This window comes from Nycticebus coucang, chromosome 12, assembly GCF_027406575.1.
Source record: "Nycticebus coucang isolate mNycCou1 chromosome 12, mNycCou1.pri, whole genome shotgun sequence".
Classification (NCBI taxonomy): domain Eukaryota; kingdom Metazoa; phylum Chordata; class Mammalia; order Primates; family Lorisidae; genus Nycticebus; species Nycticebus coucang.
In genome coordinates this window covers 63,956,045-64,205,293 of record NC_069791.1, presented here as the reverse complement: position 1 = coordinate 64,205,293, position 249,249 = coordinate 63,956,045, and the positions used below count along the sequence as shown (strand labels likewise).

At 43.4% G+C, this 249,249-nt stretch overlaps 4 protein-coding genes and 2 pseudogenes across 6 annotated transcripts; 3 read left to right on the top strand and 3 right to left on the bottom strand.

Annotated features, from left to right (window-relative positions):
- Positions 1-50,767: 50,767 nt before the first annotated feature.
- GNA12 (G protein subunit alpha 12) lies at positions 50,768-199,071 on the top strand. The gene is made up of 4 exons (XM_053555822.1): positions 50,768-51,255; positions 118,390-118,605; positions 189,030-189,080; positions 190,540-199,071. The coding sequence occupies exons 1-4, from the start codon at positions 50,950-50,952 to the stop codon at positions 191,107-191,109; spliced, it is 1,143 nt and encodes a 380-aa protein (XP_053411797.1). The 5' UTR covers positions 50,768-50,949; the 3' UTR covers positions 191,110-199,071.
- LOC128561504 (keratinocyte-associated protein 2) lies at positions 100,682-101,166 on the top strand. Its single transcript, XM_053555823.1, has one exon. The coding sequence runs from the start codon at positions 100,727-100,729 to the stop codon at positions 101,135-101,137; it is 411 nt and encodes a 136-aa protein (XP_053411798.1). The 5' UTR covers positions 100,682-100,726; the 3' UTR covers positions 101,138-101,166.
- Positions 199,072-203,982: 4,911 nt separating the features above from the next.
- Positions 203,983-231,690, bottom strand: AMZ1 (archaelysin family metallopeptidase 1). Of its 3 annotated transcripts, none has more exons than XM_053557626.1 (7): positions 231,393-231,690; positions 216,787-217,324; positions 215,186-215,353; positions 210,424-210,552; positions 209,967-210,136; positions 209,010-209,186; positions 203,983-207,146 (listed from the first exon to the last, which is right to left on the bottom strand). In XM_053557626.1, the coding sequence occupies exons 2-7, from the start codon at positions 217,145-217,147 to the stop codon at positions 206,586-206,588; spliced, it is 1,566 nt and encodes a 521-aa protein (XP_053413601.1). In that variant the 5' UTR covers positions 217,148-217,324; positions 231,393-231,690; the 3' UTR covers positions 203,983-206,585. The 3 variants fall into 3 exon arrangements, with proteins under 3 accessions (XP_053413601.1, XP_053413602.1, XP_053413603.1); XM_053557627.1 differs by having other exon boundaries at positions 209,967-210,103; XM_053557628.1 differs by lacking the exon at positions 215,186-215,353.
- LOC128562559 (piggyBac transposable element-derived protein 3-like) lies at positions 219,431-223,116 on the bottom strand (annotated as a pseudogene).
- A 1,816-nt stretch (positions 231,691-233,506) lies between the features above and the next one.
- BRAT1 (BRCA1 associated ATM activator 1) lies at positions 233,507-246,848 on the bottom strand. Its single transcript, XM_053555753.1, has 14 exons — positions 246,611-246,848; positions 246,023-246,165; positions 241,781-241,935; positions 239,150-239,297; positions 238,359-238,731; positions 237,972-238,091; positions 237,059-237,150; positions 236,710-236,828; positions 236,446-236,632; positions 236,160-236,233; positions 235,467-235,569; positions 235,232-235,330; positions 234,872-235,044; positions 233,507-234,645 (listed from the first exon to the last, which is right to left on the bottom strand). The coding sequence occupies exons 2-14, from the start codon at positions 246,147-246,149 to the stop codon at positions 233,950-233,952; spliced, it is 2,466 nt and encodes an 821-aa protein (XP_053411728.1). The 5' UTR covers positions 246,150-246,165; positions 246,611-246,848; the 3' UTR covers positions 233,507-233,949.
- Positions 243,991-245,990, top strand: LOC128561471 (chromobox protein homolog 3-like; annotated as a pseudogene).
- Positions 246,849-249,249: the final 2,401 nt, after the last annotated feature.

Here is a 249,249-nt window from a genome sequence, read left to right as displayed (position 1 = left end):
GCACACCAAAGCGCTGAGAGGTAGAAGTAAATGAATGGGGGTTCTGGGAGGGTACCTCCTTCTCTCCTCTCTAATGATCCATCCCTAGATCACCAATTCTGAGCTTGCCAGGGAGTGCAATGCCTTTAAACAAAAAGCATCCTACCAAGAGCCAGCGAGCAAGGCTGCTTTTTCCACACAGCATTTGGAAACAAGTTGGATGCACCGGGTGTAGAGAAGCCATGATTCCAAGGCCCAGCTATGATTATTTAGGGCCAGATAAGCTGCTAAGTGAGGAGATGCAAGGGCTGCAAGGCCTTCTGCTTCCATCTTGTTAAAGCCCTAAGTTAAACAGTAAATTTCCCCCAAGCAGAGGCCATTGTGTTTCTGCCTAGGAGCCACGCATTTTTGTAAAGTGCTTAGTGCCGAGTGGACAGACGTGACTGGGAAAGAGTCCCAGATAAAAGGCCTGCTGATTGATTTATATTTATTTATTTAACTTAGAATTCTTGGGCTTATCGTGCAGAATAACCAAACTCATGGCTCGCATATAATTTGGGAGGATGCGGGGGTGGAGACAGGCGGGCATGGGGAAAGATATCTGAAAAGAATTTGTGGTGGGTTGTTTTTTTTTAATTTCCCTTTGCCCAAGTGATTTTAACCAGGCTCCAGATGCAGGGCCAGGGAGTGGGTACTTGCTAATGAGAAGGGGTGGGAGGAGGCTCTGCAAGGGTGGGAATGAGGCTTCCTGTTCCAGGTTCTCCCCCAGATGAATCGGTGAAATTAATGTCAGGCTGGCCACATGTGGATTTCAGAGGTGACCTGTGACATCATCCACTCTAGCTCCCAGCTCCTATTTGTAAGCTGCCAACAACCCCTGCAGCTGCCTAGAGAACCTAATAGGGCCTGGGGAGCCCAGAGAGGAACTGCGCAGAGCTCCCTGCATGGTCTGGTTACAGCTTCAGTCACTGCACAAGGGTCTGCACCCTGAGTTTTTCTCCAGAGCCAGCCCAGGGTGCAGAGAGGCTGCCTGTATGGCAAGCCTGGGGCCTGTATCAGGCTGATAACACCTCGATGGTGCTCAGTCTCCCTCATAGCACCAGCCAAGCTGCTCAGAGCTGCTGCGAGAGGCAAGCCACGGAGATTGTGCCATACATGTAGATAACATGCTTTTCTGGGAAGTCTAGGTTTTCTCAAATTCCCAAAAGTTTCTGTAATCCCAAAAACATTGTTCTTGGGTTTGGCGAATATGAGCAAGTATTTTTTGAACTCCTACTCTGTGTCAAGTACCTTGAAAATGTTATTTTACTTTATCTCAAAACTCTTCTCTGGTTTATATAGGAAACTATTGAAGCTCAGCGAGGTTAAGTAACGTGACCAATGTCACACAGCTGGTAAATCAGAACCTCACCCAGGTCTGGTAGATTTTCCAGCTGCCAGATCTCTTGGCCAGATCTTCTAATTCAGAGATGCTATTTGGGGCCCTGGAATGTTGGTCATGTGTCTCCTCAGCTCTTGCAGTGACTGGTGGCTGTCCTGGACAGTGACTGGCATGGGGCTGGGTCACAAGATGACCAGATTGAGACTCCCTTGGCCAAGGCAGCCTGCTCATACCCTAGCAGGGTATGACTGAGAAGTACTGACTTTCTAGCCCAATCCAGGAAGGAGCTACTTTGGGGAGAGGGTGAGTGCAGGAAGGCAAAATATTTGAGCTTTGGCATTATGCCACCATGTTGCCCTCAAAAGCCACCATATCCACTGGCCTCACTTTCCTGGAAGAGCTCCTATTTTATTTTTCCCTTTTCCTGGGTGTTTTCTCTTGCCAAGAATGGGATCTTCAGCCTGCCTGGGTTGACATCTTGTTCAGTCATACTTCCCTCTCCCCCACCCCCCATATTTTCCTCTGGCAGTTCTGCCAGGTCAACAAGGATGCTTTGGTGGCTTGACTAGGAGCCCTGTGCCCACGCGGGTCCCTTTCATTCCTGAGTGTCCTGCAAGAGCTCTGCCAGAGTAGCAGCAAGAGCAGCTGTCAGTGCTACCCCCAAGCCCCACCCCATTAGTTTCCAAGGTCTTTAGAGATGGTAAAGATTGAGTCCCAAGAGAAACAAGCTGTGTGTATAGGCAGGCTGCTCCAGTCCCATTTCCTAGGTGTCCACTTGTGAGGACCACAGTGGGCAGGACATCCAGCACAGCCTGGGGCACTCTCCCCTATTAACCATCCTTTCCTCTAGGGGTTCATGGAAGCCCACCTTCCTCTCCCTGGCCCCTGAGAAAAGGCTTATGCATTATGGAAGATAGAAGGGGCCACAAATTCTTTGACCCTTCTTCAGTAGAGAGTTGGGGTCTAGTTGTCTTCCCCTCCAGTCTGGCTGGCCTGCGACTGCATTGACCTAAACATTGATGCCCTGCTGGTACCTTTGAGAGGATCAGCAGCTTCCACCTTAGTCATTGAAACCCTGGGCTGCCGTGTGAGAAACCAGAGACCACGTGGAGAAGCCCCGAGACCCCTGTGGAGAGGGGCAGGAGCCAGCTGGGCCCAGCCTCCCATACATCCCCTCCACCCTGTGAGGTAGATAACAGTAGCCAGCTCCGACCCTCTAAACCAGTCTAGCCCCCACCGACACCACGTGGAGCAAAGCAGCCCAGCCAAGCCCTTTCCAGACCCCTAACCTATAAGGTCAGGAGAGACAATAACATAGTGGTTGCTTTAAGAGACTAGGTTTTAGGGTCATTTGTCACACAACAACAGAATAGGGGCATAGTAATGAAAGTGCTGTACTTCAAGTCAGCCACACCCAGCCTGCAGCCTGGGCAAGCCAAGTGTTTGCTGTGTGATCCCAGCAAGTAGCTTGACCTCTCTGAGTCTCAGCTGCCTCATCTGTCTGATAAAGATAACTGGCTTTGAGTGGCTTCTTGAGTCTGGTGCTATATGCAGTACCCTAACAGCTCAGGGGAATGGTGGGTGGGCTTGTTCCTGAGTGATGATTCTAAAAAGCGGGTGGGGCAGTGCTAAGACCCGCTTTGCAGATGAGGAAATTGAGGCTCAGGAGCTAGGGTTTGAATTGGGCTCTTCTGTCTCCAAGTCTGATCACTTTCCTCCCCTCTTCTGCTGAAATCTGGAGTTTCCTTTCCCCAGTTCCACCAGGCCGGTGTTGCAGGGGGCTCTCAACAGGGCATATGCCACCTACTTCTGGAGTGTGAGCTGTCTATCCCTGCACTCTGTCGGGTCCCCACAAGGGGTGGGGGCTGCTCCCACTGGACCCAACCCCTGGCTTCAATTTCTATTTCAAACTCTAGGAATTCAAACTTAAAACCACAGGAAGTGCCACAGGCCCAGGTGGTCCTTCTGTGGTTACCAGGCTATGGGTCACTGGGGAAAAGGAGAAGAGAGACACAGAACAATTCCAACCTCAGGGGGTTGTCATGAGATCAAATGAAGTCCCAATTATAGAACACCTGCCAAGGACTGTCCACAACAGCCATGGGACAGGGGTTTCTCAGACCAGCCCTCTTTGTATCCATAGAAGTCTCAGCAAAATGTATAGAGCACCCCGAAGCTTAGAGGGAAGAGAGGGAAAGGCTTTGTGGTGGAGAGTTTTTGTTTTTGTTTGAAATTTTGTGTCTATTTTTAACAGGGAAAACCATTTGAAAGCTGTTATAAAAGCTGCACATTTATAGTAGGGCTGAGTACATTGGATACTTTTTCTTCCATTCTTGAGATACTTTACTAAGAAGAATAAGTTCCAGCTCCATCCATGTAAACATGAAAGAGGTAAAGTCTCCATCTTTCTTTAAGGCTGCATAATATTCCATGGTGTACATATACCACAATTGATTAATCCATTTGTGCATTGATGGGCACTTGGGCTTTTTCCATGACTTAGCAATTATGAATTGGGCTGCAATAAACATTTTGGTACAAATATCTTTATTATAATGTGATTTTTGGTCTTCTGGGTATATACCTAGTAAAGGAATTATAGGATTGAATGGCAGATCTATTTTTAGAACTCTAAGTGTTCTCCAAACATCTTTCCAAAAGGAATGTATTAATTTGCATTCCCACCAGCAGTGTAGAAGTTTATGGCTTTCATATGAAAGCTATAACCCAGTTATAACCTAAGAATGTGGGAAAGGGAGAGAGGGAGGGGAGGGAGGGGGGAGGATGGGCGGAGGGAGGGTGATTGGTGGGATTACACCTACAGTGCATCTTACAAGGGTCCATGTGAAACTTAGTAAATGTAGAATATAAATGTCTTAACACAATAACTAAGAAAATGCCAGGAAGGCGATGTTAACCAGTGTGATGAAAATATGTCAAATGGTCTATAAAAACAGTGTATGGTGCCCCATGATCGCATTAATGTACACAGCTATGATTTAATTTTTTTTAAAAAGCTGCACATTTAAATCCTCACCTTTCCCTGTCCCCCAGCCCCCAACACACACAGGAAACGAGGTCTCTTAATGTCAGTGTGTCCTCCGAAGCTCTTCTCACTCTTGCAAACCAAATTCGCATTCCAACTCCCTTCCCTGCTCTCACCACAGACAGCAGCACCTGGTACACGCTGTGCTCTAACTTACTTGGATGTTTGGTTTGGTTTGGTTTTTTTATTTTAAATGTTTATCTTGGAACTCTGATCACTTCCTCCTTTCGACAGCCGTCTGGTGTCCCAAGGGCTGTTCACCTTTGCTTAGCCTTTTTGTCGATGAATGGAGAGAGTAGCTGCCCAAACATCCTTCTGCGATTTGAATCTCTCTGCAGGGTAAACTCCCCCAGGAGGGACTATATGCTTTCCTCTTGCATGGGGCCACATGGCCCTCCCCAGGAGCAGCACCCATGGACATAGACTGGTGGCTTTTCCATTTGGCCTGACTCATGGGGTCAGGGTAGTGGACTCACCTGCCCCTCTTTGTGCCTCGGTCATGCTCTGAGTTCTAAGAACCTGACTCAGGGGCTGCTCTTCTAAACTGCACAGTGGTGTATGTGGTTTGTGATCATGGTTGCCCCTAGAAGACATGTGGTGTTGAGACCTTACCACCTCACCTCTGCTGGACACAGCCCAATCCTCTCTTCCTCCCATCCTCAGGGACACTGGTCCATGCTGGTGGTCCTCAGTGGCGCTGCTATGGGGATGAGCTGTCAACAGCAGGGCCTACACATGGAGTCTCCAGCCTAGTGGATTCAGGACTTTAGAGATTTCTTAATGGCAGCTTAGGCTTCCAGAAATGGTGTGTCCATAAAGTCCTTGTGACCTAGCCTCAGGAGTCCCAGAACATGTCCACAGCACATGAAGGCCAGACCAGATTCAAGGAACAGGGAAATAAATTCTTCCTGTAGTGGGGGAGTTCCAGAGAACTTGCAGCCTTGTTTAATCCACCTCATCCCCAAAGCCTGTGTTCTGGGAACCCCCGGGCTGCAACACAGTACATGTCCTCAGCCAGTTACCAAGCCAGCAGAACATTCCTTTTTTTTTTTTTTTTTGAGACAGAGTCTCACTATGTCACCCTGGGTAGAGTGCCGTGGCATCACAGCTCACAGCAACCTCTTGGGCTTAAGTAATTTTCTTGCCTCAGCCTCTCAAGTAGCTGGGACTACAGGCCACCTGCCACAATGCCTGGCTATTTTGGTTGTAGTTGTCATTGTTGTTTGGCAGACCCAAGCTGTATTCAAACCCGCCAGTCCTGGTATATGTGGCTGGAGCCCTAGCTGCTGAGCCACAGGTGCCAAGCCAACAGAACATTCCTCCTTTTTTTTTGGCAGTTTTTGGCCGGGGCTGGGTTTGAACCTGCCACCTCTGGCATATGGTGCCGGCACCCTACTCCTTTGAGCCACAGGCGCTGCCCTGGCAGAACATTCTTTACAAACCTCTCCCAGGCCCTTGCCGTAACTGCTCAGTGCAAAGTTTTACCTAGCCAACAGGTGACTCCACCTGTGTAGAGGGGGCTTGGGCCTGCTGAGCCCACTATGTAGAATTCCAGCCTCTCAGAGCTCAGAAGGGCCAGAAGTATTCTGCTCAAACAGTACAGGCCAGGGCAGATGGAAGAAGGAAGAGCCCCAAGGTGTCCAGAAGCCATTCTATTGATTATGTCACCAACTCAACAGGCTCTGAAGACTGGAGCAGAAAAGGCACTGGAAGCTACAGAGATGGGTGTGATTCTCTACGACACTAATGGCAGCCATTAGCCACAAATAGCTATTTAAGTTTAAATCAATTAAAAGTAAATAAAATTAAAAATCCAGTTCCTCCATCAGACTAGCCACATCTCTAATGTTCAATAGCCTCATGGGGCTGGGGGTACTATATCAGGCAGTGGAACTTACAAGACATTTCTGTCGCTGCAGAAAGTTCTATTGGACCATGCTGCCTTAGACAGGGGGCTGCATTCCTGCCATTTGCCGGGTGCAGTGTTGAGTCTTAGAGAATTATCAGCCCCAGTACCTACTGTCAGGGTGCTGGCAGCTTACTGAGATAGACATACAATTAAACAAGGAATTCATTGCCCCTAGAGGTACCCAGGGACCAGCAGCAAGAATGTAAATGAGTGAAGTGAGCCAGGGTAATGCCATAGGGACAAATGGGACTCTGGCAAACTGGAGGGTGCATGATCCATGTAAAAGGAGAAGCCTGTCCTCTTCTCTCCAGAACTTATTGTTCAAGAAAAGATGTTTTTTTTTTTTTTTTGGTTTTTTGCTGGGGCTGGGTTTGAACCCACCACCTCCGGCATATGGGACCGGCGCCCTACTCCTAGAAAAGTGTTTTTTTCTGCCAGGCCAGCTGCTTCATCATTATAAGAAGGCTGCCACAAATCAAGGCATCACATGCCCAGAGGCCGGCACCCAAAGCAGGAGGGGATGAGGGACATGGCGGTCTTCCTCCTTGAGCACAATCTCCTTTCTCACAGAAACAGCCTTCCCAGCAGTCCAGAAGTTCTTTCCTGACATCTCATTGATCAATACTGAGTTGCATGCCCACCCCTGGACCAGTCCCTGGCAAGGGGAAGAGGACAGCCATAATGAGCTTTGACCAAACATGAGTTTCTCACCGGGGCTATGCACATTACCACCCAGACACAGAAAATAGGACTGGGCTTTGGGGAGGAAGACAACATATTGCCACAGGAGAGCGTGTTTAGATGGGCATGGTTTCCTTGAGGAGTAACAGTTGTGCAGAGGCCCATGAGGAGTAGAAACATTGCAACAACATAGAGGCACTGGGAACAAAAGCAAAGGTCCTGAGGCAGCATACAAGTCCAGCCAGGCAGAATCGCATAAAATGTGGTGGGGGCTCTCATACCAAGGGACAGATTTCCCCTCTGCTGCTGAAGTTTGTTTTGACTGCTCAGCTGCTTTCCTTTTCCCTCCCCTAAGAAGGGTTCTACCCTCAGACTTGAGGCATTTATATCAGAAGGAAGACAAGAAGGTATTTGGACAAAAAACAGAGGTAGGGGTTTAAGGGAAATTTTCCAAGAGGAGAGGAAGCAGCTCAGTGTGAAAGCAGTGTATACGGGAGAGGAAAAGAACATTTTCCAGTGTTGCTATGAATGATATGTTTGCTTCATAATATTCATGAAACAAAAGTCTTGGGATTCATTGTTTGGTTGCTGGACAGTTTCTTGGCTTCAGACACTTCTGAAAGACTTCCTGTGGGTCCCAGCTTCGGTGGGGCTGAGCAAGTCTGTAGCCTGGGAGTGGACAGCAAGAGGAGAAAAAAAAATCCAAGAAAAACACCAGAGGGATGACGTTACACATTGGCAGCTTAGAGATGCAGCTCAGGGGTAGTGACCTTGCCTTGGCTCACACCTAACTTTTCTCCTTATACAAGTATTTCATTGACTTTTTTCTGTCACTGTGACCTCAAGGCAACTATATTTCATTGAATTTTTATGCATTGTTTTAAAAATCAGAAACTGAAAGCAGAGGTCACTTTTGCCCCGGGCCAACTAGCTCACAGGGGTCTCTGGGGAGCAGGGCCCAGCTGTGCTCCACCTAAGGGGTTGCAAGGGCTCCCCTCCCCACAGGCCTGGGTCCCTGTACCTTTGGCAGGTCCCCTCCCATCCTGGCACCTGGGCTAGCCTCAGGTGAGGGGAGCCATGGCTCTGCGCAGACAGCTGCCCCTGTTCCCATTGGCCTCCTGCTACACCCTGGTCCCATCACTTGCACAAACCTCAAAGTGCCCACTTCAGGTGAGCAGTGGCTCAGGGCCGCTGGGTCTCCTAGTCTTGAAGGAGATCCTACGAACTGGCCAAAGAGAGACATCTCTTCCCAGGGACAAGTGCATCTTCTACGCACAGGGCTAATTCACATGTGTCCTTTCCAAACCCTGGTGCTATCACCCCTATTTTAAAGATGGGGAAACTGAGCCTAAGGGGGGATCTCACAGTTAAGAACAGAGAGAGTTCAGACTCAACGAGGGGAACCTCCAAGCACTTCCCACAGCCGCCTCAGGGCATTTTTGTTTTATTGAGACAGAGTGTCACTATGTTGACCTCGGTACAGTGCTATGACGTCACAGCGCACAGCAACCTCAAATTTGGGGGCTTAACGGATTCTCTTGCCTCAGCCTCCCAAGTAGCTGGGACTACAGGTGCCTGCCACAATGCCCGACTATTTTTTTTGTTGTTGCAGTTGTCATTGTTGGTTAGCTGGCCCAGGCTGGGTTTAAACCTGCCAGCCTCGATGTATGTGGCTGGCACCCTAAACCCTGTGCTAGGGCGCCGAGCCTTCAGGGCATTTTTTGGAGCAGGTTTAGCTGGCTTCTTTCCAAGTGCAGAGGTCAAGGTCAGACAAAATTCAGGAAGACTGCATACCCAGGTATTCAAGAGGCAATGCTTCAGGAGGGGACTTGGATCAGCCCCTCCCCCTGCACTAGCCAAGGGTTCTCACATGGCCACTTCTTGCATTGCCCTTGGTACCAATACTGCCCTCTGGAGCACCCAGGCCTTGCCCTCCCAGGCAGGGCCACGCACGACCATCATAGCCATAGCAGGAAGCCACAGGCTCATGGGCGTGGGCAGGAGCCACATCTGCACCAGGTAGGGGGTGGATGAGAAGGGAGTGTGGGGGAAAAAGAAAAGAAGATTTCTGGCTTTCTGGTTTGTGTGGTACTAAAATTAGCCATTTGTGAATGAGGAAGCCAAAGCTCACACCCTCTCCTCTCAGCACAGGCTGCTTTGAAGCCCCAGGTGTTTGGCTAAAAATTGTATTGAAAGTTTCCACACTGGTTGGGGTGACTGGAAATGAACCTCTAATACAGGAATTTCTTTCTTTCCTATCGCATGTCATATTTGCTTCTGATCTTGTTTTGATCGATGCTGAGTGCCTCCTCCAGCTTGTCTGATGGGTGGGATGTGAATGTGGGTATGGGGCTGTGAAATTGCATTTGCCTGTGTGTGTTGGGGGAGGGAGAGAGAAAGAGAGGGAGGGGGAAGGACAGAGGAAGGGAAAAAGAGAACAGAGAGAGAAAAACAGTGGCAGATACAGAAAGAGTCAGAGAAACCATTAGCTCCTTGAGAACAAGACTGGCTTTTACAGCCCCATGCCCCCAACCCAAGGCCCAGCACAGGGGTAAGGCATCTTGGTGACATGAAAACTGAGCCCCAACTGTGCTTAGCCATCCATGACTTCACAGTGAGGAGTCTTCTGGTGTCTGTGGGCTGGGAGATGCCTGTGATGTGGGATAATAGGGATCCCAGGGATGGAAAGGGGACATCTGCGCTCTGAGACAACTTTTTGTGAGGATCAAGTGACCTCATGCAAGCAAACCCCAAATTGGCACCTCTGGCCTAATGAATCCAGGATCCCTTGGCTTCTCCACTTAGATTCCCCAAAATTCAGTGTCCAAAACCAAATAAACTTGATGTTTTCTCCCTGGAAAGAAGTAAGCCCATTCCTCTTCCCCCTCGACAAATGGCACTGGCCCACCAGCCACTCAGGCTAGAAACCCAAGACTCAACCCTGGGTCCCATTGGAACCCTGACAGATCCTCCAAATCTCTGCTCCTGCCTAGCCCCGCCTCCCCACCTGCCCATAGGAGCCATGAACCCCTCAGTAACCTGAAAACCCAGGGACCCCTTTTTGAATTCATAAAATAAAACACATAGGATTGCACAGGAAACCAGCTTTATTGAAATACAGTTATCAAAATATTTAAAGAGCAAATTTGTAATCTGGTAATTTATGTGCTTTTTTGTGAATGCATTAAATAACAAGATTCAATAACAAGCTCTAGTGATGGGGCCAACAGCTGTCGTTATTTCAAAGTCGTGATGAGCGTAAGCAGCGCTCACTGTGCGTTACCTGTGACAGCTGCGACGAGATGCAGAACTCGTGTTCTGCTGGTGAACAAGCCCTGGTGCTGCCCAGTGCCCCTGTTTGTTGCCTGCATCCATAGCAGAAGAAAATGCTAACTTTCAATGAGGGCTTAGGGAACATAAAGATGTCATTTTTCGGCTCAGCGCCTGTAGCTCAAGCAGCTAAGATGCCAGCCACATACACCAGAGCTGGCAGGTTCGAATCCAGCCCAGGCCCACCAAACAACAATGACGGCTGCAACCAAAAAATAGCCGGGCGTTGTGGTGGGCGCCTGTAGTCCCAGCTACTTGGGAGGCTGAGGCAAGAAAATCACTTAAGCCCAGGAGTTGGAGGTTGCTGTGAGCTGTGATGCCACAGCACTCTACCCAGGGTGACAGCTTGAGGTTCTGTCTCAAAAAAACAAAAAATGTCGTTTTTCCAGTCAAAATTCATGGACCCCCATGAGTTCTCTATTCACAGATCCACGTGAAGTACCACTGATGGGAAGGATCTTTCTGGAACACAATTGGAAGGTCACTCTTCTGCTTTAGACCTTCCCATTTGAAGCTGCTGGAATTAACTGAGAACAACTTTCCCTGCCTATATGGCTCAGCCCCATTTGGCCCCTTCTAGAACCTTCTTCCTCTTACTCGCTACATCTCCCAGGCCCTCTCCCTTCCCTCTCCTCCTACTTTTTGCTCCTTGCTGCATTTCTTTCCCCCACCACCTGTGCCTGTGACCTTATTTGGAAATACAGATGTAATCAGGTTGAGATGAGGTCAGACAGGATGAGGGTGGGCCCTGATCTAAACAGCAAGAGAAAGATGGAGATGTGGACAGAGACTCAAGGAGGCCAGCTGAAGAGGGAGGCAGCGATGCGAGTGATGTGGCCACAAGCCAAGAAACCCCGGGATCCTCCCCTAGAGGCTTCAGAGGGCCAGAGGCTCTGCCAAAACCTTCATCTCAGACTTCTGGCCCCTGGGACTCTGAGAGAATACATTTTTGTTGATTTAAATCACCTCGTTTTTAATGATTTGTTTCAGTAGCCACGAGGAACTCACATGCACCCAAACTGGAATTTAAACTCTGAGGGAGCAGTGACCCTGCCTTCTTAGTCACTGCTGTACATGCCTGGTGCACAGTAGGTGCTTAATAAGTGTTGTTGGAGGAACGGATGTGTTCTCCAACACGTAAGCCTCTGCCCTGGTGGGAGGCATTGTCTCCTCCTCCTGGACTTCAGTGCTGACCACCACCAGCTGCTCCATCCCCCTCATGGCTCCAGTCTGCAGTCAGGATTGGCCTAGCTGCTCTCCTCCCTCTCGGGACCCCTCATGAATCTCCTTCACCCTCTTTCCCCATACCCAGCAGAGCCTGGAACATGTAAGAAGTGCTTGATCAAGGAATTTTTCGTTTTCTTTTTATATATTTTTTAAAGACCAAGTCTCGTTCTGTCACCCAGCCAGGAGTGAAGTGGCAGGATCATAGCTCACTGCAACCTTGATCTCCTGGGTGCAAGTGACCCTCCCATCTCAGCTTCCCAAGTAGCTAGGACTATGGATGTGAGCCACCAGGCCCTGCTCAATGAACATTACAGAGACAGGGTCCAGGGGCGGGCAGACAACAGGGCCGAGGAGTCCAGTGCTGCTTCACAATACAGAGAAGATCAAGGAGTGGTGTGGGGAAAGGTAGCTAACTGCAAGCCAGGGCCCCTCATGGGCACGCTTTGGACTCAGGGCCAGGGGAGGGCTGAGGGCCTCATGCCAGAGGTCCCTCTGGCCACTTCACAGATGGCCCTGAACTCGAGCATGGTGAGGAGGGTGCCCAGGCCCCCAAACCAGCCAGGAACATAGACCCTCGAACAAAACTGAAGCTAGGAGGCCTGACCCATACTCAGCCCTAAAATGCCCATCTATCCCTTCCTTGGAGACACAGCCACACAGATGTACACATTCGCCTTTTGCCCTGGATTAGGGTGAGGGAAGTTATGCTTTCAACAGGAGTCAACTGAGAACAACTCCTACTGGTCCTGGTTCTCTATGAGCCAGGGCAGGAAACACACTGTGGGGTCCTTCTGCTGCAATCATCCCTCCTGGGGATGAACAGGAAACCCCAAGCTAGGGGCAGCACCAGCCCAGCTATGATTGGGGTCCCAACAGAAAGGATGGGACCAACTGCCCAGGGATCCAGGTAGGACCAATGTCCTGCTGCAGCTTGGACCACAGTGAGGAAGCAGAATGGCCAGCTGAGACCCAGGGGCCTCTAATGGAAATGTGATTTCTTACCCCTCTACCACCACCAAAGCGGCTCTTAGTGGTTCAGAGAGGGTATGGGGAAGGGGTGTGCATGACACCCACAAACCTAGAGAAGAGGCCAACACGGGGTACAAATGTTGGGAAAATCAGCTTGGCTTACTGTTCTGGGAAGGAATACACTAAATATCTCTGTTAATCTGGCACCGTGCTGCTCATATTTTATTATTATTATCAGCCTCCAAGATTTACTGTGTTGTCTACTGGAATTACTATCAACTGCTATATTTTTCAAGGGATTTTCTTTTCCTTTTTGTTCTTTCTTTCTACCCCCCCAGCTTTGTGTGTGTTCATGCATCAGTTTCAGCTAATGAATTTCTGCTGGGAAGACTTCCAGTACCCTCTAGTGGTAGGCAGGGCTCTGGTGGGCTCTGTGTGTGCCTGCGCACATGTGTGCTTGGGTATGTGAGCATGTACACTTCGTGTGTGCACGTATGTTGATGCACGTGTGTGTTTGGGTGTGTTTAGGTATGTGTACACATGTGTGTCTGGCTGTGCACACTAGAGTGTCCATGCCTGCTGGAGTGTGAGGTGTCAGTTTGTGGTGGGGTACTCATGGGTGCCAGGCCCTCACTGTGATCCCGCACGCATGCATGGAGGCCCCACTTGACTTCCCCCCAACCTACCCACTGGTGGCCTTGCTTCCTCCAGGCTGTGCCTGCCAGCTGCTCACCAGGCATACTATATTCTTTATATCTCCCCAAAAGGCCGGCTGCCAGCTCACCAGACCCCAGGCCCACTGACCCACCTTTCAGCCAAAGTGACAGGGAGGCGCAACAGGGACTCCTTCCTCTAAACTAGAATTCTGCAATCCTTGGTGATATAAAATCACCAGGACTAAGCTGTTCCCCACTGTGTAGAGAAGTGGCCCAGACCTGGTCACCTCATGGGCAGCAACTTTGTGCACCAGCTTGTTGAAGCAAGGCAGGGTTAATCTCCCTTCCACCAATTGACAGACAGCCAAGGGTAGGCTCTTCTTGGCTTCTCCTCCCTGTTCCCAGGTGACCTGGGCACTCTGGGGCCAGGAGATGCCTACCTCTAAAAGTCATCCCGACAAAACTGAGCATCCTCTTCCCTGACCCAGGGTGGCCTGTGTAGAGGAGAAATTTATCTCCAGGGGCCCTGTGGATGCTGAATTCTCCCACAAAAGGGACTTTGGGGAGAGAGTCCCAGGCCCTGGCCTGGCTGTGCCATTCATGACCATTGTGCACATGAGCAGGTGGTTCAGGTCTCTGAGCCTCAAGGTTTCCAACTGTAAAATGGGCAGAGATCCATAAAATTGAAAAACAACACTCCATGTAAGGTAACATACTTGTGCAATGACTTGTGGTTACACTCATAGTGTAACTATAAATTCCTACAGTGGAAAAAACGAATAATCCATTGAGGGTGTGGCTATTCCTCAGGAAGGAGGGAAGGGAAGGATTGGGGCAGGCCACATGGAGGGGGGATTTCAAGAGCATCCGTCCTAAGTTACCTGCCTGGGAAGTGCTGGGATGCTGTTAGGGGTCCCAGGTTCATTCTGCTGCTCTGTGGAGTTCTGTGTGTTAGGATTGTTTCATGAGCAGATACAGCAGTGAGGCATGGGGGTGGGACATCAGGGCCCCCTCATGGGCTGGGGGACAATGCACTCCAGGCATCCAGCCCAATGCCTGCTTGACCATCCCTGCCACTGGCTGTCTGGCCCACCCCTGGTCCTGGATCTTGGTCCCCATGAAGGCCCAGCTTCACAGAACCCCAGGAGAGCCCCCACGATCAGTCAGTCTCACAAGTGGGTTTGCTTCCACTTGAGGGCTGCACATTTTAACAACTGCCTACTGCAGCTGCGAGACCTCAGCCAAAAGAACTCAATCATAGGCTTGGGCTAAAGCGTGTTTCCCAGCATACAAGGTGCAAGGTTTAGGGGGTGCACACACTTTTTAAAATAACATCATACATAAGAATATGTATATGTAATATATATAAATAATAAATAACCATATATCCATATATTACATGCCATATATATTATAATATTATAATATAAAGTGTATTGGAGACACATTTATTTTTGTATTACCATCTATTTTTGGCAAGCAATGCTGGTGGCCCATAAATCATGACTATAAAGTTTCCTTTTATAATCATTTAGTTTATATTGGGAAAACAAAGTGATTTGACTTAAAGAAAGATGAAGGCAGAGTTGAGATGGCACACCGTGCCAGTCAAAGACCTTGCACATAGCCAGGGGTCTGAGTGGGCCAAAACCTACCTGCCTGCTTTGGCCACATGCCTGGTGCTGGCACGGCCAGCCAGAGAACCCGGCACCTTTTCCTATATACAATGGGAGCACCTGCTCACTAAAAATTATGAGGTAGAATTGAAAGTCTGGAAAAGAGAGTGACAGCACGGCATCCACCCCCTTTCTCTCCAATGGCCCAGAGCAACCTCTTTTCCATCCCTTCCTCCAGGACCCAGGTCTGACCACACCTCACTGCGTCCATGCCTCTCTGCTAGCCCAACTCTCCCACTCACTGGCTGTGTGACCTCAGGCAAGTACCTGTCCTTTTCTGGGCCTAAGTTTCTCCACTTATAGAATCAAAGGGTGGGAGCTGAAGATTACTAATGTTTTCTGAAACAACCTCCAGCACAGACAGTCTGAGATTCTCTCTTCAGGTCGCTCTGCCTCTAAAGCAATGGCTTCCACCTGACAGATCCCGTCAGCAGAAAAGTTTCTACCTGAAGCTGATGGATTTATGCCTCTCTCATCAGCGACAGCCTAATCAACCTGTCCTAACCTTCTGACGGAGCCAGCACTGCCTTCCAGGGCCTCTCCCAGCCCTGGTACAGAGCCCACAGAGGGTATTGAGAGCAGGGCTGTCCTAGGGACCCCAGAGCCATGGCCCGCACTTAGACCTCAGGGCTCTGGGTGCTTATGTGTGGCACATGAGATTGGGAGGGATCCAGAGGCCCTTAGGAGCCAGGCCAACTCTGCTGTCCTATTGGGGGCCTATGGCCAACAACTGAGACAGCGAGTTCAGAGGCACACAGGAAGCTCCTGGCAGGGCCTGAAGAAATGTCCAGTGGGAGAGGCAGGGATCAAGCCAAGCTCCAGGCTCCCAGGCAGGTTGAGGGGGGCTGCACCCTCTTTCCCTCCTTGACACCTCCTTCCCCTCCATTCAGCAGCCTCTGCCTCAGGCAGGTACAACCCTGGGTAAGCAAGGTGGTGGTGATCTCTGATCCCGGGGTACCTCCCAGCCCTGCTGGGAGACCCCCTCCTCACTGGCCCTACAAGACCACTGTTCTCCCTGGGCCCTGGAGCTAGGGTTCTGCCAGCCTGACCCACCCCAGCCACCTCCAGTTCACTGCCTGAGGTATCTGGGAAAGTTCCTCTGTGGAACTCAGGCTATTGCTAACTTTGTCTCTCTGGGTACAGATGTCACAACTCACGTCCTCCGTGAGGTGCTTGGAGTGTAGGCACTCTCATATCCCCAACTTACGAAAGAGGAAACTGAGGTACAGAGTGAGGAAGGGGCTCCCAATGCCAAGAAAATGTGCCACTGGGATTTGAAACCAGGCCCACCTGTCCCTGAGGCATTACCCTCCACCCCCACCCCCGGACAGGTCCACACAGACAGATGAGGGCCACACAGATGCCCCAAGAGTAGTGCTCAAGGCTCAGCAAGCCCCAAATCACCTGCAAATACCACAATTAGGAGCAGTGGGTTTTAACGCAACCTTCTGGGGACTTTAGAGAGGTGAAGGAGTTGGGATTCCCAACAAGCCCCAAGAAGTGTTACCCTTCACCTCCCCCAGCATCTTCCCCCATACCTGGCAGAGCTTCCAGTTCCCACAGAGGAAAGAGATGGGGACACTGCGCCCCACCCCCCAGCATAGCAGGAGTGACCAGATGAGGGGTGCAACTTGCCCATTGCCCATGGCTGGCAGGCCTTGGAAACTTTGAGGTGCAGATGCCACCCAGATGTCCATCATTCCCTCCTGTAGGACTAGCTACAGGCTCCCTTGAGGAAGTAACCCCCATCCTGGGGCTGAGCCCACCTCTGCTCAGGCACACCCTTGCCCCCCACCTTGGTCTTGGATATAAATTAAAATTCAATTTCATTAAAGCCAGTGAGCAATCAATCCCTGGCTCTAGCTAACAATGCTGGGCAGGGGGCCTCCGCTGCCTCCATGGCTGTAATTCACTCAGCCTCTCCTGCTCTTGTTCGCAAACTGCTAGAGCTGCACTTTCCGCCCAAATTTATGGTGCTGGCAGCGTCTGGGGCCTGAGTTACAGCTGCAGGTTTGATCAGGGACTGCATTATTCTGCATCTAATCCTTGCGCTTGACAGCCATGGAAGGGCTGGTTGTTTTCCAGAGCTGGGCATTGTCCTCTGGTTGGCCAGGCTTGGGGGGAGTCTGGGGGTCCTAAGCCCAGGCTCCAAGCCACCCACAGCCAGGCTGGACACCATAATCGGAGAAGACATCCCACATCTGGCAAACATTCTCATTTAATCCTGTAAAGGAGGGACGGGGGAATCCCATCTCACAGATCAGCAAACTGAGGCACAGAGAAATCATCTGAGGACCCAGGGGGTTGACTCTAAGACTCTGCACCTTAGAAATACTCCCCCAGGGGGCACAACTGTGCAAAGTCAGAGAAAAAGAACAAACAACCATCAACAGGCCACAGAGCACTCGGGTAAGAGGCCCATGGAATTCTGGGCTTGTGGAAAAGAGGAGGGCAGCCCCATGAGAGGCCCAAGGGAGAAGCAAAGTGTAAGACAGTGTGAGTGATCCATGCAGGAAGCACATGTGCATAACTGTGCAGGCCTGTGCATGCACAGAAAAGTCTGGAAATGTAGATTCCACAGTTACCTCTGGGAACCATAAAGAATTTTTTGCAAGTCACATATTTCCCCCCATAGGGCATCTGGAAACTTCCACACCCGCATCTGGGCCTCAGATGTTTTACTGCTGGTCCCAGGAAGAGGTTCTGGTGTCCTTGCTCCCAACTCCCACCCACATGCAAGGTCTCACTTGCTGGGACCCGGGGTGCCTCACACAAGTGTTGGGGCAACCAGCCCAGGCTCCCTGACCTCTGGCCTCTTTGGCGCCCTTGGGGCAGAGGGTGCTGTCTTGGGCTGCTGTGGGTCAGCAGAATGTGGGGATTGGTCAGGGAGGGAAGGAGGGTGAGGCCAGGAGAAGCTGGGACTTGTCCAAAGTGTAGCCTGAGGCAGCATCTCTGACCTCCTCAGAAGTGCTGTGGACCCTGATTCATTTCTGGCTGGGCTGGGCCTCCACCAAATGGGCTGGTGACCAAGCAGCAAGTACCTACCCCTGTGTACCTGCCCCTGCAGGGATCAATAAAAGGCAGCTCCCTCCCTTTTAGCATTTTTCCTTTTTGAGTACCAGTATTGATTACAGCTTCCTTTATATCCCTGAGGGCTATAAGCAATTTCCAGACACCCTCTCTGCCTTCCAGGAACTCATAGACTCAGAGGAGAAGCAGAACCAATAGGCATGGAAGTCAGAGGAGGACCCAAGGGATCTCATGCCTGGTGGGGCAGCTGCCCAGCTCAGAAGACAGCAGAGCTGGGGGAGGGCCTCATCTGGCCTCCTGCCCTGAGATTTCCCATGGTCACTTTCTCCCCATCATTGCCTCCACCCTCCACCACTAGCCTGGCCACCATCACCTCCCATGGGGTACAGCCTGGGCCTCTTGTCCACTCCAGCTCCCTCCAACCCACTCTCCTCCTGTACCCAGAGGGGTCTTTCCACATGTAATGTGACCTGGTCACTCTCTGACACAAACCCTCCAGCCTCAGACAGCATCTGCCCTCCATATCCTGGCTTCCAACAGTCTGCACAGTCTGGTCTCTGCTTCCTGCACTGGCTTTTTCACCTTATCCCTACATACATGCTTGCATGCACACGTGTACACACACAGATACACATGTACACACAGAGACATATATACATGTGTGCAGCACATAGTCACACAGCCACATACATGCACATACACATTCACACGGACCCACATGCATGTGTGCAAACCTGTGCATGTGCAAACATACTCAAGTCACACACAGGTGCACACACACTCTCATGCTCCAGCTATGGAGCCTGTCCTCTTCCCTGCCTTTGCATGGGCTGTTACCCTCCTGTGTCTGGCTACTTCCTACACCTTCAAAACTTGGTTGTAGTGGAGGCTGCCTGGAACACCTGCCCCAGGTTCCCTCTCCTGAACACACAGGTGGTTTATTCTTCCTGCCCCCTTGAAGTTGGGCTGTGCCTTATGGCCAACTGTGGCCAAGGGACCATGTCACCCCCCAGACTGAGCAAGGAATTGACCACATTAGACCCTCCGGTGCTGTCTCCCACTTCACAGACCAGCACTTGCTGAGAGAAGGTGTCAAAGATTCAAGGACAACTTCCCTGGAGAGCCTTGGGCAACCACAGCCAACTTGTGTGACCGAGGAATGAAGCTTTGTTGTCCTGAACAACTGGGAGTTGAGAGTATTTGCTACACAGCATAACTGTAACGTAACCTATCACACACATCAACCAGGGGGGATTTCCTCCTAGGAGTGTCTGAATTGCCATCTCTCCTACCCCACCACAAAACAGCCCCGAACTTCCCAGCCTATCACCTATGCACTTCCAGGCATGCATAGGAGCTGCCTCGTTGGGTTTAATTCCTGCTGCAGGGCCCAGCAGAAAATAGGGGCTCTGTAGGTGACTGTGGAGTGAATGCATCAATTAACTAAGAGATGGAAACAGAGCTGGACTTTGAACGATGGGCAGCCATCAGACAGGAAAGGATGAAGGGGGTGTTCCAGGCGGAGGCCCCTGATTGGCAAAGGCACAGAGGCAGAAAAACACCGAAGAATGAGGCTGCTGGAGCCTGGCTAGGTGGGGAGTGGCAAGAGGTAATCTGGGAGATTCGGAGTGAAAGTCTACCAGTGAGTATTAGGACAACCTCAAAAACTTATCCCCAGCCTGGAAGTTCAGGACCCGAGTAACCCCACTGGCCAGGCACTGACCAAGACCAGCTGGGGAGCAGGCCTGGCTCAGCTCTACCAGACAGTTCCCAGTCCCATCCTTCCCCACTGGGCCCTGGCACCTACCTGGTAACATCCTTCCCCCTCCTGTGAACCCTTTGGTGGGAGGGGAATGGCAGTCATTCCCTTGGAGCAACCCCTAAAGGGACAGAACTGTCCCTTGCTTGCCCACTTAGCTTCTTTGTGAGTTGAAATGTATTTTTCTCTCTTTCCTAATTAACTCCCTGCCACCCTGCCAGCAGTAAAGCCTGATTTATCTCTGGTTTTCTGCATTCAGGGGACAGGCTATTTAATCTCAGCTACGTGGACTCCAACACACTGTCTCAATGAAATGCATATCCCTCATCCTGTTAGCATCCTGCCAGGACTCCTCCATCTTCCCGCTGTCCACGGGCTGGGCCGACCCAGGCTGCTACTGCTATAAATCACACAGGCTCTCTTATGATAATACCCTGTGCCCCTTGGCCACGTGTGGCCTGGGACTCTACCAAGCCAGTCCACTGCTCCCTTCCATGGGCAGAACAGGCCTCAGGAGGGGTCCGGCTACCTCTTCTACTGGGAAGCCAGAAGATGGACCCTCATGTGCACCTGTGGCTGACAATCTTGGTGCTCTGCCCATGTCCCCTCAGCCACACCCACAGGTCACCTGAAAGAGTCCCCACACAAACCTTCCGGGGCATCATCTGACCAGGAGCACGTTCAGCCCCTTAGCAGGGCAGGCCAGAATGCCAGGGAGGGGCAAGAACAGTATAGTGAGCTGATAAATGGGAAAAGAAAAAGTCTGACGTGTAACATCCACCCATATCTGTGATGCAGATACCCTCATCATGGCTGATTCCAAGCCGGCAAGGTGACGCTACTGAATGCAAAGTTGGAAGACTGTGCAGACTGTTGGAAACCAGGTTGTGGAGGGCAGATTCTGTCTTGGGGGCACAGGAACCTTGAGGGTTTATATAAAGAGAGTGGCCAGGTCACATTTACATGTGGAAAGACCCGTCTGGGTACAGGGAAGAGATAGGTTGGAGGGAGCCAGAGTAGACAGGAGGCCCTGGCTGTACCTTGTGAGGGTAATGGTGGCCAGGCTGGGGGGAGGGTAGAGGCTATGATGGGAAGAAAGTGGCCATGGGATACCTCAGGGCAAGAGGCTGAATGGGGGCCTCCCCCAGCACACTGCCGGACAGGAGGGAGTAGCCAAGTGTCCTAGCTCCTCACCCCTCATGGGACAGTTCTGAGGCACATTCCACACAGTCTCTCAGAGGATTGCCAGCAGGACTGAGTCCCAGGTTGCATTGTGTCCTAATCCCCAGCAAGTGTGAACATGACCTTATTTGGACATAATGAGTTAAGATGAGGTCACACTGGAGTGGGGAGGACTCTGATCCAATGATGAGTGTCCATACAAGAGGAAAACTTGGACACAGAGAGGAGAACACCACATGAAGATACAGGGACCTGCTCACTCATGGGGGAGACAGCCATGTGATTACAGGGGCAGAGATTGAAGTGACGCATCTGTAAGCTAAGGAGTACTGTGGAACAAAGCAGCCCCCAGAAGGGAAGGACCATCCCCTGGAGGGTTTGGAGGGACCAGGACTGATGCATTGATTTGGGGCTTCTTGGCTCTAGAACTATGAAAAAATAAACTTTCATTGTTTTCAGCCACCTGGTTTGTGATTTGTTACAGCAGCAAAAGGAAACTCATACACCCTCATATTATACTTTCCATGTCACACCTTCTATTGGCTTCCTCACTGGCCTGGCTCAGTTCTATGCTTCATGGTATCCCCAGGGATGGGGTCACCTCCCAAATAAACTACCTGCACCCTGTGTCCTGACTCAAGAGTTGAGGAGCACATTGAACTCAGAATCTGAAAATCCTGCTCCAAACCCTGCCCTGCCTTGTCTAGGCACCACAGGCAGATCCCCCGACCCCACTGCATCCCTACCACTTACATAAGCAGGACAACAATGACCTCATCATGGGGAGGTTGAGAGTGGAGTGTGCCTTGCTATTAAGTGACAAAACCTCAACCCTCCCATTTTCTGTGATCCGCTGAGTCCTAGATCATGTACTCTCAGATCTTCACCGACCATCATCACTGACCTGCCCTTGACCTCTAATGGTCTATGGAGGTTTGACCTTCCTTGCCACACCTCCCTTTCTGCAGCAGGGAAGGACAGGGTCCCTCTCTGCCTGCTGGTCCTCTCCCCAGTGAAGAAAATGAGTTCCCATCCTCACAGAGGCCAGGGCAGGTGGGCAAGTGTGAAGGCTCAGCTCAGCCCTCCCAGCCATAGTTGACAAGGATGCCCACCTCCCAAAAATCTCCTTCCTGAGTTTCCCATGATGCCCAACTCTTCTCCTAATTATAAGGAGTTTTAGTTTCCTCAAGGGACCCTTTACTCTCCCCACAGTTTGGGGAGCCAAGGTGTAGCCAAGTGAACAGTTGTGAATGATATCACCTAACCACATCCTACATATGCAGATCCCAGAATCCCACAACATATGCAGTTCCAGTTCTCATCAGAGCACAGACTTGCCAACTGAGTTTTTAAGGGTCGAGACTAGGCATGATCAGCCTTTCGGGAAGAAAGTCCTGGCTACTCCAATGTGCAGAACAGCTCAAACCAAACCAATGCATCTGGGGACCTACCTTCACAGCCTCACCTCGGACCATGACTCCTGCCCACCATGGCCTCCCATGCTGCTGTCCCTGTACAATCCCTCAGAGCTGGTCTGCTTCAGGGCTTCTACATAAGCCTGGCCCTCTGACACTCAGGCTTTCACCACCTCCCCAAGAAGACCCCCTGACCCCAGGCACTTGGTCAGAGTCCTGACGCATGTGTTGTATCAGCCTGTGTGTCATCCTGATGGCAGCACACTGCCACACCATGGTGGCCCTGGTGGTGTGCCACTAGACTCTGCCTTCTGGAGCCACCTGCCACGAGCGTGCCAGAGAACAGGGCCTGGACGTTTTTCTGCCCTATCCCGGACTTTGCTAGAGCTCCCCTGTGTCTGGGGAGACTTTCTCAGGGCTCCTTCCCCTTCTCCTTCTGCAGGTATCAGCCCTGCATTACAGCCCAAAGATACTCCCACCCCACCCTCCCCTTCCCGCACCCCGAATCTTGCACAGGTGTTGCCTTTAATGGACATCTTGCACACCCACCTCTTTCTTGGCATCTGCTTCCCAGACAACCAAACTGACACAGGTTATCAAATTTGTAACTCTCTGATGTGTTTCCTGAAGTCAACCCCCCCACCCCGGCATAGACTGCAAGCTCGGCAAGGACAGGCCCTTCTTACTCATGGCTGAATTCCCAGCACCTCACGTAGAGCTCCATCTGCCACATAATTCAATAAGTTAATCGAGGACACCAAGGGCAATAGACCCTGGGCCTCCAGGCTTTGAATGGACTCAGAAGGGTAGACACTATACGGGTTGCTGACTCTACCACTTATAAGATGGATGAACTTGGACAAGTTTGTGAACACTCCAAATCTGTTTTTCATCTGTAAACTGAGGATAATACTGACCTTGCAGGGTTATTGTAAAGATTCAAAAATGTATATAAAGTACTTAGCATATGGTGAATGTCCAAAACTCATGAGACATTAAAAATAGTAACCAGGCTGGGCTCTCGGCTTCGGGTGCTCTAATTATTTATTTATTTATTTATTTATTTATTTATTTATTTATTTATTTATTTTTGAGACAGAGTCTCACTTTGTCTCCCTCAATAGAATGCCATGGCGTCAGCGACCTCAAACTCTTGAGCTCAAGCTATGCTCTTGCCTCAGACTCCCACGTAGCCAGGACTACAGGCCCCTGCCACAACACCCAGCTATTTTTAGAGATGGGGGTCTCACTCTTGCTCAGGCTGGTCTTGAACCCATGAACTCAGGCAATCCACCTGCCTTGGCCTCCCAGAGTGCCAGGATTAGAGGCGTGAGCTACCACGCCCAGCTTTATGTATTTTATTTTTGATCCCAGTGTAATTTATACACAAGAGACTCAGTCTTTTGGACACATAACTCTACATAGGAGTGGATACAGTTACACAACCACTGCCACCATCAGGATACAGAAGAGTTCCATCACCCCCAGAAGACCGCGTACCCTCCAGAGTCATCTGTTGTCTTTTGCAGATATCATATAAATGGAATCATACGTACAGTACCTACCCTTCTGAGTCTGGATCAACCCACGTTTTGTGTACCACTTGTTTGTTCCTTCTTGTTGCTGAGTGGTAGTCCACTGTATGGGTGTTTAGGCATTTACTAGTGGGAAGACATGGTTTCTGCAGTTTGGCTGTTGTGAATTAAGCCGCTGTAAACATTCTCATGTAAGTTTTTGTGTGACCTTAAGTTTCCATTCCTCTTAGGTATATACCTAGGAATGAGAGCACTGGGATATATGGTAAGTGTATGTGTAACCTTATAGGAAATTGCCAAATTGTTTTTCAAAGTAACTGCGTCGCTTGGCATTCCTACCAATAGTGTAAGAGAGTTCTAGTTGCTCTGCCTTCTTGTCAGTGTTTAATATTAGCCATGCTTTTTCCCTTTTAATTTTAATTATCATGTGTAGTGACAGGTGTGCCTCTCACTGTGTTTCAATGTGCATTTCACTAATGGCTAGTGATGCCAAATGTCTCTTCACATGCTGAAGTGCCATTCAAATGTCATTTTTTAGGTAAAGCGTCCATTCAAATCTTTTGCCCAATTTGTATTAAGGGTTTTTTTTAATGATCAAGTTTTATAAGCTCTTTATATATGCTCTTTTGTCAGAAATGAGTTTTGTGGGAGGTGGGTAGAGGGAAGGGGGTTGGTGGGATTACACCAGCGGTGCATCTTACAAGGGTAAGGTGAAACTTGGTAAACGGTCTGTGAAGCTAGTGAATGATGCCTCATGATTATATCAATGTACACAGCTACGATTTAATAAAAAAAAAAAAAAAAGAAATGAGTTTTGTTGCAGCCTCATTTTAAAATCAAGGCCCAAGCCCCAACGGTGAGTCTCCACACTCCCCAAAGTCAGTCTTGTAATCACAGAACAAATCTGCACCAGTGACCCCTGGATGGCATGGTCAGAGCCAGGGGCTGGGGAGTGCAGAGGAGCCTGGGAACACCTGTGACCCGAGGAGAAGTGAGAGCTGCAAGAAGTTGAAAAGATAGCAGATAATGGAAGAGGAGAAAGTGTGCTGGGGGGCGGGGGAAGGACAGACTATTCTAGACCTATTAGTCCAGCCACACAGTGGGGGGGTTGGTTGAGCTACACTCCAGATCGTGCTAACCTTGTGTTCTCACAACCACCCATAAGCTAAGAAACCACCATTACCCCCGTGTTACAGATGAGCAAGCTGAGGCAGCGACTGGCTCAGTAACTTGCCCAAGATCACAGCCAGGAAGTGGCAGAGCAGAGATTAGAATCCAGGCTGTTCAACTGCTCAGGCAATACTGTGCCTGGGCCCACCTGCCTGCACACCATACCCAGGCAGGGAGGGGGCAGGCAGGGAGGTCATGACACCCCGGGGAAGGGGCACTCCCATTGCAGAGTTGTAACAGAGCAGGAGTCCCTCAGCTGCTCCTTGTGCACCTGGGAAAATGAGGCCCAGAGCAGGCTAGAGGTCACAGGAGTATGAAGGACACTGGGACAAAGCACTCCAGGCCTATGAAGGTAAGAAAGGAGGGAGTCTGTTGGCTCAAGTAATCAAAAAGCTCATGGAGCTCACCTGGGCCCAGATCAGGCACTCAGCTCCACCTCTCATCAGCAGCTCTCTGGGTGTAGCCAGGCCCTTTCCCCAGGGACTTGTGGTCGCCACAGCCCAGCTTCTTCCTCCTGGGAGACTCATCAAGAGGACTTCCCTGGGCATGGGCCTCCCTCTTGGGAAGACGTTAGTGGGTGTGTGTGTGACTATGCATGAGTGTGGGTATGCATGTGTGACTGTGGGAGTGTGGGAGCCTGGGAAGGGCTCTGCCAGAACTAGAATAAAGGATTCCCCCAAAGAAAGTTGGGAGCCTCTACTTGAATAGTAATGATCTGCTAATTATCTTTCCACAGTGTATACACAGATCAAAGCACCACATTGTACCCCACAATTATTATTTGTCAATTATAAAAAGAAGAAAGAAAGAAAACAACAATTGCCTAAAATTAACAAATGCAGCATTCACTAGCTAAAGTCAGATATTTAGTAACCAGGAAATAATGTGAAGAAAACAAAACTTACCCCTTTTTAAAGGGAAACTTGTATTTTGAAAATTGCTGAGAGTAGATTTTAAGTGTTCTCATCAGAAAAAATGACAAGTTTAATTTCATCATTTAAAAAAGAAATAAAAGCTGGAGTTTCATAGATTGAAAAAAAAATACCAAAAACTGATAAGTTTATGAGATATCAATGTAAGCATTTCACATTATATATCAAATCAGTACACTGAACCCCATAAATACATCAATGTACACAGTTAGGATTTAATAAAAACAAAACAAAACAAAAAAGTATGTGAGATAATGCATATGCTAATTAGCTTGACTGAACCTTTCCACAATGTATACATATTTTATAACATGTTACACGATAAGTTATATTTGTATTATATGTTATAAGCATTATTCTTTATATATTATAAATATTATAATCAGTTATCAATTAAAATTATAGAGACATTTAGCAGGAAAATAAGAATGCAAAATCTTTTTTTATTTCAGTTAATATGAGGGTACAGATGATTGGGTTACACTGTTTGCATTTGTTAGGTAAAGTCCAAGTTGTAGTTGTGCTCCTCCCCAAGGAGGTGTGCTACATACCCTTAGACTGTGCCTGTTAGATGAGGGCACGCCAATCTCCTCCCTCTTTCTCTCTCCCCTCTCCCCCAACTTGAGTTTAATTGTGTTTAAGAATGCAAAATCTTGATCACTGCATTCAAAACAATGTGGTTCTGGAAAGATCTGGGAAGAAAATAGTATTTGGAGAAGCAATTCTCCCCACTCCCAAGCTAGATGCAGCTCCCTCCAGATGCAGCTGGAAAGAGGACAGTCAGGCAGAAGGGTCAGATGCTACTGGGGGCTGAGGAAGGGCTTGCCGCCTGCCCTCTAGGCTGTAGCAGAGAAAGAAGCCCACATGGCTTGGGGAGCTGGGGACACACCCAGGGAAATGGTAAGCCAAGGGCACATCATGCTACCACAGAGGGGCCAAGGAGAAAAGGTCCTCAAATCTCCCATAGCCCCCAGAGATGCACAGAAGGATGAAAGGCCAGAAAGTCAGGGACAGCTCAGGCTTACACACCCTTCCCAGAAAACAGGTTCCTTGAGGATAATCAGCATGAGGTGAAGCATAACAATATCCACCCAGGGAGGCCAGTGCCAGTGGGTGACCAGGTATGTCCTCAATGCCATCCTTTATACACACCCCCAGAGCATTAACTGCCCCCCAGACAGAAATGAAAACAAAAGAACGCCCAGAATTGAATTTAAATAACCAAGTCTGCTGGAATTGGCCAAGATGGCATTTTCCCCCATCCATCAGGAGAGGAGCTCCAAAGAGCAATTAGGCTGAGGTATAGAAAAACAATCTTGGTTTTGCTTCACCCAAATACATGGAGTGAGAAATGCTTCCCACTATGGCCTTCCCACAGCAGCCATGGAGGGTCTAGAATTCAGTTATGTTGGCTGAAGGTGGGAACAGCCAACTCATTCTCAATCTGATATCAGGGGACCCCTGGGGCTTGAAGCATGCACCCCAAGCTAAGACCTGGCAAAGGGAGAGGGCAAACTCCTCAGAGTGGAACAGTGGCAGGAGCTGACCGTGCTCCTCGGGGCTTGCCAACTGGTCCTGTCAGGGCAAGCAGCCAGGGCAGGGGTGTCTGAGTGGCTGACACTGATGAACGACCTTGCCAAGCCAGTCTTTCTGAGACCTGGATGGAAAAGGCTAAAGCTGGTGGGCTGGAGGAGTGGACAGCTGGCAGGGCTACCCACTGGCCATAGCTGGGGAGGGGATACCAGCCTTCAGCCTACAATGCTGATCACATCTGTCTGGTTCTGGGGGAGTAAATCCAGGTGCTAATGAGAACAAATGGCAGTCGAGAGAATTCATTTGTGGCTCACCGATGAGATTTCCCAAGTCCTGCTCCCAAAATCAGCTGAGCCTGCATTGTGTGTCTTTGTGTGGCATGAGCGACACCTGGTGGTAATAAGTGGGAACTTCAAGTCATGGTCTTCGGGCTGCCAAGGACACCCCTCCAGTACTCCATCACTCTCTAGGCAAAGATAGGCCCCTCACTGAGCCTAGAGCTCGTGGCTTACTGTGAACATGAGACTTGGCAGCAGCAAGGAAGTATAGATATAAGGACCACACCTCCCAGGCATAAGGACTTTCATTCATTCATTTTTAGGGGTTGGGAAAAACTTGCCCTATTACCTGAAAATCCACTAAAAGATCAGTTCACAATGAAGGCAGATTAGTAAGAGAAAGGTTTATTTACTATGTGCATGGGGGGAATCACAGAGTGATTACCCAGTATCCCAATGAAATTTGGTTATTTTTATACCTGCCTTTTTGAAGAGAAGGGGAAATGAGGAGTGCAGGTAATTCTGTTTAAGGGTGACAAATGGTGTTAGGGAGGAGGAATGGATGGGGGAAACAGATTGACTTGTAGATTAACCTGAGGGACAGGTATTGTGCTTAGAATGACTTCAGGCAGGTATAGTTGCATTCTTTCCTTTTTAAGTATGCATTTATTCATTACTTTAGTCATTGTTTGAGATTTTATCAAATTTTGGGGGGGATAGGGGGACCAGAGTCTCATTCTGTTGCCTAGGCTGGAGTACCATGGCATCAGCCTATCTCACAGTAACCTCAAACTCCTGGATTCAAGCAGTCCTCCTGCCTAACCTCCCAAGTAGCTGCAACTACAGGCACTCAGTAGCTGCAACTACAGGCACTCACCTAGCTAAATTAGTCTCACTCTTGCCCTGGCTGATCTCAAACTCCTGAGCTCAAGGGATCCTCCCACTTTGGCCTCCCAGAGTGCTAGGATTACAGGTGTGAGCCACTGCACCTGGTGCATTCTTGATCTTCTTTGCTGCAATACATGGAGATAATGGGGAGACGAAGGCACATCAATTGCCCTCATTGGTCATTTGATCAGGTCAGTCCAATTTATGCAGATAGAGAGAAAGCTCCTTCCGATGCTTTTTGATCTTGAATGATCTTTAATTCAAAATATTTTTTATACCAAGGGGTCACACTTCGGGGTAAAATTTTCTGAGTTTCTTCATGTTCATTCATTCCTTCTTCTAAACACGCATTAAGTGCATGTGGGCACTAGAGTTGGAGAGAACAAAATGGCCATGTGCACAGCATGTAAATAATAACTTCATACTGTGTTAAGCTCTCTGAGAATTCACAAAGTTCAGCAATAAAGATCAAAATATTTCTCAGCACCTCAGTAAACTTCATTTCAGCCACATCTCTCAACACTCACCTTGACACAGTTCCAACCTCATGGAGCTCCCAGTAAGTCCAGGTCTGCAGGTGCCATGCAAGGCCCAGGGGCCTTTGCCTGTGCCATTCTCTCTAGCTGCAGTGTCCTCCCCACCTTATGCCCCTGGCAAAGCCCAATTGCCCATTACAACTAAACCAAAGGTCACCTATTCCATGAAACCTTCCCAGTGCTCATGGGCAGAATTAGCCTGTCCCTCAATATTATTTGTCCACTTTATCTGGACTCTCACAGAAGTCAGAGTGGAGCACCCGGATGCGGAATCAGGAAGACCTTAGGTTCCAACCCCGACTCTACCACCACCTCTGAATTTTGTGGCATTGGGCACATTTCGTAGCCTTTCCTGGCCCTAGTTACCTTGACAGAGGTAAACCAAAATTGTAACAGGACCTATCACCTAGTTGTGAAACTTAAATTTATAATGTCAGTAAAATACTCAGAAGATCTCCTGACACAGAGAAAACGCTTTCAGTAAATATCAGGTGCCATTGTTATTGATATTAGTATAGTACAGATACTATACTAATAGGGCCAGCACTTATTTGTTGTCTGGGTTCCCCAAGAGGCTGTGTCTTATCCTGTTGAGTGGGCTTCTTCCCCTTGCCCCAGAATTGCCACTGAGACTCTAAGCAGGAGGCCAAGCGGTGTTGCACACCCTCAGTCAATAGGAAAAGCAGTTGAAGATGGCTGGAATGTCACCTCATTATCTCCCCACCCTTGACCCCTGCCTGCCAGCGTCAGCCGGGGACTACAGAGGGGCCTAGGGAGATCAGGAATCAGGGCCAGTCATGGGTAGGGGGGTGAGGGGGTAGATGCTACAGGCAAGTGTCCATGAGGCTCCTTTGGACAGAGGCAGTGACAACCAAGGACTTGGTAAATAAACACTTGTTTCTCTTGTCCTCCCTTCTCCTTTATCCCCCTCAGCTCCCTTATCCCCCAGAGAGAGGGAGAAAGAGGAGAGATAAGCAGACCCTTCCCTGCCCCCAGGGCAAGTTTCTGCTGGCTCTCCAGAAGGGACAAGATGACCATGAGATTCGATTTCAGATGGAAGTTTCAGACTCACCCAAGCCAGCCTTTTTATTGCCCAAAAGTGCCCAGCCATAGTGAAGGGAGAGGAAGCAGAGATTGGAAAGGGCAAGGCTTCTGGGGGTGAGTCCCCAGTGGGGAAAAAATGATCTATTTCCTGTATGTTCCCACAGAGGCCAGAGTGTTCAACAAACAGCTATGTGCATCCCTGAGGGCCCAGCCAAGCCGGGTGCCGGAGACTGGCTGTGCTCTCCACCTGGGGAGTTTACAGGCTCTGGTGACCTCAGCCTCTTCTCCAGGCCTGCCTAGTACCTGTGCCCTCAGAGGATCAGGGCCCCACACTTAGAAGGGCCCCTGCTTGGTTTCATGCTGTCTTGAAATTCTTCATATTTTTTGAATAAAAGGACCTGAATTTTCATTTGGCACTGGGCCCTGCAAATGAGGTAGCTGGTTCTGGGATCACTCTGATTTTCAAGCTCTCAGTCAGTAAATGGAGCCAACTTTAGGCTGAGCTCCACAGGTACCTCCTGGGCACCCCCACCCCCACCCCCCAAGCTGGGGCAGGCTCTGTAGCCACTGCCCACTCTGCTACAGCCCAAGAGCGTTGGCTTTTGCAGACCATCAGAAGAGGGTCTCAGTGAGCTGGGACAGGGTGGCTGGGACATTGTGCTATCCGTGTGTCAGGACAGGGGCCCTGCTGCAAATCCTCAAGGGCAGAGAAACCTGTAGGAAGTTGGGTAGACTTTCCAGACACTCACATGGGCCAAAAGGAAGGAGATAGACCACTAATTCAAGTAATAGTAAATGCAAGCACTTAGTGAGCACTTAGGTGCCTGGCCCTGTGCTAAGTTGGTTATGTCCATTCACCCACATCTATCTTTGCAAAAGTTCTAGGCTCTCTAGCTCACCTGCATTTTATATAACAGGAAGCAGAGGCATGCAGAGGTAAGTTACTTGTTCAAGAGTCCACATAGCTAAAATGCAGGGAGCCGGGATACACACAGGGTAGACTTGGCATGCTGGGTGTTTTCATACATTATCTCTAATCTTCACAGTAACCCCATGGTAGTTGTTAGGAATGAACAATTATTTGGGATGTCTTCAGAGTAAATGATAGGATTGTACTTCCTGGCCCTTCTGTTGGGGGTGGGCACAACTAATACTTTATTCGTTTGGGGGTTCTCCAGAGACATAAAACCAAGAGGAGATTTACTACAATAATTAGTAAGTTATATATAGTCGCCCCTCCATATCCTCAGCTTCCACATCCACAGATTCAATTAAACAGTTAAAAAAAAATTTAGAAAAATAAAAAAATAACAGTACAACAATAAAAACTAATACAAATGAAAAAGAATATAGTACAACTATTTACATAGCATTTACATTGCATTAAGTATTTTAAGTAATCTAGACACAATTTAAAGTATATGAGACAATGAGCATAGGTTGTATGCAAACACTATACCATTTTCTATAAGGTACATGGGCATCGGCAAATTTTGGTATCCAAGAGGGGTCCCAGAACCAATCCCCTCCAGGTACAGAAAAACAATTATAATGTATTTATTTATATTTATTATATAACATATGAGTCAATAAATAATATAGAAAATATATATATTATATATATACATCAAGAGACTTATTTTGAGATAGGACTCATGCAATCCCAGGGGGGCCACCAAGTCTTCAGTTTTTAGGGCAGGCCAGCAGGCTAGATGCTTAGGCAAGAGTTGATGCTGCAATCTTGAGTCTGGAGGCAGAATTTCTTCTTCTTCACAAAGCCTCAGTGATTGCTCTCTAGGCCTTTTAACTGATCAGATGAGGCCCCCACTCATATTATTTAAGATAATCTCCTTTCCTTAAAGTAAACTGGTTGAAGACATTAACCACACCTCCCAGACACCGTAATACCACCTAGATTCATGTTTGATTTGATGACTGAGCAGAATGGCCTCGCTGAGTTAACACAACTAACAAGCAATGTTCAGTCCCATGGGGATGTGCAAAGCTGGCATGTCCCTTCCAGGTGGTGCTCTGGACTGTTGGTGCAAAGCCCTCCAGAGCTCTCTCTTTCTCCCTGCTCAGTGGCCTGCAATGGTCAAGATGGTGACTGCTGGGTCCCAAAGTGAAGTGACATGAAAGAGAGGCCCCAAACCAGAAATAAATCTTGGTTGTTAAAAGCCACAGAGGGGGGCGGCGCCTGTGGCTCAATGGAGTAGGGCACCGGCCCCATATGCGAGAGGTGACGGGTTCAAACCCAGCCCCAGCCAAAAAAAAAAAACATAAAAAAACCACAGAGGGTTGTTTGCTTCTGCATCATAACCTATCTGATCCTTACTCACACCGCTTCACGGGACAGCAAAGCCTAACAGCTGTGAGCATGGGCTCAGTCCCTCCTAGCTGCATTTGAATCCTGTCTCCACCTACTACCGGCTGTGTGATCCTGAGCAAAGTGCCCCACTTTTCCTTAACTGTAAATGTGGGAACAATAATACAGTCGTATGCACAATAGCACAACAGGATTGAAATCAAGATCCAATGATACATGTAAAGTTCTAAGAAGAGTGCCTAGCACAAACTAAGCCTTCAAAAATGTTAATGATTATCACTATTATTTTCTTCATATTACACAAGATAAAACTGACACTCAGCAATGCAAAGTCTCTCACTCAAAATCACATGCTAACAAAGTGGCAAAACCAGAATGTGAATCCCAGTCTTTTGGCCTCTCCTGGAACCTTAGGCTCCCTTATGGCATCACCCAACCCCTTCACAGGAGTAAGGGGAAGGTTACCCTCTCTTTCTCCCCACTTCTCCCCTAGTGCACCTGCTCCAAAGAGTTTCCCAATCCTGGCTCACAGCTCCGGGCAGAGGCTGCTCTTGCCTTGGGGCCTTGGCTCCAGTTGTTCCCTCAGCTAGAAAACCACCCCTCCCCAAATTCTCTCCCAGGGATTCACCCTTTCTTGCTCCGTGCAGACATTACTTTCTCAGGAAGCCTTTCCTGACCTCAAACCCTAACTCCACCCAACCAATGTAGGCACAGCTCATGTGATCTTCTTTCCCATTGCCCCATGCTTTTCATTCCTGGATTTATCATGCTTAAAACCATATATGTAATTATATGCTTAATGTCTGTCTCCCCAACCTCATCCATGAGGCAAGGTCTATGTCTAAGTAGTGCTGGAGCCCCTATGGCTACACAGAGTAGAAATTCCATCACTGTGGGATAGATGGGCAGAAGGAAGTGTAGATGGGAAGATGGAATGACTGGGTAGACAAATGAATGGGTGGATGGATGAATGAGTACATGGATGGATGGATGGATGGATGGATGGATGGAGGGAGGGAGGGAGGGAGGGAGGGATGGATGGATGGATGGATGGATGGATGGATGGATGGATGGATGGATGGATGGAGGGAGGGATGGATGGATGGATGGATGGACGGACGGACGGACGGATGGGTGGATGGATGGGTGGATGGATGAATAAATGGATGGATTGATGAATGGTAAGTGAATGGATTGATGAGTGTGGATGAATCCTAGCTACATTTGAATCCTGGCTCCAGGATAAATGAGTGGATGGATGAGCAGGTAGATAGATGGCAGGCACAGTCCCTAGGATCCTTGAGAGCACTGTCAGAAGGCCTTTTCTTTAGAATGTGTTTTCTTGGGAGCGGGCCTCCGCGGGAGCGGGCCTCCGCGGGTCCGGCCCGTCCGCTCAGAGTCCCCGGTCGGCGGCGCCTCGGAGCTGCCCGGCTGCCCGATGCTTCCGCCCCGGCCGCCGCGGGCCGGGCTGTGCGCTTAGTGCCCGGCTCAGGCCCCCGAAGCGCCGGCGGGGGCGACAGCGGCCTCGGGCCCCGCGGAGACGGAGCGGCTGGAGGACGAGGCGGCGAGGCGGCGGCCGCTGGGAGGAGGATGGGGGCTAACCAGTTAGTGGTGCTCGACGTGTACGACATGGTTGGGCTGCTGTGGATCATTCCTTTTCTTCCATAAGTCTGCTGCATATATGAAAATACAGTATAGTTGACCACCTCCCTACATTGACCATCTCCTTCAGTTGATGTAATGTTCGTAGGCCGGACATGTACCACATGAACTCAATGGAAGACCACCTCTGTAAGTCGTATCTTGACTACTTGGACGATGTAACATACAATATTAATTTACCCTCTATAACTTGACCAGTTCGGTTCACTCTACACCAAGAGGTAGAAACTGTGAACTTTGCTCATTAGTTGTATTATTTTTTCTTTAGTATAAGCTCTTTTTTCACATCATATTATTACTGTATGTTAAATCAGGCCTAATGTCCTATTGTTTATCATGTGTTGGGAAAGATTTTTCTATGTGAAGACCTGGTACATCCTGCAATGACTGAAAAATTTTATATTTAATTGAGACATAATGGCGCAAAGGAAAGAACTCAAAGAGCTAACATTAAAAGAAAAGGTCGATCTTTTACATTTTCTAGAAAGCAGCAGCCAGAGAAAGACAACAGAACATTTTGGTGTTAGCAAGACCACAGTTAGCAACCTCCAAAAAACGTAAACATGAGTACTTACAGAAATACAGTAAAGACAGTGGAGACCCACAGCAGAAAAAGAGGAAAACTTCCCTGGATGAAGTCAATCAAGCCACATTAAGCTGGTTCAAACAAATGAGGGCAGTTAATGCCCGGATCTCTGGACCGATGATTCGAGAAGTGGCAAAGAAATTCGCACAGGAATTCCGGGTGGCAGATTTCCAAGCATCAAGTGGTTGGCTTGAAAAATTTAAACTACGAAACAAGATCTCCCAGAAAGTCTTGTGTGGTGAATCCAATGACGTTTCAGCAGAAGTTGTGGAACAGACTCCGAAGGAAGAGGATGTCAGGCATCTGATAATGCAGTTGAAGTCATTTGCTGCAGAAAAATGCCCAGGTATGCTGAGTGGTGTGGCCAGCGTTGAGAGTGCTTTCTGCACTTACATTTGTAATAAGAGACAGGTCAAGATTGACTCTTTCTTCAGAAAGAATAATTAAACCATGAGAAAACAGTAATTGTATTGATTTTATATGATACTGTCTGTATGATTTTACTGTTTTGATTATATATGATTTCATATGATATTCTCTAATAAATGTTGTATAAGAAAGTGAAGTACTTGTATGTATCAGTATAACAGGCCTAGGTCCTTGTGTTGACCACCTCTATATGTTGACGGGTTTGTTACAGTCCCTTGGGTGGTCAACTTATAGAGGTTTTACTGTAATTGTATGGGGGTCACCTATATTAACTTCTTTCTTAAGGAGGAATAGTATAATCCTCAAAAGGTTATTTAATTGTGCATGGTGCTTCTGAATTACTGCTTGCTGTCTTCTCAGTGATTATGTTTCTCTTTGTATGTTGGGGTGCTCTTTCACCAATAAAACATATGTTAAGAGTTAAAAAAAAAAGAATATGTTTTCTTTACTTCCTCTAGAAGTGGTCAAGGGGACTCTCCCGGGGGCTGCCAGACTCATTTGGAAGAGAGTTTTTGGTGTCTTGCTAGCTGATTTTTTCACCAAAGTCAGCACGGTTTTAAGGAACAGTTAGTCGTGGGACTCAGGCCTTGTACTCTAAAGCACTTCCCTATTTGAACCTAAGTCGTACCTACTTGTTCTCCAAACCCAGAAGAAAAACATTTGTGGAAACTAATACTTAGCAATTTTAAGAACCAAGTCAGCAGGTTGGGAGAGCTGGGTGTTTTTCTATCCCATCCGCTGATCGAGGGCAAGCATCATGGATTGGTATGTGTTATTTTATTCTTGGTAGCAATGCATAGAAGCTTCCCTAACATCCTCCACAGGAGCAGGCCAGGGCCTGAGCATGCACTTTGAGCATGTTTGAGAAACAGCTGGCCAGTACCTAAGGGTGGTACCAAGTGCATGGTGAAGCAGAGGAACCCAATTTCTTTGGAGTTTGTGGAGCTTCACAAAAATCTCTGTAAGCCCCATCTCCATGTGGCATAGAATTTAAGGTGTGTTCCTCAAATATTTTCAGGAAAGCGACCCAACAACAGATAAAAAGAAAGGGGAGAGGTGGGTAGGGGGAGGTGCATAGCCAAAGCTGTGCCCCACATGTAGAAAATACCTTAATTATCTTTGAAAGTAAATGTGAATATCTTCTTATAGTATTAAAGTATGCTTTCATTTATAAGCAACAGGGGAAAATATCTGGCCCAAGTTTTTAAAAAAGTTTGTGAGCACTTGTGGCTAACAAGCCCTGGAGAATGCAGTGCACAGACTCTAAAGTGGGCCCAAGATCCCACTCTATGGGTGTTTATGTCCTTGTGAGTTCCCCTGGCCCTGAGTGTGGTAGGCCCTGTGACTTGCTTCTAGCCAACAGAATAGAGCAAAGGTGATAGGACGTATGCGATTACAGGTACCTGATTATGTTATGTAAGATTGTAACATCTCTTTTGCTGAGACTCTCTCCCTTGATGACTATACAGAAGGGAGTAAGTTCATGAATCCCTGTGAGCTGCTCTATGGAGATGGCCACATGGAGGCACCTGAGGGAACTAGTTAACAGCCTACAAAGAACCATCAGTCCAACAGCCCACATGGAACCAAATGCTTCCAACAATCATATACGCTTGGAAGTACATCTTTTCCCAGTCAAGTCTCAGAAAAGAACCCAACCCTAGGCTGGGCGAGGTGGCTCATGCCTATAATCCTGGCACTCTGGGAGGCCAATGCAGGTGAATTGCCTGAGCTCACCGGTTCAAGACCAGCCTAAGCAAGAGTGAGACCTCATCTCTGAAAATAGCTGGGCATTGTGGTAGGCGCCTGTAGTCCCAGCTACTTGGGAGGCTGAGGCAAGAGAGTCACTTGAGCCCAAGAGTTTCAGGTTGCTGTGAGCTTTGATGCCACAGCACTCTACCAAGGGTGACAAAGTGAAACTCTATCTAAAAAAACAAACAACAAGAAAACACCAACCCTGACCAAGACTTTGGCTGTTCTCATACAGAGAACCCTGCTGAGCTTTGCCCAGAACCCTGGTGCAAAGGAAGTGTGAGATAACAAATCTGTGTTATTTTTAAGCTAGTAAATGTGTGGTAATATTGTTACATAGCAATAGATAACTAATACAAACATACCACTTCAGGTATGGCTGGATCCAAGAGCTTAGGTAATGTACCCGGGTCCCAGCCTATGCTCCTCTCTTGATCTACTCTGGTATGCATTGACTGGATTCTGTCTCCAGGTAATAGCAAGATGGTTGCCAGCAGTGGCGTGTATCCTCTCAGGTTCAAGTTGAGCATAAAAAGAATCTGAGTACCTATATTACTCAACCTGTTCCAAAAGGTAGAAAAAGAAGGAAGACTACCCAACACGTTCTATGAAGCAAACATCACCCTGATCCCCAAACCAGGAAAAGACCCAACAAGAAAAGAAAATTATAGACCGATATCACTAATGAATATAGATGCAAAAATATTCAACAAGATCCTAACAAACAGAATCCAGCAACACATCAAACAAATTATACATCATGACCAAGTCGGTTTTATCCCAGGATCTCAAGGCTGGTTCAATATACGTAAATCTATAAATGTAATCCAGCACATAAACAAATTAAAAAACAAAGACCATATGATTCTCTCAATTGATGCAGAAAAAGCTTTTGATAATATCCAGCATCCCTTCATGATCAGAACACTTAAGAAAATTGGTATAGAAGGGACATTTCTTAAACTGACAGAGGCCATCTACAGCAAACCCACAGCTAATATCATATTGAATGGAGTTAAATTGGAATCATTTCCACTCAGATCAGGAACCAGACAAGGCTGCCCATTGTCTCCATTGCTTTTTAACATTGTAATGGAAGTTTTAGCCACTGCAATTAGAGAAGAAAAGGTGATCAAGGGTATCCATATAAGGTCAGAAGAGATCAAACTTTCGCTCTTCACAGATGATATGATTGTATATCTGGAAAACACTAGGGACTCTACTACAAAACTTGTAGAAGTGATCAAGGAATACAGCAGCGTCTCAGGTTACAAAATCAGTATTCATAAATCGGTAGCCTTTATATATACCAACAACAGTCAAGTTGAAAAAACAGTTAAGGACTCTATCCCATTCACAGTAGTGCCAAAGAAGAGGAAATATTTGGGAATTTACCTAACAAAGAACGTGAAAGATCTCTATAAAGAGAACTATGAAACTCTAAGAAAAGAAATAGCTGAAAATATTAACAAATGGAAAAACATACCATGCTCATGGCTGGGAAGAATCAACATTGTTAAAATGTCTATACTACCCAAAGCAATATATAATTTCAATGCAATCCCTATTAAAGCTCCACTGTCATACTTTAAAGATCTTGAAAAAACAATACTTCATTTTATATGGAATCAGAAAAAAACCTCGAATAGCCAAGACATTACTCAGAAATAAAAACAAAGCAGGAGGAATTACCCTACCAGACCTCACACTATGCTACAAATCAATAGTGATCAAAACAGCATGGTATTGGCACAAAAACAGAGAAGTAGATGTCTGGAACAGAATAGAGAACCAAGAGATGAATCCAGCTACTTACCATTATTTAATCTTTGACAAGCCAATTAAAAACATTCAGTGGGAAAAAGATTCCCTATTTAACAAATGGTGCTGGGTGAACTGGCTGGCAACCTGTAGAAGACTGAAAGTGGACCCACACCTTTCACCATTAACTAAGATAGATTCTCACTGGATCAAAGATTTAAACTTAAGACATGAAACTATAAAAATACTAGAAGAGAGTGCAGGGAAAACCCTTGAAGAAATCGGGCTGGGCGAGTATTTTATGAGGAGGACCCCCGGGGCAATTGAAGCAGCTTCAAAAATACACTACCGGGACCTGATCAAACTAAAAAGCTTCTGCACAGCCAAGAACATAGTAAGTAAAGCAAGCAATCAGCCCTCAGAATGGGAGAAGATATTTGCAGGTTATGTCTCCGACAAAGGTTTAATAACCAGAATCCACAGAGAACTCAAACGCATTAGCAAGAATAGAACAAGGGATCCCATCACAGGCTGGGCAAGGGATTTGAAGAGAAACTTCTCTGAAGAAGACAGGCGCGCGGCCTTCAGACATATGAAAAAAATGCTCATCATCTTTAATCATCAGAGAAATGCAAATCAAAACTACTTTGAGATACCATCTAACTCCAGTGAGACTAGCCTATATCACAAAATCCCAAGACCAGAGATGTTGGCGCGGATGTGGAGAAAAGGGAACACTTTTGCACTGCTGGTGGGAATGCAAATTAATACATTCCTTTTGGAAAGAGATATGGAGAACATTTAGAGATCTAAAAATAGATCTGCCATTCAATCCTGTAATCCCTCTACTGGGCATATACCCAGAAGACCAAAAAGCACATCATAACAAAGATATTTGTACCAGAATGTTTATTGCAGCTCAATTCATAATTGCTAAGTCATGGAAGAAGCCCAAGTGCCCATTGATCCACGAATGGATTAATAAATTGTGGTACATGTACACCATGGAATATCATGCAGCCTTAAAGAAAGATGGAGACTTTACCTCTTTCATGTTTACATGGATGGAGCTGGAACATATTCTTCTTAGTAAAGTATCTCAAGAATGGAAGAAAAATTATCCAATGTACTCAGCCCTACTATGAAACTAATTTAGGGTTTTCACATGAAAGCTATAACCCAGTTACAACCTAAGAATAGGGGGAAGGGGGAAAGGGAGGGGAGGGAGAGGGGAGGTGGGTAGAGGGAAGGGGATTGGTGGGATTACACCAGCGGTGCATCTTACAAGGGTATATGTGAAACTTGGTGAACGGTCTGTAAAGCTAGTGAATGATGCCCCATGATGTACACAGCTATGTACATCAGCTATGATTTAATAAAAAAAAAAAAAGAATCTGAGTCCTGCTGCTCTGAGACAGATTATCCTAGATTATAGCCCCTGAAGTGATTCTTACCCTTTCATTCAAGATCTCTGTCCTGTTGGGCGGGGTGGCTCACGCCTGTAATCCCAGCACTTTGGGAGGCCGAGGCAGGCCGAATGCTTGAGCTCCAGAGTTTGATACCAGCCTAAGCCAGAGTGAAACCCTGTCTCTAAAGAATAGCTGGGCATTGGGTTGGGCACCTATAGTCCCAGCTACTCAGGAGGCTGAGGCAACAGAATCACTTGAGCCCTAGAGCTTGAGATTGCTGTGAGCTATGACACCATGGCACTCAAGTCCAGGGCAACTGAGTGAGACTCTGTCTCAAAAAAAAAAAAAAAAGCAAGATTTCTGCCCTCATGGAGCCAGACAAGGAACAATATTCAGATTGGACCAATCTGAGTCGTGCGCTCAAACCTGAACCAATCACTGTGGCAAAGGGTATCCAAAGTTCTGATTGGCTAGTCCTGGGTTATATGCTCTAGTCTCAGAGGTAGGACTAGAGCCCCATCCATCCTGACCACCATTGACAGAGAGCAAGGAGGGGCTTCTCTAGAGGGAACTCAGGAGCCTGTCACAGGGGAAGGTGGAGTGGAAGTTGGGTGGTACCCAAACATTACAACAGATGTCCATACCTCTATGATGCTTTGTTGTTCAATGCTTTCCATTGAACAAAAATCACATCTGAGAAGAGGCACTGGGTGTGTGAATTCTGGCACCCAGCACCAACAAAGCCAGTCTGAGCAACAGAACCAGAACTCTGAATGAAGCCCTATCCCCAGGTTGCCCAAAGATGTGCTGTGTGACCCTGATTCTGGGCCTCAGTCTCTCCAGCTATAAAGGAAGGCCCTTCTGGCTGTCACCTTGTAGGACTGGGTTTGGAAACAGCTTCTCCTGGAGTTTCCTGGAGAGCAGCCAAGAGCTACCAAATTCAAGTTGGAAGTCATAGGAGACACAGTCGATCTGTATCCTTTGAGCTTACCATGTCATTGCCACCTGCCCAGTGCTGCAGGGTAGCAGGCGCACACCGCCTTGCCTCAGGACTTTCTCCAAAGCCACAGAAGAGAAGACATACTAGGGAATTAGGGAATTAGCACTACCTAGGTGCAGGTATCCCACCACCAGGGAGTAGTAGATAAGTACTTCTGCTCCCTTGTTCTGCAGGTGGGGTATTTCAGACATATGTTCTACACTCTCCTCCAGAATTCCTCTAGCAAGATTTAGTTCCAGTCACCCACAATGCTAACTGACATACTAAACACTTTTTATGGGCTGCCTTCTCTTCCCTTTCCTCCATCTCCCAAATAAACTACTTGTGCTTGAATCCTCATCTCATGGTATGCTTTGGAGGAGATCTGAACTAAGAATGGGCTGGGGCTCTAAGGGAATTGTCTGGAGATCAGAGAGCATTTTGGATGTCTATTGCAATGGTTAATTTTATATGTCAACTTGGCTGGACCACAGGGCCCAGATATGCTGTTAATCATTATTCTGGATGTTTCTGTGAAGATGTTTTTGGATGTGATTAACAATTAAATTGGTAAACTTGAGGTAAAGCAGATGACCCTTCATAATGTGTGTGGGCCTCATCTAATCAGTTGAAGGCCTTGCTAGAACAAAGACTGACCTCTTCCCAGAAACCAAATTCTGCAGCGGATGGCCTTCAGACTTAAACTACAGCATCAGTTCTTCCTAGCATCAGTTCTCCACTCTGCCAGCCCACCCTGCACAGTTTGGACTTGCCAACCTCCATAATTGCAGGAGTCAATTCCTTAAAATAAATCTCTTTATACACACACACACACACACACACACACACACACACACACACACACACACACAATTTATTCTGTTTCTCTCCAGAGAAACAGGTATTTATTCTAAAATGCACAGATTTCAACTATTTCTCTACTTCAGCTGTGAAGATCCCCAGAGCGAGACAGGAGCAGACTGTGTGCTCCTGACAAAAGAGCCAACCCCTTTCACAGAATTTTCTGCAATCCTCTCCCAGTGACATCTACCTACATGTCATCAGCTGTCCCATGCTGCAAAGGAGGCTAGGATGAAAGAATTTCCTGGGACAATTTGTCAACCTATTGAAGTCAGCCTTTGGCTCACAAGGATCAAGGGAGGAAAAACATGGTTTGTCTCCAAGGACCCAGCTGCTGTGAAGATTCTCTAGTCGAATAACAGAGGGCCAAGGCACCCCATTGTTCCTCTTCTTCTCCAGCATCCCTACTTTCCCACTACTATACCCTGTAGTAGACGGCATGCTGGCCTGGGAACCTGGAGACCCATGGGCATGAATGTCCTGCTCTACTCCCACTTGGGTGCCTGACCTTGGGCTGGTTGCTCAGCTCCTGCAGGCTTCAGTTTCCCCAACAGCTAAAGATGCAGAATGGATCTCTGAGGGCCCTTTCAACTCCATGATGATGCTTCTATATAGTAACCCCTCTCAAGTCCTGGACCTACACTGGGTCCTGTTAAATGGCACAAGCATTCACGTGAGGTCTGGACCGCTGCAGGTGTTTCTTCAAATCACACACAGATAGTCTGGGCAGGTAGTTCCTATCTGGGCTGCCAGAGCATTTGGGTTTGAGTGTCACTTAAGCCATCCTTCTGTAGAGCTTTAGGCATCAAAAGAAGATGTTCCTGCCATGCCATGTGCTGCTGTTGAAGGGGTTTCATTGTGCTCTGAATGTGAAAACTCATTCTGGACAGGATGGCTCCAAGGCAACTCATCTTAGTGGTGTCATGGTAGAGTAGAGTTTGACTGCAATCGTCTGAATGTATGTCCCTCCAAACTTCATGCTGAAATTTAATTGCCATGTAATAGTATTAAGGTCTGGGACCTTTAAGAGATGATTAGGCCAATAGGGCTCCGCTTCATTGGTGAGGTTAATTATAAAAGGGCACATTGAACTCTGTTTCTCTTTGCTGTTTCAACATAGAAGGATGCAGCAAGAAGATCCTTGACAGATGCCAACATCTTAATCTTGGACTTCTCACTCTCCAGAACTATGAGGAAATAAATGTCTGTTCCTTATAAATTACCCAGTCTCAGGTACTCTGACTAAGCACAAACTAAGACACTGACTGTGAGCTTCCTTCTTGAATGGCTGAAGCAGACATTTGGCAAGGGGCACCTTCAGGTGAGAGCCTTGTAGCGAGTAGAGGGGAGTGCCCCCAGGGTGTTTCTGTCCCTGCCCAGTCCCCACACCAGCTTAGCCTCACACTAACATTTGGGACTGAGCACAATGTGGAATTTAAATGAGATTCAAGGATTCCTCATATTGCAGATGGAGAAACTGAGGCTCTGTTTTTCACATGAGCCTTGGAGAAGGCTAAAAGGATACAGCAGCCACTCTTCTAGTTTCTAGCTTCAGGATGAGCCAGGCAGAGGCAGCTCTCAGGGAAGGAGGAGCCACAGTAGCAAACAAACACAGGGGGCACAGATAAGCAGTGGACTCTGCAAATATCCATTGAGTACAGTAGATCTCAACAAGAGGTCTTACTATACTGCTTGTGTGCACTGTCTCACAGAGACTTAGCTATCCTGAGGGAACCTTGTAGGGGTTGAGACCCTGCAATTATCTAGGTGCTGGTTGCCATGGCAACAGAAATCAGGAGATAAAGTCAACATAACCTTGTTTATTCCTGTAACCTGTGAATCCAGAGGGAATTTAGGCAACATTCCGATTCAAAATAACATCCCATTCTCCAAGCTACCTCACAAAGTGGCTCCTGAGCTACCACTTTTAATGTGTCTTCATGGGGTCTACCTTCTGCACATTCCTTTTCTTACAAGGACACCAGTGATAATGAATTAGGGCCCACCCTCATGAGCTCATTCTAAATTAATCACCTCCTCTCCCTTTTTTTAAGACAGTAGAGTGCTATGACATCATAGCTGATAGCAACCTCAAACCACTAGAGCAGTAGTTCTCAACCTTCCCAATGCCGTGGCTCTTTAATACAATTCCTGTGGGTCGCAACCCACATGTTGAGAACCGCTGCACTAGAGTCAACTGATCCTTTTGCCTCAGTCTCCCAAGTAGCTGGGACCACAGGCGCCGGCCATAACACCGGACTACATTTTTAGTAGAGACAGGGGGTCTTGCTCTTGCTCAGGCTGTTCTCAAACACCTGAGCTCAAGCTGTCCCCCCACCTCGGCCTCCCAGAGTGCTAGGATTACAAATACCCTATCTCCAAATACAGTCACATTCTGAAGTATTGAGAGGTTAAGATTTCAATATATGAATTTTGGGGTGGAAGATAGAGGAGGAGACACAATTCAGTCCATAACATATACTAGTAGCATAAAATACTCCTATGTTTTTGTTTATTGAAAATGTCCTTATTGTCTCCATTTTCTTAGAAGATATTTTTACTGAGTTTACAATTCCAGGTTAATGTATTATTTTTCTCGTGATGCTTCTAGAACAGCGGTTCTCAACCTGTGGGTTGCGACCCCTTTGGGGGTCAAACGAGCCTTTCACAGGGGTCACCTAAGACCATCCTGCATATCAGATATTTACATTACAATACGTAACAGTAGCAAAATTACAGTTATGAAATAGCAACGAAAATAACTTGATGGTTGGGGGTCACAACATGAGGAAGGGTCATGGCATTAGGAAGGTTGAGAACCACCATTCTAGAATATTATAATTCCCATCCATCTTTCACTTTTGCCATTGACATATCAGTTCCTTTGAGGACTGCATGAGTTAGTATATGCAAAGTGCTCAGAAAAGCCCCTGACACTTAGTACCTATTATATAAGTAGTCGCTATTATTATTTTCTCTCTGGTTGCTTTTAAGATCTCTTTGATGCCCTTCAACTTTGCTGTTGTATATCTGGGGTTAGATTTCTTTTTATCCATTGAACTAAGCATTTCATGTCATTTGTCAGTTTAAAATTTTCAGCTATTGTCTCTTCAGTTACTACCTCTTCCTCATTTCTGTCCCTTCTGCAACTCTGATTAGATACATTTTGGATATTCTTCCCCTCTCTTTCCTGTCTCTTTTTCAACCATTCATCTTTTCCATACCTTCATCTGTGTTAGATTCTGTGTAATTTTCTCCAGACCTATATTCCAATTTATCCTTCTTCATCTGTGTTTTAATCCACAACTTAACTATTAAGTCGCCACTCAATTATTTTTCATTTTTAGATGTATTATTTGGTTCTTTCACTCCCCCCCCCTTTTTTTTTGAGACAGAGTCTCACTATGTCGCCCTGGGTAGAGTGCAGTGGCATCACAGCCCCCAGCAACCTCAAACTCTTGGGCTTAAGCAAACCTCTTGCCTCAGCCTCCCAAATAACTGAGACTACAGGTGCCTGCCACAATGTCTGTTTTTCGTTGTAGTTGTCATCGTTGTTTGGCAGCCCCGGTGTATGTGGCCGGAACCCTAGCTGCTGAGCTACAGGTGCCAAACCTTTCACCCATTTTTTATATTCTCTTATTTCTCACTGATATTTTCAATATCCTCTTTTATTTCTTTGGAAGTATTAGATATATTTATCCAATGATCCGTATTTAATAATTTCAATATCTCAAATCTTTGTGGGTGTGATTCTACTTTCTGTAGTCTGGGCTTTCTTGTGATGCCTTGTTTTCCCATGTTAGGGATTTGTATTTATTATTTACTCATTTGTTTGTTTGTTTATTTATTTATTTATTTGAGACAGAGTCTCACTTTGTTGCCCTTGGTAAAGTGTGGTGGTGCCATAGCTCATAGCAACCTCAGACTCCTGAGCTCAAAAGAGTCTCTTGCCTCAGCCTCCTGAGTAGCCGGGACTACTGGCACCTGCCACAATGCCAGGCTATTGGTCTCTTTCTTGCTCAGGGTGGTCTCAAACTCATGAGCTAAAGTGATCCACCCCTTGGCCTCCCAGAGTGCTAGGATTACAGGCATGAGCCACTAGTGGGCCTACTCACTTTCTTTGGAATTCAATCTACTGATAAATGATTGATATTCATGCTGTGATTTATTTCACTAGGTCGTCCTTTCACTGAATGCATGGCCCTTTATGCAATGATCTCCTATCAGACTCCCATCTTCAATGATCTCTAGGCTTTGTCTCCCATCCCTGCAGGAGGAAAACAGAAAGTCAGATTTACAAGGGTTACAAGGGTTCAGCAGATGTCCCTGGGGCAGCTGGAGGCTTTACAACTTACTAGTTTAACTCTGAATTTCTGCTTTCACTTTGATTTTGGCTTCTGAAACTTCCTACTCAGCCCAGTGACACCTGAAAAAAAAGTTTTGGTTGAGTCATTTATACCTTTTTAATTGTTTCTGCAGGATTGCCTGAGTATCTGGCCCACTGTCAGGAAAGGGAGTTGATTTATTATTTCTCTAAAAATTTTCTCTGCTTCATCTCTTTCCCCCTTTTCTTCTGGAACTCTTATTATTCACATGTTAGAGCTTTTGGATCACTCCTCTAAGTCCTGTCCTTCTGCTTAGAATTTCTAACTCTCTAAACTTTTCCTCTGGGTTTTGAGATATTTCTCTCATTTTATCTTCTAGGTCGGTCTCTCATTTTGTTTTCCACAGTTCTCAATCTCTACCATTCTCTGTTCTATTAACTTTCTTTTTGTTTTGTTTTGCTTTGTTTTTTCTTTTTTTTTATTATTAAATCATAGCTGTGTACATTAATGTGATCATGGGGCACCATACACTGTTTTATAGACCATTTGACACATTTTCATCACACTGGTTAACATAGCCTTCCTGGCATTTTCTTAGTTATTGTGTTAAGACATTTATATTCTACATTTACTAAGTTTCACATGTACCCTTGTAAGATGCACTGCAGGTATAATCTCACCAAACACCCTCCTTCCCCTCCTTCTCCCCCTTCCTCATATTCTTAAGTTATAATTGGGTTATAGCTTTCATGTGAAAGTCATAAATTAGTTTCATAGTAGGGCTGAGTACATTGAATACTTTTTCTTTGTTCTATTAACTTTTTAAAAAATCATGATTAATTCTTTGGAACAATGTCTTTTTATGCCATGAATAATTCTAAGGTGGCATAATGATGATGGTGGTGGTGTCAGTGGTGATGGTGATGTAATGTTTCCATCTATTTACCACTTTGAGATATTCTACATTATCATAGTCTCTCTAGCACCTGGATCTCTTTAAGTCTATTTGAATTTTCTTTTCTTACTCATAGCTCATTGACTTTCAGGGATAGCCTTTGGAGCCTCTTATGCACTAGAGAAAGAATAAAAGGCAATATGTTGCCCCTTTCATAAGTGCCAAGAGAAGCTCCCAGGTCTCAGCAGTTGTCCTGGTTGATAAGCTCTCATGCTTACAGGTGGGGGAAGTTCCAGTCCTCTTACCTCATGTAGCTCTCCCACATTCTTCCCAGGCCAGAGAAGCCCTACTAGGACCTCACAAGGAGACTGTACCTATAGGGGATCTTGGGCTCATCCCAGACCTCTGAGCTGCTAATCCCCTTACTGCCACCTAGCTGGAGAGGGAGAGAGTCCCATGGCTGCTACCTTTCCTAGAGATTCCAGGTGAGCTCCCTGTTTCACACTTTCCAGGTCCTGCCATCAGACCTTCCCTCCTGGCTGATTAGGAGATGGAATTGAACACAAGTTGAGAGGAGCATTCAGTTCACCCCTCCTGCCCTTCTAATAATTTTTAAATATATGGCTGCCCAGGAAAACATGTCTGTGGGTCATCTGATTACAGATTTTAATCTTGTGTATTCCTGTCAGAAATTGTAAGTTATTACATTTATACGGATGTCCCTGAATTTACTTAAGCAGACCACTTCCCAAGTCTTTATTTTTAATATCATACATGTACTATCCTTATAGATTTTTGATCATCATGCCATTATTATCATGCTTCATTTATAGTATCTGGTTCCCAAAGCTCCACAATGATAATAATAATGTTACAACTTACTGAGTGCCTGTTGTACGTTAAGCCTTAGGCCTTGTGCTAGGGCCTTACATATGAGAAGTTATTTAATACTTGTCATGGTCCTTTTTTAATCCTGATTTCACAGATAAGGAAACTAAGTCTCAGAGATATTAAATGACTCATTCAAGGTCACACAGCTAGTATATATGGTAGAAGCCAACTTCAAAGGTCTCATGCTCTCCACCATCCCATACTATAATGGAGAGTGAACTGTATCAGGCTTCTTATTCAGGGTCTGTAATTTACTAGCCACACTTCCCTTGACAAGTGATGTTAGCTGCCTGGAATCCAGATTCTTCTATTATAATCATCTCTGCCTTGCTGACTTCCCAGCAGCATACAAGGGATAGTTGATATAACGTATGTGGAAGCACTTTAAATATTATGTCATACAAAGGTATTGTTACTGAGTATGCAGTTAGCCTGACTTCAAGCACCTTGGCCCCTTGACAAATGTGAAGGCTATGTCCAGAGACCTCATCAAATGCTCCAATTGGATAGCACTAACAGCACATAATTTCTCCCATAACAGGTTCCTAAAAATGTAAGAGACCTTTTAAAATATTTAATAATTATAAAAACACAGGATAAAGCTATTTATAAAGGTTTAAGGTTATTTATAAATGTTGTCTGGAGCACTTGCTGAAACTGTTTTGTGAATCACCTTCTCTTAATTTCTTTTACATGAAAGGACTGAACTCTGGTTCTGAGTTCCAGTCCCCTCTTTGTTGGTTCATAATTTCCTATTTTTGTCTTAGAAATACTGCTTTCTTAGGCCTCTCCAATTTCTTTTCATTTCCATTTTAGTACCAGTGCTTGCCTTTTAGTGGGAGGCCATTTTCACAAAGAAAGAAGACTCTAATCATGTTTCAAGGATTACACAGTACTGGATAATATGTTGACTCAAGAATGATACAAATTGATACCATGATTTGTAACAAACGACAAATGCTACATATATGCATTCCAGGTCCTTAGGGCATTTAGATCTGAGTTAAATCCTTGGTTCTATGGCAAAAAGTAGGGAAGTATTTAGTAATAAAGTATTTAGTCTCCACTTTGCCCAGTAATTTGAGCAGTCTGGCTCTCTAACTAACATATATAAGTTTCCTGATGCAAAGTCTTCATCTTTACCATCTTCTGATTCTTCTCCAGAAATCCCCAGAACTTGTCATTTTTATGATTATGCAGAATTGAGTGGAATCACATTCAGTAATCATTTTCTCTATTGAGTATACCTATGTCTAGGTAGAAGCAAAACAATATAGTAACAGTTCTGGTTGGTCCTTGTGAGACTCCTGTTGGTCTCTTTTCCGTTAGTCTTTATTGTAGCCATCTATACATGGTGAAAAGGTAGGTTTGAAGAAGATAATCTTTAAGACCATGTTTGTCAAGTCTGGCCAATCACCTAGGTTCCTTCTGACTCAGTAGATCTTACAGTCAAGAATCTGGGGCAGCACCTATGGCTCAAAGGAGTAGGATGGCAGGTTCAAACCCGACCCGGCCAAAAAAAAAAGAATCTGTAAGAAGGCGGGGTATAGTGGCTCACTCCTGTAAATCTAGCACAATCCATTGCTTGGAGACCAGCCCCAGCAAGAATGAAACCCCGTCGCTACTAAAAATAGAAAAACTAGCGGGGTGTTATGGTGGGTTCCTGTAATCCCAGCTACTCAGGAGGCTGAGGCAGGAGGATTGTCCAAACCCAGGAGTTGGAGATTGCTGTGGGCTAGGGTGATGCCCCAGCACTCTCTCTACCCAGGATGACAGAGTGACATTCTGTCTCAAAAAAAAAAAGTCTGTAATTAGACCAGCTGATGTTCATCCAGAACTTATTTGGGGCTAGGCACTGAACTAAGTGTTTTGCAAGTTCATGTTCTCAGTTTATATCTTCACGACCATTTGAGCTAGTTGTCACTCCCATTTTGCAGATTAGGAAATTGAAGCTAAAAACAGCAAAAAGGAAAAAACTGCTTAAAGATTGTGCAACTAGTCCAACAAATAACTGGTGGAGTCGACCGGGGATTCCAAGTCAGGCCCAGGAACTCCAGAATTGTGATGTTATTACAAGACCTTTGGGGGGAGCTTCTGGCAATTTCAGTAATTAAGCCCCCTAGAGGCCCTGCGAAACTCTTAAATGAGAGTGCATTTGTTTGAAATTTACGACCCGTCCCTCTACAATGTTCCTGGAAGGAAAACTTCCAGAAGGAACACGACCATCGGAGGGAATAAGTTTCATCGGCATTTCCCAGTTTTCAGGCAACGTCTTGGTACGCTCCGCAAGGTCTCTCTCTAGCCTCACAAGCTGACCCAACCTGGGAATCAAGGCAGACTCTTTCTGTACACCTGGCACTTTTGGTCACGCCCCGTTCCGTGAAGCCCCAATCCCAAGCCCGTTCTCCATAATTGACATCACCTCAAAGCAATTACAATTGGGCATGGCGAATGGTTGACCCGCCTCTCTGAAGACCCCGCCTCCCTTTCATTCTGAAAGAAAGAAGCTCGGCCTGAACGTCCAATGAGACGCGCCGCCACCCCAACGATCCCGCCTCTTTCGGCGCCGACCCCGCCCGGGGGCGGGAGGGATGCCCGCCTCCAGAGGCAGGACAAGTCAATCGGCGGGCTCGTTAAGTCTGATGGACAGCAACCGGCCCAATCCGCCGGGCTTCGCCAGCGCTGCTCCTCCCCGCCGCGCCCCTCCCCCGCCCCTCAGCCTGGGCCGAGCGGCTGCCGGGCGGGTGCGGGCCTCCGAGCGGCGGCGGCGGCGACGGCGACGGCGGACGCGGTCTGAGGGGAGCTGCGGACTGTCCGCGTGGGGCGTGGGGCGGCGCCTAGGCCCGGCTCGTGCTCGCCGGTGGGCGCGTCCATGGCCCCCAGGCCCCGGCGGGGCGCGGCCGCGGCCTGAGGGGCCATGTCCGGGGTTGTGCGGACCCTCAGCCGCTGCCTGCTGCCGGCCGAGGCCGGCGGGGCCCGCGAGCGCAGGGCGGGCGGGGCGCGCGACGCGGAGCGCGAGGCCCGAAGGCGCAGCCGCGACATCGACGCGCTGCTGGCCCGCGAGCGGCGTGCTGTGCGGCGGCTGGTCAAGATCCTGCTGCTGGGCGCGGGCGAAAGCGGCAAGTCCACGTTCCTCAAGCAGATGCGCATCATCCACGGCCGCGAGTTCGACCAGAAGGCGCTGCTCGAGTTCCGCGACACCATTTTCGACAACATCCTCAAGGTGATGCACCCCCGCCCCTCCCTTCACACCTGCACCAGGTGGGGCACCGGGCCGGCCAGTCCTGGCGCTAGCCCCGCTCCCTTCATAGCCCGCTCCCTGTGCCCCCGGGAGCATCCCCAGCCCCCCTGGGCGTCCCAGTGCCCCCAGGCGGTCTTGGAGGCGGTGCACCAGAGATGCTCAGTTCTGGGCACCCCACGGGTCTGATGGACGACTGCCGGGAATTGGGGGACGGAAGTCCTGGTGCTGGGGAAGGCTTCCTTGGATGCGCCTTCGCAGGGTGGCATCTGCCCGCCGCCCCATTACAGCTGAGTTGGGTGAGGGAGCCTAACTCGCCCTGCCTTCCAGAAAGCTCCCACCGGCCTTGTAGACTGGAGGGCTACCGGCCACGAGTCTCTTTCTAAGCTTGTAAGAGGAAAATTTCAAACATGTACACAAGTAGAGAAAATAGTAGAAGGATCTGTAGCGTACCCCATCCCCCAGCCTTAACAGTGGTCCAGTTTGTGCCAATTCTGCGCAGCTGTGCCCCCACCCCAGGACCTCCAGATCTACAAGATGTTGTAGCATGTGTTGCTGAAAGATAAGGCTTCCTCGTAAAAACATAACTACAGTTTCATTAGGAAACTGAAAAATTAGTAATAATTCCTTAATATCATCAACTATACAGTCAGTGCTCAAATTTCCTATAATTGTTTTGTTTGTTTGAATCTGCATACAGCTGAAATCTTTGCAGTGAGATTGTTCTCCAGGTTCTCTTTCTGTCTCTGATTTGGGAGAGAAACTATAGCATTGACAAAGTCTGGGTTCCGCTCTCCCATGAGCCTGTGCTAAAGGGCCTGGAAGAAAGGAAATCTGGAGAAATTGATAATGAGGAGAAAGTAGAGTCTCCTGCACCTAGATCGTGGTATTTTGTTTGTTTTTGTCTCTTTTCTTGGCCCCTCACCAGTTTTTCCCAGGTCTTTTTTGGGGAACCCAAGTTAGAGGTATGAGAAAAGTGAGTCTCAAAGCAGAGGTGGAGAGAAGTTTGTCATACCAGAAAACCTGCCTAGGGACTAGATTTTATGGTTCCCGAGGGATTTTAAATTTAGCAAAGGGCTGTAGAAACCCATCTGGTATATTTCTTTCACTTCTACTGTAAGGCTGCTCAGCCTAGCTCTGAAGATGAACTGAGCACTTTTGGCATCTCTGTGATGGAACCCTGGCTCCAGACTTACGGGTTAGTATTCCCACTTTATGTATTTATTATTAAAATATTTCATTTAGACATAGCTGTTTCAGGATTGTCAGGGGAAGAAAATCATTTAAATGATGAAACACCCCTTTTCATTTCACCTCTTTCAAAAGCCTCTCAGTGAGTCAGAGCTCTGACCAAATAGTTCATAAACTTTAAAGACTAGGTGCCCAGTGTAACTCACTAGGGATTGATTGTCTTTAAAAATTCCCCTCATCTTCTGGGGTAAAGTGCATTTGATTGTCTCTCAGAGCCTCCTCTTTAACTACTCTGTCAAAGATCCTGATTTTATTTTTGCTGCTTTCCTGGACTACAAATCTAAGTAAAAATATAGAGAGTTCGCTATCTCCAGTTTCTTTCAACTCAGGAGGTAGGGAAAATATTCAGAAATATAGAATCTTAAATGTAAATAATTAGATTAAGTTTGTTTTATAAAACTCAGTCTTAACCTTTTCTTGATGCATGTAAACATTAACTTTTACTGACTCTTTTATCAACAAACAAGATTTGTTAACTAGTATTTTATTTTTCTATACTAATTATATAGTTCCACACTAAACTCACTACTTAGAAATTCATTTTTCAATTTAAAATCAAAAATCCTTTCATCTCCCTCAAACTGCCCCACCCCCATTTTTATTTGGACAGGTCCTTATAAGGGACCTTTGAGTGTCACTGTTAAGAATAATATTTGTGTGTACATAGAGATTTAGTGTTAAAAGGCTATTTTTGACGCACCATGTGCTGTGCTCATTGTACCAAGTCCTTTGATATATTGCATTTAATTTTCATAATACTCCAGATGGTGTTATCTCATTTAGCCGGTGAAGAAATTGAGGATAAGGGTTTAAAATCTACTCAAGGTCAGCTATCTAATTAATAGTGACAGAGCTAGGAACTTGGTCTTTTTCTTTTCTTCTTCTTTTTTTTTTTTTTTTTTTATGTTGCCCTTGGTATAGTGCTGTGGCATCACAGCTCACAGCAACCTCAAACAAACTCTTGGGCTTAAGCAATTCTCTGCGACTACAGGTGCCCACCACAACGCCTGGCTATTTTTTGTTGTACATGTCATTGTTTAGCAGACCCCGGGCCAAGTTTGAACTTGCCATCCTCAGTGTATGTGGCCAGCACCCTAACCATTGAACTATGGGCACCAAGCCAGGTCTTTTTCTTTTTAATAAAACTTGATTTTAAGATAATTGTGGAGTCCTATGTGGTTGTAAGAAATAATAGAAGTTCCATGTACCCTCCATCTACTTTCCTTCAACAGTAATATCTTATAAAACTATGATACAATCTTATACCAGGATATTGGCATAGATACAGTCAAGATACAGAACATTTCTATCACTGTATGGATCCCTGATGTTGCCCTTTTGTAGTTACTCCCTACCCCTTAAGGTAAGGCCTGCTTCACCCTGGTGATGACTAATCTATTCTCTAATTTTCTCATTTCAAGGATATTATATAAATGGAATCATGCAGAATGTTATCTTTTGGAATTGGCTTTTATCACTCAGCCTAATTCCCTGGAAATTCACCGAAGTGGTTGTGTGTATCAACAATTCCTGCCTTTTCTTTCTTTTCTTTTCTTTTTTCTTTTTTTTGAGACAGAGTCTCACTTTGTTGCCCTCGGAAGAGTGCTGCAGCGTCACAGCTCACAGCAACCTCAAGCTCTTGGGCCCAAGCAATTCTCTTGCCTCAGCCTCCCAAGTAGCTGGGAGTACAGGCGCCCACCACAATGCCCGGCTATTTTTTGTTGCAGTTGTCATTGTTATATAGCTGGTACAGGCCAGGTTCTAACCCACCAACCTTAGTGTATGTGGCTGGCCCTGTAACCACTGTGCTATAGGCACCAAGCCATCAATTTCTGTCTTGTTAGTGTTGAGTAGTATTCCATGATATGGATTTACCATAGTACACCACTGTTTACCTGTTGGAAGACATCTGGGTTGTTTCTAATTACTGCCCATTATGAATGAATCTTCTCTGAACATGTATGTACATGTTTTTGTATGTACTTAGGGTTTTATGTATCTGGAATAAAAGCCTAAGAGTTCAATTGCTGGGTCGTATGGTAGTTAAAAATTTTTGCAAAGTGGCCATACCATTTTAATTTCTACCAGCTATGTATAAGAGATCCAGTTTCTCTACATTCTTGCCAGCATTTGACATAGTCCCTATTTTTTTTTTTTTTTGGAGACAGAGTCTTACTCTGTCGCCCTGGGTAGAGTGTCATGACATAGCTCACAGCAACATCAAACTCTTGGGCTCAAGTGATCCTCTTGCTTCAGCCTCTAGAAGTAGCAGGGACGGCAGGCGTGCACCACCATGCCTAGCTAATTTTCCTATGTGTAGTAGAGACAGGGGTCTCACTCTTGCTCAGGCTGGTCTCGAACTCCTAAGCTCAAACAATCCACCCTTCTTGGCCTTCCAGAGTGCTAGGATTAGAGGCGTAGTCACCATTTTTTATTTATCCCTTCTGAGAGGTGTGTACTGACACCTTATTGTGATTTTAAGTTGCATTTCCCTAATGGCTAATGATGTTGAACATCTTTTTTGCCATTCGTATATCTTCATCTGTGAAGTATCTTCATGTTTTTTACCCATTTTCTAATTAGGGTGTTTTGGGGTTTTTTTTTGTTTGTTTGTTTTTTATTGTCGGGGATTCATTGAGGGTACAATAAGCCAGGTACACTGATTGCAATTGTTAGGTAAAGTCCCTTTTGCAATCATGTCTTACCCCCATAAAGTATGACACACACCAAGGCCCCACCCCCCTCCCTCTTCCCTCTTTCTGCCTCCCCCCATAACCATAATTGTCATTAATTGCCCTCATATCAAAATTGAGTACATAGGATTCATGCTTCTCCATTCTTGTGATGCTTTACTAAGAATAATGTCTTCCACATCCATCCAGGTTAATACGAAGGATGTAAAGTCTCCATTTTTTTAAATGGCTGAATAGTATTCCATGGTATACATATACCACAGCTTGTTAATCCATTCCTGGGTTGGTGGGCATTTAGGCTGTTTCCACATTTTGGCGATTGTAAATTGAGCTGCAATAAACAGTATAGTACAAGTGTCCTTATGATAAAAGGATTTTTTTCCTTCTGGGTAGATGCCCAGTAATGGGATTGCAGGATCAAATGGGAGGTCTAGCTTGAGTGCTTTGAGGTTTCTCCATACTTCCTTCCAGAAAGGTTGTACTAGTTTGCAGTCTCACCAGCAGTGTAAAAGTGTTCCCTTCTCTCCACATCCACGCCAGCATCTGCAGTTTTGAGATTTTGTGATGTGGGCCATTCTCACTGGGGTTAGATGATATCTCAGGGTTGTTTTGATTTGCATTTCTCTAATATATAGAGATGATGAACATTTTTTCATGTGTTTGTTAGCCAATCGTCTGTCGTCTTTAGAGAAAGTCCTATTCATGTCTCTTGCCCATTGATATATGGGATTGTTGGCTTTTTTCATGTGGATTAATTTGAGCTCTCTATAGGTCCTAGTTATCAAGCTTTTGTCTGATTGAAAATATGCAAATATCCTTTCCCATTGTGTAGGTTGTCTCTTTGCTTTGGTTATTGTCTCCTTAGCTGTACAGAAGCTTTTCAGTTTAATGAAGTCCCATTTGTTTATCTTTGTTGTTGTTGCAATTGCCATGGCAGTCTTCTTCATGAAGTCTTCCCCCAGGCCAATATCTTCCAGTGTTTTTCCTATGCTTTCTTGGAGGATTTTTATTGTTTCATGCCTTAAATTTAAGTCCTTTATCCATCTTGAATCAATTTTTGTGAGTGGGGAAAGCTGTGGGTCCAGTTTCAGTCTTTTACATGTAGACATCCAGTTCTCCCAACACCATTTATTGAATAGGGAGTCTTTCCCCCAATGTATGTTCTTGTTTGGTTTATTTAAGATTAGGTGGTTGTAAGATGTTAGTTTCATTTCTTGGTTTTCAATTCGATTCCAAGTGTCTATGTCTCTGTTTTTGTGCCAGTACTATGCTGTCTTGAGCACTATGGCTTTGTAGTACAGACTAAAATCTGGTATGCTGATACCCCAGCTTTATTTTTGTTACTAAGAACTGCCTTAGCTATACGGGTTTTTTTCCGGTTCCATACAAAACGCAGAATCATTTTTTCCAAATCTTGAAAGTACGATGTTGGTATTTTGATAGGAATGGCATTGAATAGGTAGATTGCTTTGGGAAGTATAGACACTTTAACAATGTTGATTCTTCCGTCCATGAGCATGGTATGTTCTTCCATTTGTTAATATCCTCTGCTATTTCCTTTCTGAGGAGTTCATAGTTTTCTTTATAGAGGTCCTTCACCTCCTTCGTTAGGTATATTCCTAGGTATTTCATTTTCTTTGAGACTATGGTGAAGGGAGTTGTGTCCTTAATTAGCTTCTCATCTTGACTGTTATTGGTGTACACAAAGGCTACTGACTTGTGGACATTGATTTTATATCCTGAAACATTACTGTATTTTTTGATGACTTCTAGGAGTCTTGTGGTTGAGTCTTTGGGGTTCTCTAAGATCATGTCGTCAGCAAAGAGGGAGAGTTTGACCTCCTCTGATCCCATTTGGATTCCCTTTATTTCCTTGTCTTGCCTAATTGTATTGGCTAGAACTTCCAGCACTACATCGAATAGTAATGGTGACAGAGGACAACCTTGTCTGGTTCCAGTTCTAAGAGGAAAAGCTTTGAGTTTTACTCCATTCAGTAGAATATTGGCTGTGGGTTTGTCATAGATAGCTTCAATCAGTTTTAGAAATGTGCCACCTATGCCTATACTCTTCAGTGTTCTAATTAGAAAAGGATGCTGGATTTTATCAAATGCTTTTTCTGCATCTATTGAGAGGATCATGTGATCTTTATTTTTGCCTCTGTTAATATGGTGGATAATGTTTATGGACTTGTGTATGTTAAACCAGCCTTGCATCCCTGGGATGAAGCCTACTTGATCATGATGAATGACTTTTTTGATGATAAGCTGTAATCTATTGGCTAGGATTTTGTTGAGGATTTTTGCATCTATATTCATGAGTGAGATTGGTCTGAAATTCTCCTTTTTGTTTGGGTCTTTTCCTGGTTTTGGTATCAGGGTGATGTTTGCTTCATAGAATGTGTTGGGGAAGATTCCTTCTTCCTCAATTTTTTGGAATAATTTCTGCAGTACAGAAATAAACTCTTCCTTGAAGGTTTGATAGAATTCTGGTGTGAAGCCATCTGGACCAAGGCATTTTTTGGTTGGAAGATTTTTTATTGTTTCTTTGATCTCAGTGCTTGAAATTGGTCTGTTCAGGAGCTCTATTTCTTCCTGGCTAAGTCTAGGGAGAGGGTGTGATTCCAAATATTGATCCATTTCCTTCACATTGTCAAATTTCTGGGCATAGAGTTTCTGGTAGTATACAGAGATGATCTCTTGTATCTCTGTGGGATCAGTTGTTATTTCCCCTTTATCATTTCTGATTGAGGTTACTAGAGATTTTACTTTTCTATTCCATGTTTGTCTGGCCAGTGGTTTATCTATTTTATTTATTTTTTCCAAAAACCAACTCCTTGTTTCATTAATTTTCTGAATGATTCTTTGTTTTCAATTTCATTCATCTCTGATTTGATTTTGGGTATTTCTTTTCTTCTACTGAGTTTAGGCTTAGATTGTTCTTCTTTTTCCAATTCCATAAGATCTCTTGTGAGATTGTTGATGTGCTCTCTTTCTGTTTTTCGCATGTAGGCATCTAAAGCGATGAATTTTCCTCTCAAAACTGCTTTTGCAGTGTCCCACAGGTTTTGATAGCTTGTGTCTTCATTGTTGTTATGCTCAAGGAAGTTAATGATTTCCTGTTTTATTTCTTCCTGCACCCATCTGTTATTCAACAGAAGATTGTTTAATTTCCATGTCTTTGGATGGGGTCAAGCATTTTTGTTAGAGTTGAGTTCTATCTTTAGTGCCTTATGGTCTGAGAAGATACAAGGTAAAATTTCAATTCTTTTGATTCTCTTGATATTTGTTTTGTGTCCCAGGATATGATTAATTTTTGAGAATGTTCCATGGGGTGATGAGAAGAATGTATATTCTTTATCTTTGGGGTGGAGTGTTCTATATGCGTCTGTCAAGCACAGTTGTTCTAGGGTCTCATTTAAATCTCTTATATCTTTGTTTAATTTCTGTTTAGAGGATCTGTCCAGCTCTGTAAGAGGAGTGTTAAAGTCCCCTGTTATGATGGTATTATCAGATATCATATTGCTCAGACTGAGTAAGGTCTGTTTCAAGAATCTGGGAGCATTCAAATTGGGTGCATAGATATTTAGAATTGAAATGTCTTCTTGTTGTATTTTTCCCTTGACCAATATAAAGTGACCATCTTTGTCTTTTTTGACTTTAGTTGCTTTAAATCCACATGTATCTGAAAGTAAGATTGCAACTCCTCTTTTCTTCTGAATTCCATTTGCCTGAAAAATTGTCTTCCAACCCTTGACTCGGAGCTTTAATTTGTATTTTGAAGCCAGGTGTGTTTCTTGCAGACAGCAGATAGATGGCTTGTGTTTTTTAATCTAGTCAGCCAATCTATGTCTCTTCAGTGGGGAATTCAAGCCATTAACATTTATTGAGATAATTGATAAGTGTGGTAGTATTCTATTCGTCTTATTTGGTGAGAGTCCATTGCTTAGTTTTATCTTTTGCATCAGTGTGGAGGTTAGGTTCTGTCCTTTAATTTCTGAGTTCTTACTTTGCTGCTGATCCATTGTGGTGGTCAGTGTGCAGAACAGGTTGAAGTATTTCCTGTAGAGCTGGTCTTGTTGTGGCGAATTTCCTCAATGTTTGTATATCCGTAAATGATTTGATTTCTCCGTCAATTTTTAAGCTTAGCTTAGTGGGGTACAGAATTCTGGGCTGGCAATTGTTCTGTTTAAATAGATTAAAGGTAGCTGACCATTGTCTTCTTGCTTGGAAAGTTTCATTAGAGAAGTCTGCGGTCACTCTGATGGATTTGCCCCTATAGGTCAACTGGCGCTTACTCCTGGCAGCTTGCAGAATCTTTTCTTTTGTCTTGACTTTGGACAGGTTCATCACAATGTGTCTTGGAGAAGCTCGGTTAGAGTTGAGGCGACCTGGGGTCCGATAGCCCTCTGAAAGCAGTGTGTCAGAATCTTTGGTGATATTTGGGAAATTTTCTTTTATAATATTCTCTAGTATGGCTTCCATTCCTCTGGGGCATTCTTCTTCCCCTTCAGGAATTCCTATAACTCGTATGTTGGAACGCTTCATGAAGTCCCATAATTCTGACAGTGAACGTTCTGCTTTCTCTCTCTTCTTTTCTGCCTCTTTTACTATCTGAGTTATCTCAAAAACTTTGTCTTTTACCTCTGAAATTCTTTCTTCTGCATGGTCTAACCTGTTGCTGATACTTTCCATTGCATCTTTAAGTTCCCTAATTGACTGTTTCAGTTCCTTCAGCTCTGCTATATCCTTTTTATATTCTTCATATCATTCATCTCTTATTTGATTATGTTTTTGAATTTCCTTTTGGTTATTTTCCACTTTATTAGCAGTTTCCTTCATTGTTTCCATCATTTCTTTCATTGTTTTCAACATGTGTATTCTAAATTCCCTTTCTGTCATTCCTAACATTTCTTTATAGGTGGAATCCTCTGCAGTAGCTACCTCATGGTCCCTTGGCGGGGTTGTTCTGGACTGGTTCTTCACGTTGCCTGGAGTTTTCTGCTGATTCTTCCTCATGAGTGATTTCTTTTATCTGTTTCCTTGCCCTAATTTTCCTTTCACTACCTCTTGCTCTTTAAGTTCTCATGCCTGTGGACTAAGAGTTACAGGACCAGAAGGGTGAGAAGGTTGAAGAGCAAAAAAGGGATGAAAGAAAGGAGGACCGAGTGTTAAGAAAAAAAAAAGAAAAATAGAGAAAGGAGAGGGGGTGGGTAAAAGGAATATTGACAAAAAGAAGAGAGGCACAGAAAGAGGGAGACAGAGCAATATAAGTGTACAGTAAGGTACTTTGATACAACCTTAAAAAAAAACCACCTTCTGGGGGTGCCCAGTTGGGTGGTTCCCTTGAGGTCAGCAGCTCTTTGCTAACCTGATCAGACACAGTACCCCACCTCCACCAAGTAGAGAGGAAAGACAAAAATGCTATGAATCAAACCAAAACAAGCAAACAGAAAACTTTACGGGATAAAATTGGGTGGAAAACCAAATAATAGTGGTAGGAACACTAACAAAAATGAAGTTCTAATTATTGAAATAGGCAGCAATGGGAAATTATAATTAAACTAGAAAAACTGAGAAAGAAAAAGGATCGTATGGAAAAGGTTGAACTTAAAAAACAAAACAACATCAACAATATCAAAATAAACAAAAAAAACAACCAAACAAACAAAAAAAAAACACAACCAAAAACAAAGCAGTATGTATATGTTATTTAGTATTGTCTGGGCAACACGTGGTCTTCTGGGGTATGAGATGTTAATCACAGTTCTGATAGGACTGGAGGCTGCTAGTTTCTCAAACCCCAGCAGGTAGACACCCTAAATCTCTCTTCAGCCCACTTCAAAGGCACTTTGAACTTGTTCACTTGCTGAGCAGAAGCTTTCCCAGGGAAGTGCTTGTTGCTGGAATCACTGCTGAAGTGGCTATCCACTTACCCTGTGTGCCAAACTGGTCTCCCTCTGCCCCTGAGGGTTAGGGCTGCAAGGCGGCTCAGACCCCGCCCTTAGGCTACTTGGTCGCTGGGTTACCAGCTCCCACCCAATTCTAGCTCTGCAACCCTGAGTGCGGAGCTTGCCGGGGCAGATCGCTCACAATGGCTGCCTGTGACCCAGAGCCAAACACTATTAGCTCCGTCTGGCTCCGTCTGGCTCACTCTGGCCTACAAAGGCCAAAGTTCTCCGCACTCTCGCTCAGGCTCTCCCCAAGGCAGTTCAGCTGAGTGCCAAGTCCAAAGACACCAAAACAGTTCACAGGTAAGGCCTTTCTGGTTTGCAGTCTCGCTGCTACTGAACTTACAGTTGTGGGCGGGTTTAGACAGATTGAACACACCGACCACTTGCCGGTTTTCCACTGTTTTAGTCCTCCTCTTGGGGTCCAGAAGTCTCCTGCTGACTCTCTATATCCTCTCAGGGGTGATGATAGGCAGATCCCACCAGCCAGAGATGCCTGGAGTCCTATCTTCTGAGACTCACGGTGCCCAGATGCAAGGAAGCTGTTACTCGGCTGCCATCTTGCTCCACCTCCCGGGTTTTTTTTTATTTTTTTTTATTTTTTGGTGTGTGTGTGTGTTGTGTAGTTTTTGAAATGGAATCTCAGTATGTTGCACAGGCTTATCTTGAATTCCTGGCTCCAAGTAATCCTGCCTCAGTCTCCCAAATCGCTAAGATTATAACTGTGAACCATCATGCCCAGCTGTAGTTTTGTTTTGTTTTTTTTTAATTGTGTTTCAAGGGTTCTCTATATATTCTTAATAAAGAACTAGTATCTCAGTCTGTAACTTGTTTTTTCATCCTTTTAACAGGGCCTTTAATTTCAGTGAAGTCTAGTTTATTGATTTTTCCTTTTATGAATCATCATTTTAGTATCAAGTTTAAGAATTCTTTGCTTAATCCAAGATCCCTAAGATTTTCCTGTTTTTTTCTTAAAATTTGTATAGTTTTACTTTTTACATGTAAGTCCATGATTTATTTTGAGTTAATTTTTGTATAAAGTATGAGGTTTAGCTGAAAGTTGATTTTTCTGCCTTCTAGTTGTTCTAGTACCATTTATTGAAAAGGATAGGATTCTTCCATTGAATTGCTTTTGTACCTTTGTTGAAAAGCATTTGGGCATATTTGTGTACTTCTATTTCTGGGTTCTCTGTCCTTTTTCATTGATCTCTTTTTTGTCTATCTTTCTGCAATATCATGTTTATTACTATACCTAAATAATGGATTTAATATATGAGTGTTTTTTCCTACTTTTTCAAGATTGTTTTAGCTACTCTAGGGCCTGTGCCTTTTTCCATATAAGTTTTAGAATAAAGTTGTCTATGTTTGCTAAAAAACAAAAATAAAACTTGTTGGGATTTTGATAGCAATTGCATTAAACCTATAGATCAATCTGGGGACAATTGACATCTTTACTAAATTGAGTCCTCCAATTCATTATTTACTTAGGTGTTCTTTGATTTCTTTTGTCAACATTTTGTACTTTTCAGTATATGGATCCTATTCATGTTTTATTTAATCTGTACCTAAATATTTTCTTTACAGCAACTGTAGGTGATATTGTGTGTTTATTTTCAGTTTGTACATGATTATTATTAGTGTACAACAATGCTATTGATTTTTATGTCTTGATCTTCCATCCCATGACATTGCTAAACACAGTGGTTGTAAGAGTTTTTCAATGGATTCCTTGAAATTTTCTACACAGATCATCACATTATCTGCAAATGAGGATATAGATATACCTTTTATTTCTTTTCTTGCTTTATTTATCCTTTCCCAATAGATATACCTTTTATTACTTTTTCTTGCTTTATTGCAATGGCTAAGAAACTTTCATTGTTGAAAAATAGTGGTAAAAATAGTGATATATGCATATCTGTTTCTTTGCTAATATTGGTGATTTTGTCTTATCTCTTTATTTTTGACAGTCTTCTTAGATATTTATCAGTTTCATTTATTTTTTTCTGAAAAGAATCAGCCTTTTATTCCATTAATTTTTCTCTGTGTTTTTTTTGTTGTTGTTGTTTGTTTTTTTCAATTTCATTTATTTTTCTTTATTATTCTTTCCTCTTACTTTGGGTTTTTGTTAACTCTTTTTTTTTTTTTTTTTTTTAAGTTTTTTTCATTAGAATCTTATTGAGACCTTTCCTTTTTTCTAAAATTTCCCTCTTGGCACTGCTTTATCTATGTCCACATATTTTTATATGTTCTGCCTTCATTTTAATTCAGTCTGTGGGTATTTCATTTCTTTTAAGATGTCTTCTTTAAACTATGGATTATTTATTTAGAAGTATATTGTTTCCAAGTGTTTAAAGATTGTCCTGTATTCTTTCTGTTACTTGATTTCAGTTCTTTTAAATTTTTAAGGTTTGTTTCATGCATATGTTCTGTGGTCCTGAGTTGAGGAATGTTCCATAGGCACTTGGAAAAAAATTGTGTGTTCTGTTGTTTGGTGGAGTGTTCTACATATCATTTAGATTCTGTTAGTTGATAGTGATGTTAAATTCTATATCCTTGCTGATTTTCTGTTTAGTAGTTCTAATTAGAACAGTATAACTATTAGTAGTTCTATTAGTTGCTAAAAGTAGGGTATGAAAGTTTCCAACTATAATTGTGGATTTATCTATTTTCCCTTTATCATTCGTTGCTTCATGTATTTTGAGGTTCTTTTGTGTGGTTCATAAACATTTAGGATCATGAGGTCTTCCTTGTGAATTAACTCTTTTTCATTATGTGATGTCCTTTGTTTTCAATAGCTGAATTATTTTATCAGCTATTTTTAATATAACCTCTCCTATGTTTATTAATGCTTTTATCTTATATTTTGTTTCTTCTGTTCTTACTTTCATGTTAGTTATTTTAAACATGTTTTAGGATTCCATCTTGATTGATTCATTCTTTTTTTTTTTTTTTTTGTATAACATTTTATATAATTTTCTTGAACCTCTAGCCTCAAAGAGATCTTCTCACCCTGGCATTCCCAAAGTGCTGGGATTATAGGCATGAACCACTAAGCCGGGCCCCCACTTTGTATCATTTTCTTGGTAGAAGTCATAGGTTTACAATATGCATATGTAATTTATCCCAGTGAACTGGCCTTGGTGTTTTACAACTTTAAGTGAAGTTTAGAAACTTTATTTTCCTTTAGGTCTCTTTACCCTTCCCACTTACAAAATATAAACACCTTAATATTTCTATTAGACTTTAAGTCCACATCAAGTGGTTTTATTTCATCAAAAATGATTTTCAAAAGTCATAAGAAATAGAATATTACATTTATATCCTTTTTACCCTACTCTTACCTTTCATATTTATCCTTCTTTTACCTATTCTGATGGTGGTCTTACCTTTCTGAAGTTGTAAGTCGTTTTCTGTTGTCATTTCCTTTCTTCTTCTTCTTCTTTTTTTTTTTTTTTTATCATTTCCTTTCTATTTAGAAAACCTCCTTTAGCCATTCTTTAAGGGTAAGTTTGTTTGAAACAAATTCTCTTAGTTTTCCCTTTGTCTAAGAATGTCTTTATTTCCTTTTCATTGTTGAAGGATATCTTCCCCAACTATAGAATTCACAGTTGACAGTTCTTTTCTTTTAGAACTTAAAAAACATGCCACATTTTTCTGTCCTGCATAGTTTCAGAAGAGAAATCTACTGTTATTCAAATTGGTCTCTCTTTCTTTGTAAGTTAAATGCATTATTTCTCTGGCTGCTTTTGTAGTCTTTTGACTTTAGCGTCTAGCAATTTATTTATTATTTGGGCATAAATTTCTTTCAGTTTATTTTATTTGGGGTTTACTTAGATTCTTAGGTCTTTTGCCAAATTGGAAGAGTTTTTCAGCCATTATTTCTTCAAATATTCTTTCAGTCCCACAGTCTTTCTTCTCTTCTGGGACTCTAGTGACAGAGCTATTAGCTCTTTCGTTATTGACCTCCAGGGCCCTCCCCTTTGGCCCTGCATGATGCCAGAGAAGGGGAGAGAGGGGCTGCAGAGTGACAACTAGCCCAGTCTTGCAGCACCTCCTCTGTCTTATTGGTCCTGGATAAGGGCATAGGCTCAGTTCCCCCACTAGGCCCCACTGACAATTATTTGAAGAAATAATGGCTGAAAAACTCTTCCAATTTGGCAAAAGACCTAATCCCCAGTGGTGTGGGAATTAGAAAACCTGCTGCTGCTTGCAGGCAGAGAATGAGAGACTAGATCCCTGCTTCCCTCTTGATTACTGCTGGACCACTAGGAGCATGCCTCCTGGTTCCTTGGGGCAGTAAGAGGTTAAAACTTGCCTTTCAACCCTGCTTAAATCTTAGTGGGTGGTTTATGTGGTTTTTCTTCTGTTGGTATTTGACTGAAATAGAGTAGATATTGTCAAAAGGTTTTGTTATAAGATCACCCTTTTCTGGGTCCTTTGGCTATGACAACAGACTCTTCTTGGAGTTCATTTCCTCTATGCCAGTGGTTCTCAACCTTCCTAATGTTGCAGTCCTTTAATACAGATCCTGTGGGTCGCAACCCACAGGTTGAGAACCGCTGCTCTATGCCTTTTGGCTGTTCTATCTTGGAGGCTTCTACAGTACACTGTCCTGAATGGGCAAGAGGCAGTAGGGACACCTAGGAACCCACTGCTGTGTCACTGCTTAAGTCTTGAGATTCCCTAGGCAGCCTCCTGCCTTCTTTTCACCTTTTTTTAATGCTTACTTGTTGGATTATTTCCAGAGTGTTCTTAGCTTTAAGGAGGCAGACCTTGGAGGAACGTAGCTACTCCATCTTGGAAGTCTCTGTCATCCTGGTGTGTTTGATTCATGATCACAGTAAAGCCTGAATTTGAACGTAGCATTTCTGTGACTTCATTACATCTTACTGTCCTCTGCAGTTGATAATTTGAATCTACTAGTTGCTTTGACTTCCTGTAAATATTACCAGTAAGACTTTATAGTTTATTTCTTTTTCTTTTTATAATCTTGAAGGTGATAGCCTCTCACTTCCTAAATGGTCTAGTCTTAAAATTCACTTATTGATGTTTCAGAAATTATATAATAATGCCCCTGGTGAATGTGTGTGCCTCAGCCTGGTGGAAGGCTTCAAATCAACTTGGATTTGTCTCACAATGCCACTCTCTCATCTTTGTGTGATGTGTTAACTGCCAAAAGCATTTTTAATTACTAAATTTCCTATTTAGTTAGAAGTGAATAAAATGTCAGCTGTTTGAGGGTTCTTTATTACATGGACTGGAAATCATAATATCATCCACATAACTGCATTGATGTATCATTTAACAACTCCAACTGCCTACATGTATGCATTGCTTAACTGACGAGGATATTTTCTGAAAAATGTGTTGCTAGGTGATTTTTTCATTCTCTGAACATTGTAGAGTGAACTTACACACACCTACTACATATAGCCTATTATACATCTAGGCTACATGGTATAGCCTTTGCTCCTAGACTATAAATCTGTACAGAATATTATTGCACTGAATGCTGGAGATACTTGTAACATAATGGTTAAATATTTATGTATTTAAACATATCTAAATGTAGAAGAAGTACGGTTAAAAGGGTGTTAATAACCTTACAGGCCCACCATTGTATATGTAGACTGTCATTGACCAAAATTGTTATGTGGTGCATGACTGTATTGCTGATTTTAGAAAGTTTTTGAAGAATAGATTATTAGAATGGGTGATCTCTTGTTGACACTGAAACAAAAGAATTAAATCCAACAAAATATCCAAAGCATTGTGCTATGCACTGATGGGGGAAGAAGGGGTATTTTATGAGTATTGGCCAGTCCCTATCCTTAAGGTACTTTGTTATGTGGGGAGGCAGTTGCACAAGTAACTTTAATATAGAGTATAGGCTAGGCATGGTGTAACCTCAGCTCTTTAGGAGGCTGAGGCAGGAGGATCACTTGAGCCCAGGGGTTCAAGGCTGCAGTGAGCTGTGATTGCTGTATAGCCCTCTAGCCTGAGTGACAGAGTGAGATCTTATCTCTAAAAAATAAAATGAAAAAATGGTACCACAGGTATAAGGTTGTATCACTTTAAACACCATTGTAGAGGTATAGAGAGGCATTTTAGTGGAAGGATAGGATAAATTGATTCTGGCTGAGTTATCTGAGCAAGCCTTTTGGAGCAATTGTGATTTGAGCTGGGAGGTTGAGAAGGTTCCATGGGATTTCTTTCAATAACTGGAAAGAATACACAAATGAGACCACGCTATACATTTGTCTACCTGTTAAAACAGAAAAATCTATTAGGTAGAGATATTAAAGATGAATCAGTGTAGGAGTTAGTTGTACTTTCTAGTCCAAAAGAGTGGTCATAATGTGGTGGTTTGCTCTTGACTGTGATCACAACACTCTTTGGCTAAAAGCTGTGGACTTTTTCCCTAGAAAATGTATATGTGTGTGGGCCAGGCACAGTGGCTCGTTCCTGTGAAATCCTAGCACTCTGGGAGGCCAAGGCAGGTGGATTGCCTGGGCTCACAGGTTTGAGACCAGCCTGAGCCAGAGCAAGACCTCGTCTCTAAAAACAGCTGGGCATTGGACAGCACCCGGGGCTCAAAGGAGTAGGGCGCTGGCCCCATATGCCCGAGGTGGCGGGTTCAAGCCCAGCCCTGGCCAAAAACTGCAAAAAAAAAAAAATAGCCAGGTGTTGTGGCGGGTGCCTATAGTCCTAGCTACTCAGGAGACTGAGGCAAGAGAATCACTTGAGCCCAAGAATTTGAGGTTGCTGTGAGCTAAGACACCACTGCACTCTACTGAGGGCAACAGAAGTGAGACTGTCTCAAAACAAAACAAAACAAAATAATGTGTATGTATATGTAGAAACTCAGTTGACCACCCATTGGGACTGTAACAAACTGATTTGCATACAGAGGTGGTCAACATAAGGAACTAGGCCTTAGTACATGCAGTACCTGTCCAGTCTATGAAAATTAGGTCAACTTAAGGAGGTGGTCAATGTAGGTAGGTGGTGAACTATGGAGGTTCTACTGTAATTTCAAAGAGTTGCTCGAACATCTTAAATCCCAAGAATGGGCCTAAATGTGGCCTGTGGACTACAGATTAACAACTTTTATTGTAGAATATCTAAGATGTAAAATTTTGGAAATTAAAAAAAAATTAAAGAATTACTGCGTCATGTTTACTTTAAAAAAAAAAAAAAAAAAAAGGGTGGCGCCTGTGGCTCAGTGAGTAGGGCGCCGGCCCCATATACTGAGGGTGATGGGTTCAAGCCCAGCCCCGGCCAAACTGCAACAAAAAAATAGCCGGGTGTTGTGGTAGGCGCCTGTAGTCCCAGCTGCTCGGGAGGCTGAGGCGAGAGAATCGCGTAAGCCCAAGAGCTGGAGGTTGCTGTGAGCCGTGTGACGCCACGGCACTCTACCCTTGGGCGGTACAGTGAGACTCTGTCTCTACAAAAAAAAAAAAAGACAGGATTTTACTTTATTGCACAGGCTGGAGTGAAGTGGTACAATCATAGCTCCCTGCAGTCTTGAACTCCTGGTCTCAAGCAGTCCTCTCATCTCAGCCTCCCAAAGTAGCTAGGACTACAGGTGTGTGCCACCATCCCCTGCTAGTTTTCTTAGTTTTTATAGAGGCAGGGGTTATGTTATGTTGTCCAAGCTGCTCTCAAACTCCTGGCCTCAAACAGGCCTCGCACTTCAGCCTCCTGCATGTGGGGCTGGTATTAACAAGTATGAGCCACTGCACACAGCTCCATATTTACTTTTTGCTAAGGCATATAGGAATTTGAAAAAGCCTCCACTGCTATTCTGTATAAATAAATAAATATATATATATAATTTTTTTTGAGGCAGAGTCTCACTATGTCACCCTTGGTAGAGCACCATGGCATCACAGTTCACAGCAACCTCAAACTCTTGGGCTCAAGCAATTCTCTTGCCTCAGCCTCCCAAGTAGCTGGGAATACAGATGCCTGCCACAACACCCAGCTACTGTTCTGTATTTTTAAGCACTTTAAAACTCCTAGCCTGTGAGAGTCTTTATTTCTTGGGTTCAGAAGAATCTCTTTGGACTTGCTGCAGTGGGTTTGTGTGAAAACAGGATCATAAATCTGCTCTGGGGTCTGGGAGCACAGCTGGGATTTTTATTGCTTCTTGGCAAATTGCATTTAGGTAAGCCTGTTTACTTTACACTAGGACATACCTGATTGGTCTTTTGATTGTGTCCAAAAAAAAAAAAAAAAAAAAAGCGAAAATATCTTTCTCAATCAGTTAAAAAAAAAAATCTAGAAACTCCTTTGACATTTTTGGGGAATTGAGAGCACATGAATGATTGGTTTTGCCCTCTAGCTTTGGACATTTACATGTCAATTATTTTAACCAAATCATCTAAGGGGAGCAGTATTTGACATTCAGTCATCTGTCATGTGATGTTTGGAGTATAGCTGTGCGTGATGCTAGATAGTGTGTTTTGTTGACAGCTTATAATTTCTGTTATTACATAGTCAAGAGTACACATACATGGATCATATCAGTTTTAAATGGAACTGAAAATTTAAACTTAAGACTTATCTAGAGATATAATTATAGGGTGTTCTTCAAGCCAAAGAAACCAGTGATGTGTAATGGACCTACTGTTTAACTTGCATCACCTGAAGGGAAGTATCATTCCATTAAGACAGACTGGCTCATTTCATGTTATAACTATTATAGTTTGTTTGTATTATATTTGAATAAAAGAAATGGAGTCTTTGTGTATTCTGTCAAATGAGCTAGGCAAAGCAGCAATTTAGCATCTTTTAGGGTGAGCAGAGTATGAACAAGTAGTTGCTGATCATGTGATAGGTTAGTCTACATATTTTTCTTTTGCAAATTAAGATATTTGTCTCTATGTTAGCATAAATGTTTAGATAAGTCCAGATACATTGGCCATATACAGAGTGGAAAACATTATTTGCATTCTGTGTTAGTGCATCTCTTAGAGAAGCCAACACTTTTGCATTAGTTCAGTGAACTGTATTTGTTTGGAACTTGAGCTTTGGAAATGCAGCATCCACAGGACCAAAAAGAAACAGTGCTTATCCTCAGCAGTGTTTGCAAGTGGATCGAAAGTCACTAGAGAGCAGTGCATCTAGTTGTAGATGTGTATGAATGTCCATAATTCTTGGCACACACAATATGGCCGATTACTATTTATATTTTTCAAGAAAATGAAGTTCCCTAACTTTAGTTGGAGAGGGGGGAAAGGAAATGTTTTTCCCTTGGGTTCTGGTGACTTGATTGAATGGATGTAGGCTGAAAACTCTGTTAAAAGTATGGAGTGGAACAGGAAGAGAAACTCCTCAGGAGATTAGCTGATCAGAATTGAGAAATACAAAACTGGTCATTTACCTTCTTATCAGTACATATTTGGTATGACTGTAAAGTAATGAGACTGTTTTTAAACAAATGTACATATCAGAACATACTAGATAATGCAGATATCTCATTAAAAGTAATCATCTTGGGAAGCCAACTCAACAAAGTACCTATTTGTTGACTTAATAAATGTTTGTTTCAATGTCAGACACTGTGGAATCTGCAAAGATGGAGAAAACAGTCAGCCTAGAAGGAATGATAAATATCTTTCCTGTGTATTGGGAATACCTTATCTGTTATCTTGTTTGATCCTCAAGTAACCCTAAAAGGTTAGGTTGGGGATTTTACTTTGATGGGGGAGGGATTTTCATTTTTCTAGCTTCATGTTTCCCTGTGGTGAGATTTCAGCTATTGTGATTCTCTTGCTTTCTCTTGCCATCTCTTGTCCCTCTTTGTTCAGAAAAAGAAGAGAGACTTCTTTGACTGATATGTTACAGAGAAACCTGGCCCTGGTACCCTCTCAGTTCTTTCTTCAGGAGCACCCTGTCTATAGGGAGCACACTTCTTTTTTTTTTTTTTATTGTTGGGGATTCATTGAGGGTACAATAAGCCAGGTTACACTGATTGGGGAGCACACTTCTCTTTCTTCCTGCCCAAGCAGTAGGGGCCGCTTTGCCCAGCATTGCCAGTGGGGAAGTCTTTTGGGCTGCAAATCTAAAACCTAACTCTTTAATAAGAATACCAATATTTTAATCTCCATCTGTCTGACTTCTGTTTTGATTTTCAAATTGATTATTGACTTGGGAGCAGAAGAAGAAAAACTGGGACTCATGCAACTATGAACACTGCAGTCAAGAGCTAAAAGTCTTCTCTTTTAGGGGTGTGTAGTGCTTCAACCTCACCTCCTGAAAGTTGTATTGAGGAAAGAAGGTGAGTCAGCACAATCATAAACATTCTTACTAATACCTTCCAATATGGAGAGAAGCAGACCTTTTCAGAGGTAGAAATGATGGAGCTATCCAGAGGACTGTGCTGATCCAAAGCTCCTAGGACAGAAGTGAGCTTAAGATCTGTGACACTAATCCATGCAGCCCCAGAGAAGCGCCCAGCTTTTTTTACCTAAATTTCCTCAGATATGGGTTGAATGGAACATCTATCAAACTTCAGCTCTGATCTGAGAGATGAGTAAGATAGAAATGATATCTCAGGGAGAAGGAGGAGGTGGGGTCTTGGTTTGTGACACACCTTTTGGGGGCAGGGCACAATTATAGGAGGGACTTTACCTAACAAATGCAATCAGTGTAACCTGGTATATCTTGTACCCTCAATGAATCCCCAACAATTAAAAAAAAAAAGTTCTGAAAAAAAAAAAAAAGAAGAAATGATATCTCAGGGAAATTGGCCTGGAGTCCTTCTAAGAAGAGTAGGTTGGTAGAGAGTGAAGCATGGGGAAGTTGAAAGGAAATGATGTGGCAAGTCTTAAGTACTGTATCCAAAAAAAGAGAAAAGGAAAGAAAGCTAAGAGGAAAGATCAAAACTGTAGGTTTTGTCACCACTGGGGCAATAAGGAAATAAATAAAAATCAAGACTGGAGGCTTGGCACCTGTGGCTCAAGCAGCTAAGGCACCAGCCACATACATCTGAGCTGGCGGGTTCAAATCCAGCCAGACCGCCAAACAACAGTGATGGCTGCAACTAAAAAATAGCTGGGTATTGTGGCGGGCACCTGTGATCCCAGCTACTTGGGAGGCCTGACAGGCAGGAGAATCACTGGAGCCCAGGAGTTGGAGGTTGCTGTGAGCTGTGATGCTATGGTACTCTACCCAGGGTAACAACTTGAGGCTCTGTCTCAAAAAAAAAAAAAAGAAAAAAAAATCAAGACTGGATAAGACTGGTAAACTGTAAATCAAAAGTAGACTACCCAAGAATGCTTTATATCGTATAAGAGTAATAAGCATATAGAGTATATAAAATAAGAACTCAAGAATATGAGATAAAAAGGGAAATTTCAGAGTTTATGAGATAAATCAAAAACCCAGATAGCACCAATATAGACCTCATAAATTAGTCAGAGACAGGAAGGAACTCAATAGACATAAATAAATGGTAAATTAATAATGAAGTGAGGGGATATGTGGTTGGCCCTTTGTGACATTTGATTTTGCCTGTTGGGAAGTTAGTGACTGGACTATATTGATTTAGTTAGGTTCAATTTCTTTTTTTTTTTTTTTTTGAGACAGAGTCTCACTATGTCACCCTCAGTAGAGCGCTGTGGCGTCACAGCTCACAGCAACCTCAAAGTCTTGGGCTTCATTGTTGTTTAGCAGGCCCAGGCTGGGTTCAGTCCTGCCAGCTTTGGTGTGTGTGGCTGCTGCCTAATCCCTGAGCTATGGATGCTGAGCCAGGTTCAATTTTCTTTTCCTTCTTTTTTTTTTAGAGACAGAGTCTCAATTTGTTGCCCTCAATAGAGTGCTGTGGTGTCACAGCTCACAGCAACCTCCAGCTCTTGGGCTTAGGCGATTCTCTTGCCTCAGCCTCCCAAGTAGCTAGGACCACAGGCAGCCACTTACAATGCCTGGCTATTTTTGTTGTTGTTGTTGCAGTTTGGCGGGGGTCAGATTTGAACCTGCCACCCTTGGTATATGGGGCCAGTGCCCTACTCACTGAACCACAGGTACCGCCCAGGTTCAATTTTCTTAACAAATTAAAATATTGCATACAGGGTGATAATGTTTCCAGCAGTAGTTTATAGATTTTTCTGTACTATGCAGTGAATAGTAGTTTTGGGAACTCTAACCCAATGTAAAATAATTGCTACAAGTGAGTGTAACCATGACTGAATCTCATGTAGGTCACAATGTAAAACTCAGTAGGAAACACACTCACACATGCACTCCAAAATAGTTCATGTATTATGATCCTGTTGCAAAAATACAGAGGGTGCCAAAAATGTATACACATTTTAAGAAAAGATAAAAGCATATTAAAATTGTAATAGTTTATACTGATAACTTGTGTTATCTTGTATATTGTATCTTGTATCTCTTATAATATCAGAAGTCAAACATGACTTGAGTATAACAACTTTAATACAATTTTTTCCTTTCTTAAAATGTGTATACCTTTTTTTGGCACCATCTATATTTATATCACATCAAGTCTCCCCTGCGTCAGAGAGCTGCTTGTTGAACATTTATCAACACACTGCTGCCATCATCCCTCAACTTTCTTGCTTTTGCCAGAGGTAAGATGTTAGAGGAAAGGTTGGGGGGTATGTGTCACCCCACTACCTCCCTGCCTGGCTGTGTATGGTTCTGACATTCTCCTACTGACTGGCAGCTCTGTTCTATGGCTTGGCTGGAGATAGCATTTCTTTTTTTTGAGATAGCTTTTTACTGATGGCCAGACCCTGGGTGCTCACTATCCCTCAACCTGCTCACACCTCTGTACTTAGCAAGGAAGGCCCTCTGAGTGTACATTATGTTTTCCTCCAGCCTCCCAATTCAGAGCACAGGAAGAAAAGGCATCTAAGGATTCCTGTTATAAAATTGCTATTACCAACTCAGTTTCTAAAATAATGTTTACTGTAGAAAATATGGTAAAAATAAACAAGTCCATAATTGTATCATAGAAATAAATGCCTAGTATTTTGTTACTCTTCTGATATTTCTTCTAGGTATAGTAACCATAGAAATTGCATTGGTAATAGCAGTTTTATGATATGCATCCTTAGGACTGATAGTTAACTGTCTGGTAGTGATTACTTAAAGGCTTTTCTCCCCGTATTAATTCCTTATGCAGTTTTCAGGAAGTTTTCATTTGGAATAGTAAGTGTTTTAACTTAATTTCTGGTTTGAATCTTGCTTTAGAATTTTTGTAATCTTGAATATTTTGAGAATGTGTAAATATTTGCCCAGAAGACCACAGAAACTTTAGCATTTTTTTTTAATTGGAAACTTATCTTGTTTTTTAATTTTTGGTAACTTCAGAGAAAGCCACCAACTTGCTTGAGTTCTCTTTCGTATTTGGTACAAATTAAAACTCTTCTGATAAAGTAAGATGCCCTTTTCTGGTTTTTCATTAATTAAAAAAAAATAACATTATTAAAAATGGAATATTGGGGATAAGGAGACTGTTTTAATGTAGGTGTTTTTGAAGTCCATTAAGAGACTTAAATCTTGAAATGAGCTTTCTAAAAAATATCCAGTGTTTTTATGGTTAATTAGCAAACATTAAAAAGATAAATGTGTATATTTTCTGTTATGTTTTTATAATTAATACACAGGTGATAGTTTTTTTTGAATATGACTTCTTTTTTTGAGTAGTTTTGATATTGATTCTGTCATCTACCCTGTTTTACATAAAGTTCTGGTGATTCTTCATATCCTGTGCTATCTTCTTTTCTGCAGCTGACAGTGAGACCAGGCCCTCTGCCTGGTTGTGCAGTAGCTCCCAGTGGGCCCCTGATGGGAGTTGGTTTGGTGGTTATTCTCCCAGTTTAGGTGCATTAAAGCAGAACAACGGTATTTGAATTTCTATGAGACATAAAAAAAAAGTCACCTAACCAGCTAAAGTTGGTTTATAGGGCCTTTTTGTTTTTAGTCTACTTTTTTAAATAATTGAGGTAAAATTCACATAACATAAAATCATTTTAAATGATTTAATGACACTTAGTAGAGTCACAATGTTGGTCAACCACTAGCTCTATCAAGTTACAAAACATTCTTATCACCCCAAAAGGAGACTCTCAGTGAGCAGTTACTCGCCAGTGTCCCTCTCCCAACCCTTGACAACCACTGTGCTGTTTTCTGTCTCTGTGAATTTACCTATTCTGGACATTTCATGTAATTAGACTTATACAATATGTAACCCCTTATGTTCAGCTTCTTTTACTTACCATTTTTATGAATAAGCTTTATCTTTTAGAACAACTTTAGGTTTATAGAAAAACTAAGCAGAACATACAGAGAGTTCCTACATAAGTTTCTTCCCCACCCTAAGTTTCCTCTAACATCTTGTATTAGTGTGTTACACTTTTTGTAATTAATGAGCTAATGTTAATACATTATTAGTAACTAAAGCCCAGAGTTTACATTAGGGTTCCAAACCTTTTGTGTTATGTACTAATAGTTCTATGATAGGTTTTGACAAATATGTATGTCATCATAGTCCTTGTCAGTGTTTTGGGTTCTAACTGTGCTATTATGTGTGTAGTGGTATCTCACTGTTGTTTTAATTTGCAATGCCTAAGAATCATTAAGAAAATTAATGAAACAAAAAGTTGGTTTTTTTAAAAAACAAAATCAATAAACCTTTAGCCAGACTAACTAGAAACAGAAAAGTAAAATCTCTAATAACTTCAATAGCTGTTTATATTCAAACAGCTACCTTAAATGAGCTCAGGAAGAAAAAAATATAGACAAAGTCAAGAAAATGATGTAATATTTGATGAAAATGTCAATAATGAGATAGAAAACTTCAAATTAATCTAAAAAGGTATCTCAGGAAAAAAGTAAAATAACTACAATGAAAACATTACAAAAAAGATTTAAAGGCAGATTTAAGCAGGGAGGATAAAGGACTAGAAGTTATGATGATGGAAATATTGAGTCTGAAAAATAGAAAGAAAGATTAAAGATAAGTGGACAGAGCAAAAGCCACCAGTGAGACATCTTTAAGCAGAAAAAAATATGCACTGTGACAATGACAGAGAAAAATATTCAAAGAAATGATGTCTAAAAATGTCCCAAATGTGATGAAAGATAAGAATATAAGCATCTAAGAAGTACAATGAATTCTAAGTGGTATGATCTCAAAGAGACTGATACTTACACATTATCATCAATCCGCTGAAAACCAAAGACAAAGACAGAATTTTGAAAGTATCAAGACAAAAGTGATCACATACAAAAAAATCTTCAGTAAGCAAATCTCTCAGAAGAAACTTAGGAGACTAGAAAGCCATGGGTTGATATAATCAATGTGCTAAAAGGAAAAAAATAACTATCAACCAAGAATCCAATATCTGGCAAACTATTCTTCAAAAATGAGAAAGAGATTATGAGTTTCCTAGATATACAAAAGTAGACAGATTTTCAACATGAGTAAGAAATGTTAAAGAGAGTCATGAAATTTGAAAAGAAAGGACAAGGTGGTTATCTAATGTCAAATGAAGAAAAAAAGGCAAAGTAAATATATAAGCAGTTATAGAACTTGTATTATTGTAACAAGTTTGTAACCTACCTTTTGTTTTCTACATGATTTAAGAGTCTAATGAGTTGAAATAATTATTAATTCAAAATATAGCATTATTGATGGGAATGCAAACTAATGCATTCCTTTTGGAAAGATGTTTGGAGAACACTTAGAGATCTAAAAATATACCTGCAATTCAATCCTACAATTCCTCTACTAGGTATATACCCAGAAGACCAAAAATCACATTATAACAAAGATACTTGTACCAGAACGTTTATTGCAGCCCAATTCATAATTGCTAAGTCATGGAAAAAGCCCAAGTGCCCATTGATCCACAAATGGATTAATAAATTGTGGTATATGTATACCATGGAATATTATGCAGCCTTAAAGAAAGATGGAGACTTTACCTCTTTCATGTTTACATGGATGGAGCTGGAACATATTCTTCTTAGTAAAGTATCTCAAGAATGGAAGAAAAATTATCCAATGTACTCAGCCCTACTATGAAACTAATTTATAGCTTTCATTTGAAAGCTATAACCCAACTGTAACCTAAGAATATGGGGAAAGGGAGGGGAGAAGAGGGGGCAGGATGGGCAGAGGGAGGGTAATTGGTAGGACCACATCTACGGTACATTTTACAAGGGTACATGTGAAACTTACTAAATGTAGAATGTAAATGTCCTAACACAATAACTAAGAAAAAGCCAGGAAGGCTATGTTAACCAGTGTGATGAAAATTTGTCAAATGGTATATAAAACCAGTGTATGGTGAAAAAAATAAAAATAAAAAAACAAAATATAGCATTATTATAAATTTGAAAAAAAAAAGAACAACAGATGTCACAGAGATACAAGAGTATCTCTGAGTACAAGAAACTCTATGCCCAGAAATTTGAAAATGTAGAGGAAACAGCTCAATACCTGGAATCACACCCTCTCTCTAGACTTAATCAAGAATAAATAGATCTCTTGAACAGACCAATTTTAAGAACTGAGATCAAAGAAAAAAAAATTCCCTGGTCTAGATGACTGCATATGAGAATTCTATCAAACCTTCAAAGAAGAGCTTATGCCCATGCTGCAGAAATTATTCCAAAAAATTGAGAAGGAAGGAATCTTGCCCAACACGTTCTATAAAGCAAACATCACCCTGATACCAAAACCAGGAAAAGACCCAACTAAAAAGAAGAACTTACCAATTTCACTAATGAATATTGATACAAAAATTCTCAATAAAATCCTAGCTAATAGATTACAGCCCCATGTTAAAAAAAATCATTCATCATGATCAAGTAGGTTTCATCCCAGGGATGCAAGGCTGGTTGAACATACACACAAGTCTGTAAATGTAATTCACCAAATCAAGAGGCAAAAACAAAGACCTCTGTTGATTTGGTGAATTACCAATTACAATGATCCTCTAAATGCAGAAAAGCATTTGATAAAATTCACCATGTTTTGTTTTGTTTTTTTGACAGAGTTTCACTATGTTGCCCTCAGTATGAGTGCTATGGCATCACAGTTCACAGCAACCTCAAAGAAACTCTCAGGCTTAAGCGATTCTCTTGCCTCAGCCTCCCAAGTAGCTGCGACTACAGGCACCCACCACAACGCCTGGCTATTTTTTGGTTGCAGTTGTTTAGGTGGCCCAGGCTAGGTTTGAACCCACCACCCTCCATGTATGTGGCTGGTGCCATAACCACTGTGCTACGAGCACCAAGCCTTCATCATGCTTTTCTAATTATAACACTTAACAGAGGCATAGGTGGCACATTTCTTCAACTGGTTGAAGCCAAAAATTCAACTGATTGAATTAAAAATTGATTCAAGATGGATCAAACCATCTATGACAAACTCAGAGCTAATAAACTGAATGGAGTAAAACTGAAAGCTTTTCCATTTAGAACTAGTACCAGACAAGGTTGTCCTCTATCACCACTACTATTCAACATATAGTACTGGAAGTTCTAGCCAATACAGTCAGGCAAGAGAAGGAAATAAAGGGCATCCACATGGGGGCAGACGAGGCCAAACTCTCACTCTTTGCCGAAGATATGATTTTATATTTAGGAACCCCAAAGACTCAACTACAAGACTCCTGGAAGTCATCAAAAAATACAGTAAGGTCTCAGGATATAAAATCAATGTCCACAAATCAGTAGCCTTTGTATATGCCAATTATAGCCAAGATGAGAAGCTAATCAAGGACACGATACCCTTCACAGTAGCCTCAAAAAAAAAAGAAAGAAAGAAATACATGGGGATATACCTAACAAAAAGGGTGAAGGACCTCTACAAAGAAAATTACAAAACCCTAAGACAAGAAAGCAGAAGTTATTAACAAATGGAAGAACATACCATGCTCATGGCTGGGTAGAATCAACATTGTCAAAATGTCTATACTTCCCAAAGTGATCTACAGATTGAATGCAATCCCCATTAAAATAACATCATCATACTTTCAAGATTTGGAAACAATAATTCTTCATTCTGTATGGAACAGAAAAAAAAATTATAGCCAAGGCAATTCTTAGTAATAAAAACACAGCCGGGGATATCTCCATACCAGACTTCAGGCTATACTGCAAGGCTGTAGTGATCAAAACAGCATGGTATTGTTACAAAAATAGAGACGTTGACATTTGGAACCGAATAGAAAACCAGGAGATGAAACTAACATCTTACAGCCACCTGATATTTGATAAACCAAACAAGAACATACACTGAGGAAAAGAACCTCTATTCAATAAATAGTGTTGGGGGAACTGTATAACCACATGTAAAAGACTGAAACTGGACTCGCATCTCTCACCACTTACAAAAATTGATTCAAGATGGACAAAAGATTTAAACCTAAGGCATGAAACAATAAAAATCTTCTAAGGAAGTGTGGGGAAAACACTTGAAGATATTGGCCTGGGGAAAGATTTTATGACAAAGACCTCCGGGGCAATTCCAACTACAACAAAAATAAACCAATGGGACTTACTAACTAAACTGAAAAGCTTCTGTCAGCGAAGGACACAACCAAAGCAAACAGACAGCCTTCAGAATGGGAAGAGAAATTTGCATATTACGAATTGGACAAAAGCTTGATAACTAGGATCTACAGAGAAATTAACAAAAAAAGAGCCCACAATTCCATATTGGGGATGACTGAGCAAAAGACATGAATAGAACCTTCTCCAAAGAAGGCAGACTCATGGCTCAGAAACATGAAAAAATACTCATCGTCCCTTATCATCGGAGAAATGCAAATCAAAACTACCCTGAGATATCACCTAACCCCAGTGGGAAAGGCCAACATCACAGTCTCAAAACTGCAGATGCTGGTGTGGATGTGGAGAGAAGGGAACACTTTTACACACTAGTGGGACTGCAAACTAATACAACCTCTTTGGAAGGAAGAATTGAGAATCCTCAACTCAAATTAGACCTCCCATTTGATCCTGCAATCCATTACTAGGCATCTACCCAGAAGAAAAAAAATCCTTTTAACATAAGGACATTTGCAGTAGACTGTTTATAGCAGCTCAATTTACAATTGCCAAAATATGGAAATAATTTTCAATGCCTTACTAATATATGATGCTGAGCATCTTTTCATATGTTTATTTGCTACTCGTGTATCTTCTTTGGTGAGGTGTCTGTTCAGATCTTTTCCCATTATTTGAATTGTTTTGTTTTATGAATTTTAAGAATTTTTGTATATTTTGGTCACAAGTTCTTTATTAGATAGGTGTTTTGCACATATTTTCCCCAGTCTTTGGCTTATCTTCTTCTTCTCTTAAACATAATGTCTTTAGTTGTTCATCTGTGTTGTAGCATGTATCAGTACTTCATTCTTTTTATGGCTGAATAATAGTCCATCATATGTATAGACCTCATTTTACTTAACCATTTATCGGTTGATGGACATTTAGGTCATTTCCACTTTTTGTCTATTATGACTAATGCTGTTATGAACATTTATTTTTATTTTTATTTTTGCAGTTTTTGGCTGGGGCCGGGTTTGAACCCACCACCTCCGGCATATGGGGCCGGTGCCCTACTCCTTTGAGCCACAGGTGTTGCCCTTGTTATGAACATTTAAATGTGGGCATATGTTTTGTGTGAACAGATGTTTTTATTTCGTTGGCTATAACTAGGAGTGGAGTTGCTGGAACATATGTCTACCCTGTGTTTAACATTTTGAGAAACTGCCAAGCTGTTTTCCAAAGCAGCTGCACCATTTCACATTCATCCTAGCAATGAATAAGGGTTCTAGTTTCTTCACATCCTCATTAACACTTGCTATTGTTAGTCTTTTCTATTATAACCATTGGGGTTTTGATTTGCTTTAGCCTAATGATATTGAGGATTTTTTCATATCCTTGTTTTGTTCTGTTTTTGACTAAGACTGTTCTTTTTGACTTCTTGTCTTTCACTTCTTCAAACCTATGTTTGATTCATATATTTTATGATCATCATGTGTGTATGAGAGTTAATGGCTATTTAGGGCACTCACATACCAAAGAATAGGAAATATCCAGAGATTTAAAAGAGTATTATGATGATGATGATGATGATGATTATTATTATTTTGAAGAGAGTGTTGGGAATGTAGAATTGGAATGAAAGTACTTCAAAGACTTGTTCTTTCCAGCTATCTTAATTGCTTGAGGCTTGCCTTTCCACAACAGCCGTCTTGCTAGTTTCTCTGCTCCTTTTCCTTGGGTGTTCTACACATGACTACCAGCATAAGCTTTCTCAGATGTTTTTCATAAGGCTATTTTCCTGCTTTAGAAATTGTAGCACTCTTTAGCCTCTCATCAGATCAAATAATTTCTAAGCCAGAGATGCCCACAGTAGTTGTACATTGGCACAAACCTACCCCCTGCTTGCTGAGATGGCTCCTTCCTTCCAGTGCCTCCTTCCCTACTTTACACTTTCTTCCTGAGATGGCTTCTTAATATTATCATGTCAAATGAAAACACTCCCATTTGAGGAAAAAGGAAGCTTCCTCGTGTGCTGCTGGGGGAGCACATACCAGAGGCTTCCACTTGCCCCCCAATAATCCATATCCAGCAGTCCCCATCATGGAGGGGGGCTGACCTGTAGAGATTACAGCAGCAAGTTGTGTGCTTTCTGGCTTTTGGGGGGCCTGTGGGGAGTGCTGGCAGGAGATAAGAAGGAAAAAGGAGAGTGCGATCAGGGTATTTGTTGCCCTCTACATTTCCTTCCTATATTATTTCTTGTGGTATCCCCACACCTTTGTAATTAATTACTAATCTGAGTATGCTGTTTGTTTCTGTTGGGTACCTCAGTTGATTTAAGGTGCAAATTGGAATAACTAAGAAAATGCCAGGAAGGCTATGTTAACCAGTGTGATGAAAATATTTCAAATTGTATATAAAACCAGCACATGGTACCCCATGATTGCATTAATGTACACAGCTATGATTTAATTTAAAAAAATGCAAATTGGCACATCTCCTTTGAGGGCAATTTGATGATTAATGATGGTCATGAAGACTTGTGTACTGCCGGGGTCTGGTCTAGGGTGAGGCAAGTCAGGTGTCTGTCCACTCTTAGGTGCAGGTGTCATCCTCAAGTGGCCTGGGAGGGAGAGGAGCCTCCTTGTTTCACCTGTGACTAAAAGTGCTTCTTAAACTTTTGGATGTATGTAATCACCTGGTAATCCTGTTAAAATGCAGATTCTAATAGACCTGGGACTCTGCATTTCTCTAAGCTCCTAGGTGATGTTTATGCTGCTCCTGGTCCTTGGCTATACTTTGAGTGGCAAGGATATTCATTGCAGTATAGGTCACGGTATTAAAAACCTGCAACAAGCTAAGTGTCAACAGTCAGGAATAATTGGTTAAATTATAGCATGTAATGGTACCATACAGCCATTGATAAGCCATCTAACCAACTGATATTTATTGAGCTCCTTCTAAGTGTTAGGTGTTTAGAATACATTACTAGAAAAAAAGCAAAAGCAGATTTTTTGCCTCATAGAGCTTACATTCTAGTGTGGGAAACAGATGATCAACACCATAGACAGATAAATCTTATAAAATGTTAGAAGGTGACAAGTGCTATGGGCCAAGGCAAGAGCAGGATAAGGGGGCTTGAGGCAGAGCTGCCCAGGAGAGCATGGAGTGAGAGAGGAAATCCCAGGGTGAGGCAGAGCAAGAGCAGGTGCAGGCCATTGGAAGGATGCACCTTTAATGCTGAGTGGTACAGGGCTCCTTCTGAGGGTTTCTCAGAGGAGTGACAGGATCTGACCTGACACTTCACAGGGTCTCTTTTGATGTAGTCCCTATGAAAGATGGGGTTGACACCAAGTATATTGAGTGGGGATGCTGGAAAGGGATCAGATTCTGGAAATGTTGTGAAGGTGCTGATGTTGAAAATTAAATTTTTGAGACATTGAAACATGGTTGCAATATATTTAACTGTAAAAGGAATGAAATTGTTTTAGTGTAAAAGAGTAAATGATGGCAGTGGGGTATGGAAATGACATTCACCAAAATATAATGAGTATCTTTAATTAAAGGAGATTCATTTTTATTTTTGCTTACCTCTATTTTCTAGAATACACATTACTTTTATAGAAAATAGAAACTTAAAAAAATTTTTTGCTTCTTTCACTACGTAATTTTACTGCATGTCCTTTATTCCATCAAGATTACTCATTTGCATCATATTTGTGGATACTAACATATAGTTTGTACTTTAAGTCTACAATGTGTTTTTAATTTTTTTAAGTTTTGTTTGTCTAGCTAACTAGAATTTAAGATCCTTTGAAATTCGGATTGCATTTTGATTTTCTCTGTGTTTCAGCTTAAAATAGATTCTTCCTGAATGCTTATCAAACAAATTATTCTGATTCTTTTGAGCCATGACTGGCTTCATCCAAAACAGTTTTATTTTTCTAAATCCACAGAAGTCTATTATTAGCATATTTGAAAGACCAAAGAATGATTGTCTAATTCTTTAAGGTTCTTGTTTCTTCTTCCTCACGTTCTCATTTCCTATTCTCTCCCCAAGTACTCTCCCTACATGTCATTAAAAAGTTCTTAATTGGAGCTGTAGTAAAGTTGTAGTGTCAGAGCACACTTTTGTGTGCTCTGAAATCAGCTTACTGATATCAGTTCTTCATTTAAAACCCTTTTATATAAATAGTTCCCTCTGTGTGGAGTTGTATGACACGGGTCTCTTGGGTTTGTGTATTGTATGAAGTGGGGAGGAGGCTCACAGGGCATGGGGCCATGTCTGGATTATACCAGGAAATGTGGAAAAGACCCTTCCAACAAAGCCTGCCATAGATGCTGCAGACCCAGCTTTTTTGGTTACAAATAATGTATGACTAGTTACTGAGAATTAAAATTACTTTTTTCAAGGCCGTAGTAGTGGTTGGTAACTAGTGTTCCTGAAAGGCTTATTGTCTTTAATCTCTTAGAGCATGTTGAATTCCAGTTAATGTGAGGTCAGGGAATGGGCACAGAGGGACTCTGATGATAAAGTCATATAGCAACTTTTTATTTTTATTTTTTATTTATTTTTTTTGAGACACAGTCTCACTATGTCACCCTCATAGAGTGATATGGCGTCACAGCTCACAACAACCTCAAACTCTTGGGCTTAAGCCAGCAGTTCTCAACCCTTTGTAAGAATGAAAATACATTGCTACATTAGGAAGGTTGAGAACCACTGGCTTAAGCGATTCTCTTGCCTCAGCCTCCCAAGTAGCTGAGACTACAGGCACCTGCCACAACGCCTGGCTGTATTGTTGTTGCAGTTGTCATTGTTGTTTAGCAGGCCCAGGCTGGACTCAAACCCGCCAGCCTCAGTGCATGTGGCTGGTGCAGTAACTACTGTGCTACAGGCGCCGAGCCAATAGCAACTTTTTAGTTACTGCTTTTAGGAGTGGGTTTAAGGAGACTATCTTAGGGATTGGGAGGTTGAGAATATTTATCTTGTTTAACTTCTTTTGTATGTATCTGTCTTTGAATCTTTATCAGGTTTTGAGAAAGGAATTTGCTTAAAATATATCCCACATTTGAGAGGTAAGCGTATGCCAAATCTTAGGCCCACATAATTCAGAATTATCACTCTTGATTACTGGACAGTCTACAGATGTTAGTTCCAATAGGTAGATGGTTGAATTCTGAAGAAATTCTAAGAAAGTGAAGCCTTAGATATGAAATAAAGAAATAGGAAAACCTATAAAGGAGAACGTCTCAAAGGAAATTAGCTTTTTATTATAGCTCAGAATTTGTGAATTTAACTAAAAAGTTATAAAAACAGAATGAGAAGGCTGAGTAAATACATTCTAACTTTTTTTAGCAAGATTTGTCAATAGATTTTTTGGTGTTAATCTGAATAGTCTTTGTTGATGTGCATGTTAGATTTTACGTAGTTCTATTTTGGCGTATCTAGGCATGTTGGTCTTGAGCAGGCATTCAGGGACCCAGTCTAGTTCCTTGAGTCCCTGGGGCCTAACACAGTGCCAACCCCTAGTAGGCATTCAAATACTTGTTGGAGCTGAGCACGGTGGCTCACACCTATAATCCTAGCACTTCGGGAGACTAAGGCAGGTGGATTGCCTGAGCTCACAGGTTTGAGACCAGCCTGAGCCAGAGTGAGACCTCATCTCTAAAAATAGCCAGGCTTTGTGGCAAGTGCCTGTAGTCCCAGCTACTTGGAAGGCTAAGGCAAGATAATCGCTTGAGCCCAAGATTTTGAAGTTGCTGTGAGCTATGACGCCACAGCTCTCTACTGAGGGCGACAATGTGAAATTCTGTCTCCAAAAAAAAAGAAAGAAAAAACAAAAACCAAATACTTGTTGGGTATTTGAATAAATAACTTTTAGAGGAAAAAAAGCCTGAAGTCACTCGAAAACCAAATTTTAATATTGATGATCTTGTGAACACAATCGTTTTCTTGTTTAGTAACATGATGTCAGGATTCTACTGAGCAGGAATATAGTGTAACCTCATGTTGCCTGGAAGCTGGCCCTTTGCTTGTAAAATTAGCAAAGGAAGACAAATCACTTACCTGGTATTTATAGCTTTCTTGCTAAGGTGAGGGGCAAAGTGGAGCAAAGAGCTTAGAAAATAAAATAGCTGGTAGAGTTTTCATTGTCCACTGGGGAAATTGTTCAGGGGTGGATTGTTTTGCTGGGGGCCACCCAGTCAGTCTGGAGTTGCAAGTCTCTTTTCCTTATATAGAGTCATTCATACATTTGGGAGTTTCATGAGTAGACGATAAAAGCAATTCTCTATTCATTTTTCTCTGTAACTGACAACATGTGGGGATTTCTCTGCCTTAGCTGAACATTGACATCCATTTTCTCACACTGTCTTTATATCTTCCTGAAGGAAATACTGGTTAGTGAATTCATTCCCATGGTCTTTCTGCATGGGTCAGCACCAAGACAGCTAGCTGCAGGAAGCAGTGTGTCCCACTTTTAGCAAAGAGGGAGTCTCTTCTCAGAATATAGCTGTAGTGATTGGACTGATTGTGTTTCTCAGCCTGTCTTCGTAGAACATTTGTAATGTACTTATCATCAAAAAAATTCCTAAGCCTAGAATAAGCAGAATGTTAATCAGAAAATCATTGATTATTAGCATCTTTCACTTAGACAACATTTTCTTTTATAAAATGAGAGTGATTCTTATGGATTTTTGACTGTGTTGATTAAATGTGGTTGCAATTTCATTTTTAGAAGAGTCTAAGGCTGGGGCCGTGGTGGGTGATTAACCAGGAGATGGTTGCTGGCTGGTAGGAGCAGGTCTGGAAGATAAGCTGCTGGCAGATTGTGTGTCATTCTCATACCGTGTGCTTCATGGCACTGGAGAACTTTCAACTTCGTTTTTTAATTATAGCTTTATTGAGATAAAGCTCACATATTGTACTATTTATCTATTTAAAATGTACAATTCAGTGGCTTTTGGTATATCCACAGAGTTGTGCCACCACCACCTCAGTCAATTTTTAGAACATTTTTATCACTGGACAAGAAACCTGTACCCAATGGCACTTTCCATTTCCCTTCCACTCCTCCTTCCGCCTCAAGAAACCACCATCCTATTTTCTGTCTCCATTGTTTTGCTTTTTCTGAACACTTCATATAAATAGAATCATACAATATGTTGTCTTTTGGGACTGACTTCTTTAACTTAGCATGATTTTCTTGGAAATTTGTCTGTGTTGTATCATTAGTGGTATCATCATTCCTTTATGTGGCTGAATAGTATTTCATTCTGGTATACCACTTTTTTTTTTTTTTTTTTTTGTAGAGACAGAGTCTCACTTTATGGCCCTCGGTAGAGTGCCGTGGCCCCACACAGCTCACAGCAACCTCCAACTCCCGGGCTTAAGCCATTCTCCTGCCTCAGCCTCCCGAGCAGCTGGGACCACAGGCGCCCGCCACAACACCCGGCCATCTTTTGGCTAAAGTTTGGCCGGGGCCGGGTTTGAACCCGCCACCCTCGGCACATGGGACCGGTGCCCCACCGACTGAGCCACAGGCACCACCCCTGATATACCACATTTTATCCATTCATGGACATTTGGGTTGCTTCCACCTTTTGGCTATTATGAATAATGTTGCTATAAACCAGTGATTTTTGACTGCTATGCTAGGACACACTGATGTCATGAAGATTCACTGACAGGAACATTTTTTAAAGATCATTAATTATTTTTGAAAGAAATTCAAAGCACAGTAAGTATAGTCTTTTTTTTACTATTTTTTTGATCAACATAATTTAAGTGTGCTGCAGAAATTTAACTATAGGTTCAAGTGTGCTGCCAGATTTAAAAGGTTGAAAAACACTGCTGTAAACATTTGTGTGCAAGTTTTTGTGTGGAGATGTTTTCATTCCTCTTGGGTATATACCTAGGAGTGGAATTGCTGGGTCAGATGGTCACGCTAGGTTTAACATTTTGAAGAATTTTCAGACTATTTTCCAAATTGGCTGCACCCTTGATGGTACAGTCATGTGTGAGGGTTCTAATAACACTTATTTTTATCTATCCTTTTGATTCTGGCCATCCTAGAGATGTGAAGTGCTATCTCATTGTGGTTTGATTTATATTTCCCTCAAGGCTAATGAGGTTGAGGAACTTTTCATGAACTACTTCAGTATTTGCATATCTTCTTTGGAGAAATGTCTGTGTAGATCCTTTATGCACTTTTTATTTGAATTATTTGTCTATTTTTTATGGAGACTGGGGGCTTTTTAAGGGAACTGCTTTTGATTAGTGTTTTTCACTTACAATCTCGTTTTTTAGTACTTGGACAAGTACTAAACAGCCATACACCTGCATGGCTGTTTTAGCTTTTTTTTACTGTTACTATAACAAATCACCACATAATTAGAGACTTAAAATACTTAGCTGTTAGCTCAGTTTCTTGGGTTGGAAATGTAGGCAGTTAGTTGCTGTGGTCTCATGAGACTGAAGGTGACAGACTGCCTTCTCTTCTGGAGGCTCTGGGGATGAATCAGGTGCCAAGCTCATTGAGGTTGTGGCAGAATTTGGTTCCTTATAGTTGTAGGACTGAGGTCCTGTTTCCTTACTAGCTTACAGTGGAGAGCCCCCCCTTAGCTCTTGGGGGCCTGCCTCTGGTTTTGTATGTGTCTCTGTCTCTCAGAACTGGTGGCAGCACATAGAGGGATCCTGAATACACTTGGAATCTGCAAATGTATTCCACAAGTCACTTTTCCATCTTCCTTTTCTGCTTATAAAAACTTTTCTGATTACATTAGGCCTGAGCAGCAATCCAGGATAATCTTATTTTAAGGTCAGCTGGTAACCTTAATTATATCTGCAAAGCTCTTTCATAGTAGATTAGTGATTGATTGAATCACCAGAAACATCTTTTAGTATTCTGCCTATCTGGACAGCTCTTGACCTGCCCAATCGCCCTAACGTCATGTAGTGAGGAGGCCAAAAACAGGTGGTGAGGGTTTTGAGGCCTGTCGGAATAGAAACAGAAGTTAAAACCTACAAGAGAGGCTACTTTGATCTGCCCCATTTTTTTTCTTAGTTTTTATTATAAATTAGTCTTTCCATTATTACAAGCTGTGGTTACTTTGTCTAGCTTCTAGGTCAGTGGTTCTCGGCTGGGATGGTTTTACTCCCTAGGGGACATTTTTGGTTGTCATTTTGGTGGGCGCTGCTGTCATCTAATGGGTAAAGATTTTGCTAAACATCCTACAGTTCACAAGACAGCCCTCCAAACAATTCCAGCCCTCAGTATGCCGAGGTTGAGAAACCTTGTCCTCTGACAAAAAAACAGTTTGCTAGTGGCAGGATTACACTGTTACATAAATAATTGATGTTCTTAATGATGATTTCCTCCCCCTCCAAAAAAAAACCCTACAAAACCCTGGCATCCTTTGTGTAGATTGTGTCCTTCTATGTTTATTGAATTAATTTTAACATGTTGTGTGGAAATTTAGTCTCATTTGAAACATCAAGAGTAGTTTTGTGTCTTAGTGCATTTTAAACTAGTAATTCGTGTGTAGTGTACTTATGGAGACTTAAAAATAAAACAAAAAAAAGGAGGAGGAGAGGGAGGGAAAGGAGGAGAGAAAGAAAAGAGGAGAAGGAAGGAGGGACAGTAGTAAACACCCACGTGTTCATTCCCCACAATTGAGATTGGTAATATTTGTTGTATTTACTGTAGGTATTTCTTCCCCTTTATTTGCTTCTGATGTTTCTCCATTATTCCTTTCTCCTTTCCAGTTCTGGTCCTGGAATAGACTGCTTGGACTGGAATCTTGAATTCACTTTTCTCCAGCTCTGTAATCTTGAATAAGTTGTTTTCAGTCATTCATTCCACAAATGTCTGACTAGGCACTATTTTCAGCATAGGAATAGAGCTGTGGCCAAGACAGACTTCTTGCCATTCTGGGAGGTAGGCAGATTAGGTACAAATAATGAATAAGTAAAGACATACATAATGTCTAGTGATATGTGGTCTGTAGAACCGTAAGGCAAGATAATGGAGCTGAAAGCTGCCTAGGGTGGGCTTGAGCTGTGTGGTTTGAGAGGGTGGCCTCTCTGGTTAGGTGACCGGTGAGCAAAGACTTGCAGAGGTAGCAAGACATGCTGATGTCAAGGGAGAGCATGCTCCCAGCAGAGTAAACATTGCCTGCAGAGGCCCAGAGCCCGGTACCATGGAGACAGCTGAGAGGCCAGTATAGGCAGAGCAGAGCGAGAAGAGGGGAAAAGAGGTGGGTGTGGGGTAGCAGGTTGGGGAAAGATTGAACAGTCCTGAAGGCCATAGCAAGGAGTTTCTCTTTAAGATGGAGTACAACAGGAAGCCATTGGAAAGTTTAAGTAAAGAAGTGAAATGATCCAACTGTATTTTCAAAAGGACCATCCTGTGTGCTAAGTGTGCTAGACAGGGCAGGGATGGGGGGTAGGTGGTGAGAGAGAAAGCAGGCTGGGAAGTTGCCTGCCTATGGTCCAGACTGTTCAATTAAGTGGGAGCAGTGGGGATGGTAAGAGGTCATGGGAATGCATATCACATTTTTCATCATTTCACTAGCTTCAACTTTCTCATCTGTGAAATGGAGATAATAATTGTAGCTGTCTCATGGCTGGTGTGGAATTGAATGGGTTAATGCTTGCCAGACTTGTGCCTAGACATGGTAAGTGTTAAATTAATGTCAGCCTCATATTGTTCTTGTTGCTTACTGCTGCTGCTGTACTTCCCCTTCAGTCCCTCACCCCCGACAGCAACATGAATTGGCTATCTATTCAATATTCATATTTTTGTACTTGTATTACCTATATGCAAATCCATAACCAATATTTTTTGTTTTTAAGAATTTATATAAATGGTATCATTTAGAATGTATCCTTTAAAAAACTAATGTGCTCAGCATTATTTTTGCATTCTGTGCCTGTTAATACATACAGTTCATTTAAGCCATCCCATTACTTGCCATAATTTGTAATCCATCCCCCTGCTAAAGCATATTTAGGTTGTTTACCATGTTCTCTGCTACCAACAGTGCTGCCCTCTGTGTCTGTCCACATTTCACAGGGCACTGTGGCCAGAGTTTCCCCAGGATATATGCTTAGATGTGGAATTGCTGGGTCAGAGATATGCACAGTTCCTGCCTTGCTGGTGCTGTCAACTGTTGCTTCTCGTGGAAATTCTTAGTTAACAAGGCTCTTAATGAACTTGAAGACTGTGTTCCTTATTTTAGACAAATGAAAAATCCACTGTGTTTGTGTAGCTGGATTACTGGGGCTTCATATTAAGAAACATGAAATCCTTCATTTTTTCTTGGCAAGCCTGTTACTGTCTGGTTTTGCTTGACAGTAGTTGGGGACAGTGAAATCACATGAGGGGCTCTTGAAGGTACTTAGCTTAGTTAGGCTCCATCCCTAGAGACCCTGATTTAATTATAATTAATCTGGGGTTCAGTCTTGAGATTATAAGCTATAAAACTCTTCCAGGTGGTTCTCAGGCATAGCTCATGCTGAGAACAACTGGTTTGGGGAGAGAAGACTTGGATGTTAACGTGAGATACACTCACTTGGGGAGGAAGATGCCAAAGCCCGAGGATTTGGCAGACACTTTCTGTAGATATAATCAGATGGTGGATATTTAAGGCTTCGTAGGCCAAAAGGCAGTATCAAGGGTATTATGTGGACATCTGTAGGATAAGAGAGAAAACAAATTCGCACACATTTTTAATTGATGAAATTCAAAATATAATAGTGACAGTAGAGTAGTATTTTTTTCTAAGACCAGTATACCAGTTAGAAGCATAGAATTCTTTTTGCAGGAAGCATAATATTTCACTTAGTTGGGATTCAAAGTTAATGTTCCTTACCATCAAAGCAACTGTACATGTTCTGTAAAAACCATCCCTAGCTTTCAGGCCACACAAAAACTGAGGAAATGGGTTTGGCCCACCTGCCCTGCAGGAGATGATGAGGCAGAAGTGTCAGCCTCGTTTCTGTGGTGCAGGCAAAACAGCATTCCCTCCAGCTCCTGGCTGTTCTTGGGCTGGAGTGGAATGAGGAGAAACTAATTCAGACTGGATTATCGGCTACTTAAGGCTAGAGTCTCAGATGACCTCAGAATAACAGTGAATACTAGAACTTTAAATTTGCTAGTAAACATTAAAAAAAAAAAAAAAAACAATTTTTTAGAAGCTCTGCTGTGCCCTAATTCTGGTGCTGTGTGATTAGGGCATAGGTTAAGTAGAATCTTCAGTTTTATTGTATTCTTGACAGAAAAATCTGAATGTGCCTTCACCTTTTATAGGTAGGTAAATGAATAACTTGAATTGCCAGGCTCCCAAATGGGCAGTTTGTCTACTTTGGCAGACTTTCAAAGATTTTTTGATAAAATCATAGTTTGACATTAAATCTCTCCTATTCCTAAATTATACTTTATATTTTTAAACAGTAGTCAAGGAAAAATCCCCTATCACGTGGGGCCTAGGCCACCGTGATAGTCCTGTGCTCACCACTCCTTTTAGAATCTTCTCCCCCACATCCTCCAGCCTCTCTGATGTTTTGTTTAGTTTTTCAAAAATGCTAAGCTCAAGGCCTTTGCTCCCAAGATTCTTTCCACTAGGAAGACTCCTCCTGCTGCCTGCTGGCTGCCTCCTCCTTATCTTAAAGGCAGTTCACATATTACCTTCTTAGCAGCCTTCCCTGGCAACCCTTTTTACATAGAGCAGCGCCTTTCCTCTATCTGTGGATTGCTTTTACTTCTAGAGGACTTCAGTTTTGACTTCTTTTTCTATTGATTTGCTTTTCATATTACACCTCCCCTAACATGTAAGCCTCCGAGGGAAGGGGCCACACCTTCTTATTCACTTGTGTCCTTGCTGCCTGCCACTGAGCCCCTGGTGATTTTGGTGGATGAACTGGCCTGGATTGAAGGATTTGAGTATGGAGCTCCTATAGTAAGGCAGGGACTAGAAGTGAAATGGTGAGTGTTGTCATAGGTATCATACACTGGGTGAGGAATGAGACATGTTCTGTATGTTTGTTCTTAAGTTGAATTTATATGCAAGTTGGAAGAGGTACATTTACCTCTTACTTGTAATGCCTCCATTCATAAGTGCAAGTCATACTTAAGTTGGATGTTTGTAACTCAGAGACTGCATATACTTAGAAGCATACAGCCTAGCAAGGATGCATAGAAATAGTTTCAGTGTACTGTGGAGTAGAAAAGGCATAGACAGGTGCCGGAGGAGAGCACAGGAGGGTGCTTATGAGGTTTTCTGGGTGAATCTTGGAATCCTTTCTAGAACATGTGTCAGATGTAGGCTGATAAAGTTTTGTAGAAGGCTATTAAATATAAGAAATTTATATCTGGAGAGGGACTGACACAGGGCCTTTTAGAGTTCCTTATAATTCTGAGATTCTGTGCCATGGAAAAAAGAAATCAAGCAGGAAAAGGAAATAAGGAGTTTTGTGGTAGGGATTCAGGTTTTTAAATAGGATAGTCAGCTAAGGCGTCACTGAGAATGTCTTTTGAATAAAGACTTCATGGTTGCAAAATAAATGTCCTAAAGTCTTAGTTTGTGACTTTGATTTTATTTGTAAGCTTGGATGAAGTTGAGAGGGGGCTTTATTCTGATATGTTTAATTGTCTCTAATTCATATTACTGGCACTCTTTAGGATAACTTAATTTCCATGGTTGACTTGCATGGTTCAGGAATCATGCTGGATGGAAACTGAAAGTGCTGCTGTGCTGAGCATATACTGATTGCAAACCAGGGTCCAGGGTGAGTCTGACTCAGCTCTTTCCCTGGCTACAGCTTTGCTTGGCCTTGATCTCTGTATTAGTCAGGGCTCTCTAGAGAAACAGAACCAACAGGGTATATGGATTATAAAAGATTTATTTTGAGTATTTGGCTCATACAGTCATGGAGGCTGAGAAGTCCCATGATCTATGTCTGCAAGCTGGAGATGCAGGGAAGCCAGTGGTGTAATTTGGTTTGAGTCTAAAGGCCTGAAATCACCAGCGGTGGTTCTACTGATGGTAGAAATCCCAGTCCCAGAGTGAGAAGATGAGGTGTCCTAGATCAAGCAGAGAGGCAGGAGAACAGCGGGTTCCTCTTTCCTCTGCCTTTTGTTCTCTTCAGATCCTGAAGATGCCGAAAGGTGCCCATGCATAATTGGGAGGGCAGTCCACTTTAGTGAGCTAATGCTCACTAAAGTCCCAATGCTAATGTCATCAGGAACACTCTCACAGACACACCCAGAAACAGTGTTTAATCAGGGCATTTTGTGGCTCAGTTATGTTGACATATGAAATAAACTGTCACAATCTCTGTGTTTCCCATCTTGTAGACAGGGAGTCCCTGTAGACAGGCAGACGTAAGCATAGCCTCCAATTTCAAAATCTCATAACTAATGTGAATGTTTCCTACTTCGCTAGTTCCAGTGTAACATCTCACACTGGCTGATTGCCTCCATTTGCATCTTTTATTTCCTTTACAGATTGGTCTGCTCAGTCTTGGGTATGTTTGGTTTTTCCCTGAGAGCTGTCCTTGAATGACTATCATTTTGTCCCCAGTTTCTTCCTCTTGAGGTGTAGTGGATGTTGGCCTTGCTTCCTATAAGGTGTGCTTTACTTTAGTCAGACAGTGATTCCTTGATGTCTGTCTAACCCCTTATACAAACTCCAATGTCTGGGAATTTCTTTTTCCTCTGGGGAAGGAGGGAAGCTGTTCCCTGCATACTCTTTTGTACCCAGTGAAATTTGTATTATGGGCATGTATTTTTTAATAATATAAAAAATAAAAGCGTCACTCTACTGAGAAAGAGCATTCTATTTCAGCAAAACTCATATTTACTTACAGTTTTGAAACTTTGTTTCATCTTAGAGCTAGAAAACATAAACCATAACCTCTTGTTATTGGAGGTGAAGCAGCTATTATACATTTTAAAAGTCACTAAGTTCTTTTGATGTTGTATGGGTTTATCCTTCAACTCATAAAAAAAGACCAAATAACTATACTTTGTTTACCAGCTTCATCATCAGTTAGAGTTTTCTAAACATGTGGACAGAGAAGGTTTGTAATAAATGTCTGTGTGGTTTGTGATAAATGTCCCAAGTGACCCTGGGAGAGCACAGTCACAGAAAGGGGCTGTGACTGAACAGGACACAAAGTCCCCTGATTTTAGCAAACCACCAAGGTCTGATGATTCTGCAAGTATCTTAGCAACTTTAGAAGAAAAAGAAAGTAGACCAAAAAAAAAAAAAAAAAAAATTGAGAGATTTATCATAATTTTGAGGAAAAGCGAATGTGAGTCCTTATGGGAAGATTTCTTTCTTGAAAACTGAAATTAGTTTTTTTGTGGAACTAGTAACACAAGGATTCACTCACTCAGTTTTCGGGCTTCTGGTAAAGAATGATTTGAAATGCTGGTCCTTTTTACACTTGAATCCTTTCTGACATCCCCTTAGAAGTTGTAGTACAAGAGAAACTTTTTGGAAGCTTCCCTCTACACTCAAATAACTAATGTTTTGTGTATTTAAAACAGATTTTCTTCCATTTCTTTTTTTTTTTTTTTTTTATTAAACCATAGCTGTGTACATTAGTATGATCATGGGGCACCATACACTTGGTTCATATATCGTTTGACACATTTTCATCACATTAGTTAACATAGCTTTTGTAGCATTTTCTTAGTTATTTTGCTAAGACCTTTACATTCCACATTTACTAGGATTCACATATACCCTTGTAAGATGCACCGCAGGTGTAATCCCATTAATCCCCCTTCTTCCCCCTCCCTCAACTCCCTTTCCCCTTTCTCCCTATTCTTAGGTTATAACTGGGATATAGCTTTCATGTGAAGGTCCTACATTAGTTTCATAATAAGGGTGAGTACATTCTTCCATTTCATATGGAAATGAAATGGGACTTTTCACCTGGCTTTTAATGGAAAATGTTTTTGAGAAGTTAGCATTGGTGACCACCATAACTTAATGGGCTATTTTTTCAGTAGCTAGCAGAATCCATCTGAAGGGAGCCCTGTTTCAGCAGCGCATGAGCTGCAGGGGCCTTGGTGGGCTGTTGAGCCCAGCAGGGCTGCTAGACAGACTGGCACAATCGCCTCAGTCAATGTCGACCAATACGGTTTAAGGGAGTGTTGCTCATTGGGAACCTATCAGTAAAAATAAATCTTGTTTTACCATCCTTCTTTCTTACTTTATAACCTTGTTAAATATGAGTGGTGCATGTTCAGGTAAATTGATTTTTTTTTTTTTTTGATGTCTCTTCTCAACTGATTTTTTAAGACGTCTACATAGTTAACAACAATTTGATAGAAGTTACTTTAATGGTCATGACAGAAAATTTATCTGAGTAATAAAAGGCGGACTTACTAATTGTTCTGGTCTCTCTCTGCCACAGTTGAGAAATCAGCTATTATAGCTCTGTTGCTCTTTTATCTTCCATGTAAGTTGACATAACATCTGCCAATTCACCTCCGAGTATGACATAGTCACTGTTCTCTCATAGGAGGGAAGTCACTGGTTACATGCAGAGAGCCAGGTGTCAGTAAATGTAATAAAGAGAAGTCAGCCTCACCTGATTTATGAGTTGAGCCAACCTTTCTGGACCTCAAGGTCTTCCCCTGTACCCCACTTTGCCCGATCCAGGGGCTCTAGGCCTGAGTTTCCGTAAGTCTATATTTGCTTTTATATTCTTTTCACTTTATGCTGTTGGAAGATGAGATCCCCTCACTTGACTACTCCAGAATCATGTTTCTTCTGATTCTCTAGACTTTCTGTCTAAAGGCCTGGCTGCTGGCATACGTGTCCCTGATGAATCAGAGCATTCTGGGGCCTACTTCCACATCTTTGCCAGTGACTACTGGGATCCATCACTTGAGATACAACTTTTTAAAAAATATTACTAATAGGATCTAGAGCTAAGTTCCTCCTAAAGGATATGTTAATAAATAAAGGTTATTGTTAGGGATATTACTATTATTTTACCCATCTGCAGTGCTATGTTCTGAATGTTTGTGTCCCTTCGAAATTCATGTGTTGAAATCCTAACCCCTTAGGTGATGGTATTAGGTGATGGGGCCTTTGGAGGGATAATTGAGTATGAGGGCAGAACCCATAAGAATGGGATTAATACCCTTATAAAAGGGACTCCAGACAGCTTCATCACCTTCTCCACCATGTGAGGACACAGATGAAAGGTACCATCTATGGACCAGGAAGTAGCTCTCACCATACACCAAATCTGTTAGCACTTTGGTCTTGGACTTCCCGGCCTCTTGAACTGTGAGAAAGAAACTTCCCTTGTTTATATTTTGTTGTAGCAGCCCAACCAGATTAAGACATGAACAACATACCCTGAAAAATTAAGCCAGGTACTTCATAACAGATCCTCTTCCCTCTTAGGTTTGACCCTTTCTAACATCAAAGCATTTCCCTATAGGACAGTGATTATAATTACAGCGTCTGTTGACTAGGGAGAAGGTATGATAACTGAACTCTGCTTTGAATTCAGTAATGCTTTTTAAAAGATTATTTGTATTTTATGAATGACAGGAGCATTTATATACTTTAAAAAAGAGGTTCTACTGTAACACAGAGGTTCTACTGTGAAAATTGCTCTTCTATCTAAATTCTGTCAGTTTGCAGTTTTAATTTACCTGCAACAGTAAATTAAGCTTTCTTCTTTTTGGTTGAACTTTTCTTAACCACAGGCTTTTTTCTTTTACCTTTGATATATGAAAAGGGGATGGCTTTAAAAGGAATTTCCAAACCCATTATACAACTAATTTTTTTTCAAATGAAGTATGGGCCACTATTTGTTAACCTTAATGATAAATCATCATATGGTGGGATTTCCAGTGAAAAATTAATTGAAACACTAATGATGTTTGGTTTGTGTACTTTTTGATCGATTTTGGTATGGGGCAAATCTATAAATACCTAACATAAACTGTCTATTAGTTCAAGTATTGCTCACTGTACTCTATGAGGTAGAAAGGATTGTTGCCCTTATTTTGCAGGTAAGGGACCTGAGGGTCTTTCATTCATCCTATCAACAAGGAGAGCACCTACTATGTGCCAGGCCCTAGAAACACACTGGAGAGCATGAAACAGACCAAGAACCCTGTCCACATGGCATTTCCCTTCCAGTGGGGGTAGAGATAATAAACCAGATGATGAATGAGCTATAAAGTATGTCAGCTAGCATTAAGTGCTAAAGAGAAAAGTGAAGAAGGAGCTTGGGAAGGATGGGCTTGTAGTGGAAGAAGGTTGCCACTTTGGATAAGATGTCCAAGGGAGGGCCCCACTGAGAAGCTGCCTTTGAAGTGAGGACTGGAGGGAGGCTTTTTTAACAAGTGAGAGTAGTTGTTCTCTCCTGGTTCTGTTTATCCCTAAGAATGGCCACTTATTTCCAAATGGTGCAGTGTCTATGTAGTTTAGTGAGTCTGCCTGATACTGATATTTAACTATTGCCATGTCTTAGTGAATTTTTGGTTCTGTTTATGTTACTTTCGAGATAATTTTCTGCAGTAGTAATTTTATCTTCTTTAAACTTTTCTTCAGTCAATCTTACAAGCAGCTTTGAACTTTACACCCAATAATTGTAGAGGTGAGGGATGACAGTGAGCAAGTTGGTGTGTTATTCTGGCTATTATTATCTTTCTCTTATACCTTATTTTAATGCCTCATTAATATTCAAGAAAATTCTTTTTTTATAGGCAGTAACTAATGTTAAGTCCCTCACCAAATCCAAGGCTCTCCTGATTTTGAAACTTCTTCTAAGAATTCAGATTGTTTTAAATTGTTCTTTATGCTTTAATGTGGAAAGTTTCATTGGAAGTGTTGAATGAGCTTAGTTTTCTAGTTGGAAACAAGAGACTTTAGAAATTCATACGTGGTTGGGAAATTTAAGCATTTTCATTTCTAACAGTTACTTAATCTATTATTTATTTTATTTATTACTTAATGGCTATTTTATTAATGTGACTTAGAAGGACGATGAATATAAAATATAAAAATGTATAAAAGCTTATTTGAAGTATAGAAACCAAATGTCTATTGATTTTCTGTTTTTTCGTTGTCAGTATACATACACTAAATTTGCTTCATTTTCAATTGCTAATTATTGTGATTTCTTTTTGAGGTATAGTTTGAGAATATGACTGTGTAAATATTATTGGAGAATAGTTTTTGTGAAACAAATAGATCAATTAAAAAGACAATTTGGGGGCGGCGCCTGTGGCTCAAAGGAGTAGGGTACCGGCCCCATATGCCAGTGGCGGTTTCAAACCCAGCCCCAGCCAAAAACTGCAAACAAAAAAAAGACAATTTGGGGGCTCAGCACCTGTGGCTCAAGCAGCTAAGGCACCAGCCACCATATACCTGAGCTAGCTGGTTCGAATCCAGCCTGGGCCCACCAAATAAGGATGGGCTCCAGCCAAAAGATAGCCAGGCCTTGTGGTGGGCACCTATAGTCCCAGATACTTGGGAGGCAGAGGCAAGAGAATCGCTTGAGCCCAGGAGCTGGTTTCTGTGAGCTATGATGTCACAGCACTCTACCCAGGGTGACAGCTTAAGGCTCTGTCTCAAAAAAAAAAGACAATTTGGGGCATGAAGCCTGTAGTATACTGGTTATGGTGCCAGCTACATGCATCAAGGCCGGCAGGTTCGAACCTGGCCCAGGCCAGCTAAACAACAATGACAACTGCAACAAAAAAATAGCCGGGCATTGTGATGGACACCTGTAGTACCAGCTACTTGGGAGGCTGAGGCAGAAGAATCGCTTAAGCCCAAGAGTTGGAGGTTGCTATGAGCTGTGACACCACGGCACTCTACGGAGGGTGACGTAGTGAAACTGTGTCTCAAAAAGAAAAAAGAAAAAACAATTTGGGAGAAATTAAAGGACAACTAAAAGTTACCAAGTATGAATATGTAAATTGATGCAACCTCTCTGGAGATTAATTTGCTAATATATATTGAAAGCTTCAAAAATGTGTGCATACTTTTTAACCTAGAATTCAACATGTAGGAATTTATCATAAGAAAGTAGTCATATATATGAAAATTTGTATGTATCAAGGAGTTCCTTACATTGTTGTTTATATTTTCCATGCATCAGAAATATTTCAGATGTTGAGCAATAGGGGTTTAATTTAATTATAGCACCTCCCATATGTTGTACTACTATACAGCTGTTACAAATTTTGAAATTTTTCAGTGTTTAATGACATGGGAAAATGTTTATGATATATTGCTAGAAATGTTTTTAAAGGGTTATTACATATAAATGTTTATATACCACATGAAGAGAAAAAGAATTTCCATAAAGAATGAGACAGATGGAGTGGTACGTGTGGCTCAAGGAGTAGAGTGCCAGTCCCATATACTGGAGGTGGCAGGTTCAAACCTGGCCCTGGCCAAAAACTGCAAAAGAATGAGACAGATAATATTCCAACACATTAATAACAGTTATTTCTAAGTTGTGATATTTTTGAGGATTTTGTGGGGTTTTTTATGCAATTCTATACTTCCTCTATGTTCTACAGTAAAAATATATTCTTTTTGGGTGGCGCCTGTGGCTCAGTGAGTAGGGCGCCGGCCCCATGTGCTGAGGGTAGTGGGTTCAAACCCAGCCCCGGCCAAACTGCAACAACAAAAAAATAGCTGGGCATTGTGGCGGGCGCCTGTAGTCCCAGCTGCTCGGGAGGCTGAGGCAAGAGAATCACATAAGCCCAAGAGTTGGAGGTTGCTGTGAGCCGTGTGACACCACGGCACTCTACCAAGGGCAGTAAAGTGAGACTCTGTCTCTACAAAAAAAGAAAAAAAATATATATATATATATATTCTTTTCGTAATTAAAGACAGATTCTATTTTTAGAACTTTACCTACTTTCTGTGCACTTTACATTTTCTAGTACATACATTAAGGATAGTAAAAAAAGAGGTGCCCGGTTCTCTGCTAGTGCTGCGGATTGGACTCACGGCCCGGGCGTGATGGTAGTGGGCACGGGCACATCGCTGGCGCTGTCCTCTCTCCTGTCCCTGCTGCTCTTCGCCGGGATGCAGATGTACAGCCGCCAGCTGGCCTCCACCGAGTGGCTGACCATTCAGGGGGGCCTGCTTGGCTCTGGCCTCTTCGTCTTCTCTCTCACTGCCTTCAATAATCTGGAGAATCTTGTCTTTGGCAAAGGATTCCAAGCAAAGATTTTCCCTGAGATTCTCCTCTGTCTCCTTTTGGCTCTTTTTGCATCTGGCCTCATCCACCGAGTCTGTGTCACTACCTGCTTCATCTTCTCCATGGTTGGTCTGTACTACATCAACAAGATCTCTTCCACCCTGTACCAGGCAACAGCTCCAGTCCTAACACCAGCCAAGGTCACAGGCAAGGGCAAGAAGAGAAACTAACTTTGAATGTTCAATAAAGTTGATTCTTTTTAGCTCTGAAAAAAAAAAAAAAAAAAAGAGGTAAAGTTTATTTTAATAATATATTTTATGTAACCCAATATATCCACAGCATAATTCTAACATGTAATCAATGTAAACAAAATTAAGAGAAGTTTACATTTCTCTTTCATACCAAATTTTTGAACTCCAGTACATATTTATAATATATTTCAATTCATATGGGCCACATTCCTACACAGTAGCCACTTCTGACTAGGATAGAGCAGCCATAGGATGTTCTAATTTTGAGTTGCTGACATAGTCTGGATTAATTACGTTTTATAACTATTTGAAGATTAAAGTCGTATCGAAACTCATGAAATTTCTTCTAAGTTAGCCAGACTTAAAGCATATCCCATACTTCTAGATTTTTGTTACTTTTTTTTTTTTTTGAGACAGAGCTTCAAGCTGTCGCCTTGGATAGAGTGCTGTGGCATCATAGCTCCAACTCCTGGGCTTAGGCTGTTCTCCTACCTCAGCCTCCCGAGTAGCTGGGACTATAGGCACCCACTACAACACCCGGCTGTTTTTTTTTGCAGTTTGGCCAGGTTCAAACCCACCACCCTTGGTATATGGGGCTGGCACCCTACCCACTGAGCCACAGGTGCCACCCCTGGAAGAGGGTTTTAATGAACACTGCATGGGTGCACCTGCCACCACGAACTGCACACATCATTTTTGGGTAAGCCAAAAGGCAGTCATTCTAAAGTGAATGTTGACTGCATGTCCTCTTCAGTATCTTTAGGGGTAGAAAATGTTATGTGGCCACTTTGTGGTTCCCAGACTACACCTTGTAATTCATGGTGGCCCTGCAAAATGGGTCAAGAATGTGTGTTTCATCAAAACCAATCAAGTGACACTGCCCCTAAAAGATTTCACAATGGTGTTTTTATACCTCCTCACACAACATCTTTCTACTCTGTTATCAGTTCTTCACAAAACCCAGTTCATGACTGTTTGCACTTTTGACAGCACAGTTCTGTTACATTTGGAGTGGTCGGGAATGATAAAGGGCCAGCCTCAGAGCAGGCTCATTTGGGAGGGTTTGACCCAGTGGCAGTCAGAGTACAGTCTAGAAAAAAAGTATGTATTACCATTGGAGCACAGTGTACCTATGTGTGTGTATATGCGTACTCATGCAAATTCATATCCATCCATCTATATCTTTCCATATAAATGGATCTTTTTTTTACCTAAAACAAAGATTCTATGAAACACTTAACCTTTATTATTTGTAACTTAGTCAGATATTTACCATTTTATTATATTTTCTCTTTTAAAAAGTGTCTGCTAAATTATTTCACAAGATCCTAACTTGAATTTTGAGAATGCTGAATTAGCATGTTAAGCTATGTTACCTATTTGTAGTGTTTGCAGGCCTTTTTCCATTGGAATAATGTTTAGTATTTATTTATTGTCAAATTTCTTTAGCATTTTCTGTACTTAACAGGAAGATTTCATTTCCTCACATACTAGTGTTGCTTAGCGAAATGTTCAGTGAAAGAAGATTCTGAGGCTTACAACTTGATACCTGAAAGAATAGAAGAGAAAAAGTTGGTTTGTTCATGGCTCCTGGAGGTGATCTTAGAAGTTTCCAGCCTGCTGGCTCTTGAGTTCTGAAATGTAGTATGGATTTTCACATTCCAGTTTAGGAGCTCTGAGGAAACTGGACTGATGTTGAATTTCTTTTGACTTTCAGGAGAACCTTTTCTAGGCAGCTGAGAAGAGCTAATGATAGTTTGCTTCTTCTGTGTACTTCTAGACCCATAGTTTTCCCCATAGTTCCATCTGTTTCCTGAAAATTTTGGCTAGGATTTCTCATTGATTGTCCTATTCAATTCACCAAAAACTTACCCAAATGTCACCTTTCCCAAGCTGTCCTCCCCTCTGGATAACTTGGGAGAGCCTGGTTGGTGTTCTCCTTGTACAAACTGGGCTCTCACTGCCTGCCATGCTCTGCACGTCTGAGCAAATTCAGTTCTCTTGGTTTTAGATCTCATTCTATGGTGGGCTTCTCTGGTGAGGGCATTCAGAGTCCCCTTTGTCCTGCCTCCAGCTGCTCCTCTGTTGTCTGTCCCACTCACCAGAGAGTCTTCAGGCAAGCTGTGACTTTGTTGTGCTCCTTTCCTAAAACTTTTGTCTCCTGTTTTTTATAGAGTAAACCCCCAAATTTCTTATCTTGCCACAGTCTGTCTTTATGCTAGGCTTCTCATCAGTAGTGACACTTCTGCCTGTTCTTGCTTGTTCCTCCACCTCCATTGTGGGATTTATCTGTGGAATCTATCTGATGTTCTTGTTGATCTTGTGGTGTGCTTTGTCCTGCTGAATTATCCTGAAAGCTCTCGGAGCAGGAGCCAAGTTTACCACCTTTCAGATCTTTGCCCCATTTCCTGGCACTTTTTCCTGCATGAGGTGAGCCCTTAGTACAGTTGCTGGTGGAACTTTGGAGGTGGCTTTCCTAGAGAAATGGTGTGCCTTTTCCACTGGAACAGCACATTTGTTCCAGAAAGCAAACACAAAGAGTCAAGGAGGCTGTCCAGCTCTGCACTGGAAAATAGTGGAAGCTTGGTTGACTGGCATGGCTGCTCACTGCTGCCCTTTGTCACTTTTCCTCTGACCTTTAAATTAGAAGCTATCCTGCACTTCAGTTTTAGAGAGAAACGAAGAGGCACTGTCTGTCCTTGCTCACTGGATTCATCAACTTAAAGAAATGCATCCTGTTTACATTTCTAGAAGTATTTCTTTTATTTGGATGGTTGCCAAAGGCAAACAACTCAGCCTAGTGAGTTTTTTAAAAACAGTTTTCTAAGTACACATGCTGTTGTCTAACTGAATGAATATCCCAAACCCTTTAAATTTTCTTAATGTAACTATTTCATCCTATAGAAAAAGCTTTATTATCTACTAACATTTTATGCCTATCTTAGCTTTAGTATTTATTGTGGGAAGATTTTTGTAAGGAATGACTAATCTAAATAGATTTGGTTTGATTAGGGGCTAAACTAACAAAATCTATTTTGAAATGAGATAACAGTATTTGCAGTTTTTGGTCTTCATCCAATAAAACCTAACCCCCCCTCATCCCAAAATCTACATCCCAATAGACAGGAGAATCTTTTCTTTGACTACAAGTTTAAATCACTGGGTTTATAAATTGTCTTAAAAATACACTCTTTGAACAGTTTGAAGTGTTACGTTGTATTGAGATGAAGTCACCAAATTGCTGGAGACTTTAACTGTTTATATTTGAATAACTTAATAAAATATATAGTTAATGAAAAAATTAATACTTCAGTAACATTATTTTTTGAAAGGACTTTCCCTCATAGTCATTAAAGAGACTTAAGTAAATTGTCTTCTCTCTTTTTTTTTTTTAAGTGTAAGAGTTTTAGGATTTTCTTGGCTTTTATGTTATAGGAAATTGTCTTTTATTGGAAAGGGATGGGGTAAGATGCTTTATTTTTATAGTATGCCTCCTATATACTAGTATTTTAAGATATATATTACAAGATATATACTAGCATTTTAAGCCCTTCCAATTCTATATAATGATGTCAAAATGTATATCTATCAGTTCTGCAAAAGTATAGTAAATATAATGTTGCCAAACACCTTAAGCTTCAATGAGCACTTACTTACATCTCTCTCTCAAAAGGAAAAAAATGTGAACTCAGTTTTTAAGTACATGTCCAAAAGTAGAAAACTTCCCTGGAACTCAAGTTTTGGATTTTCACAACCAAGTGGGCCGAAAGCAGTTTTTTACTAGAATAATTTAAAAGGGCAAAAAGAGACATTTTTTTCTTGATGTCCTTTTCCTCCCAGTGGAAAAGATACAGAAAGTGAACAATAGTTAACTGTTTTAATTCAAAGTTCATCCGCACTTTTCCCATCTTCCTTGTATACTGAAAAAGATAAATAAGGAGTCTTTTCTTTGTGGGTGAGTGCAGTTAATTTGGACCAGGTCCAGTTTGCTCGGGTGGCATTGTGCAGCGGAGATATAGACTGCTGTTGGATAGACCAGTTTTGTGTGTTTTTTAAAGCCAAACGTGTGTACCCCAATAATTGAGAAAGGCCAGATTTGTGCAGTGTTAGAAATAATCTTTATAAGTGACCTTCAGGCTTCTGGGTCCATTTTGGTCACCTGCCTTCTTCTAGATAACATAGATAACAATGAAACTTCACAGGGGTTATAGATTTGATTCAACTTGTAAGTGAGGTCATACTCCTTATGAAGCTAAACTTATTAATGTGTAAAAATAGCACCTGAAAAGATATCTTGTGGGTCAGACCCAATTTGCTGTCTGAATTATATAAGTCAGGCCTTCACAGATGAGGGTGGAGTGGTGACCTGACTGGGAGGGCCGGGGCGGGAGGCTGAGATCCTGTCCAAGCCCCCGTTGCCAGGTTGGGATGCATCTGCCTTGATTATAGGGAGCCTTTGTCTGATTTGTATGAAGATGCTGAGACCCTTTGCCAGAAACCTCACCAGAGAAATCTGTGCTACTTTCTACATGCTCAGATAATTTATTCTGTGTATAATGTAGAAAATAGGAATCACCTTTGTTTCTTTGAGTTCTTGAACTTCTTTGACTTTAGGAAGGCAGGAGTTTGGTGGGATGTAGTCAGAGAAAGTGGGAGATGGGAAGGACCTAGAGGCAGGAATCAGAAGGAAACAGAGAGGATTTGTTTAAATCATGTTTAAGTTAGAACCTTTAAATTAGGTTCTGATTTACTGTTGCCACATGTTTAAATGAACCCATACTTCAAAAAGCCAGTTTGGGACCCATCTCCAGTTAGGATTTTACCATGTCACACCTTTTCCTACTAATCTCTTTTTATTTGGCCTCTGGTAATCTTCCATCTCCATGCCACATCATTAGAAGATACATTACTATGAAAGCTAGTTAATTTTAAAACAACTTTTTATTTTGAAATAATTATATATATGTTCACAGGAAGTGGCAAAGATAGTAGAAAGACATATCAAGCAGTTTTCCCCAAGTTATGACTTACATAGAGTACTGGATCAAAACCAGGAAATTGACATTGGCACAATGCACATATGGTTCCATGCCTTTTTTTTTTTTTTTGTAGAGACAGAGCCTTACTTCATCACTCTCAGTAAAGTGCTGTGGCATCACAGCTCATAGCAACCTCCAGCTCCTGGGCTTAGGCGATTCTCTTGCCTCAGCCTCCTGAGTAGCTGGGACTACAGGCATCATCCACAACACCTGGCTATTTTTTTGTTGCAGTTCGGCTGGGGCCGGGTTTGAACCTGCCACCCTCGGTATATGGGGCCAGTGCCCTACTCACTGAGCCACAGTTTCACTCTGTCGCCCTCAGTAGAGTGCTATGGCATCACAGCTCACAGCAGCCTCTAACTCTTGAGCTTAAGGGATTCTCTTGCCTCAGCTTCCCAAGTAGCGGGGACTATAGGCATGCGCCACAACACCTGGCTATTTTTTGGTTGTAGTTGTCATTGTTGTTTTGGCAGGCCCGGGCTGGGTTTGGACCTGCCAGCTCTAGTGTATGTGGCTGTCACCCTAGCTGCTGAGCTACAAGCACTGAGCCGTCCATGCCCTTTTATCACCTGTAGATTGTATAACCAGCACCATGATCGAGGCCACACAGATCACCTCATGCCACCCCTTCCTAATTATCCCTCCCTTCTTCATTATCACTAACGTCTGGTAACTGCTAATCTCTTGTCCATCTCTATAATTTGGTCATTTTGAGAATGTTATGTAAATAGAAGCACATAGTATGTGCCTGCTCAAAATTGGGATCTTTCACTTAGCATAATGTCCTGAGGTCTGTCCAGGTTGTGTGTTGGTAATCCGTTCCTTTTTATTGCTAAATAACATTCCCTGGTGTGGCAGCACCATAGTTTGTTGCCAGTTTTTTGGCTATTCCGAGCAAAGCTGCTATGAACATTATTGTGCAGGTTTTTGTGTGATATCAGTTTTTATTTCTCTGGGATAAATGCTTGAAAGTGAGATTGCTAGGTTGTATAATAAGCACATATTTAGTTTTTTAAGAAACTGCCAAATATTTTTCAGAGCGGCAGTAATACCATTTTACATTCCTACCAGCCATGCATAAGAGATTTGGTTTCTCTGCATCCTCACCATCGCTTGGTATTGTTGGTGTTTTTTTATTTTAGCTGATTTAATAGGTGTGTAGTGATGTTGTATCAAGGTCTTGATCTGCTTTTTCCCTGATGTCTAAGTGATCTTGAACATTTTTTCATCTGTTTTTTTGATATCTGTGTGTGTTCTCTGGTGAAATATCTTTATATCTTTTGCTCATTTTCTAACTGTATTGTTTGCTCTTTAACTGTTGAGTTTTGAGTGTTATTGTTATATTCTAAATGAGTTCGTCAGATATGTGTGGTTGGCAAATATTTTCTTCCAGTCTATAACTTTGCTTTTCAGCCTTCTAAAAGGGTCTTTTGCAGAACAAAGGTTGTTAGGTTTGATAAAGTCCAATTTATCAGTATTTTCCTCTTACAAATCATGCACTAAGACCTTCTAACAAGCCTGAAGATAGTCTTCTATGTTATAGTTTTACATTTTGAGATAGTGTGGTATAAGCTGTGAAGTTTAGGTCAGGGCTATTGTTTATTTTCTTTGCCTATGGATGTCCAGTCGCTCTAATACCATTTTGAAAAGACTATTCTTCCTCTAATTGCTTTTGCACCTTTACAAAAATTAGTTGGCTTCATTTTTGTGGGGCTATCTCTTGGTTCTCTATTGTGTTCCCTTGATCTGTGTCTATCACTTCACCAGTACTACACACTCTGAGTTACTTTACTCTGAAGGAGAGTGATTATTCCAACTTACGGTGTTGTTGATTTCTTTTATCAACATTTTATACTTTTTAGCGTATAAGTCCTATACGTTATTTTGTTAAGAGTTATACCTATTTTAAGTGATTATTGATAGTATTTCAATTTTAGTTTTCACATATTCATTACCAGTATGTACAAAAAAAAAATTACTCCCACTGCTTCACTTAATTAGCCTAAAAAATGGTTTTTAATTGACTGTTAATTTTTTTTTTTTTTTTGAGACAGAGTCTCAGTGTATCACCCTCGGTAGAGTGCTGTGGCATCACAGCTCACAGCAACCTCCAGCTCTTGGGCTTAGGTGATTCTCTTGCCTCAGCCTCCCAAGTAGCTGGGACTACAGGCACCCACCACAATGCCCAGCTATTTTTTGTTTGTTCTTGTTGTTGCAGTTGTCATTGTTGTTTTAGCTTGCCCGGGCTGGGTTCTAACCCACCAGCCTCCATGTATGTGGCATATTTTGTTAAGAGCTATACTTATCTTAAGTGATTATTGATAGTATTGGTAGTATTTTAATTTTAGTTTTCACATGTTCATTGCTAGTATCTACAAAAAAAAATATTCCCACTGCTTCACTTGATTAGCCTAAGAAATGGTTTTTAATTGACTGTGTGTTTTTTTTTTTTTTTTGAGACGGAGTCTCACTATGTCATCCTCGGTAGAGTGCTGTGGCATCACAGCTTGCAGCAACCTCCAACTCTTGGGCTTAAGTGATTCTCTTGCCTCAGCCTCCCAAGAATCTGGGACTACAGGCACCTACCACAAAACCAAGCTATTTTTTGTTTGTTCTTGTTGTTGCGGTTGTCATTGTTGTTTTAGCTTGCCCCTGCCATGTTCAAACCCACCAGCCTCGGAGTATGTGACTGGCACGGTAACCACTGTGCTACGGGTGCCAAGCCTGACTGTATTAATTTTTATATCTTGCAACCTTGCTACATTCATTTGTTTATTCTAGGAGTGTTCTTGGTAGATTCCTTGGGATTTTCTACATAGATCATAATTTCATCTGCAAATAGGTTTAATTTTTTTTCTGTCTGGTCCTTTATTTCCTTTTCTTGGCTTATCCCACTGGCTAGAACCTTGTTGAAGAGCAGTGGTAAAAGTGGGCATCCTTATCTCATTCCTGGTCTTAGAGGGAAAGCATTGTCTTTCAACATTATTTATGAAGTTAGCTATACATTTTTTGTTAATGTTCTTTTTTTTCTTTCTTTTTTTTTTATTATTAAATCATAGCCGTCTACATTAATGCCATCATGGGGCACCATACACTGGTTTTATAGACCATTTGACACATTTTCATCACACTGGTTAACATAGCCTTCCTGGCATTTTCTTAGTTATTGTGTTAAGACATTTATATTCTACATTTCCTAAGTTTCACATGTACCCTTGTAAGATGCACCGCAGGGATAGTCCCACCAATCACCCTCCCTCCGCCCATCCTCCCCTTTCTCTCTCCCCTATTCTTAGGTTATAACTGGGTTATAGCTTTCATGTGAAAGCCATAAATTAGTTTCATAGTAGGGCTGAGTACATTGGATAATTTTTCTTCCATTCTTGAGATACTTTACTAAGAAGAATGTGTTCCAGCTCCATCCATGTAAACATGAAAGAGGTAAAGTCTCTGTCTTTCTTTAAGGCTGCATAATATTCCATGGTGTACCTATACCACAATTTATTAATCCATTCGTGGATCGATGGGCACTTGGGCTTTTTCCATGACTTAGCAATTATGAATTGGGCTGCAATAAACATTCTGGTACAAATATCTTTGTTATGATATGAATTTTGGTCTTCTGGGTATATACCTAGTAGAGGAATTACAGGATTGAATGGCAGATCTATTTTTAGCTCTCTATGTGTTCTTGAAACATCTTTCCAAAAGGAATGTATTAATTTGCATTCCCACCAGTACTGTAGAAGTGTTCCCTTGTCTCCACATCCACGCCAACATCTCTGGTCTTGGGATTTTGTGATATGGGCTAATCTTACTGGACTTAGATAATATCTCAGAGTAGTTTTGATTTGCATTTCTCTGCTGATTAAAGATGATGAGCATTTTTTTCATAAGTCTGTAGGCCATGCACCTGTCTTCTTCAGAGAAGTTTCTCTTCAAGTCCCTTGCCCAGCCTGCGATGGGATCACTTGTTCTTTTCTTGCTTATACATTTGAGTTCTCTGTGGATGCTGGTTATTAAACCTTTGTTGGAGACATAACCTGCAAATATCTTCTCCCATTCTGAGGGCTGTCTGCTTGCTTTACTTACTGTGTTCTTGGCTGTGCAGAAGCTTTTTAGTTTGATCAGGTCCCAGTAGTGTATTTTTGAAGCTGCTTCAATTGCCTGGGGGGTCCTCCTCTTAAAATACTCGCCCAGACCAATTTCTTCAAGGGTTTTCCCTGCACTCTCTTCTAGTATTTTTATAGTTTCATTTCTTAAGTTTAAATCTTTAATTCAGTGAGAGTCTAAGTTAATGGTGAAAGGTGTGGGTCCAGTTTCAGTCCTCTACAGTTTGCCAGCCAGTTCACCCAGCACCATTTGTTAAATAGGGAATCTTTCCCCCACTGAATGTTTTTAATTGGCTTGTCAAAGATCAGATAACCGTAAGTAGCTGGATTCATCTCTTGGTTCTCTATTCTGTTCCAGACATCTACTTCTCTGTTGTTGTGCCAATACCATGCTATTTTGATCATTATTGATTTATAGTATAGTCCGAGGTCTGGTAGCATGATTCCTCCTGCTTTGTTTTTATTTCTGAGTAATGTCTTGGCTATTCGAGGTTTTTTCTGATTCCATATAAATGAAGTATTATTTTTTCAAGATCTTTAAAGTATGACAGTGGAGCTTTAATAGGGATTGCATTAAAATTGTATATTGCTTTAGCTGGTATGGACATTTTAACAATGTTGATTATTCCCAGCCATGAGCATTTGTTAACATTTTCAGCTATTTCTTTTCTTAGAGTTTCATAGTTCTCTCTATAGAGATCTTTTGTGTCCTTTGTTAGATAAACTCCCAAATATTTCATCTTCTTTGGCCCTACTGTGAATGAAATAGAGTCCTTAACTGTTTTTTTCGGCTTGACTACTGTTGGTGTATATAAAGGCTACTGATTTATGAATCTTGATTTTATATCCTGAGACTCTGCTGTATTCCTTGATCACTTCTGAGAGTTTTATAGTAGAATCCCTGGTGGTTTCCAGATATACAATCATATCATCAGTGAAGAGTGAAAGTTTGGTCTCTTCTGACCCTACATGGATACCCTTGATAGCCTTTTCTTCCATAATTGCGATGGCTAAAACTTCCATTAGAATGTTAAAGAGCAGTGGAGATAATGGGCAGCCTTGTCTGGTTCCTGATCTGAGTGGAAATGATTTCAATTTAACTCCATTCAATACGATATTGGCTGTGGGCTTGCTGTAGATGGCCTCTATTAGTTTGAGAAATGTCCCTTCTATACCAATTTTCTTAAGTGTTCTGATCATGAAGGGATGCTGGATATTATCAAAAGCTTTTTCTGCATCAATTGAGAGAATCATATGGTCTTTTTTAATTTGTTTATGTGCTGAGTTATACTTACAGATTTCATATATTCAACCAGCTTGAGACCCTGGGATAAAACAAACTTGGTCATGACGTATAATTTCTTTGATGTGTTGCTGGATTCTGTTTGTTAGGATCTTGTTGAATATTTTTGCATCCATATTCATTAGTGATATTGGTCTATAATTTTCTTTTCTTGTTGGGTCTCTTCCTGGTTTGGGGATTAGGGTGATGTTCGCTCCATAGAACGTGTTGGGTAGTCTTCTTTTTCTACATTTTGGAACAGGTTGAGTTAGATAGGTGCTAGTTCCTCTTTAAAGGTTTGGTAGAATTCTGACATGAAGCTATCTGGTCCCAGGCTTTTCTTTTTAGGGAGATTTTGTATGGTGGATGCTATTTCGGAACTTGATATTGGCCTGTTCAACATTTCCACTTGATTCTGGCTAAGTCTTGGAAGGTGATGTGCTTCCAAGTATTGGTTAGTTTCCTTCAGATTTTCATATTTCTGAGAAAAAAGTTTCTTGTAATATTCATTAAGGATTTTTTGAATTTCTGAGGAGTCTGTTATTTCATCTTTGTCGTTTCTCATTGATGAAATTAGAGATTTTACTCTTTTTTTCCTGGTTAGGTTAGCCAAAAGTTTATCTATATTATTGACCTTTTCAAAAAGACAACTTTTTGATCTGTTGTATAATTCTTTTGTTTTCAATTTCATTTAGTTCTGCTCTAACTTTGGTTATTTCTTTTCTTCTACTGGGTTTGGGGTTGGAATGTTCTTCCTTTTCCAGTTGCTTGAGATGTCCCATTAAGTTGCTAACTTCCTTCTTTCGGTTCTCTTGAGGAAGGCTTGCAGTGCTATTAATTTCCCTCTTAGGACTGCCTTTGCAGTATCCCAGAGGTTCTGATAATTCGTGCCTTCATTGTCATTTTGTTCCAAAAATTTGGCAATTTCCTTCTTAATCTCATCTCTGACCCAGCTATCATTCAGCATAAGGTTATTTAACTTCCATGTTTTTGTATGAGTATGCAGATTCCTGTTGTTACTGAGCTCAAGTTTTATTCCATGGTGGTCTGAGAAGATGCAAGGAATAATTTCTGTTCCTTTAAATTTACTGAGGTTAGACTTGTGACCTAAGTTTTGATCGATTTTGGAGTATGTTCCGTAGGCTGATGAGAAGTATTTGTATTCAGTTTTGTTGGGATGAAATGTTCTATAGATGTCTGCTAAATCTAAATGTTGGATGGTTAGGTTTAAATCTAAAATTTCTTTGCTCAGCTTCTTATTGGAGGATCTATCCAACACTGCCAAAGGAGTGTTGAAATCTCCAACTGTTATGGAGCTGGAAGAAATCAAGTTGCTCATGTCTGTTAGAGTTTCTCTCATAAATTGAGGCGCATTCTGGTTGGGTACATAAATATTCATAGTTGAAATCTCATCCTATTGAGTTTTACCCTTAACAAATATGAAGTGACCATTCTTATCCTTCCTTACTTTTGTTGGTTTAAAGCCTATTGCGAATAGAATTGTAACACCTGCTTTTTTCTGATTACCATTTGCCTGAAATATGGACGACCATCCTTTCACCCTGAGTCTATATTTGTCTTTTAAGGTAAGATGTGACTCTTGTATGCAGCAAATATCTGGCCTGAGTTTTTGTATCCAGTCAGCTAACCTGTGCCTCTTTAGAGGACAGTTTAGGCCATTCACATTAATGGAGAATATAGATAAGTCTGGTAAAATTTTGGGTATCGAGTTTTTCAAAAGTCCAGTGGACATTTTTAATCCTTTCACCACTGTGGAAGTTGGAGTTTGATCAAAATTTTCTGAGTGAGTTTACCTTGTGGTAGAGGGTTGGGTTGTTCGTTATGGAGGATAGGTCTGAGAATATCCTACAGAGCTCGTTCGGTTACGGCAAATTTCTTCAACATATGAATGTCATTAAAGTATTTAATTTCTCCATAATAAATGAAACTAAGTTTAGCTGGATACAGGATTCGGGGTTGAAAGTTATTTTGCTTTAGGAAATTAAAAGTCCATGACCACCCTCTTCTGGCTTGAAAAGTTTCAGCAGAGAGATTTGCAGTCATTCTAATATTCTTCCCTTTATAAGTAATGGATTTCTTACATCTGGCTGCTTTCAGAATTTTCTCCTTCATATTAACTTTAGTGAAGTTAATTATTATATGCCTGGGGGATGTCTTACTCGGATTGAGTCGTGCTGGGGTTCTGAAACTGTCTGCTATCTGAATTTCAGAATCTCTTGGCATGTCTGGAAAATTCTCTTTCATAATTTCATGTAGAAGGGCCTGTGTGCCTTGTAAGGCCACTTCATCACTTTCAGGGATTCCAATGAGGTGGATATTAGCCTTCTTCAAATTATCCCAGAGCTCTCTTAGAGAATAATCCATTTTTGCTCTCCATTTCTCTTCCTGTTTGAGAGTTTGGGAGCGTTCAAAGGTTTTGTCTTCAGCATCAGAAATCCTTTCTTCTGCTTGCTCTACTCTGTTACTGAGGGATTCTACTGTATTTTTCAGATCTTTGAGGGCTGCAAATTCTTGCTTCAGTGCATGGTTTGTCTTTAAATTCATTAAATTCTTGAGACAACTTTTGAATTTCTCCTCGAATTTCTAATTCCGACTTTTGAATTGCTCTTCAAATTTCTAATTCCAAATTTTCGTCCATTCTATTAATCTTGTTTGCAATCCAAATTCTGAATTTGATTTCTGATATCCTGGCCAGCTGTTTATGAATGGGATCTTCAGTTACATCTGCCGTATCTTTCCTTGGGGGTGTTGATCTATTCTGGTTATTCATGTTACCAGAGTTTTTCCGCTGATTCCCTCCCATGTTTGTTTTACACAGTTTGATTTTTCTCCTGGAGCTTTGTCAAGGACTCGTATGGTGCTATGGCCTGAGAAATTGGGGACCTGTTTGGTGTGGTGGGGCTAAGTGGTTCTGTCTTGTTTTCAGCTGGTCATTGTTCCACCCTTGTGAAACAACTCTGGGTTGAAGTCTCAGCTGTGGAGAAATACCAGCAATTAAGTCACCCCGCTCCCCACAGGCAACAGTTGGAAAAGGAAAATCAAACCTTCCTACAACCACACACCCAGGGCACCACTTGAATAGTCCTCGGGCGATCGGCTCAGTTCAAAAGGTCCAAATCAATTGTCTCAGTCATCACCTATCTCAGATGGGAGAGTTTAAAATGTCTCTGGCAACTAGATCGCAGGGTTCTGGTGACAACTCAGATATGGCTTGCTCCGGTGGTCCGTGGAGTCAGGAGGACCCACTCAGCAAATAGATTAGTCTGGGAAGGTTGATGCCTCCTTCCTCACCTTGCACATCTGTCACACTCAGTCAGTGATAGCCCCACAGGGCTGTGACTCAGTTGCCTCTAGGGAACAGATACTCCAGGGATTTGTACCGGCCTAAATCACAAGGAAATCTATTTCTGCTGAGCCAGGCCGCTGTGCTCTGCCTGTATCCAGCAGGGAGAAGTGAGGCCTGACAACCTCGGGCACTTGATGGAGTCTGGGGGGTGTTCACTCAGTTAGAGCCCCACCCTGATTAATGTCACTGACAGAACAGAACAGAACAACTTTGTGGGAATTTGTTTATGACCCTGCTAAATTCCCTTGTAGAAGAGAAGCTGTTTTGAGTTCCCAGAGCCTGCGCCTCAGGCCCTGTCTTTGCTCCTGCAGGTTTGTATTCGGTTAGCTGTCAGTTGTAGCCTCCTGCCTTCCTTTGTCTATAGGCTGACCATCCCCTGAGGGCCGCGTGCGTCTTAGGCTCAGTAAAGTGGTCCTCTGGGTCACCCCCACCCTGGGAACTTCCTGGCTCTGCCCGTGCATTTCTAGTCCCCTCGCTCCACCCAGGCCGGTACCACCTCAGGCAAACCCTTTACTCACGGGGCCTGCGTTTCCACCCCAGATCTGTTCCGCGTTGGTTGCCACCTGAGAAGATGCCCCACCTCCTCTGCTTGCCCAGGGAGAAAGAGGGTGTGGCTTCGGAATATCCAGGAGTGAGCCCTATTGTTGCCAAAAACGGCTGCTGCTTTGTGCCTCGGGGCACCACCGCTCTGGTGTGGTTCCCTCTCAGCTGACCGTCCTCTCCTCACTCCATGTGGCACTCTTCCATGCCACAGAATCAGCACTGACCTGCTGCAGTCTAGGCCCTGTCCACGCCCCTCAAGAAATCACCCAAGAATCTGGACTCCTTGGGGACAGGCCTCCAGACCTCAAAGTGAGAGTGGAGGGGAGTGCTTAGAGCTCAGAATTGCAGGTATAGAATGTATACAGTTCTGTACAGTTTTATGCCTGGCAGGAGAACACAGTGGAACCCTAGTAGAGGAGGTAAGTCCAGTTTTTAGAGTATCTCTCCCGTGGAGTGTAGTGGGAGGACCTTTGAACTCTGCTCGTTTGTTTGTGGGGCACTCCGAGCTGTTCTCATGGGGGAGGGAACTCCCATCTGCTTGGTGATGGATTTTGTTCCTTTTGTTTTATATCCTTGGGGTCGCAGCTGGCTTCAGCGGGGTTGATGTGCATTCTTCAACCTTCTCTCTTGGTGCAGCTCTAATCCACCAGGTTACTTGCTAAATTTCTGTCCTTTAACTCTCCTTCTGGATGGGAGCCTCTGTGGAAAGCTGGCTTCAGTCAGCCATCTTGTCTCTCAACGGACCATTTTTATAAGTCAGCAATGAGCAAGCATAAACTTTAATAAGTTTAAGGAAGAACCCCTATGTCCTCAAAACTTGGCCACCTCCAGCGCGTACCTTTGTTAATGTTCTTTATTAAGTTGAGGAAGTTCTCTTCTCTATCCCTAGTTTACGGAGAGTTTTTATTATGAATAGGCGTTAACTTTTTTTTTTTTTAAACACATGTAGCTGTCTCTCCAGCCAAAGTATGAGTTTCTAGAGATCAGACACTGCTTCTTACACAGTTTGTTTTCCCCATAGTACCTGGCTCAGTGTTTTTTCATAATTCAGCATGAACAAATGTCTGGATTGATAGAACTGGGCATGTCTAGTGGCAGACAGACAAGACCATGGAGGAGGGAATACTTAGGATCATTTCCAACCAGATAGTCTAGGTCTAGAGGAGAGATTTTAATTGCTCTTTTTGGTCATCATGACATTTGATTCAGTGGTTTGAGACAGAATCGAGTTATAGGCACCAAACTGATGCTGCAACAGAGATATGAAAAGGGGAGAATTGATTCATCTCCTCTGCCATGTGAAAATGAAACTTTTTAGGATAAGTGCTAAGGAAAAATCATTGAGTTATATATTCTAAATGGGTGAATTGTATGGTATGTGAATTATATAATGATAAATCTATTATTTAAAAAGAAATATAAGGTTAAGTGTCAGATGGGCAACTGGCCCTAGTGTTCTCTGTCCTGGATCAGATGCTGCTCTCAGGAGTTTCAAGTCCCAGAGACTACACTGAGATGGGAAGCCTTTTCCAGACAGGAAGACACACACACTTGACTGCCTTCTCATGGTCCTCTGCTACTCTGCATGCACCCAGTATTAATCACACAAGAGAGTATTCAGTGTTCCCCCTCAGAACTCAGAAACTTTCATAGATCCTGTCTGGCTGATTTTGAGGTATTAATCTTAGAGTCATGAAGTAGACCTACTCACTGCACAGTGAGGCAGCTTTGGCTGAGACGGAGCATGTTTTCCAGGCTGGATGCTTTGCTAAAACTATTTTAGTTAGGCTGGTTCTCCATCCCCTTGATCCTGTCTGTGAGGTAAGAAAAGGGCAGAAGTACTAACTTTATTTTTAACAGTGAGGAAATAAGCAAAAGAATGAAAAATATAGTTTCTCATCATCACAAACAATGGTAACATTAAATCAGAAATGATTCCCCTGGCTTCTGTTTGAGTGGGCGATATTCTTGGCTTGTGTTATATTTTAGTCTTTTCCTGTCTCATGACTGCTTACTGCCTGTATTTCTATGTTTTCCCACCCATTTTGAGTTGGAACAAACAGTTATATCCTTCTGGTATTAAGGAGCTGCCAGATCTCAGTGATGATGAAAGTAGTAACACCAGGAGTACTAACAGTTGTATGTAGTACTCCATCCATGACTTTGCTTTCCACAGTTTCAGTTATCCACTAAGGTCCCAAAATAGGTAAGTATAGTACATTAAGCTATTTTTGAGAGAGAGAGACTACATTTACATAACTTTTATTACAATATATTATTATAATTATTTCATATTATTATTGTTAATCTCTTACTAACTTATAAATTAAACTTTATCATAGATATGACTATGTAGGAAAAAAGGTATACATATTGGGTTCAGTACTATCCATAGTTTCAGACATCCACTGGGGATCTTAGAACATATCCTCTGGACAAGTGGAGACTATTATAGTTGTTGTTATTGTTTTTAAAACATCCTTTGTACTTCTGTGGTTTATTTTCCAGTGACATTTGCTGAATTTGTTGCAAATTCTTCCCCCAGTCACTTGTCTTCTTTCCAGTAGCTTTTCAAATGAGTGATAGCAAAAGGCAGGCCTGTTTGTGTAGTATGAATGCACATCTGTCTTTTTAAATTTTTTTTAATGTGAGGGGTGTGTGTGATTGGGTTACATCATACATCTGTTATGTTATAAGGTTATAAGGTTATGTTCCTAGGAGTTAAAACGTTTCATGTCACACCAAAACGAACCAATAGAAAAATTTCTTGCAAATTTGATAGCCTTTGAATTTCTGTTTTGTGACAATTGATGCCCATATCGTGTTCTCTATTATGATTTAGTCTTTGGAATGTAATTAAATCCTCTTTTATTTCTTTTATTTCCTAGGGCTCAAGGGTTCTTGTCGATGCACGAGACAAGCTTGGTATTCCTTGGCAGTATTCTGAAAATGAAAAGCATGGGATGTTCTTGATGGCCTTTGAGAACAAGGCAGGGCTGCCTGTGGAGCCTGCCACCTTTCAGCTGTACGTCCCTGCTCTGAGTGCACTCTGGAGGGATTCTGGCATCAGGGAAGCTTTCAGCCGGAGGAGCGAGTTCCAACTGGTGAGTGAGCTTTCCTTTTGGGCTACGTAATTGTGGGCTTTTTATATGACTATTTTTGACCTTTAGTAGAATTTCCTTAAAAACTGTATGGCAGGCTGGGTGACCATAGCTCAGTGATTAGGGCACCGGCCATATGTACCAAGGCTGGTGGGTTTGAACCCAGCCCGGGCCTGCTAAACAAACAAACAAACAAACAAACTATATGGCAGTACAGGTAAGCTGTAACTTGCCATAAATCCTAATATTCAATGACAAAAACACAAATTAAGCTAACTAAATTATTCAAGAGGGAGCAGAATTCACTCAGACTAGATAAGTACTTTTGTTTAAGGAATAAAAAGGATTTTTTTCTTATTAAAGATTGGCATAAGTCAAGGAACTCAAATGTTTTAGAAGATCTTGTTCATAGTAGGAAATTAATGCACCCATAAAACAATTTTCCAGCTTGAAGTATATGGATCTGGACAAATCATTATTTGCAAAATAATGCCGTGGAATCTAATCTGACCCCTGCCAAGTTCTTCCTATCAAATTTGTCCTTTCATTTTAAGGTCTTAAAGTTTCAAAAAGGCTAGTCATTTCAGTTGTTTAGACTCATTTAGGGGATATGAGTCTAAATGAGTTATTTTTCTCATTTCATCTGAGAGGTTCTGCATATAGTATAGTTTGCATATACTCTCTCTTTCTTTTTTTTTTTTTTTTTTTTTTTTAGACAGAGTCTTACTCTGTCACCCTGGGTGACATAGCTGAGAGTCATAGTTCATAGCAACTTAAAACTCTTGGGCTTGAGCAGTCCTCTTGCCTCAGCCTCCTGAGTAGCTGGGACTATAAGTGTATGCCACTACACCTGGCTAGTTTCTCTATTTTCAGTAGAGACAGAGTCTTGTTCTTGCTCAGGCTGATCTGGAACCTGTGAGCTCAGGCAGTCCACTCACATCGGCCTTCCAGAGTGCTGGGATTGTAGGGGTGAGCCACTACGTCCAGCCAGTTTCCATATACTCTTTACTGAATTTCCCCTACCGTTAACATCTTATACAACAATAGCACAATTGTTAGCACAATTTGATATCACAATATCAAAGTTAGAAAGCTGAGATTGGTACAATACTATTAATTAAATTATAGACCTTACTGAAATTTAACATTTTGTCTTCTCCGGTCCTTCTTGTATGCCAGGAGCTGGTACAGGATCCCCCCTGTGTTGTCATGTCCCCTTAGTCTCCTCCAATCTGTGGCAACCTCTTAGTCTTTGTCTTTCATGAGCTCGATACTTAACACTCACCAGTTACTTTGTAGAATGTCCCTATTTGGGTTTGTCTGGTGTTTTCTCATCATTAGAATGAGATGATGCATTCTGGGGCAAGAAAACCACAGAAATTATGTTGTATCCTGTCCCAAGCATCATATCAGTATGTGCATAATATCAATATGGCCAGTTATTGGTGATGTGAGCCTCAGTTGCTTGGTTAAGGAAAGTTATTTTTTTCTCTATGTTGTTAATATGTATCTTGAGGAGGTATACTTTGAGACTATGCAAATACCCTGTTTTTCCGCAAGCTTTTGCCTACTAATTTAAAAGTCCATTGGGGGATCTTAAGGATGACCTTTTTGCTAACGCTTTTTCCTCTGCACATTCTTCCACAAGTTAACTTTGACAGTTAAAGTGAAAGAGTCAAAAGAAGTAGATGATGTGGTTGCCAGAAAGGAAATTTTAATCTAAAGGGCAAGAATGTAAGAAACAACTAGGTAATGCAAGTTAATATCTGAGTGTGCAATTAGTGGTTAAGTCATTTTCTCTCCATAAACTCATATGGTACGGTAGAAGATTTTAGTCTATTCAGAACTTGGAGGGAAATTGCTGCTGTCAATTGAGGATTTACTGAAGAAGGAAATATAAACATCCAGAGCTGATTATTTGCAACGAATATTTAGTAAGTACTCCATCTAGGATATCAGTATGATGGAATGGCTTCGTCAGAATTTTGTTCTTTGCCTTATTTCATTGGATATTGGGTTGTAGAGTAGAAGGGCCCTCCCAGCTTGGTAAATCAATCCCTTGTATTGTCACAGACATGGAAATGAGGCCAGAGAGGTCATGCCTTGTTCAAGGATGTGTCTTCTTGGTAATCACTGTGAGAAATTTGGGCCTCACAATCCCGTCTGCTTATTTCTCCCTGTAGTCATTCATTCATTCAACACTTATGTAGCACCTACCATGTGTGCCTGTCCCCAGAGAGCTTTTAATCCAGACATAAATTTAGCAAATGATTAGGGTAAGGTGGGTGCAAGGTGAGTTAGCAGTCATCCCTTTGTTTTGATCTTAGTGCTTTAAACAAGACTTTTTGAAGATATTGCTACCTGAAAACATTGTTCAAGTCAATTGTGTATTTTTAAATACACAAGTATGACAATGTTAAATTCTTGCTTATTGGGTAGTATATAAAATAAGTGTTTGTTATGCCTATACTTTATATATTTGTATATTTTTCTTTTTCAAAAACTACTTACAGAGCAGGCCCGTAATAGTCATCCTTGTCAAGAGACACAATTAGAGAAAAATTTAAAGGACATAATCATCTTAATTCACTGTCCTGCCAATGCCCCTCCAAGAGGCCTTTGTTTCTCTTCTCCTTAATTCCTTTTCTTAAAATCAAAGATCTTTCCAGAGTGATGTTTTTGCAACTTGTTTTTTGCTTTTTTCCCCTCCCTAGCTAATAGAACTCTTGCAGAGACCCAACTGCTTTGATAATTGCTGTCTGCCAGGTGTTAGGCTCCTCCCTATTCCCTCTACTGTCTTGGCATCAGAAACAGAAGCAAAAAGAGGAAGAAAAAAGGACATGTTTGGTGATTTCCTTGTGATGGCCCTTTCTCCTCTGGGGGAATGGTATGGGGAAGGGGAAAGGAGATCTTTCCAAAGAGGAGACATCCTGTCCTTCTTCCCCAAGGATCCCTTGGTGTGCGTGTTCACGGTGTCCACTGCCATTTATACACATTGAGTACACTCTGGACATCACTTCTGTGGCCCAATAGAAGAAAAAAGAGGACCTTGCCCTGTTAGACCTTAACTTGTAAAACACAGTTAAGTAAAACACAGTAAGACACTCATCAGAGAGGTTTTTGTCTTAAGTATAACTAATACAAACATTATCTTCTTGTATGCCTTTGGGATGGGGGTGGGGGACAATAGGGTCTTACTCTGTCACCAGGCTGGAATGCAGTGGAGAGATCATAACTCATTGTAACCTCAAACTCCTGGGCTCAAGTGACTCTCCCGCCTCAACCTCCCAAGTAGCTGAAACTACAGGCATATGCCACCACACCCAGCTAGTTTATAAAATTTTTTATAGAGATGGAGTCTCATTATGTTGCCCAGGCTGTGACCCTCTTGTGTTAATTAGAATGTTTTAAACATAGCTTGCAAATATCATTAACTGATGTGCTTATGATATACATGCAGATGATATTGCCATGAATTATCTGCTTTCTATGATACCTTTTAATTTGGGGATCTACTTAATTTTTTTTTTCTTTTTTTGAGACATAGTCTTGGCTGTCGCCCTGGGTAGAGTGCTGTGCCATCATAGCTCACAGCAACCTCCAACTCCGGCTCAAGCAATCCTCTTGCCTCAATTTTTTTTTTCTATTTTTAGTAGAAACAGGGTCTCACTTTTGCTCCAGCTGTTCTCGAACTCCTAAGCTCAAGCAATCCACCTGCCTTGGCCTCCCAGAATGCCACCACACCCGGCAGGATCTCATTAATTAGAATGGTACATCATGGGTATATTATTGTCTTTGGTGTATAATTTCTACACTGAGAGTGACATAAATTTGTACATCACCCTACCATGCCATGTGGTGGGGTTTCTTTTTTCACTGAGTCCTTTCTGTGTATCAGACACTATGTTGAGGTCAAGTCTCATTTCCTCAAAGAGTTGGTAGGACAGACAAACATAGAAGCAAGTAACTGCAATAAAATGTGATAAGAAATATAGTTGAGGAAAAAACCATCAATCCCATACATCAATGGGGAAGAGAGATGAACAGAACCTTCTCTAAAGAAGGCTAGCAAACATATGAAAAAATGCTCATCATCCCTAATTATTAGAGAAATGCAATTAAAACCATCCTGAGATATCATCTAACCCCAGCGAGAATGGCCCATATCACAAAATCTCAAAACTGCAGATGCTGGTGCAAATGTGGAGAGAAGGGAACACTTTTACACTGCTGGTAGGACTGCAAACTAATACAACCTTTTTGGAAGAAAGTATGGAGAAACCTCAAAGAACTCAACTTAGACCTCCCGTTTAATCCTGCAGTCCCATTACTGGGCATCTATCCAGAAGGAAAAAAATCTTTTTATTATAAAGACACTGGTACTAGACTGTTTATTGCAGGTCAATTTACAATTGCTAAAATGTGGAAATAGCCTAAATGCCCCTCAACCCAGGAATGGATTGGCAAGCTGTGGTATATGTATACCATGGAATACTATTCAGCCATTTTAAAAAATGGAGATTTTGCAGCATTTGTATTTATCTGGATGGAGGTGGAACACATTATTCTTAGTGAAGCATCACAGGAATGGAGAAGCATCAATCCTATGTATTCAACTTTGATATGAGGACAGTTAACGGCACAGTGGAGCATGGAGGAAGGGGAGAGCAGACAGAGAGAGAAGGAGGGAGGGGCTGAGGGAAAGGAAAAGAAAAGAAAATAGTGACTAATTCTCACATAAATTGGATTTAATTTTGACTAAAGTACATTACTTAAACATTAATTTTTAATTCAACTTGTTAATATGTTGTTTAGGATATTGCATCCTCATTTATAAGTGAAATATGTTTGTAATTTCCCTTTATAATAATTTTTTTTTTTCCTGGGCAGCGCCTGTGGCTCAAAGAAGTAGGGCGCCGGCCCCATATGCCAGAAGTCGCGGGTTCAAACCCAGCCCCAGCCAAAAAAAAAAATTTCCAATTTTAATATCCGGTATATCCAGATGAAGTAGAATAATTTTAAAGTATTTCATCTTTTTCTATTGTCTATGAGATTTGGCATGATCTGCTTTTTGAAATTATCTTCTATTTTTATTTATAAATATTAGTTGTCTATTTTTTGAGACTTTGGGAAAAAAATAAGAAGTTATACTGAACCTCAGACTCAAAGCATTCTGTGATAGACATACTCTTATCTGACAATGTGAATGTTTTGGGTTTTTTTGCATTATTATTATTGTTCAATATTTCCTTGCAGCAATTGTCTGATTTCTTCTTTGAATGTATTTATCTTCGTTCTTTGCGAGGTTTTTGTTTCTAGTCCTTATCTTAAACATTGTTATTGTTATGAAATTTTAAGCCTTTTTAATTTTGTGAAAGCGAAAGGTGGAAACCAAATAAATACATGTATAAAGAAAATAAATTTATATATATATGTAGTTGAGGAATATGTAGGCTGCATTAAGCTTAAAGGCAATTCTACCCGACAGGAGGAATTTAGATTTTTCTAAAGGTAGGTAAGGATGACCCACAGGAGTACTGGGAGTGAGATGGCAGAGGGGCAGCAAAACCTGACAGCAATAGAAGGGAACCTCACAAGCACACACCCCAGCAGGAGCAAGGAGGGGCCCAGGCACATGGCCGGGGCATTCTGTGCATGGGATGAAACTCTCCATCCCTGTACTCAGCAATTAGGAAGAGGGAGCAGTCTACCCATTGGGGGCATGGGGCGGTGATCCCACCAGCCTGGTGCTCAGCAGAAAGGGGGTGGCTTTCGGGAGGTAGTGATGTGCTCACAGAGGCTGTGTGTGCTATTCCAAGCTTGTAGGCAATGAGGTATCATAGAGGTGTTTAAAACAGAAAATAACAGATCCAAGTTGCATTTATTCCACAAATTGCTGTGAGTCACAGGCGATTCCACCTGATGAGTTCTCTTAGACTCTATAAGAGGCAGTGAGATCTGAGCCAGGGCAGAGGTGGCTTGAATGTCTTAGAGTTGTTTCCTAACTAATCTTTGACACAGTTCTTTGCTTTCCATCTAGGTAAATTACAATCTTCATCATCATCTCTTCTCCAGACATGCTACCTATGAGCAGGCTGGGGAAATCTAAAGGACTAGGTATAGAATTGTCTGAATAAATGAACCAGTTTTTGTTTCTATAACATACTCTTGAAATTGTGGCCCATGAACTAAATGTAATAACTAAATTGTCAATCTAGGTTAAGTGTATCTTTTCTTGCTCAGAGAATTGGATAACTATGCTGGAAGTTTGATACATTCCTTAGCTTTCTTACATTACTTCCTGTTATCCAATTATGAGCTGAACATTTGTTTTTTTTTTTTTTTTCAGATATTCAGGAGACTTTGCAAATGAGTCTGCTCCACACAGAGGCTAATCTCTTTCCTGTCCTCTGGTACTTCATGCCTCACACTTCTCTGAGAAGAAAAATTACTGAATTGTGAATCATTTTTTACATCTTTCAAATTCTTATTTCAAAGCGGCAGAACCTTGTGCTTACCTGAAAATCTTAATTCACTCTCTGGGAAGATGGAGTTAGAGACTGAGTTTGAAACAATCAATTTATATTGATTGCACACAAAGTGCTTCTTGATTTTTAAAAATCGGGTGACTGTGCTGATTGCAGAGATTTTTTTTCCCTGCCATATTTAAGGATTCAAATCTTTGTAACATTACTAGGAATTGCTAGAAAAGACTGGATTTATAGGATGAATTTTAGTGTAGAGAGAAAACAAGAAGAAAGTAATCTGTGGTGGTTGTGTGCATGGATATTGTTGCTGTAAACCCAAACAAGTATGAAGTTTTAATAGGAAATTATGCTGCAGATTAATGAATAACACTCTTAAGTATAAAAAGAATCATTGGAACCACTAGCCTCGTTGCTATCCTAAAATCTACACTTGTTGTACTTAATGTGGGGAGTATCTGGCCCTCAGGGTACTAGGTACGTTGTCTGAGTTGCCTATTCTCCTGCCCCTTCTGCCCCTCACTAAGATATATGGTGTTTTTTAAGCACCAAGGGCTACGGAAACGTGGTTTACTTGGAATGCATTTGGTAAAGCTCTGGGATAAAATAGTGCCCAAAATTCTCCTTTGCATTCCTGAAGCAACTATGGGTTTATGCTGTCTGATTGTTGTGTCTTTTTAGGAAAGAACAAACCAACCACTCGACACTACAAATTAACCTTTCTCTGGAAATTTGACTATGCTTTGCTGATATTGTTTTAATTGACTTTCAGAATGCTTTCCCCCAGGCTTCCTTAGTTTTTGAGACACTAGAGGGCTGAGCTGCATGGAAGATGAGGTGATTTGTAGCTACAGTGACTGTTTGTAATTCTGAGACCACAAGAAACAAAATGACCTAGAAGAACAGCACATTTTCAGTGAATACTATGTTCTTCTGGGAAAGAGATCTACTATATAATGATTTGGTGGTTACTGTCAGTTACTCAGGGAATAGTTTCATTGTAGCTGGTTGATTAAGAATAAGACCTGAAGCAGCAGCAGTTGCCTAAATGACAGATTATGATCCTGGGTTGCATACGTATTTTCCTGTGTCCCCATAGACTCTCTTAGTCCTCTCTTTGCCTGTCTGAGTTTTAACTAAGTCCACCTAGATTAGGATTAGATAATAATCCTTTTGCAGGCTTACTTCTTTGCCCTTTCCTTGTTCTTTCCTCTTTTTTCTCCTATTAAGATACCCTATACACTTGATTTTTTAAAAACTGTACTCCAAGGTTTTAGACTAGAGGAAAAAAAGGAAAAAAAAATTAAAAAACAGGAAATGCTGATAAGGACAGTGCTTGTAGCCTCTGATATTTCTTGTAATATTTGAACATTTCAAAATATCTTTCTATTTCAAAACTGTGTTGTAGCAGATTGCAGATATTCCTGAGTATCTCTCCTGCATGTGACAGAAAACCCAAAATAGCAGTAGGACTTAAAGTGGTACATTTTCCCCCGTCTAATATGAAAGAAGTCCAAAGATAACCAGTCCAGGGATGCTGTGGTAGGTCCATGTCCAGACTTTTCCAGAGTCTGGATACATAGTTCCTATCCTCAGGCTTAGCCATCAGAATGCCGTGCAGCCGGACAGAAGGAGGATGTGGACGAAGAATCTACCCTCTTCCATTTAGGGTGACTTCCTGGAAGTACCATCCAGCACTTCTTAGTAAATCTTATTGACTGGAATTTAGTCTTTTGGCCACACCAACAAGGGAGGCTCATAGCGAGGCTTCTTAGCTGGTAAATTGTTCCTAAGGAGAAGGGACAGAAGGGGAAAGGAAGAAGCCTGGGAGTAGACTAGGAGAACTTTGATGGATTCATAGGCTGGCCATGGGAGGTTTCTTCTTAGTTCTCTGATTTTCCCCACATTTGTTTGCTCTCTTGCATGGCAACAGAGCTGAGAAAATGGTAACAAATCCAGATTATGTTTTCTTTTTTGCTTTCTCTGTGGTTTAGAAGTAGCCATGGGACCAAGTTCTGGGTCTTGTTCTTGACATGGCATTTGCCCCCAGTCTGTCTCCCTTTTCCCTGTGGCAGATCAGTGTCATGAAATCACAACTGGAAGTGGCATACACTAGGCAGAGAAGAACCCAGACTGTCATGTTTAAGCCTCTGTATCTTGGCAGGTAGTCCTACCTAACTGAATTAGCCTCCTGAAGTGGCATTTTCTGGAAAGGGAAGGAGCTGGGTGTCTGGGTCAAGGGAGAAAAATGTTCTGGCAGATGAACAACAAATACCAAGTCCCTGAGGGAGGTGGGTTTTGTGTTCCAGAGTGCTATAGTAGGCTGCATTGAGGTGGGGCTTAGGAAGCAGATAGAGTGAAGGCTATTGGTCGGTCATGGAATTTGGTGTAATAAACTTTGATTTACATTTGTATGGGATTACTTTGGCAGCCATACAGATAATAATACCGGTTTGGAGGCTCTTGTGGCAATCCAGATGACAGATAATAAAGAATGCCATCAGGAGAACCAGTCCAGAACAACCCCACCAAGGGACCATGAGGTAGCTACTGCAGAGGATTCCACCTATAAAGAAATGTTAGGAATGACAGAAAGGGAATTTAGAATACACATGATGAAAACAATAAAAGAAATGATGGAAATAATGAAGGAAACTGTTAGTAAAGTGGAAAATAACCAAAAAGAAATCCAAAAATAGAATCAAATAAGAGATGAACGATATGAAGAATATAAAAAAGATATAGCAGAGCTGAAGGAACTGAAACAGTCAATTAGGGAACTTAAAGATGCAATGGAAAGTATCAGCAACAGGTTAGACCATGCAGAAGAAAGAATTTCAGAGGTAAAAGACAAAGTTCTTGAGATAACTCAGATAGTAAAAGAGGCAGAAAAGAAGAGAGAGACAGCAGAACGTTCACTGTCAGAATTATGAGACTTTATGAAGCGTTCCAACATACGAGTTATAGGAATTCCAAAAGGGGAAGAAGAATGCCCCAGAGGAATGGAAGCCATACTAGAGAATATTATAAAAGAAAATTTCCCAAACATCACCAAAGATTCTGACACACTGCTTTCAGAGGGATATCGGACCCCAGGTCGCCTCAACTCTAACCGAGCTTCTCCAAGACACATTGTGATGAACCTGTCCAAAGTCAAGACAAAAGAAAAGATTCTGCAAGCTGCCAGGAGTAAGCGCCAGTTGACCTACAGGGGCAAATCCATCAGAGTGACCGCAGACTTCTCTAATGAAACTTTCCAAGCAAGAAGACAATGGTCAGCTACCTTTAATCTACTTAAACAGAACAATTTCCAGCCCAGAATTCTGTACCCCGCTAAGCTAAGCTTAAAAATTGACAGAGAAATCAAATCATTTACGGATATACAAACATTGAGGAAATTCACCACAAGACCAGCTCTACAGGAAATACTTCAACCTGTTCTGCACACTGACCACCACAATGGATCAGCAGCAAAGTAAGAACTCAGAAATTAAAGGACAGAACCTAACCTCCACACTGATGCAAAAGATAAAACTAAGCAATGGACTCTCACCAAATAAGACGAATAGAATACTACCACACTTATCAATTATCTCAATAAATGTTAATGGCTTGATTCCCCACTGAAGAGACATAGATTGGTTGACTGGATTAAAAAACACAAGCCATCCATTTGCTGTCTGCAAGAAACACACCTGGCTTCAAAAGACAAATTAAGGCTCCGAGTCAAGGGTTGGAAGACAATTTTTCAGGCAAATGGAATTCAGAAGAAAAGAGGAGTTGCAATCTTATTTTCAGATACACGTGGATTTAAAGCAACTAAAGTCAAAAAAGACAAAAATGGTCACTTTACATTGGTCAAGGGGAAAATACAACAAGAAGACGTTTCAATTCTAAATATTTATGTACCCAATTTAAATGCTCCCAGATTCTTGAAACAGACCTTACTCAGTCTGAGCAATATGATATCTGATAATACCATCATAACAGGGGACTTTAACACTCCTCTTACAGAGCTGGACAGATCCTCTAAACAGAAATTAAACAAAGATATAAGAGATATAAATGAGATCCTAGAACAACTGTGCTTGATAGACGCATATAGAACACTCCATCCCAAAGATAAAGAATATACATTCTTCTCATCACCCCATGGAACATTCTCCAAAATTGATCATATCCTGGGACACAAAACTATTATCAACAGAATCAAAAGAATTGAAATTTTACCTTGTATCTTCTCAGACCATAAGGCACTAAAGGTGGAACTCAACTCTAACAAAAACACTCAACCCCACCCAAAGGCATGGAAATTAAACAATCTTCTGTTGTATAACAGATGGGTACAGGAAGAAATAAAACAGGAAATCATTAACTTCCTTGAGCATAACAACAATGAAGACACAAGCTACCAAAACCTGTGGGACACTGCAAAAGCAGTTTTGAGAGGAAAATTCATCGCTTTAGATGCCTACATTCAAAAAACAGAAAGAGAGCGCATCAACAATCTCACAAGCCATCTTATGGAATTGGAAAGAAGAAGAACAATCTAAGCCTAAACTTAGTAGAAGAAAAGAAATATCCAAAATCAAATCAGAGATCAATGAAATTGAAAACAAAAGAATCATTCAGAAAATTAATGAAACAAGGAGTTGGTTTTTTGAAAAAATAAATAAAATAGATTAACCTTTGGCCAGACTAACGAGAAATAGAAAAGTAAAATCTCTAGTAACCTCAATCAGAAATGATAAAGGGGAAATAACAACTGATCCCACAGAGATACAAGAGATCATCTCTGAATACTACCAGAAACTCTATGCCCAGAAATTTGACAATGTGAAGGAAATGGATCAATATTTGGAATCACACCCTCTCCCTAGACTTAGCCAGGAAGAAATAGAGCCCCTGAACAGACCAATTTCAAGCACTGAGATCAAAGAAACAATAAAAAAGCTTCCAACCAAAAAATGCCCTGGTCCACATGGCTTCACACCAGAATTCTATCAAACCTTCAAGGAAGAGCTTATTCCTGTACTGCAGAAATTATTCCAAAAAATTGAGGAAGAAGGAATTTTCCCCAACACATACTATGAAGCAAACATCACCCTGACACCAAACCAGGAAAAGATCCAAACAAAAAGGAGAATTTCAGACCAATCTCACTCATGAATATAGATGCAAAAATCCTCAACAAAATCCTAGCCAATAGATTACAGCTTATCATCAAAAAAGTCATTCATCATGATCAAGTAGGCTTCATCCCAGGGATGCAAGGCTGATTTAACATACGCAAGTTCATAAACGTTATCCACCATATTAACAGAGGCAAAAATAAAGATCACATGATCCTCTCAGTAGATGCAGAAAAAGCATTTGATAAAATCCAGCATCCTTTTCTAATTAGAACACTGAAGAGTATAGGCATAGGTGGCACATTTCTAAAACTGATTGAAGCTATCTATGACAAACCCACAGCTAATGTTTTACTGAATGGAGTAAAACTGAAAGCTTTTCCTCTTAGAACTGGAACCAGACAAGGTTGTCCTCTGTCACCTTTACTATTCAACGTAGTGCTGGAAGTTCTAGCCAATACAATTAGGCAAGACAAGGAAATAAAGGGAATCCAAATGGGAGCAGAGGAGGTCAAACTCTCCCTCTTTGCTGACGACATGATCTTATACTTAAGAGAACCCCAAAGACTCAACCACAAGACTCCTAGAAGTCATCAAAAAATACAGTAATGTTTCAGGATATAAAATCAATGTCTACAAGTCAGTAGCTTTTGTATACACCAATAACAGTCAGGATGAGAAGCTAATTAGGGACACAATTCCCTTCACCATAGTTTCAAAGAAAATGAAATACCTAGGAATATACCTAACGAAGGAGGTGAAGGACCTCTATAAAGAAAACTATGAACTCCTCAGAAAGGAAATAGCAGAGGATATTAACAAATGGAAGAACATACCATGCTCATGGATGGGAAGAATCAACCTTGTTAAAATGTCTATACTTCCCAAAGCGATCTACCTATTCAATGCCATTCCTATCAAAATACCAATATCGTACTTTCAAGATTTGGAGAAAATGATTCTTCATTTTGTATGGAACTAGAAAAAACCCCGTATAGCTAAGGCAGTTCTTAGTAATAAAAATAAAGCTGGGGGCATCAGCATACCAGATTTTAGTCTGTACTACAAAGCCATAGTGGTCAAGACAGCATAGTACTGGCACAAAAACAGAGACATAGACACTTGGAATCGAATTGAACACCAAGAAATGAAACGAACATCTTACAACCACCTAATCTTCAATAAACCAAACAAGGACATACTTTGGGGGAAAGACTCCCTATTCAATAAATGGTGTTGGGAGAACTGGATGTCTACATGTAAAAGACTGAAACTGGACCCACACCTTTCCCCACTCAGAAAAATTGATTCAAAATGGAGAAAGGACTTAAATTTAAGGCATGAAACAATAAAAATCCTCAAAGAAAGCATAGGAAAAACACTGGAAGATACTGGCCTGGGGAAAGACTTCATGAAGAAGACTGCCATGGCAATTTCAACAACAAAAGTAAACAAATGGGGCTTCATTAAACTGAAAAGCTTCTGTACTGCTAAGGAGACAATAACCAAAGCAAAGAGACAACCTACACAGTGGGAAAGTATATTTGCATATTTTCAATCAGACAAAAACTTAATAACTAGGATCTATAGAGAACTCAATCCACATGCAAAAAGCCAACAATCCCATATATCAATAGACAAGAGACATGAATAGAACCTTCTCTAAAGATGACAGACAAATGGCTAACAAACACATGAAAAAATGTTCATCATCTCTATATATTAGAGAAATGCAAATCAAAACAACCCTGAGATTTCATCTAACCCCAGTGAGAATGGCCCACATCACAAAATCTCAAAACCGCAGATGCTGGCGTGGATGCGGAGAGAAGGGAACACTTTTACACTGCTGGTGGAACTGCAAACTAGTACAACCTTTCTGGAAGGAAGTATGGAGAAACCTCAAAGCACTCAAGCTAGACCTCCCATTTGATCCTGCAATCCCATTACTGGGCATCTACCCAGAAGGAAAAAAATCCTTTTATCATAAGGACACTTGTACTATACTGTTTATTGCAGCTCAATTTACAATCGCCAAAATGTGGAAACAGCCTAAATGCCCACCAAACCAGGAATGGATTAACAAGCTGTGGTATATGTATACCATAGAATACTATTCAGCCATTAAAAAAAATGGAGACTTTACATCCTTCGTATTAACCTGGATGGAAGTGGAAGACATTATTCTTAGTAAAGCATCACAAGAATGGAGAAGCATGAATCCTATGTACTCAATTTTGATATGAAGACAATTAATGACAATTAAGGTTATGGGGGGGAGGAAAAGCAGAAAGAGGGACGGAGGGAGGGGGCGGGGCCTTGGTGTGTGTCACACTTTATGGGGGCAAGACATGATTGCAAGAGGGACTTTACCTAACAGTTGCAATCAGTGTAACCTGGCTTATTGTACCCTCAATGAATCCCCAACAATAAAAACAAAAAAGAATGCCATCAGGGTCTGTACACCTTGGAACTGGAGTGGCATTTGGAGACCATCTAGTTGAGCTGCTCATCTGGCTTAAGGTCTCCCTGTACATCACTCCTGATGGAGATAGAGCCCCAATGTTTTAGTTTTAAATTTGAGACACTTGGGGTTTCCATTGCTTATCTTTGTGTCTTTGTGAACAGTTCCCGGACTCCCTCTCTGTGTCTGGAACATGCCCCTTGAGTGCACAGTGAATGTGGTGCTAAAGCCTGTACTCATATGTCACCATAAAGTGTATCTTTTGTCCTACCTCTTGAGGGCCTTGCTTTCTGCCAGGAGACTCAGCATCTCTGGGAAGGCCCATTACTCTTCATTTTCTTTAGGTCTTGAAATGGATGTGTTAAGTTAGGAGTGCTCAGAGTAAAGATTTGTGGGAGAGGGTTCCTGGGGGAAAGAGAAAGGTTATAGCAGCCCGGAGACACCCCTATCCCTCAGGTAAAGTGTCATTCCCAGTCTGTGCTGATCAGGGACTAGTTGCATTCTGAAGTGTTAGGTTAGTATTTAATTAGAGTTTAATTAGTGAAAATTGAATTCAGTAAATAGTATCATATACCCCTACCAGTTATAGCCTCTCACATAGTGTATGAGAGGATTTTTCCCCCAAGCTCCAATTGTATGGTTTTTATTCTTCTTAATTTTTTGCCAGCTTGGTAAATAAAACTTAACTATCCATGGGTATTGGTTCTTGTCATATGTTTATTGGCCATTCATATTTATTCCTTTGTAAGTTGGCTATTAACATTCCTTCTTTTTCTACTGGGAGCAAGTTTCTTTTGATTTGTACTAGTCTACCACTAGATGCTCATTTTTTCTAACTCCTTTTTCTTTTTGTCAACTTTTTATTTTGAAATAATTATAGATACATAGGAAGTTGCAAAGGTACTCCCTTGTATCATTTCCCCAGTCTCCCCTGATGGTTACATCTTACATGACTGCAGTATAGAAACAAGGAGATTGGCATTGGGTGCAATGTATATGTTCTGTGTCTCTTTATTAACCCAGAGAGAGGGAGAGAGACAGAGACACAAAAAGAGGGAAAATATGAAAGTGTATATTCACATACTGACACCTTGGTCAAATTACAGAACTGTCTTGTCACCACAGCCTCCCTCATACTGCCCTTTTGTAGTGTACCTCACTACAGAGTTACCATAGTTTGTTTATCTAAAAAACAAATTATAGATAGCAAAAACATATAATATTCATACACAATTTTTATGTAATAGGATAAATCAAAATGTCAAAAATAAGTAAATAATTTATAGAAAAATAGAGTTATATTTCGGGTACTAAAATATCTGAAATTATATTCCTACTTTTAGTTTGGTACTGTGGCTCTGCCACTTTGAAATAAGAATCTGAAAGATGTAAAAAGTGATTCATAATTCCATGAATTTTCTTCTCAAAGAAGTGTGAGGCGTGAAGTACCAGAGGACAAAAAAGAGATTAGGCTCTGTGTGGAGCAGATCCTTTTTCAGTCTTGCTTGGGATTAACTAGGTTTCTTGCCCTGTGAGTTCATGTGATTTACCTCTTCAGACACTGCCTCTTACCAGTTTCTTCTTGCTGAAACTCTGGCTTAAGTGTACATTAGAACTTCTCACCCCAGCCTCCATGTCTGTCCACCTGTCTTTCATGTTTTGTCTCTTTTTGTCTCTCTCTTAGTTTTACATTCTTTTTATTTTTAGACAAGACCTCATTCTGTCACCCAGTGGTAGACTAGTACAAATCAAAAATACACTAGTACCTCAAACTTCTAGGCTTAAGGAATCCTCTTGCCTCAGCCTCCCTAGTAGTTGGGATTACAGATGTACACCACCATGCCCAGCTATTTTTTCTATTTTTTGCAGTGATGGAATCTCACTCTTGCTCAGACTTGTCTCAAACTCCTGACTTCAAGCAGTCCTCCCACCTCAGCCTCCTAAGTAACTGGAACTAGAAGCATGTTCCCCCATGCCTAATTTTTCTATTTTTTGTAGAGACAGACTCTCACTCTTGTCCAGGCTGGTCTTGAGCTCTTAGCCTAAAGCAGTCCTCCCATCTTGACCTCCCAAAGTGGGAGGATTATAGATATGAGCCATCATGGTTGGCCCTGTCTTACACCCTTGACATTTTTCCCCATTATTTCTTCTGGTTTACTAATACTCTGCTACCTAACATACTCACTGAATGTTTAGTTTTATATTTTTCAATTCTAGAAGTTCCGATTTATTCCTTTAAAATATGCTATATCAGCCAGGCACAGTGACTCATGCAGGTAATTCCAGCTACTCAAGAGGCTAAGACAGAAGGATTTCTTGAGCCTAGGAGTTCAAGAAGTGAGCTATGATCAAGCCACTGCACTCCAGCCTGGGTGACAGAGAAAGACCCCATTTCTTAATAACAATTAAAACATGCTATGTCACTTAAATAGTGTGGTTTTTCTCTTACATTTTCTAACCTTTCTTTTATTTCTTTAAACACAAATACAGTCGTTTTAAAACCTGTGCCTGATAAATCCAATATTTGAACACTATGGATGGATCTGAATCAGCTGTCTGTGGTAGCCTCTGATTCTAGGCATTGTACTTTGTTTCCTTGTGAGTTTGGTCATCTCTGTGATGCCCTGGCCCTTAAAAAAACACTGTCTGTGGGGATCTCCAAGGTTTAGGATTCAAGTGTCTTTTTCAGAGAGGATTTCTGTTTGCTTCTATCAAGTACTTAGGTACATTACTTATTTGGTGTTGCTTTAAACTAAATCCACAGCATAGGATGGATTGTTCTGGTGCTGAGAGTTTAGATGACCCTGGAGAACCCACAGGTGGGTTCTATTTTGTCTTTTCCCCCTTCTCGGTCTCTCTACCTTCCTCTTTGTGGGTACCCTTTCCATTCATCCTTACCCTCTGAAATCCCAGCTTATTACACAGGTATCTCCTATATAGCAGCCCCAACTGTTTTGGTATCAGGGACTGGTTTTATGGAAGATAATTTTCCATGGACTAGAGTGCGAGTTTGGGGACAGGATGATTTTGGTGATGATTCAAGTGCATTACATCTCCACCTCAGATCATGAGGCATTAGATTCTCATAAGGAGCACAAATAACCAAGATCCCACGCATGCGCAGTTCACGATAGCGTTTGCACTCTGTTGAGAATCTAATGCTGCTGATGATTTGATAGGAGGCGGAGCTCAGATGAAGAGAGGCTGTAAATACAGATGAAGCTTTGCTGGGTTGCCTGCTGTTCTCCTCCTGCTGTGTGGCCTAGTTCCTAATAGGCCCCCAGTACTGGTCTGTGGCCCAAGGGTTGGCGCCCACAATCCTATCAGCTCCCCTAACTCTGACAATCGTAAATTTCCACCTATCCTTTCAAGACTCCAGAAGATCTGTCAAAAGCCACAGCTCAGATTCAGAGTTTGGATCATGACGTGTCTCATGTGAAACCAGATCTTAGGGGGTTGGAGACAAGATGGCTGACTGAAGCCAGCTTTCCACAGAGGCTCCTGAAGGAGAGTTAAAGGACAGAAATTTAGCAAGTAACCTGGTGGATTAGAGCTGCACCAAGAGAGAAGGTTGAAGAACGCACATCAACCCCGCTGAGGCGACCTGCGACCCCAAGGATACAAACAAAAGTTACAAAATCCATCACCAAGCGGACAGGACTCCCCACCCCATGAGAATGGCTTGAAGTGCCCCACAAACAAACAAGCAGAGTTCAAAGGTCCTCCCACTACACTCCACAGGAGAGACCTACCTCCCCTACTAGGGTGCCACGGTGTTCTCCTGCCAGGCATAAAACTGTATATATTCTTTACCTGCAATTCTGAGCTCCCAGCACTCCCCTCCACTCTCACTTTGAGGTCTGGAAGCCTGTCCCCCAGGAGTCCAGATTCTTGGGTGATTTCTCGAGGGGTGTGGACAGGGCCTAGACTGCAGCTGGTCAGTGCTGGTTCTGCAGCAGGGGAGTGAGAAGAGGATGGTCAGCTAAGAGGGAACCACGCAGGAACGGCAGTGCCCCATGGCGCAGAACAGCAGCCATTTTTGGCAACAATAGGGCTTGCCCCAGATATTCCGAAGCCACACCCACTGTCTCCCTGGGCAACCAGAGGAGGCCAGGCATCTTCTTAGTTGGCAACCACGGTGGAACAGATCTGGGACAGAAACGCAGGCCCTGTGAGTAAAGGGTTTGCCTGAAGTGGTACCAGCCTGGGTGGAGCACGGGGACAAGAAAATGCATGCGCAGAGCTGGGAAATTCCCAGGGTGGAGCTGAACCAGAGGACCGCTTTACTGAGCCTAAGACACACCCAGCCCACAGGGAATCGTCAGCCTATAGACAAAGGAAGGCAGGAGGCTAGAACTGACACCTAACCGTACTGCGAATACAAACTGCAGGAGCAAAGACAGGGCCTGAGGCACAGGTTCTGGGAACTCACAACAGCTTCTCTTCTGCAAGGGTATTTAGCAGTGACAGAAACAAATTCCTGCGAAGTTGTTCTGTTCTGTCAGTAATATCAATCAGGGGTGGAGCTGGAACTGAATGAACACCCTCTAGCCTTCATCAAGCGCCCGAGGTTGTTAGGCCTCACCTCCCCCTGCTGGATAGAGGCAGAGAGCAGCGGCCTGGCTGAGCAGACATATATTTCCTTGTGATTCGGGCAGGTGTAAAACCCTGGAGTATCTGCTCAATGGAGGCAATTGGGTCACTGCCCTGCGGGGCTATCACTGACTGGGTGTGACAGAGGTGCAAGGTGAGGAAGGAGGCATCAACCTTCCCAGACTGATCTATTTGCTGGGTGGGTCCTCCTGACTCCACGGAGCACCGGAGCAAGTCATATCTGAGTTGTCACCACAACCCTGCGATCTAGTTGCCATAGACATTTTAAACTCTCCCACCTGAGACAGGTGCTGACTGAGACAATTGATTTGGACCTTTTGAACTGCGCTAATTGCCTGAGGACTATTCAGGTGGTGCCCTGGGTGTGTGGTTGTAGGAAGGTTTGATTTTCCTTTTCCAATTGTTGCCTATAGGGAGCGGGGTGACTTAATTGCTGGTATTTCTCCACAGTTGAGACTTCAACCCAGAGTAACTGTTTCACTAAGGTCGGACAGAGACCAGCTGAAAACAAGACAGAACCACTTAGCCCCACCACACCAAACAGGTCCCCAGTTTCTCAGGCCATAGCACTGTACGGGTCCTCAACAAAGCCCCAGGAGAAAAATCAAATGGTGTAAAACAATCATGGGGCGAAATCAGCGGGAAAACTCTGGTAACATGAATAACCAGAATAGATCAACACCCCCAAGGAAAGATATGGCAGATGTAACTGAAGATCCCATTCATAAACAGCTGGCCGAGATGTCAGAAATCGAATTCAAAATTTGGATTGCAAGCAAGATTAACAGAATGGAGGAAAATTTGGAATTAGAAATTCAAGGAGCAATTCAGAAGTCGCAATTAGAAATTCAAGGAGAAATTCAAAAGTTGTCTCAAGAATTTAACGAATTAAAAGACAAAACCACCAAAGATTTTGACGCACTGAAGCAAGAATTTGCACCCCTCAAAGATCTGAAAAATACAGTAGAATCTCTTAGTAACAGAGTGGAGCAAGCAGAAGAAAGGATTTCTAACATTGAAGACAATGCTTTTCAACACTCCCAAACTCTCAAAGAGGAAGAGAAATGGAGAGCAAAAACAGATCATTCTCTCAGAGAGCTCTGGGATAATTTGAAGAAGGCTAATATCCGCCTCATTGGAATCCCTGAAAGTGATGAAGTGGCCTTGCAAGGCACACAGGCCCTTCTCCATGAAATTATGAAAGAATTTTCCAGACATGCCAAGAGATTCTGAAATTCAGATAGCAGACAGTTTCAGAACCCCAGCAAGACTCAATCTGAATAAGACATCCCCCAGGAATATAATAATTAACTTCACTAAAGTTAATATGAAGGAGAAAATTCTGAAAGCAGCCAGACATAACAAATCCATTACCTGTAAAGGGAAGAATATTAGAATGACTGCAGATCTCTCTGCTGAACCTTTTCAAGCTAGAAGAGGGTGGTCATGGACTTTTAATTTCCTAAAGCAAAATAACTTTCAACCCCGAATCCTGTATCCAGCTAAACTGAGTTTCATTTATTATGGAGAAATTAAATACTTTAATGACATTCACATTTTCAAGAAATTTGCTGTAACCAAACCAGCTCTTCAGGATATTCTCAGACCTATCCTCCATAAAAAGCAGCCCAATCCTCTATCACAAAAGTAAACTCATTCAGAAACTTTTGATCAAACTCCAACTTCCACAGTGGCAAAAGGATTAAAAATGCCCAGTGGACTTTCAAAAAACTCGATACCCAAAATTTTATCTGACTTATCAATATTCTCCATTAATTTTAAACTGCCCTCTAAAGAGGCACAGGTTAGCTGACTTGATACAAAAACTCAGGCCAGATTTTGCTGCATACAAGAGTCACATCTTACCTTAAAAGATAAAGATACATTCAGGGTGAAAGGATGGTCGTCCATATTTCAGGCAAATGGTAATCAGAAAAAAGCAGGTGTTGCAATTCTATTTGCAGACACAATAGGCTTTATACTAACAAAAGTAAGGAAGGGTAGGAATGGTCACTTCATATTTGTTAAGGGTAATACTCAATATGATGAATATTTATGTACCCAACCAGAATGTGCCTCAATTTATGAGAGAAACTCTAACAGACATGAGCAACTTGATTTCCTCCAGCTCCATAACAGTTGGAGATTTCAACACTCCTTTGGCAGTGTTGGATAGATCCTCCAATAAGAAGCTGAGCAAAGAAATTTTAGATTTAAACCTAACCATCCAACATTTAGATTTAGCAGACATCTACAGAACATTTCATCCCAACAATACTGAATACACATACTTCTCATCAGCCCACGGAACATACTCCAAAATCGATCAAAACTTAGGTCACAAGTCTAACCTCAGTAAATTTAAAGGAACAGAAATTATTCCTTTCATCGTCTCAGACCACCATGGAATAAAACTTGAGCTCAGTAACAACAGGAATCTGCATACTCATACAAAAACATGGAAGTTAAATAACCTTATGCTGAATGATAGCTGGGTCAGAGATGAGATTAAGAAGGAAATTGCCAAATTTTTGGAACAAAACGACAATGAAGGCACGAATTATCAGAACCTCTGGGATACCGCAAAGGCAGTCCTAAGAGGGAAATTAATAGCACTGCAAGCCTTCCTCAAGAGAACTGAAAGAGAGGAAGTTAGCAACTTAATGGGACATCTCAAGCAACTGGAAAAGGAAGAACATTCCAACCCCAAACCCAGTAGAAGAAAAGAAATAACCAAAATTAGGGCAGAATTAAATGAAATTGAAAACAAAAGAATTATACAACAGATCAATAAATCAAAAAGTTGTCTTTTTGAAAAGGTCAATAAAATAGATAAACCTTTGGCTAACCTAACCAGGAAAAAAAGAGTAAAATCTCTAATTTCATCAATGAGAATCGACAAAGATGAAATAACAACAGACTCCTCAGAAATTCAAAAAATCCTTAATGAATATTACAAGAAACTTTTTTCTCAGAAATATGAAAATCTGAAGGAAACTGACCAATACTTGGAAGCACATCACCTTCCAAGACTTAGCCAGAATCAAGTGGAAATGTTGAACAGGCCAATATCAAGTTCCGAAATAGCATCAACCATACAAAATCTCCCTAAAAAGAAAAGCCTGGGACCAGATGGCTTCACATCAGAATTCTACCAAACCTTTAAAGAAGAACTAGTACCTATCTAACTCAACCTGTTCCAAAATGTAGAAAAAGAAGGAAGACTACCCAACACGTTCTATGAAGCAAACATCACCCTGATCCCCAAACCAGGAAAAGAAAATTATAGACCAATATCACTAATGAATATGGATGCAAAAATATTCAACAAGATCCTAACAAACAGAATCCAGCAACACATCAAACAAATTATACATCATGACCAAGTCAGTTTTATCCTAGGATCTCAAGGCTGGTTCAATATACGTAAATCTGTAAGTATAATTCAGCACATAAACAAATTAAAAAACAAAGACCATATAATTCTCTCAATTGATGCAGAAAAAGCTTTTGATAATATCCAGCATCCCTTCATGATCAGAACACTTAAGAAAATTGGCATAGACGGGACATTTCTCAAACTGACAGAGGCCATCTACAGCAAACCCATGGCCAATATTGTATTGAATGGAGTTAAATTGAAATCATTTCCACTCAGATCAGGAACCAGACAAGGCTGCTCATTGTCTCCACTGCTCTTTAACATTGTAATGGAAGTTTTAACCATCGCAATTAGGGAAGAGAAGGCTATCAAGGTTATCCATATAGGGTCAGAAGAGATCAAACTTTCGCTCTTCACATATGATATGATTGTATATCTGGAAAACACCAGGGATTCTACTACAAAACTCTTAGAAGTGGTCAAGGAATACAGGAGTGTCTCGGGATACAAAATCAACATTCATAAATCGGTAGCCTTTATATATACCAACAACAGTCAAGCCGAAAAAAAACAGTTAAGAACTCTATTCCATTCACAGTAGTGCCAAAGAAGATCAAATATTTGGGAGTTTATCTAACAAAGGACGTGAAAAATCTCTATAGAGAGAACTATGAATCTCTTAGAAAAGAAATAGCTGAAAATATTAACAAATGTTCATGGCTGGGAAGAATCAACATTGTTAAAATGTCCATACCAGCTAAAGCAATATACAATTTTAATGAATCCCTATTAAAGCTCCACTGTCATACTTTAAAGATCTTGAAAAAATAATACTTCATTTATATGGAATCAGAAAAAAACCTCGAATAGCCAAGACATTACTCAGAAATAAAAACAAAGCAGGAGGAATCACGCTACCAGACCTCAGACTATACTATAAATCAATAGTGATCAAAACAGCATGGTACTGGCACAAGAACAGAGAATTAGATGTCTGGAACAGAATAGAGAACCAAGAGATGAATCCAGCTACTTACCGTTATTTGATCTTTGACAAGCCAATTAAAAACATTCAGTCTGGGCTTGGTGCCTGTGGCTCAAGTGGCTAAGGCGCCAGCCACATCCACCTGAGCTGGTGGTTCGAATCCAGCCCGAGCCTGCCAAACAACAATGGCTGCAACCAAAATAGCCAAGCGTTGTGGCAAGCGCCTATAGTCCCTGCTACTTGGGAGGTGGAGGCAGGAGAATTGCTTGAGCCCAAGAGTTGGTGGTTGCTGTGAGCTGTGATGCCACTACACTCTATCCAAGGCAACAGCTTAAGGCTCTGTCTCAAAAAAAAAAAAACATTCAGTGGGGAAAAGATTCCCTATTTAACAAATCGTGCTGGGTGAACTGGCTGGTAACCTGTAGAAGACTTATACTGGACCCACACCTTTCTCCATTAACTAAGATAGACTCTGACTGGATTAAATATTTAAACTTAAGACATGAAACTATAAAAATAGTAGAAGAGAGTACAGGGAAAACCCTTGGAGAAATTGGTCTTGGGGAGTATTTTATGAGGAGGACCTCCCGGGCAATCGAAGCAGCTTAAAAAATACGCTACTGGGACCTGATCAAACTTCTGCACAGCCAAGAACACAGTAAGTAAAGCAAGCAGACAGCCCTCAGAATGGGAGAAGATATTTGCTTCTGCACAGCCAAGAACACAGTAAGTAAAGCAAGCAAACAGCTCTCAGAATGGGAGAAGATATTTGCAGGTTATGTCTCCGACAAAGGTTTAATAACCAGAATCCACAGATAACTCAAACATATAAGCAAGAAAAGAACAAGTGATCCCATTGCAGGCTGGGCAAGGGACTTGAAGAGAAACTTCTCTGAAGAAGACAGGCGCACGGCCTACAGCCATATGAAAAAAATGTTCATCATCTTTAATCATCAGAGAAATGCAAATCAAAACTACTTTGAGATATCATCTAACTCCAGTAAGATTAGCCCATATCACAAAATCCCAAGACCAGAGATGTTGGCGTGGATGTGGAGACAAGGGAACACTTCTACACTGCTGGTGGGAATGCAAATTAATACATTCTTTTTGGAAAGATGTTTGGAGAACACTTAGAGATCTAAAAATAGATCTGCCATTCAATCCTATAATTCCTCTACTAGGTATATACCCAGAAGACCAAAAATCACATCATAACAAAGATATTTGCACCAGAATGTTTATTGCAGCCCAATTCATAATTGCTAAGTCATAGAAAAAGCCTAAGTGCCCATTCATACTCGAATGGATTAATAAATTATGGTATATGTACACCATGGAATATTATGCAGCCTTAAAGAAAGATGGAGACTTTACCTCTTTCATGTTTACATGGATGGAGCTGGAACATATTCTTCTTAGTAAAGTATCTCAAGAATGGAAGAAAAAGTATCCAATGTACTCAGCTCTACTATGAAACTAATTTATGGCTTTCACATGAAAGCTATAACCCAGTTATAACCTAAGAATAGGGGAGAGAGAAGGGTGAGGATGGGCGGAGGGAGGGTGATTGGTGGGACTATCCCTGCGGTGCATCTTACAAGGGTACGTGTGAAACTTAGGAAATGTAGAATATAAATGTCTTAACACAGTAACTAAGAAAATGCCAGGAAGGCTATGTTAACCAGTGTGATGAAAATGTGTCAAATGGTCTATAAAACCAGTGTATGGTGCCCCATGGTTGCATTAATGTACACAGCTATGATTTAATAAAGAAAAAAAAAAGAAATAAGATCTTAGGGCTCTGCTTTGTTTTGAGGTTCTTCCTCTTACTCTCTCTTAGGATTTGACCTGGCAGTTCTTTATAATCTTTTCAGCACTTACAGGTTTTGTAAAGTTATTATTAACATTTTATCTAGCATTTCAAATTATTTTCAGCAGATCTTTAGATAAAGAATCCACTATAATTAGAAGCCGGAAATCTTAAAATTATTACAATTATTGCTTTGGGATAACTTCTTGGATGATGAATTACTACCAAAGGATATAACACTTTGTGTTGTGACACACTGCAAAACTTCCTCTCTTTATATTCCTACCATTTATGGATGATACTACTTATTTTCTTTGACCCAGTCAGCCCAGAGTATTATTCTTTAAAACCACTACCAATCTAACCAACAAAAAGTTATCTCATTATTGCTTTAATTTAACTTCCCTGATGAGCAGTGAGACCAGGGACTTTTTTTCTTTTACTGTTTACCACTGGGGATAAATCCCTCATTTACTTATTTGTAAAAGCTCTTTCATCCAGCCTGTAGTTGTTTCACACATCTTTTAACATATAAAAGAAACCTTTTTAAAAAATGTTGTAACTGGTGGGACCTTGGTGTGTGTCACACTTTATGGGGGCAAGACATGATTGCAAGAGGGACTTTACCTAACAATTGCAATCAGTGTAACCTGGCTTATTGTACCCTCAATGAATCCCCAACAATAAAAAAAAAAAAAAAAAAAAAGTTGTAACTTTTCCCCTAATTTGTCATTTGCCTCTTAATTTTCTTTACACTGAGTTTTTGCCATACAAAGTTAAAAATGTTTATGTAAGCAAATCTATTATTTTCCTTTAGGGTTTCTGGCCTTGGTGTCCCATAAAAATATTTCATTATGAAGTCTATTATATATTATATCCTGGGCCACCATGTCACCAACTTAAGGATTGATGTTAAAATACATAACACTTCATTTTTTTCCTAAGAGAGTAGATTTTTAGAGATTTATATGTGTATAATACTACTCGTGATGAAATGAAGGGGAAAGGCCACCACCATAAGCAGGAACATGAAAGTTTCTCACCAGTACATGATCCAAGAATAGCAAATACCTCAGCTTCCTGCTTCTGTGTCCTCAGGCAAGAACCATCCCAGAGGAAAACCAAGTATCCCATCCCCTCCAGAGCTGGGATCAGGACCCAGATAAGCCTGAGCCTACTCTAAGTTCTCTGCACTCTAATCTTGGCCAGCCCACTCATTAGCTCTGTTGTGTGGGGCACATTTTTTCAACTCCCAGGCCTCAGACGCTCTCAGTATCAAGTAGGATTTGGTTAGAGAATTTTTCAAGTCCTTCTGACTTTAACAGTGTGTTTTAAGGAAGCTATGAATCATATCATGAAAGTTAATTTACAAAGTGTCCTAAAAGTAGCCACCATACACAGAGATAATGGGAAATTGTAGCTAAGTATACCTTTATTTACAAAATACTTATTATGAAATTTTACAAAGAGGTGGCCAACACAGAAAATGTTTTGTAAAATTTTGTAATGAATATTTTATAAATAAAAATCTAGCTACAATCTAGATTTTGTCCTATGTACTTTGTCCTATGTATGGCAATTTTGGGGACACACTTAGTTTAAAAAGTTAAAAACTGCCACACATACACAGAAGTAAGAAAGAAGAGCCTGATACAGAGGCAGTGTCTGAAGAGGTGAATCATACTGAATCACAGAGTCAAGAAACCCATTCATCCCAAGCAAGATTAAAAAAAGAAACCTATAACTAATGAGGCTATAGAAAACAAAAAACAGAAATCAAAAAGCAGCTGTAGAAAAAAGGTAGAGGTAGGCTTCAAGGAGTGACAGTTTGACAGCTTTCTTCCCAGATGCTACAATGGCAGCCACAGAGTGGACTGATACCTTGAGGTGGTGTCAACAAGAGATTAACTATCAATTTTGTTTTTGTTTTTTCAGACAGAGTCTCACTTTTTCACCCTCTTGCCTCAGTTTTTCATTTTTAGCAGAGACAGGGTCTCATTCTTGCTCAGGCTGGTCTCAAAGTCCTGGGCTTAAGTAATCCACCCACCTCAGCCTCCCAAAGTGCTAGGATTACAGATGTGAGCCACTGCACCTGGTCAGAGATATTTTTAAACACAAAGAAAAAGAGAGTCAATACCAACTGTCAGATTCTGTCAGATTCTCACTGACAGAATCATAAGGACTATACTTCAGGAGGAAAGTTATTCCATCTGGAAGGTTTGAAGCGTAAAAAAGAAGACTTTATTTTTCTTTCTTTTATTGTTCTTACTTTTGGTGTCAAATCTAAAAATTGATTGCCAAATCCAAGGTGATGAAGATTTACTCCCATGTTTTCTTTTATTTAATATTTTATATTTAGATTGTTGAAATTTTTGGTTAATTTTTTTATGTGGAATAAGGTAGGGCTCCAGATTCATTCTTTTGTGTGGGGGCAGTCAATTGTTCCAGCACAATTTGTTGAACATCTGTTCTTTCCCTATTAAATGATTTTGGCACCCTTGTCAAAAATCACTTGGCCTTAGATGTTTGGTTTATTTCTGAACTCCAAATTCTATTCTATTGGTCTCTGTGTCTAGCCTTATGCCAGGAATACACTATTTTGATTACCATAGCTGTGCAGTAAGTTTTGCAAATGGGAAGTTTAAGTCCTCCAACTTTGGATTTTTTTTTTTTTTTCTCATTGTGATTTTGATTTGCATTCCCCTACTGACTAAGGATGCCAAGTTACTTTGGAAGAAGAATAAAATGGGAGAAACTTGCTCTATCACAGAGGTCAGCAAACTGTGTCCTACAAGCCAGATTTCACGTGGCTTCTTTTTGTTCCCTTAACCCCACTTAGAATTTTTAAAAATATTTTTAAAGATTTGGAGGAAAATATGCAATAAAGACAGTTTCATGTCTTTAGGCCCACGGACTCTAAAAGATTTCTCATCTGGCCCTTTACTGAAAAAGTTCGCATAGCCAGAGAAGTGGCATGCACCTGTATATAGTACCTACTTGAGAGGCTGAGGCAAGAGGATCACTGGAGCCCAGAAGTTCGAGGTTACAGCAAGCTATTATGATCATGCCACTGCACTCCAACATGGGCAACAGAGTGAGGTCCTGTCTCTAAAAAAAGATACAAAAATGTTTGCTAACCTTTTCTCTGTCAGTTATTAAGATTTATTTTTAAAGAAACTTTAATACCCAATATAATAGGGGTATAGGTACAGTAAGTAGAGTGGTGAAATCACATAGAGAATATTGACCCAGATACACACACACGACACACACAATTTCAAATGGACTAGGGAGCTAAATATGAAAAGCAATATATGTGTGTTTATATAGAACATAAATAAAATATGTAGGAGAATATTCATGATCTCGGTATGGGGAAGAATTTTCCTAAGGTACTAAAAAGCATATCCAAAATGAACAGGTTACTAATTCGACTACCATCAAATTATGAACTTCTGTTTATCCAAAGACAGAAATTGTCTGTAACCTACAGAGGTATAAGTATCCAGAATATTTAAACAACTTCCACAAATCTCCAAGAAATTCAGTATAAAAATGAGTTAAAAGCTTGAACAGGCACTCGTCAGAGAAGGAAATGATATTATTATACACTCATTCAATTTACAAAACTTAAAACATCTGACAGTTCCGAGAATTGGCAAGGATGTAGAGTAAAAGGAACTCTCAAACACTACAGTGCTGATGGGAATGTAAATTGGCATGTCCAATTTGGAAAACAGATTGGTATTACTTACTAAGTTTAAGATATGTGTTCTCTGTGCCTCTGTAATCCCACACCTAGCTATAGACATGTATGTGAATGTTCATAGCAGCATTGTGTATAATTAGAAATAATCCAAATGTTCCTCAATGGTAAAATAAGGTAAAATGGAAAAATTGTTAGTTTTTATTCCTGAACAGTGCAGTAAAAATGGACAGAGGACAACTCCCCTCAATAATCTCTCACAAACATTGTAATGTTGGACTGAAGACTTCAGACACAAAAGAATACCTACAGTGTACTTCATTCATAGGAAAGCACACATACGGTGTGATTACATTAAATATTCAACCACATTGCTGAGGAATACATGTCATACATAGCTGATAGAAGTACAAGGGAAAGATAATATAAGTTTCAAGATATTGGTTTCTTCTAGAAGACAGAGTGCTTTTATTATCACCATTATTATTATACTATCTTTAATTATTTTAGAGACAGTATCGGTCATCCAGGCTGGAGTACAGTGGAACAATCATAGCTCACTGCCGCCTTGAACATCAGGGCTTAAGGGATCCTCCTGCCTCAGCTTCCTGAGTATCTGGGACTACAGGCACCTGTGCCCACATCCACATTTTTTCCCCCTTAGGTAGAGATAGGGTCTTGCTATATTTGGCCAGGCAGATCTGAACTCCTCTCTTTAAGCAATCCTCTGGCCTTGGCCTCCCAAAGTGCTGGGATCACAGGCATGAGCCACTGTGCCCAATCCAAAGAGTGAGTGTTTTTATGAGGATGTTTTTGTCACAGTCCACTTCTTGACCTTGGTGTTGCTCTTTTATCAGATAAATTGTACATTTATCTTTTATGTATTTTTCGTATAGTAATGTTATAATTTACAATAATAAGAATTTAAAAGAGAAAATAATTAAATGAATATGTAAAGATTATTTGTAAAAGATGTTGATAATATTGCTTAAAAACAAAACAAAAGAAAAAAAAAAAGAGAAACAATGAAATATTCTCCAGTAGATGTTGGTTGACTAAATTAGAATACTGATTTTTGATGGAATATTGTCCAGTGACTATAAAAGTTAAAAGAAAAATCTATTAACATAGAAAGAAGTCCCTCAGACATCAAGTGAAAAAGCAGATTAAAAAGCAAAATATGGCAGTGCCCGTAGCTCAGTAGGTAGGGTGCTGGCCACATACACCGAGGCTAGGGGGTTCGAACCCAGCCTGCGCCAGCTAAAACAACAATGACAACTGCAACAACAACAAATAGCTGGGAGTTGTGGAGTGTGCCTGTGGTCCCAGCTAATTGGGAGGCTGAGGCAAGAGAATTACTTACGCTCAAGAGTTTGAGGTTGCTGTGAACTGTGACGCCATGGCACTCTACCCAGGATGACAGCTTGAGACTCTGTCTCAAAAAGAAAAAAGGCAAAATATATAAATATATGTTCTGTTTCTGTTTAGAAAGAAAAAAATGTGTATATATATGTATACGAATGCATAAAGAATAAATACCTACTGTAAATATGTTTACTGAACTACCTCAGTGATTTTTTTCTATTTTATGTGTGTTTATAATTATGGAAACATGCATTTTCTAAATTATTTTTAATTGTCATCAAAACATGTATTAAAAGGCTGGGAGCTGTGGCTTATGCCTGTAATCCCTATATTTTGGAGGGCTAAGGTTGGAGGATTACTTGAGACCAGGAGTTTAAGACCAGCTTGAGCAACATAGCAAGACCCGTTATCCACAAAAAAAAATTTTTTTAATTAGCCAGGGACTCAGCACCTGTGGCTCAAGCGGCTAAGGCGTCAGCCACATACACATGAGCTGGCAAGTTCAAATCCAGCCTGGGGACCACCAAACAACAATGATGGCTGCAACCAAAAAATAGCCAGGCGTTGTGGCAGGTGCCTGTAGTCCCAGCTACTTGGGAGAAGGAGGCAGGAGAATCGCTTGAATTCAGGAGTTGGAGGTTGCTGTGAGCTGTGCTGCCACAGCGCTCTACCCAGGGCAATAGCTTGAGGCTCGGTCTCAAAAAAAAAAAAATTAGCCAGGGATGGTGGTACATACCTGTCTGTAGTCTTTGCTATTTGGGTGTCTAAGGCAGGAGGATCTCTTGAGCCCAGGAGTTCAGGGTTGCAGTGAGCCATGATAATACTACTGCATTCCAGCCTGGGTGACAGAGCAAGACACTGTCTCCTAAAGAAAAACAACAACAATAATAATAATAATAAATTAAAACCAAAGAAACCATATGTTATTTTTATAATCAGAAAAAGCAGTGAAAACACTTTAAGAATAAATTATAAAAATTAATGTCTACAGAAAACAGTTTTTTCAGTTTATATGTTATTTCTGAAAGAAAGCTTACAGTTTAATTTGGCTAACTATAATATATAATGAAACAGAAAATTTCAAAGGATGGTACCATCAACTCCCTTCCCTACCTCCTTTTACCAGACTTTAACAAACTTAGTCAACTTCTGCAAGAACTGAGTGAAGCCTGGAGAATTAGAAGAGCCCTGGACTCTTTCACTTTTGCTACATATTATTAGTCCTTTGGCTATCGAAGAGGACAGTAATGCCTTCCTTTTAGATTGATTCTAGAAGAAGTGAAAACATCTAGCACCATGCCTGAAAGTCATACTTGTTTACTAGACTAGCTCATTAATTTAGATGGTGGTCAACACACAGTGAGGAGCTGTAGAGGAAACAGTTCTCTTCCTCTCACCTCTCTGACCGCCAGAGTTTGAATGCCCAAAGTGGGGACCATTATTATCCAGTGCATGGGAAAATGATCAGAATTTAGCTCCGGTGCCATGAAAGTCATTCTGTTTGTCAGAGTGTTGTGGAGGAAATTAACTGGGGAGTGGGGGGATCCTAAAGAAAGATTAAATTCTTAAAGAAAGTGGGAGGGAGGAAGGCATTGGTAGCTGATAGAATCCACAAATGGTAATTAGACTGAAACCCAAACTAGTGAAAGCAGCCGCTAGAAAAGCAAGGTCTGCCTTGTGCTGGCTGTTCTTAGGAAAGCTTTTCTGAGAATTTTGCATTTAAGCAAAATGAAATGGCTGATTTATTAATTTGTTATGATCTTTTTCTTACTTTTTTAAAAAATTTGTGGGGAAATAGGCCTTTTTATTTTAAAGCCTCTTGTCACTAGACCTTTCTAGCAGACCCAGTACTAATAGTTGAACAGGTGTATCCCAGCAAGCCTTTAGAAAAGTTTAAGTTACGGTGGTACAGCTGTTTGCATGTGAGCCTTTTCTCTGAGGGATTCCTTATGGGTGTAGATGATGCAGTTATAATTTGCCATTTGATAAATAGGCCAAGAGATTGAAAGGGCCCTTACCTTCTGAAATTAGAGAACATCTTTGCTAGGAACACCAGGAACACCTGAAAAGTTTCTAATCAAGTTTTTTTTATTTCCTTGTTTGTGAGTTCAAGGTTTAGAAATAAATCTGAGTTGATATTTATGAGCCCTTCAGGTATGAGTTAGGAGATTCCACAGTAGTAGTGTTTTTGTCATGTTTTCTGTCCCTGCAATGGCTTCTGTAACACAATACTATAGACTGAGTGCTTAAACAACCAACATTTCTCACAGTTCTAGAGGCTAGGAATCCAAGATCAAGGTGCTGGCAGATTGAGTTCCTGGTAAGGGTTCTTCCTGGCTAGCAGATGGCCATCTTCTTGCTGTGTCTTCAAATGGTAGGGAGAGAGAGAGAGGAAGTTCTGATGTCTTTTCCTATTCTTTAAAGACACTAATCCCATCATGAGTTCCTCGCCCTCATGGCCTCACTAATCTCCCAAAGGCCCCATCTCCTTATATTGTCCCAAGGGAAATTAGGGCTTCAACATAGAAATTTGGGGAGGACACAGACTTTCAACTTACAACAATGTTGTGCTATTGTAAATACATATTTGATCTTTGTTCCCATTTCCAAACATATAGCTTCCCCCTTTCAGGCATCTGGTATAATTGAGCTAAGCGACAGTGTTTTTGCTCTGAAGCCTCTTTTGAGATATAAATATACTATTGGATTTCCCTCATTATATAACCTATATATTCATTCCTTTGCCCTCAGATACTGTTCCTCCTCTTCATTTATAACTATACCCAAACTTCTCCACCTTTGAAAGAAACATTAGGTTCAGTCACTGGGCTGGTCTAGATTGCAGGTAGCATTATAACCTAGCAAGTGCCTCCTTGCAGTCTACTCCCATTCAGGCAGGGGGAGCTTACATAGGTACAGAACTAGTGGGTGGCATTTACCACCAGGCAATACCATTGCATCCACTGTTAAACTCCGGTTTTGCCACATGAAGTGAAGGCACAACCACCCCCATCAGGCCCTTAGGAATTCTGACATAGTGTTTAAAAACATAGTTAACAGTTTCTTGCTTAGGAATCAGCTCTGATTCCAGCTTGTTTTTGCAAGATCTGGTCCTAGGACTACTACATTGGATAGGGGAGGAAAAAAAATGGAGGTGATGTAGGTAAGAAAGAAAAATCATGATCATTATACCAGCATGGCTTCTCCTTTGGCAAGAACTCCATTGTCATATCAGCATCCTTCCCTATCCCCATCTTCCTGGATCCAGAAAAACAGAGCAAAATCTAGTCTCCCTTCATGGTGAATGTGAGCATGCATTCATGAAGGCATGTAAGCCAACCCTTCATGCTTTTCTTTTCCCCCTATTTTTGACAACTACCCTGTTTCCCCAAAAATAAGACATCCTCCGAAAATAAGACCTACTTACTGGAAAGATAAGACGTCCCCTGAAAATAAGACCTAGCGCATCTTTGGGAGCAAACCTTAATATAAGACACTGTCTTATTTTCGGGGAAACAGGGTAGTATTTTAATTGCCTGTTCTATTTCTCCATCAAACTAATATTCTAAAAAGAGTATCTCTTTATTCATTGTTGGACATTATGAGCTATTGGGACAATATGAGTATTATTTGATAGGAAGAAGTGACGATCATCCAATCTATGCAATATTTTCTTTTTTTTTTTTTTTTTTATAGTTGGGGATTCATTGAGGGTACAATAGACCAGGTTACACTGATTGCAATTGTTAGGTAAAGTCCCTCTTGCAATCATGTCTTGCCCCCATAAAGTGTGACACACACCAAGGCCCCACCCCCCTCCCTCCGTCCCTCTTTCTCTGCCATTTGCATTTTCTACAGGGTAAACAAAGCTCAGTCTAGAATCAGTGTTTACTCCTGACAAAACCTATTTGTAGCACCCAGAGCTACCAGCATCAATCTCTGCTGCCAGCTGTGTTCAGGGCTTTTCCCCAGGGAGTCTGTCCGATAGCCACCAGCAGTCTCTATCTCTTTTGCTGCCGGAAGAAACAGTTACCATGAAGCTAAGTACACACTCTTATCACAATACAGATCTAAGCCCTCTCCCCCTAAATAGTGTAATCCAACTAGTCCCAGGGAGGTGGTTAGTGGGGTGCCCAGCTGTCTCTGTATGAGAAGCTCCTTAGATGATTGTGGTGCCCAGTCAGTATTAAGAGGCCTTGACAAATCTCTGAGGTCACTTGAACTTGTCATGTCATTTGGAACCTGGCTCCTTCTACTTTATCCTTCATAGGCAGAGTCTGATGAGTAGCCATCCTTTCCCAAGAAACCCGTCCTCTTTAGAATAAGCTATTTCAATATGACATAGCTGGTTAGTGTCCAAGGCTCTCCTAATGCCCAGAGACAGGCAGTTCATTTCTCTGCTACGTTTATGAATAGAGCTGGCAGAGCAGTTCAGCCTCTGCGCTTTTTGAGATACTGGATCCAATGGTCCTCTTGAGCTCTGGTGACTAAGACAGAAGGGATGGGGAATCTAGTCTTTATTTTCAGATTATTTTTTCTCATTTCTTTTTTTTTTTTTTTACCACTCTTTATCTTCCAGGGCATCTTTAAACCCCTCAACTCCCTAGACAATCTCTCCATCTCATTCCAGTCTGCTCAATATAGTCACAAAAAGCAGTATTTAACTCCAGAAAAAGGATAACTTGATCAAGTCTATTAAAATAAAATGTAAGCAACTGAGAAGCTAGTTGCATTGGTTGCATAGAGAGCAACATACATGTATATACATACATAGAAATAAAAGTGCATATATATTAACTGAGTTTTCACACAGTACCTACATAGCAGCCAGCTCAGAAAACAGAATCCCCTGCATGGCAGAACCAGTTTCACCTTCATTCATTCACTGCCTTCTACTCTCCTGACCTTTAGTAGCATAGAAAAGTTTTGCCTGTTTTTGTACTTAATATTTATGTGGCATCATACAGTGTTAATTCTTTTGTGACTGGCTTCTTTGCTTTAGCATTATGTTTTGTGATATGCACCCATATTGTGACACATAGTTGTAGATCATTCATTCTTATTGCTGTGTGGCATCCCATTATGTGAATACACCTCAATTTAATCATGCACTTTCCCAGTCATGATCATTTGAGTAGATACCAGTTCAGCATTATAACAGAAGTGTTACTATAAATATTCTGTCTATGTCTTTTGATGAAGAAATGTAGGCATTTCTGTCAAATCTATCTGGAATTGGAATTGCTAGGACATCCGGGTGTGCTTACGTTTGGTTTTAGTAGGTTTTTCAAAGTGATTGTGTTAATTTGTGCTCTACCAGCAGGGTACAAGTTCTAGTTATTTCGCCCTCCTCACCAGCACTTGGTATTCTCTGATTTTTTTCATGTAGCCATTCTATGACCGTGTAGAGGTAAATCATTGATTTAATGAAATGTGACTTACATGTATAAAATGCAGAAATCTTCAGTGTATACAGCACAGTGACTCTTTATCTGTATATATACTAATGTAACTACCACCCATATCAAGATAAAGGACATTTTCAGTATCCAAAAAAAATGCTTCCTGCATCTTCCATTGATAACTTCCTCCCAGTGATAACACTCTTTTGAATGCATCTCTATAGATTAATGTTTTACCTGTTTTTGAGGTTTATTTAAATGGAATGGATTAGTACATGCTCTTACGTCTGGCTGCTTTGCTAATCAGGATGACTGTGAGATTCAGCTGTATTGCTACATGTATTGGTAATTTGTTCTTTTTTCTCTACACACATCCATTAAATGAATACACCATAATTTATTTATTCCTTCTCTTGTTGATGGACAGTTTGTCTTTGACGTTTGGCTACAGTGAATAAAACTGTCTTGAACATCCTTGTACACACCTTTCGAGGAATATATGTACTCATTTCTCTTGGGACTATACCTATGAGGGAAATGCTGCCAAATACTTCTCCAAATTTAGCTGTACTAGTTTCTACTCTCTCTACTGGAGTAATGTGAGAGAATTACTCCATGTTCTGGTGAATGTTTGGCATTGTCATAGTTCTAAATATTTGGGGAGTATCCTGGTGATATTTTGCTTTGCATTTCTAAGTAAGTACTTCACTGACTATTGAGGTGTAATTTATATTCCATAAAATTCACTTGTTTTAAGTGAATTTCAGTGATTTTTGGTAACTTTACAAAGTTGTATAACCATCACCAGTACAGAGCTGTCAACTGTCACCCCAGATATTGCCAATTGAAGAGAAGCAGAAGCACAGATAGAGTCAGCAGGGACATTTCCCTATCTTTCTCCTTGCTATTCAATCTGTAGATAAAAGATTTCTCATGGTTTCTGGCCAAGAGAGATTACAAAGGACTGGATTTATCCACCTTGCCTGAAGCAACAAAAAAACTGAACAAAATATATGGAACAACAGTATGCATAAGACTGAGCCTCACTGAGTGAAAGAGTGATTCTGGAGAGGTGAGGACAAACAAAGTAACCCATATGATTGCCCCTGCCTGCTGTTTCCAAGATGTGGCACGAAGAAGAGGAACCCATATGGACCCCCGCAGACTTGGAGCTGGGAGTTTAGGGAGACATAGGCAGCTAGAATTTGCAGCATAGGTACCAGAGAAGAGATTACTGCTGTTAGAAAACTCCAGAGATTTGCAGAGACCTTCCTCAAATACTACAGAACTAATTGTAGCATTTAGTGAGAAAGACAACCGAGGCCAACCTGAAAGGATAGGAATAGTACCCATGCCATGTAGGGTTAAGAATAATGTCTAATACACAGAAAAAAATATGTGAAACATTTTGGCCAACATTTGTCCAAATGTGATGAAAACTATGAACCAGCAGATCCAAGAAATTCAGCAACTCCAGGCATAAGGAACATTGAAGAAAACTGCACTGTGGGGCAGCACCTGTGGCTCAAGGACTAGGGCACTGGCCCCATGTACCTGGGGTGGCAGATTCAAACCCAGCCCCAGCCAAAACTGCAAAAAAAAAAAAAAAAAGAAAGAAAGAAAGAAAAGAAAAGAAAACTGCACTGTGGCACATAATAATTAAACTGTTTGCAAACCACTAATAAAAAGAAAATCTTAAAAGCACCAGCAGGGAAAAGAGAACATATTAAGTGAGAAGACAATAGAGCAACATCTCTCAGGACTGAAAAGAAAGAAAAAAAAACTTTCAACCTAGAAATCTATGCCAAGCAAAAATATTTTTTTTTTCAAAAATGAAAGTGAGATAAAGACTTTTTGTTTCAGATATACAAAAAGAGAATGTTTATCACCAGCACTCTGTTATAAGAAATGCTAAAGGAAGTCCTTCAAGCAGAAGGACTGTGATACCAGATCAAAATATGGATCTATACAAAGGGATAAAGAACACTAGAAATGGTAACTATATTGGTAAATATATATTTTTTCTTATTTAAATATCTTAAAAGATAACTAACAAAAGTAATAATAATGTAGAAGTAAAATGTATGATGATAGTAGCTCAAAAGCTGGGAGGGAAAAAACAGAAATATACTATTAAACGGTCCTGGCTCAGTGCTCATAGCACAGTGGTTACAGCACCAGCTACATGCATGAGGCTGGTAAGTTCAAACCCAGCCTGAGCCAGCTGAACAACAATGACAAGTGCAACAAAAAAATAGCCAGGCTATGTAGCAGGTGCCTATAGTCCCAGCTACTTGGGAACCTGAGGCAAGAGAATTGCTTAAGCCCAAGAGTTTGAGGTTGCTGTGAGCTGTGTTGCAACGGCACTCTACTGAGGACAACATAGTGAGACTCTGTCTCAAAAAAATAAAAAACTCCTATATTAACATGAGATGGTATAATATTACTTAAAGGAATTCTGTGGTAATAAGTTAAAAGAAGTGTACCATAAAGCAACAATAAAATTAGAAAACAAAAATCAAGCCAATATACCAACAAAGGGAAAAAAATGGAATCATTTTTTAAAATCTTCAGTCTGAAAGAAGTCAGGAAAAGACAAAGAACAGATGAGACGATTAAAAAAACAAATACCAAGAGAGTAGACTTTAAACTAATCATGTCAAAATACCTTAAATATAAATGGTTTTAAATCCCAATTAAAAAGCAGAGATTCTCAAATTGCACATAAAAACAAGACTCAACTATATGCTACTCATGAAAAATGCACTTTAAATATAAAGATGCAGACTAAATGTAAAGGATTGAGAAAAATTATTCAACTAACACTAACCAAAAGAAAGCTATAAAAACCACATTAATATCAAAGTAGATTTCAGAGCAAAGAGTATTAACAGAGATGAGGGTTATTTCATAATGATAAAGGGGTTAATTATCAAGAAGACATTAACAGTTCTGAACATTAATGTGGCCAATAACAAAGCTTCAAACTACATGAAGCAAAAACTTATAGAATTAGAGCAGGGAAAATATAAGAGCCGGAGTATCTTGACGTGTCAGAAAGTAAGAAGTGTAAAGCATCAAAATAAATAATGTAGTATTGCATGATAATCCAAGTATAAAATAAATATATATGAGTCCATACTGCCGTTCTGATATAAGTACCTGGTTGGATAAATAAATAAGTTGGGGGTGAAGTGGATAATGTATATACATCTTACTTTCAAAAGAATTCCAAATAATATATGTGGATAATCCTTCTCCAGGAGGTATAGATTAATTCCCTCCAACCCCCTTGGGTAGAGGCTGAATTGCCTCCAAGAATGGAAAGGAGAAAACAGTAACTTTATAGTGGAAAAATTTGGCAAACACTGACTTAACCATACGATAATAGCATTATTATATCCCTCTCCCCCCAGAATATGGTGCAAGTGACACTTTATCTCTGATATTCTTTCCAGAAAACACATAAACCTCCATCTAATCATGAGAAAAAAAATTAGAAAACTCAAAGTGAAAGCATTCTGCAAAGTATTTTACCAGTAGTTTTCAAGACTACAAGGTCATGAAAAACAAGGGAAGACAGAAACTATCACACAGCAGAGCACAGAAGAGACTTGAGGACTAAACACAGTGTGGTCTCCCAGATCATGGTGATGGTTGCACAGCAGTGTGAATATACTTAATGTCACTGAAATGTACATTCAAAAATAGTTAAAATGGTAAATTTTCTCATATATTTTTTAAAATTAAAAAATACAAATAAAAAAAGATGGAATTATAAGGAAGACTAGGCAAATCCATATTATAGTTGGAAATTTCAAGTAAGGGGTAGAACAAATAAGCCAAAAATCAGTAAGTCTATAGAAGATTTGAACAACTTTATCAACCAGCCTAATTGACCCCACAGCAACAGAGCACACATTCTTTTTCAAGTCACACAGACTATTTCCCAGACTATTTTCTGAGGTCATTTAAAAAAATTTTTTAAACCCAAAACTCAGTAAATTCAAAAGGATTCTTCTAATCATAAAAAGTACTCTCTGGCCATAGTATGATTAAATTAGAAATCATTAACAGAATGATTTCTGGAAAATTCCCAAATATCTGGAAACTAAGTAACACACTTATAAATAACTGGTGGATCAGAGAATTGCTCAAAAGGGAAATTAAGAAGTATTTAGACATGGATAAGAGTAAACATGCAAAACCACAAAATTTATGGGATGCTGCTGAAGCAGTACTTAAGGGAAATCTTTATAGCACTACATGAACAAACGTATTTCTCTGATCTTAGATTTTACCTTAAGAAACTAAAAAAAGAAAACAAAACCCAAAATAAGCAGAGGCAAAAAAGTATGAAAGGTCAGAGCAGAAATCAATGAACTAGAAACAGAAGTTAGACAATCAATGAAACCAAAACTATTCTTTAAGAAAATCAGCAAAATTGCTCAACTTTTAGCTAGAGTGATCAGGGAAAAAAGAAGATAAAAATTATCAGTGTCAAGGAGAAAGGTAATGTCACTGTAGACCCTACACTTATCTGTAGGATAATCGGGAAAGATTATGAACAACTTTACGCTAGTATAATTGAACATTTTAAATAATAGAGACAAATTTCTTGATAGATACAAATTACCAACACCCATTCAAGAAGAAAAAGGGAATTTGAATAGTATTATTTTATAACAAAGAAATTAAAGACATGAAATATGTTTTTTCTTTTTTTTTATTGTTGGGGATTCATTGAGGGTACAATAAGCCAGGTTACACTGATTGAATGAAATATGTTTTTTAAAAAAAACTTACCCCAAGGAAATACCAGGCCCAGATGATTTACTGGCAAATTTACCACAAATTTAAGAAAGAAATCATAGCAGTTCTACACAAACGCTTCCAGAAAGTTGAAGAGGAAAGAATGCTTTCCAACTCACTTTATGAGGCCAGTGGTACCCTGATACCAAAAACAGGCAAAGATATTATAAGAGAAGACAACTGCAGACCGATAACCCCCAGATATAGATAATAAATTTCTGAACAAGCTAGAAACAGTCTACTGTGTCTATTCTTCTAAATCAACATAGTCTCTATCAAAATCTCAGCAGGCTTTTTTATAGAAATGGACAATTTGGTTCTTAAATGAACATGGCAATATTCAAAAAGAATGTTATTCTTTTTCAATGATTTTGAAAAGGACTAACAAAGTTAGAATACTAACACTACCTGATTTTAAGATTTACTATAAAGCCACAGTAATCAAGCAATGTGGTATTGGCATAATGGTGGACAATTAGATCCATGGAACAGAATAAAGAGTCCAAAGTTAAGTTTTATTTAATTATGTTTACTTTATTTGTTTAATGTACCTAAAATTAAATTAATGAATACTAATTTTTTTAATTTTCTGCTTTCAGAAGATACTATTAAAATAAAATATTTGCAGTTGTTTATCTGGTAAAGGATTTTTGTCCAAAATACATAAAGAACTCTTAAAACTCAGTAATAAGCAAACAAACAACTGAATTTTTTTTCTAATGGCCAAAAGATTTGAGCAAAAAAGAGACTCAGGCTGGGCATGGCAGCTCAAGCCTGTAATCCTAGCATTCTGAAAGCCTGAGGCAGGTGGATCCCATGAGCTCAGGAGTCTCCACTAAAAATATAAAAATTTAGCCGGGCATTGTGGTTGGTGCTTGTAGTTCAACTACCCTTCCCAGGAGGTTGAGGTCAGAAGATTGACTGAACCCAGGAGTTTAAGGTTGCTGTGAAGTACACTGATAGCACAGCATTCTAGCTGAGGCAACAAAGTGAGACAAAAAAAAAAAAAAAAACCAGAAAAGATTCAGATGGCAGATAAGCACATGAAAAGATGCTCAGTTAGCTGCATTATTCACGATGTAAATACAAATTAAAACTACACTGAGATACCACTAGACTCCCTTAATATGACTAAAATTTAGAAGGCTGGCCAAACTCTCATACAATCCTGGTAGAAATTAAAAATGGAATTACTGTTTCAGAAAAATGCATGGTGCTTTCTTAAAAGTTAAACATGTAGTTATCACATGAGCTAGCCATTCTACATGTAGGTAATTACCGAAGAAATGAAAATAATATATCCACACACAGACTTGCAACAAATGTTCTTAGCAGTTAAAAACTGGGAACTTATTGATAAACAAGTGGATGATTAAACACATTGAGATATATTTCTCCACTGGAAAACAACTTAGCAACGAAAAGAAATAGCCTACTGAGACATTCAACTGTATGGGTGAATCTCAAAATAATTGAGTGAAAGAAGCCAGACAAAAAGGGGTACATATGATATGGTTTTATTAAAGATTCTTAAAAATGCAAACTAACGTAGAGGAACAGAAGCAGATCATGGTTGCCTGGGCAGGAAGGGGGTTCAGGGGCTTATAAAGAGATGTGTGGGAACCATTTGGGGAGAAGGATATTTGTTCACTTAGTTGATTGTGGTGGTGGTTCCACAGGTTTATAACATGTTAAAAGTCATCAAATTGTGCACTTTGATTATGTATAGTTTCTTACAGTTATACCTCAAACTCTTTTTTAGGCTTAGCACCCATAGCACAGTGGTTATGGCGCTGGCCATGTACACTGAGGCTGGTGGGTTCAAGCCTGGCCCAGGTCAGCTAAACAACAATGACAACTGCCACAAAAAAATAGCCAGGTGTTGTGGTGGTCGCCTGTAGTCCCAGCTACTTAGGAGGCTAAGGTAAGAGAATTGCTTAAGCCCAAGAGTTTGAGGTTGCTGTGAGCTGTGATGCCACCGCACTCTACCAAGGGTGGCATAGTGAGACTCTGTCTCAAAAAACAAAAACAAAAAAACTCTTTAAAAAAAAAAAAACATAAATTTTCTTCATTTCCCATAAGTACTAGGTTAGGTAAATGGACTCTTTTCCTACTGCCATGTGAAAGTAACTCAATGAAAGGAGATTCTTGGCGTCTCTGAATGTCGCTGTCTTGTTTTATATATTCAGTTGGGCAGACTATGGGCTATGACTTGATAATGACTGAGGAGGGAAGGGAAAAACACTGCCTTTCTCAAAGAGCTCCAAAACAAAGCACCTCCCTTAGGTACATCTGGGCTGTCTGAGGTCTTCCTTAACACAGCCCAGGTCATCCCAGGCCCTGCAGGCCCCACTCCATCAGCCCCTTCTCCCTAGGCTGGTTGCTTCTGGTGACTGCCTGGCCCTGGGAAGCTACTGCGTTATACTTGATTTAAGCAGGCCATTTCAGTGTAATTGTCTAAAGACTGCTTTATATACTCCTTGTCAGGTTTACACCTGTTCTCGCTAGTCAATTAAGAATAGTCTTCTGGAGATATTTTATCAAGCAGGCTGCTTTAAAGTTCTTTCATATGACAAGTACCACAAAATTTGTATCCTTAAAGTGGAAAGCATGATACAAAATTTGAAACGTTTAGCACCTATTAGAAAAATTTAATTGTATACCCTCCTAACTTTCCCTTTTTGTCTTCCTTCCTTCCTTTTATGGAAAAGAAAGACAAACTGTGTATACATGGAAGGCAGAGATATTTTATTAGGAGATGAAGGGCAGGGCTGGAAGAGAGAAACAATAGGTTGTAACACAGCATTCCCATCTTGTTGCAGTTTAGCTTAACCATACTAAACAGTGGGCTTTGTTGTTGTTTTGCAATTTACAGCACACAGGATGCTTGTGAAGGGAATGCAGTTTGCATGCTCCAAGTTCCTGAGCTCTGCACTTTAGGTGCCTTTCTTTGATTTTAATTATTTGGTGTACTAATTCTATTCCCTGTACATTTGCTGTGGCAAGAAATCTTCGGAGGCTGATGTGGTACCAGGAAGTCTGTGTTCATATGTTCTTAAAACATTACCGAAAGCTTACAAGAGAACTGGACCTACTTAAGAGCAGGCAGTGCCATTATTCCTTTGGCGTACAGTGAAGGAGCAGATGGTTTTGATAATTCTGATTTATTAGTGATCTTGCTCAAGTGGCAAAGTTACAAGAGCATGATCTCATTAGCTCTGGTACTTAGTGAAGTCTAAATCTAAACTAACCTTTTGTTTGGTTTGTGTTTTATTTTTTTGTAATTTTCAGATGGGGTCTTGCCATGTCGCCCAGAACACAGTGGCTATTCACAGGCTCAGTCATCATAGCACACTAGTGCCTTGAATACCTGGCCTCGAGAGATTCTACCTCAGCCTTCCAAGTAACAGGGACTGTAGGGCCATACCACCGCGCCCAGCTCAATCTAACATTTAATGCCAATTCCAATGGGACATCATTGCCCTATAACAAGCCCAGCTAAACTGTGTCAACTTAATCTGTTTGTGCTTGATATGGTTCTAGAGGCTACTAAGCCACAATATATCTAAATTTAAAATTTGTTTGAGCATATAATTTGATATCTAAATCGGGGCCTGTTTGCGAGTGAAAAGGAACCCTACTAAATAATTTTGCCAGGCCAATAGGCTTAGGGCAAACCAGGGCATATGGTTATCCATATGAAGAGCCACATGGAAGTATCTCCAAGACTTGAAAAGTGTAATAACTAAGTTGCAAAACAACAGTAGTATTTTATCCCATTTATATAAACCAAACAAATCCTAAAACTGAAAATTGTAGTAAACCACATAGCTTTATGGAAGGAGAAGAGAGAGCTAGCTCGGAACACTCTGTAATTATAAGAAACACCAGTAACATCTCGGTAATATAACACCTTGGTGATAAGAGCATGGGGAAGGGATTCAGCTCTCCTTAACACTACAGCTCAAGAGACAAGAGCATCAGTGATTGGCATTCTCTACACCTGTGGTGCAAGTAGCCAAGGGATCACATCTATAAGTAGCCTCAAGAGAAGTCACTTGGAGAGCGCTTATTCTTTCACAGACTTGCTCACTCTGACTCTTTCATTTCTCCTGCTTGGAAGGCCTGATGCCCTTCTAAGAAGACTGCTAAAATTTACTCTCTTATTAAGACTGTTTCTCTCGGGCGGCGCCTGTGGCTCAGTGAGTAGGGCGCCGGCCCCATATGCCGAGGGTGGCGGGTTCAAACCCAGCCCCGGCCAAACTGCAACCAAAAAATAGCCGGGCGTTGTGGCGGGTGCCTGTAGTCCCAGCTACTCTGGAGGCTGAGGCAAGAGAATCGCTTAAGCCCAGGAGTTGGAGGTTGCTGTGAGCCGTGTGACGCCACGGCACTCTACCCAAGGGCGGTACAGTGAGACTCTGTCTCTACAAAAAAAAAAAAAGACTGTTTCTCTCCCTCGATGACTCACACACACTCTCTCTCTCTCTCTTCCTTCTGCTAAAGCGAATAGCCCTCAGGCACCTAAGGGTAATTGTTCACAAGCAAGATAGCACAGCAAGCTATGTCTGGACAATAGATAATCTAGGCCAGAGACCTGGCCAGTCCCTGGCCCAACAGTAAATTTCTATACGTACATGTACACATATTGATAACAGTGTTTAGTTGTAGGGATGGATATGAACTCTCCTGTATCCATAATTTTTTTTTTTTTTTTTTTTGAGACAGAGGCTCAAGCTATCACCCTGAGTAGAGTGCCATGGCATCACAGCTCACAGCAACCTCCAACTCCTGGGCTTAAGCCATTCTCTTGCCTCACCATCCCAAGTAGCTGAGATTACAGGCACCCGCCACAGCACCCGGCTGTTTTTTGGTTGTAGTTGTCATTGTTGTTTGGCAGGCCCGGGCTGGATTTGAACCCGCCAGCTCTGGTGTATGTGGCTGGCACCTTTGCCGCTTGAGCTAGATACTGAGCCCATATCCGTAATTTTAATTTTTTTTTAACCTTGAAAATGTATTCACCTATTAATCTAATTTTATAAATGAACTAATTTTTAAATTACATAAATGCATCATAACAATTTTGGAAAAGAAATAATCACTACTAGCATTTGGTTTTATTCTAATCTTTTCCTGTATGTTATATCCATGATTTTTAAATTATTATTTTTAAGGCAGTGTCTCACTGTATTGTCCATGCTGGATTCCAATGTCAGCTTCACAAGTAGCTGGATATCCATGATTTTAAGGACCAATCTCAGAGAACCTTAGGATATCATTCAGCCCTCTAATATAGTTAATTCTTCACTGAGTTCCCGAAGCAGAGAAATATTGGGAAAATCTTAGCTTGCTAAGGCAAGATCTAAAAAGGATGTCCAAACCATTAATTCTCCTCTGGTTGCAAAACCAGGGAAGATTCACCTGGATAGTCCAAATGAATGAATAACCATACCCAGTCAGTTCTTGAATTTGGTTTTGTTGCTTTTGCACCTTGTGAAAGCCTTTCCTTCAATCACCATTCACCTTCAACCTGGGGCTTCCGAATTACAACTCCTGACTGAGGGTCCTCCTAGTCATGAATTGCTGTTTGTTCAAAAAAATTAAACTCCTGGAGTGGCGCCTGTGGCTCAGTGAGTAGAGCTCCTGCCCCATATACTGAGGGTGGCAGATTCGAACCACGCCTCAGCCAAACTGTGACAAAAAAAGAGTAGCCGGGCGTTGTGGCCGGCCCCTGTAGTCCCAGCTCCTCGGGAGGCTGAGGCAAGAGAATCGCCTAAGCCAAAGAGCTAGAGGTTGCTGTGAGCTGTGATGCCACAGCACTGTACCAAGGGTTGACAAAGTGGGACTCTGTCTCTTAAAAAAAAAAAATTAAACTCTTTAACCTTTAAAAAAAAAAAAAAAAAGGATGTCCACTCACTTTCTTTGTATGAAATATGTGACTTTGAAGCTAAGAAATATAGGTTTGAATTAGCAGTTCTTTAGCCACCACTGTATTTAGTGTATTTAAACTTTGAAAATGGAAACATTTCTGATGACTTATTTGGCAGCAAAACCTGATCTGACCCAACTTGAACTTGTTTGGTAGTAAAACTGGCCTCACTTACTTTTGGACATTTATAGCCTCCATTAGTATAAATATTTGCATATGTGTGTGTGTGTGTGTGTGTATCACACATAAATATATGTTACTATAGAAATAATAGCATTTTGATTATGAGATGCTACCATAGCTCTCAACTGGTAATATTTTGTAACGTATAGGAAATGTACCATTTACCTTTCCAAAATATGAAAGTTTATTTTTGAGGGATTATTATAGAAGTGAAGAAGTAAAAATTAAATTTGAAACAAGCCAGCCAAGAGTTCAACTGTTAAAAGGCTTAGAAACAGTTGCTCTTAGGTGTGTGAAAGACTTACATAAAGAATTCTCATGGCATCATTGTCCATAATAGCAAAACACGAAAAATAGCCCACAGGACTATCAAAAGGGCCAAATAGGCTTGGCGCCTGTGGCTCAAGAGGCTAAGGCGCCAGCCACATACACCTGAGCTGGCGGGTTCGAATCCAGCCCTGGCCCGCCAAACAACAATGACGGCTGCAACCAAAAAATAGCCAGGCGTTGTGGCGGGCACCTGTAGTCCCAGCTACTTGGGAGGCGGAGACAGGAGACTCGCTTGAGCCCAGGAGTTTGAGGTTGCTGTGAGCTATGATCCACGGCACCCTACCCAGGGCAACAGCTTGAGACTCTGTCTCAAAAAAAAAAAAAAAAAGGGCCAAATAAATGTTTGTACATTTTTATTCAGTAGAATGTTGTAAAGCTAGGTATTTCTTTAAAAGTATCAATTCTTATATAAAAATAAACTCAAAATGGATTAAGGACATCCTAGCAGAAAATAGGGGGGGAAAGCTTCGTGATACTGGATTTGACAATGATTTCTTAGATAAGACACCAAAGGCACAGGCAACATGAAAAAAAGACCAATGGGATTACATCAAACTTTAAAACTTTTGTGTATCAAAGGACACAATCAATAGAGTGAAAACTCAACCTATGGAATGGGAGAGAGTATTTGCTAACAATATATCTGATAGGAAGTTAACATCCAGAATTGAGACTATACGAAGATTCCAACTCAACAAGAAAAAATCAAATAACCCAATCTGAAAATGGACAGAGTATCACTTCTCATTCTTTTGGCTAAGATCAAATGTAAAAATGGGCAAACTGTTCATATAGACATTTCTCCAAAGATTATATACAAACAGCCAATAAGCCTATGAAAAGATGCTTGATATTGCTAATCATAAGGGAAATGCAAATCAAAACCACAATGAGATATCACCTCACAACCATTAAGATGGCTACTATCAAAAGAAAACATAACAAGTATTGTCAAGGATGTGGAGAAGTTAACTCTTGTACAGTGTTGTTGGGAATGTAAAATGGTGCAACTGTATTTAAAAATAGAGCTACCATATGATCCAACAATTCTACTTCTGGATATATACCCAAAAGAATTGAAAGAAGGATCTCAAAGAGATATTTGCATATCTGTGTACATAGCATAGTAGCATTATTAACAGTAGCCAGCTGTTGGATGCAGCCCACATGTTCATTGATATATGAATGAATAAACAAAATGTCATGTGGAATATCATTCGGCCTTGAAAGGAAAGTCTGACATATGCTACAACAGCAATGAACCTTGATGACATTGTGCTAATTGAAATAAGCCAGTCACAAAAGGACAGATACTATGTAATTCCATTTATATATGATATTTAAAGTCATCAAATTCATAGAAACAGAAAGTAGAATAGTAGTTACTGCAAGTTGGGGAGAGGGTAAGGGGAGTTTTTTAATGAGTATAAAGTTTCAGATTTGCAAGATGAAAAAATTCTGGAGATGTGTTTCACAACAATGTAAATATGCTTAACACTATTGAACTGTGCACTTAAAATGCTTGAGATGGTAAATGTTATGTTAATGTGTTTTTACCACAATAAAAAAAGCAGATGTTTATTGTAATATGGAACAGAACATACTAGATACATTGTGTTAAGAACAGGGTACAGAACTCCCTGATTAATAGTGTTGATTTTCTTTAACTAAATATTTGAGTCACAAAACTTGGAGTTCTCAAGTTTACAGAGCACCCAATATTTCTTGCCCATTCATTAAATACAATTTTCTTATTATATTGACTTCTGCTATCAGCCTTATATAACTGATAAATTAATTTTTCCTTAAGTTTTAATGTACGTGATTATAAATGTCACAGGTTAAAATTTTGGAGAGTTACTTGGGATTCCTAGGATCCAGATTTCTGGGATTAGATTTCTTTTAAGGAAAGGTTTTCATTTTCTTCATGATACCAGATTATTACTTCTCTACTATAAAAATGCAATCGACCTACCTCAACACTGTACATTCTGCCTGAACAGAAGCATTTTAAATAATTAATACTTCTTAGGTCTGTAAGGATTTTATTCACTAAGAGGATTGGACCAAAATAAGTCCGACTGTAATTAATTTCTGCATTCCCTTCAGGATCCATTGCCACATGCTGTGAGAAAGAAAGGAGGAAACTTTAGATGCTGCCCCGGTTCCCAACTGTGGCTGACGGTACTCAGCTCCCTCCAATTTGCAGAGAAACAAAGAAAAACTCAAATGCATTCAGATGGAATCTCAGCTCAGGGGGCAGGCCTTGTCTTTGCTTAAACTAGCTGATGGGCACTGGATCCCTAAACCACGGTAGAGAAAAATCCCATATATGTTCAAAACAAAAAGCAAACTTGCTGCCTGGATGCTACAGAGAAGAATCTGGATTATGACATAAAAACTAAACTCCACCATGATAATTTCAAAAACTATTATTGGGATGGTTTGGAAGATTCTAATAATTGAACAGATAAACATATAGAATCTCATCTGTAAGCTAGTCAGCAAAATCCCAGGAACATGAGATGTACTTCTCAGTGAATAAGAAGCCAGGGAGAGGACACCAGTGAACAGCCTACTATAGGCCCAGGTAATATATTTTTTTTAATTTCAGAGTAATATGAGGGTACAACCAATTAGTTTACAGTGTTTGCATTTGTTAAGTAAAGTCTCTGTTGTAGTTGTGTCCTGCACCCAGGACATGTGCCATATACCTTATATTGTGCCCATTAAGTGGGAGCCCACCAATCCCCCTTTCTCCTTCCCTCTCCCTCCCTAACTTGAGTTGAATTGAGTTTTTCTCTTGTGTGGGCATGTATTAGTTCAGCTTCATATTAGTATTGAGTACAATGGATACTTGCTTTTCCATTCTTGTGATACTTTACTACTAAGAATATGTTTCACCTCCATCCTGGTTAATACAAATTTATGGCTAAATAGTATTCCATGGTATACATATACCACAGCTTGTTAATCTGTTCCTGTGTTGATGAACACTTAGGTTGTTTTCACTTCTTGGCGACTGTAAATTAAGCTGCGATAAACAGGCTAGGGTAATTGTTCTTATGATAAAAGGAGTTTTTTTCTTCTGGGAAGATGTCCAGTAATGGGATTGGGGAATCAAATGGGAGGTCTAATTTGAGTTCTTTGAGGATTCTCCATACTTCATTCCAAAGAGGCTGTATTAGTTTACAGTCTCCCAGATAATGTTTCTTTTATCCATTCTTACACAGTGAAACAGAATTTCATGGGAGAAACTCTGAGTGGGTATTTAATTGGCTGGGGTTTTATTGAAAAATCTACCTTCCTGGTAGAATTTGTGTTCAATTTCATGAATACAAAATGGCTCCACTTATAATTTTAAATTTTTTTAAACTTTTTGTCTTGAGATAATTTCATACTTACAGAAAGTTGCCAGAGTAATTTTAAGAACATCAGCCTGCCCCTTGCCCAGTTTGTTGCCTCCTCTCTCTGCTTCCCCTCCCTTTCTCACATCTATAATTTTTTTCTGAATATCACTTAATCATAACCAACTCTCTACTTCAGAGTTATAAGATGTGGACATCCTGAAATACTTCAATCAGGCACCAAAATATTTTAATAAATTATGCAAATAATGATTTTCCCTTTTTTTTCCATAAGGGTGCTTTGTAAGGAAGCACCTTTTTTTTGTAGCTCACAAGAGGAAGTAGAGGAGTTTTAGTCTTACATGGAAAAGGACTTTGACAGTAAATAAATTTGAGAGAAATGTGTAAAACAAAGCTAACCAGCTTCTTGGGCAGAATATCTCTGGCCTCCACTGCAGTGGTAGGCCTCTCCAGGAGAGAAGTGCAGGTCTTCCCATCCAGACCTCTCTTCTAGGAAGTCTCTCAGGAGGGGAATGCACTTTGGGAATCCCCAGGCTAGAAGCAATACCATGCCAAAAGTTTGCTTCTGCCTTTCTTTCTAGGGGGTTCTCTGAGGCCAAAATTCTATATCAGCACGGGAAGGAAGATGAGCTCAGCCCCTCCAGCGTGCCAGAGCTCGTAGGGTCATTTCTGTTCCTGAGTTTATTGTGGGAGCCTAAGCCTACGCCTTTGAAGGGAGCGTGCAAGAGCCAGTAGCTCCATTTAGGGATGTGTCTTGGTTTCTTATTAATTGCCATTCAGGGTCTGTTTCACTTCCTGCTGCTTTTTTGTTAAATAACTGTGGTTTAATAAAGATGAAAACAGCCCTGTAACAGACTTTATAATTGGAGCTTTACCTGCCCTGAAAATTTTGAGCCTCTGAAATAATTCTTAGACCTGAACCCATGTTGAGCTACTTAGGAGTTATTTAATGGGAGATAAGTCTCAGTGTGAACAAAATAGGAGCATTCTTAAGTAAATAACTTGGTTCTTTTTAAAGTGTACAATTCAATGACTTTTAGTAAATTTACCAAGTTGTGCAACCATCACCACAAACCAATTTAAATGTCCCAGGGTCCCTCTTGCCCATTGTCATAACCATTCCTAGCCCTAGGCTACCTCTCCTCCACTGTCTGTTTTTAAGGTTTTCTGGATATTTCCTATAAGTAGACTCATACAATCTGTGGCCTTTTGTGTCTGTCTTCTTTCACTAAGTGTAATGTCTTTGAGATCCATTCAAATTGTGGCATTCACTCTGTATCAGGATTTCATTCTTTTTTTGTTTGTTTGTTTGTTTGTTTGTTTGTGTTTTTGGCAGTTTTGGCCTGGGCTGGATTTGAACCTGCCACCTCCAGTATATGGGACCAGCACCCTACTCCTTTGAGCCAGAGGCACCGCCAATTTAATTCATTTTTATAGCCAAATAGTATTCCATTGTATAGATAAACCAAGTTTTATTTTATTTGTTCACCAGTTGTGTGATAGACATTTGGGTTGTTTCCACTTTTTGGCCATTAAAAATAATGCTGCTATGAACATTCTTATGCAGCTTTTTAAAGGATAGATAAATATGTTAGTGCACTTATTAGAGAAATGGAATTTTGCTTCTCGGGGGGTGATTTTTATGATAAGTAATACTTAATTTTTTTCCCTTCTTTCTTATCCAACCTTATATAAATCTGGATCTCTTAATGATGGTGAGTTCAATGATTGTTTTAGTAAAAGACACTTTTTGGAGAGGAGTGAGTTTTTCCTTTCCAGTAAGCCTGGTACATAGCATTATGAAGTCAGTGAATGGTGGGCCAGAGAGTGAAATTTCCTCCACCATATTACTGTTTCCTTCTCTTTCCCAAATCCCGTACTACAAACTCAGTGGGGGCTGGTGGCCAGGAACTGCTTTTTGGTTTGCTTTATTATTAATCCATAGTTTAGCTTCTCAATGTGCTCTTTTAAAAGGGAATGTCTTCATCTACCAATTTTAGTGTAGAATGTGATAAATTATTTTATCTTCCCTAACCAGCTAATAACTCAGCTTTAAGAAGCAACATTTTGTGAAATAATCCTATGATTCACTTTATTTACTGAGCTTTAAAATTTTTCAGAAATGTCAAGCAAAATCCTCTGAGAAGGTGGAAAACATGTTGCTTTGAGAAGCAATTTATTGACACCTTTCAAATGTCCCCTTTGTCTGAGAGGTTTCTGCTGCTCATGCTGTGGGTGGCTTACGTTATGCTGGCTCAGCTCCTGAACAAATCCGTAATGTTGCTCTAAGGAGGAACCGCGAAAGTAGCCTGCATTTGGATTCCACACATTTGTGAGCTGTTCCATGAAGGCACACATTCGCAGACTGTTCTACCTCCGTAAGTGGTACTATGGTCACAAAGGTCCAAGTTCCAATTTCTTGCATCGCTGGCATCAGTCGCTGAAGGAAGAAAACTAATTGGGTATTTATTTCACATCCCATTTTCTAATGCAGAGAAAAAAGACAGGAAATTGATCCAGAAATTTGGTTACCAAGGTTTAATCTCTACATGGCTTGGCAAATCAGTTTCGTGAAAGTAATTTCATTAAGACTTTAATTTTCTGCCTTGAATTGCACATTACTTCCACAGATGATTTTGCCAGACTCTTCTTGTATTGAAGTTGTCTCCTTTGGTGACAGACAAGACCTAAATAAAAATCATTTTGTTCAACCCAATTTGTTGGGGGAAGTATTTTTTTCTTAAGACTAAAGTTAACTAATGTGATGATTTTTTTTAGGCTAATTAAGAGAAGTTAGTGAAAGTTGCCAAATTTTGAAGTGTGAAGGCACAATCCACTGAGAAACAATAACAATAAATAATAAACAGCACACCCAGTTTCTAGGAGATGTCTGCATCTAGAATCTTCTTTTTGATGCCTACCATTGAGAAATACAAATGTTTTAAATTGCAGCTCTTTCCAAATATTTTAGAGCTTAAAATAATTCTTTTTTGTTTTGAGCTGGCCTTAGATTGTAGAGGCATTTAGAGTTAAAACACTACTTAGTACACATGTATCAGAGCTTCATCCTCAAGCACAGAACGTTGCCAGGCTTGAGGGGATTGGGGTAGCTTTTTCAGACAAAGCATTTACTCAGACAATTTGTAAGGCCAATGGAAGGACTCCTTTGTGGGCTATCTGTGCTGGAACTCTGAGAGTTCTCTGCCAGATGAAGTAGACAAACTGGCAAGTGCTCACTGGCATTCATGCCGTGAAAAAGTCATGCTGTGTCCAAACCTCATACCATCCCTCTCATAGATCATGAGGACACTAGTTTTTCTTCCAGATTACCTTTGGTGTTTACACTGCTCTGTGTGTGTGTGTGTGTGTGTGTGTGTGTGTGTGTGTGTGTGTGTGTGTGTTGGAGGGGGTGTCTTTTGAAATCCTGCTGACCTCTTGTCAGAAGATTTGAGAAGGAATTCTGAGAGGAATACAAGCTGAAGGCTGCTTGCGTTCTCTCATCTGAGGCAAGTGGGGAAGCCCTCTGGCCTCTCGCACCAGTTCTGAGTGTTGGGAGAGGGGGCATGCTGAGTCAGTGATCAATGAGCAAAAGAGATGGCACAGGGTTCTCTAAGAGGAGCAGGAGGAACCCGGTGCAGGCGTCTGGGGCATCCCTGCCTTGGGCCTCTTCTCCTGCCAGCCACAGTGTAAGTGGTTCCATTATGCAGAGCTTACTTGCATTTTCTCACTTCAGAGAGCCAAGCTGCCATGTATCTCAAATGACTCAGTGTTTGGCAGAGGAAGGCTGCTTGGGCACTTTTCTTTCCCTTTTGTTCAACCTGTGCTGGGGGAGGGTGCCTGGTAAAACATCTAGCCAGGGGGCACCTCAACCCTTTCCCGTGGGCACTACTCCACCACAAGTGGAGTGATTTCTAGATAATTTATCCTCTCATGATCTTACAGTTCTGTACACCACCTCCATGGCATTCAGGTCTTAGCAGCAGCATGATTACTATCCTTGTTCAGATTTTCTAATTTAATTTTTAGGAAATACAAAGGGACTTAACTCCTAAACAGAAAGTTTAGTAGTCAGCAGTTAGACTGGTCATCTCTCAAGCCATACACACAGAGTGGTTAAGGGTTTGGATTTTGGAGTTAAGTAGCTTTTTGACCTTGGCCAAATTAACCTCTAAGCTGTGGTTTCTTATAGGGGTCCTCAGACTGCAGCCTGCGGGCCACATGAGGCGGTGTGATTGTATTTGTTCCCATTTTGTTTTTTTACTTCAAAATAAGATATGTGCAGTGTGCATAGGAATTTGTTCATAGTTTATCTTTGTTTTTTTTTTAACTATAGTCCAGCCCTCCAACAGTCTGAGGGACAGTGAACTGGCCCCCTGTTTAAAAAATTTGAGGACGCCTGACTAGAAGAATGGGAATCATCGTACCTCGTTTGGATTAAGTGAGGTGATGAATGTCCAGTACACAATCAAACCATGTCTGACACCTGGTGAATGTTACTGGTTTTATCATCCAGCTGAGTGATCAATTTGTGCTGATCCAGCCACATGCCCCTTCTATGATCCTTCATAAATCAAATCTGTTGGGCATTTATTAGCAAGCATAATGCTAAGCCCTGATAACTTCTAGAAATGAAACCTGTGTTAACGTCCTCAACCTTGGAGTCAGAGCTTTTTGATGTTTTGAATCAATATTTTTTGGCATGTCTTATTTTCACAGATTTCTTCACTGCTTTCACTTTTGTATTGAGGGCCTGGAGGTGGAAATGGTGATTGCAGCAAGGAATTCCAGCTGGCCACAACAGCTATGGAAGTCTTGTATTTTGAGTGCCTGTGGGGGGATCAGGTGATGCTCAGACTGTGGCACTGGTTAGACTGGTGAGCAGCTGGGTACTCTTAATTGTCCTTGTGTGTACTGAAATGCCTCTGGCATTTCGTTGATGTGATAGGTGGGAAATTTTGAACTAGTTGGGAGCTGAAAATTTTGTTTGTTTGTTTTGAGACAATCTCACTACATCGCCCTCAGTAGAGTGCTGTGGCGTCACAACTCACAGCAACCTCAAACTGTTGGGCTTAAGCAACTCTCTTGCCTCAGCCTCCCACATAGCTGGGACTACAGGCACCCACCACAATGCCCAGCTATTTTTTTTATTGCAGTTGTCGTTGTGTTTTAGCTGGCCCAGGCTGGGTTCGAACCTGCCAGCCTCAGTGTATGTGGCTGGCGCTGTAACCACTGAGCTACAGGCACCGCCCTGGGAGCTGAATTTTAAGTTGTGATCCAACTAACCACATTGAAAGCATGAATGCAATATTTTTAATTGCTGTCCATTCACTCTTCACAGAGTGCTGATGGCCTTGAGCATTCTGGCCACTCTTCATTTTTTTTTTTTTTAAAGCAAATTCAAATATTCAGCCAAAGAAGAACCAATAGGTACTAAGTGTAAATCAAGTGAGAAGTTATTTGTGCTTAGGGCTGAAAACCTGGTTCTGGAAGCATGTCCTCTATAAGGGGTGGCGGAGCTGTTTCTGTTTAGAAATTAAACAGATTAAATACTGTTGATTCTAGGGGACAATGCAGTGAGATGTGGCTCTTGCAACTTTCTCCTTCCATTTCATCTGAGTAACATCCATTTCTGGATTTTCTTCCTTATTTTTACTTTCCTTCTGAAATATCTCAAGTTGTGTCATTCAAGTCAGCCATCCTTGGAACTGTGTGTGACAAAGACGTCTGGGTTCAGTAAAGTCCTAACTGGATTTAAGTGTCTGCCCTGTGCCGCGCATGCCCTCAGCCTGAAGACATCATGCCTTCAGCCTCAGGACAGCTCTAGGAGTCATTGTGACTTTACAGAATTGAAAACTGAGGCTCAGAGAGGTGGTCTGCCACCCACAGCCTTGAAGTAGCAGAGCTTGGGCTTGATCTTATATGAACTTTTGTGCTACACATTGTTCAAAGTGACTTAAGAGAGGTGGTCATTTTTTTCTTCTATAACTAAAACTCTAAAGGGATCCCCACAATTGAAACCCAGGTGGTACAGGAAACTGGTTTTTGTGAGGTATATACTGAATCTGTAGCTCTGTTTAAATTTTATTGTTTGGGGTCTAAAACAACAAGCTGTCCCAAAATGAGTCATGAACTGTGCGTACTGGTACCAGGCCAGCTTTGTTAAGACCGGAAAGGATAGCATGAGCTGGAGTGAGGAACATTCCTGTCAGAAGAGCTCCCCAGCCCCCACAAAGCCTAACTGCTGTAAGGATTTGCCAACTGTTCTTCAGCGAATGTCTGGTGATTCTGTAAAGCCATGTGGCTGGGATGGTCCCCAGCATTAGGACTCAGTAATGTCCCTGGAGGAAAGATTAGAAATGGTAACAGCTAAACTTAGCTCCCTGGATAAGCTGCCTGTAGAAGGAAATGAAGATGGATTTGGAGGAAAGGGTTGGGAAATCTTAAAGGGACAGTGGCAGGTCGTCCTGCTTTGGGGGGATGTATGTGTGGACATGCCTATACGGGCTCTTCTGAGACTACCATCAGGGATGTCCCTGACGTGACATGATGCTGTAGGTCTAAGAGGACTTGGAATAAAGAATACACTGTGCTCAGCAAAAAGTAAAACTGCAGTGTGGAGTATGCTGAGCTCCCATTCACTCAGCGATAACTTGCTCAGATCCTCTAGCTTGACAGGCCCCCAGATGCTGGTGAAACTTCCTGCGAGACCCGAGGAAGGTGCAGAACACAGAAGTGTGAACTTAGAAAAGGCAGCAACACTCAGAAGCAAGCCTGAGAGGTCTAGTGAGGCCCCTCCTGGCTTGGGACACTGATGCTATCTTTTTAGTTACTTCTGCGCATCTTTCCTGAAGCAGAGACACAGGCAATAGGAGAGAGCGGGCAGTGCTGTGAGGACACTGGCGTCAGCCATACATGGGTCAGCCACATGGCCCCCTTTCCTCATCCATGTACCTAATTTATACAGCAGAGGTGTTTGATCTTTTAACCTTTTAGCTTCTCAACCTTAAGTTACCAGATGTTTTTCTACTTTTTAAAAATACTTTTAAAATTGAGTAGTTTTATCATTTTTATGCATTTGTGGTCATGGACACATGACAACACTCTTTGTTCCAACCTAAGCAGCCCTGTTTGGTGGGGGTGGCAGGACAAGAAGCACAGAGCCTTTTAAAGGACCTCAGTTGGTCGTGGGGCATTGATGAAAGAATAGTCACATGTGATAACATCTGTGCACATTTCTGAAAAACTGCCTGGAAAGAGCAGCCTGGCCTTAAGGACTTATTAAAATACCCTTCCCTGTGTGTTTTTCTCTCTCACTCTATTTTAAAATTGTGAAATATATAAATATTTCTCATATACTGTATGACTACAGAAGAGGGTCTGACAATATATATACACAGTTAAAAAAATAATGAACCGAACACATCTGTACCTGCCACTCAGATTAAAAACATCAGTAGTAACTTACCCTCTGGGCACCACTACCACCACCCCAGAGTAACCGCTGCACTGAGTTTTGGCTAATTATTTCTTTCCTTTTACTCTACTTTTACCACCAAAATATTTCTAAACAGTAACATAACTTGGAACCACATAAATTTGCCACTTGGGCAAGTTACTTAACCATGTGTCTCAGTATTATTTGTAAAGTGGGGATAGCAGCCATACCTGGAGAGTATAACTCTCTGTAAGAGTTAATCGAGTTAATATGTGAAAAGCACCTAGTGTTTGGCACATACTAAATGCAATATTCGTTTTCATATCTGTCTTGGGGTTTTTGTTTGATTGTTTTGAAAGAGAGTTTCACTTTGTCACCCTCGGTAAAGTGCTATGGCATCACAACTCACAGCAACCTAAACTCTTGGGTTCAAGTGATTCTCTTGCCTCAGCCTGCCAAGGGTAACTGGGACTACAGGCGTTCGCCACAATGCCTGGCGATTTTTAGAGATGAGGTCTCACTCTTGTTCAGGCTGGTCTCAAACTCAGTGAGCTTGGGCAATCCACCTGCCTTGGCCTCCCAGAGTGCTAGGATTACAGGTATGAGCCACTGCACCTGGCTCCTATCATGTTTTCTTTTGCCTTCTTTTTAACTTCATATAAATAAAGAATAGTGTAAAAATTTTACTATGACTTATTTCTTTAGTTCAACATCATATTTTGAGATTCTCATGTTAATACATATAGTTATAATCCTCTCATCCATTTTTCTGTGATGTTCTGTTATAAGAATAAACTGCACCTTATTATCCATTGAACTAGAGGTCAACAGCAGTGACTTACAACTTTGGGCTGTGATAGTCCTGTTTTTGGATTATTCTCTTGTACCAAACCAGTCTCTCTAGGGCGGTTGTTCTCTAAGTGTGGTTTGGGGGTCCCTAAGGCCTTCTCAGGGCATTTGCTTAGATGAAGGGCCACCAAGATCACCTCCCTTTTGATTAGCTCAAAGTATCCTATTTATAGGAGCAGTGTCCCATCATCACAGGTTCTAACCACACTCCAGAAAAATAAATTGTTCAGGGGCACGTGTAAGGCTTGTCTTAGAATTCTGACGGCACAGAAAATTATTTTCTTAATAATACTGAGATGTTACTTGTCTTTTTCACCCCCTCACTTGCCAGGAATACAGCAGAACTTTCCTGAAGCAACATGATATATGGTGATGTTATCACTGAGATGAATAACCAGATACATGCTTACATATTCTTAGTTTGTTAAATGTTGTCAGTTTTCATTTCTAATACAATAATTAGATAGTTTGGAGGGGTTGTCTTTGTTTTATTTGACACTAGCATAGTAAAATCAGAGGGGCTTTCCACAAAGAACCTGAAGACACCAGATGCTGACTCATCCCATTTGTTTTAACAAATGACTAATGCCTGAGCAAGAGATTTTTCAGACATTTATTAGGTTTTTAGAGCTTACATTCTGTGTTAACCAGGCAGCTCCCTTTGTAAGGGGGAGGGGAGAATCATTCCTTATTATTGCTATTCTGAGTAGGGGCAAGCTTTTCTAGACAGGTCCTAGACAATGAACAGGAGTCAGGAAATCACTAAGCTATTAAAGGAAAAAATGTTTAAGCTAGCAATAAAAGAGTCAGGTTTGAAAAAATGCATATCTTCATTTACTCAGCAAGCATTCAGTTCCTACTAAGGACAAGAGACTGCTGGGGCTGAGTGTATACAAGGGAAGATGACTTTTCCTTTATAGTTCATGGTTTTGTGCACGAAGAAATTATAAATGTTCTCTGTTGCTGAATAACAAATTATCTCAATGTAGTAACTTGGAACAATACAGATGTAATTATCTCTCACCGTGCTTAGGCCAGGAGTCTGAGTCCTCTGCTAAGGGTCTTACCAGTTTGAAAGAAAGGCGTCTTCTGGAGCTGTGTTCTCCTCTGAGTCCAGCTGCTCTTTCCAGGCTCGCTGGTGTGGGTAGAATTCATTATCTTGCAGTCATATGACTGATGTCTCCATTTTCTTGCCAGCTGCCTGCCAGGCCCAACTCTGAGCTCCTCAGGGCTGCCTGCAGGCCCTTGCCATGGAGGTCCTTCCCCTCACGCTGTGACTGTTTGCCTTCTTCCAGTCCAGCAGGCATGTACCTCTTTTAAAGGCTCTCTTCATTACATGAGGCCCACACCATGATCGCCTCCCTTTGATTAGCTCAAAATAGCTTAATTGTAGAAGTGATATCCCATCATCACAGATTCCTCCCACACTCCAGGGGAAGAAACTGTTCAGGGCACGCATCATTGAGGCTTACTTTAGAGTTCTGATAACTCAGAAACACTTTCCTAACCCAAGAGATTTTCTCCTATTTTTAAAAGTCTTTAGTTTTCATTTTTGCATTTAGATCTGTGATCTACTTTTAGTTGGTTTTGTATATGATATGGTTAGGGTCAGAGTTGTTCTTTTTTTTCACCCATATACCAGTTTTTCCAGAATTATATGTTTAAAGTCTTTTCTTTACCCCATTGTGTTGCCTTGACAACTCTTCAAAAATAAATGGGCTATATATATAGGTATGTGGGCCTGTTTCTGGATTCTCGTTTCTATTCATTTTATCCGTGTCTTTTCTTTTGCCAATATCATACTCTTTTACTGCCACTTTATAGCAAGTCTTAAAAATCAGGCATTGTAAAAATGTTCTTCTTTTATAAAATTCTGTGTTATTTAAGAAAAGATAATTTTCAAAATAAGCTTGTCAATTTCTACCCCAAAAATACCTGCTGGGATTTTGATTGGGATGGTACTGAGTTAGTAGATCAATTTGGGAGAATAGACATCTTAACAATATTAACTCGAAATTTTAATTCATAAACATGACTCACACTTGTAATCCTAGCATTCTTGGAGGCAGAGGTAGATGGATTGCTTGAGCTTCAGTTTTGAAGTTTTTTCACATTAAAAATTTTTCTGTTTTGGGGGTTTTTTGAAACTGTCTCCTTCTGGTGCCTTGGTATCATAGCTCATAGCCATCTCAAACTCTTGGGCTCAAGAGGTCCATCCTCTTGCCTCAGCCTCCCAGGTATCTGGGACTACAGGTGCCTGCCACACACTGGCTAATTTTTCTATTTTTCATAAAGACAGAGGTCTCGCTTTTGCTCATTCTGGTCTTGAACTTGTGAGTTGAAGCAGTCTGCCTGCCTTGGCCTCCCAGAGTTCTAGGATTACAGGTGTGAGCCACTGTACCCAGCCCAATTTTTTTGTTTGTTTGTTTTAGCCAATGCAATAAGGTAACAAAAGGAAATATAAAGTGTAAAGATCATAAAAGAAGAAATAAGACTATTCCTATTAGCAAGTGACATAGAAAGTCTCAAATAATCTACCCAAAAAGCCATAGACTAATAAATCAGTTTAGTAAGATTATAGGATACAAGATTAATATATCAATACAAAAACAATTTTTTTTTCATTTTTCTTTTTTTTTTGTGGGGGGGGGCGGCAGAGTCTCCCTCTGTCACCTTGTATAGAGTGCTATGGCATCATCATAGTTCATAGCAACCTCAAACTCTTGGGCTTAAACAATCCTCTTGCCTCAGCCTCCTGAGTAGCTGGGACTATAGGTGTGCACCACAACACCCAGCTAGTTTGTTTGTTTGTTTGTTTGTTTGTTTTTTTCCTATTTTTTAGTAGAGTCGGGATCTCTCTCTTACTCAGGCTGGTCTCAAACCCCTGATCTCAGGCAATCCATCTACCTCTGCCTCCGAGAATGCTAGGATTACAAGTGTGAGCTACCACACCCAGCCTTTATTTCTTTATACTAGTAATGAACACATGGAAACAAATTTAAAATGTAATACCATTAACAGTTGCTTGAAAAAAAGAATATGAGGTGAGTTTCAACAAAACATAGAACTTACATGACAACCACTATAAAACACTCATTAAAAGAAATCAGAAGATGTAAACAAATGGACAATCATAGTGTGTTTATGGGTTGAAAATCTCAGCATTGTAAAGGTTACAGTTCTCTCCAAACTGATATACAGGCATTAGCTTCTCATAGGAGCAGGAACCCTACCATAAACTGTGCATGCAAGGGATCTAGGTTGTACACTCCTTATGAGAATCTCATGCCTGACTATCTGAGGTGGAAATGTAATGCACTTGCATCATCCCAGAACCATCTCCCACTCCCCAGTTCATGGAAAAATTGTCATAAAGGTTGGGGACTGCTGATCTAAGAGGTCCACTCTGTTAGTACATGGTTCATAACATTCTCTTTTAAGGTTTGTAGGATCTGTAGTACAATTCTTTTATTCCTGGCATTTGTTTTGTCTTTTCCTTACTAGATTCCTCTAACTAAGAGATTATCAAATTTGTTGACATTTTAAAGAATGTTACTTGGCCTTGTTAATTTTTTATTTTATTTTATTTTATTTTTGAGACAGAGTTTCACTATGTTGCCTTTGGTAGAGTGCTGTGGCATCACAGATCACAGCAATCTCAAACTCCTAGGCTCAAGCGATTCTCTTGCCTCAGCCTCCCAAGTAGCCAGGACTACAGGTGCCTGCCACAGTGCCCAGCTATATTTTTGTTGTAGTTGTCATTGTTGTTTAGCTGGCCTGGCCCAGGTTCAAACCCGCCAGCCTGGGTATATGTGGCTGGCGCCCTACCCACTGAGCTATGGATGCCACCAAGGCCTTGTTAATTTTTATCATTACTTGTTCATTGTCTATTTGACTGATATCTGGTCTTACCGTTATTATTCTGTAACTTCTGTTTACCTTGGGTTTGCTTGGCTCTTTTTTAAGCTCTGAGGTATAATTGTTGGTCAGTGATTTTTGCATCACTTTTCTTTTCTTTTCTTTTTTTTTTTATAGAGACAGAGTCTCACTTTACTGCCCTTAATAGAGTGCTGTGGCATCACTTTACTGCCCTCCAACTCCTTGGCTTAGGTGATTCTCTTGCCTCAGCTTCCCAAGTAGCTGGGACTACAGATGCCTGCCACAATGCCCAGCTATTTTTTTACGGCAATTAGGCCGGGGCTGGATTTGAACCTGCCCCCCTCGGTATATGGGGCTGGTGCCCTACCCACTGAGCCACAGGCACCGCCCCACTTTTCTTTCCTAACAAGCATTTAAAGCTACAGATTTCTCCCATGAGTATAGCCAAATCTCATGAATTTTGGTATCTTTATTATCTTTGGGTTCAAAATATTTTTTAATTTACTTTGTGAATGAATTCCTCTCAACTTCTAGCATTTCTGGGTATTCTTTCTTGGAGTTTCCATCTGTCTTGCTTGTGTTACCCATCTGTTCTTGTATGTTGTCCACTTTTTCCATTATCACCCTTAGCAGATTAATCATAGTCATTTTAAATTTTCAATCTGATCATTTTGAAACCTCTGCCATATCCGATTCTGGTTCTGAGGCTTGCTTTGTTTCTTCAGACTGTGGGTTTTTTGCCTTTTAACATGCCTATACAGTAGTAGTCCTCCTTTATCTGCAGTTTCACTTTCTTTGGTCTGTTATCCACAGCTGACTGCTAACCAAACATAGGTGAGTACAGTATAGTAAGATATTTTGAGAGAGAGAAAGACCACATTCAGATAAATTTTATTATGGTATATTGTTATAATTGTTCTTTTTTGTTGTTATTAATCTCTTACCGTGCCTAATTTATGAATATTAATATTAAACTTTACCATAGGCGTGTATGTATAGGGAAATATAATATACAGGATTTAGTACCATTCTAGGTTTCAGGCATCCACTGGGGTCTTAGAAGCACCCTAACACCTGTGGATGGGGGAGACTACTATAATTTCAGTTGCAGGCTGCAACTGAATCTTCTGTGTTCCTGCTGAGCTATGATTCCCTGTATTTACCTATTTGTCCCTTCAGTTTGGGGGCAGCAGTTTACCTTATGTTCTTATTTCTCTGATGGATCTAAGAAGAGTTGTTGATTTTCAGTGATTTTTTTTTTCCTTGTTCTAAGGAAGGGAGTGACAACTTGTAAGCTGTTTACATGTGAGAATAGAATAGTATGATTTCTTCTTTGACCCAAGCATTATTCAGAAGTGTGTTGTTTAATATCCTTGACATGATTTTCTTCTTTTGGGGGGGTGTTGAGGTGAGAGAAATTCTCCCTCTATTGCCATAAGCTAGAGTGCCGTAGGTCTAGTCACAGCAACTTCAAACTCCTGGGCTCAAGCGATTCTTCAACCTCAGCCTCTCAAGTAGCTGGGACTATAGGCGCCTGCCACAATGCCCAGCTAATTTTTCTGTTTTTAATAGGTACAGAGTCTCATTCTTGTTCAGGCTGGTCAAACTTTAAGCTCAAACAATCCTACCACCTCGGCCTCCCTGAGTGCTAGGATTATAGACATGAGCCAACTTTTCTGCCCAATTTTCTTCATACTTATGATGTTTGGAATATGTGGAGCTTCATGAAGTCTATAAATTTATGTCCTTCACCAAATTTGGAAAGTTTTCTGCTTTTTTAAAGAAATTCTTTGTCCCATTCTCCTTGTTCTCTCCTGTAGGATTCTAGTTGCTTATAGGCCATGAAATTGACCCCACAGAGGCCTACATCTTATTCTTATTTATTTTATCTTTTTCCCCTCTTTTTAGATTAGATTATTTGTGTTAGTCTGATTTCAAAGTTCACTAATTCTTTCCTCTGTCATCCTCAGACTATTATTAAGTTCATTGAGTAAATTTTTTATTTCAGCTATTGTATGTTTTAGTTCTAAAATTTCCATTTGGTTCTCTTTATATTATACTTTGTGCTTGTTTGCTAAGCTTTTCTATGTCTTTATTATAAGCATTTTTAAACTGAGTATATAATTATATAGTTGCTTTGAACTCTTTGTCTTATAATTACAGTATCTGGGTTATCTGGGTTGGTAACTATTAATTTATTTTCTCCTAAGGATGACCACTCTCCATATACTGAATAGCTTTAGATTGGATCCATATAAATGTTATTTTAGGACTCCAGATTCCATTGATATTTTTGCTTTGGCAGATAGTTAACTTGGTAAGACTGAAACTACCAACTTTGTCACACCTGCCTTAGCAGTAGCTCAGATTTTAGTTGAACTGCTTCTTATTTGCCTCACACATGGGATTAAGGGGCTAATCAGAGTCTTGGGCAGACTTTACACACAAAGTAAGATATTGAGTGTATGTGGAATAATTTGTTATTTTTTGTGTACAACAGTTTTTAAATTTGTAATTTGTCTTGAAGCAAGTGAACTAGATTTGAGAATTCCCTAGCTCACCATTGACAAGCCCTGCGTGAAGCAATCCCATTTTAGAATTTTTTGGAGTTAAGTGCAGAAACTATAAGCCAGCTCATGATGGGTAGACAGGATTTGAAACTGAAAGGCCATCTGGTACTTTGAAGGTGACTGTAATGTTATTCAGCAATGAGATATGTAGCACTTTTTCCATCTGGCCAGAGCTGGAAGTTAGTGTATATTTTCCTATGATTACCCTGTGGTCCTTGATCTCTCCCTACCTCTACCCTGATGTCTCAGACCAAGCCACATACTTGCCTTTGTCCTTTCTCACTCTCAGGGGACCTATATCAATGGTTCGTGAACTAGGTAGGTTCTCTTTTATGCATACCCCTCCACTGCACAAACCCATCACCTTGTGACTTTGACAAAGGACCAAGGGTTGCACCACATGAGTAGAAAGGCTCAGATTAACAGTGGAACCAAGTCAACCCTTCTCGTGTTGACCTCCAGGGCCTGGTCTTACATCAAAGGTTTGAGGTTCTTTTCTTTTGGTCCTAAATTAGCAGAAGGACCTACCTGAGGCCAGCAGAGACCTATCTGCCACCTCACTAATGGCAGACACATTAGGGCATGGACAGATGGGTCTGCAGCAAGGCAGGTCTGGCAGCAGCTTTGAGTGGCAGCAAGCCCAGTGTGCATGTATGAGGTCTGGCAATTAAGTTCGTGCACTTGCCACTGTGTGCTTACCTTGGCAGCACTATACAAACAACTTCGTAAGGTTTCATAACCTTGCTATGTCAGTGTCTCACAATCATGTTCATGTTGATGTGCAGCAGTATCTTGCTAAGTGGTGTTAATTATTGTTGTGTTTTGTGTGCCATTATGAGAATGCTGGAGCTGGAATTAGAGCAACAAACAAACATTTATAAATTACTTTTGTTGTTGTTGTTATTGTTGTTGAGACAGAGTCCCACCCTGTGCCCTGAGCAGAGTGCAATAGCGTCATAGCTCACTGCAACCTCAGACTTAGGCTGTGGGCATCCTGCTGCTTCAGCCTCCAGAAGCCACTGGAATTACAGGCTCTCTCTGGGGTGCCCAGCTGGGTTTTTCATTTTTTTATGAGTTGGGGTCTCACTCTCGCTCAGACAAGTCTCAAACTCCTGAGTTCAAGCAGTTCTCCTGCCTCCCACAGTGCTGGGATTACAGGCATGAGCCACCGTGCCCGGCATAAATTTCTTTTTAAACTTGGCAAGAGTGGAGGTAAAATCAGGGACATGTTAGTCCAGGTTGATGGGAATAATGCCATGAAGAAAATGGCAGTGTACAAATGGATTAAACATTTTTCTGAGGTGAGAGAAAGCATCACTGATGAAGAGAAGTCAGGGTAGCCAGTAATGAGCAGAACTGATGATAACGTTATAAAAATTCATGGAATTGTGAGTCAAAATCATTGGCTGAGTGTGAGAAGCATAGCAAACCAAATAAACATCAATAGAGAAATAGGAAAATCTTAACTAGAAATCTTGGCCAACAACTCATGGCACTTGCATTACAACAATGCACCAGCTCACATAGCACTTCTCTGTGAGGGAGTTTTAGCCCGTAAACAAATAATTATATTAGAATACCCTCTCTTTTCAACCTATCTGGCACTCAGTGACTTTTTCTTTACCAAAAGATAAAGGAAATATTGAAACGAAGATATTTTGATGGCATTCAGGACATCAAGGGTAATATGATGACAGCTCTGATGGTCATTCCAGAAAATAGTTCCAAAATTGCTTTGAAGGGTGAACTAGGTGCTGGCATCAGTGCATAGCTTCCCAAGGGGAGTAATTTGAAGGTGACTATAATGTTATTCAGCAATGAGGTATGTAGCACTTTTTCTAGGATAAGTTGCATACTTAATTGTCAGATCTTGTACTTCTTACTGGAGTTATAAGATGCTTCCAAAAAAGACTTGATGAAGGATATGGTCAGTTTGCCAAAAGCACGTCTTTTTACTGGTCTGTCTGGCCTAGGCCCTGCCACTCTCCTAATGTCCCACCCACCTGTCTGTGCCTACCACATGTACACAGGCCCCAGAATCAACCTGCTGCTATTTCTTGAAACATCAACCTTCTTTATCCTCACCCACCAGCCCCACCTCAGACTCAAACCTTCTTTTCCTAACTAGAGGACCAATCCTGTCCTGGGAGTGTCAAGGCAGGGAGCAGGCCCATGTCAGGCATATGCTCAGTGGACTCTCATCCACCCTTGTGAATTCACTTAGTTTTTGTTTAATTCTCAAGTTCATATTCTTACCAATCTTAAGTAATGTAGGTTTTTTAAACCAAAGAGGGATATGAAAAGCCCATTTCGGATTTTCTCTTTTTTATTGGACCATGTCCCTTCAGCAACTATCAAAAGAGGACTCTTGGGATTGTTTTGGCATTATGACACTCTCTTTTTGTAATTTTAATAAGCAGCTAATTTCATGTTGACATCTCAATTTCTGCCACATGCTATTGTATTTCTTTGAAGAAATGACTGAATTCTCCTAAAGTTAAAAGTATGTTGGAGTTTTAAAACTACATCTTTTGGTGAGCTGATGCCATGGGAATTGGGGAGTCCATTGCAAATGACTGTCCTGTAGGCTGTGTGCTACATCAAGTGGTGTGTGGTTCAGTATCTGATGATAAACTGGTACACTGAACTGTTCCAACCCTGCCCAGTAGGGTAGCAGAGAGCAGGCACTTCCATGATTGGCTTCTGGTTTGCACCAGGCTGCTGTTTACCCCTCTTCCCTCCTTGCTATCATTAAAGAGTTTTGTGGCACAGGCCCCATGCTGTGCAGGTCAGAGGCAATTTTAACACAAGCCCCTTAGGCTTTTAGCAAAACAAACCCAGCCTGGCATGAAACTGGCTTTAACTTCTCTACTCTCTGTGATCCTTGATGGACAGAGGAAGCCACCAATCATGCAAAATGACTGAGAATCTTAAATAAGTTAAGTACTTTCAATGTTTCGAAACAAACTGTGGAGGTAAGTTAAATGAACTATCCTGGTAGAGAAAGAAATGATAAAGATCTTTTTATATTATTAGCATTTGTTAGGTTTTAAAGTGCAATTGGGATGACCCTGATTTTATATTCAAAAGAGTTATTTAAATTTAAACCGGAGGGGGAGGCGGGGAAATCTCACTTTTTCAGTACTTTCTGTTTGGCTATCCTCAATCCTGTCCACTTTTCATTTCATGCTGGCATTGTTTGGGTAAAGCCAAGTCTCAGTATCTTGTGGTGACAAGAACATTGGCGATGGCATTTGCATTGCTGTGACTTTTTATGCTCAAGCTAAAACCCCAGTAGAAGAGCTTATTGCACCTTCTCTTTGCTGGTGCCACCACCTGAGTAGAAATGGGCAAGGGTGGCCCAGGCTGCAAGCTGCCAGCACTGCCCTGCCTTCAGAGGACTATGGCAGGCACCACTGTCATTCATATGTGGCAGAGGCAACATAGTGACAGTGCACCTCCCAAGGCCAGATGAGAGGCAGGAGGAGCTCATAGAAAGGAGGAGAGGGAAAGAACATGTCGTAAATCAGGTGAGGGTACTATCACGCCGGCAACTCTCCCACTGCTCAGCAGTTTCCTGTCTGACCATGAAAGGAAGCAGGACATGCAGACAGAAAGGAGCTCCCAGTGCAACCAGCAGCAGGTCTGATGGCCACACATTGTCCTGACACTGGCACTCCCACAGGCAAGAGATTTGTGCAGAAGGGAGAGAGACACAAGAGCCAGTCAGTCATGCAGGGAGCTCAGTGCCACAGAGAAGTGAGGTTTCATCCTAGAGCCCTGATGCCTTTTCCTGCTCCAAAGAAAGGCTTCTGGCTGCCTGCAGCCTCTGGAAAGCAGATTGTCAGGAAGTCAGCCTGTGCTCACCACTCACAGACACTAAGGAGGAGAAGGGTATTACGCTGTTACTATCCACACTGTGTATGACAGGGAAATGGGTGTGTTTCTCTCCCTTATATAAAATGCTCTCTTTTGAATTATCCAAAAGTCCTTCATTGTAAAATAGGAAAGCTGGCTTGGCACCTATGGCTCAAGCAGCACTAAGGTGCCAGCCACATATACCTGAGCTGGTGGGTTTGAATCCAACCCAGGCCCGCCAAATAACAAAGACGGCTGCAACCAAAAAAAACATAGCCAGGCATTGTGGCAGGCACCCGTAGTCCCAGCTACTTGGGAGGCAGAGGCAGGAGAATCGCCTGAGCTCAGGAATTGGAGGTTGATGTGAGCTGTGATGCCATAGCACTCTACCCAGGGCAACGGCTTGAGGCTCTGTCTCAAAAAAAATAAAACAGGAAAGGTGAATTTTTTTTTTTTTGAGACAGTGTTATTATGTCACCCTCGACAGAGTGCTATGGCATCACAGCTCACAGCAACCTCAACGTCTTGGGCTTAAGAGATTCTCTTGCCTCAGCCTCCCGAGTAGCTGGGACTACAGGTGCCTGCCACAATGCCTGGCTATTTTTGGTTGCAGTTGTCGTTGTTTAGTAGGCCTGGGCTGGGCTCAAACCCACCAGCCTCTAGAATACAGAAGAATTTAACAGGGTAACAGTGGCCAGTGCCCTACTCTGTGAGCTACGGGTGCTGAGCTGGGAAAGCTAATTCTTTACACAGGGGAATTTACTCTCTGGTTCTTCCCTGGGCCTGTCGGGGGAGAAGAGAGAGGCTGATGACCTAAACAGGAGCTAACTGCCCCTATTGCTGTTCACCCTTTTTTATGACATCATAAGCTCAAGCTGTAATCTTGTACCTTTCCAATGGCCTTTCCTCTGAAAAGTCTTCAACTTGCCACATGTGTGTGACCTCATCACAGTGTACACTTATGTGAGAATGTAGAAAGTGATGTGAACTCTCCCCAGATGACTCTTCCCACCTGAACCTGTGACAGGTGATAGCTGTCTTTCAGAGCAAAGTTCAAAGTGAGATCTTTCAGAAAGCCACATCTTTTGTGTATATGTGGTAGAATTAATTTTGAACATGCTGCTTTCTAAGAGAAACCTGTGCATACCTGTTCACTGACTGCTTCCTCTGTGTTGCTTCATCAGAGTTAATGTTTGAATACACAGGATTATGAGTGATTCCAAAGGTGCACTTCTAGATACAGAATATGTCTCGTTTGTATTGACATTCAGTAAGAAACAGCACTTTCTGTCATTCCACCATAGAAATTCAAATTAAAGATTCTCCTTTGTTCTATACCATACTTCAGGTCATAAAAATGTGTGAAATAATAATGGAATATTCCTAGAAACTGTAAAGTATTTTGTTGTATATTCCTTTCCTTCAAGATTTACTATCTTTTAAAGACAGTGTTTTGGGTTTATCAGACTATCCTTGTCAGACTAAAACTGTGCTCAGCAACTGAAATTTAAAATCTCAGTTCTTGTCCCATCCTTCCCTGGTGGCGTGGCCGGAAATGGGCCAGTCTCCATCTCTGGACAGGAAGAGATTAGCCTGGTCAGGGGGCCAGCATCCGCCAAGCACCAGAATCCAGCAAGGGAACTTTGAAAAATACCATATGAATTTTAATCTTGGGGTTGTAGCTAGAGAAACTGCATTTGTAAAATATATGTTAAATTGTTTTTAATTTTAAAAATATATGTGCACTCTTAGTCTTTTTTACTTAGCTTTACTGTTTACACATAGCCAAAATGCTGCTGCTGTTACCCTGTTAAATTCTTCTGTTTTCTCAATCAGGACTGAGTTGTGAATATTTCTTCTTCCTGACAGGGTGAATCTGTGAAATATTTCTTGGATAACTTGGACCGGATCGGTCAGCTGGTGAGTAAAGACCCCCACTCTGAGAATCTGTGATTCAGGATTAGAAAACATTTGTGTTGAGACTAAAGCAGAGTAGTAAGGCTTTAGCTGTACCTACAGCCGTACTTGAGATTACCATGAATAGTAATGTCATGTCTCCCTTAGATTGAGACTTTGTCTCAGAGCAAGGGGGGAGAAGTTGCTCCATAGGAATCCTTTTGCCCAAATCGCCATGCAGGAAGACAGTGAAGTTCTTCATTGAAAGCAGGATTTCTTTTAACTTTTTCTTATGGAAAATTCAAAATAGATATACAAATATACAACAAAATAGATAGTATAATGGAAACAAGGTGCAACAATTACCACTCATGACCAGTAAATTGTTTCATCAAGGATAAAAGGGCAGAGGAAAAGAGTTATTCCCACCACCAGGAATAAATCCATCATCATATCATTTCATCAATAATATTTTACAGTTTTATCTCTAAAAGATAAGACTCTAAAAATCATAACCATGATGCCATATCACTCCTAAAAAATTAGCAATAATCTCATAATGTCAACCAATATCCAGTCAGTTTTGAGGTTTCTTCAATTATCTCATTAATGTCTTCTTAATACTGGTTCATTTTAGCTATTTGATGAATCCATATAAGGTCCTGATAAGATCCACACATTGTTATCGGTCTACGTAGTATGTCACTTACATTTCTTTTAAGCTACAGCTTTCTCTCTCCATCTTGTATTTTCTTTCAATTTATTTATTGGAATAACTGAATTATTTATCCTGTATGGTTTCTTATAATCTAAACTTTGCTACTTTACCCCTGCAGTGTTACTGAAGATGTTTCTCTATCTCCTATACACCCTATGGATGGTAATTAGACCTATAGATTGAGGCTTAATCATATCCCTGTTTGTTTTTTGGTGAAACTGTTGCCTAAATGGCCGTGTGCACTAGTCACTGGAGGATTTTTAACAGTGCAAAATCAGAGTAGTTTAAGAGTTACTACAGTTGCCTGCATGTTGCTGAAGACTTCAAGAGTTTTCCAAGAATAACATATTAAATATATTGCAAAATAAATTTAAATAGCATTGCAAAACCCAAATTAGTTCATAGTAAGGCTTTGGAATGTACGTGCTTTGGAAGCTAGCAAAATAACAAAATATGCGTCTATAGTATGGAAATAAAAAGATGATAAATTTCCTTTGGAGAAGAAAATTGATGTGGTTTTACACTGGGGCCTAATAGTGAGTGTTCTGATAATGTTTCCTCAGACTGAGGAGCCTCCATTCATTTTGAAATAAACTATTTCTTTCATTTTCTGTTTCACGGTATATTTATAATTTTGTAAATAAAATTTGCTTTTGGTATTTGGTTCATCTTATGAAAGTCAGTCTAACTCTTTTCCTCTGCCCTTTTTACCATCTTTTTGTTCTTACTTTCTCACCTTCTTTCTCCCTTATCCTATATTTACAGAATTACTTTCCTAGTAAACAAGACATCCTGCTTGCTAGGAAAGCCACCAAGGGGATTGTGGAACATGACTTCGTCATTAAAAAAATCCCTTTCAAGATGGTGGATGTGGGTGGCCAGCGGTCTCAGCGCCAAAAGTGGTTCCAGTGCTTTGATGGGATCACATCTATCCTATTCATGGTGTCCTCCAGTGAGTATGACCAGGTCCTCATGGAGGACAGGCGCACCAACCGGCTGGTGGAGTCGATGAACATCTTTGAGACAATAGTCAACAACAAGCTCTTCTTCAACGTCTCTATAATCCTATTCCTCAACAAGACAGACCTCTTGGTGGAGAAGGTGAAGACGGTCAGCATCCAGAAGCACTTCTCAGATTTCAGAGGCGACCCACACAGGCTGGAAGATGTCCAGCGCTACTTGGTCCAATGTTTCGACAGGAAGAGACGGAATCGCAGTAAGCCACTCTTCCACCACTTCACTACCGCCATAGACACTGAGAACATCCGCTTCGTGTTTCATGCTGTGAAGGACACAATCCTGCAAGAGAACCTGAAAGATATCATGTTGCAGTGAAGGGAAGGCCTCTCTTGCTATCATCCCTGAACAGCCTGCATGGCTGTTGGTCAGATCACTTTGGTGTGTGTCATCCATACGGTTCTGGAGTGGGTTTCTCAGATCGCTGCCATCACATGCCTGGCTCAAGAATGCTGTCAAACCAGCCAGGCTGACAAGCTCCAGGCAGACAGACACGGAAACTTTGATGTTAGCTACTGAATCCTGGGGACGAGTGAAACTACTGAAAATCCAAGTGATCGCTTTGGTGTTAATGTGTAATACCTAATAACACAGCTTTTTTCCTTTTACAGAAATGTAATTCTTTCTGACACAATTCAGTTGAAGAGTGTGTGTGTCCGCACACAAATGCTCTCTCTTTAATGACAGAAACACAAAAACCAGCGAGCCTTGCAGATGGCTTTTCTAACTTGCAGTTCTTCACTGCGACAAACTAACCTGAAAGCTTTGCTTAATTGTAGCTTGTGAGATCAAATGCACGCTGATGCTGCTAAACTCAGAGTGCCCGGGCCTGGCCCTACATCCCCAGCCACAGTGTCTGAATGCCAACTCCCAAAGAGAACACATTGCCTTTTAAAACTCTTGTGCCAATTTCCTAAGAGACTGTAGCCCAAGCCTATTAGATTGAGCTGCGGAACTATGCCAAGGATGCCTTCCCATCATTGAAGACAGGATTGGGAGTTTTGCAGGACTGAACTGGCTTTAATGCCCCTCTAGTATGCTCGGCTTCTCCTGCCTTGCCAGATTGCACAGCAGCACAGCGTGGAGTGAAGTGGAGATAGGGACACTGACAGCGAATGTTACTCTATCTGTATACACACAGTGGTGCTTTTCATTTCTTAACTCCCTCCCATTCCCCCTACCCAGTGGCAAAGACACACAAACGAAGTAGCAAGTAGCCTTGCAGATGGCTTTGCTATCTTCCTTGCAAGTCATCTTCTGACACCTCAGTTGGCAGCATGTGGCTTTCCCTCCTTTTGGAAATAGTGGAGTGTTTCATCTTCTTCTGAGGCTTCTGAAAGCTGGCAAGACTACTAGCAAAGCTTTTGTTAACAGTACAGCTGCTTGGCGAGTTTCTAACAGCTGACCTTTTTGAAAGCCCACAAACTGGAGAAATCTGAGTTTCTCCAAACTGCCACTACACCAGTGCCTTTGGACAGCCAGTCCCTATCCTCAGCTCCCTTTTAAGTCTGATTCTTTTTTTTTTTTCAGAGACAGTTTCACATTGTCATCCTTGGTAGAGTGCTGTGGCATCACAGCTCACAGCAACCTCCAGCTCTTGGGCTTAGGCAATTCTCTTGCCTCAGCCTCCCGAGTAGCTGGGACTATAGGCACCTGCTACAATGTCCAGCTATTTTTGTTGTTGTTGTTGTTATTGTTGCAGTTTGGCTGGGGCCTGGTTCAAACCTGCCACCCTTGGTATATGGGGCCGGCACCCTACTCACTGAGCCACAGGCATTACCCCCTAAGTCTGATTCTTATCCATGTCTCTTGCTTCTATTACTGTTTACACAGAAAAGTAAACACTAGCAGATACACCTGGGGGGAGGAACCCTCAGAAGCCTGTGAATGTTGGTATGAGCTGGTAAACCTTAAGCCCATTTGACTCGTCCAATTACCTGCCAGAGGTGTCTTTCACTGTGTTTAAAAATACATTGCATTCCAAACTGGTCCCCTCTGTGCATTACTCTACTAAAAATGTGTCTGGTATGTTTGAGACTTAAGAGAGAAAAGAAAAGCTTCCTCTTAACTAGCACCCAAGTGGTACTGTGGCTTAACACACTAGGGGCCTTGTCCTGAGGCCGTATACTGTTCTGGCCCTGTATTTCTTTTGCATCTCACTCTCAGCTTGTTTTCAGCAGCCAGTTAAACATTAATCTTGGGGCAGATGCCAAACCAGAAGAAGAGGGAGGACTAAAACCTGCTCCCTAATCATCCTTGTTCTCACGCTTTAATTAGGAGACAACATGGAATTCTCTTTCTCTTTTGGTGCTTGAGGGTTTATGTCAATGTTTGCTGGGCTTTTGGGTCTTTTTTTGGCTGGAAAAAAAAAAAAAGTTGCTGTTTTTGTATTGCTTCCTGTAGCTCTTTACACACTGAAAGGATGTGACCTGGGATTAGTGTCGATGACCATATTTTGCAGGAAAAAAGATTACTCTTGGTAGGATTCACCAGGATTGCCTCAGATCACATTTTCAGTTTTCAGCAGTGAGAGCCAGTGACCTTCATGCACCCCAGTCAGTTTCTGTGTCATATATTTGTTAGACTCCAGAGCCCAAAAGAAAGGCAAGCTGTTCCCCCACCAACCTGGAAATCCTCTTTACAGTTGTGTTGGACATCACTACCCTCATGACTAGCATCACTGGGGGAATCATTTGAAACACTTTCCTCAAGAGGATAGGTCAGCCTTGCCAGTGAATGGTTTTGTTCCTTTAACAATTCCAGTATATTTACTAGTCACTTTCAAACCTGGAAGCATGACAATAATTAGATTTCATGGCTTCTTTTTAAGCAGGAAGCAGGGTGGGATAGCCAGAAGGCCAGTGCCCAGGATCAGCTCAGCCCCTGACCCCACCACTAGGTCACACATTTGGCTTTGCTGAGCCTGGACTGCTCAGCATCCTTTCTCCAGTGATCGGGATGAATTAGAGCACCTTTAAAAACCCCACACACACTCTAAATTCTGTAATGTATTGTAATTGCAGAAGATAACTTCGCAAGGTGAAACTGAAGTCATTACAACTTTTCTACACAAAGATTATAGTCATTTTTTTTTTCTCTAAAACCTTAGGCTTTTGTATTTTTTATTTTAGTTTCACTGTTAATCCTTGATTATTGTCTTTTTTTATTGAGATGTTGAAGAAGCAGGAGGTATTTGTTCCTGGTCTACTATTGCAAAAATGTAATAATAAACTTCCTGAAAATAAGATATTTTCCTCATAATTACACTGTTTACACATAAGAACACATGTAGACTTTTTACTGAAATATAATTTTAACTATTTGTAGGGAAATTGTTTTCAAAGATTTTGAATCTTAGCTCCATAATTTATAGAGATCTTATTCTTATAATTTTTCTACTTCTTTGACAAGAGAAAAGTGAGTCAGATTATTTTTCCTCCAAGATCAAAAAGAATAATCTTGAAACAGGATTGTGACTTCACTTGGGGGTCCTGGGAACAAACGTCTAAGGACTTTGCATTATAAGCTAAGGGCTCCCATTAGAATGATAGTCATCTGGATCAATTGCTCTCGGTTACCTTCTGCACATGGTGTTAGCATGGACTGGGAGGGTATGGTTTGAAGATGTGACCACCTTTAGTCTCTTTATGTTTATTAAAATACGTCTTTAAAATTTTTTTTTGCTTAATATATCACTAGGCATTCAAAACCAACACTAAATTTATTTTTCATTCCCCAAAACATCACAGCAAATGACTCTAGTCCTAATTTTATTTGAAGGTGGTTCATTATTTGTTAATCACAGTTTTTATTACCACATATCAAACAAAGCCTAGCATTACGAGAACCATCAAAAATCGGTTTTGAATGAAAGCCTCTGGAACACATCTTCAAAGTTCGTATGTAATAGTAGCATATATACATGAAGACACACATGTGCATGTGTGTGTGTGTGAATGAGAAGAACCAGGAAGCCCCAAGGAGGAGGACCTGGTGATGACATGGTCCAGAGACCCAGAGACCAGAGGAGCTCCAGGGAATGGTGGAGTGGAGGTTCTGTCATTGCAGGGATTATTGTTCCAGCCATAAAACGAAGAGACCACTCACATGAAACATGAACGCCTTCCAGTCATCAGCATGGTTTGTGATCAGAGCTCACTTGTGCTCAGAATTCTGCCATCACTGGGTCTTCTGCACAATTGGGCATCTCCTCTCTTTCCCAAATAAGCAGGTTTCTAAAAAGAGGCATGTAGATATTTGGTGCCATTGCCTGTGTGTGGCTGGTGGGGGCTGAACTGACTACAGGTAGGAAAGACAGAAACCTCTCCAGAAAAATGGCAGCCATGAGCATGCTCGCGCGCTCTCTCTCTCTCTCTCTCTCTCTCTCTCTCTCTCTCTCTCTCTCTCTCTCTCTCTCTCGACTGTCCACATGGCTGTGGGCTGAGCTCTTTGAATTTCAATTTCTTCATTTGTCAAAGTTGAACAGCATACACAGAGACTTCCTCCTGTCCCAGGCGACTTCAATATATAGACAGATATTTGCGGAGGTGCCTGCCATCTTTGAGGGCTTCTGTGTTCAGCATGGTGACAATTGTATTTCACCACGTCATGAGCCACTGAGTCTTCCCCTCACTGTGATCAGCACCTGCCTCAAGAAGAAATGCAGTGAAGGTGGGTTTTCTTTTACTATTTAAGAAGCAAAGAGAGGAAGTCCTTGCTTTAAAAAAAAAAAAAAACTTTCACAACATGCATGCAGCCCTTTCAGATCTTTTGGTACCATTCTCTCTGTGAGGTATGTCAGATGTGCTTAACAAGCTCACTCTGAAGTGATTCCCTGAAATTTAGGAAGCTTTGCTCTGAAGTAAAAGACAGTCTATTTAAGGCTTATTTTATTTGCATTCCAGACCCAGGGGGAGGTGATCCTTAAATATGTGATCCTTGTATTTCCCTGATGTGGCATTTAGGAGAGTTTGCCCTGGCCCAAGAGTTGGCAGTAGGCCTGCAGCTTGGTGGACTAGATGCCTGTGTACAGATGGCACCCGAGGAGAGGAGTGACACAGCATGGACTAGAAGGGGATGGCATTAGTGACCTTAGCCTCTGAATCTTGTACTCCTTTTGTGAGGTGTTGCATTGAACCTTGAAAAGAAAAGTGTTGAGTTTGCTGAGAAAAGAGCTCATTTAGTTCAGTTCTACCAGTTCAAAAAGTAAAAACCACCATGTGAACAGGCCTTGGTGGCAGATGAGACTCTAGTTTGCCCTTGTGTTCAGAGAAAGGTATGGTCTGAATTTTGAGGTGGCGCAGAGCCCAAAGGGTGTGGATTTACTAATCCTGCTTCTGAGATCCCACTTTTCAGGGTCTGTCTTGTATGTTCTCTAGAAAGAGGTCTTGGAAACCTCTCACAGCTCCTCTCTCTCTCTCTCATTCCCTGTAGAACTCTCTAAAATGTGAAAGCCGGTTATTCTTTTAGGGTTCAGGATGGCATACTGAAATAGGTAGATTCCAGTTCCAGACTGCAGTGTTGGTATCTCTTCAGGTGAAAACTTACTTCAAACCACAAACAGGTTACTAATTGCCTGAGGCATCCTCTGTACCCCTTCTCTGCTCAGCTGTGTCTGATGCTTCCCAGGAGAGCAGCTCCTTTGAATAGACTCCTGTGCTGGTAGGTCTGCTGACTCTGAAGGCTGTGACCACACCTCCAAGCTGTGAGCCTGGAGGACCTGAGGGTGCTAAGAATAGCTGTGCTTGCCATGCATGGGGCATTGTTTAACCCACATTTTGCTTTACTAGTCTCTTGGAGAACTGAACTTTTCTCAGCATTTGAATTCTCTATTCAAAGGATGCAATCCCAAAACACAACAGGAGGAAGCAGCATGTGACTGGAAATAAGTTGAAAGCTCATGATATTCATTCTTAGGGATTGGTGTCCACCTGTAGAGAGTGATGGGAAGTGGGATACAACTCAGAAATAGACCATGGCTCCTGCTCAGCAAAACAGACTACACACTGGGGCAAGGGCATCTCTCTACTAAGGTGTGGTGTGGCTAAGAACAAGGTGAGAATTGCTCTTGTATTTAACCCTGACATTCAGACATTCAAACCTCTTAACATGTCATTGTGAGGCCCTTGCTTTGAGAGACCTTGAAGACTTTGCATCTGGTCAATTACACATGTTCTAGGAGTTACACTGGCAAGTGGCTCTGCTGCTTGCTCCATAGTAAAAGTGGAAATTTAGCCTGAAAATGAAGTGCTGTATCTTTGAGCTGCTTATACAAGATAGTTTTTCTCTTCGGGTGGTTTTCTTTTTGATACGTATGTAACGCAAACCAAAGCGAAACACTAGAACAGCTACTCTGAGGTCCTGATTAGCCTGAATTTCCTTCTGGGGCGAGGACAGCCTGGTCTCAGGTGAGCAGGGCAGGCAAGGTGGGTGGTAGAAGGGCTCTGCCATCCCTAGCCTGGTCCTGCCCCGTGACAATAAGACCTATTGTTCCAGCCTGTCAACTTGGGTACCCTTTTATTAGCTATGAATTCACTTCACTTTGTTTTAAAAAGCTGATGTACCTTGACTATGAAGTCAAGGTAGAGTTTTCCTGACAGGTTTCAGAGTCCAGCCTTGCCCAGCATTTGTCAGCCTGGGTTGTCTTGTACTCTGAATCTCATCTGTTAAAATGTGACCGGAAGTACAGATGAGGAAATGTTTATCTCCAGAGTCAATCACACAGGCCATCAAGAGCATGACCCTCTCTGGGTAGGACATAAAAATGTCCTTCAGACCTGGTTCTAGTGTTTTCTGGTACCAGCTCCAATCAGGAAGGAGGACAGTGAGAGGAGAGTTGCTAGGAATGGCCATAGTGCCTGGCCTGCTGGCCCCATTGTTGCTGTCTAAAACTTCATTCTCTACCCAGAAGTACAGTGAAAGCTGATCTGAACCATATCCAGAGTCTAGGGACCATCTAGGTGGCATGCAGATTGCTGGGTTCAGCACCAAAGGCAGTGCTAAACCTCCACCCCCAGATTGTAGGGTCCCCTTCTCCTCTGACAGCTGGTTTCTGTGGTCCTCTGCCTCCTCAAAAAGGTCAATACAAATTATGGGCAGAGGAAGCTCAGTCACCTAAGAAACTTGGAAATGCACATGTCAAAAGTCAAACCAGACTTGCATCTGAAAATCAGATTAATAAAGTCATTTCTTTGCAGCTCTCCTACTCACCCATGGTGTCTGGATGAAGCTATGAACATTTTCCATCTGGGTGGTCAGAACCTCTTGCCCACTTGATAGTGTGTGTCTGCAGGACTCACCTGCATCCTGCCGACACCTCAGGCCATTGCTCCAATCAAGCCTTCCTGCTAGGAGTCAACCTGTTAAGTCTTTTTTTTTTTTTTTAAAGAGATGGGTCTCACTCTGTCACCCGAGTTAGAGTACAGTGGTGTCATCATAGCTCACTGTAACTTCAAACTCCTAGGCTCAAGTGTTCCTCCCACTTCAGCCCTCAGCCTCCCAGGTCAGGTAGGTAGGACTACAAGTGCACACATACCACCATGCCCAGCTATTTTTTTTTTTTTTTTGTAGACACAGGGTCTCAACTATGTTGCCTAGACCAGTCTTGAACTCCTGGGCTCAAGTAATCCTCCCACCTTGGCCTCCCAAGTCACAAGGATTACAGCTGTGGGCTACCATGCTACCATGCCTGCCTGGCCCTTAGATGCTTTAACAAGCCTATTTATAAAAAATTTTAAATAGATCTCTATTGAGTCAGTCAGTCTTTAGAATTTGAAAGAATTGCCTTTGGACCTGTTATGCAAATTGGTTTAAAACCTTCAAAGTGTCCTTTTCCTGATTGGCAAGCTATTCTCTGTTGATGCCAGTGTAACTAGGCAGATTGCTCAGCCCCCTCTCATTGCTACCGTCCTGAACTCACCCTTCCTGCACTTCAGCTTGTCCCAGCATAGCACAGGAGCAGAGGCTGCTGAGGCAACTTAAGATGACATTTGGCTCTAGCACCTAAGCATTCAGGACAGAAACAGAGCCTCAGGGGTCTGAAATACTGAAAGGAAATTGGGGCTTCAGCACAGACACTTACCACGGGACTGTCACTGCGGTGCCAGAGCCACCTGCAATGGGGCCTATTGTGCTGTGACCAGCCTCAGTTTATGGATACTGTGTACCAGGTTAAAATACACAATAAAAGTGTACAAAATGTATTTTATAGCCATGGTGGTTAGTTTAACATGTTTTGTATATATGATTTTTATAAATCTTATTAAAATTGGCCTTAAATTACATCCGTCTTCCTGGTCTTATGTCCTGTCAAAGTGCCAACCTCCACGCAAGTGTGTGGTGAGGCCTCTGAGAGTGGCCACCCACCCCCCACCTGTGAATGAAGAGCTGTACAGGTGGATCCTAGCCCATGTGCTGCATCCATCGGCTTCCTGGGTGAAATTCCACTTTGGGGGCAGCTGCCTTTCCGGAAGCAGAGGCCTCCACCCTGGCTGCCCTCCCTGTGTTCAGAGTATGCATGTCAGACTCAGCCACCAGACAGGAAAATGAGGTAAGTGGGATGGCAGTGCGTGACTCTGGGCCTTAGGCCCTCGGCTCTGCCTCACCTATCTTTGCACTCCCAGTACTGCCTCCCAGCTGCTGCTGCTTCACACCTGTTGGCAGGAATCTTGTATACCATCCAGCAGTTATTCAGCCATACAGTCAATGGTTTTCCACCACCACAAGCACAGGCCTGTGGGTATGGGAGAAATACAAACAAGTGGCCAGTGACAGCTCTGGACCCACAATGAAGGTCGAAAGTGCTGTAATACTAGCATAAGTAGAAATAATGACACACACACATACCCAGCAAGCACTAGCCTCCCCTTTTGTTTTGCTGCACATTGTAGCATCAGCTCCAACCCTAGAAAACGTAGAATGGGGAGTGAACATTCATGGAGTATCCCAGTTTGATAGGCAAGTTTGGAAAAACCTTTAGCAGAGCAGTGGCACGTAGGAGGTGCCTACTGAGTACCTGTCGACAGATGTGTGCGTGGATGGGTGAGACCTGGCACTCCAACAGAAGGGCAGAATCTCAGGGAGCAGAACACTTTGATTCTAGAAGCTGCCTCGCACATAAAACGGTCAAACAACAGTGAATGGCAACCTTATAAATAGATCCTAATCAGGAAGGATTTGCTTATTAAATGCCAAATGATGAATATTCCTGTTTTCACTTAGACTTCTAGAATTCATACTCTTCCTTTAAGGATTTTGTATTAATTCAGATTTATAGCATTAATTTTGAGAAAAGGTATAGCATGTAAGCATTTTAGAAAATTTGAATATAGAAATCTGTATATCAAAGTCATCCGTAATCTTAGTGCTACAACGCCTACATTTAGGTGTATTTATTTCCGCTTGGACTGGACTTTTAAAAATAACAATGCTGAACAATCACATGATTAAAGCTCATGTAATCAGGGCAAAGTTGTTACCCTCAGGAGAGGACTGTTTGGGGCTGAGGCTCCAAGGGAGGGGGGAGGGAGAGGCTCAGGGCTCTGCCATCCGGGGCAGAAAGGAGAAGTAGCCTGGGCAGCTTTCCTTTGCCTTTTTTAGGCATAACTCCTGCTAAGAGTCTAGGACCAACTAACATTGGGTTGGGCCATCAGGATCCCCACATGAAATAGCTTCTTCCAGGCTTGGCACCTGTGGCTCAGCGGCTGGGGTGCCAGCCACATACACCACAGCTAGCAGGTTCAAACCCAGCCCAGGCCTGCCAAAACAACAATGACAACTACAATAAAAAAAAAAAATAGTTGGGCGTTGTGGCCAGCAACTGTAGTCCCAGCTACGTGGGAGGCCGAGGCAAGAGAAATCACTTAAGCCCGAGAGTTTGAGGTTGCTGTGAGCTGTTGACGCCACAGCACTCTACCGAGGGCGACTCTGTCTCACAAAAAGAAAGAAAGAAAAAAGAAGTAGCTTCTTCCAAAGGAGCAGACAAAGAGGCTGGAAGACCAGCAAGAATGAAGAGGAGACGGTTCATGTCCTAACCGTTTCCTCCTATACAAGCCTGGTAGGCCTCTGCTCTGTCAGAGAAGCTGAGGGGCACCTAGCAAGGCTGCCATCCCCACCCTGCCCATCCAGTAAAGGGGCCTTGCCCTTGCTGATTCATGAGATGCCCATGGGAACTGACACGGGCCATCCAGAGGTGTGAGGGTGGAAGGTGGTCTTTGCATGCTTATCCCTTCCTACTTCTTTCCTACTTAGACTCTTGGAACAAACACCTAGAACACTCTGCACCCCTGCCTGGTATGAGTTGTTACCTTCAAATTGTGTTTTGGGTGTGGACCTTCCTGCTGCTTCCCAAGGCCTACTGGCTGAGCAGCTCCATCCCCGTCCCTGAGCCCTCTCTGTTTAAGGGAAGATGGGCTCAAGGTCTGTCACATGAGCTGTGGCCATGGCTGGGCAGAACACAGGGAAGAAGGACTCCCAGAAGCCAGGTGGCAGCTTAACCTTGAGGGGCCTACACAGCTGTCCCTGACCACAAATTAAGCCCAGCTAGTACAGTTCACTGCATTTGAAATTAGCTCTTACTTTAGACAGGTTTAGGATATAGCAGTGACAAGTAAATTGCCTTTTGTCACTAAGCTTGAGGAGGGAGCCAGCTTCAGCCTGATTGGACTCTGCCCTAGGAGCCTTTCACTGTGCTCAGCCATCTTTGTCCTCAGCCACCTTTGTGCTTGTGGCAGGTGAGTCAGGGATGCACAAAATATGATGTCCTCATTCATTCCTATTAGCCGCAGACTGCTTGCAGGAGGCCCATTAGAGAAATATGAATGCAGTAAATGCCACAAAGAACAGCAGATGGTATCTAGATAGTTGGTGGGACCAGAGGGAAGACATGTTGACCTTTGCCAAGCAGGCTGGCCCCAGAACACCAGGCACCCTGAAGGGAGGAGGCCCTACCGTGAGAGGAGCATGAGCACAGGGCTAGAGTAAGGAAGTGTAGCAGCTGGCGTGGCCAGGAACCGGATGGGGGGAATGGAGCAGAGCAGAGCCAGTGATGCCCAGCCTGGCCCAATTTCAGCATGACAAAGCCATGTTTGTTTAAGTGCCCAGGTGCTGGGCATGTGGAGTGGCCTCACTCATGGCACCTGGTTGATTTAGTTTGGGATTAATTTTGTGAGTGCTTGGGGTCCTTTCAGAGAGGGAGTGAGGCTGGGCAGGAGCTGGTGCTGGCCTCACTGGGAGTAGCCCCTGCGCAGCCCAGGAAGCAGAGTGGCTGCCTTCAGTGACACCCAGAAATTTGGGTTGCCTCGTTTTTTCACTGGGAACTCTGGAGGGAAGAACTGGACTGAACATGTGGTGAGCCCAGGACATTTCTTGGAAATTGCTTTTTAAAATAGACCCCTGACATGAGCTTGTTTTCATTTGCCTCTTTACCCAAGAAGCTGAGTTCAAAAATAAACCTCAGTTATTTTGGCTTCTCATTAATCAAGGTGATGCTGTATAATGCTGGAAAAGGAAAAACTTTGTTAGCCATTTCCTCTAGGTATTTGCGTTTACTTTAACAGCTCTCAGAAGCCTTGGTCCTTTACAGTAAAACAAGAGGTCTTTCCTACATTACTGGGGCATGTTTATCTCTGACAGCCTGTTGTTCTAAGGGCCGTAAATGTGCTATTTCTTTGGGTTTCTTTGGAACTGGCTTCTCTGAATGCAGTTGCCCTGCAGGTATCACCACTGACCAGCCTGACTGAAGACCTCAGGGCTGGAAGCAGCAGTGCACAGAGCGCCAGGCAGTGCTGGCACCAGCATGAGCTGCTCCCCGGGCTCCCCGGAAGGCCGCTGGAGTGTGGCACAGAAGGACAGCCTTTGTTCACTCACAGCACACTTCGTCCAGGCCCCAGGGCAGGTCTGCAAGCCTCCTCATCAAGCCTTGATTCTCCTGTCTTCATGAGGATAAAAATATTCCTGTTGGGGACTCACCCTTCTTATACAAACAAACCAACGAAGCCCCAGCAACTCCGCGTTTGTTTTAGTTGGCATTTTCACCCAAGAGTGCTGGCCACCCACCCAGGTCTCTCCTCAGAGAGCCTGAAAGTGCTGCAGCAGCCAGAATGCTACCTGCTTGCCAGACACAGGGGCAGGCGCTAGGTGGGGGCTTTCAGGGGTTGAGGTACAAGGTTCCAGGATCTTGGTACTTTCTTTCCTACTCTCCTTTCCTAAGAAAGCTCCTAGGACCAGGGGAGAGCACGGAGAGTTCATGGAAGAGCAGAAATGTCTGAATTTCAACTCCAAGGTTTGGGCATGTTACCAAACTGCCTGTGTCTTAGCTTCTGCAGCCACAGTGTGGGGATGATGCATCAGCCTCTCATGGATATACTGGTACTTAGGAGGGACTCGTAAGAGGTGGTTTATTTGTGAGGGAAGGCTTGCCTATCCTTCCCCAACAGGTCTGGGTACAGCAGCCAGTCCCTCTCTCTGAGGCCCAGCTGCCCCTGCCCTCTGGGTCTGGACAGTGGCTACTCTTGGCACCACACGTAGAACTTCTAAATGTGGGTGTGTCCCTGGAATGTTCTAACATCCCTTTTGAACTTGGTGGGATCTAAATTTGGACTTTCAGCTTTACCATTAGCTGCTTGACTAAGCTGTTGCATGTTTATTTTTCTTTAAGCCCTTTGGAGAGTTCTCGTCAGGGAAAGGTCTGAATCAGATGTCCTGTGGGGTAGTATTAACAGGACAGCATCTCTCCCTCCTGAAGCGGATGGGGCAGAGCTTGCACGTACTTTCCTGCCCCATCAGGCCCACACCACAGGCAGGAGTCTGATGACGACTTGGGGCTTTGGGAAGGAAAAGCGGGACACGAATGAGATGCCAGAAGAGGGATGTCAGGACTGCCCAAAGAGGGATTTGCCTCTTGAACGGGGGGCACTGCTGCTCAGCCTGTCCTCAGAATGTGACTCTGATGCAAGTGTTTCAGCTACTTTAGAAACCACGTTATCTCTCCTAGCCCCATCTCACCACTAACAGTTACACAGATAACCTGTCACGACCCTAAAGTATTTTTAGCTTCATTCAAGCTCCTCTGACTTGACCTACTGAGATGTGTGAGGGTCTCAGAAGAGGAGCCATTGTCCAGCTACAGGAACTGTCCTCATGAACTTTGGAATTTTTAACAGATAAAAAGACAAGAAAGAAGTTGACTTTGCATATTCTTTTAATAAAAAAAAAAAAGGCTTCTTTGTCAGAAATGATTATCTTCAGGTCAGTCCATCTCTTACCGTGTTCAGCTGTGCTGGGTCTCAGGCCCAAAGAGTGTAGAAAGCCCTGTTTCTGTGCACTGTTCCTTCACCTGAGGTGGTGGCATTTGTTAGTGCCTCCCTCTTGCGTAGCCATCTCCCATGGTGACTGTCCCAAATTACTCTTCACCTCCAGCATGCCCAGGATCTGGGGCTAACGTTTGAGCAGAGGAAGGAAACTTTGATCTCTGTTCCTAAAGGTTTTATTTTTAAAATGTTCCTAACAACTGCTATCTTAAAAAATTTCACTCCCATCTTTAACTGTTAAAGGCTGTGGATAAAAGTTCTCTTTTTAGTGGTTTTCTCCTTCTCACTCCAAAATGTTTTTGAGGGCATATCACAATTGGAAGCCAAAGGCCGTGGGCACAGAGAGACAGCACCAAGGGTTTGGCAATAACCCCTATGGCTTGTGCGAAACCTTGATGAGCAACTACCCTCAGGCCGAGCCAGTCTGTTCTGGTTGTGTCACCTCTGTTTAATTTTACAGCATCCAATGATTAATCTTCCACAGAGGACAGAAGGAAATTGGAAAACAGGCAAGTTTATGTAAGAGATACGATTGCCAAATCCAAACAGCAAACCCTGGGGCAGATTTTGCATAAATGGCCACGAGAGTATTTTCCTATCTCACACACCCTTCTGGAAGTTTGCCACATTGCCATTTCAAGATGGAATCTGTGTCCCCTGCCACCCCTGTGAACTTAGGTGACCCCTTGTGACTGCCTCAATAGAGTGTAGCAGAAATGCTCTACTTGTGGCCTCCAAGACCAAGTTATGAAAAGACAGACAGCTTCTATCTGACCTTCTGGGAATGCTCACCCTCGAATGGCAGCCACCATATTGTGAGGAAGCCCAGGTCCCACAGAGGAGCTCATGTGGGCAGGAACCAAGGCCTGAGGCCCTGGCTGGATTCCTAGCTAGCTTCCACCCAGCAGCCATAAAAGCCATCACAGAGGCAGACTTTCTCCTCTTCATTCCATCACAGTAACTTCCCAGGTCACAGAGTTGTCTCTTTGAAGCTACACAAAAGAGAACGGGGGACTAAAAATGTACAATACTATTTCTGAACTACATCTTTGCTTCTTTGAATTCAGTAAGGGCCGAGCACAGTGGCTCATGCCTATAACCCAAAGCTTTGGGAGCCTAAGGTGGGAGGATCACTTGAGTCCAGGAGTTTAAGGCTGCTGTGAGCTGTAATCATACCATAGCACTGTAGCCTAAGTGACAGAGCAAGACCCTGACTCTAAAAAATAATCTTTTTAAAATTCAGTATGTACTCATCCCTTTGCATTTTCCAGAACTGGGACTCTTTTATAGTTTTGTATTTTGTATAGTTTTACTTAGAAGGTCCCCAAAACTATATAAGCTACCTACCCACAAAATTTACAAACTTCCCAATTCTTGTCTCTTCCCATCCTCATCACACTGAAGGGATTCTGCTATCTGAGCTGGAAGTTTCTTTCCCTGGGACTCTTGCATGGCAGGACATCAGTGTCAACAGAAACATTAGTGTCAACAGAGACATTTGATGATGTCAATAAAAGGGTCGATTCACCAAGAAACATCAAATGTGTATGGCATAAAAGAGCTTTGAAATACATGAAGGAAAATGTGCCAAAATTAAAGGAGACATAGATAATTCCACAGCCATGGTTGGATGGTTTACAGCCCTCTAACCAATTGTCAAAACTAGACCAAAAAACGCCAGTAAAGACCCAGATGATTTGAACGGCAATGTCCCCAGCTTAACCTGATTGACACTGACAGCACAGATGCCTTTGTCAGGAAACTGTTCCAAGAACACCCCTGTGGTTGGTTTTCGCTGCTGCAGGTAACAGCAGGCAGTGGCCTGGGAATAGTGGCCTCTGTCACACATACACTATTACACTTCAGTGAGACAGCCACCTTTGCTGCTGAAAAGAGGGCAAAGCATAGTGGGCACATTCTCCAGAGCTTTCACAGAGACACTCAAAGGATCAGAATGCCATTGGTGTCACAGAAAGTGGCTCTGTATGGTTGACACTTTAGAAACAAACAAAACCCTGTCACTTCCCCTTTGAGTGGACACCAACCAGTACCAGCCTTGGAAACTGGGTGTGCCCTGGTACTTCCCCCTGGTCACCCCTATCTGAGCACCTAGGACAGCCTCTCCAGCTCTGGCTATAAATAAGCAAAAAGATACAGCAGGCCCACCTCTCCCCAACCTGGAAGGAGAAAGCAAGCACACAGTTTCCTTCTGCCTCATCAAGGAAGGAGGTTCTGTCCACTCACAGCCAAGTCCATCTCGCTCAATGAGAGGCAAGGAGGGCAGGGCACAGGCCCTGGGGCACTGGCGAGGACACAGATTAAAGAGACTTCTGAAGACAGACCTTCTGCAGCTCCTCAAGAGGACCTTTCCTTTTAATCCCTGCTCTGTCCACAGCACCCTTGTTCACTGAACAGTGATGGCCAGTGTCCTAGGGGAAAAGACGCTGCCACTGGCTCTTCTGCTTTGGAAGGGAGGTCCATGTTGTGCTAGTCCTCCTCTCCTTCCTGGTGACAGGGTGAAGACTCCGCTCTGGAAAGCTTGGGTGCACTCAACCTCCTCCTCAGGGAGGAGAACGTGCCCCCCAGCACCCTGCGCAACCCCGCACTGTCTCTGCCATGGGACAGGTCCTGTCTGGTGACTGGGAGCCGCCCTGTGAACATTTCCCACCGATCAAGGGCATCCACAGTTTGATCCACCTGTGCCAGCTCCTCCTCAGCCCCTTCCTTTTCTAAGGCCTGGATGCACATGGCCAGCCACCCTTCATGCTCTTTGATGGCCTCCATAGGACCCCCAAGCAGGAGCGGAGCCTCCAAAGCTGCTAGGGAGCCCAGCCCATCCTCGGGCTCTAGCTCTGGCCCCAAGGAGCAAGGGTGGCTCCAGGCATCAGGCGTGAGGGGCTCTGACAGGCTGCTAATGGGCTCCGAGTCACTCTCACAGCACAAGCCTGAGTCAGCACTGGTAGGCAGGGTATCCTCCAACACAGACGGTTCCCTTGTCTCCTGGCTGGGCCACGTCTCTGCCACCACCCGAATCCAAGCATGGAGTCTCTAAGAGGAAGAAACACAGGTTGAGTTCTCTCTGCCCGGGCAACTGTCAACACAGAGAGCTTGGAGGAGACCCAGCTCCTTTCCAAAGGAGGCCCATATTGTCAGTTACCCAGGGCAAATGTCAAGTAGGTGATGTGAGGGCTCTTCCAGCCAGCAGTCTCTGGGACTGGAGTCCAGGCTGTGCTGGACCCAGGTGCACCAGTACACAAGAGCCCCCTCTTCACCTTTCAGGGACTTCAAAAGCTAATTTTAACTGATGTAAAAATAAATTGTGTAAAGCTCATAATTAGTCATAATTTATATTTTTTAAAGCAAAGTGAATACTCAAAACTCCTCACTTCCTAGATGTTTTCTATACTTTTCTCTGCATCTGTGCAGTGGACATTCTACATAACCATGGTCACCGCACACCTCTTGCCTCCTCAGGGCTCAGTACTGTGATAGTGGCTTGAGATCAGCCACATTTACACCAGGGAAATGGGCAGGTGCTGCAGATCAGGACTCTCTCTGACAGGACACCTCACCAACTGCTGCAAACGGCAGCCAGGCCCTCAGTCAGCTCTCTAGCATCCACCAGAGTCCTCAGAGTGGCCAGACAACCAGGGACAGCCAGTGATCCCAAATCTGCCCCTCCTACAATAGCTAGGAAGGCCCAGGGTACTCTTGGGTCTCCAGAGCCCTCCCCCAACATGGGCTGGGCCACCCTGGGGTGCCTCTGTCTCTGCCCTCTTTCCCAGAGATCATGTGAGGTGACACGCTAGGTGGAAAGAGGAACCCCAGCCTCCCACTTAGATTCAGGACTGATCCAGGGACCAGTTACCAGGTTAGGAGTCATGGGGAAGGCAGGATTCCTGATTGTGGAGTGCACGGTGGCATATAAAAGTTACATCCGCTCATGTCAGATAGTTGAACAAGATCCAAAGTGAAGGACAAAAAGTGAGAAATCTCAACCTTTTTTTGCAGACTGAGCTTTGTACATGGCTTCATGCTGATACTAAGAACTGCCCTTGACTGAGCATGGCAGAAAGGGCAGCTAGCCTTTGCAGGTGGAAAAGACTCTACTGCCCCACCCCACAGAAGATCCACTGAGGCAGGATCCCCACCACAGCCAGGCCACCTCTGGGCCTCCCAACTGGGGGAGGGGGGCTGTGCATCTCCTCAAGTGCCCTTGAAGCTCTGTGATCTGTAGGTGCCCCGGTCTCCACTTCAAGGGTTCTCATCCTTAGCCCCACCAAGAATTAGACAGAGTTTTTTTTTGTTTGTTTGTTTTTTTGATTTTTTTTGAGACAGAGTTTCACTTGGGGTCCACAGAGCTGCAGCCTGTGCCAAATATAGACTGGCCACCTGGAAGCAGGAATGACAGGAGCAGGGCCCAGCCCTCCAGGCCATCCAGCCAGCCCAGCCTTGGAACTACTCCCTTGTCTAGCCTGAGCACCTGGACCCGAGTGCCTGGACTCATCCCCTGAAACCGCCCCTTTGCAGTCCAGCTGTCCAGCCTCAAAGAGGAGGAGCAGGGGCTGCCCAAAACTGCATATGATGAGGTTCCTTTAAACTTTCACTTTTAAAATTAAGCTGAAGCTATGTCATTGTTAGCTCTTGAACCTTCATTCCAAAACTTCTAACTAACTTGTTTTCATCCACAGATGGGTTTAAAGAAAAATACCACTGGCCTTTGCACTCTGAACTCGGAGTAGAGTTTCTTGATTTTAAAATAATCTTTGGAGGAATAGATGAGCCCCTGCCCTAGGGCCTCCAGCAGGCAGAGGGAGAGCAACGCCGCACTGTCCCTCCACCAGGTGGCGCTCGCGGGACTTCTCTCAGCCCTCGGCGCCTGTCGCGCAGCTCCACAAGCCACGCACTCACCTTATACCGTGGGAGGAGCCTGAAGCCCAGGACATGCTGCAGCTTCCGCAGGCAGATGGGGCAGAGGTCCAAGGGCCGCCGCAAGGCTTCGTCCAGGCTGAGCGCGCCCTGCATGAGGCAGCGGAGCCAGCGGCAATTCCCCAAGCCGAGAAGATGGCAGAGCTCGTGGCATGTGACCTAGGGGGAGGTCAACATGGCCCTTGCCTTGCAGCCCAAGCCCTGGCAGCCTCAGAAGCCCGTCCAGGAGCTTGGTGCCCTGGGGAAGGCCAGAGTGCCAGAAAGTGCCCAAGCATCCCCCATCCCTGCCTTGGGCTGCACAGGGTGCGAATGGGAGCTCTAGCTCAGTTGGGCCCAAAGCCTACTTGGGGCCACAGGGAGAAAAGTGAGCTGGTGTGGTGGGCTCTGGGGAAGCTGCACAGCGGGGAGCTTGGGGGCCACACAGATTTGGGTTCTAATCTCAACTCTGCCATTTCATAGCTGTGTGACTGGGCAAAATACATGGCATCTCTGAGCCCTGGTTTCTCACTCCATCAAGTTAGGGGACCATCCTCTTCATAGCAAGGACTGGACAATGAACTGCCCAACAAGACAGGGCTCAACCAGCATCTGCTCATGTCCTTTGATTGCACTTTCTCAGTTTTCCCCATCCTGTCCCTGTGCCATGTTCTTTTTTTTTTTTTTTTTTTTTTTGAGACAGAGTTTCACTTTGTGGACCTGGGTAGAGTGCCATGGCATCATAGTTCACAGCAACCTCAAACTCCTGGGCTCAAGAGTTCCTCTGATCTCAGCTTTTTATTTTTAGTAGAGACGGGGTTTCACTCTTCTGGTCTCGAATTCATAAGCTTAAGCAATCCACCCACTTCAGCCTTCCAGAGTGCTAGGATTATAGACATGAGCCCCCATGCCATGTTCTTGGTCCCCTGGGCAGCACCCTCAACCCCCAACCACCGTGCCTACCTTGCAGCATTGGACCATCCCCAGGGCAGTGAAGTCCAAGGCCCAGACTCCATCCTGCAGGGTGGTCTCAGGACCATCTGTTGCTGCCTCCACCAGGGTCCGGTGAGGGGTGCTGGCCCCTAACTTTAGGAATCCCCCTGAGAACCGAGCAAAGCTGCAGATGCCCACTTCTGAGGAGAAGTGGAGAAAAAGGGTTTCAGGGGCAGCTTGGCTCTGGGGAGCTCACTGTCAAATCTGTCTCCTCTCCTGCCACCCAGACACAGTCTGAAGAGCACAGGCCTTGGAGGCCCTGCTGTGCCCTGCCGGTGTCCACGTGGCCCCAGCTCTTTAGGAGCAACTGAATACACTTGTGAATTACCTTCCCCGAGAAGGGCGCCCTGCCGTGTAGGGGCTATAGAGACTGAGCAGACACACCAGGCTTCCTTCCCAAGCGGAAGGCTGTGGGGCCCCAGCTCACCATGCCCTGGAAGGAACTTGCTGAAGGTGAAGCTCCAGGTCTCTTGGGGGTACAGGTCAGACAGCGTAAGGCCCAGCACACACAGTGCATCGCCTGGCTTGTTGTTCTTCAAAAAGGACAGGATGCCATCTGAGGGGAGAGGACCAGGGGACAGTCAGGAGGCAGTTGGGGACCTGTAACTTCTAGTCCTGGCCCTCAGCAAGGACACCCCGTCATCCTCCTCCTGCATAGGGACCAGCCCCTTCCCAAAGTCAGAGCGAGTCAGTGAGGTTTGGTCTGAAGCCAAGAATTCAAGACTGTGTGAGGTTGTGTGAGGGCCATGGCAAGGGCATCAGAGTCAGACCAGCCTGGGCTGCAAGGATGGGTTACCCACAGGGTCTCCACTTCCCAAACCATCAGGAGAGCTGAGCTTGCCAGGGCAGGTCTGAGATGCCCATCAACAGCCAAGTGGGGATGCTGAAGAGGCAGCTGAGCCAATGAGTAGTGCTGAGGAGGGATAGGCTGCCACCATTCTGAGCGATGGCTACAGAGATGCCCCCTGAGACCTGTGAGCCTCTGATGCATGTGACAAAAGGGACAGAACTGTGACTAAAGATTTTGGGATGAGAAGTTACTCTGATATAAATCACGTATCCTCTCAAGAGGGGGGCAGGTGCCTTGGGTCAGGGTGAGACATTTGAAGGTGCTGCCCCAACTGTGAACATGAGGGGCTGTGAACATAGGAAGATGGGAGCCTCTAGGAAGGGGAAAGGCAAGGAAACAGATTCTCTCCAGAGCCTCTGGAAGGAGCAAGCCCCGCCAACACCAAGACTTTAGGCTGGGAAAATTTCTGACCCTTACAACTGGGCTTATGAATGGTTGTCTACACCACCGGGTTGTGGTAACGTGTAAGAACAACAGCAGGGGACCAATACCACTGTCGAGAGTGTTAGTGTGGACATAGCCTGAAAGAGGCCTAGTAGCTGACCAGCACAGGATGATGGCAAGGAAGTGAGGAGCCTGCGGGAGGGAGGTGGCTGAGTGGCTGCTGAGGCCTGAGGAAGACAGAGGGGGAGTTTTGGAGCGACAGCAGAGACAGGGCCTGTGAGGCAGAGCCTGCCAGCAGAGAAGAGCATTTTCCAAAGGATTTTGCTATAAAAAGGAACAGATAGAGTGAGAACTGAGGGCACATGGGGCAAAGAGGTTTTTAAGATGGGGGAATACCAGGGCAGGAGAGGGAAGGGCATAGGAGCAGGGTCTGTGAGCAGGTGAGGTGGCCTCGACAAGGAGCCAGGGTCTGACACTAAAAGACAAGGGAAGGCCAAGTGGGAGCCCAGGTAAGGGCAGGTGGAAGGAAGGTGTGGAACTTCTCCTTTGGTTGTTTGTGTTTCCTCAGCAAAAATAATGAAAAGAAGAAACAGGAGAAAATAGAGGAGAGAAAGCAGGAGGCCCAGGGTCTGCTGGGCACACTGAGGCCCCTCTGGCTTATGGCCATGCATCTGAGAGGAGACCCCTCTGGCATGTTCAGCCACAAGGCAGACGGGGTTACCCCAACCTCTGTGACACTGTGTGTCACCAGTGTGGGCCTGAGAAGGGGAGGAGGTGTGCCAGGGTGTTATAATGAGGAACCATGAAATCACAGCCCAGAGAGATGGCAAGTGAGACCATTGGTAGGGAAGGGACAGTGGCTTCCAGACAGTCAGACTGCCATCAGAGTCTATGCTGGTGAGACTGGGCTACAGATGCTGGACCTTAGGGAGAGGTGTTCACTGACAAAATCTGATCCTGGATCCACTGCAGCCATCTGTCAGTAATAGCAAAGTGCAGTGCATCACTGACCCACAGAAACACGGAACTCGAAACTTTAAATTTCCCTAATTTTAAAACAAGAAATAAGTTGCATTGATTTTAATAAATCTGGTTAACCTAATATATCCAAAATACTATCTTATATAACCAACATTTTAAAATTATGAGTTTTTTACAATGTTCTTTATATTAAGTTTTCAAATCTGGTAAATATTTTACATTTCAGACCAGCCACACTTTACATATTCAATAGGCGCAGGTGGCCAGTGGCTGCTGTCTTGGACAGCACAGATCTAGGGCATGACCTTGGGAAATGAGTGGCTTAGGTATCAAAGGAGAGGACAAGGAATTTTTCCTATGACGATGACAATAATGGTAATAATGATGACCGTTATGGATGAAATTATGTCCCCCCAAAAGATAGGTTGAATTCCTAACCCCTGGTACCTATAGTGGTGACCCTTTTTAGAAACAGAGTTTTTCTAAACATAGTCAAGTTAAGATGAGGTCATAAGGTGGGCCCTCATCCAATGACAGTGTCTTATAAAAAGAGCAAAGACACAGACACACAGTGGGAGGGCACATGAAGGCAGAGGCAGAGGTTGGGGTAGCACATCTGCAAGCCAGGGAAGGCCAAGGATCAACAGCAGACCCCCGGGGCCAGAGAGGAAGAAGGTACTGCCCCTAGGGCCTCCAGAGAGAGCCTCAGACCTCTGGTCTCTGGAACTGCAAGATGAGAAAGTGCATTGTGTAAGCCACTCAGTTGGTGGTACTTTGTGACAGCAGACCCAGGAAACGAATACGGTGATCCAAACCAAGCTAACCTGATGACAGGAACGCAGCCAGCATAAACTCTGGGTTCTATCTGCTTCCTGAACCTTCCTCAGCCCAGTTCCCATCCCAGTGGTGGTTTTTCTGAGAACCTCCCCGTACTCCACACATCGTCTCAAGTGTGGGGCTTAGCAGTTTGTTGCGACGGAGGTGGAAAACCCAGGAGAAACCCCTGTGGGACTCAGTGCTGGGGTATGAAGTACCAAAGTCCTCAGCATGGAGCAGACAGAGGCATGATGTCCCTCCATCTCTCAGGAACACCTGCCAGAGAGAAGTGATACTGGCCTTGACAGTACCTCCTACTGCAGGCAAGTGATGGCAATAGGACCTCCCTCTGTGAAGGAGGGAGTCCCAGGCTGGGTCTTGGAAATGGGCAAAGCCTGGAGGATGCCAGCTGTGCCCCAGTGAGCCAGCTGGTTCTCAGAGTGACTAAACCTGAAGACTGGGACATAGAAAAGGAATGTGCCACTATGGAATGACAGCCAGATCCAGCAGGCATGGGGGACACTGTCAATGCCCCTGGAAAGGCAACACCAGCTACTCCCCTAGTAGGGAATTTAGAACAATCCTCCACTTCGTGATAGAAGAAAAAGCTAGGTGAAATACAAAGAACAGCTTTTTAAAACACCTAAGACAGGGAGAAGCTGACTACAGAGGGCCCCTGGGGAAATCTTGGTGGGTAAGGGTGGTGAGCTGTTCTATATATGACTGTGGCAGTGATTATGTGGTCTATGTATTTGTCAAGATCCAAGAACTATCCACTAAAAAGGAAGACTCTTACTATCTAAATTATACTTCAATAAACATGACTAAATAAATCAGAGACCCAATGAGATTAGAGCTCAAAGAGATTAAGCTATGTTGTTTCTGAGATGGGGGAGTGGGCAGGGTGACCCTGAAGATATGCCCGCTACTCTGGCTGCCTCCACTGAGTGCCATACCCAGGAAAGGGTGTGAGCTGTACTCCTGAGGGTCATCAGAATGGCATGAAAGTTTCATGTCTTTTTCACCGCTGACTATCTGGGACAGGGAAAAGTGCCTGGCAGAAGGAAAAGAAAATCACCTCTAAAGAAAATTATCATTCCAAGCCAAAAGTTCTTCTAGAAGTTAAACTAGTTTTTCAAATAGGATGTCTAGCTAAAATAATAATAATAAGGCACACAATAAGGCAGGATAACTGAGGAAAAAATAGCAGGGATAACAAATTTAGCCACATGGGCACTCCAAATAGAGGAATCCTCAAACACAAACTTTTAAGCAATTATGTTCCTGAACATAAATACCAAACTTTAAAAAACTTAACAAGGAAATAGGAACTAAGTAAAAGTGACACTGCTAATTTGAAAGAGAATCCACTAGAAACTGGGACTGAAAAATATGCCAACTGAAATAGGAAATCAATATGTGGGTTTAAGAGCACTATAGGAACAGCCACAGAGAGAGTAGAGGATGAGAATAGACTGAGACTCAAGCATAAATGCTCAAAAAAGAAATACAGAGGGGAAAAGATACAGAAATGAAAGAAAGATGGATTAATATACATCTAATTGGAGTCCCAGGAGAAGAGAAATAGAATGAGGTAGAGGTGATATTTGAAAGAAAGAAGCAATAGCTGACAGTTTCCCAGAACTGATGAAAAATGTCCATCCACTCACTCCCTATCCAATGGCAGCCAAACAAAGACAGAGCCTTGGCCCTTACTTGGGGATCTCCATGAACTTGAGCCTGGGTCACCTATCCATCTGAGAACTTTTAATTCATCTATGCCTTCCAAGCCAGCCATACTCTCTCTACCTGCCAGTAACCCACAGGGAAGGGGCAGTAGCTTGGGGAAGGAGGGGTCTTCTAGACACACATAAATTGGTTTACAAGGACAAAAGGCTGGAGAGATGCTGAGTAGTCATAAAAGGGCTTTCTTAATGAGTCAGAATGTTCTGGAATTTTCCAATGGACAGTGGGCTGTATGAATAAGTCTCCAGACACCCTCTGGATGGGAAAGGAACTTACTGTTCCAGTCCTCCTTTCCACCAAAAAGGAAAAAAATAACAAAGATTCCTTTCCTCCCCAGGCTCTGGAAAGGGCCTTTTGCTGAGTGGTGGGGGCCTGGTTTCCCTTGGCCTGAGCTGTGTCCATCCTCACTCACCTGTGTGGAGCTGGAGCCTGTCAGAGTCCCCAGTGGGGCGGGAGGAGCAGTGGATGGAGGCGGCTGCCACCGAGGGCAAGCACTTGACCCGCAGGCCCAGGAAGAAGGCCTCTGTGCAGCTGCGCAGGCTGTCCAGCAGGGGGCCTCCCATCGGCCCCTCACTCAGATCTGGGGAGCAGAGCAGTACCATCAGCCCTGCTGAGCCCCACAGCCCCAGGTCCACTCCCCAGGAAGTCCCACATTCCTTTTCCAACAGATCAAAAAAGGAGGAACATAGAGGAAGAGCAATGACCAGAGGAAAGGCAGTAATCACAACTGCATGTGAGCTCAGGGAGGGCACATTGGGGGAGGGCCCATCAAGGGGCAGGGACTTCAGACCAGGTGAGGGAAGCTGGGGCTGGTTAATGGCTGCAGAAAGCCAGCCCATCTGAAGCAGAGAGGGGACATGAGGTGCAGGGTGCAGCTGGAGTGGCTTCTTGGGGCAGGGAGGAACCATGAAACAAGGGACACAACAGATGGACACAGACCAAGGGTGGAGGCCAGGAGACCAGAGAGAAGGTCACAGGGTCCCCAGGCCAAGAGCTTTGGCCTCACCAGGAGCTGCTTAAAAATGCGGAGGCCCAGCTGCACTCCTGAGCTAAGCCCCATCCTGCATGCCCAAACCTGTGTTTAAGCAAGATGCTGTGTATCTGCACAGCTCTGAAAGGAAGAGGATGGTTCCAGAGCCATTTAGAAGACAGAATCTACAGGCAAAGATGGGGCATTGGCTTCAAGGTGATGGATAATGAGACCAATGGACATCTTTAGGACCCTTGTCCCAGGGGAAAAAAGGAAGCTACATGGACCACCGGGCTGGCAACAAGCCTACGTGGGGCAGGGCAGGTGAAATTCTGCCTTTCCCTTGGATGTTGTCAAGGTGCCAGCCCAAGGAGAACAGCATGGCACACTGGCTTTGCAGAAGCCTAAGGCCAGCCACTCCACTCCAGAGACACATGCCTGTGTGCTCTTTCTACTGGGTCACTGCCACCCTGCCTTTAGCATGCTGCAAGGCAGTGACTGGCCCAGCCCTTCCCTTGCAGGGCCTGTTGCCTCAGCCCTCAGCCCATCCTGAGTCACCCAATCTCTGCCAGACACAGAGCTCTGGAGGACGGCAACAGTGACCACACTGGGGCCCAGCCCAGCATCTCCTAACATAACCACAGGGTCACAGAGTCTTGTGTTCCATCCTGCCTCTACTGGTTACCTCCTCTCTCAGCCTCAGTGGCCTTGCCTGCAAAACGGGCTGATCCTAAACTCAGCACCCCAAAAAGGAAGTGATCTCAAGCACACAGCACAGTGCCTGGCACTACACTAGCTTCAACAGATGTGGTCAAGACCATGCACATCTGAACAAGGCAGCACCTGCATGTGGAACAGCCGACAGCCCTGGCCTTTCTGAACCTTATCAGGCCTCCCGCCTCTACCCCTGAGTGGCTGAGGCCTGAACACATCCAGCACCATCTTCCCCCACATCAGTCCTACTTGGGGCCCATGCACAGAGCCCCCCTCACACTCTTTATGCTGTCTACAGACCTGGTCCCTCTGGGTTAGTTCCCCCATACCTATTGGCTGTAGGTAAATGTGCTTCCGGGCCAGGCTCTGCTTCCTGTGCTGGAGGGAGGCGTGGAAGGTCTGGAAATCCTCAGGGGCCTCAGGGTGGCTCAGGAGCCAGTCAAAGGCTGTGCGGATAAGCAGCGTGCAGAAGAGGGTCCTCTGGGGGTTGTAGGCCTCTGACAGGAAGAGCCTCTCAGCAGGGGAGAAGGCAGAGACATAGAGCTGCTGTAGGGCCGGGTCAGTGGAGACCAGGGCATCCTTTAGGGCCCGGGGACCAAAGCTGAACTCCTGGGCTGGTCTACACTGCAGCATGGTAGGCAGGAAGGGTCTGGCCACTCCTGGGAGCCCCTGCTGCTGCCCATGGACCATCTGAGAGACAGCCAAAATCTCTTCCAGAATCTTCCCTTGCGCTGATCTGAGTGGCTGCCTGGGGTGCCCTGTTGAGGGTCGCTGGTCCAAGGGCCTTTGTGGCCCAACTCTGCCTGGCACTGGACCTCCTCAGTCACAGTGAGGGGAGTCATGGACACATCCAGGCCCACGAGGACCCTGCATGGGACACACAGAGATGCCCTGTCACTGTTGGGTACACACAGGTCCATTGTCTCACACAAGAAAGGAAGCTGTGGCTTCCTCTGGGACCTCACATTGCTGGTCCGGCCATTGCTGGTCCGGCCTGAGGAGCAGCAACACAGGAGGAGTGCCTAAGAGGGTACCTGGTCCTCCTCTAGGACCAGCACTGCCACCCAGGGGGACACAACTCCATGTCTTCCTTCTCGAGCAGGCTGGGTCCCCAATCCAAAAGTGAGCATGGGGATGTACTCTCCCCTCAGCAGGGACGTCTCCATGGAACCCTAGAGGGCCACAGTTCTGTGGTAACTCTCACGAGGGCAGGGACTCTAAGGTCCTTCACCCACCATCCACCCAGTCTTGAGCCTCATAAAGAGGGGACATTTGAGGGGAGACCTGCCCCAGCACTGGGCTCCTGCAACACCAGGGGGAGCCCTCTCCTTCGTGGTCACAGAATGTATACCTTCACCTGAGTCCCCCATTATCCAGGGACACCATCACCTGACTCCCATCACCTGGGGACACCATCACTTAGGATCCTCATCACCCAGAGCTTCCCCATCACCAGGGTCTCCTGGTCACCCGGCACTCCCCATGACCCAGGGATGCCCCAACATCTAGGTCCCCTGTCACCTGAGTGGGCTAGGGGTTCTGGAGTTGCCATTTTCAGGAGGGTGACCCCAGAGTAGGCTCCAAGGAGAAGGTGAGATCTGAAAAGACTCAGTGGCCCAGGCAGCAAGAAGGTGAGCACGGGCCCAGGAGACACAATGGCAAGTCCCAGTGTGGTGGGAATGAGTGAGGGAGAAAGGGCAGGGGGAACATGGGGCCACATCGTTGGGAGGCCTCCACTCAGAGCAAGGTGGAGAACCACTGCTGGCCTTCCAGGGAGAGGTGGAGAGGGGGTTGCAAGCAGGACCCCAGGAAGCCCAGCTGCTCCCCCATCTGGGCCAGGCATCAGGCCCACCAGGTCTCCCCATCACCTGGGAACTCCCCATAAACTTTCAGAGCAATCAGTGGGCTGCAAGCCCCTGGCCACCAGGGACCCCAGGCTGGGCACAGAAGAGATGTTCAGGAAATCCTTGAATCCTGAAATCCCTCGATGCCACCTGGGGCCCTGGCATGAACTTGGCCCTCTGACCTTTAACCCTGTGCCTCAGATTCCTCCCAGGTGAAAAGGGCGTGGTACTGCCTGCCTCCCTTGCCGAGAGCACGGCTGGCCCCAGCTGAAAGTGAAGGTGCCCAGCTGACATCTGGGGCACCTGACACCATGCACATCTCACCGTCCTATTTCTGTTTCTGGATGCCGGTCACATGGCCTGCTCCCAGCTCACAAAGACTGTCACCCGCCCACCTAGGGCAAGACCCTTCACCACTCAGTTACCTCTAGATGACTCCCTCCATGCTGCAGCCAGCTGGGAATTATTCTCTCTGTAATTGACAGTAGACTATAAATTATTTCTCTGGAGCAGTCCAAGAGCCTTCCAGATGCCCAGGAGAGTCTGTGTCACAGCTCTCCAGAGGAGGTGAAAATGGGACAGCCACCAATATTCCATTGGTGACTGGCCCTGACCACTCGTCATCTGTTCTCACATCTGCCACACTGTAAAACTCCCCAGATCATTTTTTGATCCAACATCTTGATCCATGACATCCCTGACAGGTTGTGATCAATAGTCACCTACCTTGTAGATGAGGAGACTGAAGTTCAGAAAGGGAAAGACACCTGCCCAGGGTTGCACGCCCCAGAACCTGGACTCCCAGGGCAGGGCCCCTCACACCAGTGCTCATTTGCTGACCTGCCCAAGTAGGGGCTTTGGGCTGGCACTCCCCCACCTTAGAACCCACAGACCCTGCTCCAGGGCTTCACTGCCAGCAAACCCCCAACCCCAGCAAAGCCTCAGAAGGGGAGAAACGCCTTCTTTTAACCAAAAGTTCATAGGTCCTGCCACGTTTGTCCCAGGTGTGACTAAACCTCAGGCTCATCTCAGTTGTTCAAAGAGGACCAGAGGATTTGCGGGGGGATTTAATGAGGACACACCTGGGTCAGCCAAAGCGGCTGAGATGCACGTTCTAAGTTTCCAAAGGAAGCCACGCATGGTTCTTTATGTTTTGATCTTAGTGCCACTGTACACACTTAAAAACTGCTGAGGACCCCAAAGAGCTTTTGTTTACGTGGGTTATATCTATCAGTATTTATTGTGCCTGGGCTTAACAGTGAGAAATGTGTGCTTGTGAAAGGGAAGAAAAGGCAGATAATAGCTCAGTATTATGAAAACAGTTGACCTCAAGGGTTGCCTATAGAGTCTTAAGGGTCCTTGGAACACACTTTGAGAATTGCTGTTTCCTCTCTGAATCCTCCTCCCTGGGGCAGCTGTTTGCACACACTTAGTACATGATAAGCATGCATGTGCCCAGAGCATGGGAGTCTAAACCAGAGAAACATCACCAGCAACATAGTGCAGAGCACCAGGGACCAGCCAGCCTGAGCTGCCCAGAGCTCGGAGGGAGCTTGGGGGTCCTCAAACTTTTTAAACAGGGGGCCAGTTCACTGTCCCTCAGACTGTTGGAAGGCCGGACTATAGTTTAAAAAGAAACTATGAACAAATTCCTATACACACTGTGTATATCTTATTTTGAAGTAAAAGAACAGAATGGGAACAAATACAATTCACACCACCGCATGTGGCCCGCGGGCCGTGGACCCCTGGGCGAGAGGGTCAAATAGGACATTTCAGCAAGGCCGGCCTGAAAGCAGAGCAGACTGGAGGACACATTGGCAGGCTGCAGGTTGGCCACAAAAGTGCATGAGTCCCTATCCCTCCACACAGGGCCAGCTCTGTGGGGTCTGGGACATGGATGTCTGCCCAGACAGCCTTTCCTTTCAAGAAGCCATGTGTGTGGCCATATTCATCTTCCTGGGTCATTAAGGGAAATCCCCATCCCTCCCCCCAGCTGCCTCCTGAGTCCTTCCATCCTGCTATGTCCTTTCTGCACAAAACCACGCCTCATTTAGAGCCAGAAGCTGGTGGTGGGCCAAGGTTGACACATTTCCCTGGTGGTGAGGGTGGGGTGTGTCCCTGCGGGATGGGACCACAGTTAGTTTGGGTACCAACTTGTCCACCTCGGCAAGGGTGGCAGTGAGTGCTCCAACAGGGAAACCTGCTAATGGGGAATCCTCATTGTCCTCTGGACCCCACCAGGGCCTGTCCCCTGCACCTGCTAATTATTGCCATGAGAGCAGCTGACATGCCAACACCCACTCATGGCCTGACACTGTGCCCGCATCATTCAAGCCTCATTACCTTGTGGAGCTGCAGGTGCTACTGTGGCCCCTATGTTTCAGGTGGAGAAACTGAGTCTTAGGAATGTTAACTGGCCTGGCCACAGTTTCACAGCTGGGAGGTGGTGGGGCCTAGTTTCAAAGCCATGCCTGGTGCTGGGTCCCCAACTCTTAGTACACTGAGGAGTTCCACAAGCTGAGACATTCTAAGGGAAATAGAGGGTGGGAGCTATTGCTCATTTCTAAGCAATGGCATTTCTACTCTGCCACTATTGTTTTCTTTTTTTTTTGCTGTTTTTGGCCGGGGTTGGGTTTGAACCCGCCATCTCTGGCATATGGGGCTGGCACCCTACCCCTTTGAGCCACAGGTGCTGCCCCTCTGCCACTATTGTTTTTAGGGGCCATGTGGCCCAGCTCTGCCTGGCACTGGACCTCCTCAGCCACAGTGGTGTCCCACCCCCAAGAAGTGTGTCACACCTACTTTGCCCCTATTAACCCATTTATGCCAGAGGTTGAAGTTTTTGTATTTTTTGCATGAAATTCATATATGTTACCTATAAAAATTCAAGGAACAAGAATTTGAAGAGAAAAATATTCCACTGGGGTGGCGCCTGTGGCTCAAAGGAGTAGGACGCCGGCCCCATATGGCGGAGGTGGCGGGTTCAAACCCAGCCCCAGCCACAACTACAAAAAAAGAAAAAATATATATTCCACTGCTACTCAGCATCCCAAAAATGGAACACTAGGCAAAACCCCTGCTACATTGTACATAACATATAAAATCATGTTTCTTAGCTCAGGAGGTGGTGACACCTGCTATTCTGTGTGATATTCAATACAACACTTCACATGTAAGGCAATATTACATTTTTCACAGGGAAAAGTGGTGTTCTTATGACATCAGCGCATTGCATTTGCTTCCCCTGTTTGACTATCACATGATTCACACCATCATAACATGACTCAATGTTACACTTCTGAGAAGGTCATTCTCTTCAGCCCAGTTCTGGAGGATGACCATCGGTCTCCAGATAAGGACATACCACACATCGACAAAACTCCAGAAAATCCTCTGGCTTCTCATCAGATGTTTTATGCAATTGCCAGGCATTTTGTAAGACCAATTTGAAACAGAACAAAAGAGGGCTTGAATATCATCTTTTCATGGGTCGATGTGTGACACTTACTAATGTTGTCATCAACTCTGTCTACACTTCCAATGAAATAGTTATACACTTTGATCATGTTTGGTTCCTAAACTTGGATCTTCTTTTTCAGTTTCTGGGAATAAGGACTAACACGACACAGGGGGTTGATAATGAGCACCAGATGAGGCCACAGTGACTACACCGTTATCATTCCATCTGCAGACAATATCACCTTTGCCATCAATACGGTAATCAAATGTGCCTCGTTCTTTTCTCTTCAAAGCCGCATCTGATTCCAGTGGAGCTTTGTCAATGTGATCCTTTCTCACTGTACCTGTTGCCTGATGTCCCATTGAACTGAGCTTATCAAGTAGTGCAATACTGGTGAAAAAGTTATCAAATACAAAATGGTACTGCCCAGGGTGTGCCTCAGTAAGTGCCTCACCAACACCAAATTCCTCATGTTTAGTATTTGGGTTTTTACCCTGATATGGCTGAAACCAGCCAATGTAACCTGGAAGTGTTGTGCCACACCAAAGCTTACAGACCAACCGAATAGGCTGGCCTCTAATAGATTGTTCACACTTGTGATGCCCAAACTTAATCAAAGCTGAAATAGGTTTCATTTGGAACAAATTTCACACATCACTCATTGAGTGTACTTATAAGCTGTCACAACTTGAAAAATTTGTCCATTGGGTCCAAATTTGCATTGTCAGCAGCATACAAATTAGAAAATATAGTTTCAAAGCAGTCACATCTCATGATAGCAGTAACAAGGACATTATGCGCATCTGTTCTCTGTTCCTGGGACACACGCCTTCTAGGAACTAAGAGGTAACCAGAAAACATTTAAATTCAGAGTTAGTCAAGATTTACACTCTTACTGGTAATAGATTGGAATATGTGACAATGAGTTCAATGACCTTGTCATCAAAACAAAGTCCAAGAATTTCTGTGGACTTCTCATTTTGGTGAAAAAATGGTTGTGGCTCTGTAACTCTACATGCTACAGGCTGTGCAGTTAGGTCAGCTTTTTTGCATTTGTGAAAAATGCCACTTTCTTTTTCTTTGATGGAGGAGATGTAGATGGAACTTCATCAAGAGAATCATCTTCAGGTGCGTAGGAGATGCAGCATCATCGCCATCTGGAATAAGATATCCAGGTATGTGCAACAAGGAACCTGGCAGGTTATTTATTGTTCCTCTTCATTTCTTGAGTCCTAGTCAGAAACAGGTGCTATGACATTTTTAGGTGGTGGTGTCAGTACAGCACTTGCTTCTATGATGTCATCTGTCTATAACAGGTCAGTTATTCCATGTAACCTTAGAGTTCAAGGCATCTTGAGACTTGTAAAATGATTTCAAGTAAAAAAAGGGGGAAGCTATTATTAGTCTAGTGGTCACAGACATGCCTAGTGCTCCAAAACTGGAACATACAAAATGTCAAACCTAAAACTAATAAAAACAATAACTTCAGTATTTTCTTTTTATGACACAATAGAATAACCAGTAGAGAAGTAATAGAAAAGATTCACTAGTATAATATGTAACACAGTAAAGTGGGATTTACCCGTCTTTGGATTATTCCTCAAAAATTTTCTGAAAATTCACATCACTTGTTAACAAGCTCCCCAGATGCCAGTATCTGCAGCAGTGACTGTGTGCAGCCTTTGGTAACAGTATGCCCTCAGGAGGCAGACTTTGGCGATGACCTTGAGCAGGAGGGCATAAGTAACTCCCACGACACTACCATTCCAACAATGGAACGTGAGACCTGAATGGGCTAATACAGAGCCAAGCTTTTCAGCTGGCTTTCCTGTCCTCTCAGGCACCCCCCTCCTCTCCTTGCCTCTTTTTTATCCAAAGACTAGGAAAGGGCAGGTCCTTGCACAGGGTCCCCCCCTGCCTTGCACAGGTAACCGCGGTCAAACTGCCTCACACCAGGGCCCTTGCTCTGCCCCCTCTAACCAGGCAGATCCCAGCCTCCAGCAAGAAACCAGGCTCTGGTCCTTGCTACCCAGACGCTCTGCAAGACACCCCAGCAGCGCTGGTCATTAGCCACCAAAACCTTTCAAGTGCTTGGAGCTGCTGCAAGCAGACAGACATGCCGGCCTGGGGTTTCCTCCCTTCTCAGGACCTGGAACAAGGGCTTAGAGCAAAGGCCTCTGGTTTCATACCTTTAGCTTCCTTCTAATCAGCCCTCTTCGGGAAGCCCCAAATTGCACTCCTGACAGTTTCCTTCCCTGCCAAGAACTCGGTCTGGAGGGAAAGTTTGGCTCCCGTGGCCCCTGTTTCTGCTCTTCTGGCTTTGAGATGCAGCTCTGTCTTACGCTCCATCAGTCACCCGGGAGTTATTGGCTGAAGCCCCTCCCCACGCAGCAGGTAGGGCTGGGGATGCTTCACACCCACCCGCTGGCCGCGGAAATGCCTCCTTCCGTGGACTCCCGCTGCTCGTCCACTCCCGTGGCGGAGGGGGGACCTGTCCCTTCCTTCCTCACCCTCCACGGGCCTCCCGGCTGGATCCCCTCAAACAGCAACGCACCAAAGTGCCCCACGTCCCCGCGGCCGCACCCGGCGCCACGGCAGCCAGCTCACACCGCAGCCTGGGGAATTCTCAGGGCTTCTGCGCTGCTGCCCTGTGGCTGGGGGCGCCCACCGCCTCCTCTCTCCTGCCCGGCCCTCTCCTGCGCCCTACCTCCGCCCTACCTCGCAGCCATCCGGAGCCAACAGAGTCCGTGGGCACCGGGCAGAGCTGGCAGAGGAGCGCCCGGAGTAACTGATGTGAGGCCAGCGCCACCTGGCCCCAGCCGGTCCAGGAGGCAAGGCCAGCAGCAGCAGGGCCCACACCCTCCTCTGGGGGGATACCCCCGACACACACCCTGAGGGGCACGCAGGTGAGCAGGAGACAGGCCAGCCTTGTCATCACTCCCCAGAAATTTCCCTTTCTGTGACTCTCACCATTTGAATGTAATGATTTGTTTGAGCTCTCTCCACATCCTTTAACTGTATTATTTCATGTCAGTCTCATAACAAGCTGTGACATAACAACTCTTTTTGTCCTCATTATGGATGAAAACCTGTGAAGTGGGACAGTGTCAGGCCCAGATACCAGAGCTGGAGCTAGAGCCATCCCACCTAATCAGGCCCTATGTCCCTGGGACAGGGGGCAGCACAGTGGACAGGTCAGTAACAGATGCAGAGTGAGGGATGTGGTGCAGACACCATCCTGCTGTCCTCAGTCTCCAGGGGCTGTGTCCTGGGAGACAAAAGGAAGGGCAGCCCTTGTCCATGCAGCCTCTATAAGGGACCAGTCTCGGGAGCAGGAGCAGCAACGCTATAGGGGCCATCAGCCCACCTTGGACCACTCCCATGTCCTCTTCTCCTCAAGAGCTCCAGGAGGCTGGCACAGCCACAAGACCCTTCCCAGGCAAGAAGAATTGTCACACGCCCTTCTGAGACTCACTTCCCTCTTCCAGGGCATAGTGGTCATGACAGTGAGGCTTTAGCAGGCCGTGGAGGAGTCTCCATGAGACAAAGCACAGAGGGCGCAGAGGAGACATGGTAGCCTCTGTATTTGTCACACTTCTCAGGCCACCGGACCAGGGCAGTGGCAATTCCCTCTTCCTTCCCTCCTACAACACAGTGACCACTCTGAGTTGTTCTCATTCCCACCTGAAAATGACTCAGGCCACAGCCACACACCTCTCTGGCTCTGCCTATGCCTGCCCCTTCTGTGTGCCCAGATCCCAGGAGCTAGGGGGAAAAGGGAAAAGCAGATGCTTAGAAGGGCTGGCCCTGAGAGCTTCCTGTGTCCTTGTGGCCCTGATGTGTCCAGAACCAACCATCAGCCTCTCTCTCCCAGTAGTCAGGGTGCTGTCTCCCATCCTGCTGGTGTGAGGATAGATACCTCCTCCAGGGGCGTGGAGAAGCTGAGGGGCAGCCCTTGGGGAAAAGAGAGCAGGAGGCAGAGCCCTGAGACCAGGTAGGTAGAGTGGGGTTGAGTACCACCGCTCCTGCCTAGGGCCTTGACTGAGGGTGGCCCCTGTCTGGGGGGCTTTTGAAGGGACTTCCCATGAAGCCAGAAGCACCCTGGGCCACAGGGTCAGGGACCAGCCAAGCTCAGAGCCAGTAGTCAAGCATCTGGGTTCTGCTTTTTGGGTTTTTGTTGTTGTTGTTGTTTGTTTTGTTGGGGGGGGGGTTGTTGTTGTTGTTTGTTTTTTTGAGACAGAGCCTCACTTTGTCACCCTCAGTAGAATGCTGTAGTGTCATAGCTCACAGCAACCTCAAACTCTCTTGGGCTCAAGTGATTCTCTTGCCTCAGCCTCTCGAGCAGCTGGGATTACAGGCTCCTGCCACAATACCCAGCTAGTTTTAGAGACAGGGTCTTGCTCTGGCTCAGGCTGGTCTTAAACTCCTGAGCTCAAGCAATACACCCGCCTTGGGCTCCCAGAAGCACATGGATTCTGGATCTGCTGCTTAGGGGCTTCCAGACCTAGAAATGCCATTTCTCATCTTTGTGCAGTTCTCTCCCCTGTAAAGTGATCCCTGTGGTCCTCACAGAGTGGGATGAGGAGTAGTCACCAGAGTGCTGGGCAGACACAGCTCCAGATACTCTGGGAAGGTCAGCAGCCATGAGGATGGGCAACCCTACTCTGCCAGGCCAGCTGAAAGTGTGACCCTGGCCCTCTGCCAGCCACCCCCAAGGGAGAAAGAACTGCCCTGAACTGGGACCGCTAGTGCCCAGCTCCTACTGTGAAGGCCTCCAATTGTGTGTCCTCCAATCAGAGCCCAAAGGCCTCTTCCTTGGGCTGACCTTTCTCTCTCTGAGAACCTTTCTGGTGATGGTTCCCTTTGGGCTGAGCCAGCTGCCCACCCCTCTGCTTCCCCCTGCAGGAATGCCCCTGCCCTCTGCAGCCCCCCCGCCCTCTGAAGCACCCCCGCAGATGGCCGAGGGATTCATCACCATCATCCCCCAACATTGCAAAGGAATTTTCCTTAAGCCTCAAGAAATGATGACACAATAGGTGTCCATTTCAGAAAATCTGGAAAATTATGAAAAAGAAAAGCAAAAGGAAAACCACATAATCCAACTGTCAAGAGGTAGCCTCTCTTAATTTCTTGTCAAACATCCTTCTGATATTTTTTCCTCCACATGTAAGTACATTTCTAAAGGGATTTATACCACATATTTCTTCCCACAAGTGGCTCTGTCACTTTACACCCATCAGTAGCCAGAAATTGGCACCCTCACTGTGGTGGTCCAAACTGGGTTTTGTTTTAGGGATCAGTCACCTGGTATGGGACATCTTCTTGTCTCCTGGTCTCTATCACACATATGACCAGGATAAACCATCTTGCTTCCAGTAATCTCTGCACAGGTATTTGAAATGCCTATAAATGGATTCTGGCTCAAAATACCACATTTTAGACACACGTAGCTGCAAGGATTTTCCAGTTTACTCTTCTGTGAGGGACTGAAGACTTGTAAGCTGAGAGAAGATGCCTACTCTGTTTAAAGCTGCTTATTACAGAGAGGCTGTGAAATATCCACCTTCCCCACATCCCACTACAGCTGCTGGTACGAGAGCAGCTGGTTAGAACTTATATGCCAAGCCTGGACGGTATCCCCTCTGACTGCCCAGTCAGCACGTGAAATTGGAAATCTCGGTGAGCAAGTCCCCTCCTGGGGGACCCAAGGTGAGCACAGTCATGCCCAGTGCCAGGGCAGCTGTGGGCAGCTGAGGCTTCAGGCAGCCAATATCCCATTAGCCCTACCAGCCCTGTTCGTGGAATGCACTGGCTCCAGACCACTCTGATTGAAGCCATATTGTCTGAGTCTATTCTAGAAATGAATGGTAACATGTGGATTCTGTTTTCTTAGCCAGAGGGACAAAAAAATCCCACCCCCACCTTCATCCTCATCGCCATCCTCTGACCTAGGCACCCCTGGACTTAAAAGAGAGTGATGGCCTGGGGAGGCTATTTCACCTTGATGTGCCTCAGTTTCCCCATAGTGGGTTGAATGGTGGCCCCCGAAAGATATGCCTGCTCACATCCTCAAAGTGGGAGCTTATTTGGAATAAGGGTCTTTGCAGATATAATTAAAGGATCACAACGTATGAATACCTCAGATTATGGGGCCCCTAAATCCAGTGAAAATGTCCTTATAAAAGCAGACACAGAGACACAGGGAGAGGCCACATGAAGACAGAGGGAGAGATTGGGGTGAAGGGAATACGTGGGACCACCAGAAGCAGGAAGAGGAAGGAAGGACCCTCCCTTAGAGCTTTGGAGGGATTATGGCCCTATCCACACCTTGACTTCAGACTTTTGACAATAAATTTGTGGGAGGTTTTTGAGACACTCTGTCACCCTAACTAGAGTGTAGTGGCATCATCATAGCTCACTGCAACCTCATACTCCTGGGCTCAAGTGATCCTCCCACTTTAGCCTCCTGCGTAACCAGGACTATAGGTACCTTCTACCATGCCTGGCTAATTTTTCTACTTTTAGTAGAAACAGGGTCTCCTTCTTGCTCAGGCTGGTCTGAACTCCTGAGCTCAAGCGATCATCCCGTCTCAGCCTCTCAGAGTGCTAGGACTGCAGGTGTGAGACACCAGGCCTGGCCAATTTGTATTGTTTTAAGCCACCCAATGTGTGGTCATTTGTTTCAGCAGTTGCAGGAAACTCTTACAAGTTAGAGACAGGAAAATGCTTCATACAGATTGTTACAAGGCTTAGAAAAGCCTATACAAATGTTATTGGCATGTAATAGGTCCTCAGCTGCTGAGGACTAGGCTGCAGGACAGGTCTTGGCTCTCTGCAGCTGGATCCCACCCTCAAGGGCTATAGGTGAAGATGCAGCAAGACAGATCTCTGTGGAGCAGGGAAAGGGCCAAGGCCTGTCTCACAAGCAGGAGCACAGCCAGGTAAGTTAGATCAAGGGGCAGGGATGGGGGCCACGCCAGGCTCAGGAAACAAAGTAAGCAAGGCTCAGCAGTCAGAACATGCAAGGCCTCTGGGCAAAGGAAGCTGCTGGTGAGTCTGGAGGGACAGGTGCAGGGAGGGAGAGGCCAGAGGGGAGGAGAGGCCACATCGCAGGGGAATCATGGGGCTTGGAGCAAAGGCACAGGCACCACAGGTGGCCCGAGCAGGACCTCCACAACCCAGAGCTGAGGTCACCTGAACAGTGAGCAGGGAGGTGGGGTATAGCAAGCAACATTCAGGCAGGAAGTGGTGGGGCTGAGCCCTATCCCCAGCAGGGGGTACAGAGCAGGCCACCAGCCACCTGTCAGTCTTAAGGTCTGCTTTGGCCTCAGTTTCCCTAAGCCTCCCTGTCTCAGCAGTTGGAGCAGCTGGCCCTGGAGCTGCATCCTCACCAGTGTAGAAAGGCCAAAGGTAGCTAACACTAAGGACCATGTGCTGAAGGCCCACCCAATGCCAGTCCATTATGGGCACCAGGCCCCAACTCCTACAGCTCCAGCACCTACCCCTGTCCTGGGGAAGCTGAGGGCTTGCTTAGGCCTGAGGGGAGAACAGAAGGCCCTGAGCTCAAGGAGGAGCAGCCTGTGGTGAGGGAGCAAAGCAGGTGGAACGCTTGGACAGGCTCAGTGGTGCTGGCCCAGGCCCAGCCTTGCTGCCCAGCTGCCCTTTGAGTGGCAGGATTAGTATTCACTCTGAGTCCAGCTCTGAAAGCCCTGTTCCCTCCACAGAAAAGCCAGGGTAGCTGTGGGGGAGGGAAGGGTTGTCAGTACAAAGATACACCCACCAATGTGCACGCACTGAGGGCTCCTCCCTACTGCCTGGGGTCCCCGCAGGCTCAGCCAAGGCTGATGGGCACCCAGGAGGGGCAGTCTTTCCCTCTCTCTTTGTCTCTCTGTGCCTGCTGCCTCCTCTTCTGAGTTAGTATTTCTGTCTGTCTGTCCCCCTGTCTGTCAGCATTTCCCTCCTATACCCTGCTCTCCTACCCTCTTGTGGTTTTGCGAGAGTCCCTGCATGTTGCTTCTCAAACAGAAGAGGCACATGGCACTCTGCTGGAGCAAATGGTTCTCCTGAGCAGGGACCCCACGCCATGCGGTGTCTGTCCCTGTCAGGGCCCAATCTGGACTCTGGTGTATGTGTAATGTCCCCATGGCCTCTGCATTTAAATCCCAACAATGACAATCACAGGCTCTGCCCTCTGTGCCTGCAATGGCACACACAGCCAGACCAGGCTGGGACAACATGAGGCCTGAGCAATCTCCTGCCCACTGGTGACTCCTCCAGCCCCTGATAGATTGGTCACAAGGAGGGTGTCTACAGACAGGAATGAAAATAGGAATGCAAACAATTGGTGCTCAGTGCCCTTGAAGAGTTCTGATCCATGGCAACCCTGCCTGGCTCACATCAATCAGTTCATCTTTGTTGGATATAGGGTCTCGCGGGTTTGGTGGTTGGGCCACAGGATGTCCAGTGAGGCCATGCTGGGGATCTGGAATATGCTTTCCCAGGAAAGACCCATTGCCCTGGCTTCATCCTACTCTCATCCTCAGCCAGCAAAGGAGGCCTGGAAAGACCCTGAGTCCACTGGGAACATGTACCTTGGCGCAGACTCCTGGCCACACCTGGGGTGGTCCCCACTTTGCAGCCAGCATGAGGCTTCAGACCTATGGTCTAGCAACTTCATCCAGGCAGCAGAGCCTCAGAGGTGGAGGGCAGCCAGGGGGAGAGGTCCTGGGTGCACCTCCGAGTGCCACACCACCAGAACTGTGGGGTATGGAAATAAGAAAGGCCCCTCCTCCTGGGCACCCCCAGCCACCCACTCAGGGGAGATAGCAGGCAGTTAAGAACTGGCCAGGGTGCCAGGGATGTGCCAGGCTCATTCCTGAGGCCCTGGGTTTCCACAGGTGCCCAGGAAAGTCCTGTAGGGGCTGGGTCGTCTCTCACCCACCTAGACTGGGAAGGCAGCAGGAGCCCGCAAAGGTTCAGACAGCACCTTAGAGTGCAGGGGACCTGTTATGGAAACTCCAGAATGGGCTGCCTGGTGAACCCAACACTCTCCGCTAGGGCTCCCCACCCCAGAAAATAATATCCTCCAGGCCCCTCCCCCAGGCACCCACCATCGCTAAGGAACATCTAGTCAACCTCCACAGTATCTTTTGGCTGCCCCCAGGCCCAGGCATCTGCCCCTAGCAGCCTCCAGAAGGCCACTCCCAATCTGCATGCCCCCAACAATAAGCCTTTCAAAGACCATGTCTCACCCTGCCCAGCTATCAGCCACATCCCCTCAGCTGTGTCTGTCCCCACCACACATCCCCCTTCCCACCTGCAGACCCCTTCTTCAGAGGTGCCCTCCTCTTCTGACAACCCGCATCCTCACTCAGGTCTTCTGAGCTGGGATGAAGCCCCCACCCCTCTCAGCACCACACCAGCTCTGGCCATGACCCTTGTCACTGCTTGGACATCCACTGTGGCCTCATTCCTTCCTTGCCAGTCTCTGGGCCCATGCCTGGCTGTGCCTTCTGCCTGGAGCATGTCCCTTGCCTCTGCCTGGACTCTCACACTCCACCCTCGGCTCTAGTGCTCCCAGCTGCTTCTTCCCAGAAGCTCACCTGCCGTGCATGTCCCTGATACTTACAGGTACCTGCTCAGCAGCTTCTTTGCAGGGCAGGGGCGGGGGCAGCAGCCACCTCTGTCTCAGTCCAGGAGCTCCGGCTGCCAGGTCTGGCTCTTGGGGAGTGCTCGACCCACGTCACAGCACTGTTGGCACATCCCCTTCCCACGCACACCCAGGACTTACCCACGTGGTCATCATACTGAGCACACACACACTCCACATGACTCCTTCCTTCTGCACAAGCACACACACCCATAAGCCGGCATGTGCACACCCAGGCACCCTGACCTAACCCTGTGCCTGCCTGCATGTGCCTCGGTCTTCCGCCCACACTCGTGTCACACACAGCTGGGAAGTTCGCTCACGCTGGCCCACGACATCCCCCCAATAGGCCCCCTGAGCTAGATAAGGCAAGCTGCTGTTGGCTGCCTCTGCCTGCCAGCATGTGCCAAGTGGTTTCTATGGCGACACATCTTGGCTCTGACAGGAACCAAGGCGTGTGGGAAAAAGGATCCCCATGGAGGGGGTGAGGCAGGAGGTCTTTGTGTCCTCAGGCTGCTGGCAGGCACAGGGAGCTCACACAGTGGAGATGCTCCACCTCAAACTAGGCTTGCACGCTGATGAGGCTCTGGGCTCCCTGGTTTAGGATCTGGCTTAGGTCAGTCATTCAATAAACCTCCCAGGAAAGCCACTCTGTGCTGGCAGCTGGGGGCTGTAAGCTGGGGCTCACAAAGAGCTCATCATCAAGTCATAAGGCTGAACTACTACCACCACAGCCCAACTGAAAGCCCCATCCCAGGCTGGAGGCTGGATCCATGGGGCACAGGTCTATGTGCCATCTCTGGATCAACTGATCTCCAGATCAACTGCAAAAGCAGCTCTAATCCTTCCCCAATCACGCCCTTTGCCATGTGACTTTGCCCAGAGCTCCTTTAGAGGTGGAGTCTATTTCTGCATCCTTGAATCTGAGCCTGTTTTATGTCTTGCTTTGGCCAATAAAATGTGATAGAAGTGACACTGTGCCAATCTGAGCTTAGGCTTCATGGGCCATACATGCTTTGCCTGCTCTTTTGGACTCCTTCCTGCTAGTCTAGAGCATGAGAGCAAGCCTGGGCTGGTCTGCTAGAAGATGAGAGAACTTACAGAGCCCGAGTCACCCTCGCTGAAGCCATCCTAGACCCACCAGTCCCCAGCCAATCCACCAGCTGATCATGGATGTATGAGTGAGGCCAGTCAAGACTCGCCAAGTTCGGCCCAGGGTAGCAGTATTGCCTGGTTAGCCTGTAGATCCTTAGAAATAATGAAGCATTGTGGGAGCACCTGTTTGGAGTTGTTACACAGCACTAGCTAACTAACATATCCTCTTTCTTGAGCCCTGCCAGCAACTACCCAACTTCATACAGTCAGCACATGCTGGATGCCCTGAGAGCTCCTCAGGGATGCTGAGAACCAGGTCAGAGGGAACCAGGGACAGAGCTTATGAGAGTGGGTTTCCCACTTCAAGTCTATGGCAGGAGCTACTAACTCAGAAACATAAGTCTCCACTTCCTCAGTTTTTACATCTGTCAAATGGGCCCAAAGACCTTTCCTGCCTCCCAGGGCCAACAGGTAAGGTAATGTCTGTGTCAGCTGCACACTAACCGTGCACCAGCCCTGTGCTGGAACCTAGGAGTAGAGATGCTTGTGTGAGGTCCACAGCTGCTTCTAGGTGCCTATGACTAAGAAGACAGCACTGCTAGTCCCAGCTCCAAGACAGGAAATGGGCCTGAGAGATACCATGACTTGCCCAAGGCCTAAAACACATAGGAGCGAGTGGGGGTGGCCACAAGTACCCAGTTGGATCTGAGCTTGTAATTTTCTAAATGTCTTTCTCCCCATGAATACATGTTTGGAATTATTTTAATTTTAGGGTATGTTGGATAAGCAGCTACAGTACCATAACCAGTATGAAGTTCCTGGGCTCAAGCAATCCTCCTGCCTCAGCCTTCTGAATAGCTGGAACTGCAGGCATGCTGTACAGTGCCTAGATAATTTTTCTACATTTTGCAGAGATGTAGTCTGAGAAGTCAAGGACCGAAAATGAAAGATTATTCTGAAACGTGAACGAAAGGAAATCATCAGAGTCCAGGTTCTGTGTGGGCAACGTGGCCTTTATTCCCACTCAGGTGCAAGTGAGCGGAGTCCGAAAAAGGAGTCAGCATGTGGGTTAAGATAGGTGGGAATTTAAAGGGTTAGAGGGGTAGGGATCGGTACATTCACTCTTTCCTGGGTGGGATATTCATGTACTCATTTCTTCTCTGGCAGGACGGTTCAATTTGGGCAGGCCCCTACCTTTGACTCTATCAGGGTCTTGCTATTGCTTAGGCTGGTCTCAAATTTCTGGCCTCAAGCAATCCTCCTGCCTCAGCTTTCCAGAGCGCTAGGATTATAGGCATAAGCCACCATGCCCAGCCAAGAGCAGTCTTGTGTAGAAAATAATCCACTCCTTTTAATAATATATCTAAATGTATCATGTGGGATTTTTTAAATCTTGCTTGTCTCCTACTCCCGGCTTCCTGGAGCATCCCTCTGTCTTGCCTCAGTAGCAGTCAGCCTGGTTCTCCTGCAGGGCGCCCACCATGGCCAGCATGTCACGCAGGAGAGACTGGGGGCTCTTTTCCACATGATCACTGCCCTCAGCCAGTGTGTCTCTGAGGCCCTGGAGGTCTATGGACCTCAGTGTAGCCAGCACAGCCTCGGGCTCCAGGTTCCCCAGGGGCTGGCCCTGTTCACCCGCCTGCCACTTCTGCAAGGCAGCCTCCACGGACTCCAAATCTGGGGTGCTCCCTGACTCCCACAGGCTGCTATAAGGTGTAGTCTTGTCCTTCAGGAAGAGGAGGAGGTCACAGGACTTCCAGGCCACGGGTCGGTCACAGTCAAACAAGGCACGAAAGGCAAACTCAAAGAGCCGCACCCGGCAAAGAACCACCAACACCTTGGGGAGAAGGCCAGGCGGGGATGCCTTGGGCAGAGCCACAGTGTAGGGACTGTGGGGGCCCAGTGGCCCCAGCATCTGGCTCAGGAACACCATTGCCAGCTCTAGGCCCTGGGCCCGCACTTCCCAGTCCAGGTCCCGGCTCACTGTCTGCAGCACGGTGGCCATAAACCACTCTGTGTCCTGGGCCACATCAGCATGGCTGCCCCTCAGCCATTCGATGAAAACCTGCATGACAGCCCTCCGTGGAAAGCCCTCTGAGTCCATGGAAAGGATGTTCAAGAACTCCAGGAGTAGGCTCTGCAGACAAAGAGTCAATGGGGAGGGTCAGTGGGGCTGGAGAGGGTGGGGCTGCCATGACAGGACCGTGGCACAGCACAGACTGGCCCGAGCCACATAGTCTAGGGCCACACACTGCTCTGGCCCCTTCAAGCGCTGCAGGTGCCCAGAGGCTGGATGGGCAGAGCCACACAACTACAAACAACTTCCTCGTGTGGGTGCTGGCAAGGAACCCACTGCCTCCTACCTGGTCTTTGGGGTGCTCAGGGTTGGCAGGGACAGTGCATAGGCCCCGGCTAGAGAGCTCCCCCATGGTAGTCACTGCACTTGCACGGACATAACTCTCAGGATCTTGCAAGAGCTGCCGGGCGAGCTCAGGCACCTCTGATGTGAGGAGCACATGTTTGAAGTCAGCCTGTCCTAGGGTTGAAGCAGATAGCCACAGCTGTGACTGAGGGCTGAGCCCTGCAGCCTCCACCCTGAGCTCCCTGAGGGTAGCCTGGTTGGTCTGGATTCCCATGGCCAGTGGAAGGCTCTGGTGTCCCAAGGCTGAGTGAGGCCTCCAAGAGATGGGGGGCCTCCTTCCTGTCCTCCCCCCGGCACTTACCTCCCCAGTTTCTGCTCAGATGGGTCAGGAACTCGAGGGCAGAGTCCCTTACTTCCCAGCAGGGGCTGCACAAGCGTTTCTGCAGCACAGGGAATAGCTCTGGGGTGGGAAGGGGTGGTTCAGAGTGACCTCAGGTCTCAGTCTAATCACCCTGCCTTTAGGACTTCCTAGGCTTGGCCACCAAGCCTTTCCACCCAGGCCCCAGTTGTCTCCACTCCTGCAAGTGGCCCGGTACCTGGAAAGAGCAGTGCCGTGTGTGGGCCGAGACCAGAGCAGCCAGATGTCCTGGAGGAGCTCAGCAGCCACTTGAGTGCCGCCTGGAAGGCCTTCTTTAGGACCTGGGGAGCAACCAGGGCTATGAGGGGAGAAGGGGTAGGACACCCACCTGCCCCTGCTCTGGAACAAAGATAGGGCAGGAGTGTAGGGAGATGAAACACCAGGACTATGCGGGAGGCAGGAGCACAGGCCCTTGCCAGGAGGCCTCACCACTGGGGTAGTGGGATTTCTGCCTTAAGACTCGACAGTCTGTCCATGGTACCTTTATCCTTAAAACCCCAAGAAGCCTCTAGGTCCTTCCTCCAAATCCCTGTGCTGTCTGCATGCACATTAGGCCTGCACTCAACCATATGTCCACAGACAGGCCATTCACAAGCAATGCTTATAAGAACTCAGACCCCAAGCACAGGGCCCTCCCTGACTCTAAGCCACTTCTCCCATCAAGAATTCCCTGCAGGGAGACTGGACTGCTTCCCCCTCACACGGCCAGGCTCAGCCCTCAGCCTCCACCCTCGCACTCCTCTGCACTGACACGGGCCCCGACCCAAGTGCAGCAGCCTGGCCCTGAAGCTCATTGTGTACAGTGACTAGATGCTCACATGGGAGACCCACTGCCTCTGTCTTCTTCCCTCCATGTGCCCTGTTCCCATACCATGGGGCTGGAGTCGGGGCTCTCCAGGTTCTCCAGTAGGACAGCAAACACCTCTGTCACCTGCTCTTGGGAGCCTGAGAAAGATGCAGATGGACAGACCACCCCAACCCTGGCCCTAGGAACCCCCAGCCCAGGAAAGCGGGATACGGCCCATCAGCCAGCTGGAGCTCCCCTACTTGCCCACCCCAGAGGAGAAACATGGAGCAGCCACAGATCCCAATGCCTTTGAGCAGAGAGAAGTGGAGGCTTGGCTCCCCCAGCACCAAAATAGGATAAACACACTCACCCATCCCTTGAGACAGCGTCCCCAGGAAGTCGAGGGCTGCCCGCTGGACCCGAACACAGCCTGCCAGGGTTCCACAAAGGCGGCCCTCCATACTGGAGGTGGGAACTGCTGAGCCATCACAGAGCCGCAGTATTGTCACTGCAGCCCTGAGCAGGGGTGCCTGGGGCCAGGGCGAGGGGCGCTGGGGCTGAGGGGAAGGAAGGAGGGTCAGCAGAGTCCACAGTCCCGCCAGTCTGGACATGGGTTAGCTGGGGCCAGACCTACCAGTGGCTGCAGCTCCTCCAGGTAAGCCAGGGCCCGGCACAAGAGACCTGCACAGGATGACTTGGAGGACAGCAGAGTGTTCACCATCAAAGGGTCGTCTGAAGTCCCATCCAACAAGCCTGCAGGCCAAGCCAGGAATGGCTCCCTTAGAGTAGGCACCTCAGCCTTACTAGGGGTCCCTGCCACATGGCCACCATCCCACAGCAAGCAACCACTCTTGCTTTTAAAGGCCTAGTGTGATTTAAGCAGAGGGTGGTAAGCAGGGCAGCACCCATCTTCCTTTCCCTGACCCCTAGGACTGCCCAGGGACTCAGGTTCCAATCCCCACCCTCCCTTCTGAGCTGCATACCTGGGGGCCCAGGGGCTTGAGCAGTGGCCTTCAAGACACAGGCCAGGGGCTGGAGAAGGACCCCAAAGGCCTGGGTCCTCAGCACCTCTGGACTGGGGAGGAAACACAGTAAGGCAAGGAGCTGTGCTCCAACACCCCTGGCACATTCTGGGGCAGACTGGCCAAAGCAAGCAATCAGGACACCCTCCTGAGAAACAGCTCCTCTATAGGCCACAGGTTAGGGGACCCAATGGGATGGAGGGTGGGGAGGGTAGAATCAAGCTCAGGAACAGCCATTCAGGGGGCTTCAGAGGCTGCTGCCCAGTCAGTCAAGAGGATGTCTCCTTTCCATTCTGTAGGCAGCACCTGCCCTCATGTTTGAGCCTGGGGCAGGGGCTATGCCGGGGCGGTGTATTCTCCCTATGGGCCTGGCCCATCATCCTCCTTGTCCTCCCTCTGGAGCAGCACAGGGCTCACATTACAGTCCCCGCCCCTCTGGGTGGCAGGTCCTGAGGAGCACACTTGGGACCCTGGCAGGCCATCCTGCCTGACCCAGGCTCTGTTGTTCCATGGCCCCCCAGACCTGCCCTGTGGTGGGCATGCTACAGAGCTGCATAGGCCACCCACTGAGGCCACTGGGGAGGGTCAGAGGGCCACAGAGTTCTTGGGCTTGAAGGGGCCACAGCTCCACTAGTGTATTTTCACCTCTGGGGATCCTGTGGAGCTTTCCTTTCAGAAAATTATTCTGTCACTAAAGAGGTGTAGAAGCCACCAGCCTACATCACTGTCTGGTCATGCCCCACATGGCTACCCCTGGCTGCTGGTGTTGAGAGTTTCCCCAAAGTTCCCTGGCTGTTAAGAGCCATGCCCTTGACCTCTCTGCTTTCCTCTGCCCCTAGCACCCCCTCAGCATGGAACGCACGCCAACTCATACCAGTGCTGGAGTTTCAGGACCCCCAATGCCAGAGGCCCTGCTTGGGTAGGGCCCAGGCAGCTCAGAGCCCGTGCTGCTGTCTCCCACAGACTGAGGTCCGAAGAGCCAAGCACAGGAGAACTGCAGAGGACCCCAGAGAGAGAAAATTATTCCCTTGCCTCCCAAAGTCCATCCAAGGACCAGCTAGAACTGCCTTGCCACCTGAGGCTGCAGTACCCAGCCCAAGACAGAGGCCTTCCCCAGGTGTCCCCTTACTCAGGCAGTATTCTTTAGAGGAGAGGGATCTCTGTCCCTAGTTGCCCACCCAAATGTGACACCGATCTGGGGCATCCCGAAGAAAACATGGGTCCTACCCCAGGCTACACCAGCTGCACCCTGGGGACTGACCGGGCCACACAGAGGTACAGGTCCACGAGGGAATGTGGGGCTGGAATGGGTTCTTTCTCCAGTAGACAGGCCACGAGGGGACTCAGCTGCTCCCAGAGGACTTTTGTCCAGGGGCTCTGGCAGCGCCCAAAGGTGGTGGTCAGGACATTGAGGGCCTGAGTGACCTTCGGAGGGTCTGTGGAACACAAGGACTCTTCGATGTGACGTACAATCTTCTGGGCACAGGTGGGCCAGTCATCACCCTGAGGACAGGGGTGTCCTTTGGCCCTGCCTCCCATCGACAGAGCCAGGACATGCACCAGGAGCTGACCAGCAGCCGAGGCCACAAACAGGCTGGTGTCTCCCTGCAGGGAGAAGATGATGTCAACAGCACCTGGGCAGGGGACAGGGGAAGAGAGCAGAAGGTGGTCAGTGAAGTAGAGTGGGGGAATGTCATAGCCTTTTGCAAAGAGCCTAAACAGGGCACCAGCATGACCCCCAGACACCCCTCCCAGAAAAAGACCACCTCCTCTCACCAGGCCTTAAGCCCAAGAAGCTTGTGATTCTCCCCAGTCTCAAGGACTGACTCTGACAGCTCATCTGTAATTGACTGACCAGGCCACCCCAGCTCCTCAGGCCTGACCTCTGAGCCACAGGACACCAATACCCCCTGGTGTCTGCTGTCACCACATGTTCACCATGACACATGTTCATGACAGCCCTGGGACACCTGTGGATGAGAAGACCAGGCTCTAATGGTGCAAGACTGCAAGGGACCCGCATATCAGGCAGGGTGGGGTGGGTACACTCACCATGGTCAGCCAGGAAGCACAGGGCACTGGGGTGCTGTGCCAGAGAGTGCAGACCCTGTATCCAGCCACTGCGAATGGTAGGGATGGCCCAGGCTGCTTGGCCTAGGGGTCTTGCCACCCCAAAGAGCCCGGTAAGCAACTCCCCCTGCTGGGAAGCAAGGAAGGAGGTGGGAACCTGGGTGGATCATAGGTGAGCTATTTCTCAGGGCTGGTTAGGGCACTTTGGGGGGACGCGTTCATACTAGCTGCCAATACAGAAATGAAAGCCCCACAGGGTAGGAGCCACTGCATGGCTCGCTCTGCCTTCAGGGGCAGAGGGCCTTCAGGAAAAAGAAGAATTGATTCCTTTACTTCTATTACTGAACATGAGAAATACTGTCCCCAAAATGGCACTACCAGCTCCACCTTCACAGATTGACTATGACTTTTGGGGCTAAGAACCCCAAGAGTTCTCCTGAACCCTGAAACTTGTGTTTGTGGTCAGGGCACTTGCCTTCCTCACCCAGGCATCTACACCCCAACGTTTTAGACCTAGCACACCCCTGAGTCAAGCCTGCAACCCAGCGCCTGCCACCCCTGCACCCATTCCTCTGTGAAGCTGACCACTGGCTGGCAGTGACCAAATCCCCATGGAATCCCCACCTGCTACAGACCTTCCTTGGCACAATAACATCCAGGTACATAAGATTCCCACTCCACACTAGATTTCAACAGGGTGGTAAAAACCCCGATTCTGACTCCTCCTGGCTGGAGACCCACCCTGGCACAGTGAGTCCCTGAGCCTGGAGTCTCAATCCTGGAAATAGTGGTCAGGGCTGGCCCAGGCCAGGTATCAGGCTTTGTTTCAGCTGCTGCCTACCCTCAAGGGACAGGAAACCCTTCACTCAAGCGTAGGTGCTAGGAGAAGGGCCCTTGGAGATGGAGATGTTACTTCTAATTCCTTACAGCAGCACAGGGGCTGCCCACTCTACCCTCTTACCGTTTTTCTCTAAATTTAACTCAAGCCTAATGCCCAGCTCACCACTACACAACCACCTATGTGCCCATCTGAAGGGGTGCTGCTGGCCGCAGCTCACAGGGGAGCCCCTCTCTCAAAGTTGCTCATGGCCAGGGCATAGCTCACAGCCAATGGGGATATAAAGGTTGGGCCCCTGTTTCCAGTGACCATGTGCATGTCCCATGCCCAGATACTGACCCCTGCAGGTGGGCCTGTACTGAGCTGCTGCCATACCCCTAGATGTCTGTGCAGGGGGTGGGTGGAAAGGGAGCAGGAAAGTAGTCCAGGGCCACAGGCCTGGGAGGAAGGAAAGCAGGCTGGCCCTGCAGTGGTCTGTGTCCCTTGTCCCTGCATACAGGGGACCACCTCCTAGATAATGGAGGTAGGCGATGGCCATTCAGGCCTTAAAACGATAGCCAGCATTGGAAAGGAGAGAATGAGGAGATAGATAAATACCCCCTATTCCAAGGAATGGCTGAGGCTGGGAAAAGCCATTTACTTATGATTGAAAATTCATTTTCAGAAGGACAGGTGATGTAACAGACTGCAAGTGTAACTGGACTATTTAGGATTGAGTGTGAGCTCCACCAGTCCTGTGGAATTCTCATATTGAGCCTTTGTTTCCTTATCTAGAAAATGGACATGAAGACTTCTGACCTGCTTTTGGCCTGGTCTCCTAAGCTAACACGAAAATGATGTTACAAACTCTAAAGTACTTTATAAACTGCCAAGCCCCATGCAAATGGATACATGATTACAGGTGAGGATAGGAAGCTCCAAGCCATGCCCTGGGACACACTGCATTATACATACAGAGGGGCTCCAGAACATCTCATAAGGTCTGTCCCACAGCAAGATGGTATTTGGCTGGGCTCTGGGGGAGTCAGCAGTTGCTGAACTGGAGGGCACTCAGAGATGGCAACCAGCGTCCCTCCTCACCACTGTCCTCTCCAAGTGACTCTAACATAGCACAGGGAACAGAGGAGGTGGCAAAGGTGCCACACATGCTCACATTGGCATTACCTAACAAACCCAGCTGTGCCCATTTGGGGGTGCACACAGCTCTGGGAAGTTCCCCAAGCTCTCATGCCTTATTGCTATCTAGAAATTCTCACTGGACACTCATAGCTTCACAAACATGAATGACTCTAGCTACAGATCTGCAGTTTCATTTAAGGCTCACAACAGCCCCATGAGACAGGTACAATTCTTATCTCTGTGACAGGAAGAAACTGAGGATCAGAAACCTGGGCAAAATCCTACAGCAGCTCTACAGCAGGTCAGAGCTAACAATCTCAGTTCTGAATTATTCCAAAACAATTCCCTACTTAACCCCAACATCATTCCTGATGAGTGTTTCAAAGGGGTTACATGTGAGAGTAAAAACTTTTCAGTGCTAGTCAAATACAGGGGCAATGGGAGTCTCTGGAAGTCGAGGATCATGACAGCTGAAAATGCTTTAAGGATCTGAAGGAGAAAGCCACCCACTTTTTTTTTTTTGCAGTTTTTGGCTGGGGCTGGGTTTGAACCCACCACCTCCAACATATGGGGCTGGCACCTTACTCCGCTGAGCCACAGGTGCCACCCAACCACCCACTTTTTAATGGGACACTCACAGGGAGAACCCAGCTCACCTGAAGATACTGGAAGCAGTTTTCCTGTGCTGCAAATATCCCTGCAAGGCGGAGTGAGAAGGCAAGGACCCCGGGACTCACATCTGGGAGTTTCAGCACATGAGACAGCAGCTCTACTAAGCAGGGATTCTCCTGTAACAGCAGGAGACTGGATTCTGTGGAGATGGCCCAGCAGGTAGAGTGGTCACCAGGGACACAGCACGATGTGTTTCCCTAAAGGACCCTCTTCTCCTGGCAAGTCCCAGACCCATTTCTCTGAAGATACTAGACTTATAGTAGAGCTGGGAAAAAACATTTACAACAAATACAACAAACGACTCATAGCTTTAAATCAATACAAGGTAGTGGGGACTAGAAGGCCTACACCTCAACAACAGGTCAAGGACACAGACAAGAAATTCAAATGGCCAACACCCTGAAAAAAATGACTATCATGCTGATTATGAAAAATTAATGCTAATTAAAATGAAATGGATACTTTCAAATGGATACTTTCATACTTTTCCTTAAACAGATATTGCTCCATGTAAGGAAATACAATGGAATAGGACTTTTTTCCCAGCCCAGGCACCCTGAGTTTCTATATTCAGCTATACCATTGTTCAAAGGTACTCCAGGGGGAAAAGATATTTTGAGACAAAGGCTGGGAGAGTTTCCCAGAGAGAGGCCTTGTAGACAGAACTACTAAAGGACACAGTTCAGAAAGAAGGAAAATGAGCACAGGAGAGTCCCCATGACAAGGGCCCAATCAGCACAATAGTCAATCTAAGTAAGCACTGTATTCAAAAGTTAAAAATATATCATCATTGCAGGGTTTTGAAATCAGATAGAATTAAAATACTAGACTACAGACAACAGTAACATGGAACACTGCGATACAATTAAGGTACTCTGAGATCCTTGTTTGGATGGAGCAGAGATTCTAATTGACTTCAGATTTTTAAACAAACATCCAATTTGTGTATTAAAAATGTAAAGGTAGCCACTAAAGAATATAAATGGAATGTATAACTTCAAAACCAGAAAGAAGAAGATTAAAACAAAACAAAAACAAAAAGCTTTATCAACTCAATGGAACAAAGTAAGACACGGGAAATATAAAAATGCAAAAGAGTATGGTGGGAGCAAGTTCAAATTTAACAGAAACCTCAACAAATGAAAGAGATCAAACTTACTTGTGAAAAGAAAGAGTTGCTCACATTAAACACTAAACTGAGCAATGTATTGTTTCCAAAAAGGAGTAAAAATAAACCATGGCAACCTGAAAGGCTGGGAATAGGAAGAACAAGATGTGGTAGGCAAATTCTAATTTTAAGAAAGCTAGTGTAGCAACAGTAATACTAGACAAAATGGAGTGTAAAGCAGAGAGCATGATTAGTGCAAAAAAGTCCTTGTTCACTAATCAAAGATACAAAAGATACAAAGTTCTAGGAAGTTATAATGGCACCACAGCATTCTAACCTGGACAAGGGAGACCCTCTGTCTCAAAAAAAAAAAAATCAATGTGTTGCATGGCAAAAACATTCACTACAATTACAAGAGAGAAAAACCAGATACCCAAATTACTTTTACAGTATAATCTCATTCTTATCAGAAAAATATAGCTTTATGATACGTTATGAAAAAGGCTGACAGTTTAAGTTTCCTACAAAAAGACAATGGTTTATTTTTCTTTGTTCTATTGCATAACTTTATTTTTTGGAGACAGTCTCACTATGTTGCCTTCAGTATGGTGCTGTGGCATCACAGCTCACAGCAACCTCAAACTCTTGGGCTTAAGCGATTCTCTTGCCTCAGTCTCCCAAGTAGCTGGGACTACAGGTGCCTGCCATAACACCCAGCTATATTTTGGTTGCAGTTGTCATTGTTGTTCAGCAGGCCTGGGCCAGCTCAAACCAGCAAGCTTCGGTGTATGTTGCTGGCGTCCTACTCACTGAGCTACAGGCGTTGAGCTTCCATGTTGCATAACTTTTAAAGACTACATATTATCTTCATAATCAGGAAGAAAACAAACCTGATTTCTTACACCAATGCATGAGAACAAAATAAGTTTGTCTACATCCTCTGCAACAACTAGCAAGAAATGAACAATAAGATGCCCTAATCATGGCTGGAATTGGTAAAAATTTCAGCTCACCAGCTCTGAGCTGCTCTGGGTTGCAAGTCTCAGAGCTTGCTTTTGAGCTTGCTCTTCAAGTCTGCAATAAAAAATGGGCTCCAATAAAACCACATTGCAAAAAATGGGAAAGAAGCAGAATGAAAAGAGTAAAAAGGTTGAAGAGGCAGAGCCTAAAGAATTTGTGTGGAAAAAGTTCTGGATTAACAAGCAGTAAATGGGAAGGTGGAGTATTTCCTGAAGTGGAAGGGATTTACAGATGCTGATAATACTTGGAAACCTGAAGAAAATTTAGATTGTCCAGAATTAATTGAAGCATTTCTTAATCCTCAAAAAGCTGGTAAAGAAAAAGATGGTACAAAAAGAAAATCTTTATCTGACGGCGAATCGGATGAGCGCAAATCAAAGAAGAAAAGAGATGCTACTGACAAACCAAGAGGCTTTGCCAGAGGTCTTGATCTTGAAAGAATAATTGGTGCCAAAGACAGCAGTGGAGAATTAATGTTTCTTATGAAATGGAAAGATTCAGATGAGGCAGATCTGGTGCTGGCAAAAGAGGCAAATATGAAGTGTCCTCAGATTGTTATTACTTTTTATGAAGAGAGACTAACTTGGCATTCTTGTCCAGAAGATGAAGCCCAATAATTGTTTGCATTGTTTTATATATATATTTAAAATCTGGGTCTTGGTTTTTGATTGATGAGTGTGAAGAAATAACTACATTCTAATAAATCAAGTTTAATATGTTCATTTTTAAAGTAGTACTGGGAGAGTCCTTGGGAGGGCTTGCATCAATAGCACTGGTTACTTTGAACAAATAAAAGCTTTCTCTACTTGCTTCCTTTATCAGAAAAAAAAAAAACATTTGATTCCATGGTATATTTTTCCTCTGCATTAGAGAACAGCTTTTCTAAATGCTAAGGGAAATTTCCATAGCCATTATTCAGTAAGAACTTGTGTTTAACTCTTTGCCTAAGGACCATTCTGAGTTTTTTTTTTATTTTGTTTCTGTGTGTGTATACCTAACATGCATGTGTAAATGATCACCAAAACAAAAATCACAGGTAAGCCCAGGTGTCTGCAATACCATCATTCTGAACAATGTAAGAATAGAAAATTTTCCTGAAGCCATAATATTTCAAATTAAAGCTGATTCTTAATTCAACAATTTTTTTTTTTTTTTTCATGGAGACAGAGTCTCACTGTACCGCCCTCGGGTAGAGTGCTATGATGTCACAGCTCACAGCAACCTCTAACTCTTGGGTTTACGGGATTCTCTTGCCTCAGCCTCCCGAGAAGCTGGGACTACAGGCGCCTGCCACAATGCCCGGCTATTTTTTTTGTTGTTGTTGCAGTTTGGCCGGGGCTGGGTTTGAACCCGCTACTCTACTCACTGAGCCACAGGCGCTGCCCTCTTAATTCGACAATTTAAATAGATAATTTAAAGGCAGCAACGTCAGAATCTGTATGTATAGTCATATAAATGCAAAATTGTGTTTATAAAATTTATAAAAGGAAAAGCTTTAGCGTTACCAATAACCTCCCCACTCACGTGAGGAAACTAGACAAATCCTGGTGTGTTCTAATGAGATAAACAAATAAGACTCAGTTAAATGGTCATTAAAGATTCCTCTAGTAAGCCATTCCTAGGCTTGGTTATAGAAACCTAATCAGATGGTTAAGCCATGTTGGCAGTTTCACACCTATTGACATAAATGTGTGAAGAAACTTGTAATCTAAACTATTGACCTGCATGTTTTTTCTTTACCAACTCTTCCTTACATGTAGACTCAAACTTTTCAGTATTTGGCTTACTGGTTGAGCAGAAGCATTAAAAAAAGTCATAATAATCAGAATGTTACCCAACTGTATATTGTTTCCTTTTATTGTAAATAATAGTGAACAGTGGTCAATAAATGGTTTTATATTCCTTTAAAAATTTTTTTTCAAGCTCAAACTCTCCTGCCCATTCCCTCAGGCTTCAGCTCACCGTGCCCCGACTAGCCATCGAGAATCCTTAGGAAACAGATATGGACAGACAGTTCCTGACCTTTCTCTATGACAAGGGACCCTGGTGTCTTGCCCCTGGCTCCATATGCCCCTCTGTGAACAGCAGAACCCCTTACCTGCTTCTGTTAGCATTTTAAACCAGTCCAGGAGCTTCTCCAAACAGGTGTCATCTGCCACCAGCTGCCTGGGATCTGCCAGAACTGCACAGACAGCAGGGAGGAGCTGGGAGCATTCGTGGTCCATGATGAAGCCGAGGTTCCTGCAAAGGAAATGAGGTAGCTTCAGACTCCGCTCCCCTAGTCACAGGTAGCCCGTGGTCAGAGACAGAGGTCTGAGCTGCGAGGATGGACGTAAAGCCTCAGTCTGCGTAGGGCCCTGGACACGCTGGCGTCCCAGCAGCAAGGGAGGTGTGAGAGACTCCCACAAGGGCCCTGTGAGCTCCAAAGCCTGTTAACCTTGGACTTTGGTGTGGTGGAGGGAGAGCATGGTACTGCCTGAGGCCTCAGTTGAGTCTGTCAGGGGCATCTGTGAGTTTTGGAGTCAGTCTTGTGAGCCGAGGAATGTGTATCCATGCACCCGACCCGGAGTCAGTGGATGGAAAGTGTGTCTCCCTCCCAGAGTCAGTGGTGGCTGCATTTGATAGTCCTGCAGCCAGCAGAGGTGTGCGGAGGGGAAGAACTGGTGTGTGCATCTGTGTGTCCAACCTGTGAGTGGACTGGGGTGGTCGAGAGCTATCTGGTCTCGGGCATCCGTCTGTCCATCCCCGTCCTAGCAATTCGGGTCAGTTTTGGCTACCGCGCACGCCAGGCCCGAGGGTCCAAAAGGGACCCCGGACGTAGCAGCCGCAGTCGGCCCGCAGACCGGACCCAAGCCTTGCACACTCCCCCTCCAACCGGGTTAGACCTGGCGGGCTCGCCCCCAAGCCCCCCGCACGGTCCTTGCCGCGTCGCTCACCCCTCATTCGCGCAGTTTTCCTGCGTCAGCCGTAGGCCCCGCCCCCGTCTCAGGCTCCGCCCTCGGACTGTGCAATCTACCAAGCCTGAAGGGGACCGCGGGCTTGGGGAACCGTGACAGCTCCGGAGACCGCTATGGAAGCCTAGTGGGCCGGGCTTGGGGAAAGACGCAGGCTTAAAGGGTTTAGGTGGACAGGCCGGCGCCAAACCAGTTGCCTCGATATATCACCCCTACCAGGACGCGGGAGCATCCGGTGGGCGGAGCGTCCCGAAGCCCCGGCGGTCTGTGAGAGGCGGGGCTATGTTTTGAAGGGCGGGGCCCCGCTAGCAGGGGCGCCACCTGTCTAAGGAGGCAGCCCAGAGGAAAGCGCTTGGAGGACCTAAGTTCTCCAGTCAGTGTGACTGCATTGGTCATGTGGCCTCAGGGTCTTAAAACGGGGTCCTCAAGTATGCGACTAGGCTCTCAAAGCCTGTGGATAAACAAGGCTCATATTCCCAAAGCGTTGGTTTTACAACAAGAAATCTGGGAACATGAGCCTTGTTTATCCACTGGCTTTGAGAGCCTAGTCGCATACTTGAGGACCCCGTTTTAAGACCCCGAGGTCACATGTGCTAAGAAATAGCAAGCGGCTCGGCGCCTGTAGCTCAAGCTGCTAAGGCGCCAGCCACATACACCAGAGCTGGCCGGTTCGAATCCAGCCAGGCCTGCCAAACAACAATGAAACTACAACCAAAAAATAGCCCGACCTTGTGGCGGGTGCCTGTAGTCCTAGTTACTTGGGAGGCTGAGGCAAGAGAATCGCTTAAGCCCAGGAGTTGGAGCTGTGATGCCACAGCACTCTACCCAGGGCGACAGCTTGAGGCTCTGTGTCAAAAAAAAAAAAAAAAGAAAGAAAGAAATAGCAAGCACAATTCCTCTGGCTGTTAAGACAAAAATCACACTTTAAAAACATCGACCGTAAAATGAGATACTAATGGAAACTCATATTTACCTGATTAAGTAGCTTTGGAGAAAATAAAACTCAGAATAGCCCTGTGCTAAATCCTCCACTTAATACAAACTCATGACATTTGACAGCAACTCTAGAACTATTCTTCCCTCATGAAGAAACTGAGGCACAGAGAGGCTAAATCAAGTTGTCACAGCTAGTGGGTTGGCACAGCTTGGATTTGAACCCAGGCAGTAGGGCTCCAGATATGAATACCATATTATACAGTTCACAATTTATTGTTTGAAACATTTGGGGACAAACATTTTCCAGAATTCAGAATTTTTCAGATTTTAGAAATGTGGATAGATATGGTACATATACAATGAAATGAGATTACCAGCCCAGCAGGGTCTGATGCAGCACCCCATAATTAAATGTTTTAAATAGTTCTGCAGTGAAACTCATTGATATGAACTCTAAGTGGGATGAATATTATAAATAGCCTCAGCTCAGAGCTTTGCCTCCAAAGCAAAAGAGTTGAGATTAGGACAGGTCTCACCATCAAAGAAATTATAAAAGATTTTCAGACTTTTTTGGAATTCAGAATCACGGATGAAAGGTTGCAGATATGGGCTGTCTTTGTAATTAAATAAAAGAAGGGCAGGGAGTTTGTGAAGCTCGGGGGTGAGGCAAAGGCAAGAGGTACTTATGCACTGTGGCTGAGATAGTAAAAGCCCTGCTGTAAGTGTATATCACGTGGACAAGTCCCTGAAGGCAAATGGAAGTGTTTAAGTACATAGGTGGTCTGGTAAGATTTGCTTTGCAGAGATAACTCTGGTGACAACTGAGAAGAGTGTATGGTTTCTTTCCTCTTAGGCTGCATCAGAGACAGTGTAAACAAGAAACTATGAGTTGGGAAGCAACTGCTACCTGACAGGACCTTGACAGCGTAGAAGCAACACTGACGAGTGGAATGGACAATTCGGAATAAATACAACTTTTATTATTTATTATTATAAATAGAGCTAGCTGCAAAGTGTTGAATGGTAGCTTCTGTTTTTAGAGGTGCTTACTATCTTCTATGCACTGTGTTGAATTTTATTTCTCTTTGGTCCTTTGCAACCAACAAAAGGCCTGAAACTATCTCCGTCTTGCAGACAAAGAGACAACAGCGAGACTACAAAAACTGGGCTCCTAACCACTACTGGTTCACTCTTCCCTGCACCTGGGAAACAACCTTCAATCAGCCAATCAGCTCACCCTTCTTAGTTGTACAGATGAGGAAACTGAGAAGGACCACCAAGTCATAGTAGGTGCAGCGGGGGGAAGACCTGTAATAACCTGGCAAACAATTTTCCCACTATACCACACATTTATTCAGAACATAATTCATCACAACTCGGCCACACTGCACTTACTCTGAGACAGGCAACTGTTCTCAGCACTTAAGGACTCATT

What these genes read in the sequence shown, in the direction of transcription:
- GNA12 (XM_053555822.1), top strand. Translation starts at nt 50,950, where the DNA reads ATGTCCGGGGTTGTGCGGACCCTCAGCCGCTGCCTGCTGCCGGCCGAG. An exon ending in TTTTCGACAACATCCTCAAG is followed by an intron (nt 51,256 to 118,389) that starts GTGATGCACCCC and finishes TTTATTTCCTAG; the next exon opens with GGCTCAAGGGTTCTTGTCGA. An exon ending in TGGACCGGATCGGTCAGCTG is followed by an intron (nt 189,081 to 190,539) that starts GTGAGTAAAGAC and finishes CTATATTTACAG; the next exon opens with AATTACTTTCCTAGTAAACA.
- AMZ1 (XM_053557626.1), bottom strand. Translation starts at nt 217,147, where the DNA reads ATGGTCCATGGGCAGCAGCAGGGGCTCCCAGGAGTGGCCAGACCCTTC. An exon ending in CAGGCTCCAGCTCCACACAG is followed by an intron (nt 210,553 to 215,185) that starts GTGAGTGAGGAT and finishes CTCTCCCCTCAG; the next exon opens with ATGGCATCCTGTCCTTTTTG. An exon ending in CAAGTTCCTTCCAGGGCATG is followed by an intron (nt 210,137 to 210,423) that starts GTGAGCTGGGGC and finishes ACTTCTCCTCAG; the next exon opens with AAGTGGGCATCTGCAGCTTT.
- LOC128561504 (XM_053555823.1), top strand. Translation starts at nt 100,727, where the DNA reads ATGGTAGTGGGCACGGGCACATCGCTGGCGCTGTCCTCTCTCCTGTCC.
- BRAT1 (XM_053555753.1), bottom strand. Translation starts at nt 246,149, where the DNA reads ATGGACCACGAATGCTCCCAGCTCCTCCCTGCTGTCTGTGCAGTTCTG. An exon ending in TGGAGGAGCTGCAGCCACTG is followed by an intron (nt 236,633 to 236,709) that starts GTAGGTCTGGCC and finishes CCTTCCCCTCAG; the next exon opens with CCCCAGCGCCCCTCGCCCTG. An exon ending in CACGGCACTGCTCTTTCCAG is followed by an intron (nt 235,331 to 235,466) that starts GTACCGGGCCAC and finishes TTCCCACCCCAG; the next exon opens with AGCTATTCCCTGTGCTGCAG.